Below are 284,452 nucleotides of genomic sequence, written 5' to 3'. Positions count from 1 at the left end.
CTCCATATCCATTTCCTTCGTTTTTCTTTCTTTTCACAATGAGTTTGGTCGCTTTGATTCCATTTGACAAAACCCTCATAAGTCTTACTCTCCATTTTGCTTTGTGCTAAGCTAGTAAAAGTTGTCACACTGTAAAAGAAACCACTCATAATAGTCAATTAAATGTATTTATAGTATTAAAGTCTGCGTTTCTCCTTTTCATTTTAATGTTTGGAGTAATAATGATACATGAACTCTTAAGTTTTGTGTAGCTGCAGTACGTTTGTGTTCTAAAGCCCCATATTGTAGACTGACTTAAAACAGTGTATTTCTTTTTTATTTTGTCACTATAAACATTTAAAACCTTTTTAAGTAGGAAAATAAAACAATACAGCATTCTCCTTTGGAATTTAGTGCAGTCAATGGAAATACACTTTAAGAAAAAGTACCTACAAATGTTAGCCTGTGTGCTTAGCTGCTTTCATCCCCGTTTTGACCATTTAGTTTAGCTTTCTGAAAAACAATAATTTAGTCTAAAACAGAATTCAAGTTAGACTTTTCATGACTAATGAGGTCATTACCTTCACACTTCTGGCATCACAGGTTTTTGTCTTGCAGATTATTTGACAGACTTTCTGGAATCCGGTCATGAGGGCAGATAAGGTCATGCTGAAGCCTTCAATTAATGTACTAAGAGGACGTCACATCATCTTAAGTTGATCAAGGAAGAGATTCTTCATCTGAACAGTCAACTATTGAAACTCAGCTCATGTTATGTGCCAAGGCAGATGCCCAGTGATTATTAATTTAGCATTTCATCAATGAATCAATGAACTTTAATAGTTCTTTTAAATATTTGAGTGCCTTACAATAACCTATAGACAAATCTCATGCTACTTTAAGCTCTAAACCAGACAATTGGATGTTGCTGTGCTTCAGTTTTGGGATTTTTTTTTTTTTGTTTCCGTTTTAGCCCACATATTGTGAAATCTTATCTCGGTATCTGAAAATGTGGAATTGGTGCACGTCTCAATCACAATAGATAGAGTTTTTATGAACGTCACAAGTTAAATTTCTCACCATTCAAACCCCTCACTCAAGACGAGTCAGCTGTTCATGAAAATTGTAAGTGTAGAGATGTTCAGATAAAAATGTAGCATCATATGAGTCCTGGTAGCACTCTGGTTAGACTTGGTTTTAAACTTCCTGTGGTACTGCAGCACATCACAGCGCTGCAGGCAGCAGAGCAAGCTGGTATTTCCACCATCAAAAAGTTCAGAGCATCACTAAATGAGCGTCCCTGCTTTATTTATTTTTTTTATTAACATACTTCCCCCCTTCAGTGTCACTTGGCCAGACTCTGACCTGTCTGTACTCCAGTTTGGCCGTGACACAGCATGATGATAGCCAGGCATGGAGGTGAAAGAAATGTTCAGGTATAATTTGCATTCTCCTGTCAGCTTAATGCGGTAAAGAGGTTTCTCTCCAGCGTGTGTTTAGACATGTTTTTAACATAGTTTACTAGTCAGAAACTTGAAAGTGTATGTTTAAACAGTTTCTGGGTTCCCCCAAAATGGCGGACAAAGCCCCGGTGACATCACATGCACATTCTCTGTTGGTTTTATTTTACACAGAAGCCCAATCTGTTTCATAAATGTTAGTGTTTCCTGAAATATTTCTATATATCAAGAAACCCAGAAGATGCAGACACACTAATAGATGACTCTTCATTGCTTTTCACTGAAAAAAAAAAAAACCAAAGAAAAAACGAACCGAATGTGTGAACGAATACTGTGTAGTGCTACTCACAGATCAAAGAAGAGTTAACCTCTCATGCCACTTTTAAACTTGTTTTAAAGCTTTATAACACAAAAGATGTGAAACTTGCTGTAACGTTCAGAAAGTCGCAATCAAGTGTAGCTCGAGAATAGCTGTAAAAGCAGAAAAACCTAAACTAAGGTTAATTATTCTTGATTTGACCTGCATTTATTGCTTTGTAACATATAGTATGAGGGAAAATTAAGACGTCTAACAGTTTATCTATAGACCTGCACACTCCTTCTCTTTCTTTTCCCCACATGTTTCCACTGGTTCCTCCCTACATAGAATTTCTTTGAGCTGAGTGAAAAAGAAGAAAAAATAAATAAAATGACACCCTTGAGAGTTTTGCTGTCACAAACAAAATGAAGCAATAATTTCAGATTGTTTATCCAGTTAAATCCCAGCAGACTGGAGCTCTGGTATCCGACAATGTTCATCATCAGAGTGCTTGTGTATTCTCACAGGCCTCTCCTACACTGTCATGACACTGTGTTCATTACTAAGTGGAAAAGAAGGTAATTTATCAGGACTCGGAGATTAGCAAGCTGCTCAGATTCACTAAAGATTTGGTGTGGAGTTCAGAAATAGAAATCAACATTGCAGCATGTTGTAGAAGTGCAACAATGAATTTGTGTCCTTTAATAAGTATTCACTCTTCACATTTTAGAATTTAGTCACACGTTTTGTGTCCATCCCTCTTTTTCTCAGTCTGATCTTCTCAAAGCAGGTTGGGGTGAGCAACAAGAAAAACAGGGTTTGCCAAGTTTTAGGCGCTCTGTGGTGCATTAAACGCCTACATCCATGTCCCTGCTGGCGGTGTTATGGTTCTCACAGATCTTCACTGACTGGGCGTCCCATAGACAAAGAGCCAAAGGCTTTGTGCTCTTCCTCTGTCTTCACAGCACACATGTTTCACAGAGAGTATCTAAGTGAGTCTGTATGTTTTTTTATGTTATCTGGAGTGACACCCTGTTTAAAAAAAATTCCAACTAATATTCTTAAAGTAAATGTCAATTAATCTTTTATTATTGTTCAACATACTACACCTGGTGAGTGAAGGCCCGGCGTGTAGGATGGTAACTATCATCTCCAACTGCTTAGGCTACCAGCTGAACGCTGCCCAAAACTAAGATGGCCTTGAAACCAAGAAAGGAAATTTCTGGTCTGTTATCGTTCTAAATCTCCCACACTGGAACTTTAGGGTGAAATGATTTTTTAGTTTAGCTTCAGTTACAGTTCGCTGCTTTTTTTTTTCTTTTTTTCTTTTATTTGCAACAGGAGGAAGTGCTGTTTTGCATGTAAATTGTGTGGTTTATGTTAACACCTCATCAGTGCCGTGGGCACGTGGACAAGTCACACTTTGCAGAGGTTTTCAAAAGTGCTCATTTAAAGGCACATGTTGAAGAGGAATAGGAGAAACAAGACATGCTTATACAAAGGAAAAAATTACATGAAGACAAAGATATTAAGAGGAAAGAAAGTAAACTATAGTGTTGGATATGATTTATGCTTTTCTATATATGAAAATCTGAGGATGTCCATGCATGATAGCAAATGAAATATCAGTATTAGTTTGGAGTAAAGTATTTTCAAGAGTACATTAAATTTTATTTAACCACTTTTTGTTCATTTTTTTTTACATTCCACATACACAGTATATACTGCCACCTTCTGGCCCTTTTAAGGCAGTTCAACCTGTGATTCCAATAAAAAGTGAAAGGCTTAAAGTAACATGGTATTTGACAATAACTCACATGCTGTTGAAAAAGACCTCTTGTCACCACTATACTATTACAATATTTTCATGTAGAGCTTTTCAGGTTTTTATTATCCTTATGTCCCAACAGTTAAATGTAGCAGTGCACTGGACAGCAAGTAATCACTTGTTGGATGGTTTCTGCGAGTTTTATTTTTCCACGTTCTAATATGTTTTTAACTCAAAACATGACATTGTTGAGTATTGAATGTCTTCAATGTTGCACAAACTATTTTCCAGCTTTTATCTCTCACCTACCTGCTGATCTAACACAAATGTCATTAGCCTGTGAACTCTTTGGAAGCAGACCAACAACAAAGGAAATTCACCTTTTGGCTTATAACTTTTGGTTGTCAAAGATTTGATGATGCTAATGGGAACACGGTTTGTTTGCAGAGTTTTGTACATTTAGGATTAATGGCTAAAATGGCTAAGATCAAGTTCATTCAAATTAGTTTGTTTAGGAGGCTTTACATATGAAAAACACAAAAAGATCAGAAGTCTAAACATTAATTTTAGACTTTTTGTTTAGACTTATTCCTGCAGAGAAGGCCATGAATATCACAAGACAGGAATTTGAGTCCTGAGCCCTTACTGAAATCCTTTCTCAGCTTTTCCATTCATGTACATGTTTTCTCTTTTAATAATATTGTATTGTTTTTTTTTTGTTTGTTTTTTTACTGAAATCTTACCAATTCAATGTTTAGCATTTGTTTTAGCTACTACATACTTCAGCTGCAGTCTGTTTGCTGTAAAAATGTAATTATTAAGCTAATTATTAAGCATATAGCTTGAGGGAGTTGTGAAAAAGGCTATTTGTAAAAAAAAATCTGACACCAGGATATGATTTTTTTTCGGACTTCCAAAGTTAAAAAAGAAATCCTTGGATCCTACATCTCTCAGAACTCTATAACTTTATTTATTTAGATAATCTCTGACCTGTAAAGTGTTGTGGTCCTTGAACGCCCCTCTAAAGTGATAGAGGACATTAAATAACTACAGGCCAATGGATTTTAAACTGAGCTGCACTTTAAAGGTGCAGTATGTAACAAAGTCAATGTTTATAACAGAAAAAAATCACATATCATTAAGAACAGTGTTTCTATTGGTATCTAACCACTATACTAAAATAAATATTAAGATTTTATTCACATCAAATGAGCCATTAATTTAGTTCCACGTGGCAGCTGCCATATTTGTGCCCCATTATTACAATGGTCTCTTTGAATGGCCTTAAAAGGCACATCAACAAAGACAGTACACACAGTTAAAGTAGTTACCTGTAGTAAAGTCATTGTAATACTAGATACCACTGAATCCACTTGCAGGTAAAAACATGTTTGTGTTTGAAAGAATTTTGGCCACTGACGGCCACCATCCATTCACAACTGCACTTGACATTTGAAGTAATTTCTCTGTGCATGTTTATCATTAGATGTCAGTAATTATTACACAATGTACCTTTGAAAGAAGACAATGTTTCCTGGACAAAAGACAGAGCTGTCAGCCTGAAACCCAGTGACTCAGTGGAATGATGGGACCACATATTTATTGACTTTTATCTGTACAGAAGAAAAACCCATTTTCAGTCACCAGGTCATGCAAAGCGCTATTGCGTTACAAATAAAACACATTACAAAACAAACAATATATACTCTACCATAAATATGGAGCTTCAAAAATAAATAAAATCAATATTTTACAAAAGATAAACTTCTGGGATGACACATATACAAATACAATATGCTAGAATTTACTTTCAACATGGAACTGGAGATGGATAAGCAGACAGACTGATATGATGGACTTGTGTACATATTTATTTATTTTACTTTTTTTCTTTTTAAACACCCACTATACAGGTATGTAACTGAACTGCAGCAGTTTATCTGATAATAACAAGTGGGGGTAGACGATGCATTCCTGGTTTAAGTAAAACCTGGAAAGTCACCACTGAAAGGAATCTTAAAGGGAATGTAAGAAGGTATTTGACAGATACACAGATCCTGTATGTATAATTGTATTTATAATCATGTGACAGCACTCAACAGTCATGTTGAGATGTTATTGCACTACTGTCTCAATGTCTTTTCATGAGAATAATCAACAAAGTACAATACTGTTGATAGATCTACACAGATGTGAAACAAGAAATCACCAGTCACAGCTACAGACATGAGTTACTGCTTGAAATGCATCCATTCACTGTCTGAGACTGATGTAGTCAGTGAGCAGCCTGCTCTCGAATAGTTACAATCAATCTTGCATTTACTGGTTAACTAATCTCAATACAAACTGCTTTGAAGTAAATGAATACATTCCGTTGTGATGGACCCAGGTCTGCACAGCTAAGTAAGTACCGTAGCTGTGAATTGAAAACATGTCCACAATAAGGCTACAACATCTAGAGTGGGGAGAAAGAGAGAGAGAGAGAGAGAGAAAGAGAGGCAACGGAGGGCAAAACTCAACACTGATAAAGCACCCATCTGTTCCAAAAGTCACACCGAGCCACTTGGAGGAGCCATGCACAACTAGTGAACACAGATGAACACACACATATTTGCAACTCTCTCACAAAACAAGTAACTTCGAGGCTTTCAGGACAAAACAGGGCAGCAAAGATGAGCCCGGTAGTCAGCAGCCAAGGACCAGAGAACAAACAGCTGGAGTTACACAAGAACAAACCCTTTAAAGATTTTTTTCTTTTACTCACTGACAACATTGAGTCACTGTTGAGGAAACCATCTAATGTCAAACATCTGATTAGTTAAAGTTAGTATAAATCCAGCCACTAAATGAAAGAGTTATGTCACTGACAAATACTAATTAAAAAGTGCTGTTGGATTTTATTCTTTAATTGGCTTATTTCCCTTTATAGTTATGTTTCTATTTATATACTTTGTATATATACTGTATGTACATGCCATCTGTAATCTTGAATAATTATACTTTTCACATACTTTTGAACATGTTCATTAAGTGTGCTCTGGGAAAAATAAAGCTCTTTTATTATTCCTACCTATTCTACAATGATATATTCTATTATAAATCAATGACGTAACTCCTTCAGATCCAATTTCTTTTTCATTAAACTTCTTACTTGGCAGACCTCACTGTTACCTACACAGGGAAGCTGAAAGTGGAGCTGAAAAGGGACCGGGACGCGGGGAATACAGTACAGTTAACACACATACTTTAATCTCAGACTGGTTTACATGTAATGTCAATCAAGACATCTGGCCACTGGTAAACTGAGGGCCAGCATCAATAAGGGGATGACTAAAATTCAGTTGTGCCTAGTCAGAAAAAAGGCTGGCGAAGGACTTTCGAAGGTTGCGAATAGTCTCGGCCTTTGCCTCTTCTTGGCCGTCACCCCCAGAGCCTGAGACCCCGCGGAAGAAAGAGGAGTCGCTGAAGGCGTTGAAGGCATTGGTCAGGGACTGGGACTTACTGGGAAGGGAATGGTATGGAAAAGAAAGGGAATATTCCAAGGGGAAGCATTTATGGGAAAGAAGAGGGGTAAGGAAAGGAAAAGGGGGAAGGTATGTGAATATGGAATAAATTAAGGTTGCAAATGAGGAACAAAGACAAACAGGGAAATTTATGAGGGCCAGAAAGTCACATATAAATATTTTAAACTATAAAAATTAATTTTTAACATGTTTTATTGATGCACAAAATATTAGGTCATCTAAATGTATAAATAAATTATGCTCCTTTTACTCCAGAAAAACAATTGAAACTCCTGTCTATGTAATCATATAATGCTTGGTAATATTTCTCTTACTTCAACAGAGGATGGGTCTTCTGTTGGGGCTGCTCTTCCACAGGGGCCTGGGCCTCAGTGGGATCTGCAGCTGCTTCAGCTGAAGCAGGCTCAGGATTTGGGGAAGGAGAGGGTGGCTTGGCCTGAGGTAGAGGCTGAGCCTTAGCTGGGGACTGGACATTAGGTGAAGACTGACTGATTTTGGCTGGAGACTGAACCTGTGTTGGGGCAGGCACTGAAGCAGTATCTGAAGCCTGAGTGGGTGCTGTGCCAGTGGGCTGGGGTTTGGGTGAAGCTTTTGGAGGAGGTGGGGTTTGTGGCTTTGGCTGAAGCTGGGGCTTAGAATTCCTGCGCACAGGAGGGATGGGCTTCGCAGGTGGTGTGGGTTTCGGGGGCAGATCTTTTGGTTTTCCAGGTGCTGCCATTGGGGAGCCCTGAGGTTGGGGTTTGGGCTGTTCTGTGGTAGCAGCAGGGGCTGGGGGAGAGGCTGTGGCTGGAGCAGAGGCTGGAGGGGAACTTTGAACTGCTGCTGGTGCTGCTGCTTTGGTAGGGGGAGAGCCTGGAGCTGCTGCTGCTGCTGCTTTGGTAGGAGGGGAGCCTGGAGCTGCGGCTGCTGCTGCTTTGGTAGGGGGTGTTCCTGGGGCTGTGGCTACTGCAGCTTTAGCTGGAGAAGATGGTGATGCTTTGGTTGGGGCTGAGCTGGAAGTATAATCTGGGGTTGACTTTGTGAGAGATGGGGCCCTTGTCATTGGTGGAGGCCTCTGTACTGGAGGCCTTGTGACTGAGGCGGCCTTCTGAACTGGGCTTGGTTTCTGAGCCTGGGCTGGCTTCTGAACTGAACCTGGGCCAGGTTTCTGGGACTGGCTGGACTTTGTTACTGATTCAGATGCTCGTTTAGTCGATTCTGATGATACATCCACACTCTGCGATTTTACTGGTGCACCTACAATTTTGAGATAAGAAACAGTACTGTTAATCTACAGTTGGGTAGTTAAATAAACACAAATGTAAAAAGCAAAATGCAAGAAGAGTGGAAAATAGAGCATCACTTCAAAACCTAGCACCTCATTTTAGCACAGCAGTCAGAAACAAGGCATCCTGGACACTCAACAAAGACCAAAGCAGAGCATGACACAGATAATTAGCCTCAGTCTATACATGCCCATTCACATAATGACCTCTCACATTCATAGAAATCCTGTGCAACTCATTCTTCATCAGTCAATAGAAAACTAAGCCAAAGAAAGCTCTGAATGTCTGGACTATAATGACCAGCAGAGAGTGGCAGATCAACATAAAAAAAAAGGAGTACTGAGGCACCTATCATGCCAAGTGTTAGTTGCTTTTATGTGCATGAACTTGTGTCATCATTAGCATTATGCTGATAGAAACAGCAATGACAGGAAAGGAAAGAGCTGGAGGTGAAGATGAAACACTGTGATAGATTATAGACTCCGTGACTCCAACACAGGCAGCGAAGCAACCTGACAAGCAGCACAAAGAATTAAGAGATAATACATGCGGAGCGAGGAGTGACTGGACAGGGATGAGTTTCCAGTGACTGATGATTCACTTTACCGGATGCAGGATTGTGATTTGGCATGTAAATTACATTTAAAGCCTCTTTGGAAATGGCTCATAAAATGTTTATTTATATACCATATGCTATCTTTTTTTTCAAATGATTTGACTGTTAGAAAAACTTCATGAAAATTCATCCCAGATGTTTTCAGATTTACTGCTGTCAGGCAGCTAAATGGCCGTTAATCTTACGTTTGGTCAGAGATTGTCATAAAGCATCCCAATGGTTGCTTGGGACTCACGATGCATAAAAACCAAAGAACACAACATTTGTACAAACATAATTTTAAAGGGTGACACAATAAGATTTGCTTGGATACAAACCCTGAATTAGATTACATTTTGCTTTCTCTGGGATTTGCTTCAGTTCTTCTGACTTAATTTTTACTTAGGAAATAGAAGTAAATAAACTGGTTAAGTCTATGATTAGGAGAATTTCTTTGTCATTACTGAGGAAAGTTAAAAATTCAAAATCATCATATCAGTAATTCAATGGTCTGGATCCAGGCAAATAAAGAATGATAATGCTCAGAAAAAGGATGCTTATCTTCACCGAGATTTCAATTAATAACTTGCTGAGGTTTCATAATTACCAGGAAAAACAAGAATAATGTATTACAAACAGCCATTTAATATAGTCTCAACATAATGATTAATATACACGTCATGACAGAACCAAGCATTTTTCACAAAACAATAAATGTTTTAAAAGGAGATTTATAATTTAACAGAAAAAATGAATGTGTCCACTAAAAAATGCCACAGCTATGTACAAGATCAAGGGATAATAAATTCTACAAAACCCTATCTAAGATGGCCAGAACTTCAGCTGCCCGTAAGTCATGACTTACCACAAAATGTTCTAACAGTTTCTATTGCATAATGTTACAAAATAAGCACAATATTCATCCATGACTAAGTCCACATTGGCCACTGTTTAAACATTTTTCACAGTGTTGAACAATTGTCACTGAAAGGCAGTGTATTAATACAAGACTCATATCAATCACATTGCAACCCCACTTTGCACATTAATACACACCAGGCAAAAATAGAAATCTCTACCATTTACCATAAAATGAAAAAAAGCTGTCTATAAGAAAGCAGTGCGCGCATTTGTCACATACATGCAAACAAGTAAGCCCTAATGAATAAACATGCAAACACACATTCACACATGAACACAACAACTCATAAACTAATGGCTTTATTAATTCATCCCATTATGTCACTGCTTTTAGCACACACACTTAGCTCTAAAACATCACACCAGAGCTCTAATATCACCAGAAATACACTGTAGCACCGGCATCACTGTCGTCATTCAGCTAAACAAGCTTGCTTAAAACACTATACAGAATATTGGCTTGTTCATTCTAGTAATTGGCACTGGTTAAAGAGAGACAAGGCTCCATCTAAAAGAGACAACAGAGGCCACTTTCTGCTCTTGGACGTAAATTACTGCGGTGACCTCTGCTGTCAACACACAACTGAAACTGAAGAAGCCACAACACCGGTTCAGTAGTTTGAGGCAGTTGTGACTGACACTGCTATCATCAGGGAGCAGAGACAATGCTAACAAATACAAATGGCCCTTACTGAAAAGGTCATTTTCTGGCAAAGTCGCTGAAGGAGAGAAAATGAATAGGATTGTCATACCTGTAAAGTAAACATGAAACCACAGGCAGCAGGTAATTAGCTCAGTTTAGCACAAAGTCTGGAGACAGAGGAAAACAGCTGGCTTGCCACTGCCCAAATGTAACAACATCTGACCACAGGCACTACTAATTATCTCTGACTTACAGGCTCTGTCTTGTTGGCTTGATTCATACACGAAAAGAAATTCTGCACAGACACCAGAGCTGTTTTGAGTTCTCGTTAAAAATGGACTAATGACTCAGTGTGAAATTAACACAAACCCTATACTCTAGCCAAGAAAAATGTGGTTTGAAGCTGGCAATGAGATTTCTGCACCACTTTGTTAGATTTCAGCATACAGTTCAATGGCAACTGAAAGGAAACTTCAGCCCTTTAAATATGTAAAGAGCTAGAAAATATCCATCCATCCATTTTCTATACTGCTTAGTCCAATTCTGGGTTGTGGCGAAGTTGGAGCCTATCCCAGCAATTAGCAGGCGAGAAGCAGGGTACTCCCTGGACAGGTTGCCAGTCCAGGGTTTAGGGCTAGTAAATATCAAATCATATTTTCTAATGCAACTACAGCAACATAGCAAAGAGGGAGTTTGATGATGGAGGTGTGTACAATTATTAAAACTGACTGAGTCTGTATACAGAGTGGCAGAGCTATGACAAAAAACAAACATAAAAAAACCCCCAAAAAAACAAGCAGACTGCCTTGGATTTATGAACAAGCTTCATAAAATTACAACCTACCATATTATTGTTTAGCTGAAATATTTTCTTTGCATCTTTATTGTGGCAATACAGCCTCTGAACACACATTTAAACAGAACTAAATAGTTTTAGTCTGAGTTATGTGTAGTTACACCTCTGTGGAGGTGCTTGTTAGGATATGGAATTGCTATGGTATTTAATTTGTGTGATCTAATGCAGGGGAGGGCAGTGAATGAATGATGAGTGAATATTTCCCAGAATCTCAATTTATCCCTTTGGCTATTTGCTAAGTTTACAGTCCCATGAGATTGACTAAGCGTCATGGTTGTAATAACTCCATGGGGAACTGTGGACCAAAGCGATAGAGTATATCTTTATGCTTCTGATCATATTATGTGCCACAGTCCCAGTTGTACATAGCTCAGCAAACTAAAATCTGCCTTACATTATTTTGAGTAGCTAACACTGAAAGTTTTCCTCCTCTGGCAGTATGCAGGTTTTTACCAAAAGTTTCTTCATTTTAGAATATTTTCTCAGTATATGAGAGAGACCTGCCATGATTTGTGAGAACAGTGTTTTCTAGACCTGCTTTGGCCCTATGCCTACAGCACTTTTACAGTGAACAGTGTTCGCACAACCTTGAGGTTGCGGGCGCTGGCCTGAAGTCCTGTTTGGATCTGCCAATCCTTCCTTAAGGGCAGCACTCTGGTAGGAGGAGGCAAGGGAAAGAAAAATAGAAAAAAATTAGTTAAGCAATGCCAAGCCACAATTAATCGTAAGGAAGGTTTAAAGCACAGCATTTAATAACAGCATATTTGAGATGTCCTATTGTAAAGACACAATGCTACTAGAGCACCTGCTGGGGCTGAACGGTTGTTGGCTTCTGGCCTTGAGGGGAGCGAGCAGGGGAACGGGAAGCACTAGATGACCTGGTGGCTAAAGCTTGGTTCATCTTAGCCAACACCACCTCTGAAATAAGCTGGCGGTCCTCTGCCTGGTGATCACCAATCAGCTGCATAGATGAGCCAATAACCTGGATACAGGGACACGCGGAATGTATTAGAAAACATACACTTTAAGTCAGGACAAACAAATAAAAATGGTTAAGCAGTCAATGATTAATAACTAAGTCATGTACATGTACACCAGTAGGTTTTAACTGACGTGCTTATTTTGAAGCCAAGACTGCAATGAATATTTAGTTTTGTATGTTATTTTCAATGACATATGAATCACAAAATATACAAAGATGATTTAATTTCACTTCATTTATTAAATAAATTTTTAATTTTATCTACAATTAACGATGATTACACTTAAAGGTTGCGGTAGGCTTTTTGTGCAAGTCATTGGGCAAAAATGTATATGTATTTTATGATTTAAGTGGCATGAAAAGAAGCGGTTTCCGCTTTTTGAAAACATGAAGAGCAATGTTTTCATGTTTTCATCCAAGCCTGCATGTTTAATGTGTTTTATGCCCCTGTCTATCTAATTACATGCTGTTCAGCACCACTGGATTTATTTCCCAGTATTAACTACCAGTCCATAATAAATTACCAGCTTGTTTACTGACTTTTAAACAGCATGCTCTCTTAACCCACATTTTCAGTACTGCCAGCTACCAGAATTTTAATGAAAAATGAACTTGCTATTTTCCATGGCTGAGAATTGGTTGTTGACCTTCACCATTAAGCGGCTCTGTACTCGCTGTCAAACGCACCATGAGAAAAGAAGCTTTCTGTGTATGACTTTGGAAAGTGTTATAAACTTTAGGATGTCAAGCTGCACCCAGAGATGGTGGAAGTCTTAACTACTCAACAACTACTGCGTTAAGATTAATCCCTGCTTTAAATACAAGTCTTCCAGTCCAACAATTTTTAATTTATGACCAACTGACTGCTAATTTTCTGTAGTCTTATGAGTATTTTGCCTCTTTTGAGTCAATCTCTGCTCTCAGGCTATCCTGCTATTGACCCTCATCAGTCCCAGCAAGCTTCATTTGTAGGCAGATCATGTTCTAAAATTCAGCTTCCCCTCCCTCTGAATGCAAAAATATCCTTTGACTCCCGGGTGTCTCTTTTTTCCTTTTATTTTTCGTCTTCCTATATGCCAATCTAGTTCTGTGGTCAGACCTCTACAGTCCATATCTGACCAAATTGTACATTTTACCAATATTGATTGAATATACCAATGTTAAGATGAATTACTGCACACATTTAACCCCCAAATTCCCTTTAAATGTTCCATTCGCTGTTCTTTTTTCAGTCTTGATGGCTGGTGTTTGGCATGATTAACATTTTCCATACAAGACTTTACCACAAGATTTTTCATTTTCAGGGAAGGTATTATTAAAGCAGTGTTCATTTCTACCACTGTAGTCAAGACTAAATACCATGAAACACAAGACGAAAATGTTGCGAGACACAAGACAGTGAAAGACATACACAAAAGAGATGGTGAGCATAAAGCAGACGGAGCTTTTTTTGTTGTAAGAATAGACACATAAAACAAGTTATGAAATATGTGGGTTATACAGAATACCCACACCTATCCTTAAAATAAATTGCCAGAGGTTATTAATCAAACTCATATTGTGAAATCAGGTCAGGTTCAATAAACCAGACACTGTTTGGCCCCAGGAGTTTAAATCAGGCCAGACATACTAAACATGATGAATAAAATCCTCTTATGCAACACAACTCCTACAGGCTGCGGTCAACGTGTTGCAAGTGTCCAAACAGTCAGCAATGAAGAAATCCAAAATATGTCAGTTTATTGCCTTTTCAGCAGTTTGATCAGTTCAAATGATCTGAGTTTCTTGTGCTCTCATGTGTTAATTCTCACCTCTGTAATGTAGTCATTACCATCCTTGCCACAGATGGCTTTAACAGCACAGATATCCAGACCTCCAAAGATGTCTGCGCAGGTATCAACCCACAGTTTGTACCTGTCTCAAAGAGACAAATATGTTTACGAGGAAAGGAAAAAAACTAGCAAACATTCATTTCCTACATTCTATGCAGTGCCATAATAAAGTATTGCAACTCCTTTACTCGCCTGCATCCAGCACAACTGAGAATAAGGGCAGAACATTTTCTCCCTTGCAGTTAAATAAGAAAAGATTTATTCTTTCATGCTGCTTCATTAATAATATTGACTTGTGAATCACTTCAGTAAGGTATCTGGATGCAGCTGTTGCATTTAAGGGCATTCATCCTGAAAGTTAACTTGGTGCAGATCTTCTCTGGCTCCAGGCTGGGTTTGGTGATGCAACCCAACAGGAGCGACATGCGTGACACCAGAGCAGCCGGAGCATCACTAATGCGGAAACATTTGCTCACTTGTCAGTCATGGCTACTTGTTCCAACATGGCAGATCCAGTGTTGCTTTTCCAATTACCAGAGATGGATGTTCGCCTGGAGAAGAAGGGAAAAATTGTCTGTTAAATTGTTACAGACACCACCCGTCACTTCAGAAATCTTCTGTCCAGTTAATGAACAGCAAAATGTGGGCAACAATCTTGTAGTGAGAAGGCTGGTGTTTCAGTACTGAGCACCACTGCAGGTCATCAGGCTGATACGATATTAATACATAGTCCAACTATGTATGACTAATTACTGAACCTTTTTTAAACTAATACACATGGACATTAGTCTGTATTTTCTGTACAATTCAACTTATTCAAAATTGAGGGAAAATAATTGACCAATCTGTCAAAAACCTAAAAAAAGAGCTAACCTACTCTAGTGCTCTTGGGACTTGTTAAACTACACTTTTTAAAATAAACAAGAAAAACACTTTTGACTTGTTTAAAAGTTAAAAGCCTATTGAGATAAAATAAACTTAGCAATCAGTAAAAAAAAGTAGCAATCTGTTTCTAGTTTATAGTGGCACTCACTGACTGCAGTAACAGCCAAGTGAACAGTAGGTGGTGATAGCAACCATTAAGTAGTAAAGACAACTTAGAAGCTAATTAAGCTGCTGTAAACAGTTTAGTAGGTTGTCAGCCTAGAACTGCTTATGGCCAGTCCTGTGACAACATGTCATGGCTTTGATACACATTTACCTCATCGGATGCCAGATATTTGGTCCAGGGAAGGTGAGGCCGCAGTTAATTTCTCATGACACCATTAATTTTTCTTGTTCACATCATGTTAGACATTTGGCCTTCATAATTTAAGCCTTCTGTAATTATATTGCTCCACAACACACCTGACACTTGGCCCATATTAAGCATATTTATAGATGTGTATATATTTGCATAGATGTAAATATGTGTATATGCATATTTATAATCTTATGGTTGGTTTTATATTTTACTGTGTGTTATTATTATTATTACTTATAGTCAAATTTCAGCCACATCTGGGGGCAACAATTAATTAGACACAACTGCCTTGAGCCAACACCATAAGTCAAGGCCAAAGAAAGCTCCAGATGTGGGGCCATATTTTAGCCAGATCTTTTTTTCTATACATCCAGCCAGTAGTTTCACTAGCTAGTTAATAGCTAATCCATGCTAATGCACAACTGAGACATTATATGTGCCATAATCCAACATCTGACTTTTGACTTTAGTATTAGCTAGATGCTCCCAGTATCTACCTGTAATACTACTAGATAGTATGTACTCTAGCATTTCTGTTTCATTGATTCAGTATTCTCTGCATTGAAAGAAGAAGGCTGGTCTTGGACACAAACTCCCTGCTTGAAAACTGGTCCCAATCCAGCCCTGACTGCACAGACATCACTGTATCCCCTGCAACTGTTAAATTCAGAATCCACATAACAATACAACAGTACATGCACACACTCACATGTAAGCTTTGTAGTCGGTGCCGATTTTCTGGACCCTGATATCATACTTGGCGTCTACAAATGGCTCTGTAGTACAGTAGGTCTGAGTGATGGCCACCACACTTGCAATATCCTGGAAGTCACTCACATTATCCACCTTGACCTGCAAAATAATATTGGAAAAGACACAGATTATTTTCAAAATTAGATGTTTTTGTTTTATTTTTCTTTTTATAAATGTATTTTATAAAAAATTAAGTTTGCATATTAATCAAGGTACTAACTGATATACGTTGATAATGATGTTAAATTGTATTTTGCTTTGAAAGTATATCATACATGATAAATTATAACTTAGGCTGCAGGTTAAGGAATGTCTGCATGGACATAAAGAAGCAGGTGTATTTATGCATGGGGACTACATAATGGTCCTGATATTAATTTTCATTACTGAGACATTATTAATCGTAATATCCAGTCCAATCCAACTTTATTTGTAGAGTACTTTAAAAACAACAATCAACCAAACAATCGACCAAAGTGCTATACACAGCATCACCTGTTAATTACATAACATAAATTAATTCCCTTAGTTAACATCACTGAGTATTCCTTACATACTAATCACTTGTTATTTAGTGTTTATTGTTGCATTAACTAAGACTTGTTAATTTACTATCATTCTTAAATGATATCCTTTAATTGGGTCCTGACTCTCCTCCTTCACCACCTTCCTCATTTCATGATAACTTAGCATTTTGCCTGAGATTAAAGTTTCTTCAAAGGTAAAATCCTAGGAAAAATGCAGGTAAAGGATCTAGTTAACCAAAAATAATGACCATAAATAATAGAAGGTTAACATGGTGTCAACATAACAAGAAGCTAAAATAACCTATTAGTCAATGGGGAGTTATTAAAACTCAGTATCAGTACGAGGAAAATAAGCCTTCATAGAGCAGAACAAGCCAGTGGTGCATATAGTCAAGCTAATCCAACATTGTTTTGATATCAAAATGACTGCATGATGGTTAAATTTCCAACCCAGCAATTAAAAAGACAACAAGTTAATTTCAGAGCAGTTCAGATGAATGGTGTGTTGAAGATTGAATTCAGTTATTTCACTCAGAAAATATTAAACAGTGTTTTTAATCAATAACAGCAGAGAGAGGCGATTGTGAGTGAATACAAAAGATGAGCTAAAGTCATGATGAGAATGAGAGCAGAATAAATAGCAGGATAAGAGGAAAATGAGGTGAACATTGCAAATGGTAGAGTGCGGTTTAGAGAACATCCTGCAAAGTAAAAATGGTGTGATATGTTTGGTGCTGCTCTCTTAGAATTTAAAATGCCTCCAAATGGTAATTGGCAAAATGATGATTAGGACAGTCAGTGACTTGAAACCAGTATGCAGCTATTTTCTTATCTTATGTGAGTTTGTCCTTTATGCAGAAAGTTTGGTCATCAAAGTTGTTTCCATCTTGGTTTATTTAATCAGTTTTAACTTCAGTTAGTACAATAATTGAGAAAATGAATAATTTAATTTCCTCTTAAACCTGGAACTTTGTAAAATAAATTATTAATCACTTTTTGTGAAGGCATCTACATCACAGTACCTTTCCCATTCCAGAGTGGGCATGTCCGATCTTCACCACCACTGGGAAACTTGGTGTTGTGATCTGCAAAGCAATAGGATAAAGTAAGGGGTGAGTAATGATGAGCAACAGCAGAAAAATTAGCTTCTTTTGTGCAGAAGCAGATGTCAGGAAATGACTGCAGTCTTGTGAAGACAACACCCTGCTGCAACAAACAAATCTCAAAGTTTAGGTCAGAAAAGAAACATTGAGTTCAAGCATGAAAAATATTTAAAAGGGAAGAAGAGATAATATTACTAAATGCTCTTTAAAAGAAAGTCTATAACATGCTAATGATGTTTATTACATACAATGTTTACCATCTTAGCATATTTCTCAGCATTAAACACAAACTGAGGTCAAGCTCAAGATTATGATTTAATATTAGTGAATATTAGTTTTGGGCTTTTTTTTAAATAAAAGTGAAAAAAATGAATCTTGGAAAAACAAAAAAAGAAATTTCAAGTGACTGTGGAGTACATGAGTGTCTTAATAAATAATACAATCTGTCAGCTGGTTCTGGAGGTGCAAGAAGAAAGTTTACTTAAACTACCTGATTTATTTTTTTAGGAAATTTAACCTTAAACTTGATCTTACACAAAACCCCAGAGCAGACTTAATTCTGTCAAAGTGAATCAAACCTCGGGCAATATGTTAGGAGAAGAGATTGAGGGCTTTAAAATAGGGCACAAGAAGAAGTAAAGGATAGCAGGCTTTTGTTTTTCTTGCATTTGAGGAGGCTGTCCCTAAATTGTTGAGCACATAAGAGGCTCCCTGTGTGTGACCCTCTCAGCATTCAAGACCAGAGTGTGAGGGGATCCAACTATTGTAAGTCTCTCTGTGTGGTGTCTACAGAGAGGGGCAGAGAGAAGGAAGAGAAAGAGAGCAGCAGCCTTCAACTCAAGTTATTTGCTGCAGCTTTAAACTTATGAAAACATTTCTATCCACAGCTGCCTCTCAGCTCAGCAGAGCTCATCCTACCACTTCGACCCTGCTTTCTTATCCGCCACACACCCCTGTCACTGACTGTCAGCCTGACTCGCTTCCCAGGAAACTTAACGGGATCACAAGAGGTTGCCGAGCGTTCATCAAGTGGCGGAACAGTAAGAGGTAGCCAGAGCCATCATGGCCGAGTCCCAGCAGCGTAGTGTGTGTCTGGGACTCTGGATGCTGCTTTTGCTTGGTGCAGGCATGGAGGAAATTGTCGACGGATGCAGCTGCCACCCAGCACACCCCCAACAGCTCTTCTGCAGTGCTGAGATCGGTGAGTTTCTGACCAGAGACTATTTAAACTTATTTTCATTTCTAGAAAAGTTATACTAATAGAAAAATATAAGCTGTTAACCTAAATAGCAGACAATAGATTTTAGGCCTTTCTGATTGTGCATGTTTTTGAAGTGGAGTAAAAATCATTTTGTCATCGCTGATTAACTGATGATTTGCTTATTGACCAAATTTGATTTGTAGTTACAAAGAAAAAGCCAAAATGAATGGAGTAAACTAGCGTTTGACAAAACATTTCTGCATCTTCTTCCTCCTTATGACACATAAACAAACCCTAACAAAGCAGTCATAAGTAAATCAACACGGCCTACTTTTTCTCTGTCTGTCTGTCTCCATGTCCAATGTCTCCCCCTCCCACCACCGAGTTCTTTTTTGTCTAAGCACAGGCCAAAACCAACACTCTGCTTTGACTTTTAGTACTTGGCTGCAGAGTGCGGAAAGCTGGAGTATGTGCTTCTGTCAAAGGTCACACTCCAGCAGGGGAGCATCAGGGAGAGAAAGAGGAAAGAAGAGGTTCCTTTTCTCTTGGTCTTGACTTCTAATTACTGTCTATCTCCCATTAGGTTTCAATGGTTGGCTCTTTCTTTGAAAAAGTGTCTGAAAAAAAAAAAAAGAAAAAGATAATGAGCATGAAATGGAAGCTGAGATCTGTTTTTACGATGTTAGCAAATTAGATCTGGGTTATTAGAACGAGATGAGAGTATTTAGGGCAATATTTTCAGGACACTGTTGTAAACATGAAATGTGCCATTTTTGACATATAAATCTGATGATATTGTTTTCCCAACATGGAAAATTATAAGGTTTTCAGAAAAACCTGAAAAGAAAGTGTGGTCAAAACAACACAGATGGTCTACGGTCAGGCTTTTAATATAAATATTTTATAGCCATTAGTCTGGGTGTGTAAGATTGGCAACACAACAACCTTTTTCTTGTTATTCTCACATAAAGCATCCAACTAACATTTAAGAAAGTGAGATTTAGGCCTCTCCCATCTTTTTCTTAAAATACAGCATCAATATGAGGTTAATTTTCCAAAATATCCGTCTGAATGTCTGAATGTGATTGCAAAAAGTCCTACAAATAATGACGTAATCATATCAACTCTGTTAGTGGCAATAATCCAACTTTGATGATATCAAAATACAAGAGAGGACCATTGTGAGCATACCCCGTCTACCGATTCTGTGGCAGTAGCTTTGGAACAAAAACTCAGGTTTTTCTCTTTTCATTCTTTCTTTTTTAATTTACCAGCAATCTAAAACATATTGAGTACATGGCCAAAGTGCAATGGTGAATTAAGGAGACAATTGTGATTTGGTTGTATGAGCGGATAATGACATGAAGTTCAATGTGAAGTTGCAGCACAAGGCAAAAAAAGCCAAAGAAAATATTCTATTTTTATGAAAAATATTTAGAAATATTGGTAGTGTTTGAGGGTAGCTGTGAGGTGGTGCAGATCTGCCAAATGTCGTTGAAAAATATATTAAGCTCAAATTTTGAGAAATCAGTCATTTGTCTTGATTTCCCAGTGCAAGTGGATTACTCATTTCTAATAATATTGTTTTAATATACAATCATAAAATAGTAAAAAGGGTTAGGGCTTGAAAAGTTGTCCTTTCTGCCTACTTTTCTTTTTGGACCACAAAAAGGTAAAGAAAGTGTCTATTTAAACTTTTGATTATGTGAATGTCTTTTTTGTTTTCTATGTTTTTTTATTTATTATTACAATTTTTTCTGTTATTCTTTCTTTTTCGTTTTCTTTTTTATCATGTCTGGGGAAACAACAACAAAACAATTGTGGGCGTGCTCAAAGTATTAGGTCATGATTTGGGAGGGGGAATAAGGGTTAGGATGTAGGTGGAGTTGAGATGGTTCAGCTCCATCCTTCTGTTGCTGGGAGACTGGGGGCTGTATATAGCATAATGTGTACATATGTCCACAGATGTGCATCGTGAAAACCCTATATGCTTTGTACAAATGTATACAAGGATAATGAAGTTTTTTAAAAAATCTTCTTGTTGGAAAACAGTTGTAAAAATGCTGTTTGCATGATGAGAGGTGCCAACACAAACACAAAAAAACGTTTGCTTTGCAAAAATACCCCTGATAAACAAAGTTATGAAGTAACAAACGTTTAATTTAAACGATCATCTTTTTGAACCTCTGGAAACAACTGAAACCTTTCATTTACATTTCATTTGTCAACATGACAAGTTCATCAGGCTTTAGATTTCTCCAGATTGAAGTAGTTCAAAAGTGAAAACATTTAATTATAATTTAGAATTATTCCATGTTAAGACAATAAAACTAACTTAATATTACTTGAAACTGGATGATTGGCTTCCTACAAACAAATGATCCTACACATCACACTTTACAGCTACACACATATTATCTTTTATTTAGTTGGTTTTAAATTGTCTCTGCAGAATGTGGATGTTAGCGGTTAATTGAAGTTTCAACTTTGGTGGTAATTTGACAAAATATGTTGCAACACCAAAGTCATACAAAACACAAACTTACTGATGTAGAAAAAGAGAAAATATTATGTTTTATGGGTGGAAATAGTTGTTTTTACCAGTTAATCTCATTTGATGAGATTAACTGTGGCTAGAAAGGGCTTTAGTTCCATGTTGAAAGGGACAGCAAGCCGCCAATAGAAAGTAAAAGTAAAGGTGACTACATTTTCTAGGTTACCCTTTTTCAGTTGGTTAAACAGTTGTGGTTCACAGCAATACACTGTTTAGTTTTTGTCCTCTTGCCTGCTGCTCAGAACCAATTTCTAAATAAGTTATGTATTTTGTCTGATGCAACCTACATAAAGAGGCAAAACTCTTGTAAAACTGTAATTTTCTCAATTTTTCACGCAATAGTTTTTGAAGGTTTTTATACTGAACTACTAAATTGTTATTATAGTGCTAAACAAACAATCAATCTTTAGTTATCAGTGCAGATAAACTGTATGTTTGTACTTCAGCAGATGGCAAAATAGCATGGTGTTGCAACTTTGCCACAATCGCAAACTATAATCCATGATGACTTCTTGGCGGTTTGCCTCATACATAAACTTTGGTCCAAATATGTTTTTCAGTAAGCTCAACATCACAACCAGAAGTCAGAGCATGTCCACAAATTACCAAGTTCCCCTCAGTTATATATCAAGATTCTATTGAAGGAAATTTAAAAAATGTGTTAAAGTAATCACTAAATTTGTGGACCTAATAATGATGAGCTACCAAATAAAGGTTACTTACAGAACTGAGGAGTTTGTTTTCAGTAAAATCAAGAATCCATTGCTTAAATGAATTAAAATCATTAGTAAACTACATTAGATATCAACCTATACAACCCACACAAGAACTGAAAGCTCAACAGGTTGAACAGTAACCAATGAGCATCATTTTATCTTGTCCGCTTTGAAGCTTTGGATCTGTTTTAGAGTTAAATGTATGAATTCACATCTGAAAAGACAGTCAGTGGTCCCTTTTCAGGTAGGACATACTTTCGGGGGTCATGAAAAACAAAGTCCTCATTTACCTCAAGTATTCAGATGGAAATCTTTCATTTGCTGGAGTCTGTGATTACTCTGTCCTGGTTGTTTTTGAAGTACAGGCTGGTGGTGGCCTTAAGTTGACCTGACAGAGCTGTCAGAGTTGATGAGCTCTGTGAATAAAGCTGTGCATCTGAGTAATATCCCATCTGCGCACAAACCCTGGACGATTCCCTGGCCATACTTGTGTATTTGATATAGTGTGTCTGAGTGTGAGTGTGTGTTTGCTGGACAAGGGCCAGTCCATGCCAGCACTGCCTACTCCATCTCTCTCTTTCTTCCCAACTTAATTTCCATGTCTATAGGCTTAGTCTGATGGTCTGCATACTAACAATATCGGTGTGAAAGCCCACTGACAGTCCAGCTTTGTGAGAATGACAAGGGTGCCAATTCATCTGGGAGGGAGGGAAGTTATTTACTACATCAGTTCTCATGGTACAAGTTTGCAATATTTCTCTTTACTTATGTAGCTTTGCAGCAAGCAAACAGACGTCCTCGCTCTGCAGGTGTGCCTGTCCTTATTTCTGTGCATAACACAGCTGCAGCAGCTGAAGTGGGTAACCTAGCCTGTACAATTCAAACAAGTCTAGATGGGAGGGTGTAACAATTTTAGAGAATCTAGGCCAAAAACAAAAGTTTTGCAAACAGAAACAGAAGTTTTTTTCAGCTGAGTTTTTAAAATGAATGTGTACCATTTCCATAAATGTAACTGTCCAAAAATGGTCATGTCTGGCAGATGATCTAACCCAGATTTTTTATTTTTTATTTTTTGGTTTTATCTAGTGAGGGCAGACAGATGCTTAATAAAAAATTAAACCCAACAGTTCAAACCAATTCTGGCTAATTAGCTATAGCAACTTCTGTCCTTTTATTGATAGACTGCAAAGCTCAAATTGCAAACAGTCTGATCCTTGCACAGAGCGCTGAAATGCCTCGGTTTATTTCTTAACAGCTTCAGATGGAAAGATTTAAGTGGGATGACTATTTCTGTGTAGTGAGCCATCTCAATTCAAAAATACATGATGAAACTTGATTTCTGTAAATTATGTTTAAACTTCCTAACAACATGCTGGGGACACATGACGTGTTGAAATAATGTGATGGCAGCAACAAGGCAACAAGCTTCTCTTCCTGGTTTTCAGGGTGATTTTTATCACAAGCAGTGGTGACGGCAGCAGCACTGCTACTGCGAAAAGGCTGCAGATTACCAGGGAATTCATTTAGACAACAGAGAAAATCACGCTCTGTCATAATTTTTCAGGTGACATTCAGCTGCCCAAACTTTAACCTCTACTAAACTTGACCAAGTTATTTTGACAATGTTATTAAAATAAAAGCTGAAACTGCACAAATTATGGTCCTAAAATAAATAAATAAATGCATGAAATTATGTTTCTAACAGCCAGACAGACAAACCTACGTCGCCGAATACATGAAAATCATGTAAATCATGTAAAAAACATACATAGGACTGGTTCCACTCAGGAGCCACCACTATCCTCCCTTCAGTTGTGGACTATAATAGTAGACCAACATATTAGCAAAACAAATCTTTGCACACTGTCACAACCATTTACCTGCAACATTTTAATACTGAACCATCATCTGGCAAAAATGCCTGATCAGGCTTCCATAAAAAGATATACAGAGTACCCTCTCTGTTTTTCTATATCGGCGTATTACTTCAAATGTGAAAGGAAAAATGTGTCTTTCCCTCAAGGCTGCCAACTGACTCTCAGTAAGCATTGCTTTCATTGTACCTGCATGCAGCTTAAACATGAGATGTGCCTTCAACAAGTCATGTATTGTTCAAGAGTTTGTGATTATTTCACATACTTCACTGAGGCCAGGTAGATGGATATCTTAATGCTCAATAACTGATGTAGAATCATGAAAACAATGCTTTATTTTGGAATACTAAGAGTTTAAATACTTGGTATCAAATAAAAAAATCAAATATCACAGAACAAAGATGCATTACAAAGTAACTTAAAATGATCTTTTACTTTTTTTTAATAAATAATGAGAGACACACTGTTCTAAGCAGCATTAAATGTGTTGTAAAATAGTATTTTATGTATTCACTTATAGATAAGTGTTAATGTTTTAAGTGTTAAACTGTTTCTATTGTAAATAACTTGATCTTGAAAGAAAATATAAACTATAACCTCGAAAACTAGAAACTAGAATCAAAACTAGTGCCTGCTTAAAAACAAATTGTCTAAATGACAGCAAAACATATCAAGTGAACTTACTCATGCAAGAAATCTAAATCTCATTTTTGGAGACAAAAACACTCCCTGGTGTGTCCACCATCAAATACAGGGCATGTGGGTAAGCATTTGATTTTTCTTCTCTTACTCTGAGATTCGCTTTGGCCAATTTTAGGAGCCTGGCCTGAGTTTTACAGTATAATAATAAACAGTCTAGATCCTCACATTTTCTGCAAAGTGAACACTCTTGCACCAGCTGTCCAGCTCTGGGCAATGCAATGCACACAGATTTAACTCTTAATGCCTCACACAAATGTTTGTCAGCCTTTCTATCTTCTGGGGTGTTCAACAAACAAAAAAAAAGGTCTCAGTTTATCCTGAGCCGATTTCACAGAACAGCCTTAGCTCCTCCTTCTCTAACAAACAGACAAAAACATGGTGCAGTTATGTGAAGGGCCAAAGGGAAAACCAGGGGGGTGGTTTGCTAAGCTGTGTGTGAGCTTCACTCTGTCTCTCTCACTTTCTAATACAGTTGCTTTCTTCTGTCTTTCATCCATTTTGGAGTCTCTGCTCCTTCGCTTCTCTTTTTCTAACACACAATGAAACATTCACTTTTACAGGAATAGACGTGGACATCAGGGACATTTATGAACCAGTGTTCACGGGAATTTAATCGCTATGATAATACAGTGATAAGCGCACATTTGACACTCTAAATTAAGAAATTGTTTGTCAGTACAGTTGAGGACAAAGAAGTCTTGTTTAGCTGGTGTCTGTTTATTCTGTTGGCTAAAGTGACAACAGTTGCAATCAGATTTTCCTACAAATTATATGGCAGCATCATGAGTTTATAGAACCCCTTTCAAGCTAATGTTAGCAGCTTGTGTTAATAAGCAGAATAATTTGTCCCAGACCCTGTATCTACAGTAACATATGAAATGTGCCTGGTCTGTAGACATTCTGTAGCACTGCATCACAAGCCTGGTCTCCTGAAAAATAGCATTGATGGCACATCAAATCATACTGTGTGTCATTACCACACATTTTGTGTCACTGAACATCACCCACTGGACTTGAACTTCTGCCCTAATCCTTATTCATCTGGCACATTATTTTAATGACATAAAAAGACATATTTAGTGATCGTTTTCATACCCATTGTCATGAGAACATGGAAATATCATTGCCATTGATAGTAAGCTTCATGCTTATATTTACAGTTAGCATGCATGATATGAAGCTCTAAGTGCAGAGTAGCACAGCTGTTTGGTATATACTTCTGGTTGCTAAGCTATTACCAGTGGCCAAAAGATATACCAATTTATCCTGTGTGGGCTTGTTTGGACAATTTTAAATCATTATCTGGTGAGTACCCGTTGTGTTGTCTAACCTACGGTGTTATTGCTTTTTAGTTAATGCGGCTTTCTGGTGTGGATTTTCTGTGGAGCTATAATAGTAAACTCATTTAGGTTTGATTGATTTAGCTACAGCGTTGTTATTACCATGCAGGAAATGTCTGAGAGTGAAATTAATTTGTCAGTTAGCAACATGTCTAAAATTGCAGATTGTATGTGTTACATGGATGGCAAAAAAGAGATCTGAAGCAATAAAACCAATAATGTTGAGATTTCATTTGGCACCGAGCAGATTGAGCATTGTAATTTGTGTGAGTAGAGTAAAAATGTGCTTGGTGTGTGTGTGTAGTGTAAACATTATATGCATATGTGTGTGTGCGTGTGTGTGTGTGTGGGTGGAGTTGGTTGAAAGTGAGCAAGCAGAGAGCTACTTGTTATTCCATGTGGGTTTGAATTTCCTCCCAGAGGAGAAGAGGGACACATCCTGTATCACTACTGAGAGGCTACAACATTGTCCGTGTGCCAGACAAATGGTGGAAAAAAAGGGAGGGGAGGGACACAAATCTATCTATACATCAATCCATCCATCCGTTCATTGAGCCAAAAAACTAAATTTATTGTTTCTTGACATGAAAATCACCTCTTCCAATCCTTACATTGATTTATCAATTTATCTCAACTCTTCTTTCCATGCATGTTTTCTCTGACAGTGATAAGGGCAAAGATCTCTGGAGAGAAGATTGTGTCGCCTAGCAACAGCTCCTCACCTTACATGAAGATGATCCAATATGAAATCAAAATGATCAAGGTGAGTTGTGTTAGGGCACACACATACCATCTTTACTTTGTTTTGTGAAGGCTGCAGGCTTCACATCTGTCTTTAATGTGTTGGGGAAATAAAAAAAAAAACATAAAAGTGACATCACAAACTAATAGCTGATACCTCATTAATTGCCTGAAGGTCACATACACCACACATACATACATTGTTTTTTTAATATCATATCTTGTGTGCCCTTATTTCTTGTATCCAACTTTTAGAATATTAGCCGTCAAATAACAGCAAAGCTTTTTTTAAAAGTTGCAGAAAGGTCCTTCCGTAATTGACTCTGTAGTTTTATCAGTTAAAACTGAACAGGATCAAAGAGTCTTTTGTGTAAAGTGAGTAACAAAAATAATATAAATTCAACATTTTTTTAGTTGCACATTTTAAAGCTGTTTTTGTTCAAAATAAAACCCTAAAAGTAACATTTCAGGGAACATATACATTTTCTTTTCTTGTGATAGGTTCATAGTTTTCTGCTCTCCTCTGCATGTCTCTGTGTTCAGATGTTTAAAGGTTTTGAGAGGGCCAAGGATATCCAGTATGTGTACACTCCAGTCTTCTCTTCACTGTGTGGAGTCAAGCTGGACTCTAACAATAAAGCAGGGTATCTGCTCTCAGGTACAGAATGCAACATCTCTTGTTTTAATTTCCAATTTTACCAGGATTAAGCTGCATGGAAAACGTCAGAGTTTTTATCAGTAAGAAATTGAATGCAACAGGATTTGCTAACATTTCTCGTTTTTGGAAATCTTCATGTTGTTGATAAGAAGGTTGCTACTGCTTTTATGCTTGTCTGTACATATCTTTTCATTTAACTCTCCATAGCTATATTTCTTGAACTAACTTTTGAGATGCTCAATGTCTTCTACTCAAGTTCTTCTAGTTGTAAGACTTAAGACATTTTATTTTGATGGATGTTCGATTAAATGCTGGTGCTATAACGTCTCTATTCAGGAAGTATGTGGAGTGATGGCCGGATTTCTATTGGCCAGTGCGACCTAGTGGAGTCGTGGGACAACTTATCACTATCACAAAAGAAGAATCTCAACTACAGATACCAGATGGGCTGTGAATGCAGAGTGAGTAAGCCTTTTGACTCCGTCTTTTTGCTTCTGAGTTGACACTAAAAATTCCTCTGCTCTGCCTTAAGCTTTCTTTCCATTTCCCAAACATGTTTTTATCTTTTCTTTATAATTCAAAGCAACGCTTCTTCATACTAAGTTTTTTTTTTCCCCTGACAGTTTGTTTTAACAACCAGAACTAAAACACAGGGGACACCAACTTAAGAATCAAACTACAAGATGAATAAAAGATTAATCGATGATTCTTCTTTTGTCAGATCAACACCTGTTACACGGTGCCGTGTGCCTCTACAGGGGATAATGAGTGCTTGTGGACAGACTGGCTGCTGGATAACAGTCTAAATGGGGAGCAGGCTCGTCAGTACGCCTGTATCCGCCGCTCAGACATGAGCTGTAGCTGGTACCGAGGAGGGCCTCCACCTGAGAAAGACTTCTTAGACATAACTGACCCGTGACCTGTAATTCTGTCTCTGGTTTTGACTCCTGAAATGCCTAAAAAGAGAAAAAAAAACCCCTGCTTTGCCATATGTAGTTCAGATTTGGCATGCACAGTAGCACCTGAATTCAGTGAAAAATTGGCAGATTTATAGAGATGAAGGAGGGTAACCTGACACTGATCTTCTGTTAGCAGAGTTGAGGTTGTGGCTTCAGCAAGGATGGGAAAATTTGTTTAAACTGCAGGGGCTTTCAGCATTCCTCTGACTCATTTTCACACTCTCACACATTCCGCTTCACCTGCTATTACAGAGTGAGAACAGGAGCAGAACATCCACTGCAGACCTTTCATTCCAGAGTGAGTGTTTGCCTCATGGCAAATGCATTCCTTTATAAATATGGAAGACCTAAATATGTTAATGTGTAAGGTATAATAGGATATGTAGGAATTTAAGTTGTGAATTTACTGAAAGATGTAGAAGGAAATTACACAGTTGCTGTACAATAATAAGATATTAATAAAAAACAACTGCCAATTTTTGCCCCAGTTTTGAATTGCAAAGTTCGCATTGACTGCAAGTTTACATATTAACAAAACCTTTCAATAAAAATTAAAACACACTGCTTATACAGCAATCTGTAAGATTTCTAGCTGATAAAACTAAAGTTAGGACACATTCACAACTAAGCCCAGAATATTATTTTAATTCCTCGATCCAATTAAGAAAAAATGCAGAAAAGCTAATTTACTTTATCTAAGTATCTGCTTTTTCACATAATCTCTGATGCTGAGGGAAAAACATCTCTTTCAGGACTCCTTCTTTTCTTCACATTGCTAAAAATAGCTTTTTGTGACTCTCACTATGTTTGTGTTTGTGCTGCATAATGAATTTGCAACAGATAATGATGTTTATGTGTCATGGACTATAATATAAATGTCTTTAATTCCTAAAACCTTCCAGCTTTGCTGTGTACACACAAATCAACACCAGATATTCTCCAGTTATTCCTGTTCTGGTGTGATGTGATACACGAATCATATACAATCACAACTGTTGTTAAATCATCACAGTTTTATCTGAAATCTGTGAGACTGTAAATACTATATTTCGGCTGGAATTAACAATTTAGAAGCTAACCAGATCTTTTCTTGTAGCGTAGAAATGCTTATTTTGTGGTTTTTGTATGTTTAGTCTTTGTGGTTGAGCTCTTTCATGTGCCAAAAACTCTAATCCAGCACTATATAACAGCACTGCCACCTGTAGAAGCTAAGTTTCTCTTATGAGAGAATTATGTAATAGGACATGGTTCAATTCTCTCTTTTTTAACTCTCTAAAACAGGAAGTGGGTAATTCTCTTCACATATAATGAATGATTTAAGTGTTTTTTAAATAAGACAACCCAAGTCTGAAATGACCCCTGTCTTGTTACTTCACTGAAGTCATACAGATTATAATGCATTATCCTTTCCTATCCTTTATATAAGTCTATTAGTTGACACTGAATGCATTAAAATATTTATATCTAATGCAATGATTTGTACGATACATTGGAAATGTGTTGTCTATTTTAAATATATTAAAATTTACATATAATTTAATGAATGGCAGGATTAAAATTCATCATAATTGTATGGCTATAGTGAAGTTTTAAATAGCTTGTTTGTTTTATACTGTAAGAATTGTTTGAGTTGTATTTATGTCTTGGTCTCTGTCTAAATAGAATTTTCTATCTCCATGTACCAAAAAAGATTGTATATAAAATGTCTCAGTGGAAGAGCATGTCATTGTCTCTTTATTGATTCCCTCCAGCTAACAAAATCTAACACAACAAGACTCCTGAGTGGAAGCTCAGAAGTGACATTGACTAAAAACACTTTACAAGATTTAATGAGGCTTGAGTTTTTCAAGAATTCCTGCAAAGTAATTTATGCACATTTCTAAATAATTACTGATTATGATGAAGGGCAAAGCATATGTTTCATACCTTCAATACTATATTTGCCTTATAAATGCTTTTGTGAAACTAAAAACAACCTTAAAAAGACCTGATTTTTCTTTTTAATTGTCCTGAATTTAGTTCTGTCCTGCAACGTCTGGTAAGTGTGTCTTTAAAGTGACCAAACAATGTAACTATATTTTGGGAACTTTTATCTGGGAACATCAGCTCCGTGTCTCATGTATATGTTTCTCAAGAAGATATCATGCTTTCTTGGCTTTACTGAAAACATATTTCTTTAACTAAAGATGGGAGGTTTTTATGTTAAAAATGTGGAGTTTTAAACCTTTATGAGAAGTTAAACAATTTCTCAGTTGCTAATATTTAACAAGTGAGAGTTGGCTGCAGGCAGACTGACAAGACGCAAGGTCTAGTAAGTATCAAAGAACTTCACCATGTCTTTGTAGTTGGGGTAGAAGGTCTGATCGATGAGAGGGAACTTGTCTGAGCCCAGCAGCTTCTGATTATTGATCAGCTGGGAAAACTGGAGGAAGGATGAAAAATAAGAGGTGAAAGACAGCAAAGGCGACGCTTCAGCAAACTAAACATGGCTTGTAATGTGTCACATGAGAAAAATACAGAGAATAAAACACTTTGTACAGTTGTGTATTTATTGTGCAGAGACCACTCACAGCCCAGGGTTTGTCACAGAGGTTGTAAATGGAATCCAGAGAGTTGACAGAGGGGATGCCTGCATATTGAAGACCGATGATCAAGTTCCTAAAATCCTCATTTTGGGCCATGCTGAAGGCGTGCTGGCGCACCAAGACAAAGTCAGGCCTGAATGACCTGGAATAAGAAAATACACAAAGTTGAATCAACAATAAATATATATTTCCAAACTGTTTAACTGCACTTTCATAACCTTTTAATACCTGAGATCCCCCAGTTGGAGGAGAGATGGCTTTAAACTGTACCAAAACAGCCATTTAGGAGACCTCATCTGAAATCTGCACTAAAATCTCTTTAATTTTGTTTTATTAGTTAGCTTTTGCTGAAATAATGTTCACACGTTGTAATATGATTGATGGAGGCTTAGAGCTACAGATGCATTGCTCCAAAGGGATGTAGTTGTTACAGAGATATACTAATTTTCATTACGGGAATGCAATACTCAAGTGGAGGCCTAAAATTAGGCAGAGGGTTCAAAAAGATAAGCAGTTTCTTACTGAATAAAGTTTGTGCCTTCACTGCATAAAGAAGTTGTGTAAGAAAGTGACCATAGTCTAGTTTCAATTTTATTTGATTTAAGAAATAACATTAAATAAAGTGTCATACAGAATTAAACTCACAGAGGGTTAAATTAGACTTGAGGATGCAGTAGCAGTGAAGGTTTTACTGGGCCACAAAAAAAAAAAAAAAACACACTAAACTTACACTGTGACAAAAACACAATTAGGTTGTCATATCTCAGAGGCGTGTAGATTGTCATCTGTGAAGGATTCTTAATAAGCTCCTGTTTTGAATTGCAAGAAGATGTGACACAATCTGTCTGGATGCTGGAAGACATTTGATGGTAAATGAACCTTGCAGTGGATAATTGAGATCATTTATTTTCAAATTACGTGTAATTAAAATAACATAACAATTTCAACAAAATGCCTTCATTGCAAATGATTATATTAGTGTCCTTGAAACTAAAAAACAAAACAAACACAAAGCCACACAATCTTGTCAGGATGGGACTCTTGTTTCTACACTACAAATGACAAATTAACATAATACCTAATAACTCCAGGCAAAAAGATAAATAAATAAAAATAAAAAATGGCTCATATAGATAATAATGAATAATATATATGCATCACTCCTAGAGATGTTAAAGTCAGTCATCAATGAGAAGTCAGCGTGATCGATGCATATATTAATGTATCAATAACAGCATAGATTGATTAGCATTTACTCAATAAAAATAAATAATGTTAGATCACAGTGTTTTACTCCTAAAAAGATGATTTTGTGCTCTTGCATCCAGCTGGAGGCAGATGTGGGATGGCAGGGAGCAGTGTAAGCCTCCCGCATGATTTGTCTTGTTGTATAACCTCATCACTGGAAGGTGAAACCAGGCTGCTGGCGACATGTGTCACTGAGGTGGCAGACCACAGCCAAACAGCAGAGTTAGCAATGACAAGGACTGCACTGCAGTCTAACCACTGCATGATTAAAGAGAGAATGCTAAATGGCAGTTGGTAAGAGATTGTTTCATTTACAGCCATTGTTGTTTTATTTCATTCTGTAACCTAAAATAACTGTGGTTTCCACAGAAAACCACACACACACGCACACACGCACACACGCACAAACACACACACAAACAAAACCCCCACAGCATTGGAGTCAGAGAAGCAATTTCTGACCAGTGGGTTAAGGTCAAAACCAATATTCAGTGAAGCTCAACTCAGTGGAAGGTTGATAGTGATAGGGCATGACTTCTGTTGTTAATCCTTTTGTTTCCTCATGCAGAATGTGAGGAAAAGTGGAGAGGAAGAGGGGGAGAGGGGTGAGAGAAAAGGAGATGTGGAGTGGTGTAATAGGAAACTGAACAAAAAAAATTCTGGTGCAGTGCAACCACCACCAGTTCCTCATGCACGAAGAATACTAATCAGACACTCCAAGTAACTAAAGAAGAATCTGTTGGACAGACAAATATCTATTAATGTGACTGTTATCCCTTCATTATTAGCTGTGGAGGTTAACTTAAGTCTTAGTAAGACTCTGAGAGTTAATGATGCATCAGTTGACCTGTCTCTGACAGGATTTCAGAAAGCTATTAATTTAAGCTTGGAAAGCTATGCATGCAAGAATCCAAATATATATTTTGTGTAATTTTTTTTTCGACTTTTTTATTATTATTATTTCTAGACTTCTGCTAATCCAATATTATTTGGCTAAATGCGTGCATCTGGAGAAATCTCATTGTAAAATGTTTAGCTGTACACAGCTCTCATTAAATCTAAAACATCATAAGACCTGAAACCAGATTTTTCTTCATTAAGGGAAGTAGTTTTAGTCTTTCTCAAGAGAACATATAAGTTTGCGCCATCAGGAGGCAAATAAACTTCTATTCATTCCTATCTGATTCGTTAACTCCAAATAACAATGAGTAACTCAAATGACCAAAAATTAACATTTTTGGCATTTAGTGTAGCAGCAAACAGCCTCCAGATGCTGTGCAATATGTCATGTTTGAAAACACCACACAAGCTCTCCACGTGATTCACTTCAGGAGAGGAAGGAGAAATGATTGTTACTAATCATCTTTCAGGCTGTTGCTTGTTAGAAAAGCAGAGGAGTATGAGGTTAAATGTAATAAAGATGATCACTTTCTTGGCTGCTGCACACTTTTTGTTATATGACTGCTTGAAGAAAGCATATTTTAGAAACAGCCAGTGGGTTTAGGGTTTTTTATTGTCAGTTGTCAAAACTGAAAAGATCCAATTGGTTCATGCAAGTAGCTCCCTGTCTCCACCCTGCTGGGGTCTGGCTTGAAGCAGAGTCCAGAGTCCATTACTGTTTCAGCATGAGGCCCATCCATCTGTTTTAACAAAGTGACTCTCTTTCCAAGTGTCCATAAAATCATCTATCAATTTTTCTAGGCCAGCTTTATATTCAGGGTCATGGGGGAACTGGAGGGTATCTCAGCTACCACTGAGTGAGAAGTGGGGTACACCCACGGTGCACATGTGCAGCCTGTGCAGCCTGTGCCCATACAACCTTTGAAGAAAAACTGTCCTCAGATTTTCATTGTTAGAATCTTGAAATGCCACCTTGAGAAGCTGCAGTGGTGCTTGTCTTACATTTTATGGCCCAGTGGTCATACCTCATTTGTTATCTGAACTATTATTGCATCTTCTGCACAATTTCCAAGCAGCTGACTTAAAAAAAAAATTGTTTAATTCCTTTATGGGCTCATTTTAACAAAAGTATTAAAGCTACCAAGTTTTTTCTTCCTTCATATAAGGTATTTAGTTACACGTGCTCAAAACAAAAATAAAAGATCACAAGAAAATTATAAAATCCAAAATGCATATACGGCTATTTGGTATAGAGTTAGAAAAAGTGTGGAGAAAGAGGTCAGTATACACACTTCATCATAATTTTGCACACATTGTACTTAATTTGTCTTAATTATTGGGTAAATTTAAAAGGAAAGGATAATTTATTCCATCCAGTTAGGATCTTTGATAAGGATGAACCACATGTTAGAAAGCTCCAGCTTCTACTTTTCTTGGTTACCATGGAGATAAGTCCTGCCCCAAATATAAGTCCCAAAAATGTAGATATTTAAAAAAATGTCTTTATTATAAAAGGAATGTTCAGCCACTGACAAAGTAGCTTTGAAACACTATTATGTGAGACACTTTAGTGAAGTGTAATTTTCCTCTCATCATTTGACCTGGATGCTCATAAGTGGCTGAGCCTACAGAAGCACTCTACATAAAGAGATTAGCAAAGATTGCAGGGCCAGAATAGACGTCCAATTCAAAATAAATCACTGAAGCACACTGCACCATGCTCTACAACATGACATAATTGTAATCAACATTACGTTTTTCAAAATCTCTACTAATATCAAATCCTGGTGATGTAAAATACTTAAACGCGTTAATATGAATTAATCTGGATTTGAGCACTAAAACAGGTGCAGCGTTTACATTTGTTACAGTGGCGGATCTACAAAATTTTTCATGGTGGCAAAGCAGGGGCAAGAGGTCTAGACAGGAGGGCATTAGTTGGATTTACATGGAGCACTTTTGATCCAATCGAATGTTCAGTCAGCACAAAATGACTCATGTTAACACCTCAGTTCATCTAAACGGCCTCGATCGGAATGAAGTGACCTGGTTTAACTGAACTGTCACTGAAGCTTCAGCTCTTGAAACAACAACTCTCAATTTTTTTTTCATGTATAAATTCTTCCTGAACTTCTCTCCTGTTTACTAGAATCAAAACTACCAAACTGCAGAAACCCAAGTCAGCCACTATCAGCATCTGATTATTGAATATATTAAACTGAGACATCCATCGCCTTTAGCATAAATTCTGTTCATTACACATTTAATTAAACTTTAACTGTGAGTGGTTAAACATCACCTGTGGAAACTGACTTCGCCTGGTAGTTGGGCGGCTCAGTCTCTCCATTCTGCCGTCTCCTACAAGTCTGTGATGCACCACTGTGTCATGATGCAGGGCCGTAACTAAAATTTTTAAGGCTCTAAATATTAAATTTACAATTATTATCTTTTTGTGAATTAATCTTCTAAAGTTCTAGGTTCTAAAGTAGAGGGGCAGTTGCCCCCTTCCCCCCTTGTAGATCCACCCCTGATCTGTTAAACCTGGGAAATTATGAGAAGCGAGCAGCAAGAAATAAAAGCAATGCTCTGAATTCATAAAGTTTCCGATTTAACGACACTGACAGTGGAAGGATTATTGTGTAACTCTGGTGTTGTGTCTTCATATAATGACAAAAAACAACTAGATCAAAAACGCAATTATGGGACTTCCTTCTAACTTTTGTGATTGTCCCTTGACTAAGAGTGTACCTCCCCCATTCGACTAATTGAGCATATGAAAGGTATCCACACATGCATGCAATGCTGACACGAAATCAGCAGGCGTCCAACAGAAGTCATACAGGTTGAACTGTTCATACTGTGTTCAGTTCTCTCTTTGCTAAATGACCAAGTACGCTCAAAGCTGTGTTTTTAACACAGTAAATATTTTTAATAATAATTAATTGTCATTTACTTATGTTTTTTTTTTATAGTATTAATATAAATAGAAAATGAAACTAAAAGAGATGAAGATAATACTGCACAGAGGCAGATTGTGTAGTGACATGCTCAGAGATGGGATGAAGGTTACTAAGCAACATGCAGTCTCTAAACAGTTAGCAAATCACTGCTGTGGCTTGAAATTGATGTAAATAGTGTAATTACTAAGACAAATGTAGATAGTTTAGAACGTCCTGGTCTGAAAAGCTGAGTTGAAGTCAAACAGGACAAACTGATGTTTATGCCTAAACGTGTCTCCAAAAAAAGCCCATGTTTGGGGAAGGATAATGAGGCCACCATGGAAAATTTAGAGTCAGATGAAACTCATAAGGAATAAAGCCCCTGTAAACATGAGTGTGAATTAAATGACTCAAAGCTTACTACACATGATTTCCAACAAATGGTCCTGTATCGTGAATACAAGCATGTGCAGACCAACTTTTCAAAAAGTATAATTATGTAACAAAGGTTGTTAGCTTCATCTCTGAAGCTGTTGAATTAATTTCCTACCAGTCTTGCTTGTTGCAGTGGGAGTTACAGTCTTGCTTAATTGCTGCCAGTCTAAAGCCAGAACACTGGTGTCTCTGTCAGTGTGGTTTGTGGTGTGTGAGCGTATCTATGATCATCCGGTTTACAGTAGGTTCATAGGTTTGTTTGCTGATTTACTGTGCCTACCTGTGGGCCATGGTTGTGGTTATACGCCTCTGCCCTTTTTCCACTGATCAGAACTTTCGGTAAACAAGTCTGTTCATTATTTCCAAATGATGTGACAGAACAGAAATATTCTTGTTAAATGATGCAGAAATCAGCACTTTCTTGCACTCATAGCAAACAAAATCTCTCCAAAGTGGAAACATAGAACTCATTTTGCAGGTGTATGATCAAAGCAGTAGTTACAGTTTGGTTCGCATTTCCTGGTTGTTTGTTCCACACTTTGTTTTTAGGGACTATCTACCCTTTATAAGGACAAACCATCTCAGCAACAAAGCTAAATTTATCTTATAGCAATTTGGGATTTTCTGTGGGTTACTTTTTGTGGGAGGTTTGGGGTCAGGGGCTGGACTCTTAGTTATCTATCTCCACTGAGTTCCCACTCTTTTCTTTGAAACAATATTTAAATTAAGTGAGGCTAACCCAGTGATTAGCAAAGATGCACAGCTTTCCCCTCGGTCTCTCTTTGTATTTCCTGTTAATTTGAGTAAAGACTAGCCATAGCAAAAAAAGGAAAAAAAATAGCTTAAGAAGTGGGAATATTTTTAAGGAAATGCATATTTTTCCACCTATTTTTGTCTATCAGTCATCATCATATTAATAATCAATCATCTCGTTGCTTTGTTTTTGTCTTGGAAAACATTTAGCTAAATTCAAGCCCAACTGTTATGGCTGAAAAGAAAAAGTATGCAGTATGTTTAAGTTTTGAACATTGTTAAACTAATCACCACAGTTATCACTATGTGCATGTGTATCTGTAAGACTGACCTGACCACTTTGGTGCCGCCCCGTATGACCTGCATGTCCACATTGCAGGTTCCATTTGAATGTGCAATGAGGTTGATATCTGAGAACTCAGCCTAAACAGAGGGGAGAAAAACAAAAACACAAAACTCTTCATATATGACATATATGACATAATTTTACATGGCTATTTTGTAAATTCTACATATTGCTGTGGGAAATTGTGTGAAAGAAGCAAAACATCTGATAAGTTTGTTGTCATTTTTGAAGCATTATAACTAACTAAATTAAATAAACTAACTAAATAAATAAAGTAAATAAGTTTAACTTTATCTATACAGTATATTCTACTCAATAACGATGATTACTTTCATGCCTGGCAAATCATATTTTTTTTTTTAGCATTCATTGACCACTTATCATTTCCTCTGACGAACATCTTTTGCAACAAAATATAGAGGCATAAAAACCTTTTTGCAGCTTTTATTTATTTGCGTGCTCTTATTATACTTCATTACAAACATAAAACCAAGCAGTTACAACAGTAAATAATGCAGACTGCTGCTCTTTTGCGTGCTTTAAGACAGAGTGCAGATTTCTTTCTGACTCATCGCGGCTGTCTTCTGCCTCGTCTGGTGGATATTTCATCTTTGTGGTGAGGCTGAGGGTGTAATTTAGCATCTATTAGGTGTGAAACTGTTTAGAGTGAAACCCCTGAGAATAGTCATCTCAAATGCAGTAATCAAGCTTTGCAAATTGGCTTGTGGGTGAGCTGGTTTAACCAATATGAAACCAATACGTTATATGCTGTTAGCATAATGCTGTGTTTAAAACAGTATAAATACTTAAAAGCTTGCAGGATGTCATGAAGTGTATGTGGCTTTTAAAAGTGAGGCTATGCATTTATGCCTGCTTACTCATTCACTGCACTAAAGCTAAGTTTGTTGTGGGTTACAAATATAGAAGTTTAAGGATTGACTGCTTTTGCTTCAACACAGACGAAGAAGAAGCTATCAGGAAGCTAATGCACTGCATGAAAATACTCAAATTATTGCAAATCTTTTTTGTTGTTGTTGTTGGTTTGTTTGCATACTGGTATTTTCCTCCTAATGAAAATGTAGTTGGTTTCAAGTTTGCATGGTAATAAAATCAGTGTTCAAGTAACATATAACATACAACCTGTCTGTTTATCAATGACAAAAAGAGCGATTCTTTGAATATTTCCTATTTTAATCTAAGTCTCAATCACTAATTTTGTCCAGTGAGATAATTAATTCTTATTTCTTGAATTTTCAAGAGTTGGTGAGACTGAGGAATAAAAAATCATTGGTTTAGTTAAGGAAAGAATTGTGTTTTGGTTTGGTATAACTACAAAAAACTGTTAAAGCACTTATTTTTAACATGAAGGGGTCCCATTTCAAACAAAATTTTTGATTTTCTACAGTTTGGTACCATATTTACTGTTTTGGTTGAAATGTTGGCTGTGGTTTGTAAATATAAAAAAGAATTTAGTCAGAATATATCTAGGTGTTCTACTAATTTTGAAATAAAAGGCAGAGCATAAAGCATTTTTATTTAGCTGGTAAAAGGGAAAAATTAGGCAGGAGAAAGCGAAGAAAAGTCTTATTTAAAAATACAGGTGAGAGTGGTTCCTCATTCGGACATATTTGTAAATATCTTCTGTGCAACAGATGCATCCAAAATTTCTAGTAAATGTTAAGCCTTTTTTAGCAAAGCTGTTCTTTTTCTTTTAAAGACATATTAACATTTATTTTCCTTTTTCTTTTAAATAGAAAAGGATGCCACGCATTATGTTAAATAACGTGAAATATGTCAGTTTAACAGTTGAGACTGTCCAGTACCATCCAGCCGTATAAGCTTGCAGTATTATCTGTAAGCAGCATAAATCTGTATTTGGTAGGTTACAGTTTTAAACATAAAATTAATCTGCATATGATGTAAATGTTTCTACTTTCTCAGGTATTTGATCTCTTAGCCAGATTGTTGGACAAACTGACAATCCTGTCAGGAGATCACTGAATCTGTTCAAACATGTCTGCCATCTCTTTCATGATCCCTTTTTAACCTTTCATAAATAATTCTGATGCATCACATCTTTAAAATCATTGATACCTGCTCCACTCTGATGTCGTAATCTCCAAGGACCTTCTTTCCCCGAAACACTTTTGCCCTGAAACAGAAAAGAAGAGGTTCAGTTTGCAGTTTGTACCTTTCAAACTTCTCAGTTGTGTATGCTGCCCTCTACTGGATTGCAGACTAACTGTGGTACATAGAATACAGAAAATGGATGCCTCCTTGTGCGCTTGGTTGCACATGAATGTTTATTCTAATATGCTTTTTGGAACAGCTTTATAGATGTAGAAGATCAGTGGAGCCAAACTGTTATCCTAATTAGTGTCATTCCAGTGACTAGCAGCATTAAATTCTCAATACTGCAAAATCTGAGTCTAAACGACGAATGTGCTTTTATAAGTGTGGTTGTGGTGATTTTCAAAAACCTCGACTGTCCTGTGCAACAGGGATGAAGAAATAGAAATATAAGTAAACACACAGGAAGACAGATGGAGAGATGGCAGCTGGAACTGGACTGACAGAGACAAAAATATGAGCAGAGAGAGCTACATAAGATTTCAGTCAGAAAACAAACAGGCAAATTGCTCATGACGTCTCATTAAACATTGGACTGCAATTGGATCACAGATGGTTTAATCTGCATCCGTCATCAAATCCTACACTGAAGCTAAGTAAAGCAATAACCAAGAAACATGAACCACAATGAGACAAACAGAACTACCTCATTTTCAAGAAGTTCTGCCTTTCCCTTCATCATGGTTTGTTTTCTGAATCAACTGTATAGAGCTGCAATGTTTTCTCAGGATTCTTAAGACAAAACTGGGTATCTACAATAAAAAGGTTTTTCTCTGTCCATCTATACTATTTCCCCCCCTATGGTAAAATAAAACTGCTTGATTCATCAGTTCAAGTCTTATCACGCAAGATATTATGTTGTGTTTAACAATTTCCCATTGAATCAGATTTAATCTAAGCTCATTTTTGTCTGTGCTGTCAATTAAAAATGTATCCAGAACTGCTTCTATAGACCCTCATAGGACCTCGTGTCATGCAGCAGAGACATCTGGCTCATTAGTCTGGTTCATTAAGAGTAGGCCATCTGTGGCACTAACACTTAGACGAATTTTACTTTCAACTATTAACAATTGATAACCACACCAGCGGAGTGAGTGAGCTTGCAATAACAGCAATATATCATTATCAACCATTTTCTAAGGTTATTTAGAGTGTCAGCGTTCTCAGGAAAGGCAATCACTTGAACTAGCAACACCAATTTATTAACCACCTGGGTATCACTGAACTGAATCATCTTGATAATAGAAAAATGACTTTGATCCTGCTGCAGCAATAATTCAGCAGGTTCTCCAAATTACTTCTTTTTATATTTTTAAATACAGCATCTCCAGCCCAAGATATTTTAATTAACCACAGAGCTAACAAGGCTCTGCATTTAGTATGTGTTTCTTATCTGGAGTTCACATAAAATAGAGACACACCATGTCAGCCCCACACAGCAATGGACAGCTAATGTAATTTCATCAAACAGCATAATGTAGCTGTCACATAGCAAAGCACATTATGTGCAAATATAAATCTTGATAGATCTGCAAAGTGAATGCCTGAGAGCAGGATTTTTACAGGTCAAAGATGCATATTATTAAGAGCTGCATCTGGCTGTGATAGAATGAGGTGTCATTTCTAATTTCTTTTGTACAAGTTGCATCTGAAACTCCTAGCTGCTGTAGAACACACTCTCTTACAATAGCTGCATTCTTATACAGCTCTGACAAACCATTATTTATTAGTTGATGCACCCCATCTCTGCAAGTAGACCAGGGTATGATACGATACAATCCAATACGATATGATGCGATACCATACCATACCATACCATACCATACCATACGATCCGATCCGATCCGATACAATATGATACGATATGATGCAATGTGATGCAATGCTTTGGATTCAAGTACTATCACATCAGCTTCACAAACTCAATAAATAACAGAAAGCAACAAAAATCCAGCTGTAACCAGACCAACTGACAACAGTGTACATTGCACAGTACCCACATTTAGAAAAAGTGAGAGAGAGAGAAAAGAGAGAGAAAACTCAAATAAGCATTGATATGCTTAAAACACAATTTGTGAAACAATTTGGCAAAAGCTTGAATGTAACAGATGCAAATTTTAGTCCCTCAGTGAATGTTTAATTTGCAGACATCTGCAGAGCTATTTGATTTTTGCTAACCTGTGCTGAGTGGAAAAAGCTGGAAATGTTCCACCTACATATTTTTTTCCAAGTTAAGCTGTAATGGTAAATGGTTTAAGTGTTTCAGCAACCTGGCAAATCCTTTAGCTTGACCACTAACTCACTAACACACTGGCTCTGTCTTTCTGCTGTGAGGTAAGGCGTAAGAGGCTGTAGTGTATTGACCTTTTCAAGCCTTTCCACTATAACCTGGTGCCTGCTGAGTGTTTAAGACTTTAATAACTTTTACTTTTGAAGTTTGGACAAATATTTTCAAGTACATTGCAGAAATGATTGAAATTAATGAGTACAGTGTTGTACATCTGTCAGCCTAGATGTGTCCATCTCATATACATCATGCCACCCAAAGCTTTGTCACATCAGCACTTCTGTCAAGCTGCTGAGCACTAGATTAACTCCAAACTGAACAGCCACTCACATACCAAGAACTAAACACCAAAAGGAAGTAACAAGGCCCTGTTTAGTGCCAACATGTTATCAAGTGTCTTTAGGACAAACTATAATCTCATAATACTTGTAAAATGTCCGTCTTTCTTTCTCTCATCTAAGATTCGGTTTTTCTTAATACAGAGTATGAGTATTACAGGCTCACAGGAACCTCACATAATTTTACTTTATTATTCTGATGAAAGTTGCAAGAGATACATCATGAGGCTGTAAACAACAGATCACCTCTAACAGGTAATCCCTGCAGATTGTGTTTTCAATTTGTGGCACACAGAAGTGTGTTAAGAACAAACATTTATCAGTACAGTTAAGTAGAGATCAATGGGCAAAAAGCACCACACAGACGGACCCCAACAAGGTGTTTTGTTAGTGTACAGATTACAGAATTAAAGTATGCTCTCATACTATCACAAGTAAAAGATTTTGCACTCCTAAGCAGCAGATGTATCTTCTGTCTAGCCATCCATTTTCTTTACCCACTAATTCCAATGCAAGGTCAAAGGGAGGCTGAAGCTTTGCACTTTGGACAGTTCGCTGTCCATCACAGAAAGACAAACAATCATTCACATTCACTCCAAGCAAGAATTAAAAAAAGCAGTGGTGCAGCCCATCTTTTATCTAATTCCCAAACTTTATATTTTAACCACTGATGTAAAAACATGACATTTATTCAGATGTTATTTCATTGGAACCCCCATCACCACCACATCTAGAAATTATGTAAAGAAATTATTCATTTGAAAACTATTTAACCTTCTATAATATCTGTATGGGATGTTTGATCTATCCATCCATTCATTTATCCATCGATTTATCCATCCATGCATTCATCAGCTATAACCACCTATTCCACCTGGGTTGTGGGAAGATTCAGTCAGCTATCATAAAAATTAAACTGACAATACTCTAGAATAATAATTTCTTTTAGTTTTGCTCAATACAAAACACACTGGTTTTACGTCTGTTTTAGAACTGTACAAATCACAGCTGAACTGAAAAATTTAGTGTGCAAGATGCCCTGAACGAAGGAAATATGGGTGGATTGAATGTACAGGCTCTTTTATTCTTGAGGCTGACAGCTTGAACAGACACATCTTGAAAAAACATCTGAGAAAAGGAGCAGAATGATAACTGCACCTTAATAAAGCAAATATAAGCAGCGCAATGACAGGTGCAGTGGCATCTTGAATGTGAATGTGAAACACAAAGATTAATAAGTCCAGCTTGGATTCATGCTCATTCAAGTTATGAGACAAAATATGGTCCTTTTCTATTATGGGTGATAGGCATGTACCTTGTTCAAAACATAAGAAGTATTTCAGTGTGTATAACTAACAACACCTTCTTGAACTAAGTTGGAGGAAGCAGTTGATTTCTAGATAAGGGAGAGAAGGTATTTTGTAACCAGCAAAAAACTTTTTTGTGTTCTTTTTTATTGACTGGGATGCAAATATGAGCTCAGAGCTCCATTTTCCATGTGATTTTGTACAACTTAAGTATCAACATCCTACAGTACCATCTCAGTACTGTGGATCATTTTGATAATAAGAACTGTGATGAGAAATTGCAAAATATCAGGACAGCAGCGAATGCAGCACAATCAAACTATCTTTGACTCTGTGCTGGGCTAAATTACATTGTTCAGTTCAGCAGGCTCAATTTTCTCCAGGGTCGTTTGATGGGAGACCACTTTCAGTATTGATCTGAAGAGTCCACGAGTCTGAGACAGCCTGTAGAAATTAAGCCTTTCAAATCAATGCATGACAATGACAGCGAGGGATGGAGAGAAAAATACTAAGAGAGACCTGGAAAGGAAAGGAAACGCTCCTAAAATACTGGTTTGACAGTTAAAACCTTGTAGGGAACTACATTTATCTAAAAAAATATTCACCTCAAGCATGTTTAACAGGGCTTGGAATCCTGCATCATATAAGGAGTCTTAGCTGGCAAGAAGAAACACCATAACAAGCATGTAATGATTGTTTCTGCCAGTCCATAAAAACATGATAGACATCACAGGGCAGAGGATTTTTCTCAGCACTCTCTCTCACACTTTCTAACTATTTATTTCCCCTCTTTCCTCTCTCCTATCAAATTACTACAGTTCTTCCTCTATGAGTATAATTATTTTCACCCATCTGTTTTTGTCTCCCCTATCCGGTTAGCACGATCACGTGAAGAGACATTATGAAGGAGGAACGTATGCATTCAAATGAACCATACATGATCAGTGACTGAATTTTAATGAGCTTGCAGAGTCTACAGAATTAATTTTTAAAGGCATGTTATGTTGCCGTATAGATTGTTGTGCATTGCGTTTATTTGGAGCTCATGTAGACATTTTCATCTACTAACAGAAAGAACTGATGTTAAGGCTAAAATGAAGAATTAAGATAGTTTTTTTTTTTTAAACACTGTTGCCTTTTTACCATTACTGAAACACCTTTTTTTATCCACCCTGTCTTCTTTTTATTTTATCCTGATGGCATGCCAAGACTAAGCAACCAAATGCTTCACCATTTTGAAGTTTATTTATTTGCCATTTAAGTAACTTCTTACACAACACTTTTAACAATGTCAAGGCAGATCAGAGCACAGTAAAAGAACATAGGATTAAGTAAAGTCCAAATATTCATTTCCAGTCTCCGAGAACTCTCTGACTGCATGCTTGAACTTATTGATTTTTAAAATGTATCCTTCTCACTGATAGGGTGAAAAGCAAATCCTATGCTGCTTTTATCGACTATAGGAGTCATTTGGCTGGACCTTAGGTCCAGTAATGTAAAGACAGGTTGTTTAATGCTAATAATAGAATTTCAGGTCAGACTACAAGAAAAAAAGGCCAAGGAATAATGTTGTGTTTGAAATACAAGTAACAATCAACATATTGAAAATATCAAGTAGAAAGAATACTACAAAATAGTTTCCTCTCTTCCAGGCTTTATTGTCTAATTAACTAATTAACATTCTCACACAGATTTTTCATTTCCAAGGAAATGTATCATTACAAGTCAGCTGAGTTCACAATGTACTCTAGAGGATCACATAAATTTGCTCAGACTCATTAGATGCACAAAGACTGAATGCTCAGATAAAAACACGAATACCCATGTAATGATAAGACTTCTACCTTTCTCTTCAAAGCAAGGATCCGAGCTCAAACATCTGTCTGACATCAGCCCTTTGGTGTCAGTGAATATTTTAGGGCATTTAAATTTGTCTGGTAAACCGGAGTTCTGGCTAACCACAGTGGCTGAGCATGTATGACATAAAAAGTTTCAAGTCAGAGGTATTGGCTCATATTATTCTTGCCTGAGGTGAAGATGTCACCTGAATTATTCATCTGCAGTGCAGGAGGCTTTAACACCCCCTACTGCTATTATCCGCCCTGTCCATGGCACGCAGGGATGCAGTTACCACAGAGGCTGCACCCACCTTACATGCACCATAAATGATATGTTAGAGTATCTGGAAAAAAACTGTGCATTAAAGATTAATACAGCAAGCAACAAGTCAACTGGTAGCCTAACTGCAACTATGAATAAATAGGTATTTTGTTGTAATTTATAGCATAGCACTGTGAGGGATATCATTTGACTACATTATTACAGGACAAACAGCTCAACCTCAAACTGGGTTGATTGTGAAATTACACTGCAGATAAGTAAATGAGTTGCTAAGGTATAGCATAGTTACATATTGTTACTATTAAGTTAATGAAAAGCTGCGTCGCTTTGATGCTTTGTTTGCTAAGCCTGCTATCTTTTGAGAACCTGGATGGAGAATGGATGGGAGGTGATGGTGTTTGCTTCTGAAACCAAGAAAGATGTGCACATTGCAAAAACATAAAAGTTTTGTTCAGTCGACAAGTCATGACTAGGGGCTGCAGATTTTTGTGCAGACATTGAGAGACATTAAGAGTGAAGAGTTTTACTTTTAGTACAGATGAGACAGAAAGAGGGATTATACTACCTAGTAAAGCTGCTGTACTTTCCTTCTGACAATCACTGCTGCAATGTCCAATTTCTGAAAGCGTTAGCTATTAAAGAAAAAAGAATGGGCAAAGTGATCTTGTACATCAGTTGAGTAAAATAAATTTATTTAAATGTACTAACTGATGATGTAATAATGTGTACTCTTTATAATATGTAGCCTACTGTAGAAAGTAACTGAATGTGTTTATTAAGTAACTTTGGCTATGGATAAATATTGTTTCCTAATAATCCATCAATATTTAAGTTATAAAAATCAATATGTTTTTCAGATTTTAAACCTGATGCCCAGAGGCCGTTTCCAACAGCGTAAATGGCAAATCACCGTGGGAGTGGGTCTTCCTGAATAATTAAAAAAAATCTAATTAAAGACAGAGGCAGTGTCATGTCAGAAGTGGACAAGCACAATGAAAAAAGGACTTTCTGGCTGCACAAAACTGCTATTTACTGCACGTTTAATGACTAATCATTAACCTTTAAGCGGCGGGGGGGGGGGTTATGAGAAACAAATAAAACAGAAGTACAAGACATTTTTTCTTCAGGCTTCATCCTTCAGCATTTTTAATACCAAACAGACAAATACCTTTTTTTTATTTTTCCTCCCTTTTTCAATTTGAGGTGATTTATGTCTGCTATTAAGTAACCATGAGTGAGAAATGATAATTCAACATAAAGTGCCCAGATTTCAAAGGATTTTTATAAATGCTTACACTGTAGATGTAAGAAATGTGATAAATGCAAAGAGGGGCATTTTTCTTACTCAGTTCCAACCAAAAGAACAAGAGCTTATTTCATTACCCAGTTGTATCCAAAATGTTCAAGAAAAAGGATAGAGCTTTTACAGCAAATTGGTGGAGTACCTGACAAGTCGCGTAGAAGACTGTGCTGTAGCCTACTTGCTGCAGAACCGATTGAAGGCAGAAACCCCAAAACAAACTAAATTTGTAGGTGGCTACTATTGATCCACTGTCTGTAGGTCAAAAGCTCAATAAGACTTTGAATAAACATAATTAAATTAAATTTTCATTCAGTTTATTTCTAAAGCACAGATTCAGAACAAAAGTTATCCCAATGCAGAATACACTCCAATTCAAATCCAATTCATTGTAATCCAGCCCAAATTTGTCTAATCCATTATAAGCATGTTTCTATTATACCAATTCATAGAAAAAATGTTCCAGCTAATGAAACAATCAGATTATTGAATCTTCTATTTGATTCAATCCTGCATTCTGGGGATGCATGAGGCAACAGTGAAGAGGAAAACTCACCCTGCAGAAAAAACAGACTCAGAAAAGGGTGGCCATCTGCCTTGCTTGGGGTTGAGAGGAGAAAAACAGGATTTAACAAGCATCTTTACCTCATGTCTATCTGCCTGATGTAAAAAAAACTGTATATAAATACTGTCTGACAGTCTGTGTCTAAGAGGATTTTTTACGTGCACTATTTCTTTCCAGGTTTATGTAAACAATGCACCATAAAACTAAAACAGAAATACATGCGACATTTGTTTTCTAGCTTCACTGCAATGTTCCTGCATCACATTACAAATGAGTGTTGAAGATGTGTTTGTGCCTTTGTTCGCAGAAACCGCAGAAGACTCAATGTCTCTGTGTCATCTGTGTGCCTTTATTACATTACTGTGATGAATGATGAACTACAGGTCACCCTGTTCTCTCAAGCAGGCACACATACGCACTTTGTGTGTGTGTGTGTGGTATACATCAGCTTGTGTATTTATTTTAAAGCACCCATTTGACAGCAAATCTGAAGAAGTCTAATCTACAGAACATCTTGAGACCAACAGCAGAGCTAATTGATTTCTTAAAGTTTCGCTGATTCCCACCTGCAGATACTGAGTAGAGTGTGTGTGGGTGTAATGAGTGTGGGTTGGTTTTTGTGTGATGTTAATGTGCATCTTGTCCTTGAGAAGTAGGCAGGAGTGACAATAATCTTTTTAATCTTGTCCCAGTAATTTGACAGCTTGTTTTCGGTTCATGTTGCTGCTTTTTCTTGTACCTTCTCTTGTTCCCCACCCACCCTCCATTCGCTCACAGCTTATCCTTCAGGACTTTAGTTTCTTTAGTTTTTTATCTTTTTAATTTTTCAGTCTTTTTAAACATTGAGGAGCTATTTTTGGCAAATAAAACATTAGTCAAGTTTTCATTATCAAAGCATAAAGTTGGCATCATTGTTACTACCAACATAACGTAAATCTTGGGAACTATTTCAGCTGTGGAAGAAGACATATTTGGATGGTATTTCTGGGTGTGGCTGATCTCAACTACTTGATCTTTTAAAGTCAGTCTCTCCAAAAAGGTTTTTAAACAATTTTTTTAGTTTTAATTTTCCAATAATTGATCTCTTTTAGATCTGCAACATGTGTTCATTTACAGTGTGTCTTGAAAACAGCAGTGAGTGGACTAACAATAGTTCAAGTTTTCTATTTTTATGCTCCCATTCAACATTTTTAAAGACAGCTAAAAATAGCAATCAGTCATCAGGATATGAGAGTGTCAGACATACAAAACATCCCTGTGTGTGAGAAAACAGGTATGGTTATTGTTAGGTAGACCAGTGGTTCCTAACCTATTTTCCTGGAGGGCCCCCTTCATGGAAATACTAGAAAACTATGGACACCTGCCCCACCCTGTGCTGAAATTGCGCTTGGTTTTATGCTTCAAATGTAAGATTCACATTATAAATAATGTATTCTGGCTAAGTCCTGTCATTCGACAAAGCCAAAGTTAAGTTAAAAACATATAACCTTACATTTTTGCTGAAAATAGGGACAATGTGTGGACAATAATCACAATGGCTCTGAATATTCAAAGTCTCAAGGACCCCCTGTGTTCTTTGGGGGACCCCGTTGGGGGGGTCCCAGACCCCAGGTTGGTAACCACTGAGCCAGACTGTCAGTCCATCTCTGCTTTTTGTTTTTAATATAAGTAGTCAACATGGAACAATATGTTCACAGTCTAAGCAAGAATGGTAAGCACTGTAGAGAGACTTTAAAGCAGGGCTATTAAATTCCGTCTAATGAGGGGTGCAGTCCTGTAGGTTTTCAATATTTCCCTGACTCCAATTAATAAGTCATTGTGTAGGACTTCATTGGCAGTTGGATCCATTTAATTTGAGTCAGGTGTGTTGGAGCAGGAAAACAACGAAAACCCACAGGACTCTCGTGGGACCGAATTGAATAGCCCTGCTTTGAAGCAACATTATATAAGTTTCTGACCTGAAAACACCTGTGCTTCTGATTTGTTCTGATGTCACACTGGCAATCGTTATCCACATTCCTAGAGCCGTCATTGCCCTGCAGCGTTATGAGACTGAAAAACTGCACATAATAATAATGGATTAGATTGATACAGCGCTTTTCAAGATACCCAAAGGGCTTTACATTGTATTAATTATTCATTTACTCCTTTTACATACTTGGTGATGGTAAGCTATATGTGTAGCCACAGCTGCCCTGGGGCAGGCTGACTGAAACGTGGCAGCTAATCTGCGCCTATGGCTTCTCTCACTATAACTGAACATTTATCCACATTTATAAACCAGCAATGCCTGGAGGCAAGGAGGGTGAAGTGTCTTGCCAAAGAACACAACGATCCGCCTTATCACCTGAGCCACTGCGACCATAATTTGGATTGCCGTCACAGAGCTTAACCACCTATTGCTTGAAACAAAAAATGGAGCAATACCACCAGAAATCGCAGGGGCAGAGCTGAGCAGAATAGCTGGCATGCAACCAGTGAAAGAAATGAACCAAAGAAGAAATGGTCCGTATTTATATAGCACTTTACTGTACCTGGAATGATACCCAAAGTGCTTACATCATACATCACATTCACCCATTCACACACTGGACGCGTCGACACGAACTCGACTTGGCCGAGGATCGAACCGGCAACCCTCAGGCTACAAGACGCCCACACTACCTTGCTGAGCCCTAACAGGGTGAACAACAACAGGGTAGAAAAAGCCAAAGAACAATGACAACGAGGACAGCTGTACTAATTAATCAAGCTTTAAAACAGGCTATGGAAGTGTTTAGGGAGGGTTGGGCGTTTAAAAACAACTTTGTATCATTACTGTCGGCGACCGGTGTCTGAAACTGACGTCAGATCGTGCCCACTAGTGAATGAAATGACTTGACTACCATGGCAACGCAAAAGATGCATGGAAGTAAGAGGACGGAGACACATGGCAATGTTTGAAACAGAAATCCTGATTTATGTACGTAAGGGAGCATAAATAGGCCCTAAAGATTTTATGAGGTCAGTATGTACAATTATTAAATTTCAAGGATTTACCAAATATGTTTATTACAGTAGTGGTGAAAAGCTGTTATCAAAAGTATTTACATCAATATAAATCATTAACTCCACTTCTATATTCTATGATTTAGATTTTTGCTGGACCATAATAAGCTACTATATCAATATTTCTTCAACCTCTGTTAAAACATGACCTGTGCAGCCAATTAGCCAGTATTGGTTTCTTTCCAACTGAATGCAGTGGCATTTGATTTTTAGTTCACCAATTATCTGGGTGACAAAGCCAGACAATTATGGGCAAATATATGGCATGACTGGCTCTCCAGGAAGAAAAACAACCTTTTCATTATCGCAAATTGTTGGTTTTGTCAGAAACGCCTGTGCAACTGTGAGAAAATAGTCTTTGGTCTAGTTTGGATTGTAAGTCCTCTACTGTAAGCCTCTAAAGAAAAATGAAAAATTGTCAACCCTCGCAAGAATGTGTTCTTATGTTTACTTTAGTCAGTAATACCAGTCATTCAATTTGTAATGAATTTTGTGAGTAAAGCAATGAATACATTGACACTGTGACTAGCTTTCACCTCAATTATTAATCAGTTTTATTCCACAATATCTATGTAATCGTTTTGTTTGGAAAAATGTCCTAAAGTTGATAAATATTTGTTTTATCCAAGTAATAGACCAAAACACAAATGACAGGGTGGAAATGCTCAAATGTTCAAATGGGAAACGTGTCTAATATTTTTACTTTAACAAGTGATAGAGTGCATAGCCATGACAGCAGGTTTATGAAGGTCCACGGTGACATTTATGAAGTTATTGTGCTCATTTATAGGCAGAGAAGAACAAAAATAACTTTCAACTAGCATTTCAAAACTAATCTGCAGAGATAGGCGGTCTTGGCTTGAACATCTGTTATCTGTGATATTATCTGCTGAAAGTTCATAAACCTCAACAATTGCCCTGAGCTGCTGAATTGCTGGCTAATGAGTTCCTGTTTGGGCACAAAGAGGCTTTCTAATACATGCAAACGTATAATGCTAATATTTATAAGGTAAACCATTTTCCATGTTCAGCATCTTTGCCAAGTGTTTATATAGCAAGACAGCTGGATTCAAGGGAGAGATGTGAGTACACATTTTAGAGAGAATCCACAAGGCTCCCAGCTTTATATTTGTGGCCAAAGCATAAAAGTTTGGGCCAGTCGATATCCTGTAATGGCAGCCAAGACTGGATTTCAGGTGTGAGACCAGTTAAAAGTGGAACCCCCTGACTGGCTCCAAGGGAGGGCACTTGTAAATTTGAGTGATTAGGGCTGGACAATTTATTGAATATACTCTATGTATCCTGACAAGTTTTAAAATATGATATATAAAATGGCTATATGACTACAAATGGTCACAGCAGCATTTTAATCCGTCTACATGTGATTTTCTTCGTAATTTATCTTCTGTCAAGCACAGCACAGACGTCACACTCCCTCACCCATCCAGAAAACTGCCATGTACACATGCCTGTTGTTTCGGAAGAGACGGGAAAGATGCATGGAGACATGGAGTACGGAACTAGCTAGCAAGCTGGCCTAACTCAGGTTTGCTCATGAATTACAATAATGTCTCATCCAAACACCTGCTAAGTAAATCCTTTTAAAAATGCCTGCCTATTTTTACGGAGGACTTCCTGTTTCTGTGTATCAAGTCATCTGATGTATCAGCCTAGTTTTAACATGCTATCAAATGTTTTTAGTTATAAAAGGAAAAAATCAAACAGAAAATATTTTACAGATTCTCCTTGACTGATTCGTTCTGCTTGGGTCTTCTAGGAAAAGAGTGATGGTGGCTTGTAAATAGTGGAATTTTAACAAATATTTCACACATACAGTACCTGTCATTGTTTTATTCCTAGTAACTGCAGGAGGAAAATTTGATTTCACCATAGCAGGGAGATGTAGGAGATGTACAAGATAGAAAATGTGTGCACAATCTCCTTGTATGAAATTGCCGTTTTGCCTCAGATGTTTGCAGTAAGATGACCAGACCTGAGTCGACAGCCACACACTGATTCACCTCACAGCAGGGTCAGTTTAAGATGACTACTCCTCCTGGTTTGTTGAGACAGAGTCTGTCCACAGGAAGATGGAGAACACATAAATCATTAAAGGCAATCCTGCAATGGTTCGGCACAAATGAGACTTTATTCGCTTATTCAGATGTCAGTGTAGGGGTGTCTGTTGTTTTCTGTCCTGACACACATGTTAATATTCTGTTAAATGCACAAACACACAGGCAGACACAAGCACACCCTGGTCACAAATATAGCCGGGAGGACATTTTCATGCTTGAATGAGATGCTGAAGAAGTCAGCCAGGAAGTAGTGTCAGTGAAGAGCCACTTAAGTTGGTCTCTATGCTGCAAGTTTAAGTTCATGTCAGCCTTTGGCATTTGGTGGCGAGCTTCCTTGTAAGTTAAATAAAAAACAGAATCTGAGGGTAAGTCCTCGGGACATACTCATCTGTTTCAAGGAGAACACTAGGATGCTTCTCTCTGTGTGGAAAGACAGTAAGCTGGCTGGGGCAACTGAAGTAGAACATATTTCTTAAAGAAAACCGGTATCTGTGGATTTCAAGGTATTGTTTCAGAAAAAATATAGTTGTGTTTTATGCACCAAAACCACTTGCCATCCTTCCATACCAATTTATTTTCTGTACCAACTTTATCTAATTTAGGCTGCAGTGGGAGCTTTTCCCAGCTGCTAGACAAGTCCATCACAATGCCAACATAATCAAATCAAATCAAATAAATAACACATTCACTCCAAGTGTTAAATATGAATTTTAAGCTAATCAAAATTAGTGACAATGACCTAAAATTATTACAAATAAATAATGTAATTAATCAAATATCTAGCATATGCTTGAGGTAAATAAACAACATTTGCAAAGTGGTCACAAATTTATTTTGGGGAAATCCAACATGACTGTTTTCATGCCAAGTTGGTAAGTTTTAAAACAGGGGCAGTCCCTACATATGTGGTTTAAGTTTCAGTTAACTGACATGTCATTGTTTTTTTTTTATCTTCACACATGCTCTGACATCATGATGTCCACTTTCCCCGTCCTGTTAGTGTTCATTAGGCCACAAATGATAATGAGAGAGGAGATAATGACAGAAGGCACTAATACATACAGCACTTTCCTGTATTGCTCCCACTCACTATTCCTTTCCTACTCAGCAGTGCTGTCATTAACAGTTAAAAAGTGCATGGTTACGGTTAGAATTACTATTAATGGTTAGGTCAAATGTTAAAAAAAATACATTTAAAAAATCAACATGGTTATCTCTTATACAAAATGCACAGTGGTAGATTGTGGCACCACTACATTTTGGACATATGGACATGCAGATCTATTACACAATATCCTGGGCTAAAATATAAAATATTTAGTCCAGGATATTCTCTCAACTATCACATCCAGCTGGAGCTTGCCCACAAACTGGACAAGATCTTTGATTATTAAGCCACAGTTTCTGATTGGGGCTGCATGGTGGTGTGATGGTTTGCACTGCAGCCTTACAGCAACAAGGTTACTGGTTTGAGCCTCAGCTTGGGGGAAAGGTTTAAACAGGAGCCTTTCTGTGTGGAGTTTGCATGCTCTTCCTGAGTATCCATGGGTTCCCTCCATGTTCTTTGGCATCTTCACACCATCCAAAGACATGCATGTTAGGTTAATTGGTCACTCTAAATTCTCCCTAGGAGTGAATGTAAGCGTGAATGGTTATTTTGTCTTTCTGTGTTGACCCTATAATGGACTAGCAACCTGTCCAGGGTGTACCCTGCCTCTCGCCTGTAACTGCTGGGATTGGTCCAGCGACTCTGAATTGGAATAAGCGATAGAAAAAATTGAAGGATTCCTGATTTGCCACCAGAGGTCACTGTTAATACGAACTGTCCCAGGTGTAATACGTTACCTAGAAAACCTCTTTTATAGGAGGACAGCGTCTTCTCTCTCTCAACATCATACACTTTTCCCTGCACATTTCCACCACCTCCTTTATCTCACATGTATATTAACACTTGCAAATTAATGCTGTGTGCACCAACAAACAAATCCCCACACATGAGTGTCCGTGCCACAATGTCCCCGTTTGCAGTGTCATCATCACTTTACTTTATTGTTCGGCTTTGCAGAGAAATTCTATGGTGTGTGGTTTTGTGCATGCGCATGCATGTGTTTGTCCACCGCCCACACTGCCCATTTGTCGTGACAACGCCTGGAGCATGAAGCTTAAATTTAGAAAAAAAAAAAGAGAGAGCAGATAGAAATTGCTGATGCACCTCTGGCACTTTGTCTAATAAGAGGAGTCACAAATAAAAAGTTACTGGTAACCTCAGCCAGATGGATGGCAAGCTAACACTGTGGAGATTTACTATACAACAAGTGATGCATGTACTAAGCCATCACTTACTTTAAAATATTACAGTAAGAGGCACATGAAACAGGAAGAGTGCGTATAAGAGAGAAAATATGTGACTTTACTGTCATTTGTGACAGCAGCAATACTGACTGAACAAGTGGTAGTTTTTAGAGAAAAATTATCTGCACTAGCGTTTCAGTTTAAAGATGCTACAGATGTACAATACAATTCAGCCAGTATGTATAGATATTTTCTGTGTGCATTATGTGTTTCTTTTTTAGTTTTTTCAAAAGATTTTATCATGTTTAAGCTATATTTTTTGTTTTATTAATTATAATCTTGCTTCTTAAGTTACAGCTGCTCTCAACAACTTTGTGTGGCATAATTACAATAACCTCATTTACTGCTACAACCCAACATTAATTAACACTTGTGAAAAAATTAGCCACCAGCTTCTGAATGTAGACAAGTATTAAGCAGATGAACCTTCCCTCAGGAGTTGTAGAGAAAAACAAGCATAAAAAGCTGATTAGTGCACACACATTCACCCAACACACGCTTTTAAATGTTTGTTCATTTTTATTCCAAACTGCTGAGTGTGTAACTATTAGCTAACAGCCAAATAAACAAAACAATTAATTCAGTTTAAAATGTTTTCGCTTCCTCAAAATGTTTGGCTGGCCTGCTTTTGCAGCAGAATTAGCAATGCCTCTGCGTTTGAGTTTGCGTGACAATTACATAAAGAAATCAAATGTGTATGCAAGTGTGCATGTGCACTTCCTGAAAACGGTTGCAAGAGTATTCATGGTGCAACGTGGTGCAATCTTAAAGTGGCTGGAGTGAGATGAATACTTTAGGAGAAGATGCATCATCTGCAGCTGAAACAGGCATCAATACCTGATGACATCTGCTCCATCTTTAGAGGTGGCTGGCATATAGCTGGCTGGGTGGGGAGTCTTTGCTAGAGAGAAGACTATTTTTTAGGAAATGTAAAGTGGTAAAGTCTATAATAAAAAAAGATGCCAAATTACTTATTAAGGAAAGAACATATATGATTCAAGGGACCTGAAATTCCAGTCAGTGAAAAAAGATAAAGTGCTTGCATAATTTGTATACTTGTATTTGTATACTGCATTTGTATTATCATATTTTACATGTCACATAAAAATATTACATACCTAAAACATAATTCAGTATGCACTTGAAACATTTGATATAAAATCAATTGAGTTTAAAAAGGAAAACTTCAAAGAGAAATTTTGGTATCATCCTCTGCCAGCTTTATCCACTATAACTGATCAGTGTGCTTTCATGTGTAACAAGAAGAGATTTTAATGAGTGGTAATAACAATCAAAATGGGTACCAAATGTTCTATGCACAGTCTGATGTACCTAAATTTCCAACTAAATCACTGAACCTGTAACTTGACACCAAAGCATTTGATATGAGGAACACAACAATGTAATCAACATCGCAGAATTATTTCTATGATAAGTGACACTGCTCATTCATTTACATCAGCAGCTTTGCACCTGCACACAAATTGTGTTCTCAGTGCTGCAATTTAAAGTCATTACTACTTCTTCCAAGTGGCACCCTCATAGTGAAAGAAAATACAGTATAATGGTGTGAACTTTGGTAATTAATTGAAACAGTGTAAAGAATGCTGACAATCCTACACTGTTAGTGGGCCCTTTAACATGGACGGATCATTTTCTGTGTAAAAACTGAGGAAACTATTCACGGTGTACATTTTCACAGAGATGGATTTTTCATAACAATGTCAAAGCACAAGTTTTCAGGTGCACAATTTTTCAAGCAAGACAGTTTATCTAAAAGCGGCACTTGTGCATGGTAAGAATTGTAAAACCTACAAGGTTTGTCATGTGATTTAACATAACTCTGTTTTTTAAAGCCTCTGTAAAAAGGGACAGTGTGTTATGGTTTTGGCTTTTTTTTCCCTAGATCAAGTAAAATAAAGAATATTTGAGTCACCATGTAATTTGCATTCATAAAACAAAATGTTTAGGATTTATATTGTGTGAATAAGTTACTAATCTTAATGAGCTGTGGCTATTGAATATAATTAGTAGTGTGCCATCATGAAAATTACTGCCATTTATTTGATAATGCAGAAATTTGCTCATCATAAGCTTGGTTCCACATCACCAGGTGGCTGTGATTTAGAAAGAGGATGTCCGCTTATCATAAAGGGTTTCAACACCCAGCCTTTCGTCTACACGTCAAATTTTTCTTTAGCAAGATATTGAACCCACAATTGCCCCCAATGTGGTAATCACTGTTTGAAAGAGAAATTTGGTCAATGTACAATATGAAAAGTCTAATTTGCAAATGTGTGTAAATGATGTATGTGCTATTATTGAGTTCAGGAACCATCAAAATTAGAATAATGCGAATAATGCAGGGCCTTTTTTTATGGTACTGAAGATTTATAATATTTGTTTTCATCTATTATAAATTAAGACACCAAAACTGCTTTGTTAGGTTTAGGAAATGATAATGGTTTAGATTAGAAAATATCTGTTAAAAATGTTAATCACATGTGCTATGCAGCAAGCTTCTCTATTTCCTGGTTATCAGGGGAATGAGCATGGGAATCATACCATGCAAATCTAACACTAGCAAAGGTTTATGATCTTCATCATGTTCTCATCACATCTGTAAATCTCTGTTTTGGCCTTTATCCTCTGCATCCTTCCCCTCACATTCTCGGTATTCCCTCTGCACATCCTAAAACCTACTTAGAAACTTATCTTGCTTTAGTACCTGAAGCAACCATCCTATCATTTTCTTTTCACAAACTCCGGTGCTTTGAATACTTGATTTCAATTTTGAAAATATGTTAAACTCATCAACATTCACCATCTCTAAGGAAATAGCATTAGCTAGTTTCTTACAAGAAGTAAAAAAAAAAGTGTATCCTGCTCTGTTAATTTCTTCTTGAGATTTAAATTACAAACCATGTAGGGGGTCCCGTTCTTCATGTTGTGGACCACTGCTCAAAACTCAGGTAGTGTCTGTGTTTAGTTAATGTGGCAGATGTCTCCCCAAAGCAATTTGCATAGTTAAGCAGTCTGTCATCTAAGCCCCAGGAAAGCAATCTACTGATGGATCACTTCTTGAGGCTATCTCACAATAGAAATATAATCTTGTCCAAAAATGAAAGTATTAAAAAAAACTGCAGTAAAGACTTGATTTGTCTCCCTGAATTACTTATTTATTCATTTTCAATATGGCGGTGCAGCTGGAGCTTTCAGGTTCCTTCTAACAAATAACACAGTGTCTGTCTGACTGTATGGCTGTGAATGTTGTGGGTGAAAGTAAGGAAAAAAAGTATGGAAGTGACAGTTAAGTACAAGCACAATCGTGAGTGAATGTTGAAAATCTGCAGCAAAAATACCCGCTATAAGGCAGCAAAGCCTGTTGTACTGCAAGAGCTGCAAAAACTTGGCCTGCTACAACAACGGAGCCAGGGGACACAGCTGCCCACATTGCTGGTGAGAAGTAGCTGAAGGCAGTGAGAGAACAATGAAGAGGGGAAAGCGTGGAGGAGTACGTGCGAGACTAAAGGTTAACCCGACCAAGCCAACAGTTTTGTCAGTCCTCTTCGCCAATGTTTGCTCGCTTGACAGAAAACTAGATTTCATCAGAATGTCCAGAGCATCCCAACGCACCCTGACCGACTGCTGCATATTTATTTTTACCAAGACCTGGCTGGGCCGGAACATCGCAGACAGTTCAGTGGGACTGGAGAGGCTGACTCGGCAGAGTCGACAGGGCGGCTAAGCTAACAGGTAAACAGAGCGGTGGTGATCTTGCTTTTTATACCTACAAACTGTGGAGCCTGGGCGCTTGAGTGGTCTCCACCATCTGCTCCTTGGATATAGAACCGCTGACTGTAAGGTGTCATTCCTTTTACCCGTCACTGGAATTTACAGCCGTCATTATTATTCCTGTTTATGTACCACCTAGTGCCAACATGAAGGAAGCTATGGAGGAGGTGTACAGTAACATCAGTGTGCAGTAGATGGCTCATCCAGATACCTTCTGTGTTGTGGAAGGGGACTTTAACCAAATCTTCATCATTTCTCATAGACAGGCAGTGGTGCCGAAGTGTCTCAAGAGTACTACCATAGTCCCTGTGCCAAAGAAGTCCAACACGACTACACTGAATGACTTCCCCCCATGGCCCTTACATCAGTGTTGATGAAATGCTATAAGCAGGCTCGTGGCATGCAGCACTTTCTCTCTGCCAACTTGGACCCTCTCCAGTTTGCGTACAGGGCTAACTGCTCCACCCATCATGCCATCTCCACCATGGTCATCCTGTCCTACCTGGAAAAGAAGTACTCTTTGTAGACTTTATCTCAGCATTTAACACTATTATCCCATCACAGCTGGTGAAGAAGCTATGGTTGCTGGATGTAGGGTCTGGCACCTGCAACTGGGTCATCAGTGGCAGTGGCCTGTGTGGTCTGTCCCCTGCTGTTAATATCTGACAGCACTGCTTCTCAGCATTAAACCACATCATTAAATATGCGAATGACACAACCGTGATAGATTTCATTACAGGTACTGAGGAGTCCGCATACAGGATGGAGGTGGACCAGCTAACATCGTGGTGCAAGTCCCATAATCTCCTGCTCAGTGTGGGCAAAACAAAGCAGTTGGTGGTGGACTTGAACAACAACAAGCTGCTGTAGAGATAGTCAGCAGCGTTAAATTCCTCAGTGTTCATCTGGCAGACAACCTGTTCTCCACCATCAACACCACAGACACCATTAATAAGGCCCATCAGTAACTCCACCCTCTGCGCAGACCCAGGAAAGCCCCTAAAGAACATCTGACCACCTTTTATAAGGGCACAACTGAAAGCATTCTAACCTACAGTCTAACCTCCTGGTTTGGTAACGGCAAAGGGCAAGAGAAAAATCAGCTGCACAGAATTGTGAAGCTGGCCTGGAAAATCACTGGTGCCCCTCTTCATACGCTGCTGGATATCTATAAGGATCGCTGTATCAGCAGGCTCCCCACAACTTATCCCACACTTTGTTTTCCTTTGTACCATCAGGAAAATGACTCAGTAGCAGCAGCTGCAGGACCAACAGGATGCTGAACAGTTTCTTTCCCCAAGCAGTGAGATTTGTCAAGTCACTGCATCCCTTACCACCACTATTACCCACAGAGACTAAATAACTGTACCCTGGCAGATTTCCATCTTAGGAGGACACATACATGTAACTGTCAGCGTCCCCACTAATTTTTTTTTTTTTTACTATTTATTACTATTTCATGTTTTTATTGTGTTCTAGAGCTTTTACTGACTATTTTATTCTGTTTTACTATCTGCACTGCATCTTTGTTTCAGGAAACCCAATTTTGTTTCTCATGTACAGGTACTTGCGAAATGACAATAAATTCTATTCTACTATGCATTTCTTATACTGACTTCAGAAGTGTACTGTAATCACAATGCAGGTGAAGTGATTGGACTAGAGCTTTTTCATTTGCATTATTGACTGTTGCTAAACCCTTATGGAATAACAGTGGAGACCGTTCATTGCCTAAGGTTAGAGTTGATCAGTGACTTGATTAAAGGTTCACTTCCTATTTCTTCAATAGCCCGTTGCTGATGTACTAACATGCACCTGCAACAGGTCATTGTATAAAGTCAGTGAAAGTAGCATTCCTTAGCCTGTGTAAAATTTAAGTCACAAATCTTATAGCTGAAAGGATGATTTTGTTTTCCATCTGTGTGTGTGTTTTGTTTCTGTTTTTTGCTCTCAATTTCTCCATCAGAAATTGCGAAGACAAAAATGACAGGAGGTATATGAGAGGGAAAGAGCAGAGAGGCGGAGGTAGATTTAAGAAGCTGTGAAAGAGCTTTTGTCCAAAGAGCAAATCGATTTAGTCTGTTGAACTGGTGAGAGGTGACAGCAGCTTTTATTGTGTTTAATAGAGATTAAACCTATGCTACAAAATAATATTTTTACTTCAAGGTAGTTGAAAAATTACACTTCTTAGACACACACACACACTACATTGAAAGGATGAAGGACATGCTTCACCCATAAAACTCAAACTGATTTTTAACCATTAAGACCAGAGATGTTCTCCAGACAAGGAAACTCCAATACCCAAATGTTGCATCATGTCCTAATGGGTGAAAGCTACTGGAATTATGTGTTTGTGGACATGTGTTTCTTCTAGGAATGTTCACGGCTAATCGATTTACCACCAGCTTACTCTAACATCACCAGCCCTTCTAGTTACAGCTGAGTCCCGTGTCTGCTTCACAACTGCTGGGTGAATTGAAGGGAGTTAACCTCAAGCTAGTTGCAAATTCACCTAGGAGTAATCACCTCGCCGAGCAGGGCCGGTCAACAGCTGTTTCTGTTGGAGACATCAGCCCAGAGCAGCAGTTACTAAACCATCACAGAAATGCTGCGCTTTCAGAGTAAAAAGATTAGACTGAAAAACTATGGAAAACTGGTTTAGGTGTTGCTGAACGCTCCTGTGGGCGTGGTGTTTAGCTCACCTAACATAGCAGTCACCGTATAAACACAGCCAGCCCATGTTCAGTCTTGATGCTGCCCTAACCTACTTTCTCATCTACTTACTGTACAATAAATGACAAATAAATAAATAAATAAATAAAATTGATGTGACCATTTCCCTTTGGAGATAAAGTATTTTTGATTTCACTATTGATGACATCATGAAGATGTCACGACTAATCAACTAATCGTTAGTGATTGCTCTGACTAGTCAACTTGAAAAATCACCTAAAATGGCCACCCCTAGTTTCTTCACACTGACATCCACTGGCAACAAAGGCTGACAAGCTTCTTAAGCTTATCTCCATCAAGAACAGCTCACAGAGCATGCTTTATAAAACTGTAACCATTTTTTGCATTTACAACACTCTGCCCAAGGAAAGATGAATGATTTATCAGTTAATCCTGTTATGCTGAATTAAACCTATCTGGCAGAGTTTGTGGGTGAGAAGTCTGTGGTTATAAATCTTAGCTGATCAGGTGCCGGTTGAGGTTTAGTGAGTGAGCGGAGGTCAACCAATAAAGGAACATGTCATTCCATTACAAGTGACTCCATTTCTTATTGATCTCCACTGGCTACCCACGGCTGCCTGAATAAATTCAAGTCACTAATGCTGCCAATACTGTGACTTCTGGGTCTACACTGGCCGAGTTAAACTCAATGACAGATGCTTAGGCAAAGCAAGGCAAGTTTATTTGCATAGCACGTCACATGTACGAGACAATTTAAATTGCTTTATAACATTAAAAGCATTATAGCGGGATGCAGAAGAATCATTAAAATGAACTTTAAAATTAAATATAAGAGCTTAAAGACAAAAAGCTAGAGTAAGATAAAATAAAACACAAGAAATTAACAGTGTAAGGAATTTACAGTTGCTTTGATGAAAGACGGCAAATAGAACAGGTTTTAATCCTGATTTATAACTGCTGAGAGTTTCAACAGCTCTACAGTTTTCTGTGAGTTTGTTCCATGTGTAAGAAGTGCTAAAGTGCAGGGTGCGAACCACAGGGGAGCTGGGGGAGCTATAGCTCCCCTTAATGAAACATGAGCTCCCCTAGAAACAGGATTTATGAAATGTTGGGGGAGCTATATAATACTGACAATAAAATGTATGCTGATTCTCACAAATTCACTGTAGCCTAAAGTATGACTATGGATGCTGTAATTATTGTGACCACTGAAGCGTGGCGGCGCTCCAAGTTAAACTTCCTGTAGATCTACGTTAAATGCAAAATAAAAGAAGTAAATGCGTAAAAGGTAAGACCTGCTGTAACTATTTACAATATGGGAAACTATCATTGCTCATTATATTGTGTATGGCAAGCATCGCTGTGTACGTGTGTGATATGTGGGGAATATTAACTATGTAAGTTGATCTTTCCAAAAAAAGTGGTAAAAATTTTTTTTTGCAAGGGACATTTGCACCTGTTATGTATTATTGTTGCATAAGAGTTGTTAAACATTATGTATTGGTACGCCTATGTTCTGTGGGGCAAGCTGTAATATCAGCTGGCATCATGTTCTTACTTGCCGAAAAAAGATAGGAAATGCAAAAAAGCGGCTCCCCCTAAGCCCACGGTATGGTTCGCACTCTGCTAAAGTGGAATACTACCGCTCCACGTTTGGTTCTGAGTCTAGGAACAGAAAGAAGATTTGACCCCGATGACCTGAATATCACGTTGGTTCATAACAAACCAGAAGATCCTGAATGTATTTTGGCCCTAAACCATTTAGTGCTTTATTAACTAACAGCAGGATTTTGAAGTCAGGTCTTTGACAGATCTGAGGACTTTTTGAGCAACTTTCTTGGTCTTAGTGAGGACTCGAGCAGCAGGTTTCTGGACTAACTGCAGCTGGCATTCTTGTTGACATTACCATCACTCTTAAAGAAAACACAAGAAAGATCAGACAGAGCAACATCCATCACCACAACTTTGGAAATATTCAGACCTTCAGAGATGACTACATCCAGACAGTGTCCTCTGTTGTGCATTTTTAGACCAAAAGTTATTAAGAACACAACACAATTATTTTGCTCATGCTCCTACTTGATCATCTTGCTCATCCCTTTTAACATGTTGTACTGCCATCATTTCCATTAATGAGTCTCAATCTGGACTGTTCTTATTTGTGGTTCTTCAAAGAACACAATAGAAAGAAACAAAGAAACAAAGAACAAAAGACTAAATGTTATGAAAGCAGAGGTGTCCCTTCTGCCTTTAAGGAACTCTTAAAGATTAATCTTGTCTGAGACCACCTCCTCTCCTAACACCTCTCACACCTAATTTACACCTAGTTTGAACTTTTGAACTGGTTCTGCGTTCACACTGGCCTTTTAACAGATCGCTTGATGCTGATGCCAGGTCTTCTTTCTACACTGAAGCTTAAATGTTCCTTATATTAGGGAATCTGCTAAATGTAAAATGTGAGTGATGCATACCTGCTGAAAACCTGAAGATCCTGATTTTGCCTGAGCTTATAAAAACCTTGAGGTGGCAAAGGAGAAAACATAAAAGTATCTTGATAGGCAACAAGTAATTTGCCATAGCCCCCCCCCCCCACACACACACAGAAACAACATTATAAGCTAGGTTAACTTGGAAACCTTTAGGTTGTTGTATATTCTAGTTATTTTCTGAGCCACAAAGATACTTTTGATGCTTAAACCAAACAAACATTTTTGGTGTCCTTCAGAGGAACCATCATGGAGGAATGCTTGCCCTGTAGAAACATTATGATCGATCTACTGTGTCCAGATGAAATGAGGAGAAAAACTGAGGGAAATAAAGTAAGATAAAGTGAGTCAGGTTGTGTGTGCATGTTGTTGATCATTTGAGCAAAGATACAAAGCTGCTGCAAGAAGTGTGTTCAGGGATTAACAATTGCCAGGACTCAACATGGGCACCGGGCTCTAAACTAAATTACCCAGAAAATATTTACCTTCCTATCCTGTTAGAGGGTGATGCACTTTTGGGAAGATTAGTCTAAAAGCACAATTTCATTTCAGCTTGCTCTTCTCAGTCACCTCACAGTTAATCTCTGCAATAACTCTTAATTCTGTCTGCTTAATTTCAGCAAAAATGTGATTAAAATCTCTACAACTGTTCATCATGCAATGATTCAGCACTGAGTCCATTTGCAAACCAGTAAATTGTGATCAAAAACAGTATGACTTGAATCCTCTTAATGCTCTTGTTGTCACAATGTTGCCTTTCCACATTACTTCCCCCAACTGGACTGGAATGGAAAAATCAAGTTGGTGGCACCTACTGTATTTTGATGAATCCAGGTCAAATACATGTAAAAAAAATGTTATTTTATCTACATATCAGAAGAATATGAAACCAAAATTTCATATGTTTTTAATATATGTTTAAAACTAGTTTGTTAAAAAGAGTAACCTCTGTATGCACAAGTGCAAGTGTAAACTCACCAAGTCATTTAATAAGTTTTTCCTTTCTTTAAACATGCTGCATAACAGCTTATCACCAATGGCAATGCTGCAGACCTCTGCTTCTTTTTGGTTCAGTGTAACTCATTAATTGCATCTTGTGAGGCTCCCTGCATTGTTTTGTGTGGGTGTAAATGTGTGGCTAGAGATATAATGGTTTAAAAGTATCAGACTGAGGGTACTGAATGTCAATGAGCTGTTTGTGGTTTTCCTCTCTGCTCACCTCTAAAATACAAAATTACAAGACATGATTAAAGATGTTTTTGGGATGCTGGGATTTGACACATAGGTTCAAAAAGAGTCTGCATGGATCCTACTTAATAACAGTGTGTAAAGATACTGAGGAGGCCACTTTGAGAGCCAAAGTAGGTAAATACACCAAACAGCAGATGTCCTACACAACTGAGGCCATTCTCAGAGCTCAGAGCATGCTTGGTTTTTAAAAACCCAATATTATGCTGATTTATAGTGTCATAATTCTTTTATAAGATCCTTGAGGTTTAAATGATTAATTTGCTCTGTCAAGTCACTTTAGTCCTATGCACCTTGCTTTTCTCCCACCTCTCAAATAATCCAGTTTGTTCTGACAGGTCCGAGTTAACTAGTCATTCTTTGTTTTTCTGGTGGAAAAACAGCCCTTTGGCAGACAATGTTTTGAGCGCTTATGTAGAAATACATTTGCTTTTCACACAGCTTGAATTGTTGACTTTTACATGTTTTATTTTATTTTATTTTATTTTATTTTATTGTTTTATGGTGTGTTACTGTTATTAGTCATTTTATTGCTTTTAAATATTTTTACTTTTTATTGTTCAGTATGATATCTGTAACAGTTGTTAAGCCTAAGGTTGTGTACAGCACTTTGGTCAAATAAAAGTGCTCTATAAATAGTTAATAAATAAAGTTGGATTGGATTGGACATAAAGATAAATGCACTATGTGATAGTTAACTCCATTTGTACCTTTGTAACATAAAAAAAATTGGATAGACACTAAAAGACAGGAAGTACCCTCTAAATCAAAGGTTCTCTCTTTGAATTGAGAATATTTCAAGCATATCAGTTCATTACTATTTTTCAGCGTTGACTTTGGAATAATTAAAACATCAAGAGGGACTCAAGAAGCCTGTAAGTCAACAGTCTTGGTTAAATTATAATCTCATGTACAAGCCCACATAAGGTGCTGTGTAGGATTAATATTTCTTCTAAATGAATTTTAAAAACGATTTGCAGCCAGCACCATTAAGACACAGCTGATGAATGAAAACAACGAATCAAATCCAGCTGTTACAATTGTCCAGAAGGCTAGAAGACTCTGTGATACTGAGGCATCTGTATGGCAATACTTTGTAGATGTTTTCTTTTAAAAAAGAAGAGAAATTATTTGCTTTTCTAAATCTGTTTGAAGAGGAGACACTTCATTCAAGAATAAACTACATATTTCCTATTTTTTCTTAAATTTTTGCTCACACAAATAAATAAAAAGTACTTTAATGATTTCATAAAACTGAAGGAACATATTTGCAATCACTGGTGACGTGAAGGAAAAATCCAGAAGAAAAGCTAAACTTCTACACTTAGAGGCAAAAAAAAGGAAAAAGGTGTTTGACATTTTTTTATTATTCTGCAGATCTATTTCTTCTCATCCTTTTATCCTCCACACATAAGCCTTTGTCCCCTTCAGTACACAAAAGGTATCATACAGAATAACAAAAGCATTATGTGTCCCACTGAGCCTTATAGGTGTTTCTGTTTCACATTACAGCTCTGCAGTATTCCCACAAATAAACACTACGTCTACATGAATGAATTTGAGTATTCATGTTCTTGAATTTTCAGGCCCACCTGTGCACAAATACTAAACAGCTCAAGGGAAAAGCTTAAACACAGCTGCAGCATTTCACGTGATTTGTGAAAATATTTTCCTCCGCTACATCTGCATCTGTATATCCAGTATAATCTCTCTCTTCCCTTGCTCTTTCACCCTCTCATCCCCTGTCAGTCTCTCACACTGTGTTGGTGTCTGTGTGTTTAGATCGCTCAGCCATGACATGGCTGAATGCAGCAGCCCAGAAGCAGTCATGTGTCATGGTGTTCCCTTGAATGATGGAGGCACGTGTCGCACATATTTCCAGTCACCATTCAAAGTTAATGCTGCTTCTCTTTTTATCTCCATCATCTGGCACATACGTGAACTTCATCGGATGTGCTTTTTAGCCTTTTTGTCTATGTTGCCATAGTTTTTCTTCAGTCTCCCTGTAGCCGATTGTTTTCTGTCTGAGCTGCTACACCTCACAGCGACCTTTTTTTTCTTTTTACTCTTAAAATGCCCTAATCCTCTACCCCAATCCTTTGTCTCACTTGGGGAAATAAAACTTTGCCACTGTTGTTATTTTGTCCTCTATTCACTTCCAATCATCCTCTACTCTCCTTGTGCTGACACCTCATCACAGGCAGAGTAAAGCGCTTTACTACTCTCTGCCATTTATGTTTTTTTTCCCCCTCTCAAATCCTGACCTCACACAGTTTTCATCCCTTTGGCATTTTCTCCTCATTCATGTCTTTTCTATCCTTTTGAAGCTGAAATGCAATTATTATCCTTGCCTACTTATTGGTCATGAGAGAACACATTTATGCTAAATATGTCGTGTACACTCCTGCTAATAAGCCAAGGACTCCTAGAAATAAATTATGTTTCTCTTGCTCTGGCATTTTTTTCCTTTGGGTTGCTTGTGATTCATGAAAAATCATGGGGTAATAATGAGGCAGGGAATCATCTTTGAGCCAAAGCAAAATGCAAAAGTGGTTAAGCTTTCATTTCAACATTGCAAATGCCAGACTAACAATGGAGCTTTGGCAAAAATCACATCTTGATGTGTTAATAATGGAATTACTACAAGTTGGAAAAGAGAGGTGTTTCACTCACTTTCTGTCTGTATTTTGTTCACAAAAACAGTGAAGATCACTTGTAATTTGCTCATGATATTTCTTTATTTTTATTTTGCCTGCATGCATGATTGCATGATTCCATCTGCAACTGCTGGAAATCATGTCAAGCTGTATTTCCAGACAGGCCCCTTGATTATATCATATCACCTACTTGAATATGTTAGACTCCATAGTCCCTGTTAAAAGCAAGAACACCAAACATAAAACCCAGCTGTGGCTTAATGATGTCGCCTGTGCCCTCAGACAGGCCTGTAGAAAAGAAATAGCACAAATGGTAGAAAGATAAATTCCAGGTGTCTTTTAATATGCTATCAGAAAGCTATTAAGGTTCCACCTCCTTCCAGAGCTCTGAGATCTGCTTCTGGTTCTCCTGAGGTCCAGGTTAAAAGAAATTAGATTGCAGATTTTTTGGTTGCTGGCCCTAATTTGCAGAACTACCTTCACCTACACAGCAGGACCTTAATTATTATTACATATTTTACTTTTCTTTTATATCTTGTTGTTTAAAAGTTGCACACCACTTTGGTTTGCTGCTTTAAATGTGCTCATGAACTGACAATTTTGGAAAACTTTCAAAGCAAAACAGAAATAAAAAATACTTTAACTGAGAACTCTAAGTCTAACCATTTTCAGTGCTTTAAAATAAATAAGAATTTAACACTAATATATAATAAAACATGAAACTGACCCATTTCTTGTATTGTAACTGATAAGATTGTAGGTTACTAGTGCCAATTTCAATAATTAGGAAATTTATTTTACATTACAATTATTAGTATTTATAAAGTCTTATCTGATCTATCTGTCTTATCTGAGTCAGTTATCACTGATGACTGTAGATAAAATTTGAATATTTTCCCCCACTTTAAGTGAATTCTCATCATGTCAGCTTAAAATCGAAGCTTGGCAACAACATTTTTAATCTGTCACACAGAATTTAGCCTTTCCATCATAATAAATAGAGCATTGTTTACTTTGTAGGGCTACTGCATTTGTGAGGAAGATTAATATTATCCGGTTGCAACTTTAATTTGAAGTAAGTGTGGGAAGATCAGTCATTATTTGCCAATTATATTAAAAATAGATACAGAAATAAAATTATTATTCCAGTGCAAAAAACATCCAAATGGTCACTAAAATGATCTGTCCTAGGAATAACTTCCCAATAAAAACATTTCAGAACATAAAACAGCACACACCTCTGCAGTTAATCAGAAACAATCATTTAAAGTTTATGTTATGAGTTGTAGGGTACAGCAACGGGGGATGTATAATGGTTAAATCAAGAGTAAAACAGTACAGAAACCCATGAGACTGATGGTATAAGGCACAAGATCCATGTCTTGTCTTTTGAAAGATACTGAAGTAAAATTCAAATTAATATTCTGGCTGGACCATGGCATGGCCACGAGGCCCAATTTGTCCTACCCTTGTGCATGGACTGAACTGCTTGCTGTTACACTCCAGAGGGGGTTAAAGCCAACCTCCACAGCAGCTGCACCACCTGTGAGGAAGAAGCTGAAAGCAGATGAAGGGTGCAATAACGTCTCTTCTCTAGTGCCTTAAGAGCTAGGGATTCTGCCAGATGGAGGATGATGTTTGAAGTTTTCCTGTGGTGTTGGGGAGAGCTAGCCACTTTTTCATGGAGCCTTTCCTCTGCCCTTTAGTCCTGTCACATTTTACACTAAGTCAGATGAATGCATGCGCAGCTCAGCATCCACTGCAGCTCCCTGTTGGCAGTAGCAAAACCTCAATGTGGGTGTGTGAGATGAGCTCAGGGGGGGAGGATTTTTTCGGTCACGACTCAAACAGGAGCAGACTCTGCGCATGCAAACACACAGTAACACACACAGTCAGGCACATATTGAGGTAAAAATGTTGGTCTCCCTACCATAATTCCTTAAGCTGCCTAAGAAAAGTGCTTGCTTAGGTACACCACGTGACTTGTCCCTGAGGTGAGTGGAATACAAGTGTGTGAATGGTGAATATACAGAAAGCAGTTCTCAGCATGACAGCACACACAGTCAGCTGCTGCAGTCCCACCCACACGAGCTCACACCTACAGTGCATGCACATATGGAAACACACACACTTAACTGAAGGGAACAGAAAGTAGTATTTATTATTAAACTGCCAATTTATAAAAAAAAAATATCTTTGACTTGTCTCTTTTTATTTCCTAACCTCGTCAGTGTTGATGTAATTATTTCCTTAGAGGATAGTTTAGATTAATGTGGTATCAGCTCCTGGCTGACCCATTCCATAGTTCAAAAATTAACAACTGATTTATGAAGGCCTCAAGTCTACATACAGAATAAGTAACTGTATCTTCTTATAATTCATACCATTAATCCACGACCTTTTATATGAAATTATTAAACGAAATTTACAAACAAAACAAGAAACAGTTGACACTGCTTTAATAACCAAATAAAGAATAATGAGTAAACATGGCTAGAATGTCATTTCTCTGAGTAATAATATGTATCCTTGTCTTGTTACACACGTGCTTCTGTGTGTTTTAGTGTGAGTATAGTAAATGTGACTGTATGTGCTGTTTATTTATACAGACCATGAACAGTGATCTCCTGCTTGGCCTTTGCAGTTTGTAGTGTTTCCATATTGACAGTTTGACACTTAACACCCACTACAGAGCAGTATGTAATGGGTGAGCCATGTGATATGAGTACTGTGTGTAGCATGTGAGGGATGGAGTTCCAGCAGGAGACAAGAAAATGATGGAGCATTATTCTGTGCTGGTATCGTATGCTATTGCCTAGATCTAGAAAGGCAGGGCATTGTTATTATTATTGTAATGGTTACTGGAGGGCTTGGACAGTCCAGCATATATTTCAACAACATTTTAAAAAGAAAAAATGGTAGATGTATAGCAAGATGTAAACTTATGATGTGGTTTTCTGCAGCTTTGAATGTACAAAAATTGCCAGAAAACAATTTATTTTTCTGTTCAAGGACTGCCATATTTTTAAATTAGAGTTTCATTAGTATAAAAGTATGTGTGTGTGTTAATCGAACTATGTTTCCCGCCAAATGCACCAATGCACTTTACACCATATGGTTACCTTTTGAAAACTTCAGCTGGCTCTGCAGTTGGCCAAGACAGTGAATCAATTCTCACCGCATTCTGCTGATCCCACTCTCTTTATTCATCTTCACATTAAAAAGTCTCCAGCTTTGACGAGATTTTAAAGGGAAACAGGTTTCAACCACAGACACTATAAACTGGTGGATGGATGCAGGGAGCAGATTCTGTTTACAAGTTAACAGCATGTGAAGGATCTGCAGTTTCCCTTTTGTTGTTGTGAGGATTTTAACCTCATCTCTGTCAACAGGATGTAGAGCCAGCTGCAGAAAATGATGACAGAACACTGCAGAACCAAGGTCAGAGCTGTCTTATTATCTAAACCACTTCATCTTTCACAAAACACTTTATCTGATTAATATTACAGTGTACTGGCTTCTGTAGAACCTCACCTTTCACACACAAGAGCAGCTTATAATTTCATTCTGTCAGCAGGAATTTGATGTCATAACAACACAAGTAAATCTGCAGTGATTTTATGATCATTTTGGATTTACCGACCTTTGTATAAATATGATGAAGAACCTTTTGGCTAAGCCAAAACAAAGCTTTCTGATAGTGTTAGTTCTTTACTGTAATTCAGTCAGTACAAATCTCCCCCACACCCTGTACATGCAGACAAGGGAATATCTCCCATGTCTACCTTCTATCATTCTAAATACGTTGTAGATATAATGTCTCAATGCAAAATGATGTTTTATAGTAACGTTTCTTCAAGGCACTGGTGTTATGAATGGGATTCGATCTTGACCCTTCTTCTTGTCAGTCACATGTAGAACACCATCCTACAGCCCCTTAGACCTCCAAATGTGGACTTTCTTCCCATTAAATGTGATGCAACACTCAAAGTGCGACTACTTCACAAAGTGCTGTGAAAATCACATCTTTGGGACGAAATCAATAGACTGAATTCAAGTTACTATTTCATTTCAAACCATGAGACTGAGAGGTTATATCAGAAATTTGAAACCCTCATTGGGGATCCTTTGCCCAGCATTGTGAATGTGCTATAGGTCCCCTCTTGCCATTACAGGGCCTTTTTATTTTTGGGATAGAGGATGCATGCAGTAAAGTAATTGTGTCTTTGCTGTTTGTGACAAATATTGATTGCTGCTGGCTTTATATTGTAACCAAAGAAATAACATCAATGCATGCTAGGTAGTTTAAATATCTTGTAGGTTATAACACTTCTTCTTGGCCAACTAATGTGTGGGCAACACCAAGAGTGGGTGGGGAGCTGAACTTTCAGAGGTTCAGACTGGCTTTCAGCCTATCAGTGATCCTCTAATAGATTTCAGCCTCTCATTATATGGATTGAACTTAGACGATGAAGGTCACCAGAGGAGAAAAGGCCAGAGCCATGTTTGATAGAACATCCTATAATTCACCATAAGTATCTAATGGTTACAGTTAGAATACAGAGGTTGTCAAACTTTACTTTAACTGAACTCAAACTCCCCCTACTTCTTCGCATTTAATTTGTCTCTGTTGTTCAAGTCAGCTTTCTCCGTCATTACCTCCACTCTCATAACTTTTCTCTCCATTTTTCCCCATAGGTCCTCTACTCTCTACTCAGATATCCCAGTATCCCTGCTGACTCCAAATACTAACAGTAAGTCGTTTAACAAGGCGTCACATCAATCTGAGTGTAATAAAAGACTAACAAAGGCCGCTGAGGCTGCTCTTCTCCCAGCTCTCAAAAACAATAAGGGTAGACCGAGTCAACGTGAGTCAGATGTAAATTCTACAAGTGTGGATTTGCAGAACTTCAAAATTAATGTGCACAGCTCTCAGACGTGTGTTTAATAACACGAGAGGTTTGAAAGATGCCTCTTGATGGAATACAGGGATGGCCCAAGGGAAACAGCTTACTGCACCGTACCAGTCCTAAAATGATCAAATTATCTGTACTCTCATTACAATTAGAGTACAAATTGGGGGACACAACCTGCTGCTAGACTCAAGCAACTCTGGGATTTATATAAGATTCAGAACATGAACAGATGCTTACCAAAGGCACATAAATATTTAATACCTGTTGTATATGTGGAATTTCATGTTAACAAACATTAATATTCTGATCATCATCACTGCTTAGAAAATGAGTGAATGGCATTCTCACGGTATTCACCATCTCATCTGACAATGAAAACAATGGGAAGTAGGTTGTGAGCAAGTCTCATGCATTTCAATCCACAAACGAAACAGAGCAGGGATAAGAAATGTGTACTAAATAATAAACACACATTTGAGGGTTGTGAGACTACATATTGTGCCTATTATATTTTCCATAATTAACATAGCGCTGCAGTGGGAATAATGTAACCTACAGAACTCTTGTTTCATTTTGATGAGTGTTACATTTCCCTTGTCATCCCTATATAGGGAGGTTTAAATTGAAATAGTTTTTTAGACCGCAAAGACCTTAACTAAGGTAGATATATTTGAAAATGAAATAACTAAATGGTTCTCTCTGTTATTTCTCAGTGAAATTCTGATTTCTATGGTGCTGAGTGGAGAATGAGGTGCGGTCAGAGTATTTTTAGTAGGTGGCAACTGCATAAAAAATGGCCGCGAACAACTCAGCACGACTCATTTCGTCTCTACAATACAAACAAAACATTTTAATTAGTGTGTTTCCATAGCAACAAGTACAGTGACGGTACACCATTCATGTGTTTTTCTGTTTGATTTGAGATAAACATACTATTTATATTCCAAATCTAACATTATTATTGGCAAGCTAAGTCACAGTAACTCTCTCTCTCTCTCTCTGTTTTTTAAATGTTTGTAAATGTCAGGGAACAACTGGAGTGATTGTTATTAGTCATCTGTTTAAAAGACGATGCAGTCCCTTTTGATCTGTGCTCAGTTTCATCTCATCAGGAGGCCAAGAATAATGAGGTCAAATACTGTGTCACTTGCATCAAAACAGTGATGGTCTGAAAATGTTTCTTTCAGATTATTAATAGTCGCAATAACAGTATTGGTCCTTTTCTGTGACACCAGTGATATTTAAATGGTGTTTAGTCAGATTAAATAGTCAGACCAACAAACCTGGGAACAAATCATCAATGCTATTTAAAATCTAACATATGTGGTGTGGCTACATTGTGTGACAGTGAGTATGTTCTGTATGTGTCTCCGTTTCCTGCTATATGAAGTGGCTTGTTTTAAAGATAACAGTCAGTGTCTCATTACAAGCTTGTTCAACAATGATATTAAACAAATGGTACTTCAATTAGACAAAAGTAGGAACTGCCTTTTTTTTATTGGACCAGCATTGGTAAAAGTTGTACTAAATGTCATTGTTTTGTTATAACTTGAAGGCATAATAGAGCTCTTTACTTTGTTTGGGATTTTATCACAGTCATAAATGGAGTTAACTATTTGATCTTCAGTAGCAGAAGAAAGATGAAAGCAGCCAACAACTCATACACAGGATCCATTTTATGCACAATATTCAATAAACGCATGAAGATGTATTTATACAACCTGACAGCTGTCGACCTAGCTTGTGGCGAACCCACAGCATGCTGAGTGCGTGGATCCGAGTTTGTAAATTAGCTGCTTTTGTAACAATACGCACACAAGAGAAACATGTAATATCTCATAATGGGAATGTAATACAAACAGCCCAGCAAAACACAATAACAAAAACAATTCAAACACAGGCTAAGCACGGCTTGTAGGGGGTGTTGGGTGTTATTTTGGGATTGTGGTGGCATTGTGGAGGTGGGGCTGTCTGGAGTGCCTGCATCCACCCCAACTAATTGAGCCTGCCTCATGGTCTTGGCTGGCTGAGATGATGATGATGATGAAGAAGACTGTTATTATTGTTTTCTACTACTATTATTGTTGTTATTACTATCATTACTACTCTGTTGGCATCACCATATCTTAATAATTAACAATATTTAAATCTATATAATTATTTAGTTATCCACTTTTTGTACTTGATTTTTCTTTAGTTTTCTTTCTTCTTATTTTTGCCATCCTAAGGACTGGATGTGTGTATGTTGCTTGAATGCATCATTTTCTTACACTTCCTTTCAATCATTTACTTACCAGCTCGTCTTTCTGTTCTGTTTTGGTTTCCCTTCTCTCTCCTGTATGTTATTGTAACATATTACATCTCCTCACCCTGTGTTCAGTCTTATTGCTTTGTAAATGCACACCTTGTCACAATGAAAAAAACAATAAATAAAAATAGAATCAGCTGTTATCAAGAATGACTTATTGACATGTTACGACCCACATCATCATTAAGTGAACTTGTACTAGAAATCCCAGGTGAAATAAAATAATTCGTATGCAGATTTCAATTTAGTAAGGTAAGTAATATTAGGAGTTAATTTCAGTGAACCTTGCTTTATCTCTAGCAAGATAAAGCTGCTTTCAGACACTGAGTGGATGCTACTGCACTAAATCCAGTGCTCTATATTTTGAAAACACTGCAGGGTGCAATGTCAGCGTTGCTACTCCCAGCTACCTCTCAGCCTACCTATTGTAGTCATATCATAGAGTTTAATAGTTTAGTTGTATTTTAGAATGCAGCAAATTGCTACCAATATGTCTGCCTACTAAATTATATAGAATATTATTTGCTATAGCCCATTCTAGTTGACAATCTTGCAGATCACCTGTTAGTAACAGAGGAAAAACAACCTTTCATATTCCAATTCAATAAGTAAAATAGGAAGCCCCTATGAATCTAAATTGCGTGTCACTAAGACAAATAAATAAATAAATGGGATAGTGTTTGGCGCACCACAATGATGTATACAGCTGACCCTAATCTGGGACACAGCTATTGACACTTCCAATATCAATTAATAATATACGTTTATATACATATTTGTTTGTATGTGTTTTATATATGTGTGTATATATATATATTTATATATATATACATAACACAAATAAATAAATAAATGTCTGCATTTAAAAAGCTGATTGAAATGTTAAAAAACTGTAACTGTGTATTTTTACAAATGGAAAAACGATCACATAAAGCTTTAATAAAAACACTAAAAACACACTTTCACTGTATGGAAAACAGTTTGGGAGCCAGAGCAAAAGAGCCAAATCTTTTAGTCACACCTTCCATCTCTACTAACTTTCATTACCCACATTACTATAGAGGAGAGGTGGTCTCTTGCTGTTCTGCCCTTTGCATTCCTGGTACCAACATTAACAATTCTCAAACATAACATCCAAACAACACAGCCTAAATGCAAACACAACACATACAATAAAACACAAAACTCGAATTTTTGAGGTAGAAATCAAAAGAGTTTCCCATGATTCCTTGCAATCTTTGCACCACCGCGAATGCTATAGTATATTCATGACATTATTCTAACCCCAAGGAATTGAAAAATGGAAAGAAACCATTTTCCTTTGCTTTTTTTCTTAGTGCGGACATTAAAAGATGAAGGATATTCTTGAAAGAAAAAAATTTCATTTAGAGCTATGCCTTCTGGGCCCATGAATGAAGGGGAGGTCCATTAGTGTTCTTTTTGGTTAAACTGAATGGTATTCTTCAGACCCTTGAACACATAGCTCGTTCATATATTATGGATGTAGATATATGTGACCTTTTATTTCCTTTTTCTGTTTTTTTTTTTTTCTCAAATACATAAGAAAGGAAAATCCCTAATTATATACAATTATTTTGTTTATGTTTGTTTTTTCAATTCAAAGTTTCAAACAGCAAAATTTGTATATCATATTATTTTAATCCATGTGAACAGTGAGTCAGCCATCTGCTCAAACTAATCAGGAAGGGGGAAATCCATTTAATAATTAACAAGATTCATCTATATCACCAAGTGTTTCAGTCAACGGACCATTTTTTCTCTGCTCCTTCCTGATAAATATTTAATTAATTTTTTTTTTAATTTTTGGTGCATAATGTTTAAGCTCATATTATAAAAATGATTAAATGAGATACAGAGTCAGAGACAGATTTGATGTCACATGAGGAGTCTTCAGTTCTTGTGTTAAAATTCTTCTTTCATTCTGTAATTGATGCTGAAAAGCTAAGTGTAAAATGCTCCATTTTCATGAATCACATAAATCCCTCCTTTCAACCACAAATTTTCAAAATCATTGAAAAGGATTACCTGTTGCCATAGCAACAGTGGTCCATTCTGCTCAAGGTTGTGATTCTGACTGGTCTCGTTTACAGTAAGCCTCTAAGGTGTCTCTTTGCTTCAAGAATAGAAACCAGCTCATCTGAACACTGCAGAGAAGTTTAATGCAATAAAAATACAACCAGTAACACTGACAACGTGATCATTGTAACTCTATTTATCTTGCTGTACAAGTACAGCAGCAATTCTCAAATGCTGGCAATGTTTAAAAGCATTAAAGATGCTTGCAAATTACTTCATAGCATCGTGTACAATATACAGCTATAGGAAACTTAATGAAACATGACCAGACTACAACTGAATCAGCTCTAGTTTTTTCTGGGTTACTGAGCTGAAAAGTTGTCTAATAGCCCAGAGATGCTCAAGTCTACTTTATTTGGTGTTCTGCAATTAAAAAAAATCAATTCAGCACAAATGTCTCCCCTGTAGGGTAGGGCAGCATTGCTTTAATTTATTGCTGTTCAACACGTTATTCGGTCGGTTCCCTTTTATCTAACTCAAGAAGTCTGTTTTTATGTTGCCATGCTTCAGTCAGACTGAAGGCTAAAGTGTCAAAAGGTTTGATTAAAAGTACCTTGACATATCTAGAATGTCTAGTGGTTATTATTCTTTTATGTAATGTAGAATTCAAACTACAAAAGTGTTTTGGGGGAGTCTAATTTTAAGATGTATCACGACTTAACCCTCTGGTGCATGAATAATTACAAAACAGTACCACATGTTTTTACATAAAATATTTAACTTCTACAGACATGCACATTGATGTTTTTCTGTTGTTTAATCTCATTTTAACTTTTACTCAGTGTATTGATTTTTCTATTTGATCTGTGAAAATAGTTTTAAAATAATTTCTTGTCATATTAGTATAATATAAATCTTCTATAAGAGCACCTGGATCCTTTTCTTGTCCTGTTTATCACTGAGGCAAACTTGGTAATTACAATGCATCTATATATACTATATCAAATGTAGTTATTCTTTATACATGGCAGAGTATTGGTGACTCACTAATGTCCAATGAAGTTGCTAATGTATGATCCACACCCATGCATACATTTAAAAACAGCCTTTAAATTTATGTCCAATGTAGTGGACACTATGCATCAAAGGGTTAAAATGTCACATGCATATATATCAGTGCACGTCAGCACCTAAAAAAAACAGAGTTAATGCCAAAAAAAAAACAAAAAAAAAACTTCTAAATAGAGCTGGAACTATCAGACACGTCTTATCAAAAGACAATTTTAGCATAATAATAATTATGTAATAAGAAAAGCAAATAAAAAGCAACAGAGCAGATAAGACATGTAGCTTAAGTTTTTCAGCCTTATCATTTACAACATTTATGAAGAATTTATCACTTGTATAAAAGAGCTGAACAATAATTAATAAATAATTATTAAATAATTAATAAAATAAAACCATGTGGCTGAGTAAGCTGAGTAAACACATAACTGACAAATTAATCTAATGTAAGAAACGTCAGGAATGTTATGAAAAAATAAATAAATAAATAAAAGCTGAAAGTAGAGTATTTCCAAGAGCTCTCTCTCAGTGTCTCAGGTGGCTGCTTTCGGGGGAGCTCATCTGCTTTTCAGGGAAACCAAGCTGTAATTGATCGAATGCCATCATCAGATAATCTAATATTCTAGGATGATTGTCCCCTCATTATATATTATTAATATGCACAAAATGGATTTGAAAATGTATATTTCTATACCTTGTACTTTGTACATAAGCCCCACGTAAGCATATGCAGAGACAACTTACACCACGAAACGATGGGAATGAGTGTACACATGGCTATTTTTTTCCTGCTGATCTTTATTTTGAAAAAGTTTAAACCACCCCTCTCGATCGGATTGAAAAATCTTTTCAGTCGAGGCTGATCCGATCAACTGACATGTTTACATGACACATTTTTATTCTGATTGGACAATTGATCGTATTAAAAGTGCTTCATGTCAATATAGCTACAGTCTAGTTTGTTTGTTGTTTGGCCTTTTGCCGTTTTTCACTTATCCATTTATTCAGACTACTTTGCTGTTAGAACCTAGCCAGCATGTCTAAATGGGGCCCATACGGACATGCTAGCTAGGAAGGCTTTTGTGTAAATTAGACATAGTGAAAAAATAGCTCGTAAAGCAATTTTCCTCCATTAGTAAAGTAGCCTGTTGAAACGAAAATTTATGGTGATGGCATGGGCAGTGAACATTGTGCTAATTTAATTGTTTTTGATAAAATGTCCCCAACAGAAGAGATGGTAAAAAAAAAAAGCCAAAGGCAAAAATATAGAGGGAGAAAATAAAGAGAACAGTCCAAATTTACTAATTCATTAGCATACCTTCCTCCCTGACACATTCAAATTAGCGTAATGACTGACTGCTTTCTCTTCATTCTTGACATTTAGTTAATGGGTTATCTTTGATATTCAGTCCCTACAGACCTTTGGATAAAAGCTTCTCTCAAAGCCATTATTAGTCAGCGGGTATTGGCACAAATCTGCATTCACAAATAGCCTAGTCTCATGGGAGCAACAGACCCTCTGTTTATGGCAATCTCTCCCTGAGACAATATGGGATACATCTGCCAACATATAATGCTAAATGCTGCACATTAAAATCTACCCAAAATTCTGTAATTTATAAATTATTTAAGAAAAGTTTTTAAAGGATAGTGAGTCTTCATTTGCTGACTCCTATATTAACTGCTATAATCTGTCCATTGGCTGAGCATTTTGCATGGCATTGCCCTCATATTCCGTCTACATATCACCTTTGCTGCAGTTAATAAGAATCTCTATGAAGTTTTAACATTAGGATGATCCACCAAGACAGGCCTCGTTGGTTCTTTGTGATCAGCATAAAAGATATTTGCAATATTTACTGCCTAACAAAGATGCTTTCATATATTATTTGCATCAGTACATCCTCCTGGACCCTGCAATTCCCAACACAACTGGGACTGATTTTAAGGAAAGCAAAAACCAGAGTGTTTTTTAACACTTTTTCCAGAGCAAGGTGTATGTGCAGTTAGACTAATCTGTAGCTCTGAGACAACACAACAGACAAGAAAACAGTTCTTAAGAGGAAACTTGTTCCTAAAGTCCTGCTTATGCACTTTTTTACAAAGATAGTGGCATTCACCAATGTTTTCTTGTCCAGCATTTTCTTATGTAATAACAATCCTAGAAACACTCAGGAGTATGTTTGAACACAATAAGCTTTTGTGTTGCCTTCTGTTTTGCTGCTCATTAACAAACAATAATAAGCTTAGAGTACATGCACACATATGTGCACATTAAAGCACTGTCCCCAGATCTATTCCCACACTTCAACCATAAGCAATGTCACTCCATAAATGTCTAATTCATTTGACAGTAACACATGGCTCACTGTGATGTATTTTTTAATAATTAATATTTCTTCAACAGTGTTTTTTTTTTATTATTATGATTTTTTTTTTATTAGGAGATCAAGGATATGACCTGGCCTACTGGTTAGTAACACCACTTACATTTTTTTTAATAATTTCAAACTAAACTACTTCTTCCTATTCTGGGGGTTCCAAGGTTACTATTTTTTTTACCTTGGAAGTTCAGATTTCTCTCATCTGCAGGGCTCTAAATGCCACTAGTCTAGTATTACAACAGCTAAGTGGTAGAAGACATCAGGAGGTCGATTCCAAGAGCACCCTGTAAAGTCAGCATGACATTGCCTGTGGCTGTAATAAGGTCAGTTCTGAGCCTCTTCAAAAATGTGACCTGCAGCTGGGAATCAAATAATTCCTAATCACTGCCACAAAGCTACATCACAGCCAACAAAAAACACAAAAATACTTTCCTGCTCATCCTGTATGTGGGCGTCTTGTAAAAACACATATTTAGACTGCAAAGGAAATTATGTGTTTGACATGTAACCTTCACCTTTTTGCTCCGGGTTGAGTCAGAAGAAACATTCTATCTCACCAAAACATTCAGTAGGGAAACACTTTTTCTGTACAAGACAGAGAAAGAAGCAGATAATCCAGGTGCTTGTTAATGTGTGTGTATGTCATGTTGACAGAGATAGAGTAAGCACAGCTTCACCTCCCCGAATGTTTCTACTTTATATTTCTGTCTCCACATGCAAGCATCCAAACGTACATACAAACCTTTTTTGTGTTCAAGTTAAGTGCTATAAAGGTATTCATAAAATGGTACACTGTCTGTTGTACAACTAAACAACCAAACAGATTGTGACACCATTTTATTGAGTCAGTGTTGGTCTTTTGGTCAATCAGGTTGAAATCTCTCAACAGCAACTGGAGAATTTTTTACCTCTCCTCTAGTGTAAACAGCAAGTAAGTTCTGCAAACCACATATAATCACAACTATTACACTTGTAGCATGACACACTGCATATTCTCCTATTCCTTTTGTCAGATAGTTAAACACTGCAGAAATTGTGATGAAAAAGCAGTCTACAAAGATTGCATCAAATCAGCATGCTGAAAGCATTTCCAGACTGTTGATGTGCTCTCAGATATCCTGAGTTATAACAACAAACTGTCACAAAATCACCATTCAGTTAAGTTAAAGAAAAAATCTGTGCACTGATTTTTTCTATACTTACATGCATGATGATCTCCCACAGAGAAAGTAGGAAGCAGCAGATGTCTTTAATGTTTATCTCACAATCCACTGCCTCGCAGCAACAGATATGTTGTAGTCAATAACTCGGTTCTCCTCCCATGTATATAGGGACAAGAACGGTGGTCCGATTAACTGTTTTGATTGTTTTGAGTCCCTTTAAAGTGATCAAATCGCTTTTTATGTAGGTTTAAACATCAGAATAACTTTAATTGGTCTGTGTTTGTGAAAAGACTATGGTATGTTTGTATGAGCTAGGAACTTGACAAAGTGCTACTATCTGACAAACTGTCTCTTGAGGCCAGATTCTTATAGTTAGAAATTTCTAGATAATTCACATTTGTGTCTTGCAGAAACATACAATTCTCACATTTTTACTAAGGCAACTGGGATAACTTGCACATGAACTGGTGGAGACACTTCTCAAAAGAGAATTAATTGTAATAACTTTGATGATCCTCTGTTTTTATAACACAAACATCTTGAAAAATTTAAATTCTCTCTAAAGCCAACCAGCTACAATTCAGTTATTAGCTGCAAGCTGTGAGGGGGTTGTTCACCATCAACCTGCGGACAAATCAACAAAGACCTCCACCATGAGTCTTTCAAAAAGTCAACTGTCCAAAGTCGTCTGTTCAAGTGAGCACTTATAGAATATAGCTGCTGAATACAGTCACTTGCTCTCTGACATACACTGCAAAGCACATATTTAGAGGGTAAATTTAAAAAAGGTAAAGAAACGGCGAGCAAAATAAGGATACAACAGAGACAGAGGATACAGCGAGCAAAGGAAAGAAAGCAGATTTGCCCTTTGGGCTGAAACTGCTGAATCACCACGTCTTTTCTCATAACTTCATCGCATCATGAACCCGGAGCACTTTCTCTGGAGGCACACACAGTATGCCTGTCACGATAAAAGAGGATGGAGACAGAAGAAAAATCCACTAACAAGAAAGAGCTTCACACAGACATGCAGACAAAGTCATAAGAGAAATTCCCAGATCTTCTCCCTCTCTTTGTCAACTCTCTGTCCCAACACTACCTTGAAAGGCCCTAAAGTACACTATCCTGCCTTACTCGTCTCAGTGTGTGCAGGCCAGTTATATAAGGCCTCCATGGGGCTACTCTACACAGAACGGCCTGTTAACATACACTTTTTCATCTTACAGATTTATTGCTGGACTCCCGTTGTGGCCTTTTTATGTGACACAGTCAGAGAAACACATTGTAGAGCTTCAGTCGATACCAGAGGATGAGTCGTCAGATGCAGAGTGAGTCGTGATGCCTGTGGCTGCCTATGCAACAGCCTGCCAGAATTACAGAGAGGATGTTGTGGTGTTTCTATCTGTTTGTCTAATTTTCTTTAATTTGCGGTTCATGTCAAATGCATATTTAATGCTAATGGTCTTCTTCAAGATGTAAAATTAGTTTTTTTCTATTTCATTTAAGAGCTCTAACAAGGTATAATTCAGAAAAGTGAAGACAAATAACAAAAAATTAAAGGAATACAAGTGAAATAAAGGAAAAAATAAAAACCTCATTGCTTCTCATCACCATCACTTACTACAGAAGTAACAATGATTTTTTTTTACATGGGTTTTTCTCAGTTAATTGTACTAACAGCATGCCAGTTGTTATAAATTTTTTATCAGTTAGTTCATTAAACATTGTTTGTAAGGTATAAGCATGAAAATACGCTTTGTTAATGCTTGATTTTTAGGAGACATATCAACTGGTGTTCCATGACCCTAAAATCAATGTCCTGAGGGAGAAAGCTAAACCTTTACCCAAGCTGGTAAAGTTTTATTTGTATTTGATGTGATCATTTCACAAAATCTCCCAATTTTCAGCTTGACTGGAGGATTGTCGGAGTCATAAGTCATCATCTTACCAAAGACCCAGCTTCTGTACTTTGACCCACAAGCAATAGAAATATTTTAATTGATTTTTCCATACAACTTACGATCTGTTTAGACATGTTGCTACTTAATTATCACCCTTTCCAACATGGTTGACAAGGCTGTCCCCATAACTGCTCAGTGCAGCACATTAAGTCCTGTATCACTGTGGTTACAATGGATGCAGCATTGTTGTGTTTATTTCTGTTTATTTAGTGAAGCAGCAGCTGAGAATTTTTAGAACCTGCTAAATCAGTATTTACTAATTCATGATTACAAGGCTGTTTTTACTCAAATATTTAAAGTAAATTTAAAAAGTGAGAGCTGAGAGAATCTCCATTATCCTACAAGTATGAACTCAGATTAGACAATTTAATCAATAAAGTCCAAAACTTCTATTTGAAGGAAGGCATTTTTGTGATATTTAAATGTCACTCTGTGTATCTGTATGTACATGTAGCTTCTGTATGTATTACACAACATCCATTTTAAAGATAGACTGCCAAATGAACAGTGCTATGCTCATATGTCAGCCTGAAATCAACACACAAGGTGTGGCCTCTCATGTTTGATTCATTGACACTTTTAAAGAATTACTAATGTAGTATTTTCAGTGTGATTCTCTGTTTACCAAGTTACATTATTGAAAGCTTCAAGGCCGCTCCTTCCAGAGTGGAAAATCAATAATATTTAGTCAAATGCTTCTCTGGCTCAGAAGGCTAAAGGAAAGCTCTGTCTGCAATCAAACCCAAAAGAACATAACATTAATATTCATGTTGAGCTCTCGAGGTAAAAGATTGTTCACAAACAAACAAATCTTATAAAAATCTCATACAAGGGAAAAGATATGGAGTAATGACATGGAATTCCTTCTATTCATTACAGTTTACTTTACACAAGCTCAGTATCCACCTTCATCCTGCCCGTCTCTTACAAATGTATAGTAACCACATATTTAGTAGTTGCCAAATGACAGTGAAAATTTGTGTCCCAGTTGACCATGGTGGTTCTCTAAAACAGGTCTGTAAAAGAAAACAGCATAAATATGTTTGCAGATGATGTAGTCAGCAGTTTCTCAGGCATTAAAACATACATTAAATCCCAAACCCTGTCACATTTTTTATTTCCAGTGCAGCATTTTATAAGCAGATGAATACAATGATTCTGTTTACAGACATAATAGAAGTAGGATTATAGAGAGTAAAGTCACGTATTCAAATGCCTCTTTCATGAATTAAGTCTGCAGTGTAGGACATGCCACATCATGAGTGGCAACCATCCAATCACAGCCTAGAGTATGAGACACAGGATTATCATTACTTAAAGCTCCCAGTCACACTCAATCCGTACAGTGTAATGGAATCTCAATTCTCATGCATGTATCCATACAGCATCCTTATCAAGATAATTCACATCAACCACTGCTGAAGGTAAACAGACAAACCTATTCAAGCCGCGTGCCCTTAACTCAGCCTTTGCTTATCACATGGAACTAGTTTATCTCTAAAAAGGTGCCAGTACAGATTTGTACCAGTGTATTGTAAATCCTTCTTATTTTTATTAACATGCAGGATCGCCAAAAAAAAAGGTTGAAATTGTGTCATGGTTGTCACTACATTAAATATAAGACAGATTAACAACAATTCGCCTTTTCAAATCACCTTGTCAACTATAGCAAAGATATTATCAAAATGGAAAGAGATTATACCTTTTATTCCAAAACACTTTAACCTTAAAGTTCACAACAACTGCAGTTTCACTTTAATTTGCATTTTCCCTCTGGGATTAATAAAGTATTTTATATTCATTCATTTCATTCACTACAGCTGTTTCTGGGAGACTTTCACCATTTATTCCTCATCATCAAGCAGAGCTTGTTCAGTTGTCAGTGAGCTGTAGATGGTCAAACTCAATATTCTCTGACTTGAGTCAAGAGTTCACTTCTGACCTAAACATTATAAATCAAGATACATTTTTTTCCATGATCTGAGGCTTTTAACCTCATCACACACCTAACAGCTTCTTTTTTTAATATGGGTTCCCAAACAATAATTGCCCTATTTCAACACAGCCACTTTTTCACTGGACATCCAATCTCAGGCTAAGATGAAACTACATCCAGGTAATGACAACACAGATCTACTGTAAAGTCCATCATCAACATCCATACACAAATCATTTGAAGCTTGAAGATTTGATTTGCAGCAGCATAATGTAATAAGTGTGATATCAGCATTAAGAAGGAACCAAAGGCTCACTGCTGACTTGCAGAAGGTGATGTTTTATTTAGAGCTACACACCGGTTGTTTAAAAGTAATGTATGAGTTGATATGGTATAAGTCCTACATTGTTAACTCTAGATGCAAACACTGGCTCAAAGCTTTCTAACACTCTTACTCACACATCGTCTTAAAGACTGAAAAAAATCAGAAGAACTGAGACAGGTGAAAGTGCTGGGTGGTGGGATGTGTGCACTGCAAAGCCCAGAGAAAACCAGTCTTGTCTGTTTGGATTAGCAAAGCTTGTTCTATTTTGGGAACTGCTTTGGTAAGAAAACAGAAGACATTTTGATACAATGAAATAGAAGGCACACATAAACAACATAATTAGGTTAAATAACTAACTCTATGTTTGCGTTGCTACTTTTATTGGATCATGTGAACCATCTGTTTATTTTGATCTCACAGAACCATGAATCAATATTCACTTTCAGTGGAGTGCCAGGAGAATCAGGCCAATGCAGGAACGCGTAATTAAATTAGCTTTTTTTTTTTTTTAATATAGTAAATTATGTTCCTTCTGGCTGACTATAAACTAAACATTTTCCACGCCAAATCTAAGGATCCTTCCAAATATCTAACACTGTGTGCCATTTTCACTCTGCAGTAACACACAACGCAATCGCCAACTTCCCATCAGACATTTGGACAACCCACCATTAGAGCTGTCAGCATCCTAACACTTACCACTCATGCTGGGGTTCATCAATGACCAGCAGAATCTTGAACCTCTTGGAGAGGGAAGGCGAGGGAGCTGACTGCTCCACAAACCCAGCGGCGGACGCAGCTGTCTGTTTGACCACGTTGGTGATGGAGCTGAAGGAGCTGAAGAACCCAGAAGAACCACCGGAAGAGGAAGAGGACTGGGCCTGTTGAGGTTGCTGAGCTGACTGGGATGGGCGCCGCTCCTGAGCTGCAGGGGAGCTGGCTGGTGCCTGGGACGGTGCAGGAGCTTTGGTTGGGGACTGGGCAGGAGCAGTGGCAGGAGCTGCACCCTGCTGGGAAGGGGAAGAAACAGAAGGGGGTGGTGGAGCAGATGGGTCAGGCCTCTGGAGATCTGTCATGTAGCCATTGGGCAGGTTGGACATGAAGCTGCTGTCAGAGAGACGGCGCCGGAGGAAGTTCATGATTGCAGTTACAAGGTGGGTCTCTCAGTCGGTTGGCTATTTTTCCCTCTTGGTTGTGTCACTCTCGATTTCCAGGCTGAATGCAGTGAAAGCAGGCAGACTAGATCAGAGGTTGGATGAAAGACAGAGCAAGCAAATCAGTCCAAATGATCTAGGGATGTGTGACGGAGAGCTACTTCTGCGTTGGAGGGATGGAAAGCAGGAAAGGAGGAAAGGATGGATGAAGCGATGGAAACAGCTCTGGTCCAGTCTTCAAGAGACAGCTCCCAAAAGTGCAGCAAAGCCAGCAGAACAGCGCGCGTGTATGTGGTGTTCCTCCTCCTGAGCCTCACGCCTCCTCACAAATGCGTGTGTGACGTGTAAGAGTGTATCTGCGAGAGAGAGAGAGAGAGAGAGAGAGAGAGAGAGAGAGAGAGAGAGAGAGAGGTGTGATGTCGCCCCCTTGAGTGAGTGCTGGTGCTCCCCTTTTCCTCTACTCTTCCTTCTTTCCACCTAAGCTGCTACAAGCTCAATGCACTCAAGAGATGCTGCTGTCTCTGCTTATCTCACCCTTTCATTCGCTCACACTCCCTCTGCCCTTTCACTCTCACACACTTTCACTCAGAGTGCTCACTGGCTGCCTTCCCCTCCCCCTCTCCTCCTCTTCCTCCTCCTGTCATCATCCTCCTACATCACGGACCACGTTCTAGTGTCGTGCTGCAACATTGTAGTGCTGTGTGCCGTGTGCAACCAGTGGAGGGGGTTTCCTGCACGCCTGAATGAGGTGGAGTTCACAGATGGAAACACCATCCATCCTTCTCTGCAGCCCCACCTTCATCTCCTGCTTTTCTTTCTACCTACTGCTCACCATGCTGCATGTTAATCTAGCATCTCACCATGGAGTGAGCCACTGTATTTAGCAGATAAATTCCTGAAGAACTGAAAATTTGACCCACCTTTGGGTTAGGGTTACTGATTTAGTGTCTTGCTACTGAAAGGGTGTAGCATAGAGGAAATCAGGAATGATTTTTAATTCACATCATTACTGTGAAACCATACCCCAATGACTGTATGCCCTCTTTTCCACCTTGGGTTTTTACCTTTACCCATCATATCTGAATCAAGACTGTGAGGATATATGACATTGTATGTGGTACAAATTTTAAAGCCAATTAAGATGAATTTGGGATAAATAAATTTGATCTGATTTAAAGGGCAAGATGAAAATGAAGGGTTAGGGTTAGAAGACAAGAAAAATCTAAATTATAAATTATTCTCTCTCAGGTCTTCTATTCATGTTTTGAACTGGCCAAAATTATTCTCTCTTGTGTAAAATGCTGCATTTCAGTAATGCAACCTATTTTAAAGGCTAAAATTTTAACACACTACAAATTGATTATTTTTATTTTATTAAATCATGTGCATATCATTAAACCCTGCATCTATTTACAAATGATGTAGAAAGAACAATTCTTTCCTTTGTTTTGCAAAAAATAGAAGCTACTCAGGTTATTTATTACTGCAGAATGATAACTACCAGGTATATTACATGCTTTTCAGGGTGTGAGGAAATGAAAAAAGGGAAAGCGTTTGCCACAAAAATGTTTCTCAGCATAGACTTTGTGTGCAACCAGATTTCATGAGAGAATGACAGCAACATTTTTTTCGCAGTAGAAAATATTGCAGTTTCACAATAAAGACTCAAGCATTGCACAATTTAAAAATGTTCTTTCTCTGTTTCTGAAATAGCTTAAGTTTGAATTCCTCAGCACACTGAAGGTCTTCAGCTTCTACCCTTAACAGACATGATAGTACCCATGTTCACATTTTGGTGTTTACTTGGCCACAAGTGTTTATAAAGAAGGACGTAGAGAGGTAGATAGTACTAAAACCACAGGCTTTTTGGTACTACTTCTCCTGTGCAATGCTGTATGGAGTCATTAAACTTCTGACTGACCTCCCACTCACAATTCCTTACTTTTCTACTGGCCTCTCACCTGCAAATGTTTAGGGTTACGAAACAAAAGTACATTAGGTCCAAATGTGACATAACACATGATTAGACTGCTACCAAAATACAAATGTCTATAGCTTACACATTTTGGATTTCATATAATGTGATTTCCACCATGTCCCAACAGAAAACTACAGTCTGTAAAACATCAATATCTCACAAATGTCACGTTCCCTGTGTCTTCCCCCCCAGATTTCCTCCTATGCTCAAAGGATACCAAGGTACTTGGAACTTAACTGCTAGCCAGTTATCACATTTTTCTGGGCTTTTGTATCTTTTCGATAGTCCCTTGTTGTCTAGGCAACATTTATGTTTATGACAGCCAACCACAACACAACTTTTTGCCATATTTAAAGTAAAAAAAAAAAAAAAATCTGAGCATCAAAGCTGAAAAAGACATGAACATGACAAAGTTAATCATGTTTCCAAATGTTTATGCCTGTCCTGTGCCTGTAAAGAATCATTTGAAAAATTCCTGGATCCTGGTGGTGATCTGAATCGCCCCCAAAATCTAATCACCTGTTCCTTATTCCATTTCAGAGATTTCTTGACAATTTTTTATTTTCAACATTTAATATATTGTGTTTTTAATTCAGACTAGGATGTATGTGACCTACAGATCTGATTTTAGATGTCTCTTATATAATCCTTTGATCTGTGATGATCATCTTTACAGCAATATTTTCCAGAGATTTTAATTAAGAACACGGAAGCATCATCAAAGGATGATAAACGGAAAATTCCTGTGATGACTACACCATTATATCCCACAAATCCTTGACTTAGCATGCCTGAATTTTCTCTATGACCATACTGATAAAGACGGTAAGCAAATACGCATGTCATTCACAAATTCATACTCGGTATGATTAAGAATCAACACAGTTTATTGTCTACACATTGAGTGATTCAAGGCATTTGTTTCCTTCTCTCTTTCACTCCTTATTCCTGAACAAACATTTCCTGCTAGTACCCGGCTTCATTATGCATTCACTGTTTGAGGGTGTTAGAGGAGCACAGTTGCCAAATGCCATCAGCAGAAGCAATCTGTATCTGCGCTGTTTGCTGCTCTAAGCCTTACTTCAAAAAACTGCCTGAAGATGACAGGACAAAGAGGGAGAAAGTAGATTATTGAAGCGGAAAGAAAATCCCACACACATCTGAGCAACGTTAAGGAGAACAGCCTGGCATTAAAAGACTGCAGTGGAAGAAAAGATAGATCATTAATACAGCATTCTCATCTCATCTTCAGCAAGCACATTTTCAAGGGAATATAAAGCAATTTAAGTATTTCAGCAATTTAACAACAAACATTGGGATTTTTAAATACACATTAAGCTCTAACTGATAGAAACATATTCCCTGACCTTTGTTGCAGGGAGATTTTTTCCTCCTTTGATGCGCTCAAATATTAAAATTATAGCAATTTGCAAGTTGAATAGCGAGGACATTAGATTACTGTGCTGTATTACACACTGTTTCATCAGCCATCTCACCTTGTATTCACCCTTGATAACATGGAACTACAGAGGTATGGCATTTAGATTAACGATTCCATGATGCAGCTGGATTTATATGATGTACAATACAACCCAAAAAAGTGCTGATCTCACTTTACGTGTCAGATGCACTCAAGAATAGGGGCATGACATTCCTGCAACTTAAATAGTGAAGTCCAGTTCAAGCTTTTAAAATAATTAATAAACAGATGTGGTCACGTCTTTTACATAACATGCAGAATTCACATTTGTAGGAAGTCACGATGACTCAGGCCCATGAGGGGGGCTGTGTTTAGTCAACCAGAAGAGAGCTGTACTGAGTCAGAGAGATGCAGTGTGAACTGCAGCGACATCCTGAGCACAACAAGATTCACAAACTGCTTTTTCTGGACCTGAACTTGTTTAAAATGAAAAACTGTCCTGTGGTTTGACTAAACTTACTGTGGTGACATGTATTAGCTGAAAGCTTAAAGTTAAATTACTTTTTTTTCTACAAATACACACCTTTGCAGTCACTGCAAAAAAATATTTGATCAATATCTTGTTTTTATGTAAAGATTTGTCAGGCTCTGTTTCAACACTACTGAGAATGAGCAGAGAAAGAGACAGTAGGGGAATATGGGAGTTTTATTATAGTCGCATGCGCCTTTTCCACTACCATAAATGTCTTAACTGGATAAAAGGTACTTACACAATAAATGATTATGGCCATCCAACCCTCCCCAACCTCCACTCCTCAGTTGAGCTTCATGGCCTAAAGTAGTTATTGCTTGGAGAGAACAGTATGATTTTTTCTATGCTGCTACTCTGGAAGAAAAACAATGTAGCAAAACCAAAGAATGCCTAGAGCCACACTCATATGTCTCTACGTGTATTACAAACACAGGCTGAAGTACACATCTTCATATACATCTACACACATGTACAGACGCTACTATCTACATAAGACACAGAAACAGACATTGATATACATCCAACCCTCCAACACACAGACTTTTGTCTTGAATAGCTTCACTGTTGCGCATGTATGCACAAACACATACACAAAGAGATAGCGAGAGACAAAGCAAGTTAAAAAATTTACAGCTCAGTGAAGGTGTGGGTAAGTTAATTTTTTTTTTTTCTTTTTTTTCAGCAACACGTGAATCATCAGACCCTGTTTTTATCTGCAGACAGGACAACTACAATTAATACAACAAAGTAAATTTGATGTAGAGTTTGATATTTACATGCTTCATGATTTGTGGTAAAATGTTGCTGACTGTATGTGGGTGAAACATCCAGCAGCTTCACTGGCACAGTTTAGATAATAAAAAAAAAAGACAAAAACAAAGCAAAACAAAAAAAACATGAATTGTCAGAATTATTTTCAACTGTGGCCCATTTTTTTTTTGTTGTTGTTTTTTTTGTTGTTGTTGTTGTTTTTTTTTTCTTCATTTGCTTAATGACTAGATGGGGAAGGAAATGCTCCAAAACAAAACTGATTGAATGGAAGTTTGCTTTGTAGGGTGTATTCTGCATCAGTGGGTGAATTAAAATGCAGGGTAGCACCGAGGAAGTTAAGGCTGTCATAGGTCTATGTTTTTATAAAGCGACAGTCTGTGTCTACTTTAACAACTTACAATAAGACATCTTCCCAGCAGGCACTTCTTTATGCTTCTTCCATTAAAACTGAATGATGCTCTGACTGTATGACAGAACAAAACACACAAGTTAAACATTTATTACAGATGCTGAATCTCCTTTTGGGAATATTGCAGTTTCACCTGGGAGATTATAAAGGATAACTTTTTAAATTAACTTTAACAGCGCTGCATAAATAGGTAAAGCCACAAGATTAAAACACCCACGCACATCTCAGATATCTGCAGTAAATCCTATAACTTAACAGGGCTTTGTACGACACACACACACACACATGACTAAAGCCATTCTGCAGTTTTCTAAAAGTACTGATACTGTGTTTTTTTTTACAAAAGGTTTACATGTTGTGTATATTTTAGGCACAAAAGAAAAATACTTGCCATGGCAACAAGAATTCTGGTTTAGTAAGCGCAACAATCAATCTATGAAAAATAAAGATTCAATAATGATATACTTCCCCAAGAACTGTGTAAAAACAGTAAAGCAGTAAAACTGATGATAATGTATCAATATTTGACTTATAGTTGGTCACTTCATCCATGTGCAACACTTAGACTGGGAAGCAGTAACAAGAAGTGACCACATGGCCACTTCCTGGTAGCCTTCAAGTCAGCAGAGAAACAGTGGGAAGCAGGCTACAAAGAGTGTATTAAGTTGCATTTATGTGGTATTTACTGCATCCCAATTCAAAATCAATTTAATCTTGTGGCTTTATGTGTTTAAACAACTACATGTTTAACTGCCTTGAGAAAAGATGAAGATTTTGTATGTTTTTGTATGAGAAAACAAATAACTTCAGTCTGGAGGAACTGGAAAATTTGTAGATTACTTTGTCAAATTGATGTTCTACACATCATCTACATCACCACTGAATCCATTACGAATGAACTGAAACTATTTGGTTCAATGCTTTTTTATATTAGCGGTGTTACTTAATGTGCATATTAGTGCATATCTTTAAATGTTCATGTAAGACTGGCTTTCACTTACTTCTGACTCTTGGATTGTGAATTTTCCTGACTTTACCTGTGACACTGCAACACCTTTACGTTGCAGAATAAATGAAGCTTCTTTAGGAGGAGCCACAGGAGTGTGTTTGTGTGGTTAATGGTGCATCTCCTTTTGATGCTCCATCACTAGGCATGGGCAGCAATGACAGTCGCCATAGCAACAGGCATGCAGAAGCTGAAAAGATTCCCCTAGGTTATCATTTTGGGTGAGCATGTTTGTACCTGCCCTTGTATTTTATGTCATGCAAGCTTGTGTGTTAACTTGAGCTTTAAACCTTTTCACTGATGACAAAAGTACATTTGAAAGTATTGTTTTGGTCTGAATGTGCTCATTTTGCAAAGTAAGGCACTATTGTAGTTGTTGACACTCAGAATGGGCTGAGAGTGTTGAACATACAACAGTTGAGATAAAAGGCAAGAAAAAAAAATCTGAAAACAAATGTAAAATGTGTTTTACATTATGGCCATCCAAAATGGCACATGACATGATATATGAGGTGATCAGAGTTGGAAATGGAAAATTGGTTTTATTATATTTCGGTGTAAATAGATCAGACGCAAAGTAGAGAGGAGAAATGTATGTTTGGATTAGAAAAAAACTGCTTTTATAAATAGCCATGCCCCTTTTATTTTAATCAAAACAATGATAAATGTCAAAGAGACTGAAAAATGAGTTATCATCATAAATCTTATGACCTCTAGGGAACTTTGCTGCTTATTTGAATGTCATCACTGTCATTTTTTTTTCTTTCAACAGTTGGTGGAGTGACTAAAGCTGGTTTCTCTTACAATGTTTTTTTTAAACACACACAAATATTGCTCTAGGCTTAAACCCTGAGCTAAGATTAATTTGTGTAAACTTCTCTTAAATGTCACCTGAGTAAGGACAGCAGGGGAAGACCTATAAAGATGACATTATATAAAAACACTGTGCTTGCAAGAGAGTGTATAATTTAATCCGTGTGGTATGGGATAAAAAATAAAAAAAACTGGTGGAACAAACTTTTCCTTCACAGGCTAATAAGCCTGTGAAGGGGAACACAGAGACTTAATTTGTTAGTCGGGATTCAGTGACCTTATCTATATTCATCTGGCTAAAAAGATGGCTCCCAGCAATTACAAAAAAAGGTAATATTTGCTTCTGCTGACTGAGCTGTAGACATATTGCTAACAGTCACTAATCTACATTCAATATTAATTCATTTAATGAGGTTTGAGAAATGGATCTCTGAAACTAGCAGCTAAAGCAGTGGTGAAGACTGATGACTGCCTCATCAGAAATATTATAGAGGGGTGGTATCTTATGGGACTCTCATATGCATATTAATTTAATGGTTTTTAATTTTCAGGCTCTTGTTGTAAAATGAAATCTCGTCTTGTTAGATAAATTTTCATCTGATTATCTCTTATTTTCCAAAGCTATTATCAAATCAGCACTGGAAGCAGATAAATTAAGGCTTGCTTTAAGGTAACTAAAACTCAAAGATGTTAATTCACTTAAATATTGATTTTTTTTATTTAGTTTTCTACTAACAAAAACACAATTATGGTCATCATGTGCATTTGTACCTGTGGATCTACTAAATGTTACACACTGGAGATTTGCGAGGAGACCACAGTTAAATAAGATACCTCTTTGGCTGTGTTATTTATCCAAAAATAAATTATGAGTAGCAAAAGATAATGGATAATACCAGGTAAGTACTACTCTTTGTTTGCAGTCTACTATCAATGCTGAAATTTATTTCAAAATTGATAGTAGAATGTGTATGATATCAGTGCAAATCTTCAGGGGTATACATATGCTGTTAAATCTCATTGCATAATACTAGTTGTTTCTATTTATTTGTCTACTCCATGTGTTGCATATGGATGGAAAGTATTACAAGTAATTTTCAATTGGATTTAATTTTAGATTATGCACTGTAAACTGCACATTTCAAAAAAATAGTTAAATTCAAAGTCATGTGTTTGTCTCCAAATTTTTCTCCACCACTTTAAAAAACTGCTGTGCAATGGAACAGATTGCAGCAAGGCATACATGCTGCCTCTCACACTTAGCATGACATCATACTCTCCTAAATCAATTTGATAGAAAACCGCCCTCTGCTGACTAAAAGTAGAGACGTTCATACTTTCTTTAACTATTTTAAGTGGTAAACACCATTATGTAAAAATATAAAAAAAAGAATCGTTAAAAAATAACAAATTGTTTATCGTTGTTACTACAGTGAAATTGTTTAAAACGCTTATCTGGCATTTCCAACTACATTTCCCATCATTCCGCTGCAGCGGGAGGGGATCTGTGACGCATAATTTAGGCGACATGAAAGAACTGACCCGGCTAACATGACCTGATTGAGTTTGTGTGTAAAACAAATAATTTTAGTAATGTACAGTTGTCGTAGTTGTGCGCGGTGTTTATGAAACCATTTGTCTGCGATGTATCTTTTACTTTATCTGACCTCTACTTTGTTTTTCACTTTATTTAGTCGATTATCGTGCTGTCAAACTAGCTTGTGTTGTTGCTGAACAGGTGTAGTTGCTTGTTTGAAAAAAATGACTCTTCCAGCTTTACACAGTACCAGCGTGCTCTACAGAAGAATACTGTCACAGTTTCCGCAGGACATCAGTTTAGCTTTTGCCTACGGATCTGGTGTTTTTAAACAGCATGGGACCAACCAAGGTCAAATGGAGGTACGAATTTCTAAAGTGTATTTGTGATATTAAACTGACACTGTAGCCTAGTTAAAGTAAAATTAAATTATACTGGTTAGAAAATAAATAGTCCACACAAACGCATTGTATCAAACGTGTTAGCAACCTGACTGAATTATATAGGAATAGATATTGTTTTTTTTTCTCATTAATGAGCTTTGAACCATGTTTAACATTTTCCACACTAGTTCTAGTAGCACTGAGTGATTGTTTTTGTCTTTTATTGTTTTGTTTGTGTGTATTGTGGTAATTGCCAATACAGAAGAACATGTTGGACTTTGTGTTTGCCGTGGACGACCCTGTGACATGGCACACCATGAATCTACTGCAGAATCGCAAACACTACTCCATCCTGAAGCTGCTGGGTCCGAGGATGATCAGCTCAATACAAAATGACCACGGGGCCTCAATATACTATAACACACTGGTACCGGTGGATGAAAGGGTAAATCATTATTTTATTGTAAGCCTGACTCAGCTTAACTGACCTCAAGTGTTTGGTTGAACAGTGTAGCTACGAGTCATCATCGCTTTGTGTGTTTGAGCAGAATAAAGGATTTTGTAATCTTCACCTAAGCAGACTAAAATTTATGTTTGTATTCTGTGCTTTTCTCTTAACTATATACATCTTCTTCTCAGATAATCAAATACGGTGTGATTAGTACCGATTCCTTAATTGATGACCTGATGCACTGGAAGACCATGTATGTTGCTGGACGCCTTCACAAACCAGTTAGTGCCTGTGTGCTCATTTATTGGAAGAACTTGAGGAAAATATGGCAACGCATGTAGACTTAGTGACCCAGAGCTTTCCGTTATGTGTTTCTGTAAGCTGTAAAAGCATCACTCGAACTAAGTTTCGTTGTGATAAGGCTTCATCATATTTTAGGACATTTGCATAAGAACATGCATATTGTGAAGGATCTGATTCTGTAACCAGACAGGCGTTTGAACAAGACTGAAATGTGTGTTCATAAACATGTGCATGTTTAATTGTTCTGTGCTGTATGCATTCACTCACAGGTGAAACTGCTGGTGCAGGGGGAGAATGGAAAACTCCGTGCTGCTCTGGTGGCTAATCTCAAAAGTGCTGTAACAGCCTCTTTCCTCATGCTGCCAGAGAGCTTCACAGAGGAGGACCTTTTCCTGCAGATCGCTGGTCTTTCTTATGCTGGTGAGTGACGTAAATGGCTGCATGAACATGAAACTGACACAGAAGTTTACAAGCTGATCCTTAATTTTCTTTTCATAGCAGTTGTTTTGGTTATAGAGAATTAAATCTGAATGAAAGTCAGCAAAAGGATTCATATCTAAGCTAGTAGTTACTTTTATTAGAATTAACTTTACATTATGTCAGTATTTACATGTTTACATTGTGCAGGGCTTTTAAAGCTACCAAGAATTATAGGCAGAGAAGGTATCAAATTAGAAAGCAAATGTTTTGGCTAATTTAAACCTTCCTTTTATTATTTTTGAGGAAAAGCATTTTATCTGTGCTCCTAAAGGGGATTTTAGGATGGTGATTGGAGAAGACAAATCCAAGGTGGCCAATCTTGTTAAAGACAACATTCAGCACTTCAGGTTTCTGTACAGCAATATCCTACAGGACTGCCCACAAGTGGTCTACAAACCTCAACAAGGAAAACTTGAGGTATAACATGGTAACCTGAACATCACAAAGCACACATACCTATATGTTCTCACTTGATTTTTTGAGTAACTTTTCATTGTGCTTGAAGTTGTGACTATTAAATCTTTATCCCAAATTACAGTAACACTAAGATAAACTGGTGTGACATGTAAAAAATCCACAGGTTCAGTGTCCCAAACAATGCTTTTGGATGTACTGTATCCTTTCCTGTAGGTGGTTATTATGCCATAAAATCTTTAGAAACAGTAGTAGATAGACACACTCCTAATTATTTTTTCCCCTTATCTTCACTACAGTCAGTTATTATGATGAATAACAATAAATTGTAGTCCATCCAGCATGAATGCATTTTTCAACGGTAACTGGTTGGATATGGTGTCAGCATGTGAGAGGCTTTCAGTCCTGCCGTGATATTACTCAAAAACCATGAAGAGAAACTAGTATCCTAAAAATGGCCTTTTATGTTTGCCTTACAAAGGGACATCGGAGACATACTTTACTTCTTGAAAGTTCATCTGTTTTAATAAGTTATGGTCCAGAAGAAGGAATAAAAAGGAAGGATATTCATCATAAAATGATAAAACACTAGAAATTTGAGGACTTAAAATTGCATAATGTGCTTTAAGGGATTGTCATTGTAATCACCTCTGTGTGTTGAGAGATGTTAATATATTCTTGTTTACATGTATATCTGAATATGTTTCGTATATTCAGGTTGACAAAAGCCCTGAAGGCCAGTTTATCCAACTGATGGGGTTACCCCGAACTCTTCAGCAAAGGATCACAAAGCTTGTCGATCCTCCAGGGAAAAACCGGGATGTGGAGGAGATTCTGCTACAGGTGGCTCAGGACCCCGACTGTGGAGCTGTTGTGCAACACGGTATGTCAGAAAGAAGGAGCAGAGTGGATAATTCTGCTGCAGGGTCTGTTCATGTGAGATGATGCACTGAAACGGGCGAGGTAGAAAAGGATAGGTGGGTGAAAATAAAGTACGGCACTTGGACTTGTTTAGGTTAAGCTCAGAAGATGAAAAGCAACATAAATGCATTTAATAGCCACTTATTCAGGCTATGATCATAAATGTCTTTGCTTTTTTTTTTTTGCAGGTATTTCATCGATTGTGAAATCCTCCAGTATAACGCAGAGTATAAAAGGCATTGCTACAGCTGGTAAGAACTTTAACAGAAGATATATAATCCTATATTTATGTGTTTTTGGAGATTCAGAACACTCAGTGTAAAGAAAATGATGTCTGTCGTATGTATAAGCTAATACAAGAGCTGCAGCTGACTGCTTAGTTTAGTTTGCCTTTAACATGGCAAACAAAAGGATGGCAAACTTGACTTCACCAGGGATATTGAAATCCATCTTCCAGCACCTCTAAAGCTCACGGATTAGCATATTAAGTAGTATTTTTTCATGAACAAAATGGCAGTGTATATTAAGCTTTTTGTACTTTTTTTTTTTTTTTGGCTATAATTTAGAAATACTTTTGGATAAAGTAGATATTAAGTGTATGTGTGTTTCTTTCTTGCATTGTGCATTAGAACCCATCTTAATGTAGACATGTTGTTCTTGTATCCTTGTCCCCTCAGGCTTATGGAAGACGGTGTCCTATAGCTCCAAAAAACTGATGAAGATGTGGAAAGGCTGGAGGAGGAAGCCAGCTGTCTCACAGATGTCCTGATTCTGTCTGTTTACTTGGAAGCTGTCCATCCTTATTATTTTTAGTTTGACAATCTGTGATCCGTCTCTTTCTTTTTTTTCTTTTTTATGAATAACCCCACAAAACTGTGACCAGTGCAGCTGTGTCCTCACTACTGGTTTATCGTTTTCTGGACTCTATGAATATCTGACAGTATGTGAATAGTTTAAAATTCTCTTCATCTGCCATTTTCATGTAACTCATAATAGGTGCAGAATAAAAGATGACATTTCCAAAGTGAGACTGAATTGTGGCTGGCATTTAGTCTTCCTGCAGATTGGACCTTTCTGGTTGAGGACTGGAGTGACTTCTAAGTGAGCCAGTAAATGGCACAAAATCTATGTGGACATTTCTTGAAACATTTACCTCTGGTTTAATGGAAAATGAGTTGGCTTCATGTCTTAAATTTGTGTACCTTTTACCTAAATCAGTGGTTGCCATCAGTGTTTCATATGCAACATTGCTGTTGCTTCACATTTGACATTTCCCTTCTCTGCCCTCTATTTTGCACAGTAAGAGCATCTTTGTACTGTATGTTGTTTGATTTAAGACCTGCATCCACTTGTTTAGAGTGAATGTGTCCCCAAATAATGCTTCAATCAGCTGTTTGTGTTATTGTAAATGTACTTTGAATTCCATAAAACACAACCAATGTTACCTCCATGTGAAACAGCAGCACATCATCTTCTTACACACACTTGTTAATCTAGTGAAGATGATTGTGTACATGTGCAAATCAAATTTCTACAGCCTCTTTGAAGTTAGGGCCTTCCATATGCCCTGTAAACTTGGCTGCCTCACTTGTGGGGACCACTGACCTAGATGGTGATGATGATGATGGTTGACATATTTCTTTACATTAATAATCACAAATGAAGCTTAGTCCTCTTAAACTAGTTCTTACTGGAAAGCCATGTTTTGACGCAGTCTAAACACAAAGTATTATTGTTTTGGAGCCATAGGACAGTTAAAACAAGAGCACACTCACATTTCTTATTCACTTTAACAAAGATCATTTGTACTTATATTCCTATTTTATTTACGCTTTGGTGGGAGAAAGCATTTACGGTACTGGTTAATCACAGTTGTGTATTCTGACTTAGTTACAACAACAAAGGATTTAATAAACTTTATAACAACAATAATTCTCTGCGACTGGGTGTTTTTAACATTTAACGTAGTTCCTTAAAAATAGAAAATCCTACGTGAGTTAATACGTTTAGGAAGTCATTAAAGCAAAGTTTTGGACGTTAGATCTTAACATACATTGTAAAGATTTTCTAAAATCTCATTTTATTTATAAAGCACTTTCAGCACAGAGTGCTTTACATAATAAAAAAAACACTTCGCATATTAAAAAGAATAAAAAAAAATCAATATAAACACACAATGACCCCACTCTCTGATTAATGGCCACAGAGGAGAAGTGATTTAAGGTGGATGAATGGGATAAGAAAACACTAGATATTTAATCATACATAATATTTGATTATGTACTATTCTGGATAACTTTTTAACACTAATGGAACTTTTTTATTATGACAAATGGGAAAGTAATAGCATGTAAAATAATCCTGAGTCATGTGCAGTCCAGTGGAGGTGTGTGTGCTGCTGTAAAACCCTGTAGCCAACAGATCTACAACAATTTAGCAGAGGGTGTGTAGAAAGTCAGAAACAAGCAGGTATAAGGACCAAAAATGTGTAAACTTTCACATTAAATTTGTTGATGCTGCTCCTGCCCACGAGGTCGTGAGAAGGTGCGTGTGTGTTTATTTGCACTTCAGAATTCTAAAGCTGTTAAATTCTGATTCATTTCTGTGTTTTGATGCTTCTCTCTATGGCTGTCTTCAGTCCGTCTGCTTTCATGTAGTGGGTGAGGGACCAAATTTGAAATGCTGTGCTTTCACATATTGTTTAATATAATATAGTATATAGCTCTACTATATATCTACTCTGCCCAGCAACATTAGAAAGGATTAGTGTGTGGGCACTTTGAAAAGCAAAACAAAACTACTCTCAAGTTCATACAGTTATCTGATACTGTCACCCTGTCTTTAATCTTCACTATGACATGAGTCATACTTCATTGATGGACTCCTGAGTCATCTTAAAGCAAGCCGAGTCATGTTTTAATGCCATTTTAATTCTCCATTGTAGATAATGTTGCAGTCAGTGTGTCCGGAGCATACAGGACTTTTCTTGGACACTTTTCGTGTGATCTTATTTGCAGTTTTAAAACATTTTCCAGGTCTGCTGATAAGAAAAATAACTTTATATCAGTTTTTTTTCTTTTTTATATTTCCATTCCAATTTATTCAATTACAAACATAATACAAAAGTAAATGCAGTCTAACAGGCTACAGCCCAGCAGTGCATGACTGAAAGACAGCTCAGTTCTGCTCATGTCTTATGAAGCTGTATTTCCAAATGATTTTTTATGTAATAAAACAAGTAGGTTTGAGAAAAATACAATGTATTATGTAGAATAAATAATGAATACAACAATTCAAACTGTTCCTTTTTAACCAGCTACAAAAAAATAGCTGCTTCCAAAGTGATGCAATCTAATAAATTCGTATTTCATTGCGTGTCAGTTGTTTCCTTCCTTGTGTCAACAGGTGTCTTAACATTTACTCTGGTTGACCTGCTTTGCTGAGAGGCGCTTTCACTGCTGTTGAAGGAAGAAACTCTGTAGTCATCTGCTGAATGTTGGAGTCCCTGAGTAATGCGCAGACCGACCTTCAGAGCCTGTGATGCAATGCGCTATTATCATAATGTATGCTGATATCATTGCTTTTGCTCCTCAACCAATCAGCGCGCTCCACTTTCACCACCTGCTAGGAACTGAATTCCATCATTCCAGGCATTCCTGCTCCCTCCCTCCCTCCCTGCCTCCCTCTCTTCCTCCTCCGCCTCCTCCTCCTCGTTTACAACCAACTTTGTCCCGACAGCTCGGCTTCTATTGTCTTTCCTCGTTCAGGACGCATTCACTGCGGGAATTATTCAGTGTCTCTGTGGGATTATATGTTTACATTTGTTGGAAATTGATTTGCGCGCGGATATTATCATATTGGACGATTTCAAAGTGGCGCTTGAAGGAGGTATGTGCTGATCAACATGAAGTTGTGTCTGACATTGTTTCGTTTTTGTAGGATGAAAGTGCGCTCCTCTTGAGGCGGGTGGTACAGATTCAGACCACTTTCTGAACTATTTCAGCGTGTGAACGAGGACTGCGTGTGTTAAGTATAGAACAACTGGAATAGTCCGCTGTCTCGTAAGTTGAAGTGTCATTCAGGAAATGAGGCAGTCCTGGCAGATTCCCAAACTTTTTCAAGAAATCAAACTTGATCAAAAGTTTAGGACTACACATCTTCATAAATCATATAGGAAATAAGTGGAAAGTGTGAGACTAGCCAAGAGATTTTCCTCCTCGTTGCCCTTTGATTCCAGTGCAGGATCACTAATCCTTCCCAGACAGGCCACATCTTAAAGCACCGCTGTTAGGGACGCACAGAGTCAGCCTGATATAATAGTGTTGCCTAGAAGAGGAAAGGTTGACGCACTTGCCGACCATAGGCCTGTAATCTGCAATCCCTCCATGCAATTCCTGTTGGTTCCATCCTGTAAAATAATTGCTATAATTTTATTTTTACTGGCACTGCTGCTGTTCTACAACCAGCTCCCCACAATTGTTCTTAAACCTGAGTGTTTACAGTTTAGTGTAAAGTTAGTTTTCTTGGAAAAAAATGTCATAGTATCCCAGGCATGCAGAAAGGATAAAGAGAAACGCACTCTTTTTTTTTTTATGAACAAATACCTTTCATAGCTCAGCCAGTCTGAAGGCTCAACATTGTGGGAGAAAAATCCCCAAAATCCTAAAACAAATTTTAGAAGAATGGTGTCAGAATACACAGGGAGGTCACAGATAATATAAACTAACAAACTGCTGGCCAATAATGGCCATCCTGTCTTAGCAGGAATGTGCTTCAATAAAACTCTTAAAATCAAAGCTTTACTTTACTTAAAGAAATTAAGATCAGAAAAGTGAAGTTTGGGCTAGTTGTATTACATAATCTATAATATTAGCCATTAAAAAATAAGTAGATAAATGCCTGTATGACAGTTCTGGCCTTTCGTTGGATTCAAGCTTTACTGTTGATCATTTCATGTCAATGTTAATGTTAAACGCTCTTTTTTGTCTTCAAAGATGTTTTAATATACAACCAGACATGTCAGTAAAGCAATAAAACCTAAAGCCCAAATCTTCAGAAGTATCAGCTGGATCATGTCAAAGACATTTAGGGGTGAATTTAATTTGTGAGCTCAAGTCACCCACATATATTCTCTTACATTAATGTTCCTTTTAAAAAATGCATTGAGCCAGTGCATATGGTACCTACAGTAGGCAATGCAGGATATTCAATTTTATAGCCAGTTTCTAGTATGTTAACAGTCCCAACTCATTCCAGCTGACACTAATACATTTAAATCCATATATATATGCAGAGAACCTCAGCTGTCTTCTGCAGCTGGATTAACATTTTATTATACTGTTATTGTTATATCATATCAGCTGAATCAGACATACTTTATGTGCTTTTATCACTGAGCAAATTTGCAAAATTACAGCTTTAAAGTGCTAAAGAAATAGTTCAGATGTTTCTCTTCCATACCAGAATTGTGTCTATCAGTGAAAAGTTTCTTGCTTGTTTTCTGACATTTCTTTGTATAAGCAAGTTAACAGGTTGTATCTAATCTGTCAGTGATTAAAAGTGGAAAGAAGACAATATTTCTGAAGGTAACTGGGATATTTTTAAAGAATTACGTGCTGATATATACTCCTACACACATGATTTTACTGTAAGGAATTCAGCTACACTAATATTTGATTGATTGTTCAGCAAAGCTGACTTTGAGTATTTGGTCTTACAGAAAATATCATATATTTTGATCTCTGAGTCAGGGAGAAGTGTGTTTTAGTACAGAGAAACAACACAAAGTTCTGATTAACTGACAGGTCATGTTTCTCTTGATAAACAGATTTGTATTGAGTCTTTTGGATTTGTTAAAACTATCTAATTTCTGATTCCTGAGTCTTAGTCTTCAGAAAAGTCTTCATGACTGATTAGTAGAAAGACATGAGACCTTGAAGGAGTTTTGGGTCTGTAATTGAGTTGTCCTCCATCAAGTTAACTTAGGTTTTGTGTAAAATGTAACATAGAATCGGTCGGCGTTGACATTTTGTCTTCTGATCTGTCTTGAAGGCATCCAAGCATGGAGACCCCGCTGGATGTTCTGTCAAGAGCGGCATCATTTGTTCATGCGAACGAAGAAGAAAGTGAGTGTTATCAGGGTTCCTGCTGTGTTCTCATGTCTCCAGAAGTGAAGCTCTGACACACATGTTTTTTTCCCCCCCATGCTCTTCCTGTTGTGCCCCTAAAACTGATTGCACAATTTGAGTAGTGTTACACATACATGAAGTCCAACATTAAATTCAGCCTTTGCTCTTTGCTGTTAGACAATAGGCAGCTTTGTGCTGTACAAGCTCACAGATACACAGGCAAATGAGACCAACTGCCCCCAACTGCCATTAGCTCTGCTTGTTAATCAGCTGCTTGCGTTAACCTGCTTTCTTTGGAATCAGGGTGAGATATCTGTCACTGAGTTTGCTTGTTATTATGCTTCTCCTGCAGTGAATTCTTCTGTTTTTTCTCTTCTTGTCTCATATTCATGGCCAGTCCTTCCCAGTGCGCTTCTGGTGCAGCCAGCAGGCCTCAGAGCTGACTGAAACATACCAGGATACTTAACATTCAGTGGATGCCACTGATAACCAATGTTGTAGGAAGCTGTTTGTTATTTCTGGCAGCCTGTACAGCAGCTTTTTTTGTATTTATTGGTTTGTTTTCATGTTTAATCATTGCAGTCTGTTGGAGTGGGACTTTACTATAGTGCTTTAATATACTGCTCCAAAAGTGGAGAAGGAGTAAGTGGATCTAATCGTGAGAATAATTTGAAGCTCAGGGAGAATTTAGTTTAAATTCTGAAGTGAGTTGAATTAAGAAAAACTGCATTTTAACCTGGTAGATACACAGGTTTCCTCTTTGTCCATTTTACAGTTTAGAAACTGACTCAGAATTTGACTTCACAATCCTTTACTTTGCCTAGAGGTTGCATAATTCATGACTAGAAAACATGTAAGTGAAGAAAGATACTGTAAATTAATCACTGGTGCACTGTGAATGTTTGGAAGGACTTCAGCTGTAATGTATCCCCTGTCAGCAGCAAGTTCCCACAATGCTTTGGTTTAACTGAGCTGAATATCAGCTTCCTTGTAGTTTCTGAGTAAAATGTCCTGGGACTTCTCGTCCCCTCCTCCTCAGCTCCCCCACTCCCCTGTGGTGTTTTTGTTTTTTTTTTTTTCCTCTGCTCTGATGTCATTTTTTGTCTTGGGCCGTGCATGGCCTCTTTGTCCAAAGACAATGTGCTCGACCTGTTTCCACAATACTGAAAAAAGGGGGGAAAAAAGTATAAAAATAATGAGGAAATTAAGCTAGTCAACCAACCAGCTGCTCTGAAAAACTATGAGTGAGTCAGCAAACCAGACCAACAGTCAGTTAAGTCAAATAATTTGTTTGCATTTCTTACAAATTTTGTGACACCAGAGCACTTGTCACCGAATGGGAAGAGCTTGAACCAGCTAGGACTGTGTGGCCAAGGCCAGAGTAACATTCAGACTCCACCACTGTAGATAATCCAACTCTGCTGGATTATTTTCAGGTAAATACTCAAATGCTTCTTTGAGGTAAATGGAATTACCACACATGAATAATGCATTGGTATGAGATCAATTAAAATAGAAAGTATGCTACAGTAGTAGCCAGATATGGAAGTGTTGTCTCAGGCTCAGATACTTAAATCCCTTTTAAGTAGAAGTAATTACGGTCATACACTACCCTGACATTATTTTGTAGCATACCTTTATCTGTGATGGCGAGCTGCTTATAATTAGCATTACACCCTACTCGATCACGTGGAAAATGTTCTTGAAGCTGAACTCTTCTTTCTTCCCCAAAACAGTCATGTTTTTATTCTCCTCTGATCATAAAGATGTTGATTAAATGATTTTGCCTTTATCCCGTAGACCTTCCTACATAAAGGCAAATAAAGGCCCATTTTCCCTCTTAAAAATTGTATGAGTAATGTTGGACATGACATTTTTCATAAAGTTGTAAACAAAACAAAGCAATACAACTAAAAACCTACAACACAACAGACCCAAAAGTGGGTTGAATGTATAATTAACATCTCCAACACAGTGTCATACTGGCATTTGTCACAGTTTCTTGTCATTTCCAGCCAATGGAAGAAAAACGGTAAAATAAAATTGACTTCAAATTTAAATCTATTTAGTAGAAAATAGCCTTTAAAATAATTGTATGTGCACACTTTCTCTCTCAGCAAGCCACCTTCTGGTTAGAGGAAAAGCTGTCTGGACGCGGCACTAATCACAGGTCTTAAGTCAGACACTCCTGACCATGGATAAAGAGTAACTGCACATTTACTAAAAAAGCAGGGAAGTAAACTGTACCTTATATTTAATGGTGAATGTGGAGAAATTCTTAATACTTGTCATTGCCCTTCCATAGTAATTTTGGTGGCTGCTTGGAAGATCTTGCAGTGTGCTCCACCCTTCCTTAAAACAAACCTGTGTTTGAAATCTGTCTGGATTGCACATCGGCTCCAAGAACAAATCAAAGCATTGTTTATTGTGCACTCATATTCCTCCGCATTTCTCAGATCACTTCGGGCAGTTTAATTGTGGATTTGGTGACAGTGTCAATCAACAGCCCCAGAACATACTTTTTGAATTCTACATGTTAAAATAAATTCAGTTTTTCCACAGTGAGCCAGTAGTTTAGGGGCCTGTGGAAAAGATGGAATATGGACCTTTTGTTTTTTTTTACAGGAACCACAACAAAAGAGAAGCTGGTGCCAAGAAAAGGTGGTTGGCGGGGATCTGTGCAGTGGCCTCTGCTCTAGTTTGCCATGTAGAAACCCTGCTTGTTTGTTTATAGAATACAGAATCACACACACACACATGCAGACTTAGAGATCCCTTTGTATTGTTATAGTTTCCATGGTTTGTTCAAGCACTGACAGTCTTTTCCTAATGCTTTGTGTGGGTTTTGTCCAAAGGAAGCAGTCCATAAAAGCAGACCCATAAACTGTTCAGTGTCTTTCTTTCAGTTTGCTACATTATGATAACCATTGTATTGGATCTTTTTTCTTTGTCCAGTTGGCATTTGCGTGGCATTGACACTGTGTTGGCATACTAGAAAGGTCAAAGGGAAGTTTGAGTCCTGGTGTTGTATATCCACACTAGCATTAGGTTAACTGGAGTTGACTCGTTTCTGGATGCTTAGTGTTGTTGTCTGAGGAAATTAGATCCAAAAACTAGTTGGAACTTGTAGATACTCATCTGTGTAAACTTGCATCAATGCTGAAAGTGAAATTGGAGACTCTACATCACTGTGCTTTGCCTAAATCTATTCAGACGAACAAACTGTTATTGGTGGGAGGTAATGTGACTGAGAGGGCTTGGGTGGGATGAGTTTGTTTTTTTTCCTGGTGGGGTGTTTTAGTTTTTTCAGCAAAGTGAACGTTAGCTCCTGAGCCTGTCCAGATTTAATGCAACCTGTGTAACATGACACGAGTGTTTACAAACTGAAAGTTATAGTCATGTAGATAATGAGCAGCATCTCTCCTGTGTAATCCATCCTCCCTGCACAGCTTGTTTGCAGGGAGATTTTGAAGTTTTATGAGCTTAGATTTTAACACACAGTGTTCTTAGATGTTTGCGTAACCTCACTGGACACAAGCAGAGATGGGCTGGTAACCAGTGATGACAGCCCATGATGTAATTGCACAGCAGTGTGACCAGTCTTTTCATATTGATACATAATAACCAATGCATTCACTTGTGCCTGCATCATTACCTCTACATTCATCTTAAATAATGCCAAAGGCATAGTTTGATGCTAGTCATCACATGATGACAGAGATGGGGAATGGTCTGGTTGGGCCACCTTAATATTTTGAGAAAAGGGATTCAACGCATTAACTTGTTTACATTTCTTTGAACTGCTTAGTTATTAGGGGCAACAAAATAACTCTCTTGGTGTTAAGTGAAAATGTCTTGGTAGAAGAATGGACAAAAAAAGCTGTAAACGTATACACTTTGTTGATCTTTACAACCAAAAAAAAAATTAATGTATGTTAAAAAATTACCAATAGGTTTCCATGAACAAAGATTTTGAAACTGTAGCATGTAGAAAAGGGTAGAAGGAATAAAAGAAGGGCACTTTGGGAACCTGGGATACTAATTGTTAGCTTCATGTTTTCAGTGGAGAAATCCGGACAGCAGGCAGACAAGCATATCCACTCTTTGTCTTTGAATTTGAGTTTCTTTGAATTAAATTAAAATCCTATTGTATTGCTCTGCATAATGATCCATTATTTTCAATCAAGTTAGTAAAAACAGAAACAAATAAACCCAGCGGGACAGTGGCCATTAAGTACTGGAGTTGCCCATTCCTGGAATAGATGGTGCCTAGATGGTAGCACCCCCCCCCCCCCTCCAAAATTAAAATATACCTCAGCATCAATGGTCCCTTCTTTTCGGTCTACTAGGGTCCTCACAATATTTGCCGAAGTTGAAAGAGAAGTGTTTGTAAATATAATTATACATTGAGAAATTTAAAATTTACATAATTCTCTGACCAGGTTTGCCACAAAGTAGTGATGCAGCCTGTTGTGAAGTTTCTTTTATACTCAGTTTTGACACCCTCACTTATGACCAGTTTATCTACTGATTGAGTTTTTCAGAACAGTGGAACTTTTTCATCTTTCTGCATTTAAAAATGTAGTTAATTTTTTTTACTCAAAAACAGGTGACAAGGTGCACCTGTTTAATAAATGTACCTTTTTACCTTTAATTTGAGCTCAAAATATATGTCAGAGCTCTGCAGCAAAGGTACCAGTCATAAAGTTAACAGTTGAGGACAATATGGTGCGTACTGACACTGCAGCTTTTACTTTTAGGTTTGTGCTTTAATTTGAGTGCACATAATAAACATGTATGCATTAAAGACTGTGCTCTATTGTATCCAATACCAACAGTGTTTTATTGCCTCTTCTCTTATCATTCCCCCAGCCAGTGTCTCTTGACTTCTCATAGATAAATGTGGTTTTGCGATTACACTGTTTGAATTATTGCCGACTATCAGTTTCAGACTGTGGGTCAGAGAGTCTGAAGTAGAAAAATCTTGTTTATCAGCACTTTTTTCTGCTACTATCAGTGCTGTAAAGAAGTCTGTTATGAATAACTAGCACAAACTATTGCACAACCTTAACTGGAATCACTTCATCCCTGGGCTGCTTGATTATGGCAAAAACAGTTTACAACAGATTTTTGTTATTAGGTAGATAATTAACTTTTGAAATGTCATGCATTTAATTTTTAAAATAAATATCTTTATGATAAGTGGATAAAATGTGAAAGCATTTGCTGTTCTTCATTGCATGTGTTGATCAAAGGTTTTCTTTCATTGTCTTAGCTGTTGCTGAACTAAACAGCTGCAGCCTGCCAGAATGTGAGATTCAAGGCTGTGCTGAGTTTTGCTGCTATAAAGAGGAAGAGTGGAGGAATACTGAACATCAGCATCATTGCAAAACTGAATCCAGCTCAATACTTATTTCTGCTTAACTACCTTGTTTTCATAATCACAGGATTGTGTTGAAAATGGTTTAAGTGTTATACCTGTGATGTTGTCCTATAACAGTTATTATACTACTTGCCTTTCCCATTGTAATTTTTTTTTTACTGTGTTACCAGTAGGTGCCGTTGGCCAAGTCTTCAGAGCATCAGTAGTGGAGTTGATCATAATCCTTCTTTGTAATCGGTAGATTTGAAAAAAGCCTGTGACAGGCTTTAAACACACAACATGAACTGTCATGCACTAGTAAGCTTATACAGCGAATATATTATTCTTTTTGATCAAAAGCGCTCCTTTATTTATGCAAATAGCTAAAAATCTGTTATTTGACTAGACATTTTCCAAACAGTGTCATGTTTAAATGTCCTTATGGCTTTGTATGTATATAGAAGTTTTGATAGTCAAATGCTCTGTATTCAATATCTGTAGTCTAAAGGTCAGTGATGAAAAGAAGACAACGCAGTATACAAGTTAAGCAAGTTTCTTTGGCTTCATCAGATGTTTGTGAAACAGAGAGGCGTGGATGTTTTAGAAGCATGTATACCGCAGAGATTACAGCTACAAAGCCCAAAAAATGACTTGACTGTAAGTACCTGCAGAATACTTGTTGCTTTCTTTTGTGGGGGCTGAAACAATGAACTGTTTAACTTTGATAAAATGTCGGACGTTTTTATTACTCATGCAAATTCTGTAGTGGATGTTCATTTGAAAATGCAGGAAGCAAGGATGGGTCATCTTGTTTAACAACTTTTGAGGAAGCATCACAACTCATGATTTAAATCTAATTCTTTCTATGGATTTAGTTGAAGTAGAGTAGAGTATCAGTTCAGGTATTATGTTGCTGCAACAAAACTGAACATCATTTAATTACCATTTTTCCAGAGAATAATCCTCACAGCCAGCTATCTGTGACTGCACTTCAGATGAGAGAAATCTATCTATCCATCCATTTTTTTTTTTTTTTCTCGCTTATTCCATTGCAGGGTCGCAGGGGGCTGGAGGCTATTCCAGCAGCTACTAGATGAGATGCAGAATACACACTGGACACGTCGCCAGTCTATCACCGGCGTTTATTATCTGGGCTGTAAAAATATGTTTGAAAAGAAGCTGCTGTACTTAAGCTGTTGTCTTTCTGTGGTACTTTGACCAAAGCATGAAGTTACTACACCCATGTAGGTGGAGCACTAGCATACCTTTAGCTGAAGTCATTGCTCTTCTCTTTTTTAACAGAAATCTATTATGGGGAACTTACCCTGAACTCCAACTTGCAGTTTTTCCTTAAGAGTCCATCACCAATGAACATTCCTTACCAGCAGTCTATCTGTTTTTGCCATCCGTTTGACCTGCATTCATTTTTCCATGGCCCCTGTGAGTTTTGCTCACTCATCTGTTAACCGTTGCATACACACTTATGAACACATGCAGGCGCACCAGCATCATGTCACCATCAATGCTTTGTTCAAGTCATGGTTCGGCAGACAGCCATTAAGACGCAAGGTCCATGAGGCCAACTTGGCCATAAGGTCAAAGGTCAAGTGTCACGTCATGACAGTTACAATCCATCAGCTTAAAAACAATCAGTCCTTGTTCTCTTTAGATGCACCAGCTCTGCTTTGCATTCTTTTTCTATCAAAATTCTTCCAAAATTTAAACTTTATTTTGGTGAAATTATAATACTCACCTTTTTAAATAGTTATGTGAAGCTCAGCTGGTCAAAAATGTATGTGATTTGCATTCGTCAACTGACTTTTGTTTCATCATGTGTAGGTGTAAAGACTATATATTTCTTTTCTCTTAAATCAGTCTTGTCTTTGCACTCTCCTTCCCTTCCTTCAGTGGATCGGTTATAGATAGCCACAGCTACCCGCTGATGCTCCTGACCTGCCAGCAATATGTTTCAATGTTTGGCAATGAAGTGAATTACAAGAATTAAAAAAAATTATGTTGCACTACCTGTAACTTGCTAGAATGCTTTTACTAAATGTCAACACTAACCCTTGAAAGTGCAGGTTTTACCTCATTACATAATCAGCTTGATGGTTTATAACTTGAAACTCTGCAGGCTAATAGCAGAAATGACTATACCTTTCAAATATCCTCTTTACAGCACTTTTTTTAATTACTGCATTTGCAGTAAACATAACATCAAGCTTATGGAGCTCCTTGCACAAAGTTTAACAAGTTATTTGTTATTAATAACTGTTTGGAAGATTGGCGAGTGCATGTCGTTACTACATTACCAGCATCATGTTCCCTCATGTCTCTCAGAGCTGCAGCTTTAACTAAAGTGAAAACTAGGCATTGTTGTTATGGGGCTGTGTTCCGGCTGCAGGTGTTCATTCAGTCAGAAATAGGGTTCTTTGCTACTGGCATAACATGCATTTCATTGTGATTGCCCTTGGAATTTTCTACTTCTACAATGTAAACATTGTCATTCCTGCCATGTCACTAGCTAAAAGAGCTGTACATGTGCACTGACGTGTACATGCCTGTTTGATGGGGAGTGATAGAGACAGTGAGACTGAAAAAGTAGTTGTTTAGACCAGAAGACATTTTTCTGTACTTTTTTTTCTTCTTAAGTAATCATAAGTCCTAAGTAATCAGTTGAATTACGGACAATGTGTCTAATCTGACAATTCATTGTCATTTCCAGCTTGTCACGTAGGCCTGCTGCTTGTTTAAGATCCTGTGTCTTCACATATCACAGGGTGAGCAGTGCAATCCAAGTTGCAGAACAAAGCTGCTCATCAGAAAAGTGAGACCTTATTTTCGGTTTGATTGACAACAGTTGTCGTCTAAAACAGCAGACTGACAACGTCAGCAAAGTGAGAAGTGTATAGAAAGATAGGGACAAAACAATAAGGAATTATAACCAAATGCATGTTAGTAATATGTGTCCTAAACATTGTTTAACCTTTACAACATTTTACTGTAACTTAAATGAAGATCTGTGGCAGGTTTTCTCCATCACCTGGTAATGAAGCAAGCTGCTGAGCCCAAGTTAAAAATAAACTGTTTAGAAAGCAATAATAAAATGTTTCACGGTTGTTGACATTAAACACAATATCATTGTAAATTACAGCATGGCTTGAGAATGTAGCTTATTTGGACCAGTTCTTCTTTATTATGCTAACAAATGAAAATAAATTAGATATTGTCTTTTTTTTTCCTCTCCGGTCATGGGAACACTTTATTTAATATTTCTTGATGAAACTTATTTGTCTGCTTTCAGTTGAACTCTTAAAAAAAAAAAAAAAAAAAAAGCAAAGAGGTGATGGAAACCTGAGCTGTTTCCAGACTGCATTTTTACATTAAAAATGTAAAGTTCCAGTTAAATGCTGATCAACTGATTTATTAATATAATTAAATAGACTTCTACTTTTAATGACAGCACAACCGTTGTTATATTGTTACAGTTGATAGAGAAAAAGGAGTGTACCAACGAAAAGATTTTGTTATAACCTTAGCACACTGCTAACTGGCTCTAGGGTGACTGATTATTGTATCATTCCTATCATTCCTATTTTGCTATTACTACCATTATTTTCACACACTGAAAGTATTTGGTTGAGGTTAGGAAAGCTTATTGGTTAGGTGTTGATAAAAAAAGAGTAATAAGATACATTTATATCTTAATATTATAGCTCTGGAAACCCAGGATGCTTACAAGGGATGCTTTGGGGAGAGTAATTTGTATGTTCAAAAGCAAGCAGTGGGCCCCTAACCTGGTGTTGGTATATAATAATTTAGGAGTGAGAATAAATTGTATCTGAATACTTTACCAACCATTTGCCATCAAATAATATTAAACTATATTAAATTAACTATATAACATGTGGAATGCTTGACACTGCATTAAAAAATCACTTCCACAAACTCTCAACCCTTCAATCTCCATAATATACTAAAATTAAAGAGAGTCAACAACAATTTGCACCTTTCTTCAAGAATCAATGTCCCACATTTACTCTGTGTAAATGTCATCCTCTCAGCTCTGCTGTTTTAGTGAGGTAGCCCTTTCTCACTGCTGTGTTGACCACACATACCTTACATTCCTTTCCTTTTGATAGCACTCACCAGAGTAACCAAAAGTGTAATGAAGCAGGATTATAAGAATTCTCACAAATATATAGCTAACATTTCTTGTACAGATTTTTTTAAAATATAGCCAGCTGTAAACTAAATAATTTAATTAGCAAATCTAGTTAAAAAAATGTTTTTTTTCTTCTTTTTTTTTTATTTTTACAAATCTCAAATACAGAGCAAATTGCCATAATTTATGCATTTCATTAGGGGTCACTCAAAGTGATTTCACAATGACAAGAGTATTCACACCAGTTTAACCAGTACCAAAGTGGGCAGACTTTATTATGTGAAGGTAAACAAACAGCTTTGGTCCTGAAAGTGGATGGCAAAGTCATTAGGCTCCATTATAATTTACAGTTTTCCAAAAATAAACAACAGGCTATATTCAGATGACGGATTAATTTAGTAAATTGTTAGGATGTTTATACGTGCTTACATAAATTACCTACTAAAATTGAAATCTGTTGCCAGGCAACAAAACAACCCAGAGACGTCCAGGTATTACTCTACATGAATTATTCCAGTGTTTGCTCAATCTCAATTAGCCTATCTGAACTTTATTTTAAACGGGCTGTGTGTAGTCAACCTAAACATCTCCAGACAGGGGAGGCAGTTGGTTGGCTTCTTCAGTTGTAGCTCCTGTGGTGGCTGCCCAGGAAGATGGACATGTAACATGTAACACCACGTCCTGCCCATGACTTTTTTTTTTTTTTTACTGTTGCTATATTCCTACTTTACTTGCTGAAGCTTTTTTTTTTTTTTTCTTTTACTTCATTGTAACACACTGTGCAATACACTTGTATGAACATTGACAGCCAGCAATGCTCTCACGTTCAGTTTATTTATTTTTTTTATTTTTAGCTTTTTAACTTTAAACATAAGTAATACAGCTTTCTGGCATTCGGGTGAACCCAGGCTTTGCCCACTGATAAAGTCATTGTTTGTGATTGAGAAAAGCTTTTTTTTTTATACCTGTTGAGAAAAGACTTATCAGGGTCTGAGCCAACTATTATTTCAGTGTGAATGCTGATTCAAATGTATGAACTGGCCAGTGTGGTAGGGCTACTAGACACAATGACAGAAATGATTATAGTTATTGTTTTGGTTATTTCTTCCTCTAAATGTAAGGATTGACATTGGATCAGCAAGGATTTTAATTAATTCAAAATAGAAAGGATAGTATTGATGTCTGGTAATGTGTGTAACCTGTAAATATGTGAAAGTTTGAACGTTGGAAATTGTGTAAAGGTTGTGATAGAGACACAGATTCAGAATTTGAGTGGTAGTGTTACAGAGCTAACTGCCCTTTGTAGGAACTAACTTCTTCAATAAATGATAAGCTGACTGGGGTCAGTTTGCTTGCAGCTAATTGGTAGCACGGCAAGAATGTTGTCATAGGTCCGACAGTCTGATGGGAGGAGGGTTTATTTTCCATTTCCAGAAATAGGATCTGTTTGGCAAGATGTGTTTGAAATACCTGACCATTCTTTAATTAGCAACAAAACAGACCAACTTCACCATCTTAATAACAAAGTTGGAAAACATATGGATAAAAATACCATTTAAAACCAAGGTCAACCCAGTTCACAAGATTTGATTTACACCTTCTTTGTTACCATATGAGAGTCTGAGCATCAACCTGCTCCTCAATAAAGATGTGCAGATAAGATAAGACCTTTATAAATTGACCCGATAACTGGGAAGCCCTTTCCTCACCACTAGTTCTGGCTGTTGGTTTGGTTTATAAATCCCCTAAAGGTCAGCTAAATGTAGATATCCAACCTTGCATCGTCAGCAGCCAGTTCAGCCAGTGTATTTGCCAAGTTGGTTTAGATGTTTTAAGCAGAAATTTGAATGGCAACAAAGACAAAAATAAATAAATAGAAGAAAAGAGGTCAAACATGACTGAAAAAAGTGCCCAAGCCCTGAATTTTGTCAAATCACTTGGGACAGCTCTGAAAACAAAATGACAGAAGGTAATGTTAACAGAGATACAGCAGCTTAGTCTGAGAAAACAGTGAGCCAGATAGTTCAAATGGTAAAAGTGAAGGTGAACAGATGGCCAGTATGGAGGAGTAGGTTACAGATAACTTGGATGTCTCAGGTGTGAGAGAACACTTTGCACAGGACACAGTTGGCTTATCTTGATTTTGTATCTATCATATGACACTAGTGAGATAACATTGTGGTTGTTGATTCCAGATGATCTGGATTCTGACAAGCAGCACAACTATGTGATATTGGAAAACAATCTTTCCGGCATAAATCTTGGAAAAGCTGAAAGCTATGAATCCCCAATCTGAATTAGTGATCTTTAATGTCTGTATGTCTCCGTGTGGCTTACAAGAGACCAAATGGACTGATTGTGAACACTGATACGGGGACGTGTAAAAGTGATAATATGATATCATCCTAGAGGTCACAGCCAAGTCTATTTATTGATTTGTGATGTAAGAGCAGCATACAACTTTGAACTATTCCAGTACTGGTTAAACTGAGGTTAATAAATTGGAAGAAACCATCACAAGAAAAGTAAATAGCAAAACAGGCTTTTCTGTTCATTATTATTTACATTATGTTATTATAATTAGATAAGAGTTAAAAAAAAACTATATATATATATATATATATATATATATATATATATATATATATATATATATATATATATATATATATATATATATATATATATATATATATAAATATCATACTTTCCTATGTATAATTCTGTTTCGAACCACTAAACACATACAGTACCTCATAATTACTGCTGTAAAAGGTCAGTGCAGGCAGGATCACAGCAGAACCACAGACAGCTGAACAGTAACAATGAAAGGAAAATGTTTGTAATATATGGAATATTTAATCAATTATTACTGAAAAAAGGGATTTGTTTTGCACTGTATTTGATTATCAGTGGTGTTTCAAAACTCTGTTTATTCCTGACCCAACACCAGTTGATTGATATAAAATTAATTCTACTGTGGATTCATCATGACTGGTTTCAGACTCTTAGTAATGTCTTATTCGTGTAAACTGACAGGTATAAAATCTGTAACTTGTTCTAAAAAGTCCAGTGACTTCATTGTTAAAATCTCCCACCCAGCACAAACAAGTTTAAACAATGAACACCACCTTATTTGTTAATGAAAAACACACATGGAGAATACAAAGCTGGGAAATGACAGAGCAGCTTTGCTTGCACACAATCACCTGTTTCTGTGCAGCGACATGATACTTCCTCTTATGAGTGTGTGTTGATCATTTTGTCCAAACACTCCCAGAAAACTGAGCTGGTGTTTGTTCCCCAAAGACACAGCTATTTAAAGTGTGTTTAAAATATTTTTTTTTTATTAATTTAGATCAAATTTATGGTTAAAACACAGGAACAGCAGCATGTGGTACAACACTATAAGCTGGCGTTATAGCTCTGTCTGGTGTTTGTACAGTACACTTGTAATCAGACCTCTTACAGCCTCGGGGTTAGTAGAAAAGACAGCTAAGTAACCACCCAGATACCAAAAGCCTAAATGACAAATTTCAGTGAGGAATAAACATCTTCGATCTATTATGTCATAATGTAAACAAAGCTGATGCGGTGGTATTTCAACAGAGGTGTTGTAACGTAATCAAGGAAGTGATCTTTGATCTCTCCCATAATAAGTCGTTTTTCCAGTCTGACCCACTAAACCTATGTTTGCACTACATTTTCTCTCTAATGAAAAATATTTTATATCCATTTTTTATTTGCACCCAAATTAGGCTAAAATCAAGAAACAGAAAAGTTAAGAACCCAGTTTTAGTTTTCCTTTTACCCTTCACCCTCTGGTCCATCCTCTGCCAGTATTTGTGTCACAACATGGTTGTTTGTTAATGAAGCATTAGGATGAATCACCACCTGGCCTTTGCAGTGTTATGATCCAGACGCACCCATTCCCCGGAGAAGCCCAGACATGTTCAGAGGCAGCAGGTTAGGTAGCACTTTATCCTGATAGATTATTTAAATAAAAGGGTACGCAGTGAATATAAGACATGAAAGCAAGAACAGATGGCTGCGTACTGACAAAACTAAATGAAAAATTAGTTCAAGTGTGAATGCATTTACAAGTCTGAGACAAATCCTTAGTAAGCGGCATAATTAAGTTTGATAGCAGGAGGAAGAACAGAGGCCTTTTTAAACATGTTCTAAAAAGGTTTGAATAGTTAAAAATGTGTTAAGTAAATGGTGCAATAATGTATTTCATATACCGTAGCTGACATCATTACAGGTGTTTAATGTGAGTGTGAGCTCTTGACACTTGTGACTAAGGCTCAAGACTGCAAACCTGTGGAAACAGTGAGGAGAGAGATTTGATTTCCACAGTAAGCCAAACTGTGTGTAACACCCTGTCCCTTTGGAAGAAAAGGTGGAATTTCACCAACTGCTTGTGTAACCATTAATCTCCTTAGTAACTTCATCTTACAGCATGCCAGGCCAGAACAGAGATGCTGTGTTACAAAGCTTGTTTGCTTTATAAGCAAATTCTCTGTCAAGCTCATTAAATAACTGCAAGATAGATGTATGTTTGAGTAAAAACCAGCAGCAGCAGGGAAATTAAACCTGTGGTGACTGCATTTCAAGACATTGTCAGATTCATGTTCACATTCCCCAAATGCTGAACTATTGTCACCAATAAAGTATAAATCATTCATTTCATTTTGATAGTAAAAGGGTTATTCAGCTAAAGACCAATATCAGAATAACATATGGCACAAGTTCTGCATACTTTATGTGCATGTTTACCAGAGCAAAAGTCATAAACACCCTTGGTTCATTACTGTATCATATGATTAGAAATCGAGGCATGCTAAACTGGGAAAGACAGTGTAGGGCATAGTCATTGCTTATTTGGTACAAATGGATAAACAGAGCACTTGATGTTATATTTTGCCCATTAATGCATTTTCGAGGACTCATGATCTTGACCTAACTGCCAAGCTGCTGTAGTCTACCACAGCTGCACTGAATAGTAGAGTAGCAGCATAGTTAAATTGTGGAGGATATGGATGGACAGCAGAACATCCAGCAAATCGCGGATGGGGGACCACACAGCCGACCAATTGCAGATAAGGAACTGCACAGCCGACCAACAGCAGACGGGAAACCGCACCAGCCAATCACCTGTCTTCTTTCTTCTGAGTTTTAACCTGCTGTTTGGCTGAGGCCCTTTGCGTGTGCAGTCTAGACAAATGCATGTTGGGTTGTACATATATATTCTTTAAAAGTGACTTTCTTACTTCTCAACTTTTTGCCCTCTCTCACTATAAATCTGAAACTTTCATTTTTAGTACAATATCTTAAAAATTACAGAATAATGTGTGAAATATAAATGTTTTGTAATTGCTCTGTTTTAGGGCACTAAGTTGTCGTTGTTTGGGAGTTTAAATAGATAGAAACAATTTGCTCCCTATCACTCCCCCCACAGCCTTGTGGTTTAAACTGGCACAATATTTCCTAAGAGCTTGTGGCACTGAACAATCTGCATTACAAAACCTACATCAACTGATTTTTTTCATCCCTGCAACCTATTCTGATTGTAGTCACAAATGCACTATAAGTGGAGTAGCACACAACAAAGTTCAGCTTTAGACCTCCTGCTTTTTAGGTGCCCTGCTAACCTGCTGCACCAGCTGTAATAGCAGCAGTACAGCTGAATGGACTCTGACTGAACTCTTTTTTGTGTGTGTGAAACTGGAAACAATGGTCGTCCAATTAGACCTCAGCTTTGAGCCACCATTAGATTGAGAGGCCAGGAGGGAGGAGGGGAGAAGCCTTTGTTTGCATGTGCGTGTGCAAGAATGAAGGGGGGTAGTTACATAGTCTGATGCTTGTTTGTGAAATGACTGAATTTAACTGTATTAATATAGTTGCACAGGAGTGTATGAGACACGGGGCAACATTTTCATGTTTGTTTGTTAATTCATTATCTAAAGCACAGTCACACTGTATTCATGTTGTTTCCAGTTAGCCAGAGGAGGTTGCTTTTCTTTCTTTCTAGATAACTTATAAAATTTTGACAGTTATATTCACATTAGATCCATCTTTAATGATCAAGTCTTTATCCCAGTTGTCACTTTCTTTTGCAACCCCTTCATTGGTAACAGAACCTTGGTAAAGCCCACCTCAGACGCCAGGGGGCAGTAGAGGACCAATCTAAAAAACGAAGAAAAACAATTGGGTCAGTGCTCCATTTACAACCAGTGCAGTGAAGTTTTATTTTCCTCAATTTATGCAACAATCACAAGCAACCTCCAAAAATTTCACGAGGTGCACTTAGTCTATAAGCAACTCAATATAATCTATTAATAAAATCTCGTTGCTATTTATTTTTCGAGGGAGGAAAAGAAGTGTCTCAAATTAGGCATTTAGTCTAGCCTATGTGGTATGTTGACAGATTTCTTTTTTAAAGAGAAGAAAATTGAGGTTTCTGTTTTTGTAAACAGAAACCCAACAAAGTGAAACATATTTTTTTTATATTTATTCGCATGTGTATCCTCTTCTTCTCTGTCTTCTTTATGTTACCGCCTTACTCCCATACATTTTAAAGTTTATAATTACTTATCACCCCACTTTATAGCTTTATTGTTTTCACTCGAAAGTTGCCATAATAACCCAGCAAGCACTCAGACAAACTGATAACGTTTTTAGTGACCTTAACATACTTTTATGGCACTTTTGATTTTCTGTTATCACCCTGAGGGTGTTTTGAGCAACAATCTTATTGGGTTGCTTCAACTTTTAGGTTTCTGACCACCTCTCTTGCTGAATGTGTTTGGAGAGGCTGATCTTGCGCGTTAAACATCCCTGTTATTTGAGGCGCTCCAGGGATTTGGCGAGCATGCCCAGTGCGCTCCTCTCAGCAACAGTGGAAACCACTGGTGCAGCATAGGAGTCATACCAAGCATAGCCTGCGTGTCAGTGCAGTCGACTTACAGCTGGCTGTGAGGAGAACTGTCGCTACTCTTTTTTTTAATGCCTTTTTGCCCTTTATCGCCGCTATACATTTACTCACATTAAAAAAAAGTATCGTCAATTTATTAAAACAACTGCGAGACCACTTTCCGCGGTGGTTATTATATTAAGGGGTTTTTGGGAAAACAAAAGTTGGAGGCTGGGCCTTTTGCTTTTTGATCGTCGCTTGAGAAGAGAAGGAAAAAAGCTGGTCTTTTTGCTTTGATTTTTTTTTTAAACTAAAAGCTCGATAAATGCTACTAACGAAGATGGACCTGTTGAACTATCAGTACCTGGACAAAATGAACAACAACATCGGCATTCTTTGCTACGAAGGTAAAGGGGACTGCTGGGACTGTTTGTGGGCGTTATTTCGGTTGTTGTAGGAACTTTCAAGCGGCCGTTACGGTGTAAGTTAACGTTAACGACGTAGTTGGTCCAAGTTTTCTGTCAAGTTGACGTTGTTTAGCTATGTAGATGTTTCCACAAGAGTAGTCAAGGCAATTATTATTCATATTATTATTATTTATGTTACACATGTTCATTATTTGAATTTACGAACTACGTGTTCAATGAGTTTCACAGTGAACTGATTAAGTCAAAGTCAGCTTTATTGTCAGTACTGCAGCATGTACAGGACAGACAGGCAATTAAAATGACGGTTCTCTCAAACCTCGGTGAGATGAAATACAAGAATGTAGGCCAACAAACAAAACAAGTACTATTACTAAGTGAATAAAAGACGATAATAAATAGATTTTTGCTTTCCAACAGAGCGTACTTTACGTTGCGACCGAGCTAGCAGTAGTTATTTAGCAGTGGTTAACTTTCTACTCGTTTTCCGTTAGACGGAAAGCTCTTTACTTAACCTGTATATGATATGTTACTGGATTGTATTGTGTTTCTGGATGCTGCTCTTTAGTAAAGACCAAATATTAAATGCTAAAAAAAAGAAGAAACACGCTGTGTGCGCTGTTATTGTAATATGTCTGCTATAGTCCGCATTATGAGTTCACAGCTGCTCTATGTGCTCTAGCTCTGTAGTACATCTTAATTGTTGGTCTTTGTGGTTGCATTTTCTCCCTTTTAAATAGTTAATTTCTAGTAGGTTGTTTTGTTTTTGTTATCCAATTCAACATATTCCCGTGAAGTAACATTAGCAGTACATGACTTTATGTTTTGTTAAGAAGTTGCAGACCAGGAGCCTGCCATACGTTTGCAAAAGTAACTGAGTTTGTACTTGTAGCTTCCCTTTTCTCTGCTGTCCTGGTAATGTTCAAATGTCAGCAAGCTTTTTCCCCTTGCTTTGTCCCTGACCTCTCTTTCAGCATGCAAGCTCATATCCAACAATGAAATGAGCATTTCCTTAAAATAGTTAAAATAGTCAGATTTAGGTATGGGCATTAATTAATGATATCTTACAATTGAGATGATGTAATCAAATAAGGGCTCAACAGAATTAATGTAGGTTGTGCATAGTAAAACCATTTGTCTAAGGTGGTTTCACACACTTATTTTTGATTTTTGATTTGAAAAGACAAACAGAAAAGGTGCAGTTGTACAAAGGCCAAGCACTCTCAAAATAAACTGGTCAAGCTTTTCTTGTGGTGTATTATCCTGCTTTAACCAGCTGCTGTTGTGTTGCAGTCAAAACTCCCCTCTTCATATAACATATAGACATATAAACGTGTAATATTATTAAAAATGTGTGACTGAAAACATTTTCAGAGAAGCACAGGATAAATACCTAACCAAATTTATGAAGCTACAAAGAAATGAAAGATTTATTTTTTGTATATAATGTTATATTTTTATTTGTCCTTCATTTGTCAGCTGGAAAAAAGTGTTAAGATTGCTGTAATTCCTGCTTGGCAAATGTCAGGTGAGATTCTTGTCTTAAGATGTGATTTTGAGCTTTGCTCAATAGTTTTGGCACATGCACTATTCTTGTGCAATATTAAAAGTTCTTTTCCTTCAAGGTTGCAGCTCTGTTTGGTGCAGATAAACTTGCCACTTGTCCAGGATTAATGCCAGCCAGAATAGGGACTGTGTGTCACGAAGCTCCATCTTTCTCAGGTTTCTTTCTGTCTGTCTCTGAAGAAAACTGCATGAGTGAGGAGTGGTATTTTTATACTTCCATTGGCTGTAATTCTGACATGATGAACTTGAATAAAATAGTTCATATCTGTCTCAGGAAGCACACATCTGCAGTAGTAGTCCATCTATTTGTTTTTCAGTTTTATCTGGAGTGTTGTCTTTAGCTGAGTGAATTCAAATCTATCTCCATCATGTGCCTTATGATAAGAAAACTAAGATAAAGGAACAGGGAAAGGAGCTTAGTGGTAAAAAAGAATAAAAAAAAAAAAAGCCTCTCGAGTTCAAACATGTTGAGCCAAGAAAGGATTGGAAGAGCTTTGTGATACTGTGGGTGTCCTGACTTGTTATTATATGCATGAGCACACCTACTCAAATAAATTTCCTGGCAAACACACATGCATGCTCATACTAGTACACTGTCCTAAGAGTTTTAGGTCTATTCTGAAGCTATCACGTTGTTACTGTTGACACACTAAAGCAAGTGCAAGTGTGACACTGGGCTGTCTCACACATGTGTAGCCATACCCTCTAAGATGGATTAGGTGCCTTAATATGTGGCTTATTGAAATATAGTTACCTAATTAAAGCAGTAAAAGTAAAAAGTTAGTAAAACTGCATGGCCTAAAATTCTTATGTTCCATTATATATTGAAAGTTTGCCATTAGACCAGGTTTTAATTGGGTTACAGAGTCAGACTTTCAATTTGATGTCAGGTTTAACCCACCTGATCCCTGATGATACGTTTCAGGTAGCACTTCATTTAGTATACTGCACTGCCAGGTAGTAAAAACCCATAGCAGTATTAGATTAAAAGCCTCTAGTCAGTTGGAGTACAGAAGTGGACAGGGAATCTCTTATCCTTTCTTATGCGCTCTCTAGGGATTAGTATATCCTCACATGCCACATTAACACCTATTTATACTAAATTCTCTTTGATAAATGATTATCTTGAGGATCCAATCTTCTGCACACTGACTGTTCCCATTTCAGTTCATATCATCATCTTCCCCAGCATGTGGCAATGGTTGCATTTCTTTTGGGGATGATTTTCTGTCAGTTGTATGACATTTTTCTCTCAGATTTAATGACAGGGTATGAACTATTAGTCTCCTAATGTTTTATCATCTTGACCCTCTATCTTTTTCTTTCTTCATCAGTATCAGATCTTTTCTCTCTGTAATGCTGTAAGCCTAACAGTGAGGGGTGCATGAATGATGACCTTCTCTTTCTGTTGATAAGTTGTGGAAAACAAACAAGAACGAAAACCACCTCAAAGCAGTGTATTTTTTGTCAAATTTTTATTTTTTTTTGTCTGTGTAGATTCTCTCTCTCTCTCTCTCTCTCTCTCTCTCTCTCTCTCTCTCAAACAAGTCTAACCCTGGGTTTAAAAGTTGACTTCATACTTGAACTTCTATGGCAGAACTTTTTTCCTATGTCATTTTGAATGTTTTAAAGAATAAAACCTCTGTCAGCTGAGATGATAAAGGCAACCCAGAGAACAGTTCGGGTTACTGAGAAACTCAGCCAAAAATAACTACTTTGCTGTTTTACAGAGAAAGATGACATGTTACTACTCATCTTCTTTTTTTTTTAAGTATCTGAAGGGGGAGAGGAAAAAGCGAGAAATGGAAGGAGAGAGGGGGGTTCTCAGTTTGTAATCCAATCTCATCCTGTTGCTGTTTGAAGTTTTATCAAGAGAAATAAGCTTTGATCATGTAGAGCGAATGAACTGAGAGAGCAGAGTGGAGTTTACTTCTGTACTGACCTCTTTCCACTGATTGTCTGCTGGTTTAATGGAATAAAATCTTACATTGGAGGGCTTTTTTAAGTTTTGTAACAACTATATGAATGAATTATACTACTTAGACAACTAATAGAAGTTATTGTCCTATGTAGAATATAAGCTACTGCTATTTTTTAATGCATTCAAGCATGTTTTTTAATCAGTGTTTTTTCTCTTTGTTCTTGTCTATCCTGTAATTGAAAGATACATTGCAGAAAATTGCACAAATTATGTGTCTTCTATGTAGCATTGTTTGTATGTGACTGTATTCCTTTGTCTATTCTCTACCATCCTATTTTGTCTTCTGATGTACAAATTTTAATGACCACTATATCTTTACTTTCTAGAAAACATTTTTATTATTGAAGCTTTGTTAGGCGGAAAGAAGACTTGAAAAACATTAGTTTCAGAGGTAAAGCCATTCACCCATTTCCAAGTTTACTAGGAGCATTTCTAAAAATAAGTCCTACTCAGAGTCAAGTTTGTCTTCAAATTTGTACATTACAAGTAGATTCATTTTCAAGTGTCTTTTAAGCTTCATATTTTCATTGCTGTCAGAAACTGAACTTCGTAACCTCATGGATGTAAAATTTATCGCAGGACTACACTGCTTTTAGATCAGTGCACTTCATTGGCAAACTGAGCATACTGTTGCTTTAGACTCAAATCAGAAGTAGTTCAATGTGAAGTAGAGGTTAAATCAACAGTGTTTGACTTTGTACGGTCAAATGTCTGTGTTTGCAGAGGAAACACTCACAAATTTACTCTTTGTTTAGAGCCTCACTCATGGATAAGCTGTTGTATGTGCTGGATCCTGGTTGGACAGTGTGGTGTCACAGTCTTCCTCCTTTATTGCCATCCCTTTGCCCTGCCAAAAAAACAATGATGTCACCCTTGTTGCCATGGTCACATTAGGGCGAGCAGGAACATGCCAGAGAGAGGAGGAGCTGTGGCTGTATTTCTGAAGCCATGCACAAACTAAATATAAATCATGGCATTGCAGAGGAATAAGACATTTAATTACATTGGTCTTTTATGAGTATGTGCAATTATTTAGTTATTTCTTAAATTTTATCCCAAAGCTGTACAGAATAAGCATAAATATTTAGAACTGCTCAGTTAAATCATTATTATTCTGCTACTCTGTTCTAATGTGGGTCTAATAAAACTATAGCGATAGTAACTAACTTGTGCTGAAGCTCATGAGTAGCTATGAGGAAAGTTGCTGGGAGCTTTAGTTTAGGCGATATGTTTTGCTTGGGAAAAGTCAGACAGATACATGAGGCCTAGGCAGTGGAAAGTCCCCGTTCTGAGACAGAGCCAGTGGTAGTTTTCCTGATTCTCTTTTGCTTGTACTCCCACTCACTGACAACTCTGTAGGCCCTCTGTACCAGGACAAGACTGCAGAGAGAGAAATAGTTCACACCACACACATGTATGCGGAACCCATCCACAGCTATTTCTCCCAAAACATTCCTGACCAGATACTCCTCTGCTCATGCCAGAGGTTTATGCCTCACTCAGCAAACTGCACAAGTCAACAAAATCCAAAGTTTAAGCTGAAACACAACCTCAACAGAAAAAATAATCATTAAATAGTTTTTGTGGTCAACTTATTTAGTTAACCTACTACTTGAAAACACTATCATTTTCATCTGTTACAATGATTTATGTATTTATATTTGACTTCTCTTGCTTTGGAGCAGTTTTAGCATCTCTCTAACCCACAATTTCTGCTTCTTTTTTTCCTTCTTTGTATTCTCTTTACAGGTGAAGCAGCTTTGAGAGGGGACCCAAGACTCCAGTCCCTGTCTCTGTCCTCATCTTCTTCCTCCTCATCTTCGTCATCATCTTCCTCATCTTCTTCCATTTCCAGCCACAGGACAGGTCCTCCTCCCATCAGCCCCACCAAGAGGAAGCTGAGTGGGGACCAAGGAGACAGCGACATGGATGACAATGAGCATGTTGCAAAGATGAGTCGACTGTTTGCAGCACAGCTGTGAGTACATGAACATGTGCTGTGAGAATAAGCTGGTCTTTAAACATAGTAAAAAAAAAAGAAAAATAAGAGGAAAAATTTTGTTAATTTATAACTGTTTTTCTACAAGGTGCTATCTATTGAACAACCTTGCTTCTTTAATGCTAGTTAAACTTAGACTCTTCTTTTTTTGTGTCTGTGCATGCAAATGTTTCTTTTGGCTATGCCTAAAACTGCACAGGCAAACTTTTCTTAGAAGTCCCAGTTTGGACTTCATGGTGCTATGCCAGGTTTAGCTGGCTCTACAGTGCTGCACACCTCTTATAGCCGTACTTCCCTGAGAGCTTGGAAACAGGGAATGCACAACAGAAAAATTACTCTTGACTCTGTGGTGGCTAAAGAACTGCAGGGCATTGGAGTCAGAGTCTGTCATAACTGAGCCTGTCATAGGATGCCAGCTATTACTATTTATTTCAGAGGCTAAGAGGTGTTAGGCAGAGCTGTGCAGGTTTTCATGGGACCTAGTTTCTACCAGTACACGCAGATTGCCCCAAAAAATATATGAATTATGAGGTGAAACAATGGAACACGGTTAATGATACTGGACTAACCAAAAGCTGGATTACATATTTGTTAGCTACGTTTTTTAAGTAGTACACACATACTGGTGTGTATATGTAAAAGTACATGTAGTTTATTGAATCCTATACTTTTAGCTACTGAACTGTTACTGTCTTTCAAATATTAAGGCAGTAGAAAACTTGCAACTCATCAGAAATAGCAGTGGGTTGCAGTGGAGAATGACAGTTAATGTTAAATAAAAAAAGAAAAACAGTCTCATGGGAAATCATTTCACAGCTTCATTAAGAGTTTAACATACTGATGTTTTTTCTTGAATAGGGTAGGGGTTTATACTCACAGAGTTTTAAAACAATGAAATTAAAGTTCCTATGTTTACCTACCTGTGTGATGTGATGCAATGCTTTGGTCCCAGGGGAAAAAAAGCATGACTTTTGAATCAAGGTGTTCTGGTGGCACAACGGAAAGGGGCCGTTCCTTCATCTTGTGACCATCAGAGCTCACATAACAAAGGATTAGCTTGTGCATCTTGACATTTGCACAGTTATCTTGTTTTCTGCTTTGGATGTGTCACTGGTGGGAGAATTTACACGGCACCAGGCAGTAAATTCAACTTTCACTTGGTGTATTATTCTGTTGGTTTTCTTCCACTGAGTCATTATATATTCACTTTGTGGTTGACTTCTGCATGCATTCATAACCAAAAGCTCCCACTTGTGTATCACGAGTTGATATTTATTTTGTAAGTCTGTGTGCAGAAGTACAAAAGGACTTATTGTTGTATCAGCTTTCATTTAGTCCTGCAGCTCTATTTACATGCATCCATTTTGCTTGTTTAGACTAAGGTTTGTTAAAAATACAACTGATGCAAAAGTCTGGGATGTTTTAGGCTTTTAAGGCTCCTCATTGTACCATTATTATTGCCCATAAGCCATAATCCCCTTATTTAATCTCCAGTTTGACTTTAACCTTGAAGTCATTTCACTCTGTGCTGTAGGTTAATCTCTGTCCACCCAAAAGCAAAGCTAGCTCACTTGTGTGTTTTTAGTTCATAAAGACATATTTTTGTCAAAGAGATCTAGTTCTTTTAGGGTCATTTTAGATGAGTCTTTCTTTCTTTTTGCCACAGTCATTTAATTTGATTTTCCTCTGAGGGCATTCTTTCCCCGGTAAAAGTAAATGCTGAGCGACTTGTTGAAACCTGCAAACAGCCTCTGTCACGTTTTCTAGTTTTCCTTCGTGACTTGACAGCCGTAATTACGTTGAAGTGGAGAATGATAGGTAACTAAGTTAAGCTAAAAATAGCGTGAAAAACACTGTAGAGAGCTTCACAGTTAAGACAGTTTTTTTTTTTTTTTTTTTTTTTAAAAACACACACACTTTTATTTCATTAAACTTTTATCTTGATTGTAGGGAGTGATTAGGCTTGATTTGGAAATTATGTTCTTAGTTCTTGGAAAGAGGCAAGATAGAAAAACAAAGGCGGAACCAAAAAATAAAAAAATTAATAAGCATACACAGAGCTTGGATGCCCAGAGATGGTAATCCATCCACCCTAGCAGTTAGAATTTGCTGGCTGCTTCCATCTGTGCAGCCTATTTTATTTTATTTTTTTTGTTTTTTATTACGTTGACTGCTCAGCTTGATGTTAACTGTGGCTGCTTGTATAAAAGCTTTTGTGTTCATTCTTGTTGTTTCTAAAACCTTTCTCTGTTTTGCTAAAGTAATTGTTTTTCTTTTTTGCTGATTATATTGGTTTTTGAGTCATATTGGGGTTTTGTTACACTGACTTCAGCTGGCTTGTTTTTCCCCTTTCGTCCCTAAGCTAAATCATATTTTGGGTAAGCGATGACACAAATAAAGACACCTGACACCTGAGATTCAAGGTGGAGCTACAAAGGTAGACGTTCAGGTTTCCTTTGTTGTCTAATCTCAACAAGCCAGAGTTGTAGGGAGGAACTTTTCTGGGGGAAGGGGGAAGGAAAAGTATTCTGAACAGACTCAAGCTTTAAATGTAGCAGGATTGAATAAGACATGAACAATGAATGGATTTAGCTTTTGTCCACATTGTTTGTCATGTGGCTTGTCTTAGTGTTAAAACCCCAATTCTCATTTTATTTATTTATTTATTTGTTTTTGCTATAGTCAGTTAAAACCCATCTATAATACAATGTTGGAAAAATAAGTGAATAAAAATTCTTTCACAGTCATAGTGGCAGCTGGCAATGTGGATGTGAGCTGTCTGTGAGTCTGCATCTCTTTATGTAGGTATGCACATATAGTGCAATACTTTCAATACAAGCATGTGTGCTTTACCACCTGTGATCATCTGTATGTGTGCTTGTTTGTGTGTGTGTGTCTGTGTGGGGAGGTCAGGCAGCAGGGACTACTTTCTCATTTTCTCTGAGGAGTAGGAGGAGTCTTGAACAAAGAAGCCTTATCCTGTCCACTGGAGCCTGCGGGCTGGAAGCTTGCTCCAGCCTGTTTGCCTGCCCGCCACTCTGCAGTAAAAGACCCACCAGCATAAAAATCCTCAGCTGTTTCATTCCTCAATAAACATAAGAGTGATATTATGTGTTGTTTAGACTTTTGGTTGGGAAAATCAACTGATTGGAAGTGTTTTTTTTTTTTGTTTTTATTAATGTCTTTCTAGAGTTGTATAGTAGGTAAAACTCTTGATTTCTGGTAAAGGTTAATCTTTGTAGATCTAAATCAAATTACATTTCCTTCAAAACACAAAGAAATAGCTGTTTGATCTACCAGTTATATAGTACTGCACAGTCAGACTGTGATTAATCTATTAAGTTGAGGAAATGTAAGATTTTAAGAAGACAGTGCTTTCTTTAAGCAAGTTGTCTTTTTTATCCCCTTTTTTTCATCATCCTCAATAATCTCAATCAATAAAACTGAAAAAAATATGCTGTCAACAAAAAGTAAATATTCAGAATAGGCAAAAATCTGAGTTACATTTATGCTATACTACTCTTGAAGGTTTCTCCTTCCATTGAGTGACTTATAGCACTGTACTGTAGCTCGCAGAAACGGAAACTGCAGTTGCTTTTTACTGGGAACTCCACCAGTAAGTTGTTCTCATGGAAGTTTCTTAAGAGGCCAAATGGGGAGAAAATAAGAGCAGGAGAGTTAGTGTGTGTGCATGTGTGTCCTCAAGGCTGTGGGAGTTATTGTTTTACATGAGACTATTTATGTAATGAGAATGTGAGGAAAGATAGAATACTTTTTTCAGTATGTGTGACTTTGTGTGTTCACAGTGTTTTCTTTGCCTTCTTGTGGTTGTTCTTATATTTTATCTGCTTCAGCTTTGCATACTAAACCTTTTCTTCACTTGTCTTTCTTTGTCAGTCAGTTAACTGGGAACAGCAATAATTTCTGTCAGGGTTTCTGCGTGATTGTAAATCAGAGGATGTAACTCAGCCTTGTTGAGTTTTGCAGACGTTGTCTTACTTGGTTTAAATGTCTGTATTATAATTATAATCTGTGGGTTTTGATAATTTTTTTTTTCCAGTTTGTGCTCCTCAAACCAGCTACTACAGCAGCAGAATAAACTGTTGAGATGTTTGCGTACTTTATATACATAGAATATATAAATACATAGATAAATCCAGTAACACTCTCTCTGTGCGTGTCTATACTGTGTGATTGTACCAAGCTCTACAAGGTCTGCAAAAAACTACATACATACATATATATATATATATATATATATATATATACAGCTTTTTTGCCAACCTTGTAGAGCTTGGTTCTGGTTGTAACCTGTGGTTTAGCCTTCATCCTCTTCTACTGTTTTCCTTTTTTCTCCCTTTTTTTCTTTTTTTGGGTATTCTCCTTTCCAGACCTTGATTCTTTCCAGATGTTTCCTGTGTGTATCTCTCTTTCTTTCTTTTTTCTTTTTGAATTTATTTCTGAAAAGAGTAGGATGGGAACCTGTGCCCAACCAGAGATCTGAAGGGAGAAATTATCTGCAGACTTCAGTGTACAACTGTGAGAAATAAAATATTTATAGCTCCTGAGCATTTGCAAAGTGAAATATAGCTAACTCATCAAACCTGCAGTCTCCCATAGACTCAAACCTGATATACATACAAAAATAACTTATAATTTTAGTTTTTGGTTCATATGTTTGTTTTCCTTCTGTATTCCGTTGATGAAACTTGAGCAGCAACAGTGCTTTCCCCCTTTTAAATCATTCAGACGATAACAATGTTCAGCTTGAAGTTAACTTGAAGACATGCAGTAATTTAAATGGTAACTAAAAAGACCATACTTAATGACAGATCTGAGTAGCTTAATATTGTTCTAGATATGCCACTACATTATTTATGTATTGAGGGATTTCTTTTTTTTTTAACTCTGGGTTTTAAATGAAGGGATCTTACAGTAGGCCCCAACCACAGTAACTACCACTAATGCCAGGCTTCACATAACCCAGACTCTTGTAAAATAGAATCAAACAGATATCTGCTCTTTGTTTCACTCTGCCAAGGAGTTCATTCTCATACTCAGTAACACAGTTTATGGAAGACACATAACTTATGGGGCATTCAATCCAGCAAGTGTTTTCTCACCATAAATGAGACTGTCAAAATTTTTCAATTAAGAGTTCTCATGGTCTTTGTTTCACTCCTATATATGTTCCATGTTTGATCTAAGCTTCCCTTTCTGTCTCTTCTGCTCATTAGTACAATAGTTTATCTTTACTACTTGGAGTTGTCATCCTCTCCTCTAATTCTAGAACCACTAACTCTTCAGTTCAAGCCCTGCTTACTACCCCCCTGCCCATGTGTCATGTGTACCCCTTACCACCCACCCTTTACATCCTCTCCCTCTCTCCCCAGCTGTGACCTTAGTGATAATTGAGAGGTGAGTAAAGAGAGACAAAGACAAAGAGAGAGGGTGGGTTTTGAAAGCCTGATCTGTGACATGAAATGTGGTTTGGTGGGTAATCAAATGAGTGGGAGGCAGGTGTGGGTGGTGCATTTGTCAGCTACACCATTCATTGGATGGATTTGTTGATCCCATTCACTGGCTCCTGTGACCGTCCCTCTTGTATGATGCGAGCATGCCGGGATGACAATTTGGAACTTCCACAGCCTCACTACATACTCAACTGCTGAGAGAAGATGAGAGATCTTTATCTGCTGCTTGTATCTTTGCTTGGCTCTAAGAGTTATATTGCATAATTTGTTTGAATTATTTGATCGAAAATATGTTTATTTGTTTTACTGTGGCAATAAATAGTCTCTTCTTCGGGGTACTGATACCACTAAGGGGAAACATATCAGCTTGTTGGTGAACTGTGGGCCAGGGTTTATGTAAGTGCTGCCAAGTCTATTCCTCTCTTAACCCTCAGGAAGTTTGCTGCAGATTGTGAGGGAAAAATGGGAAAAAGAGACAAAAGAGAGGGGGTCTTTGCTCGTGTAAGCTCTCGGCACAAACGAAGGAAACTACTGACCTCGCTCTTTCACAAACTAAAGATCTGCATTCACATGCAGCTCCTTCTCCCCACCTCTTCCTCTCTGCTTTTCTGTTTTCAGTGTTATTTGTGGAGGATGGTGCTGTGGACTCCAGATGCTTAACGCATCAGCCAGGTTGCCTGGTCACATGGATCTACAACGCTTAGTCTGAACTTGTTGTTTTGCATCCAAACAAACCTTAAAGGGTTCCTGTTGCTTTTTCACCACTAAGTTTGTTGTGTGTTCTCAATTACACATCTGTTTGACAAGGAAACTCCACAATTGATTCTAAATTGTATCTAAATAGTATATACTGTATGTCATTGTGGGAATAAAGATGTCAGTTGTTTGTTTTAATCTATGAATAGATGAGTACATGCTGGTGTTTATGGAGGTGGAGAGTAAGAGGTGATTGAGGCGAGTTCACTAAGTGTTGACTCCCTGAAAGTGGGCCTCAGTTTGTCAGATGGGAATAAAGCAGCACAGACACACATGCACATACAAAGAAACAAAGAACCGAGACCACATATGATGCATTAACCAAAATAATCACGACCTGTTAAACTGCAAGCAAGTCTGCACAGCATCAGGCATAAACTCTGTGTCAAACACATCAAAGTCATTATTATCAAAGCTGGAAAAAAAGCCCAAATCTGTGTTGTGTTTAGCTGTTACTTTAATCCCTTAATATTATCTCTGCTTTTTCAGTGATTATAATATGATCTCACAGTTTGAAGAGAGTACTAGGTTTTCTTTGAGGTGGGGAATCCATGTATAGAAATGTGGACAGTCTGGCTTCTTTCACCTTTATTATTGGGCTTGTGGTTGCAAGTGTGGGTTTTGTGAAACAGAAGTCTGACAGAAGTTAAAAAAAAAAAGAAAGCTTTAATAAGAGGAATAAGAATAATAACTTAAGAGATTAATTAAATATTGACAGTGAACTTCTCAGCCAGTGTTTATGCTGCGTTAGCTTTGCAGGGTTTTCTGCGTTTTCATTTGACAGAAGTAAGTGCTGCTGGCAGGAGGCTGACTGTGGAGATAAAAGTTGATTTTTCTGTACTGAGGAAACCACTTTAAAGCTTTGAACTTGATGCCAATTTGTCCCCACATGCAGAGATAAGTTTGGAATCCACCCATGTTGTATAAATTTAAGAGTGTTCCCCTTGCTAGCACAGACTGTGTGTGTGTGTCAGAGCCTGTGTTTGTACTAAATGACCTTATCAAACCTTCGAGTAATCTGAGAACGACATACAAATTTTGTGTTTGTACCTCAGTCAGAAATTAATGCTTTTTTTCCCCTCTGGTCCTCCACTGTTTGACATAAAAGCCCAATTTAAAATGACTCTTTTATTTGTGTTTGTTAATTCTCTCTCAATGAGCCATGTGTTTGCTCTTATTTTTAATTCATCTCTCCACTGTTCATTAGCTCTCTCTCATCTTGTGTTCTTTTAAACCCACCATCAAACCCGAGTTTTCATTCATATTGGATCAGGTCACATAATTTTAGAACTGAAATATTTCAAAGCTCCAGACCTTATTAGAGTTGATCAGATAAAGGGATAAACTTGAGTAATCTTTCTTAAAGGTAATTAGAATCTTAGATTCAAGTCTAGAAACAGTCTGTTTACTAAATTCAGGGGTCTATTTACACATGTAATAAATAAACCACTCATTGTACAAGACAAATAATGTTCCCTTCTTTCTGTTTTTGTGGTTTTTCAGGAAACCTAATGGAGATTATCGCAATTCCCCCATCACCAAGGACCGTAGCCGAAGCCCCAGTGAGCGTGTGATGATGCCTGGAGCTTTGGGAGTCCACAGCAACCACCTGTTTAGTCACACCCACCATCACCTGGCTAGCTTAGCTAGCATGGACCAGCCACTGGCACTTACCAAAAACAGCATGGTGGAGACGGCACGCAGTAACACAGCAGCTTTGGCCACAGTACCACACGCAGTCAGTGCAATGGAACGCCAGCAGGTAATGTGCATCCCATGGCTTTGGGTCAAATTTTGAGGACATTTTTTTAAGCAAATTGTTAATTGAAACCCTTAACCCTGGTTGTTTCCCTCATATAACAAGACTTGCTGCTCTGAGGATTAAAAAAAATTCTTTTTGGCTTGACACTAAAAATGTTTTCAAATCCTGGTGATGTGTATCCTTCTCCATCAAACCTCTCTTTGTTTTCTAGCAGGTCCTTGATCATTTAACGCAGAATTTTTGTGACTGTGTTTCAGAATCGCCCTTCGGTGATCACATGTGCCCCAGCCAACAATCGCAACTGCAACCTGTCTCGCTGTCCAGTCTCTCACAACGGCTGCTCCAACCTCGCCAACTACAGAAAAATCAACAGTGAGTCACGCAAACACATCTGCCGCAGCAGAGATGTGCAATTCATATTGTGCATATTCAGACTCAGTTTCTGTTTGTACCACATCAGTTGTTAAAAAAAAACCTCAAGTTACTTGATTTACCGTCTTGTCTGTTATCTCTGTACTTTACAAGCCACTTCGGGCTAAGCCAAGCATGTGTTTTATCTGTCTGCTCTGTGTGTGTCATGTTTTCTGTGGGTTGATAAATGTATATTAGCTGTTTTTATGGTCGCAGTGAAATCTCAATGATCTCATTGAGGTTAACAGCAACATTTAGAACAGCAATGTAATATTAAGGACAAAAAAAAGGGGAAAAACTGTTGTGAAAAGTGAAGTAGGTTTTTCCAGTGATTTAAAATACACATTACCAGTGTGTAAACTAATTTTAGGCAATGAATGATCCACAGAGTGTTATGTTGGTAAATATCTAAGATGCTCTCTTGTTTTTAGCCAGCACAGCCTGTGATCCTGTGATCGAGGAACATTTCCGTCGCAGCCTTGGGAAGAACTACAAGGAACCCGAGCCCACTGCCACCAACTCTGTGTCCATCACAGGCTCAGTGGACGACCACTTTGCCAAGGCGCTAGGCGAAACCTGGCTGCAGATCAAAAACAAGGGGAGTCCCTCTTCGTCCGGCAGCAGCCCAAACTCCTCTCCCGACAGTCACATGGTCAATCACAACCACTCCCCTTCTGTCGTCTCCTGAAGGGGAAGGGAATATCTCCAGTTACCCCAGCTCACCCATCATCCCTGCTCCAACATCCATGCTCCTGCCACTTCAATCTGTCACCAGCATCCCAGAGGGAATTCCTGCCTGCTGGTCTGCTTAAAAACAGCCAAAACACTCAAGCCCGCTCGCTTACTGTGCACTCGCAGAGGCTCAACCAAGCAATAAAGACATGGTGACTTTTCCCTTCTGTCCTCTGGTTTGCTAATGCCACACCGTAATCAGAGCTGATGAGGATTCAACAAGGAACTCAGCCAGAGCATCAGCTTGCTTCTTCCAGTCATACATCCCTGCAAGAGCTTGGAGCAAAGCAAGTGTCTAGCTATATGTACATAAACAGAGAGGAAAGACAGTCTATTAATTATTAACTCTCTCCTTCTTCTTTTTTTTTTCTTCATTTAACAGTAGTTTTGTGTACTGATTCTGCATTATGTAATGTGTGGCGTTTGAACGAAAAGATAAGTGAAAAAAAAACAAAAAAAAAAAAAAAAACTTCTTCTTGGAAAACAATCACAAACCACCTGACTGTGCTACCAAAGAAACCTCAGACACTGACGTTTATCAATGCCCACCTTGAAAACACAAACCAACAATAAGTCATCTTATAATCCCCTCTGTTTATCTATTATGACTCTCACCCTCCTCTCCTGTGCGTGCGTTCTGGTTGATTTGTTAGTGTATATGTCTTTACAAGGTTGACTTAGTCTGATTTGCACTGCTGCCTGTGAAGGTAAAGGGTCAAACTCTGAAATCCGGCATAAAACACATTGGTTCTGATGAGAGTGATTTTGATGCAGTCAGATATTATCTCACTTGTGTTTGAACTAGTTTGATCTCCCATTAACTCTTCTTTAAAGTCTATCTGAGAATAATTCACCCCAGCTTATTTACTTACACCATTTCTGGAAAATGGACCATGCAGTAAACACATGCTCCACCTTATTTGTTTGGTCACTTCCTAAAAGATCAATCATACCTTTAGAGGCAGATGCAGATAAATAAATAGTGGGAGGAGGCAAGCTATTCTTCAACACTGAAACATCAACATAAAACTGATTTAGAGTAAAATATTTTCTGCTGCTTTACCAAAACAAGGTTGCTAGTGAGTTGAATTAACTGTAAACTGATGTTTCATCTGTACAGTAACATTAGAAAGAAGCAAGATTGAAGTTTAATTCACTTTTAAAATAAAAAAAAGGAAACATTTTAAGATCATACAACTTATGTTAACTCATTTAAAGGTATTGATACAATAAATCCCACTACTGCCCAGCCTTCCATTTGTAGCTCTACTTTAAATAAAGTCCAACATTTTTTTAAGGATCGGTGTCAAACAGGCAAAATTAAATACCATAAAGTAAGTACCTTTCAGATGACAAGCAGCTAATTGTGGCGGTAATGGACATCGCAGCCATGGTGAGAGAAGATTAGGATTCAGAGCAGATAATTAACCTGCCTGTGTTGAATGGTTGGGCTTTGCTGAACAATGTGCTTTGACGGGTTTCATGGGTGTAACTGCTGACAGTGATTAGAGGATGGATGATGCCGCATGTCAATTTGTGGTTTTAAAAAGCAAAAGAAGAAAAGACATAATCTGGTTTCTCAACCAGAAGAAAGAAGATTATTCAAATCTCTTCAAAAACACCTTTGTTTTTGTGGCTCGTTGTACACGGGTGTTGTAATTATATTTGGCTTACACCCCGATATCCTTCCCTCCCTCTCCTAGACACTGTGGTTTAAAAGATTTGTACAAGGTTTTAAGGGTAAATTAATGCTTTTACAGATGCATGTTTTTGTTTTGTTTTTTTAATAGCTGGTATCTATTAGTGTTTTTAGCATTTCAAACCTAACTACTATTAGCCTTTTCATCCAGACATTAGTTGTTACTTCTTTTGTTGTCAGTAACAGATGTAGACACTACACTCACTGCTGGGTCAGTTGTACTCCATATTATTATTGTTATTGTTATTATTACAGTTTTGTATTTTTGTTTTTCATTAATATCAGCATGGTAACAAACATCTATAGTGGGACAGCCTCTGGACAGGCTCTTTGGAATGAAGCGAGCTGCAAATCTCAAAATCATCTTGCACTGTGAGGCATTAGCTCATTCCAGCAGCAGAGCGATGATCGTCCTGGTGTGAAGCTGGCTTTGGGATGTGCAGCTCTTTAGTCTTTCTTAAGATGTTAATCCATCAGTGGTACAGGATGCTACAACTTTCAGTATGACTCAGCTGACACCAAGTTGACACAATTTAATCTTTTTTGTCTTGGGTATCCTTGTCTGAAGTAGCACGATTCATTGGCTCTCACCTTTACCCACAGAGCTTACCACAGCACTTGGTAAAAAGTCTTGCAGGCAAGGTGCTTTTGGGAAAACACATATAATTACGAGTTGGTGATAACGGCTATCAGACGTCTTGTTGACATGTTAGTGTCTTAAATTAACACAGTAAAAAAGGAAGAAAATATGTTAGTAAAAATAGACTTCACTGAGAAGTGGGAACAGGCGAAACCAAACACCTGTCTCACAATTAATTACCTGAATATGATTTATGATGTTGTAGCTCTTTCAACGTTCATCAGTTGACTTTTTGTGTTCTGACTTGGTGTCCAGACCTTTTTTTTTTGTATTTTATTGCTTTCTTTCTCAAGAGTATTGCTTTTATTTTCTGCAGTAACACCACACTGCTGCATCTTAAGGATATAAATTTAACTCTGAGAAAGAACTTGCACCAAGGTGACATACATTCCTCCAGTAGGGAACTTAACACAGGCCTCATCCACACTTAGTATCTCCACATCAACAGACAGTTAACAACTAGCCAGAACTGCTCGTCCCACAGTTCCCTCCTAGCTGCAGATCGGCCATACTGTACGATAAAGGAACAGCCGCAATGTATGCCATAACACCTTCAAGGACATCAACTATGCGAGAGAACTGGGCTTGTCACAGCAGATAGAGTGAAACGTGTAATTCTGTATCAAATAGAATCATTTTGTACCACTGAGCTAAAGATAACAGGTGATGAGGGTTATATTTCTTTGCTTTTCAGCAGTTTGTGATACCTCTCCATGCATGGAAGGTTTCTCTTCTCTAAAATGTCCACACATTCCATCATCAGCTATCAAAACCGACGTGACAGAACAAGGACTGATGAGAAAAGTTTCAGAAGGGTTAGAACCCCCAGTTTCATGAAAAAAATCATCTCCATGTCTTTTCTGTTACCTGTTTAGAGTGGGTGGGATGGCGAGGTTTAGCAGGCCGGTTGGGGTGGGGGAGGCTGAGCTTCAGGAGCTGTGCTTTTGTAAGTAAAAGCTGTGAGTCAGATGTTCACCTGCAACTCAGTTTTTAGTGAGGGTCTCACAGCAGGGCCTACCCCTTCTTCAGATCTACTTGGCGCTGATTAATATCTAGTGTAGTAAAGCATCATGTTAGAAAACGCGAGGGAAAGGGGCTCAGTGTCCTGAGGATTTTGTTTTTATCACTATTTACTTTCTTATCATTTCACTACCACCCTGTAGGTAGGAGGTGCTCTCTGTTTTGGCACACTCCCTTACACACTGTAGGAAAATCACTTAATAAAAATACTTTTTTATAATAGGTAATTATAAGACCATCATTACGCTGTGCGTAACGAATGTACAGAGAAAAAAATCGTAGGTATTTTTTGAGGAACAATTAATTTGTTAATGATATGTAGCTATTTAATTGTTTTTTTTTCCTGTCCTTATATTGTAATCATTGCATTTTCTTTTTTGTGAAAAAAGTTGATCTTTTTTGTCTGTAGTTTGTCTTGTTAGAGTAAAGGTTCAAGTGCAGGAACACAGTAAACGTATGAAATCACAACGAGCTACAGGCGTGTCGCTGACAATCGCTACTTCCATTGGTCCCCATCGTTCTCCAATCATTTAACCTGTATTCGATCATGTGACTCCTGAGACATTTGAACAAAAACTTTATTAGGGGCCTCTCGAGCAATATGCATATTCTGCATTGACGGAACCATTTCAGTAAAGAAAGCATTTATATGTATATATATATATATATATATATATATATATATATATACATATGTTTGAACACAATGTTAGTCATTGACAGGTACATGTAAGCTGTATGAATTGTGGGTCCTGTTGTACAGATAGGAACTGAGCTACAGGCAAACCCTATCAGTCCATTTGAGGGCATTTGTTGAAATGATATAAGTAGCAAATGAGCTTGGAAATGTTAACCGTGAATCTGCCGCCAGAGTTTCCACCTGAAATCAAGTTGAATAATTGAGCAGATGAATCAAAGAGAAGTTGGTCTGACTCTGCACCACATTTTCCAGATCTTTTGTTTTGAAGTGGAAGTAGCATGTACTTAGTGGTAGTAATAATCTAAACTGTAAGAACGTTTCTATCAAGAAACAGATGATTTGTGGCTGTGTCTCCTACTAAAAAGGTTTTGGCAGGCCACCTTTTTTGTACGTTAAGTAGCTTTGATGAACAATAAACTGCTTTTAAACCACTGTCTGTGTTGGCCTCGTTCCTGTTTTTATGTGTTTGTTTGAAGGTTTATAAAGATGCTAAATATAGCGGACATGTATATGTGCGAGACATGAATTCTGTATAAATCACAATTATCTAAGTCTTTGATACTTTTATTCCAGTTTTTGGTTAAATACTTACAGAAGAAAATCAAAAACAGAGATTTAAGAGAAATCAGTTATGAAAAACAACCCTACATTTAGTTGAAATTATGAGAAAAAAAGCATACGTTTTTTTTTTTTAAACGTCTCAGTCTGAAGTGAATCTCATTTTTGCACTCGATTCTTTTGCATAAATACCCCCACTGTTGGTAAAACTTGTAATTTGTGTAAATAATCAGATATAAAAGAAGACAAAAAGATTGACCAATAGCTAACATGCATCAACACAAACCGCCCATGAACAGCAGTCACACTGCTGGCTCTCCATAATTAGGTTCCATGTAGTTCAGTGACTATGTCATTAAACTGTATAGTAACATCTGTGTGCAGGTTTCCTCAGAGGAATCATTCCAAAGCTGGTCGTACCATCAGCTGCACTCGATATATCACAGTCTCTAGTAAACGGACAGGAAGATGGATGTTGAGTGGTCAACTGTGTTTTTTTTTAATAGATTTTCATTGTTTATCTGAAGCTCTTTCCCAAAATGAACAAGCGAGCAGATGTCGTCAGCTTCTTGCCATTTGACTCTTCAGTAAACCCATTAAATATGTTGATGGAGAGACTAAAACTGGGATGTATTTTTACACACTTCATACAAACACTGATGGTTTTGTTGAATTTTTGCTCATGGAATACGAGTGACTGATTAAACAGGTGAAAGGATCAGATACATTCTCCCTATTATACAACAGCTGCATAAACACAACATTAACAGTTAAGAAGGTGCTCCTGCTTCAGACATTTTGTTAGCACAGCTCTGATGGTCCATCTTGTATATAATATAAAGAGCTTGTCCTTTGTAGATGTCAGAGTCATACAGGAGGAAAAATTGTAGGTGTGTGAAGTCCTTTGGATCACATTTCGCTGCCTTCAGATGCTCTCATCATCACTCATATCCCAAATCTGATGAGGAAAGAGAAAACAGAAGTAGCCATTAAACAACAGTGTATATCCGCAGGTGTTCTCAAACATGTTGAGTGTATTTCTATCCTAAGATAAAATTAGATATTGCTTTGCTTCCATGCTTTCTAACTTGCCATTTTCTTCACTGCCTTTTAAGGCACATTGGAGGGTTTATTATTTATTACAATACTACCACCAAAATCAACAGAAATGGACACATTCAGCAACCATCCAGAAGTGGGTAAACAGATGACCTCACATCCTGGATGACACTAATTTACCATATATATATATATATATATATATATATATATATATATATATACATCTGCTGCTTGGAGGAATCCTGGTTTCAAATAGAGATCAATCAGCTCTGTCGCTGCTCATCTAACTGAGCTAAAACTACAAACTACAGATTTAATGTCTTTGTATGTTTGTGGGTTTAACATACATACAAATCATAATTCTAGCATTTTAAGCTTCAGGACTTTCTGTGCGCCTCTTCACATCATATGATGATCCTGAGAGAGCAACATACAAGTCAGATGTGGCTAAAGTTGGCTCTTTTACTTTAGTTACATTCAAATGCAGAAGCACCAAATTAAACAGGAAATACAGTCTTCTATGGGAATGATTTTGGATCCTACAGTGTTCCTGGAAAGAAGAAGGTGGATGTAAGTTTTTCCAGAAAAACCACACACATCCTGGTTTACATCAGCTAGTTTCACAAGTTAAAAAATCCACACGTTGCGTCACTTAACCAAACTTTGTGATTTATTGTTTGATGCATGAAGCTTGACGGTTTTATGAAACAGCAAATGGACAAAATACAAAGTGTTAACTTAAACTCAGGTTTGTGAGTAGTTTATACACATTAAAACTATTATGGGTATAAAAGGCGAAAATAAAAATGAACTGACTCTCTACATTTCTCCTTTACCCAGTCCTCTGGTTTCCCTTACTGAAAACGTCATACATGGACTACCGCCCCCTTCTACACTAGAACGTTTCGCCATATTTGTGTATTTGTGCAGGGTTGCAGGTGTGTGTCATCTTTCCAGTGCAGTCAAATGCTACTTTCTTTCCCAGACACAGCCATTGTACGGAAATACAGCTATAGCTGACGTCAGTTGTTAGGGATTCTGGTTTTATGACACAGACAGTTGAACAAACAGAAACCATACCAGTAGAGTCATCTTTAGTTTTTTTTTTTTTGCAATTACAGATAAACTATACCTCAACTTTTATTTTAGAAAAGCAAAGGCCTCAAATATATTAGTATTAAAATCAGCCAATACAACATCTCTGAAAACTCTTACCAATGTTTCCTTTGAACAGTGCAGTTGAAAACATTTTAAATGAGTATGCTTTTGTAATGTAATTGTAAGGATTCAAACTGGAACCCAGAGATTTGGAATTAAATCAAATAATGTGACATCTAAAAGGCTCACAGCCCTATAGCTACGGCAAGGTGATATAGCAAAATGCTATAAAAAAAATATTTTATATTTTGATTGATCTCAATCTTGATCATGATATAGTTTGTTAATGCTGCAAATTTCAATGGGCATCAAGTCTTTAGTATAAAATATGAAACTACTGCTGTAACATCTTTGGTTTGTTTTAAATGGTTTTTATATGTGGCGACAGTCAAATAACAAGATGTTGCTTTTTTTGTTTGATTGCACTTCAGGAACCAGCTTAACTAGGATGAAAACTTTTCAGGTGATTAAGCATATTTTCTGTTTTGTTCATCAACTGATGACAAACATGACGTCACTGCTTCATTCTTTCCATTTTAATGACACAGTGGGGCCTTTTTATGTCAACTGCTGTCATGGCTCTGCTCGGCCACCGTCGGTCCCTCTGCAGGTACCTCTGTAGATGGATCGGCTGAACATGCCTCACGCTTACACAGTGATTTAGGTAAATTTGATCGCAATAAAATTTTGTGATAGTTTTATCCCTATCTTTAGCACAGACAGGCTTCATAATTTGGTTTAGCAATGTTGCAAAAAGCTTCTAATGTTTGGAAAATGACATAAAATGTCCTTTAAAGTGTATGCTGGGATTTAAAAGAGCTGCTTCTAGTGAGGTAATGATACAGAAACAGAACCTCTTCTTCAGCTGGTTCTCAGTCAGAAAGTGTCCTGTCAAACATTTATAAAAATAATAAAAAAAAAAAAAAAAAAAAAAAGGCAAACTAGTGATCACATGTTTGAAACTAAATCTTAGGGAGAATAATGATGCACATTGTGAAGTTTGATTATTTGATCTTTTGGACAGACTGCTCTCCCCCTGAGGTAGCTTCCACATCAGGTTGATGCAGTGACAAAATGTCCTGATGGCCCCCTCAAGATAATGCTGTCAAATCACCAGTCAGTCTGTCCGTCCATGTCAAAGATAGGGGATTTTGACACAGTTTAGATCCACAGAAGAACTGTTCTAAGTAAACTGATTTGATAAATGTGATTTCAGAGTTCAAAGTGCATAGATGCCTACATACAGTTTTGCACGAGCTGCGTGAGTACATCACGATTAACACAGCGCAAACCCAGAGCATTCACATTCACAACGAAAGAGTAGCTGGATCCAAACTTCCAGCTGGTTCTATAGGTCAGTCCGAACCATAAGTTCATTTTCCCTCTGACACAAGTCACAAATGTTACACTCAGTTTGAAAAGGAGGCGGAGACGCAAACAGGATCTGAGGAAGTGATGAATTACAACATGCACTGAGAGAAAACAGAGCTGGATGTGCACCAGATGTTTAACAGCTTTGAAAACAATTACTTGCAATCACTTCTAAGAGGTTTGTTACCAGGAAGTGACACACACACACACACACCCACACACAGTGGAACCTCCTTTGCATTAACGTGTCAGTAAACAGCACTGGCCTTCTCAATGGCAGCAGATTCTTCACATTCTGCCTCTGTAAGACGTAATTCACATACCTCTGAGCATGGACACACAGATGCGTAACTCTGACACACACACGCTGCATTCCTCAGCCTCACAACTCAGCGAGCTCTAGCGTGACATTCAGTAAAGAAAATGACATCCTGGTACACTGTCAAGCTTTTTAAGAAAATCCACAAGTTCTTTGATGAGAAAGGGTCTGTCACAGTTCACTGGTCACTCACAAAGTAGCAACAACATAAGACAGGATTTATCTTCTAATAAATATATGGGTGTCTGTATTATTAGTTTACTTATTTGGCATGCTCATGTTGCTAAACTTTGCTTCACACTACAGCAGAATCTACTGGGTTGGGCTCTGTGGTATGAGAAGTAAAATGATGATTTTGTTTTTTCAAATGATGTTAGCGAGTGTAGTTTGTTATGGTATACAAGTACAATGCAAAAGCCTGACCTTCTACATCTTATTCATAAAACACATTCTGATGTGTTGCCATCAGTTAGGAGAAAGAGGAGGCCAACCTTCAGGTCAAACTGGTTTCCAAACTCATTCATCTGCCATTAAGATATGAAATATTGACAAGTTATTCTTGGGTGGGATGAGTTGAAATATAACTGCTGCCTCAAGGTAAAGTTTAGGATGTTTTCTTTCATTTTTATGATTGTAAATGCTGATGTAACAAATGGGCTGTATGGCGCAGGATAATAAAGTTTATGTCATCGTTTATACTCCAACAGAGCAGCTGACAACAGGCTGGTTGCTATTGCTTCTGAAAATGAACATGTTTAATAAACAAATATTTGTACATATAAATGTTCTGAATGTTTTCCATAATTATTGTAAGTGGAGAATTCAGAGCAACTGGGGCACATGCCCCAGTAAAAGGGGTCTGGCAACGCTTATGTTGAGAAGAGTACATTTGATTATTTACATTTTTGGCCATCTACACTTGATTCAAAAGGGATGATGCTTTGACTTCACTTGATGTGAATCAACAGGAAAGCTGCAGTAAACAGTGAGAAGTATGGGTGTTCATGTGGCCAGAAGTCATTAGTGCCAGCAGCTAATTGAAACAGTCCTGTTGCACATAAAACCTGTCCCACAGTCTGCTCTGTACATACTGCATCCCCAGTGTTTTTTCAGAGTGAAGTCACAGGGCAGTGTGGAGAATCAGAGACAAATTCATATCAAAGCTGGACGCTCTGAATTTCTGCTTCACTGCTGCTGTGGAGCAGCCATCAAAAGGACAGCAAGCAAAGAGCTCTTTGAAAGCCAGCGACACTGGAGCCCCTCTCTGGATGGCTGCCATGCCACACTGATGGCGTGTGTGTATGTGCGCGGGTCTGTGTGAAATCTTTTGTGCAAAATGGAAAAGGGGTGGAGGTGGGTGGGAGGGAAGGGGGATTTGGTGGTGGTGGTGGTGAGGACGGGGGGAGGGAACCTTCTCATTATGTAACATGAAAAGCTCGAGCAAAATGAAGCCAACAAATTTACTACACTCTTTCAAGCAGCACTGAATAGTTGAGATGTTTCTCAACTTCTTACCTCTGTTGCTGCAATTCATAAGCAGATTTCTGGAAAGCCAAAACAAGCTCTGTCTAATTAAAGAGCTTAATAATTTCACCAAACTCTTTCATTCCAAACTGAAAAATATTTTCAACCTGGACGGAAAGCACTGAAAAACAAGAGATCAAGACATATACGGCTCTATTCATTTTGAGTAGAGCTGAATAAGCCCTGAAACAAGCACAAACAGAATTCTCCGTTAATCTAATTTAACAATGAACTGCATGTATATACTTAAAAAGGACTGTTTATATTTACATTTCAGAGATAATGACCTCTAAACTCCAATCCTAAAAAGTGATTGTCAAATAACAGCCCAGCAGTTGTAGTTAGAGATGAAAACTGTCAAATGATGAAAAAGTCATTAAAGCTATGCAGCAACATTTTGTAGATCTGGGGACAGTATCTGAAATAAGTGGAAAAATCTGAGCTGTGTGTTCCTCTTATCTCTGTTGGTCCTTTAGCTTTGCTCTGCCTTGGAAAACAAAATACAAAGTGGACAAAGGTCTTCTTTGTGATGGAGTGAAACGAAGTGTCTGATGAAGATTGTCCAGTGCAGCACTGCTTTTACCCGTGTTTCCTTCCTAATCTTCCTGTGTGGGCATGCACATATGTGTTTGTGCTGCATCAGGGTGAAACACTGCTGTGTGCAGTACAGATATCATGTAAAAAGAAATGAGGTGCTGTGATGTAAATAAGCTAAATGGCATCAGAGTTGTAGTGTTAACTACAAGGACAAAGTATAAACCTGTTCTAGAGGAAATGTAAGCTTTAGGCTTCAGTGTTTTGGGCACAAGTTGCATCTTGCAGTTGGTGAGTGAAGCTGTTCATATCGAAACTTTACGTGCTATGGAGCAGTTCATATTTTCATACAGAAGCTGGAATCCATCCATCCATCCATCCATCCATCCACTTGTCGGGTTGCGAGGGCAGCTGCCTAAGCAGGGAAACCCAGACTTCCCTCTCCCCAGCCACATTCACCAGCTCGTCCGGGGGATCCCGAGGCGTTTCCAGGCCAGCTGAGAGATGTGGCCCGTCCAGAGTCTCCTGGGTCTTCCCCGGGGCCTCCTCCCAATGGGGACATGCCTGAACCACCTCACCAGGGAGGCGTCCTGACAAGATACCAGAGCCACCTCATTTGGCTCCTCTCGATGCGAAGGAGCAGCGACTCTCAGCCCCTCCCAGATCACCAAGCTTCTCACCCTATCTCTAAGGGAGAGCCCGGTGACCCTGCGGACAAAACTCATTTCAGCCGCTTGTATTTATGATCTCGTTCTTTTGGTCACTACCCACAGCTCGTGACCATAGGTGAGGGTAGGAATGTAGCTTGACCGGTAAATTGAGAGTTTTGCCTTTTGGCTCAGTTCCTTCTTCAAAATGAAGCTGGAATTTCAAGCTGAAATTTAAATATTAAATCGCAATATTGGTCAGAAAAATGGCAATCACACTGTTTTCCCCATATTGTTCAGGTCTACTCACTAGTTGACCTCAACTATATAATACTACACACAGAAAAATAATACACACACACCATGACAATGCCTAAAAGGGATTGGCAGAAAAACAATACCAACATCTCTTTAACTCTGAGGCAACCTTATCACGTCCAGACCTTAAGTTGTTGCTGGTTTTGGAAAATCAAAACAGAAACAAAACAACAATGCTCCGATCTTTTCTGATGTCCATCGCTAAGCTGCATGTAATCATTGTATGAATGTGTTCTTAATCTGTTGGGTTTCAGCCGATATGACAGGTATTATCCAAGCTAGTTGTCGAAACAAGGCTGGGATCTGATCAGATAGAGGCGGCTTTAGCTGGAAACCAAGGCTGTGGAATCTCAGCCAAACCTCTGCTGCTGCTGATTACTGCTCCCTGACAAACACAGCACAAGCCTCAGCATGAGGGGTTTTTAGCACCATTTACCACTGGGGAAAAGCACTGCTAGAACTAAACTTATTTGCTTTTTTGGAATGAAGAAGCTTCTTTTAAGATTGCTGTATTTTCACTGTGATTTCATTGCTGCTTCTTAGGCAAACTGAAAGCGTTCTTACAGGAATACATCCTAAGTGCGGGTGGCCCCAGTGGGAATCCAACCTCTAAAGCCATTCAAGTAGGCAGCAAAACACAACCGCTGATGGGCTTTGCTATTAAAAACATCTGCTTTACATATTAGAACTGACACCAAAGCACAAAGCGCAAAGTCAACCTTTCATCATGGAGACTGGCTCCATCTGATATGCAATTAGAGGACCACACAGAGTGATGCGGTTTAGGGCTGCTGGATTAAACAGTGAATGCTGGTTGAAGAAGAGTTGAGATTTTCAGTCAATCCAAATTTCTGTTTTGTTCTTGTGAGTGTGGATAGTCTGTTTTTTATTTTTTTTAAAGAAAGCTAAAGAAAGCAACTTATATCGCTCATTACTCATAGTGTGGACAAGTGATGCCCCCCCCCTCCTTTGCAAATATATGTGTTTTTTTTTTTTTTTTTGCTTGTTTGTTGGGGGCTGGAGTTTTGTCATCCAGTCAGGAGTGTGCAAATGAAAATGCTCAACACAAACCACAATGTTTGGGTAAAAACTGGCACAAAGTATTATGAAAATATCTGGACTTGGGGTACAGTTTTAAGTCTTGAATAACTACAGACCACTAGACTTTGCAAAAGGAATTACTCCTCCACATGTGCATATTGTTTTTATTAATTTTATATTTCTCTTATGTTTTGGGGATCTCTCTTTCTATTTTTGTTTTGTTCAAAAGACAAATATTCAATAAAGGACAGCACAGCTGAAACAATACAATGAGGAGTTTTTCCAGATTTACTCAGAAAACTGAGTAAATCTGGAAGCCCACTGGTCATCATTTAATGTTATACCCCTCGTATTTGGGCAAATGTGGGTGTGATAGTTTTTAGCTGCAGTGTGTTTTTTTACAGCCTTTGTTTCTTTATATTACATCAAACACTTTTCAGAAGCAATGTTTTGTTTGCCCAACAAGCCACATTCAGTTGGCCAAGATCATGTATTTCTGTGGTACTTAAAAACCTTGGTGACTGTATCTTTCTAAGAATATATACAAAACTCTGATTTCTTTTTTCTCTCTGCTGTTGAGCTTTAGCGTATATCCAGAGGTTTAATTTAACACATTCGCTATTACCATTCATATTTAAAATCCTCTGACCGGTCCCTTTTCTGGTGTGATAAAATCAACTGAATTTAAGCTGAGATGTGAAATCAGATCAGGACTCTGCACAGAGGCATAACTGACTGGATCGTCTCAGCCTTTCTGGGCAACCCTGACCAATTCGGTGTCCTAGGCAAGACTTTAGCTGGCACTCCCTTGTATCACAGATATTTTTACAATCAATCTTTTAACGCTTACACAGAAGCATGTATGTCTTCAAGATTTCCTTTTTTTCAAGCAGAAAATAACAGATCAAATGAAACTGAATAAACATGTGACACAACTTGATATAATTTAAATAAGGTATTGCATAAACAGAAATAATAGATTTTCTTAATGATGCAAAGTTGTTTTTAATGCCATCATAAACAGTTATTTGGTGACAATATGGTTGCTGTTTATGATGGAAAGCTCACTGTAAGCTCACATCTATCTATCTATCTATCTATCTATCTATCTATCTATATATCCATCCATCTGTCTACCCATCTTTCTATCCAACTATCTATCTACCTATCTCAAGGGGGTCATGTACAATTTGTTAATTTTTTGGTAAACAGATGCCTTGAGATGATAATGGGTGTAATCTATTATACCATGAGGGAACCTATAGGCTTAAAAACACCTTTAAAGGCCCTGATAATTTAAAAGTGGGAATAACATTAACTTAAGTCGACTTGAGTGATTTATTGATTATAAAAAATTCTACTAGTCCAAAGTAAGCTAGCAAGTTATCACTGCTGTAACTATCAGATCCAGAAACTATTTATTTATCATACTGACATTGCTGTGCCTCTGCCTTACTTCTTCTTCATCTGTCCTTATTTTTCTTTCATAGAGGGCTGGACTGTTTTAACCTTTTAGACATTTTCCCTGCTGAGTATCCATCAATCTCCAGGTGTTGGGGTCCTGTCCGGTCATTCCTCTCGACCCGTAGGTAAAGAGCAGTGAGGCAGCCATTATGTAGCCTATAGACTATTGTGATTAAGTTATGTAATATTTCAAAATTGGTTTGGAAAAAATCTTTAAAAAAAAAAAAACATTTTTTGTTGTGCAGGTGGTCAAAGTTGCCTGTGTTCATCTGCAACAGAGTATAAATGCAAATTCATTGTTTCTTTAAATGTAGGACTGCTGTGTAAAACTGCAATCTCACCTTTGGTTGAGAATTGGTTGTCAGCATTATTATTTTGTTTGAAACAATGTGGCTGTATACTCTGAAAGTAAGGATGATATCTTAAACTAATATAGCCTGGGTTCATCAAAAAGGCTCACTTCAAAGCTTTACTGTCTAATCCTAGAAAATTGCAAGTCACTGTCTTCAAAGAGGCCCAAACTATTTGAATTTCTTCTTTCTGAAATGCCACTTCACCCTAAAGAGCAGTCAGCAGAGAGCAGCGGCCGCCGTGGAACTTCTTGTTTCCTCTAGCAAATGATTCGTATCTGTTTGCCAGGGGGATGCATTCATGACTTATGCTAAAAAAAGGGGGTTGCTTCTTTTTTCATCCTTCTGATAAGCCCTCCCTGAGGGCAGCTTTCACATCTAAGAGGGGGAGGAGAGATCTGCAAAGCCAACTCTACAATCAGAGGTACCAACACTTTGAGCTGTAGGTAAAGTTAATAAACAAGTGTGGGAATTTCATTTTTTTTTTTTGCCATTATTGCCACAAACTCCTGGCAGCTGTTCTTTTCCTTTGTCATCACCTTTTATCGTCATCCTCTCCAGTGCCAAACCTCAATCCACATTTCATAGAACTGCTAACATGACCAAAGAAAAAAAAAGAAAAAAAGCCACTTAAAATGATTGAAACATTACAACATGAAAAGGTGTGCAAGTTTACATGTGTCTGCAAACATTATAAAGCTAAGATAGTGTTTGTGTCCTGGTCACACAATGACACTGCGCATATGAACCTCATACACTCACACAAACAAATGAGCTGTGGGTTTTGGCTGATGGGTGTAAATAAATAATGCCGCCTTGGGTGTAGCCTCTCTAAAGGATTTAGCTTCCGGTACAGAGGAGAGTTTGCGGTGGAACAGCAGCACTTTGAAGTACAAAAGACATGATAAGCTCTACAATCACCTGAGGGGCTGCTGACAGGCAAATATGATCTGGTTTATGTAGGACTGGAGCTTAAAACTGGAAAAAAGAAGAAATTTCTAGCTTTTTTTTTATATATGAATTCCTAATAAATTGCTGTAAAGTGCTCTTCCAGTTTATTTTATTTGTGCTAATCACTTTTCTAGCTTTTTGTTGCCCCGTTCTAACTTTTTTTTAGAGGTGTTGTTGCCATCAAATTCACATTTTCCATGAAATTGTCTACATCTGATATGCTGTTTATGTTCAGTTTGTTAATAAAATATGGGTTCATGAGATCTGCAGATCACTAAATTCTGTTTCACTTTACATTTTACACGAAAAGGATTTTTTTTCTTGTCTTACCAACAGGACTTTATGTGAGTTGCTCACTGGTTGGAATTTAAGCTTTTCCATGTATCATTACTTCAATCAAAGGTAGAAGTGATATTTTAAAACCAAAACATGTTGCTCTGTTTATGACTAAGAATAACTGGGACATGCAGCAGGGCCGAGCTGCCTGAGATGTTAGCCACCCTGCAACCTCCTGTCCAGCTGAGACAGCACCTATCACTGCGCAGGAAATGTTGCATGATATATATATATATATGGAGCACCTTGTAAGACAGCAAACTCCAGTTGCCTGTTTCTGTCCAGCTACATGGGCAAATCTAAGCTGTGCGTGTAAACTCAGCTCAGTTACACACTTACAGGAATGCCTAACATCATTTGCTTTATGGTATGATCTCTATTAATTTCTAAAAAAAATTACTGCTCATGTCAAATGACTTTTGTTATTATCAACATATAACTGTATACTGACAAAAAGGAAATAATTGAGCATAAATGTTAACGCACATCAGACAAGATTCCATGTTTAGTTTTTTAATAAGTTGAAAGAAGTGGACACACTGCTGCAGACATAAAAACAGCAGCGTTTGAGATTTACTGACATCTAGAGTTAAAGTTGCAGATTGCAATCAGCTGAATACCCATCACACAACCCTCTCTTCCAGACATGCAGGAGGGGAGCCTATGAGGAGATCAAACATTAATGAATGCACTGTTGGCATGAGGTACCCGTTTTCTTAAACAGTGAAACTTTAGATGATGTCCTTTTCTTTAAAGGTGGATTATAATGTAAGACTATTGAAAGCCTCTGAGTATCAAACTGCAAAAGCAGAATCAGTCTCAAACAAAACTTAATAGATGTGCAAACTTGATTCATTTTGCTTTCAAACATAAGACAGCTAAGACAACTGTCTAAAGTTAAACCATTTCTTTCACTGCATCATCTCAAGATTTTAATCCATGCATTTATTTCTTATGGCTTAGACTATTGCAATCAACTTTATGTTGGGCTCAGTCAGACCTTCCTCGATCGGCTGCAGCTGGTCCAATATGCTGCAGCTCGGCCTTTAACTTGCACTAAAAAACGACAGCACATTACTCCGGTCTTGACTTCCCTTCATTAGCTACCTGTTTGTTTTAAAGTCAGTTTTAAAATTCTTTTATTTGTTTTTAAGTGCCTCCACAGACTCAGTATCTGTCAGAGCTCCTTCAACCATACACACCTGAGGTCAGCAGTCCGGTCACTTTTAACTGTTACATCAACCAAGAGGAAACTTAGAAGTGACCGAGCATCTTCTGTAGCTGGACCGAGACTGGGAACCAGTTACCTCCACATGTTAAGGATGCTTCTTCACTTCTTTTTTTTTTCTCCTTTGGCTTTTAACACTAGCTGAGATGTTGTTTTCTTTATGATTTTCTTTTTATACTTATTTTAACTGTTTTATTGGCTGACCATATGTTTTAATACTTTTTAACTTTTTACTGTTTTATTGCTTTTATTTTGGTGTAAAGCACTGTGTTGTTTTAAAAGTGCTATATAAATAAAGTGGAGATGCCTTAAAACATTTGGAAAGTAAGCTTTTATTTCTCTAATTTACTGCTTATTTCAGTCTGTCTTGCTGTTCTGAACACTGCTGTACATTTTCAACTCTCACTCAGGGCAGAACGGACCAAGCTTGAATGGTGAATGTACGCAAACGGCTACTGAAAACAGTCTTTTAGTGTTACTGTGCTCTTACTTTTAAGTCATTGAAAGCTTGGATAACTATTGCATGGCTGTGTCTTACAATTCCAAGTAAAGGTGTATGCCAAATTTAAATAAATTTCCTTTGAGCTCAAAAGAGGGACTGACCAATGTTGAGGAGGAATTAAAAAGCACCAGCAAAGCATAAACTCCCACATGACTGCAAAGTACCTAAAGGAGGTTTAGCTGGGGCTGATGTGATTTATCAAACCGCTGAGCAGCAATGAAGCAAAAACTTCAAATTTCTTTTCATAATGACAAAATTCCCAGAAGTATATTTTGAGAAAAATGACTCACAATTTAATGAAACAAACCTTTGACTGTTATCAGTGGAAATATCCAGTTGTTGTGTTGTGTGTGGCAGTCTGTGGCGCAGCAGACATGAAAAAGTGGATTCCACTAAATATCTGCAAACTCTGGACGCAAACATCTCGCAGTTGGCCGAGAAAGTGAAAGAGAAAAGAGGCTGGCTTCTGTAACAGGAAAATGATCCAAAGCAGACCTCAAAATTTACCACAAACTCCAACATGAAGCACAAGCCCGAAGCTTTTGAAAAAGCCTTCACAGTCCATTGACTGAAACGTCACTGAAAACCTGCAGGCAGATCTGAAAGTTGCTGTGCATGAAAGGTGGCCTAAAATATCTCATAACTTGAAATGATCCATAAAGAGGTCTGTCAAATTTCATATATGACAGATAGAAACTGTGGCTGACAGAAAAAGAATCACAGTCTGGGTCCTGGAATGAGAGAGGAATCATTTTTTTTTTTTATCTTTTTGTTGCACAACAGGCTGGCAACAGGTTCATTTATTGGCAATAAAATGACTCAGTCTTGGAATTTGTTATTAATTTGACTCTGGTATAATCTGTAGGAAACCATTGCTGGGAATACAACTACCTAAATAAATAAATATTCAAAGTTAATCTGGGTTTGCGTAGGTAATATGTCATGTTCCAGTAAAAGATCAATGGAGATTAAAAGTGTCAAACTCTGTATTGGTTGATTACCCTCTTCCAGTAACACACGTTTAATGATCACACAAACACATGTGCAAATATATACTGCATACCCACCTTCAGCAAATAAAGTGACCTCATATGTAGCTCTAGTAAAAGTGTTGCTGTAGCATGCTGCATTCCTCACATCATTCCTGAATTCATCAGACATTCTTGCACAATGTGGCAGGGATCTGCAGTGTGGCTTTCCCACCAGTTGAGGGACATTTTAAAGTGGGGAGAAAATAAAATAAAATAAAATAAATAAATAAAATGTAAAAAAATGGGAAAAATAATTTTTTTGTTTTTTAAAACTGAAAGTTCTTTTTCAGGGTAAAAGACATGAAAGCGAGTTCGAACAGCTTCAATACATTTACAAATCTTTAATATCAGTTGGGGGTGTTAAAAATTCTTATACAGGTTTTCTACCAATGTTAAACCTCTTCACATTATGGTCAATATTTTTAACTCTCCACAACATACTAAGATATTTCTTTGTTGCCTCTCTTCTTTGCTTCCAGACAGCTACAGTGGCAGCTACAAATTTGACAACAGCATAAGAAATGAATGTTTTCCACAGCTTTTACTGGAGGCATGTCCAGGCGCTCTTCATACATCTCAAAGGTCTGATATTTCTTCCCCAGACTCGTCACTGTTATGACAGTTGAGTTCAGCATGTCCTGAAGTGGAGATTTAAACTTGGTGTTTGTAGTGGCACATTTTAGAAGATTTTTCCGATCTTAAAATGCAGTGCATCTGATTCATTTTGATGAGCTTTAACTCAAAAACTTTCCAGAATGCAGTTTACAGTCTAGCACAGTTATTTTGCTTCATGCAGGTTTTTCATGTTGGACATTGGAAGTTCTTTATATGAACGGTATATCCTTATTGTATATTCAGAACTCATTTATTGCTGCCTCAGTGTGTTCTTCTGCTTGCTGGCTATTACAGCCTCAACATTAATGCTACTTTAGGTTCAAGTGATGTGTCAATCACAAGGTTACCTTCTCAAATACTGTTTATATCATATTTATAGTTTCTTTAGAGGTTGATAAAAAGACATCTCAGTAGACAGTGATAATTTTTTATCCACACAATTTCATACCATGCTTTTGTTTTGAAAATATCTTTAAAGAATGCCATTGGCTTAAATGAATTAACGACATTTTGCAACACTCAAACTTTTCCTTTGCTCGAATTGAACTAGTTTTCTTACTTATTGTTTCTAGAGGTCGAGTCTTCATCCAGTCCACCTCACAGAAAAGACAGGTGGCGGTTCGTAAAGATTAAGCTATAAATCTGCTTTTGAAAAGCTAAAAACTAGCAACATTGCAGCATGGAAAGTGCACAAAAAGTATAACCAAGAGAAACAGAAAAAGAAGAGAGAAAAAAGAACGAGATTCTCACATGGTAAAATCTGGTTAATTTCAGTTAGTAAAGTATTTATTTGTTTTTCTAAACAAATAAGTCAAATAAACCTCCAAATGACACTTGTGAGAGTGGCTGTCAATATTCTGTTCAAGCTGCTTTTTCAGTCTCTCTTTTCCCCTCATTACCACTTCAGGCTATTCAAAGCCAATGAAAACATCAAACTGAAGGACTCTAAAGCTCACAATGCCTTCTGTTTAATAAAATAATGTCTCCAGGCACCATATACAAGTCCACACAATAAGCATGGCTTTGGCTAATATTGCTTGGCAGTAAAAATACTAATTTGATAAAATAGTTCCAGATGCTTCACTTTATAAGATGTTGAGACTGTGTGATCCAGATTCCAATTTGTAGGTGAATCCAGTTTGGATATACAAGTGGTTTGTTAAAACTGGGAACTGACTTGGAGATTTGAAACCTACAAAGCGCAGAGACCCCAAACATAACAGCTATTGCCTGCCAACATGCACCGATCTTTAAAGTTATGATGCACAAACTGTAACATAGACTACACTCACAGCGTGTTCATATAATGTAACAACTCGATTTGTCCACATAACAGTTCACCATTTTCAGAAATTTGTGCTGCTAAGATAGATTCAGACACTGCCACCATAAAGCATAAACACAATAGTTTAAAAGCCCTGAAGCGCACCCTCGCCTGATGAGTATTGCCTGTTGACTTTAGTGAGAAAAACGCTAAACAACCAGTCCTGCACCCAAACAATCTGAGCAAACAGCTAAACGATTTGCAATTTACTGCTCTACATAATTTAGCAGCCATATGAATTCTGGTTGCCAACAAAACTAAGAAAGTGAAAGAAAACTTTTTTTTTCCGTATTTGATACCCTCTTGTAATAAAGTATATTTGAACTGAGCTCGCTCTGATTTGGGCGGCCACCTCTTTTAATAATAAATTTGTTCTATTCCATTTCCTGCAGTGATCCTCTGTGGTCCCTCTGGTGTCCTCATTGTTCCAGGCCCTCAACTCTCAGAGGGGAACACAGTGGGTCATTGCATGTGCGCCGGTACACGTCCTAATCACTGAGGCTTGAGACAGGAAAAGGAAAAGGGAATGGGTGGAGACAGGAAAAGGAGGGGAACCTAAAGCTTAACCTGCACATGTCCTGTTCACTGGGTTAAATAAATACAAACAAACTAGCATTTAACAGTACAGTCAACAACAGGGACTTTGTATGAGTCTTGAATGGATCTGCTAGTAGATTATGTCTCCAGATAGGACATTTGTAAAGGCAGTGTAAGAGGTTCAAGCTCAAATTCAGCACCAGAGCAGTTAAGACATAAACTTTAATAAAATAACAATGTCCAACTGAAAACAAGTAAAAACTACCACTGTAATAATTAATGTCTCTCAAACAGGAGTATATGGTATGCTTTTGTGAGCATTTCCAGGACCTGATTAACACTTTTAGTGCTGTGACTATTTCCAGCTGGAGAATGGACTGAAAATAAACAACATTGTGTGGCCATTATAATGAAAGAAGATGTCATCCAGTGGCAGCTTGCCTCACTGACGTATTCTTATTGTTGAGCCAATAGTGGAGGTCTATGAGGCACATGTTAAGTTTTATCAGGATTTGGCAAGACAAAAAACTTCTTCATATAATGGTCACTGTAAAAATTTTACCCAACGGAGCATTTATTACTAGATTTTGGCATCATTCTTTGCTGACAGCAAGAAACAAAATACTCTGATAATGACACTTAAAGTAATAAAAAAAAAAAAAGATTCAACCAAGTTAGTCAGAATTTAACTCATATTGGAGAAATAATTTTTAAATCAATGCACTTGTCTTTCTTGTCAAACCATGGCACCTATGTGAAGAGAAGTGGGTTGCAGAGTACCTATAACTCCCTTTTATCTGCACCGCTCTTAAGTATAATCACTTCTGGTAGTTTTCCAAACTTCAAACACTTTCTTCGACATCTCCAAAGGCTTCGTACAGGTGGGTTTTTTTCATGTTAACAGCAGAGCTCACAAAACTCCATGATATCAAATTTACATGTTTTATTTTGTATGTTTTGGAGCAAAACAAACAATGTTATTAGCTCATACTATTGGTGTAAAAAAAAGGTACACCCTCATGAACCCTCATGTAACAGATTGCTATAAAAAAGAATAACCATCCAGTTTTTACTGGGTCTTAAAATGAGGCCAATTCAATATCTGATGAACTACAATACATCACACATTAAATTAGGTCATTATTTGTTCAAAACTAAGCCAAATTTGGTGTGTGAAAAATTAAATACACTTAATGTTTCAACATCGGTCTGTCGTAGTGACGGAGCTGAGCCAAAAGGCAAAGCTCTCGATTTACCGGTCGATCTACATTCCTAACCTCACCTATGGCCACGAGCTGTGGGTAGTGACCCAAAGAACAAGATCGCGAATACAAGCGGCCAAAATGAGTTTTCTCCGCAGGGTGGCCGGGCTCTCCCTTAGAGATAGGGTGAGAAGCTCGGTGATCCGGGAGGGGCTCAGAATAGAACCGCTGCTCCTTCACATCAAGAGGAGCCAGATGAGGTGGCTCGGGCATCTGATTAGGATGTCTCCTGGATGCCTCCCTGGTGAGGCGTTCTGGGCACGTCCCACTGGAAAGAGGCCCCGGGGAAGACCCAGGACACGCTGGATGGACTACATCTCTCAGCTGGCCTGGGAACGCCTCAGCTGCCCCTGAGACCCGACTCCGGATAAGCGGAAGAAAAAGGATGGATGGATGGATAGATGGTTTCAACAGCTTGTAGAACCATCTTTAGCTGCAAAAACTTTTTTTGTGCATGACATTATTAATCGCTCACATTGTTGTGGAAGAATTCTGTCTCATTCTTTCCAAGGTTGCTTTGGTTCATAGAAGTTTGCAGGCATTTGCTTATGCACCACCACATCATTTCAGTGAGGATGAGATTTTATTTTTTTTTTCAGTTATTTTGTTGCAGATGTGCTGCTTTGTTTGGGATCCTTGTCCAGTAACATAAGCAGTTTGAAAGATATTGATACAACTGTGGCAAAAGTCCTGTTTTTTCCTTAATGAATCCTTTGTAAGTAACACCAAGTAACTCATTAGGATACACAGACAATAACCAGATCAAAACAAAACTGTTAAGGAACCCTGAAATCGTGTGATGCTCATTTCACAGCTTGGCCCTCCCCTAGACCAGTAATATTTTAACTAAAATTCTCATCAAATCGAATGAGATTAAGTAGAGGAGATAGAGAAGAGAGAGACATAATCGAGTGTGGAGGAAAGAGCCACCAAAATGACGAATCAACAAATTACAGTAATGCATATAGTTTTTATACCAAGTCACCAAACACTGATACATGAGCAGTTTAGGAGCATTGAGATGACACAAGAGAGAGCTATCTGAGACATGAAGCTTGAGAAGGGCATGAGGCTGTATGAAGTAACATCAGCGGGAGAATAAAGGATAACATGGATGGGAGTGAAAGTGGCCTGACACTGTTAAAAAGAAAAAAGATAGGGGTTAGAGGAGCTCTGGTGGGAACAGCATCAGTGTTCAGGTCCCAGCTGAGGTCATGTCCCCTGGCTATGTTTTCATAAACTCCTGAGTCTTAGGGTAATCAAACAAAGCACAGGCGTTCTCTACATTTGGCTCAGCTATCAAACTTTGGAACTAAACCTCATAACATAAAAATGGCAAACCAGTTAGAGATGAAGCATCTCCTTTCCTTTCCCACTCTCCTTTCTCATTTCCTATGCAGGCAGACACTTGCTCTTCTTGATTGTTTTACTTTGAGTATTTTAGACTTAATTGGCACCATTACCTGCCCTTTCTCCCCGTTTTCTCTCAAAGTCGTAAAGGCCAGCTACAACAACAAATTGAGTTTCTCTGCTGGGTGTGAGGGACTGTGGAGAGGCAGCTGGGTCCTGCTGTTTCTCCTAAACACCAACAGCTCGCCCTCCTTTCAGGATAAATTTCCCTACATTTTCTCATCTTTTTGTCTTAAAATATTTTGATTAATTTGATTTTAAACTTCAAGAATTTTTAGGATTTCTAGGGACAGCACTTATCTGCTTTTGCTCTGAACTGTTCCCCATCCTAATTGGAATAACGCAATCTTGTTAAAGGTGTCTTTTATTTATTTATTTTTTCATATAACTGACTTATCTTCTGTCGGGTATCCTTCATTTGGTCTTTATCCTTGTCTTTACTTTTCTGTTGTGTCTGTCGTGTAAGCTAATGGCCCCCACCTCCCACTTCCCTTCTCTTTTCCTCTCTACCCCCCTGAATCTCCCTCTGGGCCCGTCTTTCCTCTGGCACATTTCCTGAGCAACTGAGGTTATCAGCGCTTTTGTGAGTCATTCGAGTGTTTCATGAGGCCACAAGTGCCTCATCCTTATTTAAAAAACATTTAAATTGAGCAAAATTGTGAGAAAAAAAGAAAATAGGGATTACAACTTATTTTTCTGTCACTACTGCAGCAAAACACACAAAAAAAGTTTTCACATAAATTTGACAGATCTATTTAGTTTTGTTGCCTCTTGTGAAGGGTTAGTGTGTGCGTGCAGCCACTATAAACTCTACTTAATGAACTGTTTGGAGCACACAGCTAACCAAATGGCAATAACAGAGAGACTTCAGAGGCTGTGTGTGTGTTGCCAGTTCAGACCTGCCCATCGTTTAATTAGAACTATGAGTCAAAGCCAAGTGGCGTGCGGTCAGAGCAGCAATCACACAGTAGGGCCCCACGGGCACATGCAGAAAAGCACACAGGCATTCACGCACAAACACACACACATTCTCAGACAGCTTCACACATTCGATCATGTATGACAAACAGTCTTCAAGTGAATGAAAATGATTACATTTCTTTTTATTTTATGTTCTCTTGTTTTAAAAGATGTCAGTTCTGAATGGAAGAGCAAACTCTATTAAAAATAACAAGTGTTGAAGAAGCAGGGAAGCATGCACAAACACACACACACATGGACATGGAGATCACAGGAGAAACAAGGCAAAGAGCCTAGTAAAACCACAGAGGAGGCAATCTTTTGATGTGATTCTAAGCACACCAGACACTCAAAGTCTCTCATTACAAAGATCTCTTCACTCAGTGGATCACTTGCTGAATGAGACTGCCCTTTTCAGGATTACACTAAATATGTTAAAACTGCACAAGTGAATACTAGGTTACTTTAAAAGCTGAAATAAATCCCTGTTTACCAATTGATCGGAGGACCCCAAATAATTTTTTAAGGCTTGACAAAGAAAGGCATACAGCCATGAACATTTGGAAAGCATACAGACCATACTGGGAGCAATGATGCTTAATAGGTTTAAAACAGATGTTCATTTCGTGGTTTCAGTAGAAACACATTCATAAGATGACCTGTAGGCATTTGTTCTTTTAACTGAAAGTTACTCTAAAAAAATAATTCAAAGTTTAAAATGTTTTTTTTTTTTTTTATGTAAAGAAGCCTGGTATGGCTGCACATGAGTCCTTTAAAGTCAGCTAATATTTAGTTTTTATCTCACAGAATAACTGATTTTCTTAAATGTAAAGAGATAGTCGAATTGGATTGGTTTTATCAAGATAAATGTTTTATTTTAAGCTATCAGTTTGATTCAGATCATTTGGTAGTTCCTTTGTAGTTTGACATCCAGTGGTTGGCTGATGTCACGTAATACACCTTTAAGAACTATAGGTATATTCCTAAAGTTGTGATGAGGTATGGCTACTTACATTTGTGCTTTGTAATTTTACCATTTTGAGGGAAAAAAAACAGAACGAGGGTTTATTTGTCTGATTTATACTTCTTGGTTCTCACAATTGCAGCTCTTCTCATTCATCTTCCAAACTATAGCTGATGCTACGCTCTTACTCTCCCCAACTGGTCTAATTTACCATAAATGGCCCTGTTTCAAAGCTGCGTGTACAATGGTAAGAAGATATTCTTCAGTACATTTGAATGCTACAAAATACCACTTCTTGATCAAGGCAGTTTTTGGGGCTGAGCTGTTTCCTCACAGCAGCATTTCTACCACAGGCTACCAAAGGGACCAGGGCTATGACCTTCTGAAGGTTACTGGTCCCAAACAAAAGTTGATAAACCTTACATTTAGTCAAAAATAACTAAAAATAAAAATAAATAAATAAATACAAACACACACATATATATATATATATATATATATATATATATATATACATACACCCCCCCCCCCATGGGGGTCGGACTAAAAAAAACAGCACATGGTTAATTAGCACAACAACCGAGACATCCAGGTGCTTTTTCTCAATCATCATTTCTAGCTATATTCAATAACACCTTCAACATAAACTCAGAATATGTTCTTAATAAATACATAAAAGACCAAACAGACAGTAATTTATTCTGTGGGCCTGTTTTGGTTCACATGCAGAGCCATATTACAGTTCAAATTTTCTACCTCTGGCTGCTATGAATCACTGATATTTACAAGAGGTCTCACATTTTGGAGACTGCTCATCCAGTCTCACAACCTCTCTGTTGCCCAGCAACCACCATCATTTTCTCTCTTTATTTAACTAGTTTCTTGCACAGTTTGCTTCACATCCATTAAATTTAAATATGAATTTGAGTTTGATTTGTTGGGTTAGCTTTTGGGTTTTTCCTGTTTCAAACGCTTACATATCCATCACTGAAAACTCACTGTCAGCTTCTAATCTGAACCAAAGGCTAGATGATATCACAAACTCCCATGTGCTGGACAGAGCAGTATCAGGGGGAGAAAGATAAGGACCGACACTGTGGCCAACTATACAATGTTTATGTGTATGTGGGTAAAAAAAGGAGAGTGTGTATTCCTTTCAAGCCACAGCCCATGGGCAGATTACTTGCTGTGACCAGAAAGGCAAGAATCAGGCCACACTGGAATCAGACATGAAGATGCAGGTCTACACACACACGCACACACACACGCACACACACAAAGGGACAGCTCTTATCTCTCTGTCTTTAGTGCAGCTGGTGTTTTTCTGTGTTGGCCAAACAAGGAACAAACAGTCCAGTACTCAGATAGAATTAATGAAAATCCTTCAGAGTTTTAACTTGTATTTACAGAAAGCTTTATACAAATATTTAAAAAAGCAAAAGAACAACAAACAAAAAAAAAACTATTCTTAATCTTATTTTAGATTTTACCTTTTTTATGTGTAAATAATTATAACCTGTAACAGTTGTTTTAATTTGCCTAAGAAAGATAAAATTCATTAAGAGGAAAACTGGTATGTTCATATTTGGGCTGCACAGTGGAGTTCTTGTTCACCTTTTACTGCACACATCTGCTGAGCTGGCAGTTTTAAATACATCAAGTCAGTGTTGGTGTGCAGCAGATCTAACAATAAAGCAAATCCACACACAATGTGTGTTTCATTTACTGATAACATTCACTTCCTGAGATTTCACTAGAATGAATTATCACTGCCCCAACAGTATACAGCAGGATACAGGTGGAAAACTTGACCTTGTGAGAAAGTTTAGCAGTTAAACACTCCTCATGTTCAGCAGTAGTGTCTTTCTATTAAAGAAGTAATTATTTAATTTATTTTAAGAGATTAAGCTGTACCACATGTACAAAGATATTAAATTATACTAGTTTTAGCAGCAAGAAAGTTTAAGCTATTGTTTATAAAAACTATGGAACATGTAGCTTCATATAGTACATACTGATATACAGTAAGCTTAGAATTCAAACATGAAAGGAAATTAATCTGAGATGCCAAAAAAAAAAACAAAGAAACAAACAAAAAAAAAAACCCCATCAACATTAACAAACCATTGGCAAACAACTGTTTTCAGGTGGGTCCATTGTTGTAGCTAGCCAGTAAGCTAGCTGCATTACAGCTTCCCCCCAACATATCTACTGTTTAGACTGAGCAACTTAAGTTTCACATGTAATATAAATAATGTCTTATATCTCAGGCAAGATTCTAAACAACTCAAGTCAGAACATTATTTGTGCACCAGGAATTCTCAACGATTCAGAAAATCACAATGCGCTATGAACTTTAGCGATGACTAATGATAGCATGCTCCGTTACCTCCTGGCTTCAGGAAGCAATGCATGATGGTTTATTTCAACTGATCTAGTCTATGGTACTTGTTTGTAATAACGAATAAAAAGATTCAACTGAAATTTTGAATCACTACAGAAAGCTGACTCGTAGTCTCGCGATAGAATAGCTGACAGAGTATATAATAAAAAGTAGGCAATTCCAACAAAGAATATGAGCATGTTTTCAAGCCGATAAATAGTGAACCGCTAATGGAGGTTCTGTAGGAAGCAGCAGTCTTCCTTCACATATTGGTTGCACCTCACTGGCAAAAAAAACCTAAACAAACAAAAACAAACCTTGTTAATTTGAGCTGTTGTTAGTTAATTCAGCCATGCAAAACAGAGAAAACTCAGCCCTGTTTTGGTGTATTTTGTTACACATCAAGCTGATTTTGTCACCATCAGCAGATTCAGCTGAGTGATGAAAGCATTGTTACTTACAGCTGGTAATCAGACATCGCGAATTCTGAGAATCCAGCTAACCCTCACACACACATAGCCCATTTCCTAGACACATCAGCAGAGGATCATCTTCAAACCCTCATGCTGCCTCTGCAGTCTTGGCATGACACAAATACACAACAAAGGCATATAAGTCCTGGCTTGAAAACGCATTTTTGAAAAGACCCTAAAGAATACCATCAGTGTTTTTGTAAAGAAGTGTGGCTAATATTTACCAGGACACTTGTTTATCTTCTGAGCCTGCTGCTTCCCCCAAAGAACATGATGATAGTGATGTTAATGCCACTGCATCACATTATTCAGAGCTGCTGCACCCAGAAACGGAATGGCAGTTCCATTAGTATTCCAAGTGGTTACGAAATATTGTTATAATCCCGTTACAATCAGAACAATCATGAGGTTTTTTTTTTCTGTTTAAGCAAGTTTAAAAAGCTGTCAATATAAATATAATATAAATTCAAATACGTGATAAAAATTGAGGATTTTAAAATAATCAAAATATTTAATGCATTTTAAACAACATAGATCAATATATCATAGTTCAATTAGTCTTTTTTTCCCTAATATTGTCAGTGGAAGCAATAATATACAATGACAGAAACATAAATCTAATCTTTGATGTAAAAAGAAAGTCCCTCTAAAAAAAGAATTTTGATATTGAGCTCTGTATTTTGTGCATATGCTTCTGTAGCTCTGCAGTAAACTGATCCCCATGCATTGTAAGTGGATTTGGGTTGGGTGGCTTTCGGAAGTGAAAGTCAATTCTAAAAGAGCCACGCTGTCACAGATCCAGAAATAGCTGTTTAAAGGCTGCCGCACAAGAAGAGTCGTCAGAGCTAAACATGGACGACATGACTACTACTCAGCCTGTTGCAACTGAGTCATTCGTCTGTCTGTCCCTGCATGCAGCCAGCTGCCAGCCTGGAAGAAGGCATCCTCCTGGACTGACTGGCGCCGGAGAGGAGGAGCCATGTATAGGAGCAGGACTGCTGTAAGTTTTCCCATGTAGTGAGGAAAAGTTGGCTTTACGGGTCCTGTTTATGACTTGTGAAAATAACTCCGCCATGATTGATGATTGGTAACTCTGTATGAGCTCCTTTGGGCTCAAGACAGCTGTCCTGGGTGCCATGCATCCCCTTTCCACCCCCACCTACAGTAGACCTCCTAACCGGCTCCAGCCCTGTGTACAAGGGTATTATTAAAACAACCCACCACACTAGTATAGCAAGAAAGTGGAGTTATGCCCTTGCCAAGGAGGTTTAGATCTTGTCACCTGCTATTTTTCACACTACTCTCATCTTTTTTATCTCTACATGATTTGGAAAAGCACTTAAAAAATTAACAGTTGCAAGCATATCAGGGCAGAGTAAAATTTTAAATATTTTATTGCATTTACAATATGAGACAAATGAATCACTAAGTGGATATTTGAGCTTATTTTAACATGTAATGTATATGTCCTGGTTATATATATGCATATATATGACTGGTATTTTGCTGAAGTTAGCATTCTGTAATATGGGAAACAGTGAAAACTTATGCTCACTCTGAGAGTCATATTACCTCAACTACAGAGAGACAGAATGGGGGATGACCTGCCTGACCCAATGCCCGACTGTCTACCCTGATACAATGTGTGCTATATTTCATATGGGGCATGAAAACAGAGACGTTTGCTAATTTTTAGCCTTTTTAAAACACATTTCAATAGGAAAAAACAAAATAAACCTTATATGGTATCTAATTACAAATTTTCCAAGCCTAAGATGTGTTTGCCAGCCCTCATTCTGGCTTCTGATTTAAGGATATTTTAAATACAGCTTGAGCCAATGGTGAAGTGCTAGTAATTAAAATAAACAGATCATAAAGTTAGAGAAGTGGAAAAGAACAAAATGCCTGTCAACCTTCATGACAGATAAGTTAAAATACAGACACTCTAGAAACAAAAACTACAGAATCATGTTCAAGCATACACAGGGGAGATGTGTATATATATATATATATATATATATATATATATATATATATATATATATATATATATACACAAACACACACATGGGGGAAATTAACCTTCAAGGTAGTGTTAGAGAGTTTAGATAGTGAGGTTATAAGTCAAGTCCCTGGCTGACACAAAGCCTCTGAATTTAGCTTGTGAAGACCTGGGAAGATTTAGACTATGTATAGTGTTGGCAGATGTGTGTGCATGTGTGTTTGTGTGAATATATGAGCGGAACTATGTAAAGAAGGAAAGGATAGGAGGTGGAATGTGTCTGTACATAGCTGACATGTATCTGAGCATGTTTTTTTTATATAATTAGCAGTGCAATAGATGTCAAGCAGACATAGCTGGCATAAGTGTGGGACACAAATACACATGCGCTATATGATGACATTGACATCCAGGACATGCGTTTCACATGTATAGACATGTGAAAAGGAAATTCTAGCATCTTTCAATTTAAATGGTACATCAGTAATGATACAGTATAATCTGGTATTTACCAGGTCCTAGAAGGAGGACAATATAACCTCAGATGAACAACAACAATGTGACAAAGACAAGCATGAAGTTTTTTATTTAATGAAAGCTAAGTTAAAAAATGCACAAGCAAAGTGTAAACAAAAAAAGGTACACCCTAGTTTTGTCAGAATAATCAATTCTCATACTAGTTGATTCTAAAATTTAGTATCTACTTAGATATTAATTAGCATGGGTATCGATACTTAAATGCCCCTTTGCTGGTTCACCTGCCTTTACTCATTTTCAACAGGCACTGCAGTAGTGATGTTCAACTATACAGCACATCACCAGTTACTACACATACCAGTATTTTTATGGTCTAGAATACATTTTCTTGTTAGAATATCAATATTTAAGTATTTTGTGGTAAATATTGTTTACAATGTTGCCAACTAAGCAACTTGTCGCTATGACTAGCAAGTTTTGTTTTTTTAAGCGACTAGCAAGAAATTTAGTGATTTCTTTCTGGTTTTATAGGGGATTTGAAACTGACATGAAAACACTTATTGTTTACTCATCTAAATGAGTCACGGGTGCTACCGGAGTCCCCTCCCCCGTCCAGAAGCACTTACAAGAGACTCGTCCTTGAGCTGCAGGAAGAGCAGGAGACGTTCTCTTCTGCTCCATAACCAGCGACAAGCTGCTACTGGATGATCACACCCTGGCTTATGGTTAGATATTAATGCCTTTTAATGTAGACAAAAACATTTAAAAAGCTAACCTTTTAATAGGGCTGACAGAAATAACACATTAACGGCGGTAAATAATTTATGTAATTTGTCGCGTTATTATTTTTTATGCAATTTAACACAGACACTAACCTTTTACAGGAGTAGAAGTCCAAGCTAGTTTATCTCAAGGTTAGACTGTGCAAAGCTCATAGAAACAGCATAAATCCAAAGAGCTACATCTCAGACACTACAAGGCACAGCATTGTAAATGTTAGAAACCAGTCAGAACACCATCTGACTAGTTGTATTTTTTTAACGAAAGTTAAATATTTGGTTACATTAATTTGAGAAATCCATTTGTTAAGATGTTTCTAGACACATTTATTAGCTGTTGAGCATTTGAATCACTAAAATTTTAATTGTATTTAAGGCCAATAAGGATTTCTGACTCTATTGAGCAGGATATCAAAAGGTTCATTGCATGTTTTTTTGTAATCTGTGTAAAAATTTATTTTGTTTAAAATGGATTGAGCACTTTGCTTTGACTGAGTTTGCTAAAAAAAAAAAAAGTTCTGATTGAGCTATTATCCTCATCATTACTTTCACTGAGTTGAAAATACTAACTGTAAAATAAATGAGAACTTTATTATAAAAGGGACTTTTTAAGAGTAATATATATATATATATATATATATATATATGCAGCAACACACTCAATTTTTGGCCATGCAAGTTATCTTAAACAGAAAATGAACACGGAAATATAACACTATCCAGGGACAGTCAATTGCATTCAATTTTAAATAGAAATGTCTTTTAATTCTCACTTTCTACTTTTTTTTCCATCTCCATCTCTCCGTCTCACAGGAGGGTGTTCACTACACTAATGAAAAAGCAGCCTTAATATAATTTCCCCTCGAGTCCATCTGGTAATAATTGTGGCATGTAGCAACCGTAGCTGTGTTTGGATAAAGCTCTGACATACATGGGGCCCTCTGACGCTCATAGAGAAAATGTGTGTGTGTGTGTTTATGTGGGGGCGAGAGAAAGAACGGAAGAAAAAAAAAAAAAAGTCATCTGACTGGTGAGAAGGGAGCGTGTATTACTGGGAGTATGTGTGTGTGTCTACGTCCCTGGTCGCGCTTGTTTGTCTTCCAAGCTGCTGAGTGATGGGCCAACATAACTAAATCATTTTTATCGTCAGCACAGAGTTTTACGTAGAGCAGAACAGAGCAGTTCAGGACTAAGAGTGGGCGACTGGGTGACCTGTACTTCTTCAGGGAGTTAGTGTGACTCTAGGTTATGATTAGTGGCATTGGATGGCGTACAGAATATCCACACTTAGGAGAAACGCAGTTCTCTATCTTTTACTCACATTCACTGCTCCTGTGTACAAACATCCAGTCATTTTTTATCAAGACTCTGCAGGTTCTAACTTAATGATAAAGTATAGTTCAACTTTATTTTATTGTAGAGGAAAATCAAAATATTATAGCAACTCAATGGCAGGGTGGTTTTCTTTAAACTTAATTATCATGCATTCATTCTTTAAAACTGTAAATATCCCTCGCTGAAGTTGTACTGAGGAAACATTTGCTCATGTTAGTTAACTCTGGACATATAGGTTATCAGCCTCTTAGATCAGGGGCCCGGTCCTCCAAGGAGCACTAGAAACTCCAGGTTGGTCCCTTATTATTAACAAAGGAATGAGGTAATTTCGCAATGATTTCATTTCAAAATAAAATAATAAGATGACAATGTTGTACAAACCCAGGTTACACCCTCTATAGTGTTTTTGAATAACTCAAGCTACACCAAAAGTCTTCTGCATGTTTTCTGTTTTTGTGCCAAATCATATATGAGAGAAAATCATATCAAGTAAAGTTTCATTGCTGAATATTTATCTATCACAAATGGGATTCTTGTCATTTAATTTAGGTATTTATGAAAAGCTTTTAACCAAAATCAACTGCCATTGTGTTTTAGGTTGACCCACATAAGATTTGACCATGTCTATGCTAGATTACAAGGGGACTGAATTTAAGAGAAAATCTGATGCAATCTGTTTATTTGCTTTGAAAGATACTGGTTTTATATAAACCAGGTAAACCAGTACAGTAAATTGGATTGAATCAGACTTTAAATGGTTCGGACGATATCTTAAAATGCGAGATAACTTTTGTTGTGAACTGGTGGTATTAAAACCAAACTGAATTGGACTGAATTAGAGAACAGATGAACACAGCGTTGAAAATCACAATTACAATTTTATCCATCCATCCTCATTTATACAGCTTCATCCAATGAAAGGTCCTAAAGGTGGATTTATACTTGCGTGGCATCTGCGTCACTGTCATTGGCGCTGCGTAGCTCTGAAGAAGCCCGAATCACACCCCTTCCAAACTTCACGTGTACCCCTGCTATGCAGACGGTTATGCGGATATACTCCCTTATGATTGGTCAATTTGGGATTACGAGTTTCTGGATTTCTGGATCTTCCCGCTGAATTTGTGTGGTAACTGCCATTTTTAAAAACAACACCTAATGGATCAAGTTGATGAGAGGCTGATCGAATTATTTCTTCGTTAATAAATAATAAAGACACTGAACCGTACTGGACGCCATTGTTGTTTTAAAACAGAAAATACATACAGGAACCATCAAAGTGAAGTGAACTGAACCATCTAAAGAACTCCGATCTAGTGAGTTTAACGGCCGATACCACCCCTGCTGCCACCTTCAGATTGGGAGGAGAAACTGCAACATGGCACCAAAATGACGCGTACCCCCAACGCTCGAGTGCAGGAACACAGTGACCAGCGTTAGTGACACAAGTCCAGTCCTCAAGATCTACTATCCTGCAACCCTTCCCCAACACACCTGAATCAAATGAATGGCTCATTACCAGGCATCTGCAGAGCTGAATGACATGTGGACAAGGAAATTGAGAGATTTGGTTTATGTGTAATGGAGAAGGGTTGCATCTAAAAGTTCCAGGACAGCAGATCTCGAGGACTGGACTTGGGCATCCCTGGTGTGACCATAATCAAAGCTTATAAAATTCAGGCAATTTTCATTGAAGCTTCAAAGTCCCAACAATCATATTTGATATAGCCCTATTAAATTCAATGACAAAAATCTGTCAAACAACTCAAAAAGGAGCTAAGTTTAACAAGTGACACACTTCCTTTTAATTAAAACAGAGCCGTTTCCGGCCCGTGACTCACTGGCAATGCCACTTGTAGTAGATGGATAGGAGTGCAGCATGAATGACCCTTTGTGCTGATAAGGCCACACATCCTCTTTTTTCGGGATTTACAGGCAGAGATCACAGTGTGGGAACAAATACATACTCTTTACTGAAAATGATGGGAAGAATATATAATGCAAAGAATGACCAATTATCATGTGTGTCTTTTGACGTCAAGTAAGACTGGAAGAAACACAATAAAATTCACTCATATGACTGTAGGACGTCATTATTATAATATTCTCTGAACAAAACTTGCAAAACAGTTTTTATGGGCTGACTATGTATAATTAGATTTTTATTTGAATATTTATTCCTTAAAAGCAGAAAATAACAAAAACAATACCTGAACAAACTTACTTTAATGTAAATTTGTATAAGAAAGCCACAAAATGGTATTCTGACCAAAACAGAAAATATGTGAGATAAAAAATATAGCCCTATCTTTACCACATTCCTATGACTATAACTGCATTCATTTATAGCATTAACTATACTAGACAGTCCTTTCAGGACAGAGAAGCGATATAAAGGCATATAATTAACAATATGACTTTAAACCTACCTACCTTACCTACGGATTGATTTTTAGTCATTATTAGGGCAAATATTAATGTATAGGTTGCACATAATAAAATACTGATCACATAAAAAGACATCAAGCTTAATTTCATGCCTACTTTACATTTATCTCTGCTCATTCTTGGAAATGGATATTTTGATGCTTGCACGTGTCTGCATGCATAAATATGTATTGTGATTTATCACTTTAACTTGGCATAAAGTCAATTCTGAAATTTGTTTCAACACATTAGAAAAATAATTGCTCAAAAACTATGAAATAACAGTACTATAGCATGTTGTGCTTTTCATAGTATGCGATATTTATCTTTTAAAAATAGTGGATTTGTGTGATCTCTATAATGAATCATGCTAATTGCTTGTTTTAGCACAGAGTTACACAGAGTTTGACACAAAGCAATCTGATGACTGACTCAAAAAATGATCACTTCCTGTGTGAGTCGGCACTAAGAAAAAAGTAGCAACAGTAGCATGTTTAAATATTCTGTTGATGTTTTTGTTGTTTAAAACCAATAAGTTAGAACACAAACAATTGAATGCTCGACATTCGCATAGTTTGTTTCGATGTAGCGTTGTTCGTCATTATAATTCAAGAAAGGTGTCGTGCTGCCATGACATCAAGCTATTACGTAGCTGACGCATCTATCGCTATCTGGCTGATATACCGCAAGATAAAAATTTAATAATCGAAATCCATTACATTCCGAGGAGGACCCTTTGGTGAAAACGGGGCTTTAGTATCACTGAACAAAGCTTATGTATCCAACACACTTTACTGTACAAGCAGAGCTCAGGTCATGACTACTAAAAATTGATCATGTTATGTTCCTTTCATAAAACATATGGTCACATGAGACTTAAGATGCAATGTGCTGCCTGCAAATGTTTGAAATACATGTAACTAATTTGCCAGATGCCAAATTCATAGTACATTTTCCAGCCTGCCATGCTCATACCACAATTTGAAATCTCAACAGGCTTGCTCTCACAAAGAAGCCATTCACATGGATTTGTGTGTGATTTATGAACACACACTCGTGCAAGCTCTCAGACACACACAAATGCATGCACAGCTTTCTGTCTGTCTAAACTTTTACCGAACTTGAACTCCCCCAAAACCTAGCAGTGACCGCATAAAAAGTAGTTCTCAGGTTACAAACTCACCCAAAATAGGCTCTAAGTACATAGTAGTGATATCTGATGACGTATATTATAGTTTGGACTGGTTACACTCATTTGAATGTACAAAAACACACACTGACTGTAATAAATTCATCTCCATGCTTGAGGGAAAAACAAAACAAAATAAAAATAACTTATTATGCAAATGTGTTTTTTCAAGAACAGAGTAATTCTCTGTATGCACACATTATGCATGCACTTCTATCTGCAAAAGAAGGGATCCAGGCGGAAAAGTTAAACTTTTTTTAAAAACATTTGTTGAATAAGATACAATGAAAGGAAAAAAAAATATTTACATAACTCTTTTTCTGTAAATAAAACTCCAACGCAGTTCATAAAAATAAGAATGGATGCTTAAAAGTAATTTTAAATCCCTAATTTTAACATTACCAATGATCATTATTTCAGACCACTTTGAAAATACAGGTCAAGACCCAAAATGATCCAAAAGTCTTTTAGTAGCAGGTTCCCACATGAGCATATTCTAAATAATATCTTTGTGTTTGACAGAAAAAGACTTCTGTCCCTTCCAGGAATTGGGGAAAAGAAAATTGAGCGAACAACTTCCAAGTGCAGTAGATTTTTAGAATAAGTAATCTGTGTACAGGAAACAGGCACTGAGACTTCTGGCGCTAGTGGGCTGAGCAATCAAAACAATCTCTCTATGTTCTGATTGAAGAGAAAGGGACTGACGCCAGACTCGTCAACACACTTTGTCAGAGAGACGGGGTGGATAGGAAAGGAAGGAAAGAACCAAAGAAATGATAGGGAAGAAGGTGGAGATTGATAGTAAAAAAAAAAAAAAAGGGAACAAAAAAATTCTTCATCCCATCTCTTCTTTTCTTTTAAAAATCCCTTGCTCTTCACTCATGTACAGTTCACTGATTAAAGTTTTCCTGAAATCATTCTCACTTTAATGATTTTATCCTCTTTTCTTTTTAGTAGTGGGAGATGAAGAGACAGCATATGGGATTTTCCCACAGTGCAGAAGGACCAGACCCAACCCCCACCACCCACACACTCCTTTTCTGTTCTCCCTCCACTCCCTCTGTCTCATGTCAGAGAGGAGTCTTGAGGAAAACCACCTATTTTCCACCACAAAATATTCTGAATCTTTGCTGGAACTTAATCCGTCTTGTTCCACAGAAAACAGGACAGTTAAAGTCAGGTGACAACACCATTCCTTTATAATTCAAATAGTATCACAGTTTTCATGTTTGTCTTTCAACATCAGATTATGTGCCGTTGTCTCCTTTTTCCAATGTGGACAAGAAAGCACAAGAGCTAAAATCTTTGAAATGGCAGGTAAGGTTACACCTACAAGTACAGAAATAAGAATTGCTGTATGGAGGTCGCTTCTACATAATCCGGAACATGGCCCACTGCTAACATTGCAGCATTTGGAAGAGAGTGAGGCCTGAACTTGGTGGGACAACAAGTGGCTGTTGCAAAACAATAGTGAGACACAAACAGAAACACTTAATATGTTTTATGTAAGAAAATGAAGGGTTTTTTTGGTGCGATCTACTACAACCACACAGAACACAGTAACAAAACGTTTTGGTAAATTATTTAGTTGACAGTTTAAGTTATCACTGTCCTCTTGGGTCCTGTGTATATAATCCACAGCTGAGAAACAGATTCTTAATGCTTTAACTGACATTTACTGTTTTTATGTGGACAAGATCAGTACTATATGGGTGAATCTTTTTTGAGAATGGAGGAAAAAAAACCCACTGGTGAAGAAATCTTACAAGAACTATTTGACCTGAGCGGGCAAGTAACCATTGATTGGGTGGATTAAACCCGCTTACATACAGAGATCCTGCTATATTGCTGTGAAGAAGAACCCTTACAATGTTGGTTTTGTTAATTTACTCTAAACTAAACATAGCTAGCAAAACACCACCCCAGTAAATAGTAAGTAACAAGTTGCTGTTCTAGACTCAACAATGTCACATGCAACAACAATGTTACTGTCAAGGGTGACAATTTAAAATAATACAGGTTGGTCAGTTAAGCTTGTAAGTATTTTTTGTAGCAGCAAACATTTACACTACACCACAAACAAAGGTAGGTTAGCTGCTAACGGTTTAGTTAGAGCTTCTGCTCTGGTACTGTTGGAGAATCTTGGTGCTTGTTTATGCTCTAGTCTTTTTCTTTTCTACCTTTGCCAGTGTGTTTTTAAATGTGCTATATTTCTGCCCTTTCGCATACACGCAGTTTTAATCATGTTTTACACATGTTTCTCAGTTTTACACATCTGGCTTCCAAGTTACGTCATTCGTCATCACAGCTCCTTCTGAAATTCACCGAACCCACTAAAAAGTACCTTCTGAGGTTTTGAGAACATGTCTCTACCAGTTTGTGTCGTCGTACAAGTGGGTGTGATTTACCTCTGCAGCCTGTGTCTCCTGGTGCAACAGAGTCAGCCCGGTTAGGTCTTCCAGGAAGGAGTGGGAGGAATTAAAAACCTTGGAGAGAAAGTTGAAACCCTCCCTCTCATAGTGGTCCAAGACCTAAAAAAAGAAGCCACAATAATATTAAAAAAAAACAAAAAAAAACATTTACAGACAATTTAAAATGAACTGTAATGAAGTGATAAAACAGGTGCTCGTATCACTTGATTAGTTCAAGGTACTTTTTGAGTGTTTTGTTGGTAATACCAATGTTTTATAGTTTTAGTTCTTAAATAAGACCAGTCTGTTATTATTTTTGGTTTACATTGGTAAGAGAAACAAGTGATCTCTGGAAAGAGGAATGCAATGCAACTTGACAGTGTCCAGTCAGCACTGCTCAGACACATCTACTGTATATTTTATCATTTTTCTTCATGGAAAAATGCATTGAAAACTGCAGGAAAAAGAGCAAAAGAGCTGGTGAACAACTTTGTGGACTGGGGCACAAGTAACCATCTCCTTCTAAATGTGAACAAGACAAATGAGTTTGTGATAGACTTTAACTCAGCCCATCAGGATCCTGGGTGAGGAGGTAGAGGTTGTGGAGAGCTGCAAGTACTTGCGTATGCACTTGGACAACAGACTGGACTGGGGGATCACACAGGTGCTGTGTACAAGAGAAGGATGAGCAAACTCTACATCCTTAGGAAGCTCCGATCCATCATTGTATGCTGCAGGTTGTTGAAGGTGTTGTTCCAGTCTGTGGTGGCGAGGGCCAACATGTATGCCGAGGTCTGCTGGGGAGCAGCATCAGCTCCACGGAATCCAGCACAATCAGCAAATTGATTCACTAGTAATATCATTGGACACAACCTGGAGACAGTCAGAGACAGAAAGTCTTTGAACAAACTTGTCTCCATTATGGACAGTCCTTCAAACCAACTGCAAAGCATACTGAAAGGATAGTGGAGCTCTTTCTCTAACAGCTTCAGCTTTGATGTCATAAAGAAAGGTTCAGAAAATCATCCTTCCCATTCACAATGACTACAATAACTCTTCTAAGTGTAAGAGGTGATCATACCTGTACACTGCTCAACGTCAGCATTTCCTCATGCACTATCATTGCACCATAATTCGTACATAGTATTATGTTGCAGTTTATATTTGTTCTTTTTATTTATCTTTCTTTCTCGCAATAAATTCCCTCCATCCATCCATCCATCCATCCATCTATCTATCTATCTATCTATCTATCTATCTATCTATCTATCTATCTATCTATCTATCTATCTATCTATCTATCTATCACAAGTAGGTCATTTACAATCTGTTAACTTTTTAGTAAACAGATGCTTTGAGATGATAATGGGTGTAATCTATTATAAAACACAATCACACCACAAGTCCTAATTCAAATTTACAAACAATAGCACAGAAAAATGTGTTTTTATACTAATTTTTCTAAAAATATGTCCAATCACTCTCCAAAATTCTTTATTTTTTATTAAAACCTGTGGATATCACACAAGGGCTCCTACTAACTTATGTGATTGCAAGCTTTTGTATTTCATTTTAACACTAACAAAGCCAAATTCACTCTGAAATCAATGATCAAGAGTATTAAAATGATCACCAGATTTCTAAGATCGCTTTAGGAAAAGATGAGGCAAAGTTTTTAATGAAAACTGCTTTGCATTAATTGAATCACAGCAATCTCACCTCTTCATTGGTGTAGCACATGAACCTACTCATACTCTAATTAATTTATTAAACAGAAAACTGGCACTGACACAAAGATCATCAAGAGAAGACTTTTAAATGCCATTTAATCACAGGACACACACAGAGGCTGTGTTGTTAGTAAAGGGAAATAGAGTGGAATAGTTTACCACTTGATTTTTGGGGGTGGATCTTTTAAATACTGCAATCTAATGTCTTTTTGAACTGATGTTCATCAACTTGTGTTGTCCCAGTTGAATGCATAAATAAAGTTTAAAGGAAAGATATTCACATCCCAGAAAAACACTTCAAAAGAATGGAACAATAGCAACTTCTGGACAGAATAAAACATAAAATTAATAATAAATATTTTCCCTCTGGCCATTCAGTATAACCTTTCAGTAACACCACAACTCAGTACCTCCACAGTCACACTGAAGTGTTTACCTTGATCTCCCACCAGTACAGACTTCAAATGCCCACACACAATCTCCAAAACACACACACACCCTCTGCCCTCTTGACTATCTTCCTAACATTGGCCGAGCCTTTCATGGACACCCACAGACTCTCCTCTGCAGGTGTAGTTACCACTGCAACAGACACCAGCAGCACTACCTTTGTGTGTGTGTGGGGGGGAGTGTGTGTGTACACAGTCTGACCTGGCGTCTAGTCTTGGAGCCAGACATACCACATACAATACTCACTGATGTAACCCCTCATTCATCTTTTCACCTCTCTTTTCTTTCCTTCCTTTTCTTTTATTTCTTTGATTCTCCACTTCCATCCACAGGTTCTGTTACGTGAGATGCCAACGGCTAAAACCCGCTTTGTTGAAATAGAGCTGATCATTGCACAGAAAGCAACCTGATAACTGTGATGATCTTATGAAAAAAGTCATTCCAAGGACACAGAAAACACACTTAGCACACCATGCAGTTGTTCGTAATGATGATACACAACAATAATAAAGTCAAAATGTTAAGAATAAACTCGTCCCGTTATTCAAATCTAATGGAAATTCGACTGCAACCATGTGCAAATTCATGGGATGTGGACGTGAGAACAGGAATTCCTTTAACCTGAAGCCTCGTAGCACGGTTCTGTTTATTTTCTTTAACCATTATTTTACCAGGAAGTTCCTTAAAAATCTCTTTTTCAAGGGAGCCCTGGCCAAGACAGCAGCAGCCTAAATTCCATTACAGACGCAATCATTAAAACCATAAAAAAAACAACAGTATAAAACATATAAAATATAAATCTAAAAGAGCAACTATCATCAGCTGTTATATTGACGGTTTTATATTGTACAGATGGTAGCCTGAGGTTGCACCACTTCATAAACTCACATATTTAATGCAGGCATTACCACAAGAATATGTTAAATGAACTATATTTATATGGAGCTTTTTCTTCTCTTGTCATATGTTGACCACTTAGAGTGCTTTTACACTACATGTTACAATCACTCATTCACACACACACACACACACACACACCTTCTATTGTTACATACTAAGTGGGCACCCTATCACACACATTCACACCCCTATAGACACATCAGGAGGCAACGTGGAGTTCATGTCTTGCCCAAGGATACTTTGAAATGTATCATTGACTTCCTGGTTGGCAGAGGACTGCTCTTCTTTCTGAGCTACAGCCACCTAGGCTAATGGATTGGGGCACTAGTTAACACTGCTTAGTTTTGTTTGCTTTATTTTTCATTTATTTATTTTCTAACAAACAGTTATAAACAGTGCAACAGTGTGACATGATCTACACTATGAGTAAACGGTACCTTGTGACTAAGTGGCTTTGACATCTGACGTGTTCTTCAGACCAGGTTAGACACTTCCTTTTACACAGACTAACTTCATATTGACTCATCAGTGAAGCCTCCAAGGCTTTGTAATGTGCTGTTTGTCTGGAATGCCATAGAGAAAGCTCAGCTCACAAAAATGAAAACACTTGTTATTCTTCTCTTAGACTGTGTTGAATGTGAGAAGACATGCTGCTGTATAAGTTAAATCCTTTATAATACTGGTTAAGTTTGTTTGACACAGCACAGAAGATTTGTGATGCTGGATAAATGTAAATGAAAACAAAGCAGCAATCTGCAAATCTGATAAACCAATATTTACAATATAACAAAGAAAACATTAAATGTTAAAAGTGAGATATTTCGTTGTGTCATCAAAATGATTAACTTGTTTTGAAAGTGATGGCAACAACACATCTCTAAGGTTTGGACAGGGGCAACAAAGGGCAGGTTTAGTAAGTGACAGTAAAAGATGGAGTAACATGTTGTAACTAGTTAGGTTAATTAGCATCAGGTCAGCTCAGCTCAGATGAGATATGCAAGTCATTGTATCCTATTATTAACATCTTAAACAACACCTAACGTTTTAAAATCTTGTTATACTAACCTAGTGTACAAAATAATAGAGGTGAATGAGAAATTATAAATTGTTATTACATTCTCCTATAACAGATTCAACTCTATAATGTGTTATTAAAATTTCTAGAGCAGAATTACTGCTTCTGGCTGCACACTGTTAAAAACCGACACAGTTTGCAACACATACAAAAATCACAAACAAGAGGCGTGGTGTCAAACAACGCCACGTCAGCTGTGATTTACTCTTTGGCATGTACAGTAGTTTTATTGGCTTGTATTCCCAAAGAGAGTTAGGAAATACACACTCACAGACGCACACCACACACAAAGTGAAAAGCCTCAACTCTACAGGAACTGCTCCAACCCAGACAGGGGCTGAATTGTTTTGTTACCATAGTGACCTGGCAGCACACAGCTGACTGTGGCAGAAATACACACAGACTGACATGCACTTGCTCAAACACGCACATCTAAAGAGAAGACAAAGACAGACATGTACACACACAAGCTATTAAAGTGAACACACTGATATATGGACACAGAGACACACAAAAGAGGGGAGAGATCTGGGGGAGGAAGAGCAGGAAGGGAGAGCAGGAGAAGTAGGAGAAGTGAAATAGGAGTAGGCTGAAAGGAAGAGAGTGAAAGGCAGATAAGCAAATGAAAAAGAGAGAGGGAAAAGATGTGTGGGTGGGATTATAACATATGCACAACACAACTTTTATTCCTGCCTCTGCAAAGAATTGTCTTCCCTAACTCACGTCCATTATCCATGACTTTGTCTTTGTCCAATCCCTGTAAAACCATACGGACACCTCTGTGCAGACCGAATAATCTCATCAGTCACACAGGCAGAAACATGACACCTTAATATGGGCTGGAACGCCATGCTTTTTTTTTTTTTTTTTTTTTTTTCCCAGAGCGTAGGTGGAGCGAACTATTAGTGTAAAAGTTAGCCAACTCCCTCCCCCTCTCCCTCTTAGCTTCTCTGTCTTCACATGAAAGTGATAGATCTGGGGCTTTATGACCTCTTTATCGACACAAAGACTGCATTGAGATCAGGGGAGAATGAGGCAAAACAGCCCTCCACTCATCACAACACCCTTTTGTCAGCAATGTACTTCCTCGACTTGTTACACTCCAGGTACTATATATATATATATATATATATATATATATATATATATTCTTTTAATAAATGAAATAACTGTGAAGCACAGTGGTTAAACCAAGCAGAACCAAGAGCGGACCACAGCTCCCTCCCTGAATGGCAGATACACAACAAAGACTCTCAGTGAAAAACTGAACATGAAGAACTGGACAACACCTAGCCCGGACATGATCCAACTCCTACTGGTGAAGATGCTAACTTCATTTCATGCGCACCTAGCAGCATAAATGAACCAAGGGACGGACAGTCCTTATACTGAAAGATCCGCAGAAGGGAACAGTCTTATCCAACTATCAGCCAATAATATTTCTCTCCACAACATGGAAGCTCCTGACGGGCATCATAGGCTAAGATAAGCGGGCACATGAATCAATACATGACAGAGACATAGAAGGGCATTGGTGAAGGTACTAGAGGAGCAAAATACCAGCTGCTGGTTGACAGAACTGTCACCTGAGACTGCCAAGCCAGGCAGACAAACCTGTTACCAGAAAGCCTATGACTTAATGCCACATACATGAATCCTGGAATGCCTGAAGATGTACAAGAACAACAACACTCTAAGCCTCTAAGCCCTCTAAGCCTTCATAGCAAACTCGGTGAGGCTGTGGCAGACCATCCTAGAGGCCAACGTTCAGCCAATGGCACAAGTCTCCATCAAATGTGGTATATACGAAGGAGACGCTCTGTCCCCGCTGCTGTTCTGCTTAACCCCGTCAGCCAATTAATCAACAAGACTGGCTATGGCTACCGATTCTGGAATGGGCCACCATCAGTTGCCTCCTCTACATGGATGACATCAAGCTGTATGCTAAAAGCGAATGAGACATGACTCACTGATCCACACCACCAGCATCTACAGCAGGGACATCGGAATGTCATTCGGACCGGAAAAATGTGGCCAAATGGTAACAAAGAGAAGGAAAGTCGTCCATACAGAGGACACTGCACTCCCAGAGGGCACAATAACAGATGTTTGCGGAGAGCTTGAAGTACCTTGGCATACCACAAGCAAATGGCAACCACGAAGAAGCCACAAGGAAAACCTCTGCCAAATATTTGCAATGAGTAAGGCAAGTCCTGAGAAGTTAACAGCTATGCTGCCAGTGATCAGATACCCTGCTCGGATAATAATCTGGCCAAAGGAGGAAGTTCAGACCACAGATGTTAAAACACAGAAGCTGTTCACCATGCATGGAGGGTTACACCCCAATCCAGTATCCAGAGGTTAAACACTAAGCGCAAAGAGGGAGGCCAAGAGATGTACCACCGACAACTAAAGTGGCGGATATGAACAAGTCCTACCAATGGCTAGAGAGTGTTGGAGAGAATATGGACTTAAAAGAAACTGCAGAAATAGCAAGGACTCAAGAAAGAGGTGGAGAAAGCCTTGAAGGTGAAGGCAACAGTAGTACCAGTGGTCATTGGAGCACTGGGAGCCTTGTCCCCCACGCTGGAGAAGTGGCTTCAACAAATACCTGGAGAAACAGACATTTCCATCCAGAAGAGTGAAGTACTATTAACAGCTAGGATACGGCAGAGGACCTTCAAGCTCCCAGGACTTTGGTAGAGGACCTGAGCTTGAGATGAACAGATATCCAGTCTACCCAGGGGAGATGGGAGGTTGGCTGAGGGAAGTTATATATACACTACTGTGCAACTGTTTTAGGCAGATATGAATGCTTTAAACTAAGAATGCTTTCAAAAATATAACTAATGGTTGTTTATTGTTATTAATTTACAAAATGCAAAGTGAGTAAATAAAAGAAAAATCTAAATCACAGTAATATTTAGTGTTGCTTCCCATTGCATTCAAACCAGCATCAATTCTTATACATAAACTTGCAAAAAGTCAGGGATTTTGTAGGATTGTAGTCCGGTGTATGTTTAACTAATTATACCAAACAGATTTTAATGCTCATCAATGTCACATGTAGGTTGAAACACAGACGTTCACTGAAACAGCTTAACAGCATAACACTGGTTAAAGAACAGATACAAAGCCCTCTGATGGTAAAGTTTATATCATCAGAGGGCTGTGTATCACTTTTTATTGGTACACCTTTTGCAGTTATTTATCGTATTAATTAATTAACACTGTTAATTATTTTATTGCACGTTCATGCAATTTCTTTTACTTCAAAGTTCTTGCTCACTGGCTCTAAACACACAGAGAAACCACAAGCAAAGGCCAGAGGAGGTTGATAAACCCGCTCTCTCCTGATGTAAACAATCAGAACAGAGCGGGTTTATCAAAATGAAGGCATGTTTTCTGTCTGGCACTTAAGAAAAGAACTGATTCTTCTCTTTGCCCAATCAAACCCATGCAGCGGGAAAGAAAATTGTGATTTTTGCAGGGAAACTGCTTCCAAAGCACAATGAGAAATCTAGTTTTTTGTTTGCTTTTTTGTGTACTTTTTTGTGTCCATTTTTTGTGTGGACTTTGTGTACCTGGTCTTTTAATTGTCTGTTGTCTTAACTGTGTTTGGTGGTCATTGAAAAGGTTTTACTGAGCTGTTAGAAGAGATTCTGGACTTTCTGTGGATACCCCACATGTTACATTACAGTCCTGACATTACAACAGTAAAACCAGATGTTAACCCCTTAACTCCCAGTACCGGAAAGTGCAGGTGCAAGAGGTTAAGCTGAACAGTCAAGTAAAGAATGCAAAGTTAGAGAATTTATAGGCAAGAAAACTGGATAATGAACCACTAAAGGCAAGGCAGGTTTATTTGTATAGCACACTGCAACGACTGATACTTTACAGAAACATCAGAAAATAAGAAGCATAATTTAACATTAAAAAAAGAGAAAGGAAAAATACAGAACATTTGACAAATACAGTGTTAAAACATGATATAACATAAGTTTATGGGTGTGTGTGTGTTTATATATATATATATATATATATATATATATATATATATATATATATATATATATATATATATATAGATAGATAGATAGATTTATTTAGTGAACAAATGCAGTTATACAGTAGGTAACATTAACATAACTCCATTTTTTCAAAAATGATAAATTAATTTGATATTAACTGTTTCTCATCAGGGATAGCGCTAGCAGACTTCACACTTTCCAAGCCAGTTCAGCACTTTTGTGGTCAGGTCAGATGGCAATATTTTAAAAAAATGTGCACTTGTTGGTGCTCAAGACCTGTTAAATTTTCCAAAATCCTGTTTTACACACCTCCAAAACTGTCAACTGATGGCGATATTGCTACCTAATTTAGCTTACCACAACACTTAAAGCTACCTCCAGTCTGACGTCAGAGGGGCAGAATTTAAAGCAGAATTAAGCCTTGGAGGTTTATAAATATTTTGTGGCAGGATACATATCAGATATTGAGCTGTGAAATGTGCCCCAAACAAAATATTTCCTCTACATGTCAAAGGTGAGCAACAGATGCAGAAAACATTATCACAATGTATAAATTGGGGATGTGTCTGTGTTATATTTAGGAGTTAATGTGGCCATTACTGTGAGAAAACTATTTTATTACTGTTTTTAACAAAATTTGCTCGCTACAAAGCTGAGAGTTCTCTGACAGCATCCACTTATCCCATTTGATAGCAGGAACCCATTTGGGCTGCCGTTCAGGGTCAGCAAGTAGTCTGTTAAATGGAATCCTTTGGGATGTTGATTGGAGCAACCAAAGGCACAGCCAAAAGCTAGCTGTAGCAGCCGAGCCGGTAGCAGTACGCACGCTTTGTTTATCTTCTGAATGCTGATAACCACACAGACCAATGACAAAGAAGCAGCAAAAAGCACTGAGGGTAATTTCTCCCATCCCGTTTGGCTGATTTAGACTGTGTGGACCTTTCTGCAACCCATCTATACATACACACACACACACACACATATACACTAGCGGTGGGAGCTAATTCCACTCATACGACAGTTACTGACATCAGTGAGCAACTGCTGCTTGATTGTTACCATATGGTTTTACCAGCTTTCCTGTGTGTGTGTCTGTGTGCGTATGCATATTTGTGTCTTCAGTATTCCTCAAGGAACAACATTTCAACACAGCTACACTGACTTAACAACGTGGATATGGGAGAGCTGGGAATCCCCTTCCTTCTGCTAGGGCTGTGATTTGTGTTTCAAAACATTGCTGTCACATAGTAACAGAATCCGATCTGATAAGAAAATCAGAATTTCACAAAATATATGTGTTTCAGTCTTGCTGGCAAACTGGAAATCATCTTTAGAACTCTGTGTTTGGACTAAACCGGGCTTAAAAAGGCTAAATTAGAACCATAGAGGAACAAATGATGACACTTACAATGGGTGAGCAGGCAGTGCATTTGTCAAAGGCAAGGCTGGCAGGCAGGACGTTGTCAAACCTGGACAGAAAGCCTCGGATCTGTGAAGGAAAAATCAACACCCCATCAATCAAATGGGGCTCACTATTGGGAAAGTTACAATATTTATAAATACTGTACATTTGAATGATGGGTGGAGAAATAAGCCTAACCATTCAGGCAACAGCTTACTAAAACACAAGACAACTGTAGAGAAAACTACAGTTATTGGTGTCTAAAAGTGTCAGTTTGTGGGAAATAGTTCCTATGACGTCTTTATACCTTGCAATTAAAAGTAAATACGGTAGTAAATAAAGGAAAATGTGCCATCAGTAAAACATTGTGTTTTTGTTTTTAGAAGTAGACAGATAGCTCCCTCTGGTGTCAGTGAAGCAGCAACATTTTTTAGTAAAACATTTTATTTATTTGATAAGTCTTCACCCTTTATTGAGGACAATTATTTTTCACGATGCTACCCTTCTATACAAACAAATACTACCAACACTTCAGGGCCACACAAAGGATTCAATAAAAGCTGTAGTCAATTATGTTCTCTGATGACGCACATGGACCAGAGCATGAAAAGACTACTTGATGATAAGGTCTAGTATTGACAACAAAAGGTATATCAAGTATTTGCTACCTGCTGCTGTCAATGCATAGTAAATAAAGAAGGAGGCAATTTTGGGTTATTAAGGTCTTCAACCCCAATTCTTCATATCTCCTCCTAATTGGGACAAATATGCATAGGTCCAAGCTGTATTGTAGCCTAAGTTTATCATGTTAAGATGTACATTTCAAAATCTGTGTGAGATAATACTCTAACTGGTACAGTGTTTGAAAAGAAACAATTAAAATTCATTATATTTGCACCATTTGCTTCATTTTTTTAAATGTGGTTTTCATTCACTTCTTGCTTTGTATGTCTGGTCATTTCAACTAGTGTGGTTTATTCAACGATGATAAAAAAAAGCGTAATAAAAACAGATGGCAATGTTGTCAATTTAACTGCAATAACAGGCAGTGCAGATGTAACATTGATGCAAAATGAGAGCTGGCAGAACACATATATCCAGTTAGTGATGTAACAAATGCAAGAGTGAGTGGACCAGTGAGTCAGACTAATGGGAGAGTGTGGGCAACAGAGGTGAAATGGTGTTCTACCAAAAAAACCAAAAAAAAAAAAAAAACCTGCAATCTTTAAAGTATGAAACAGCAGAAATATATAAGTCCAAATATGCAATTCCAGTGTGCTCACCTGCTGCACATATTTACACAAAAGTAGCAAATCAGGACTCCAGTCGATACTTCAAAGTGTTTTTTAGATTATTTAATGTATTTGTAGGAATATTATTTATAATTTGGTGCAGAAAGGAAATAACAGGTAACAGAATGAAATATTTAGCTATTAATTTACTTTAATTTACCTTGATTCAACATTACAGAGTTGTAAATTAACATAAAACTCATGAATCTGAGATGCAGACAGCAAGGTGCAAGCAGGGAGCCTTTATTGAACCAGCATAGAAAATACAGGCAACAAATGCATAAGTCAGGACCCAGAGGTCCCCACTGACTTTACCCTGGGGGGCTGTTTTAATACACATCTCAGAGCCTTGCCCCCCTACTTTTTAGTATGCCCATCTTGTTTTACATTACACCATTAATTTACACCATTAGACTTGCAATCTAATTGTGTCTTAGAACCATCATTCAACCTTTTTTTTTAATTTTATTATTATTCTTATACAATGGTTAACACCCTCTGTGTGACCACACCAGATGAGGCAGTCCATCCAAGCATCCAACCTGGATCCGTAAGCCTAGATTTAACTGTTGGTCACGAAGTCAAAAGCACCGCTTAGCAACACACACGCAGTACTGCTCCAATTTACGCACACACAGTAGGATAACAAGAGAGTGCCATGCTAAAATTAAAGTTTTTCTTTTAGGGTTTTACTAAATATTAGACTACAACAGGTTTGTGAACGAAAACTTATCTAAAAGAACTTTCACATTATCTGACTTCAGCTGGAGGACTGAGATCGACCAACCAGATGTTTTTACGATCCCATATTATGCAAAATTCCCTTTCTAAAGGTTTTCCAACAGTCATATGTGTCCTCATACCCTGTATATAAAACCCAAGAATGAGAAAATTTTGCTCCCATCTATCCTCAGAAGAATTCCATGTAATTATAGCTTGGTCCCGTGATCACATCCATGGTGTTTCGCTGTGTTTCAAAGAATGTCAGTTTACTGCTGGTGGTTTGTTTTAGCTATTATATATTTTAATTCGTTTACCTATTGTGTTTCTACAAAATGTTATTACATTAATCTTTTATTTCATTATATTTTCTTTGTTCAGTTTCTGTTATTTGAAACTGGTTCTGTAAATAAATATATTTTCTTTCAGTATTGTGTGTTATTCCTTAACAAAAAATAAAATAAAAATAAAACAAAACAGGGACAAAAAAGAAAAAAAAACCTGCAATAATTGAGCAATAGTGCCTGTTAGTTTGGTGTTTTACTTTGGTACATTTTCTACATGCCTTTCTCAAAGCTATAGCTTTATAATGTTCAATGTTTTAGAATCACCACAAGCTGTCACTGTGGCACCACGAAGAGACGGCCAGCAGCCTTAACCTTCCCCCCTGCAGTGTGTTTTATAAGCATAGATTACAGGAAGAAAAGGCATCATATACAAACATTCAAAGTGCACACAACACATTCCCTCCTCCAGGCATATTATTTGGCATTTCTTTCTCTTTAGTAATTATCTTCTCACCCTCTGCAAACACATATAGAAGACAACACGTATGAATGTTGTTTTTCTATGGCTTATTTGGCTGAAATGCCACGAGCAGCATGGTACCAGGCAAATGGCAGGAATTCATATTCTCGGGATGATGAATACTGATGATGATGCAAATGGAGGTGGTGAGATGAAGCACCTAGTTAGCTGAGATCACAGATTGGATGGCTGCAAATCATCTCATCTTCCTCTATTTAGTGACCCACCTCTGTACAGAATATATAATCATGATTTTCTGTGATATTCCTAACAGAGAAGGTTTTTTTTCTGGTTGGTCTTTTTCTTGTTTTTTTTAAATCAAGGTTATGCCATTTACAAATGAGCGTTATCTTTCGTAGCCTTTTTTTTTGCCAGTGTTTTCAGTTATTACAAGGATACTAAAGTCTTGTTTTTGACCGCACATGGTTATTTATTCTTATAGTTACAAATAAAATCAATTATTCAGCTTTTGGAAAGCTTTATTGGTCTTTAAATATGACATTAGGTTTATGAAAATAACAGCATTGCCATTTAATGTTTTGGAGAGCCCATGCTGTTTCTCCTGATAAGCACAATCCAACTCAATTCTATCCTCGCCAGAGTTTCTTTGGTCTTTTTCCCAATTGTAACCAACTCTGTAATCAGAACCATGTATTATAATATACTATACACTGAGCTCTAACCTTTCTATTACTTCCAGTCTTGTCTGAACTCTGCTGCTCTTTTTCTTGACCTATGGAAATTATTGTCTGTCACAGTAAGACAAAATTTTTTATCTTTGACCCATTTTTACTTGCCAGCAAACTAAAAGAAGGGATTCATTATTATAGATAATTTGCAAAGACGTGAATATTGGCAGCTAAAGGTTGTATATCAGAGGATCTCTTTCACTCTCAGTTAATGAGATTCTTACTCTTGGTCAGACTAAGCTCTCTTAATTACACTGGTATGAGTCATGAGGATTCTCCTTATTCACAGCCTTGAGTTAAGTTTAATTTTTCTATTGAAAACCCTTCAAGGGATGATTAAAAAGACCAAAATAGAAAACTGTTAATTTTTTTTCACTACACAATTGGCATAGAGAAGTTCATTAATATAGTACAAATTGTAAAGTTGGGTTTCCAAGCAAAGTGCATGGTCTGAGGTCCCACTAAGTTATTATTTCAGTAAGTAAACAGCAGGTTTTTCTTAATGCTGCATCTTTCCGTCTGCATGTAAGAACAGAGTAAAGACTGCTCTTTTCATCTTTAATATTTAATTACTCATAATCCTTTCTTGGGGTGTCTGTGAATGCTGTGACACTCCGTGAACTCATCTCTCCCATAGACAAGAAAATGCTTGCTGAAACGTAGCTTGCTTGAAATGTTTAAATAGTCTTTAAGGCTCTTTCACCAAGATCTAGTCGCATACTTCAAAGGATTGCAACATGCACTTAATGGCCACTTGTAACCATACCAGCAAGGGGTTGGCAGTCCTAGGATGAAGATCCTCGACAGTTCAACAAAGTGTTACTTGCACAGTGTTCACCACAGATAATATTTAATTCAAATTAGAACGACCTAATATTATTTCAATTCATGTAATACTGATTTTTTTTTTTTTGTGATCATCAATTAATCCTTATGTTTATATTTATGATCAAGCTTATTTTTAAGTGTGACAAGTCGGACTGTAATACATCCCATGCAAACCATATTTTCAACAGATACTGGATAAATAAACAGAACACAGGAATACATTTATTTTGATTTAAGTGTGCGCGTCCCTCACCTGATGTGGCACAAGACCCAGAGACGTGGGAGGCTCATTCATTCTGTCGTCGCTGCTGCTGGCAACCGCGTAGCCGCTGAGGATGGAGAAAAAGGAGAAATGCATGCGCTTTAAGAAATGTTTCCATTTCAATTATACTTACACAAAACTGAACAATAAATAGCTAAACAAGATACTACATTAGATTTTTTATGGCAGTTGACAGTGAAGCAGAACAATAAATAACTAATAAATCTTTTATTCATTTGCATAGAGAATGTGAAGGTGCATCAGACTGTCTTGCATGCTTTGTCTTTACCACCATTTACTATTGTAGCTTGCCAAGTTTTTCTTTGGTTTGATTAAAAATAGCTGCTGCTAATTAACAGGCTGGTATTGTACTGAAATCTGATTCTGCAAAATCCAACTCTCAGTGCTATTTTATGGATTCATATGTAGCTTATTATATTGATGATAAAACTGAGTTTTATAGTTTAAATTCTTTAAAAATGTCTATTCTTGACAAGAAGCTGAAAAATAGAATGAGAAAAAAATGACATGATTTGATAGGCTGATCCTACAGTTTAAGTTAGGAAAGACTATTCTGAAGTTAGAATTAAGGGTCTGTAAATCCCTGCAACAAAACCCTGAATTTGGTAGGTTGCAGTTTAGCCTAAAATTATTCATAGCTGTGCAAAATTTGGACTTGTATTAAATTTAATATGATCTGTATTTTCACTTTGACTGGAAATGAAAAAGAAGTGACAAAGGCTAAGCCTTTATTTCATTATTCAGTGGAACAGGATTTTCCATTTCTCCACTGGGACTCTGGACCACCTCTCTGTTAATACCACCCAGGTATTTGAGATTGGACACTTTAAAGTGTTATTAATGATTTCGTTTTGAAAACTTTGGCTTTATGTTTCGGCCATTGTCCTATTACATTAAACATGAATCTACATCCCCGAGCTTGACTGAAGGGACCGCTCTTGGAGTTGGATGCTTTTCTTTTGCCTACCAAGAAAGGGTCTAAACAACTCAATTTTTATCCCATTCAACCTGCCTCAGACCTCAAGATCGAGGTGAGCTTTTGAAAGTTTAATCGTCTATTGTGTGTCCATCTTCCCTGAATGGTGTCCATGGAAACCAGTATTGAGCATTGTCCAGTGGAACGCTATTTGACATGGGGACAGAATCATTCAGACTTAACTGGATGGCCATGGTGCTGATGCTTCAATGCCAATGCATGGGTCACTTTCGGCCTTCTACCTCCCTTTTTTAACAACCACAAGAAACGCTGTGCAACCAGAGGCCTTCAATATCCTTAGCAATGACATGAAACTGACTAGTAACAAACCCAAGAATTACTATAGCAGAAATATAACAGAAATGTCCATTTTCCTGTTGCATTTTCTTATCAATTTCAGACTGTTTGAGCAAAAATGAAAGAAAAAAAAAATAACACGTCAAACAATCTCTAACCATATTTTCCGTAACCTGTTTATGTCATTCCCAACCATATGTTGGCAATTACAATTTCATAACAGATCTAAATTTGGAATGATTTTTGGGCTCAATGATATCTAGAGAATTCAGAGACCCCCTTTTTTTTTTTTTTTTTTTTTGAAGTTTGACATTTTCCATGAGCCATTGAATATCAGCAAAGCCAGACAGGTTCAAAAGATTTAGCGCTCTAGGGATGACAATTATGAAAAATCACATCTCACACTGAGCTGACGGAGGTTTTACAAAGTCAGAAATATCTGTCAAACTGCTGCAACAGTAAACCACATGTAAAGCTAACAGTTGTTACGTAGTGCGATTCTACTTGACGGCTGATGTAAGGAACTTAAAAGGATAAAAGATGAGAATATGCGGTTCCACAATGAAAAAATAAATAAAAATAAAAAAGGCCAATGCAAGAGAGGCAGATGTAACATAAAGGAAAAAGCTGAGCAACCCCTGAAATACAGACCACAAATGAAAACTCTCCTTCTCTTCTTCGCTCTCTAAGCTTTTTATCCTAGCCAGAAAGAACAGCTGTGTAACAGCTTATTGCATCTCAAAACACTCTGGGAGAAAAATAGCCATCTTATCAACACAGCAAACTGTTGCCTTAGTATGAATTTTAAAAACACACACAGAACTCCATTTCCACAGAAACACACCTGTGCACATGACTACACACTTAACAGGCATGAAAACATCCTCATCAGTGTTTAGAAAAAGACTAGCAAATATCGAGCAAGCACAGACTGCAAAGAGAACATAAAGAGTTCATTGAACCCCAGTGTAAGAAGGAGAGTTGTGCAACAAACAAATTGCTGAAAATACCTGTGGCACAGTGAAATCACAGTTGTGGTGCCGCTCCAACTAAAAGTCAACATCTCCCTTGATGCTAAGCCTGGGGTGAAGTTGAGTAAAGCTCATTGATGCCACTTCAGAAAGCCACTGGGGACGAGGTCTCCTCACTTTTATACATCAGCACATCTTTACAAGGATGTTTGCTAGTTTTAGTCTTGAATGTGGGGTAAGCTAGAGAAGAAAGCGGTGGGACTGGAAACTGTTTTTTTGTATAATGCTATGCAGGGAGCCAGATGCAGCACCATGCTGAGACTTATATTTAAATCCTGAGAATGGGGCGTTTGAGGTAAAATGCCAAAGAAAAACACATTATCTGTCATGATAGAGTCAAAAGGCCATCAAAAAGCATCAAGGAGGACAGCTCAGTGACAGGAACATCTGCTGCTCCTGTCACTGAGCTGTCAGGACATGAAGCTGTTCCTCTCAGCAGCATTATGAGGTAAACTGAAACAAACTATAAACAATGAGCAATGGTTTTCTTTTCTTTCCATTTAAATATGACATAAAATTGAATAAATGCACTATATAACATTAAACTTGAGCTCACCATTGACATTATATAGCATATGAGTTTATGGAGAACTTTTTTAACGCTGTACATTTTCCATTGAAGGATCTTTATTATTAATGCTGATTGATCCCCTTCTATATTTAACAGTCAGTGTGAGAAACTGTAGCTTGTAGGCCTCTCCAGTTCTCCATCTAACCATAAAGTCACTAGGTGTTAGGCAAAGCTGAAAACTGGACTCAGAGAAGATGACCTTCCTCCAGTTTGTGGCGGTTTTCAAACCTCAGCCTGAGGTCTTTGCTTCTCACTGATTAAGGTGAGTTTTGCATGACTCCAGTCCTGCCTGAAAGGTCATCAGTTGGATCCCAGCCACTCCACATGTATAAGAGTGCATGGGCAAGACACATCAGGTATGCCAACTGTTCTTGATGTGCACTTCACCCCAGTCTCAGTTTGCCACAGTGTTTAATGGTCACTTGATGAGTCTCGAGTAATGAGTTTGCAGCCATCCCTTTCAGTTTAAAGCTTCTTTTTTGTGCTCTGCCAGACTGTAGCTTTGTTGTCCTGGTAAAGCAGAATGAGATGTGCTTGTGTAGAAATTAAATTTTTGGTAGTAATTCTCAAAGATGCTGATTTAAGAAGAAATAGCAGGGGTCTCTTAATTTTTCCAGGGTTGTGTTCGTTATATTAGCTGTGGATCAGTGAGTAGTCCTTCAAGCGAAAGGTCATCAGTTGGATCCCCAGCTACTCCACATGTAGGAGCTGGTTGGGCAAGACACACCAGGTATGTGAATTATATGCATGGAATATTTATGAAGATATGCTGCATGAATGTGTAAATGGATGAATAAGAAAAAACGTGAAATTGTAGAATCCAAAATAAAGTGAAATGCACAACAAGATTATTTATTACAACCTCAATGTAATGAAAAAATTATATACATCTTCTAATAATAATAATAATAATACATTTTATTTAAAGCGCCTTTCAGGGCACCCAAGGACGCTGTACAAACAAATAATAAAACATTAAAAGTACAGGAGAGGCAGACATATACAACACAATCTAAAAATCTAAACATAAAGGGCAGAGTGGCGAGGATGTGATTGAAAATAATGTTACAGAGAGTATGCTGTTCTGAAAAGATGAGTTTTGAGTTTGGAAATGAAGGTGAGGAGAGAATCGGTATTGCGGAGGTCAGGAGGAAGTGCGTTCCAGAGCTGGGGAGCAGAGCGACTGAAAGCTCTGCTCCCCATGGTGCTGAGACGGGCAGGAGGGACAGAGAGATGGATAGAAGAGGAGGAGCGAAGACATCTGGAAGGGGTGACTATGTGGAGAAGATCTGAGAGGTAAGGGGGTGAGAGTTTATGTATGGATTTGTATGTATGGAGGAGAATCTTGTATTCTATCCTGTACTTGATGGGAAGCCAGTGGAGTTCTTGCAGGATGGGAGTGATGTGATGAATGGAAGGAGTTCGGGTGATGATGCGGGCAGCAGAATTCTGAACCATTTGGAGTTTATGAATGGATTTTTGTGGGAGGCCAAAGAGGAGAGAGTTGCAGTAATCCAGGCGGGAGGTGACAAGGCTGTGCACCAGGATAGAGGTGGTGTGGGGGGTGAGGGAGGGGCGAAGACGGTTGATATTACGCAGATGGAAATAGGCTGAACGGGTGATGTTATTGATATGTGAGGTGAATGATAAGGTGCTGTCGAGGATGACACCCAGACTCTTGACCTGAGGGGAGGGGGAAACTGAGGCGCTGTTGATGGTGAGGGAGAAACTATTAACTTTGGAAAGGGTGGATTTGGTACCAATGCCATAAATGCCAAGTGACTGATAAACTCTCACACAAGTCATACAAACCAAAGTCAATAATCTATTATTAATGCTCCCTGGAATATTTATTCAGTTACATGTGGTCAAGAAACAAATTTAACCTTTTAAACTACAAAGATTTGACCACTACAAACTGTTAGATGTCACTGGTCTGATGTTTTACAAATTGGAAAAAGGCTAATATTTTAATAGACTTAAGTGTTTGCTGACTGACTTGTCAGGTTATCTGTTTGAATATGAAGTTGTTCATATTTTATTTTCTTCTGTTTACAATTTATTAGGAGTATCATTTGTAATAAACACACTTACCCTTCACTATGCTGTAGAATGGACACCATCATCTCAACAGCCAGTGCCCCAGCAATCATGGCAAGACCTGGTCTGCTGACTGTGCACTGCTGATCCAAGGTCCGATCCCTGGTAGACTATTTACAATAAATAATAGGTAAATCATTTTGATGTCACAATGTCATGTTGTGACACAAACTTACTCTCTATCCTGAGATGTTGGCTTCTGGGTTATTTCTAGTTAAGTCAGTTTTTTTAATGACGCCACAGTATTTTTATAAATGAGATCATTAATGTGGCTCCATAACTAACTGCTGGGCTCTCCCCTTCTATCAGCTGGAAGCATCTGCAGCAAACCCACAACCCTCTGAAAGGAAAAGAGATGCAGCCAGCAGTGTCTGTATGAAACTGTGTGGCACTTTATCCAACAGCTTTTAAGAAAATACTTTGAAGATCACAGAGCTTGATCAAAAAATCAGCAGGAAAAAAAGAAAACATGTGACATCCAGAGAGGATGCTTCACTTATTCAAGCGTTCTATTAAATCATTCACCAAACTACAAAGGAAACCTACATTTATGTATTTAATGAACAAGATTGTGCCTTTAACTCTGACACTGACATGACTGTAAGCGACTGTGGGAGGGAGCCAAACATCACTAAAAGAGGACGGAGCTGAATGAAAAACAGTTTCCGACAAAGAGCCCTGGCCTTTTAAAGGTGATCAACAGTCCTCACATACGGAATTACTCATGTGAAAAAGTAAAAAGCAGCAGGAAAAAAACTAAAAGGGAAAAGAAAAATTCCGAATATCAGAGAACACAAGGAGAATGTGGGTGTTGGGAAATGTGTGATTTTCACAAGTGGACAGATTTAGACCCACACTTATCTTAATGACATAAGATCAAAAAGAAATAAAGCTCTGTAGCATATGGCTTGTCAGAAAAAAAAGCAAATGCTTTCTCAAAAATAATTACAAAACTTGGGTTTAGACATTTTTGGTTGCATCTGTTGGTTTTTGATGGCTTATGGCTGCAGATGAAGCATATCGTTGATATTTTGTTTGAAACAGTGAACCAGAAAAAATGATTTGGAGTTCTGTTTTGTTTTTAACTCCCTTGAAAATAATCTGGTTCTGCAGCTGGAAACTTATCAGAGTTAAGAGAACTGCAGTCTGTTGCTGCACAAAACACTCACGGGAGATGTTATTGTCAAGTTTTTTAGAATGACATTAAGTTAAAAAAATACTACTTGTTTGTTTTCTAGTATCATATATGCTTATATGAGTGTATGTAATTTTTGTGTTTCCCTCACGTCTCCTGGTGCCACAACATCATTGCAGAAGTAGCAGCCCAACTTGTGACCCGGGATGTTGGAGAACAGAGAGGATCCTGGGACATTGGGTGCAGATCCAGCCGGTGTGGAGGATGAAGAGGAAGCAGAGGAGCAGGAAGGGGAGGAGTCTGTTCCTGAGGAAGCGCTCTGATTGACGAGAGGTTTTTTAAGGCCGTGGCGCATCACAACAAACGTGTCGAAGCCTAGAGCAGCATTCACCACCAGCTGTTGAGTGAAACATGAAAATAAACATTTTTACAAAGCAGCTGTCATCTCTTCCACAAAGCCAAATCAGTCGAGATATGTCGAATCCTTTCACAGTGGAATAAATGCAGTCATAAACAGTGAAGTCTGATAAATGTTCTGCCAGTTTAAATACTTTGTTAAAGCTGTACTTTAACAAATGTAAAGAAAACCTCCACCCCCAACTACACACTTAACTCAGACTGGAGGAACTGAGAGCTCCTGACATAAAGGTGAATAAAGCTTATGTTACCTAGCAACTTACATAGGAACGATTATTCTGATTTTGGTTTAATGTAAGTGAAAGAAAAGTAATATCTGCTGACACAGAGTTGCACTCTGGCTTGAGGTCCAATGTAGCCTTTAAACAAACAAACAAATCTACTGAAGTTAATAGTTTTTTTTCTTCTAATTATTGTTACAATCCATGTACTCTAGGGAATGAACATCCACAAAGATCTTCTATGTATGTATATTTGTGACCACACTCAAACCAAAAAGGGACATTACGGTTGTCTGTATGCTGCTTTCCACCTGCTTTAGGCTGTTTTCAAGCAATGTTCTACAAATAACCAACATACACAGAAGCAGAACCAGTATGCTACCCTCATTAACACACCTGAGCCTGCCTTACTGTTCCAAGTCAAAGAGACTGGTTTGAAAAAGGCCGCCTGTGTAAAAGGCCAGATACACGCAATACTCATATCAACACAATAAGGAGCTTCATCTGCTATTCTCATTGTGTTGTAAAGAAAACAACAGCCATTTCCATGGTGTTATATCTGCATTATGTGCTGCCTCCTCATTTCTCCGCACCTCCTCCCTCATTTTTCCAGCCGACCAAGTGCACCTCCAAATGGTGTTTTGGAGGACTTTTAAACAACACCACAGCTCTAAATTAGTTCAGTGAAATTTAGATTATTTCAAGCCTAGCTGCTTACTCATTCAGATTTAACGTGTCCAGCATGCTTAAACAGAAACACTGAAACGCCACTTTAAATCTTCTTAAAGTTAAACTTTCTGTTGATACATTGATGATGCAGCTTGTACCACAAAACAACAACACATTTAGTGAAAAAAAATCAACAATAATAAAATAACAATGGCCTTTATCTATATTTGCTGTTGTGTTCAGGCCCCCTTATAAGAACCAAGTGGCCTGAACACATCGGGTTTTTGTGAGTTTAATGTTTGACCAGCCAGAGGCTAAATTCATCTGTTTGCTGCTGGACACTGGACTTATCAAAGCTTTCTGATTCAAATAGCGGTTTTCTGAGAGAAAGGTTGCATTGGATGTACAATAACTAATGAGCTAGAAGGGGCTCAAAGCTTCACAAAGCCTTATGATAATTTGCTTGGCATACTTCATGGCAGGTGTCCACTTCCACATTGTACGTCATTGTCAGTCTTTGTTTAGATGTTAAACAAACGTAAGCAGACCTTTTATTGCAGCTCCAGCCCACTGATGCGTGACTGTTCTGTCTGTCAGGCTGTACTGCTCCTTCCTACCTACCTTCCTCTTGCTGGCAGCTATCACTGTGGGCAGCCAGCGACTCTCTCTCGTATCCATTAGTAAAAAGACCACATCATGCTCTGAAATGAGGGTCTCCAGCTGCTCCACGTCATTCTGGGCCTGGGAAAGAGTAGCCTGGGAGAAATTCACAGGGTGGCCTGGCATTGGGATGCTCATATTGTAACCCTGAGCGTTCTTCAAGAAGAAAGAGAGAAACATTATTAGAGGCAGAAAAAACAGAAGGCTGCAAACAAAATTTTAACATAAATTTGCTTGAGTGAGTACTCTGCAGACATTCAGAGACTATTCAGACAATCTTTTCATGAACTATGGTCTCATTAAGTCTAAATAAACCTGATTCTTGACTCACACTGAACAATGGGAGAAAATCTAAACTTTGTTGAGACTAAATTCATGTAACAGTAACATTATCAGTATGCAGAGGGAAGCATTCAAACTAGAGATGCCAGGCTTATGACAGCATGACAGGATGTAAACATGCTGGGCCCCCCCTTGGCTAAGTGGTTCTGTGCCCTTTTAATGCTAAACTATTGATCCTTTTCTCAATGCAGCTAAAATGAACTGTGGTTTTTCTGATATGAATAAAGCTTTTTAAAAGCAAGATAAACTTACAATAATAACAGTAACTAATACTAACTTTCTAAATACACTTTGTCCTGATGGTTGTGGACACATTTTAAGATGATTTACCTATGTGGAAAAAAGAAATCCTCCAGATTGTCTGAACTTATGAAGGTAAGGACCACTCTGTGAACGGTTATGTAAACTGGAGCATCTAATAAAGTCACTGTGTCATCTAGTATGTCAGCATCTTATACAGGTAGTATTATGAGCTCCCATTAAAGTTAAAAACAAAGATTTCTGGTCCTTAACAGGTCTTATAATTTACATCTGTCATTTTTTTTGTAAGAATAGCTAAGTAAAAAACCAAGTTCACTCTTCCTGCTTCCATAAAATTGTGATGTAAGTAGCAGCCAGGTTCTGCAAGTCAAATGCACTTAACTGATAATCACATTTTTATTTATAAAGCAATCACTGTGCCCATGGACCTCAGGCTCAGAGGAAGGGAGTTCCAGAGAGTAGGAGCGACTATTACAAAGGTTCTGCCACTTTTTCAACTGTATTGCCTGCATGACCAGCAGACCCTGATCACTTGATCTCAAGAACCTGCTGGGAACATATGGCTGCAGACGTTCCCTGATATAAACTGGTGCTTGACCATGTAATGATCTGTATGTTAAAAACAAAATTTCTTAAATTTCCTCTGTAGTGGACTGGGAGGAAATTGAACTGAGTTAACAACAAGGGGTATATGACAGTATCTGCTCAATCTGGAACATTCTGGTTTCCCATTAATCTGGCGAGGGTCACTTTTCAACCAGTATGAAGTCCATCATAGTCTGAGCAAGTATCCCCCCCCGGGGAATAATGCAAAAAGCCCAAGAGCTACATTTCAGAGTCTATGGGCCTCAGTTAGTATGTTCAATGGTAAAATTCATGAAAGGTATAATTAGAGAAATACTAAAGATAGTCTGGTTGGTTTGGAAGGACGGCCAAGAGAAAGTCTTTTGTTGCTGAAAAGAATAGCAGCACAGTTAAGGCCTGCAAAGCTAATTTGCAGCTTATTAAGTATTCTGGAGCTGCACATCAATACCTACAAACGTCAAACTGAAGCAGCAATGTAAAAAAATACAGGAACAAAGATAAACCAAAACAAAGTGAAACACAAAAGGTGTTTCTAGGACATATTGATTCAGGGGGTGTAATTAGGTTCTCATACACTGCATCTGCATTTTGCCTTAGTTACATATTATGCAATGTTGTTCGTTTAAAGTTGTATTTAATATTTGAAATAGCTGTTTAGCTCATTTTAATCACAGGAAAGGACTTAATTTTTCTATTATTACTACCATTAATTCCGATTAGGTAAAACATTAAAATTGAAAGAGTGTGTATTTTCTTTTTCCCATCACTGCTGCTGGGTTTTATCTATTGATGCAGCCTTAGATCTTCCTGATGTTTTTGCTCTCTAGTCTAGTATATAGAAGAACTCATCTTTACATGTACTCCCCACTCAAGGATGCCTCTGCTGTAGTTTACATCCAGCGACATTAAAAGGAGTACAACTGACCGTCTTTTTGATAAGAACAAGAAAAAAAAGTTTTTGTTTGGAACTAGTCACAAAAGCTTGTGGATTTTCTTGAGTAACCTGATTATTTCGATTATATAGTGCCCGGTAGCTTTACATCAGTAATAAAGATGTCAGAAAAGAGGCAAGAGAAAAATAAACCAATTTGATATACCTTTAAAGGCTCATGTAAAGATGTAGAGAAGTAAATAAATTATAGATATGACAGTGTTAATACTTTCACACTTCAAAATGAGTCCTCAATTGCTAGAAGATCACAGTCAGACCATTTCAAAACACAACCGGTCATGGTCAGCAAAGACAATAACCATTTTCTTTAGGTTTACTCTTTTCATCAAAAATAAAAATTTATATTTTGCATTGATTTTAGTTGTGTAAAATTTAAGCTGTGAAAGGTTGCCAGTCATTACCCAGGAGGTTGTAGTCATATTTCCTTTACATTTAATCCTGTTTTAACTTAATGTTTATCATCAAATCTTCTTTTAACTAATATAAAGCTGTTTTTTTTCTTTCTTTCTTTTAACTTAAAACATTTTCATATTTTTAATTTGGTATGGTAATTTCTGGACAAAACTACAATGACTAAACTAATATAATTATTTCAAGGTACTGAAATTATTTATTAAATTAAATGCTGTTTAAATTAGAAAAGCATGTGAAAATTATCATTCCCTTAGCAAAAAAAAAAAAAAAAAAAAAAAAAAAATGTAACAAATAATATTTTTCAGTGCTTGTTGTTGACTGATATGTCGAAAAAACAAAAACACTTGGGCCACGAAATGGTTAAAAGCAAAGCCTTAAAGCTGGGCTTCTGATGGCTTAATCATCTTCTTGCCTTGAATTACTGTGCTTATCTTCAGGAACTGGACATGCAACAGTGGGCAAAATAAAAATGTCAAGATTGATTTCAAGAGAATGACGGTGAAGGTCAAAGATGAAGTGTGAGATTTCAACATGAAGAAGAGTCTCTTATACTGAATCAATGAATCTTGTGGCTTCACTCCCCATATTTCATGAGTGGGAGCTGTTAACCAAGTCTGGAATTTACATTTCACTTTGACGTAAGTGTTGCTAAGCAGGCAGGGGATGAAATTCCCACTGCAGAGATAGCAAACACATTCCATTTACCACAAAAAACATCCAGAGGAAATGAAACTCTCTGCCTGTGAAAAAAACATGAATATAAATCTGATCATTTCATGTTAATCCAACAACGCCACTTTTCCCATCCTCAACCAGACCGTGTGTGCAAACAACAGAGGGAAAAAAGTTGGTGCAAACCATATTAGCTGCCTTGTAAATGTCAGATGACAAAGTAAGAAATCTTCTGACCTTTTTTGAACCCCATTCTCAGTTCAATTAATGCACTGTTCTTCCAGCACCTGATGCCCCTTTATTTTTAGAAAACATGCTGTGAAAAAGCAGCAGCAGACACACACCTACGCACAAAAATGGAAAGAAGGTATGGCTACAGCTGGAGGGTCTGGAGATGTAATAACAGCACAGGGCCATCCATCAATCATCAACCTGGGTTCTGTACCGTTCCCTTTATTCCCATGAGAACAGGTGAAAATGAGAAAGGACAGAGTGAGATACCGGGATATAAAGATGATGACGTGGCACCTACTTCTGTGTTCAAGTGTGTATTCTACAGAGCAAATTGAAGGTCTTCATGCCAGTGGCACCATTATTCTGACCAACTGTATATAATTACTACAAACAATTAAAAGTCCAGATTGCAATTCAGAATGAGCTTTAGGTTAGAATTCATTACAACTTCACAGTAAGTGAGTCAGACCATGACGAGTGCCGGATGAGAAGAAAAAGTGAGCTGCAGATAGGGGAGCTTTGTAATGTCTCCTCTTAGTCGGCTCCACTCACTGTCTAAGAAGCTGAGGGGATCCAAGCATTTTACTCCTCAGGCTGTGCTCTACTCTAATGTATGACTCACTGCACATTTAGAAACTGGAAAAGAAACGACAGCTGTCTGAATTTAATAATCTCCATTACCTTTGGTATATTTACTACTTTTTAGAAAATCATGATGGGTTTTATGTATATGAGCAAATATTTGTTCAAGTTCCTAAATTTGGCTTTGAGTGTTTATTTTAATTTTAGTCACGGATCATGCAGACAAATGTTAATCTGATAAGAAAGATGACGCTCATAGTAGATTTAGACACTGGCTATTTTCCATTTGCAGTCACAGCTCACGTAAACACAGATAAAGATTTAAAATAGATTGTTTTTTTCTTTTTTTTGCCAATAATTCTGGGCATTATCTAATGAGTTAGAAGCTGTAATGGCAAATTTATCATTATCTCCCCGTAGGAAATAATCCTTAAAAAAAAGTTCCTTAATTCAGACAGTGATCTGGATCACCCCCAAAATGTAGTCACTTGTTCCTTCATTCCAATTCTGACATTTCTTGAAAATTTAATCAAAATTCATTTATAACGTTTGAGTGACGTTGCAGACAGACAGACACCACCAAAAACCTAACCTCCGCCTTGGCAAGAGACACGAGAGACAAAAGGGAAAAGCAAGGAGATTGTTTTGAATGCCACAGCGGATTTATTTAGCATATAACTGTTTGTTCAATCTTAGTGCGATACTGGAGGTTTCTTGGCCTCACTGGCTCCGATGCTACAGCCTCAACAGATGGCTGCAAAGCAGAGTCTCCAACACGGACATTTAGAGGATATGAAACGTTTCACTGCACATATTGATGAACCCTAAGCTTATTTAAGACATAGAGTCTGCACTGTCCTTTCTTGAAGACTTATGCAGGCTACCCAGCTCCACCTCCACCTTTTCTCCCAGTACAGAAATAGTGTTTGTCTCATTTCAGGTCCAAATAAAATCCCTATAATCATTATAAACTATAATGAATTTTCAGGAGATTCTTATAACATTGCAGGCTGAATTATGTTTGAAACACCAGAAAAATCAAAGACCGTGATCCTTACAATGCTGCCTGCTTTGTTCAGATCAGAGAGGACTGCTTGAAGCAGAAAAATGCCATTTTCAACTTCAACCACACAGCAACTGCAGTAGGTCCTGAAAGAATCACATTTTCTTACTTAGTTTCAAGCTGTTATTGGCCTGCCTGAACACACTTTCTTACTTAGGCAAACCAGTATGAGCCTCTCCAGGTTGAAATGAAACGCAAATCAGGGTTACTTTGAAAAGACCTCTCAGCCAGCAGGTTTGTTTTTTTTCCAACACATATTTGCTCTCTTCATGTTCTACAGACCTTCGCCATGCTGACTAATATTAAGTAATTATATTCACACATATCTTTACTCATTAGCAATTTTTTATTTGTATTCTTTTAAATCTGGTTACCTATTTTTATTAATTGTCAATAATTTTCTTTATTCAGAGTGGACTTTAGTGTCCTATTTAATAACCGTTCACTGAGACCTCAAGTTTTACTTTGCTTCCTCTTACTTGAAGAGATATTAACATAGCAACAGAACTGGGATTTCATTCCCTGCAAAAGAGTTTTATTTAGACCCCCTTTTGGGAAAACACAAGCAACAGAAGACAGGACTGGTAATTTCAACTTCCATAAATGCAGTAGACTGTTGCCCACTCACACTTATGAAATGTATTCAGCACACAGGTGTACACACATAAATGACTTTATAAATATGCAGTAAGTCTATGCAATTCAAAGTGGCTCAATTATAGCTAAGCTCTATCACACAAATTCTGAGCCTTGCTTTAAATGATTGGCTGCTTTTTCATTTGCTACTGCAACAAAATATCTTCCCCAAAGAACTATCTCATTAATTAGTAAATCAATGAAAGCTGCAGCATTAATATGCAGCTGACGCAGCTTTTCAATTTCTCCATGGTTTGGCCGTCACAACTTAAACATGACCATTCAGAGAAAAATAAAGTTCATATTGCTGCAGAGTTAATGCAGTTGCCTTATGATTTGTAAAAGTTGTTTTTTCTTTAAAAAAAAGCATCATTTGAGGGCATTAAAAAACAGAAAAGCGTTGAAGCCGCATTATCAGACTCACCACACCAGGAAAGATTTTGGTAAGACGGTCAACTGCCGCTATAGCTTTGGACTTCCCTCCTCCAAGGCAGTCCTCAAACTCATAGAGTGGCTGCCGAACTGGATTTGAATATGAGATCTTTGCGTTGTCTACAAATGTGATGTGTCTTACTCCCCATCCCTGTAGAACACACAAGAAACATTAATCATCTTTCACCACCTTATTCTTGGGCACTTAACTGCTATTTATCAACATGCATGGAGCACTTATCAAGAGTCAGTGAGTGAGAGGCAGTCTGTGTAATTTAAAATGAATCAATGTAATTCCAATTTAATAATGGACGTGTCTGTAACACAACCTTGCTATTCTTGTTCTGGTCTACATGATGATCTCTTAAGGTCACTCTGTTGATATAAAATCCAGCCACAATACCAATAACATTATACCTGAGTATTATATCTTCCACAAAGACTACTTCAATTCAGAAAAGGCATTACTTACAGCAGTCGTATTTTGCTCCACAGTCAAGGAAAATAATCAGAATTATTTTAATGAATTTGTTCATTTTAGATCAGATGAAAAATAATTTTAAGGTGATACAATCTACACACCAAAATAAACAGATGTTCAATCATGTCTAAGAAAAAAGTATAAATTAGTACTGGTGTAATTAAAGTCCAAAAGACATGCATGTTAGGTTAACTGGTCACTCTAAATTCTCCCTTGGAGTGAGTGAGTGTGTTAAAAGGTTGTTTGTCCATATCTGTGTTGACCCTGCGATGGACGGGTGACCCGTCCAGGGTGAACCCTGCCTCTCACCTTCTAAAAATGCTGGGATAGGCTCCAGCTTACCCGAGACCCATAATGGACTAAGTTGTACAGAGAATGAATTAATAATTTAAAAAAAAAAACAACAAAAAAAAACAACAAAAAAAAAGCATTACCTTCTTATTTTATTTATTTTTCAGTATCAGTGGCTCCATAAATAGCATGTTGTGGTATATGAATGATTTTAAGAACTTTGTAGCTAATAAAGAAAATCAAATATCTAGTAAAATCATGTTACTGGAGCGTATTATGCTCCAGCTACATTAACACATTTAAGTTTTTCTGGTCTGCATATGGAAACATATTCAGTGCATATCTGATAAGCATGTGTAATTCTCAAATACTCATCAGGGGTCTGGCTGCAGTTTAATTTGAGTGAAGGCAAAGGCTTTCTGCACCATGTGTCTTAAAAAGATGCCACTTATATTCTTAGAAGAGATAACAGTTGATTATAAAGTTAATCCTTATGAGGCTATATGTTTTACAGAGCAGGATTTGGCAGTAATTTGTTAAAATCAGTGTATTCAGTGCTTCTACTTTTCTATTTCTGGGTCAAACTAAGTGACAAGACTTATACAGTACATACAGTGCAGAAGAAAACATCATCAAGATGCAACCCAGTAGCAACATAACTGATTAAAATTCAATATGACTCAAAGCAATTAGCCAAACCACACTTTTATCTCTTCATCTGACAAATTGAACCCTTTGATGTTTTTCCAATCTTACCATGAGTGTCCTGGCCACATTGCAGCCCAGTGTCCCAGCACCCAGAAGGAGACACTTAGTGCTGACCACTTTGTCCAGATCCAATGATGGAACAAGCCTCCATCTCATCAGCTTCAGGTTCAGGTCCACTGATGACTCTGCAAGCCTGCAGACAGCAAATTTAAAAAAACAAAAAGCCCACGGTTTGAATGTTGGCTGCAACAGATCTCAGCAGTTATACTGAAGTCATCTCCTCATACATCAACACATTTTTAATGTATTTTACCTTTTAGGGTCCATGCATTCACTCAGGTTGACCATCCTGGGTCCCATGGCCCCTTTTGGATTCTTCTCCCAACCTACACTTTTTGGACAAACTAACAAATATACATAAATAAATGTTTTTTTTTAAAAAAAAAACCACAAGTGGCATGAGTAATGGTCTAAAAATACAGAATATTACTGTAAGATCAGATTTCCTTAAATAATGACAGACCCCACTATATGCAAAAACTTGCACACATCAAAGTGTTTAACATTTTTACCTCCATTCCAATACATGTGACAGAACAACAAGCTTGACTTAACCTCAAAAAAGGTTCACAAGAGGTTATTCTTTTTAAGAAAGATGAGGTCTTTTAACGTTTGCACTAAAATGTTGTCTCTTTTTTACAAAAGTGTAATTGAATCGGTTTTATCCTTTTGTATTATTGCTTGGTTCGTGAGCCTAAGTTTGGCAGATAAAAACCGCTTAGGTCGCTTAGTCAAAGCTGCTGGCAAAGTTTCTGGATCCCAGCAGGAGGGTCTTTTGGCCATTTTTAATAAAAATGTGTTGAGGAAAGCTCGTTCTATATTAGACTGCCCGAACCACCCTCTCCAGAATGAGTTCATTCTATTACCTTCTGGCCGTTGCTTCAAGGCCACTTTGGGGAGGACAAAGAGACTTAAAGTGTCATTTGTCCCTACTGCTGTTCAATTACTTAACAGCAATGGCCTAAGGTGACAGAGTTGTTTTATTTTGTTTTTAGCTATGACTCTATTTAACTTATTTTAAGCTCACTTAATGTTTTTTAAGCTCATTTAATGTTTTGAATTGTGAGAATCTCTCTGTTCTGATTTTGTTTGCTTATGTTATGATGTGATGTCTGTCCTATGTGTGTGTTTTGGCTGCGAAATCAATTTCCCTTTGGGGACAATAAAGAAATTGAATTGAATTGAATTGAATTGAATTGAATTGAATTGAATTGAACTGAATTGAAAGCTTACATAAAAAACTAAATGGTTTAGACAAGCAAAGTGAAACACAATGAATTTAACTGACCTGATTCAACATGTTTCCTGTGATAAATAAAACATGTAGTAGTGCAAGATAACATATTACCTTTTGTACTGCCAGATATGCTAAATATATCTTATTTATTCAATGGAATGACTCATTTCAGCCTCATAATGAATGACAATTACAATTTAAAATATTTAAGTATTTACATTCATATTGGATCAATTATACCAAGTCATATTAAGTTAATGTACTACAGTGTGATAAGAAAAAAAAAAGGCAATTAGCTTGTAAATTCATAGAGGTACTGTTAATGAAGGATAGCTTTTCTTTTACTTTTTCCTGGGAAATATTATATAAATATCTTAATCTTTATTTTAGCCAAGATGAGTATGATAAATCATGCAATTGTGGTGCAAATTAATTTCATCTTTCTGCAGGATGCAGGTGCTGGCAGAGCCAATCTAGTAAAGGTTTGACCATAATCTTTCAAAACAGTACCAAATCTGTCTATGCAAACAGCTGAAGCCGTTTTAACTGCATGGATACATCCTCTGTGAGTTAATTAAAACCATGATGTGCTGATGAGGACGACTGCAGAAAACAAAGACGTCTCATCCGAACTCAACAAAAACCTTCACATATCACATAGCAACCTCTTTTGTCATCCCGCCATTACCATTTAAATTGGTTTCATCCCTTCTTTGTTAGACAAAAGGAATAACAAAGACACCTTGTGAGATTAGTGTGGCAGGAAAAGGAAGCAGATAATCTCAGTGGAAAGAGAGTAAAGACTGTGGGACAAGTTAACACATACATGCATTGCATGCAGGTAAACATGTACGAATCTGTGGACACGCAGAGACATACAAACACCAGCACATGACACATGATGTTTTACACACAACACACAATGGAACATAGATTACCTGAGTTGTTGGGAAGTTCAGGTAGTTTGACCTGGAACATGAGGCTGTGCTTAATGGAGCGACTTCCCTGCAGAGTTCTGTCTCTAAAACACAGCACCTCCACTGTATCCAGCTTAGAGCCCCTAAAATGAAAATGGCATATCATGCACAGATTAAAGATTGGGAAGTGTACTAATTAGAGACTTGATTAAAATCTGATGTAGAACGTACTGTGCATCTCTGCCATTCCAATTAAAAACACCACACAGATAAGTGCATGTTTCCAGCAGTATTATCTTATAATCCTGTAGCACACATTTCCCCTAATATGGTCCAAAAGAACTCAAAGAGTTTATAAAATGAAACTCAAGATGAATAAGCTGGACATCACAGTCAATTTCATCAGCAGGAATCCAGTCCACAAAGTATCAACAGCTTTTTTCTTTCGCAACAAAGGAAAAGGTAGTCAAGCACGAGACTAACTAGGATTGTATTAGCTATGTTGGGATACCCTACAATGGACTGGCAACCTGTCCAGGGTGTACCCTGCCTCTCATCTGTTAATTGCTGAGAAAGGCTGCAGCTGCCCCATGACTAAGCAGTATAGAAAATTAATGAATGAATGTTGGACACCACAGAACCAGGCTTTCATTTGTGACACGTTTACTGTGAAAGAGAAGAAAGATTACTACCTTTCCAGGTAGTCACTCGCACCAATTTCAGGATAACTGGTCACATGGAAACAGCAGCTGTCTTATGACTTAATGTCTCCATGACAACAGCAGCCATGTGACGACCTTGCTTTTTGCAGCTGATAAGCCGCAGTTTTTTTTACAGGAGCATGTTGCCAAACTAATACCAATTTCTAAAAATCTTTCTTTAGTAATCAATTTTAGAGTTTTATATCATGTCTGTCCTCATTCTTTGTTGTCTCTGTGCCAGCTGTGCCTTTTGTAAGCCTTATCATTGATCGAATTTATTCTGTATTACACAGATTAACCTACAAATAATAGAAATCAGTGATCTGGAAAGCAGGACTGGAATTGCAGCACAAAATGCACTGCTTATATTTCCTACTCTTTTTCACATTTATAAGTTGAGCTTCTTCCTAAAGCAAGTTTTTTTCCTTTGACCACTTCTCGAACTGTGTGGTCAAAGGTTATAAATGAGATGTCGGTCACGGGTCTGCAAAACGTCACGTTTGACTGAACCACAGAGGAACTGATCCGATTGAGCAAAGGCAGGTCAAGGAATGTCAGTAATTTTGCAGCAACGGTTTAGCGCTGCAGAGGCTGCTGCAGGTCAGTCATGTGTGACTGTATGTGTCTGAATTAGCTAATTCCAACTGAGAAAGCGACTTCAGTAACGTCACCAACTGCTGCCACGGCTGAGGACAGCAGACCTGCGACAAGAAGAGCTGCGACTTTGAAAATTCAGAGTATTAAAAATGTGCTAAATGTTGTTTGATGATGACACACTATGCACTCTTGGAAGAAATTACTTATTGAGTGCACAGTAACAAATATGAAAAACCGATGACACGGTTAACGTAAAAACTGTCTGGAAGTGAATTCTGGTGAGAAAGCTTCTGAACCTGCTAAAATTATGAACATCTTTACATGGTAATGGTCCGTGGGTGGCAGTATAGCTTACTGTAGCTCAGGTATTTGAATTCTTCTCAATGACACCATACGATATTTATCTAAAAGAACCATTCACATACACAAGGACACACAGGATGCCCTTCATACACTGATCACTCCTGAGCTACAAACAAGGCCTCACAAATGTGAGGAGAGGGCCTTCAAAATCTGAAACAAAAAAACATTTTTGGATACTATAGATGACCAAATTCATCATCAATAGTAAATCTTTCATTAACATACTATTCCCAACTTCTGCAGTGGCATGCCGTTTGTTTTCACAGAGCACAAATATGTTTTTCCATCTATTATATGATTTCAGTTATGTGAAACTGAGAAACATGTTTCCTCTCCATGTTAACTGTCACAAAAACAAAGTTCCTCTTTGAGACATCATAAACATGTTACATTATCTCCAATGAGAACTTTTTTGTCCGCCACATGTTCTTGATCCTTGTTCAAATATTTAAAGATTCTCATACCTGAAGAAAATTAAAAACTTGCATCAACTTTCCATAAGTCAGCTAAAATATTTCTTCTGTAAAGGTTTTATTGAAATATATTTAACTGCAAAACAACCAACTTCCACACAGTCATTTTTGCAATAACTTGAGTCATTTAGCTTGACAGCTCATGCCATCGGTTCGGAGATTTAGAGTCCCGAGGTCAAAGAGCAAATGCTACAGGATCAGCTTTGTACCTGTGTCTGAGTCCTTTTTAAACAAGACTGTAAGCACTTAAAATCGCTTACTGGTGTCAACCTTATCGCTTGCTCTGCTTTATGACAGTTTGACTTCCTCTTTGTTATCCTAGCTTATGTTCTGGCCTGTGGTGACCAGGTTTTATATAATGGCGTCTATTCTTTTATGCAATCTTCTTTTATGGTTTTTTTTAAAAGTTTTTGTGCATTTATGTATGTTCTGGCCTTAGATGACATGAATACTCACTTTTCTGTTTTGTCCTTTTGTGACTCTTATTGTGTTTGTTTGTTGCATAATTGGATGCCCTCTCCTTGTTACCCAAATATAGATTTAATTTGCAGTATCAATAAAGTTACCTTACCTTACAAATAGAGCGGTGACATATACTGAAGTAAACCTGCTATTTTTAATAATAAATCAAGAGGCTCAGCTATAAGTTTTATATGGTGCATCTTCATTAAGATAGGATAGATAATAATATACATAAAAGCATGCAAAATGTTCATTTATAGTAAGTTCAAAACACAGTTTCAAGTAGCTGAAAGAAAACTTGATCTACAAGATTCAGGAGTTTCAAGGTGCATTAAGTACACTACATGTCCTGTGTGTTAGATTACACAATAGGCCCTATGGTATCCACAGACAGCAGCTGCTGTGTGTCACACATGGTTCCAACATATCAGCTGTTGTGCTTTTCCCAAAGTCAGCAAAAACTACCATGTGACTGCTTGGAGAGAGCACAATAACTCAGAGGATAGAAACTAGAGAACTCACTTACATCCACAGTCAAAGATCTGAGGGGATAATATTGGAAATCTTTAGGTGAATTTAATTAGCCACCAGTGATTCCATTTCACCCAACCTCTTCAAAAAAATCAAATTACTGAGGAAAGTCTGACTTTTAGTTTGAGATCACGTAGGAAGCAATTTCTTTGATTTTTAAAAATGTATTATGTTGGACCATATTAAGGAAAATGTTAACGTTAAATGATAATAAAAAGTACAACTGTACAATCTGAATAAGTGTTTGCATTTAACAGCTGGCAGGAGCAAATTTCAACCTCACATTTATCTGAGTAAACAGCAGTCGCCACAATTGTACTTCTTCTAGTCAGAAACTGTAAGCTTAGATTTTTCTGTACTCGTAACTACATAAAAGGTTTGCGTCCCAAATTGTTTTGAAATTCACAATTTCACAAAGATAAATTACAAAAGTTATCTGAGAACTTCCTCATCTTGTCACTTTATGAACACAGACAGACACATGCACAAGCACACACACACACACACACACACGTTATTATAGTTTACCACTGGTTAGCCAAGAGGACCAGTAGATTTCTCAGTGGCCAACCCGGATGTTGGGAAAGTGTACACGGATCGTAGACGCCCACAGTAACCTTGAAAAATTAAACAAAATGTGTTTACACTACCAAATGGGTGCGTATTTATGCTTGTATGTTTAAAACAATAAACTCTAATTGATAAGATAATCCAGAGTAATACAATCCAATCTGAATCTAACAGTCTGTAAAAGTCTTTCACATTATAAAATATGCAACAACATATTTTCAAACATTTTGATATAATGTTGATATAATCATCATATGCAGAGTCAGAAAATTCAGTACATACTTTAAAATGTAACTATTATTCATGGTGGTGCAGATAAACAAATACTAAACAAACATAATGTAAATTTTGTATGATTTTAAGATTTTGCACTCAATAAATAAATAGTCTTAACATGAATACCTTCTTAGTATCAGTGAAAAATGTCCCCCAATCCCCAAGAGGAGCCATCTGAACAGTGGTATCTGTGTACTTTATTAGGAAGTAAGGAACTGCAGTGGTTTCTTTTTGGATACACAGGTTGTCATAGGCCTCCTGCAGGGCAGCAACCTGAGATGGAAGGAATTCATTAACAATTGTTAAAGAAAGCGATGTACTGTGTCAAACAATCTGTACTTTATTAGTGGTAATACACCTAAGGCTTACTTTTTAAACACCAAATTGAGAAAATATGCCTGATTCATAGCATATATCTAATACATTAGTTACATAAATACACCGTCTGGTTGGGAAATATGCATAATAAATCGGTAAAACATGAAGAAGTTTATTTTTTATTTTATTTATTTTATTATTATTTCTTTTATATGTATCTTTATTTATTGACTAAAATTTAACTAAGTCCATTTGGAATAATTAGATGTGTGTCCATTAATTTGGAAAATTGACACTGTTTTTGTTTTTCTATTTATTATTATTAATATCATCATTATCTATCTACAGATATGTATAGATACAGTATAATATTTCAAAGAATTGTTAAACAAAGATTTCAACATTAACTTAGATTTTTATGAGGTCTTAAATTTCAGTACTGTCAGAAAGTATTTATGCTAAGGATGAACTCTGTTCTGGTCTGCGAGGGCCATTGTCTGTAGGTGTTTCCCTGCTCCAACATGCCTGACTTAAAATGAGAAAGATCCAACAGCTTGTTGGCAATTCATTTGAATTAGATGTGTTGGAGCAGGGAAACATCTAAATCCTGAGGGACAGAGGCCCTCGAGGAGCAGAGTTTGACATCCACATAGAGGATAACTTTAAAGTATAGGTGAAAGTGTGTTCATGTATAAAAACATTTAAAAGGCCAACCTGTCTTGCTGAGAAAACTTGCTCTAGGACAGAAGGCTGCTGAACAATCTTTATCCCATCAGGGAAACATAGTGCAGGGAAGCAGAACCAGTAGTAGAAATGGTACTTCTTTAGATCCTGCAGACAGAGTGATTTAAAAATTGGCAAATTATAAAAGACAAAATTAGCCACACATGAAGCCTGTCAATGAAATTAATAAATAAATTATATTAATATTGTTAAATGAAACTGAGATGTTTCATTTTATTTGTACGCACTGCATAGGTCAACAGAATGAATCTGGAGAGGATAGACGGGTCCTTCAGTGCAGCTCCAGATTGTACAGCATCCCATATCTACACAGCAAAAACAGGAAAAATAAAGACTATTCAATTATCTGAGTTTCAACACAAACCACTTCTTAACAGGTCTTCTTAACAGATATTCTCCACCAGGTGAGTGTATGCGAATACAAACTCGTCCCGGTGAAGATTCCATTTGGGTGCCCATTACCTCTTTGGCCTCTTTCTCCAGCAGAGCCTTCTTATCAGTAGTCTTAAAGGCATCAAGTGTGTTGGTGTTATACAGCGTTCCAACAGCTGGACAGCAGCGAGCAGGAGTTGGACCATCACTGAAAGCAAAACATTTTATTTTTTTTGCATTAAATAAGTGAAGGATTTAAATGATTAGAAACCATAAACACGCTGGCACTTATACAACTTTAAACCTTTTAAAGGAAGGTTTTTTTTTGTAGTGCATTTCATACATAAAAGCAGTTCAATGTGCTTTAAATAATAGAGCATAAAGAAATGAAGACAGAAGTAAAAGAGTGTGCAAAAATCAGATAAGATTACTAAATTAAAACTAAATGTTTTAAACCTGGATTTAAGTGTCTACATTTAGTAAAAGTTTAATCTCAACTAGCAGTTCGTGTACCATGTTTGCAGAACAACAGCAAAATGCTGCTCCTTCATGTTTAGTCTGGACTCTAAGAGCTCTGCTAGGTTTATATTCTCTGAACACATCACAGCTGTATTATAGGCCTGATCTGTCCTGGGGTTTGTAGACTAACAGTAGAGTTTTAACATCTGTTCTGTGACTGACTGGAAACCCGTTTAGAAATGTTAAAACTGGAGTGATGTGTTCAGATTTCTTAGTCGTGGTTAAGATGCCAGCAGCAGAGGTCTGGATGAGCTGCAGCTGCTTGATCTTTCAGTCAGGCTTCCCGAGGTCCGAAGCCTGACTGAAATGTAGAGAGATTTACGTTTTCATTCTAAAAGTCATTTAGCTGGTTAAATACAACTTTCTCAAAATATTAGATATAAAAGAAAGGTTTGAGACAGGTATCCAAGATTATAGCATGAATTAAACCACATTATCAGCTCTAAATGGAAAGTATTACAGCTCTCTGACAGGCAGTAAACAATGTATACTGTTAATGTGAACAGAAGTTAACATAAATGTTCACTTTTTCCCTTTTGTATCATTAAATATACAATTTCTGTGTTGACTGAGCAGCATCTGATAAAGAACACACACGTACTCCTATTAAAGTCTTACATGTTATAGCACTTCTAAGACAAGGCTCTTCTCTAGTGTAACATTACCTACAACAAATAAAAAAAGAGACTTCATTCTTTCTTATACTGATAGATATGTATCCTAATGTGCCATTTTATCTCTGGCTTTCCTCTCTCCATCTGTGTGTGACAGGGACAGTTTAGGGGACTGTGGCAGTTGGTTTTTTTTTTTTCCTCTTCTTGTACTAACTTAAGAGTTATGTTAGCTTTTTCTCCTTTTTGATAATTATTTGTATAACTAACTCAACACATATTTGTTGCTTTTGGTTCTAGGAAATTTTAAAATACTAGAACCTGAATTTTCATGCTGTACAAGAGCTTCCTCAAGACAGAGATGTAACCTTGGGGCTTGCCTACTTCTCTCTTTTTGTTTTTTTGGTTTCATGGCATTAAGTTCACTAGGAAATATATGTGCTGTTTCTGGTTGTTTGGTAAGTCTTTGAAATCTATCCATCCACCTTCTATTCCCACTTATTCTAAGTAAGTGCTGTGGGGGTGCTAAAGCCTTTCCCAGCTGCTATCAGGGGAGAAACAGGGAACACCCTGGATGGGTTGCCAGTTCACGTTTAAAATGCATGAGCAAATTATAAAGCGTTAACAGGCAAATTTGATCATCAGCGTCAATGTTTTGTGATGAAGTGTATTTAAATGGAGAAAATTAATTACCAAAAGGGAAACTACTTAAAAAAAGATAAATTAATGAGAAGGTTAAGCAAAGACACCAAACCTTCCCTACTTAACCTCGATCTTTTCAAAAAGACTGACATGACTGCTGAGGGGCTCCAGCTGGAGCTGGTGATAAAAAAAATGGAGGTCAAGCACAGAGTTATTGTGGAAGAAATGCACCTGTGGGCTCAGACTTAATCAGTCATGTAGGGAAACAGAGGATGGCTCATATTGCTGTGCATCTGCACTGCTTTCCACCAGGCTATGGACTGTGAGTGTTGCAGAGACATTAGTACTTAAAGTGCACTGTAATGGAAGATGAAAGCCACATTTTCATGTATTGTGTATTTACCTTATATATTCTGTTATTTTTCTTTCTGTACCTCGAATGTACAACCCAGACATACAGTATTTATCTGGGCTGACATGGCACAAACCACACTGGCAGAAATCTCATTTGTAAAAAACAATAACTTCCATATTTTTATGAAACAGTTTGTCCATCCATCTTTTTTAAACCACCACTTAAGGCAATTTAAGTGGCAGGGGACTGAACCCTCTCATAGCTGCCATCAGGTGACAGGCAGATTGCATTCTGGACAAGCAACCAGTCCATCACAGGGAAACCACAGAGACAAACAACCACACACACTCACTCCTACAGTCTAATTAAGAATCAAAATGGAGTTTGTAGTAGGGCTGGGCGATTAATCGATAAAATCGATAAATCGAATTTTCCATTTCTGGAGATTAATTTTTTTGAAAATCGGGATTTTTTTCCCAAGTTATTTAGCAGCAGATTTAGGCCTCCCTCCAAACCAGAATGGTGTTTGTCTGACAGATTTTCAGTAAAGTGACCCTTCACTCACGCCTGGGATTTAGCTGTGCGTAAGTGCAGTGAGAAATGCTGCTCTCTATGAGATGCAGAAATCAACTTAACCCACAAACCCTAGTTAAGAGACAACCTTCATCAGGGGAATTATTTCTGCAGTGGATCCTGTATGATAAGGATCCAGATGGAAAGAGATCACGGATGCATTGTGTCGCATATTTCAATGTAAGATATGAAGTCGTTTATATGGTGGAAAAGCTATGACATTATGTGCTTTAGTTTTGCTAGCATTCATCTATATAAACAAATGAATGTTTTCAATAAGTTTATGTTTTGTAAAAGAAAAGGAAAAAAAATAGATTAAAATCGGAAATCGAATTTGGTTATAAAAAAATCGGAGATTTTATTTGTAGGTCATATCGCCCAGCCCTAGTTTGTAGGTATTATTAGAGCACTTGACTGATATGTGTGTATATATATATATATATATATATATATATATATATATATATATATATATATATATATATATATATATATATATATATATATATATATATATATATATATATATATATATATATATATATACACACACACACACACACACATATATATGTTCATTTATTTATTTACTATATAGATTATTAAACTAAAATGATCCTCCAATGTAAAAAGTGAAGAAAACGTGTAAAACAAAGCCAATGATCTATTTTATCAGCAGGTGTTTACTTTGGGTGATGCTGCTGTAGGAATTTTATCACTGCAGCACAAACACTTCAATAATAAAAGGAAAAACATGTTTTTATCCAGATCATCAGTTTTATCATCACTGTTGGCTTTTTAACTTCAGTCATAACATCTGGTGGTTTTATGACAGAAATGATCACCATGAAAGCGGTTGGTGAAATGATTCATGAATTCTGAATTATGATTTATAAAAGTACATTACATGCTGCATTTACTGACCATTGGACATCTGACGTTTACCCAAAAGAAGGTCAATTAACAATAAATATTTGTAGCATTGGCTCTTTTTGTTGATACAAAACAGTAAAAACAGGCAAATTTCAGACATATAAACACTCGTTAATGATGATTAATCATTTTGAAATTATGTGAAATTTATGATTAATTTGAAAGCTGTGATTTATCAGATTTATATCAGAAATGTTTAATCATTTGACAGCCCTAATATATATATATATATATATATATATATATATATATAAATGTAATATATATAATATAGCTCTCAGTCAAGCGCTATATATTATACATTATACTCTGTATAGTTTTACTATGTTGTTGCAATTATTCTATTTTATTATTCTGTTTTGCACTGACTGGAAGCCTTTATAATTTCATTGCACTTGCTGCAATTACAAGGTTCTATTCTATTCTATTCTATGTCACATTTGACACCAATATGAATTTTCTGTTTGAATGTTAACTTCGAGAACTGTTTGTACTGGCACCAAAGCTCGACATGTCACTATCTCATCATCTTACTTTACTGAAAATGTATTCCTCATCCCAACAAGTCTTTATTTCTCTTGCAATAATCCAGATCCATCTTATCCATATATTTCAATAATCAACAAGCAGAACATACACAGCACAAGTAGCGGTCAAATACTTGTTTGCTCTTTCCGTGCAACACCTGTCACCTGACAAACCACATCCGCTGGCTAAAAGGCACTCAATAAAGGGTGTGTTTTCCTTTGCAATACCAAAATAACCAAGCTGTCTGAGGCGCTCCTAGTTATTGTTCAATTTAGCTTTTGACTCTGCAATGAGATTCTGCTGCTTTAGTGTCATATTTAGTAGTTTTCCAAAGTTACATATTACAAATGTAAAATACAATGACTGTATATGTACTAGAAATCTGAGAGAAAGTATGATCAAATACAACATAAGAGGAAACAAAAATTCTTTTATCGGGACTATTGCTCAGCAGATCTGGCTTCTGACAACTCTTCATGTTTGTGATCCAGCATGTCTCCTGAAACTGTACCTGCTTTTCTTTTCTTTTTCTCAAAGCTTTATCTAGTTATAAGTATAAAAACCAGGAAAAGGGACATTTGTATATGTTTTTATTTGCCAAGTGAACTCATTATATTTATTTTTCAAATTAAAAGTTACCTTATGCTGCAGGTTAAAAAAATAAATAAATAAATAAATAATAATTATTTATGGGGTATCCCATGAAATTTGTATTTGCAATTGCTTTTATGTCATGCAAAATGTTTGATCATTTAGAGAAAATGTTTACAAAACCATGTAAGACATGCTAAAAATAAACTGAGCAACCCAATATTTTAGCATCGTTTTAAGTTCAGAACATAAAGCATTGCACTTACACGTCAAACGCACTGAACTCTAGAGTTAGACGAGTGGGCAAACCAACTGGGTCACCTGTAAAAACGGACAAAGTGTTTTAATCGGAATATGCACAATCAAATGCAGAAACTTGTACTTGGGAGTGATGGTTGTAATGACACCACTCACCGTTGTAGTAGTATCCTTTGATACATTTGGGGCTCTCATCCAATCTGTAGTCATTGAGTTTCTTCTGAGTGAGTTGATGCCAGAATCCTGCCTCCAGGGCGCTGCTGAAGGGCGCAAACTGCAGCTTGATGTCTGCAGCAGACGATGGCCCCTCACTGATATCAGATGCCATCACAACTTCACTGACCAGCTGCTTAGCCAAACTTCAAAAGATCTGAAATGAGGCAGAGGTTGTGGAAAGGGTTTAAAAATGCCTCATGTAGCTAACACACAATTTAATGACAGAGTACTTTGACTACAGTAGATGAAGCACTTTACAGCTGTGCCTCTCATTCACTAAGCACTCACTGTTGGCAGAGCTGCCCTTGAAGGCACTTGCATGCCTTTTGAGAGCAGCTTGGGATTTCTTATCTTGCAAAAAGGCTCCTTAACATGTGGACAAAGGCTCTGTAATAAGAGGATGATCCTGAGCAAAGTGCCACCCATGTAGTTTTTTTCAGCTGCAGAGTTTATGACCCCTAATAGACCCATTTGTCCCAGTGATGGAAACAATAGATACACTTGATAAGAGTCATCTAATTTACTCTGTCAGTTTCAAATGACTTAATCAGTATAACAGTAGAGAAATCACAGACGCAAAATGTCAATGTGTTGCACTGATATTTATTCTAAAATTGTATATTTCTCATTATTTGCAATAAGCTGTATCCCAACAAAACGTGGGTAAAGCTGCAAACTCAGTTTAGTTGTACAGATTGTAAAGGTACTTTTTGGACAATATGATTTCATCTAAATCTTTATTGACTAGCAAGTCCTGTAAGTCCATAGCAAGCACAGGAAGGCCGAGTTAGAAATTCAACCAACATGCTAAAAACAATTAAATCAAACCTATGGGAGAATTTTAGAGCCTGTGAAGTTGGACTAAAATATTTTGGAGAACTAAAAACATTAGACACCACACTGCACGTTCCAGCTGGGAAAGGATGGAAAAACATCCGGCTGTAGTTTCTGCCAACCATAGCACTACTGAGCAAGTGTCATAGACGTTTTATCCTAATTTGAAACAATGAAATAAAATTTAAACTGTCACCTCTTTTACTGTCTAGGGGCAGAGTGATCCCCACACTGTACAACAAGACCAAATCCAAATGTATTTATTTAACAGAGCAGCTTTAACATGCCCCGTTTCCTGCCCAGAGAGCTGTCATTATTCTGAGGTAAATATACATTTATGAATAGGGATGTTTGATTTCTGTGATGTGGAAACTGATAATAAAACTGGAATCAATTATAAAATGTGTAATATTGTGAAATTTGCTCCTATGTGGGTGTGATTTGTTATCCCCACTTATTTTAGATTTTAATAGTGCCCAAGTCACATGAATAAGAAAAGCTACTTGAGAACCAAATGCATTTTGACCACTGCAGCCTCCTGTCTGTCTGAAGTCACCGGCACTGGAACAAGTCTCACCAAAGTTCAGCAGTAGGTAAGAGGCCAGCAGAAGTTTTCCGAAAAATTAAAATATTCAATGCTATGCAGCACTAGAAAAAAAAAAGGAGGTGCATCTGTTTCTGGTAAAGCATTAGGCTGAGAATATACAGCCATCACCAGTCCTGAAGAAGAGACATGAAACAAAAACAAAAATTGATGTCAATGAAACTAGTGATGCGAGAGACTGCTGTGTATTGAAAAAAAACAAACAAAAAAACAGGATTTTAACGTCTAGTTGAGACACAGAGGCTACATCTCCTTCGTGCAGCCAGGACAGGTTCAGCTGTGTGTCACTACCGCTTTCTCTGAACCCCTTTTTTGTCAAGGAACTGTCAAATAAAAGGCAGCTAAAACAAACAAATAAACAAAAATAAATAAATAGGATATCTAGGTTATATTTTCTATTGAACTGATGATATTTAAACCCACAACATAATTAGACACATTTCTCTGGAAATAATCAAAAGGTAACCCCTGGCATGTATTAAAATGTGGTCTGAGGGCAGTGCTGTGAAAATCTGGGTGCACCTCAATGTTTTGCTGGTGCACCCAAATTAAAAAGTTAGGCACACCAGTGGACGCACTGCAAAGTGTTAGTCTAGAGCCCTGTAGTGTCTTGTGTGCTCTAAAGAAAAGCAATGAATAAGTGCTCAAGGCACAAAATAGCAGGATGTTGGTTAGATTCTTTCATTTTTGTCAGATATTCAGAATATGTTGATACTACTGTTAAGTGATTATAAGCATGCTGCTACAGGCACATTTTTCTTGTAGGTTCTGTCTGCAAATATAAAATTCAAGTTAACCGGCCACATCTCTTTTAATTGTTTTATTAATAAAAGATATTGGATGTAGCCACACTGTGAGAAAGAAACAACTCTTATAATTGCCATCTGAAATGTAATCAAATCTAATCGTGAGGTGCCTAGGGATTTCCATCCCTAACCACTATACAAGTCAGCCCTTAGTGCACTATAAATAAGTGCAGATATCTGCAGATATTCTATTCTACAGTCATTTAGCAGACACTTTTCTGCTAGATATAATATCAACAGGGGAATTCTGAGTTTATATAAACAGTTTCTACTGCACCTCAAATTTGCATTTTGTGTCCTATTCAAGCCTGAAAATAATTTAGCATTAATGGAAAAGTCTTTAAATGCTTCAGCCATTAGGGACACGTTTATCAACTCATAGCCACTTTCTGAAAAAATTGGATCTGAATTAAATTTTCTGCCTGCCTGCCTGCCTCCCCCCCCCAATTTGAGGGTTCAGACATAACTAAGAAATTAATCATATTTAGCAGGACTCCTGAGATGAAACATATATGCACTTGGTCTACAATGCTAGTCTGCAGTGATTAATTAGAGCCATGTACATGTAGTGAGGATTTTTACAAATGTTACAGAAATTATAACACATATAATGTTTTTTGAGTAAGACACTTTTATACAATGTATGTCACTTTAATTTGTTTTTTTGTTTATGGAACATATGTATCCTTACAATCTACTTTATGGCAGATTAAACTACTTGTGACCTAGAAACTGGACACTGGAAATTGAACCTTTTTACCAAGGGTAGAAAACAAAATTAGATAGTTTTAATACCTACTGATAGGGGACTGGGTATATCTGACACAAAGCTGTCCACAGAATTGCTAAGAAATATGTACCTCAAAACTTGCTTTAGAATTTGGGCCCAGTCTAAATTGTGACATCCTTTTAACCAAAGCAGTATTAATTTGATTAATATTGGCTATTTTGCAACAACTTTAATCATTGTGATGCTCCATCATTAAGTCTGGAAATAATATTAAAAAAAAAGACCTAACGTGGGGACAATTGGCTGATTTTACAAGGTCCAAACTTAGAAGCAATGCTTCCTGGATAAATAATTTTCCATTACAATCAAACAATACAACAGCTAGTTTTGATCAACAATGACCAGTTCAGATAGAAATAAATGATGACATGCATGAAGCCTAATTTCCCTCAATAATCACTAGCACTTGGGATTTTAAGCCCAATGTAATGTTTGTTTGAACAACATTACTTTTTAGGGCTATTTCATTGTTTTAATGAAGAAAGAGATAAAGCAGCAGCAGCATTTTTTTAACAATATACACATTCACAAATACGACACGAATTCCGCAGAGAAATAAATAACACGATTACACGGAATTACATAACAAACTAGACAATTTAAGTTAGCTTTATACCAGACAGTAACGCAATTGCATGTCAAACTTTAAGAGGCTTCGAGCACTTACCCTCAGTTGCTACTTCCTGGTGAAGTTGATCACGTGACCACGTGAGTTGTCAATAAAGAAATGCAGTATGGGTAAGTAGCTCGCTACTTTTAGCTTTGCTGCTATCCCAGCTCCTACGCTCTATGGTGCAAGCACCATTGAGTAAAACACAAAGAACCAAAACAATAACAAGAACATGCAAACGATCAAGCACGAGAAAACGGACAAAAACCTGTACGCGCCGTTTCTTTTCATTTCGGACTAGTCCAGTTATGTGAGGCTGCAGCAGAGAAGTACGTTAGTTGTGATGCACAGTCTACCGGTTTCAGCTGGTGACCACACACTAAACACAGTGGTGGTAAAACGATAAAACTCTTGTACTGCTGAAGCGCAAAACGAAAAAGAAGCTACAAGCTTAGTTTGCCTTGAATAAACACCGGAACTTCGGAAACTTACTCCATATAGATACCGGAGCACGAGACACAGGGTTAGGGACCGTCTTAAAATAGCACTGGTAGGATAAAACGCACAACTGACAGTAAAAGTGTTCAAGTACATGATGCTTCCTTTCCTCCCTACATCTGCTTATGCTCCTGTGGATCTCTGCAGGGCAAAAGCTCATCCCATCTGTTGTAGGTCCAGAGGAAGGGTACACCATGCACAAGAAAATTCTAAAACAAAACAAATCAAGATGTTGCTTTTATTAGTTAAATACTTAATTTTTAATGTATGTATTATTAATCTATTTTAAATACACACATGTAATTTATTACAGTTTTGTTAATTATTTAGGAAATGCCCTACTTGGTAAGATACCATACAAAGTGGTTTTGCAAAATATAGAAATATTTGGACTTTTCCCTCTACTTTTTAATAAGATTTTAATTTCATTCTTCCATCTTTTTTCTCCTCTCTCCTGCACTAATTTTGTTATTAATGGCAAACATCTTCCTATAATATTTGACAGACTTTATGTAGGTAAGTAATGTATCTGTTGACAAATGTTAATTGAGAAAAGAGCCTAGGAATTTGGAGTAGATTAATTGTTGGATTTGCAGCAAAAATGTGATTGTTAAAGACATTAATTCCACCATCCTTGAACTCATAGTTGCATGAAAGCAACAAGAATCAAAATGTGAGTTAGAATTCTATGTATATTAAATAAATAAACCATCACAATTTATTATGCTACCAAATAGTATATTAAATTCTTGAGTGCTCCACTGGTATAACAGTGAAGTGAATTGAAACTTATTATCACTCGGCTTACTGAACCTTCAAAGCTCCAGCAATAGGTCATTGCAAGTTCAGGGACAATCTTTGAGCATAGTAAAGAGGGCATGTTAATTTCGCTTCCATTTTCTACTGCAGCTACAGTTCCAAAGCCAATGTCAGATGTGGTTATTATACAGGTGCTTCTACAAAATTAATAGGTCTTTTTTCAACTAAAAGGCTTTCATTATTTGGGTACAATTTCCATTTCACTGTCATGTTGCTGTTGTCCTTTCACCTGTAAAGTTGAGGGGAAAAAAAGGAAATACTTTCACAGCATAAAGGCAGCCTCCTCTGCCAGCTCTCTGGTTGGGAGACTCAGTCAGACAAATTTCAGATTACAGGATGTGCAGAATTATTAGGCAAGTTGTATTTTTGAGGATTAATTTTATTATAGAGCAACAACTATCTTCGCAATGAACACAAAAGACTCATAAATATCAAAGCCGAATATTTTTGGAAGTTGTAGTGGGGCTTTTTTAGTTTTAGTATCTTAGGAGGATATCTGTGTGTGCAGGTGACTATTACTGTGCATAATTATTAGGCAACTTAACAAAAACCAAATATATACCCATTTCACTTATTTATTTTTACCAGGGAAACCAATATAACAACTCAAAATTTACAAATATACATTTCTGGCATTCAAAAACAAAACAAAAACAAATCAGTGACCAATATAACCACCTTTCTTTGCGAGGACACTCAAAAGCCTGCCATCCATAGATTCTGTCAGTGTCTTGATCTGTTCACGATCAACATTGCGTGCAGCAGCAACCACAGCCTCCCAGACACTGTTCAGAGAGGTGTACTGTTTTCCCTCCCTGTAGATCTAACATTTGATGAGGGACCACAGGTTCTCTATGGGGTTAAGATCAGGCGAACAAGGGGGCCATGTCATTATTTTTTCTTCTTTTAGACCTTTTCTGGCCAGCCATGCAGTGGAGTACTTGGATGCGTGTGATGGAGCATTGTCCTGCATGAAAATCGTGTTTTTCTTGAACGATGCTGACTTCTTCCTGTACCACTGCTTGAAGAAGGTGTCTTCCAGAAACTGGCAGTAGGACTGGGAGTTGAGCTTGACTCCATCCTCAACCCGAAAAGGTCCCACAAGCTCATCTTTGATGATACCAGCCCATACCAGTATCCCACCTCCACCATGCTGGCGTCTGAGTCGGAGTGGAGCTCTCTGCCCTGTACTGATCCAGCCACGGGCCCATCCATCTGGCCCATCAAGACTCACTCTCATTTCATCAGTCCATAAAACCTTAGAAAAATCAGTCTTATGATATTTCTTGGCCCAGTCTTGACGTTTTATCTTGTGTGTCTTGTTCAGTGGTGGTCGTTTTTCAGCCTTCCTTACCTTGGCCATGTCCCTGAGTATTGCACACCTTGTGCTTCTTGGCACTCCAGTGATGTTGCAGCTCTGAAATATGGCAAAACTGGTGGCTAATAACATCTTGGCAGCTTCACGCTTGATTTTCCTCAGTTCATGGGCAGTTATTTTGCGCCTTGTTTTTTCAACACGCTTCTTGCGACCCTGTTGACTATTTTGAATGAAACGCTTGATTGTTCGATGATCAGGCCTCAAAAGCTTGGTAATTTTAAGAGTGCTGCATCCCTCTGCAAGACATCGCACTATTTTTGACTTTTCCGAGTCCGTCAAATCTCTCTTCTGACCCATTTTGCCAAAGGAATGGCAGTTGCCTAATAATTATGCACACCTGATATAGGGTGTTGATGTCATTAGACCACACCCCTTCTCATTACAGAGCTGCACATCACCTGATATGCTTAATTGGTAGTAGGCTTTCAAGCCTGTACAGGTTGGAGTAGAACAACATGCATAAAGAGGATGATGTGATCAAAATACTCATTTGCCTAATAATTCTGCACACACTGTAGATGGCTTTAACTAATGTGCAGCTACGCTACTGAAAGTGATGTAGCTGCACATGTTTTGTTTTTTTTGTTTTTTTTAAATGAAAATACAGACAAAATTACTTATTTAAAGAAGCAATCATTGTGCTTGTTTGCCATTTTTCTACAGCAGCTTAACCCCAAATTTTCTCAGTTTTAAAGAGGGTTAACCAGAGTAATTTGGGCAGAAAGTTAAAAGAGTCACTGCAACAATGAATACATTATAATTACTACTTATTATTATTACTTATAATTTAGTTATAATACATTATGTCTCTCCCAACCTGGGATCCCAGACTCCCCATTAAGGTCCCCAAAAACCACAGGAAGTCCATGAAGCTTTGACTGTACAGAGCCTTCATGATTGTTAAATTAAAGGCCATGTCCACAGAGACGAGCTGAGGTGTATTTACTTAAGTTTTTTAATTGAGACGTTTTGTTTTCATGGAACTGCCGTTTTAAGAGCCTGAAAACACAAACTTTTGAAATAAGGTCCCAAAGTAAATAAATGGGGTTATCAAAAATTGCTGTACAGGAATATTTTGAAACAAATATTCATAGTAAAAAAATAATTCTCTATCTAGGTTATGATTTTTCCTGCACCATTTCATGAAACATGTTTGAGAAACACCACATTGCAGATGATTCGTTGATACAGACCTACCTTTACTTCAGTTTTACCAGAGGACAGGGCAGGACTCAATCAAAACGCATCATTTGTGGCAAGAATCTAAAGTTCATTAAAGCATAAAGCCAAGCATGGTCTCAGCTTGCGGTAGAAACCCCATTTCTAGTAGTTCCATTAAAGGGATCTTCAAAAAAAAAAAAAAAATAAATAAATAAAAGGTTGGGAAACAAAGCATTAAAGCAACAATACCTAAGTTTTCTGACTTTGAAACTCTGTGATTCCGACTCATTTTGATTGCACTTTGAGATTAAGTACATACCTAGAGCCGTCACTGCACTGCAGCATCCTGTGGCAGAGAAACTTCATTCTAAGTGAAGCCATGCAGTAATTTCCAATAGTTTGGTTTTTCTTGAGCATTTAAACATTTTCTATACAATCTAAGCTAAACATTAAATAAATAAATAATGTAGTGATTTGCTAACCATTTAAACTCAGTACTTAATATGGAATTGTATTCAAATAACATTTCTCATGTTGCAATTGAGAAACTATTTGAAATGTTTTTGGTTTTTTTTTTGTTTGTTTTTTTTTTTGTTTTGTTTTTGTTTTACATTTTGAAACTACAGAAGCTTATTAAAAATGGATGAATTAGTAAAACACAGGAAAGAGAAAAAAAAAGCATTTCAGCGAATTAATTAGTCAGTTGCAGCAACAAATGCATGTTATGACTGGTTATGAACAGCAACTTTATTTGCAGGTAAAGAAAGAAATTGTAATAAAGAGTTGTGTGGTGTAATCATGCTGTGTAAAGAGAGCATCGAAGCGAGGCTGAGTCTATCAGAAATAATTATAGAAGGGATTCACTTTTAGGCTGCTGGGCAAAGAGTGAAGTCACTGGAAAATTGCAATGACTTTTAGTGATTTCATCATCTGCATAGTATAAATATATAAATATCATTAAAATATTCTACATTTCTGTGCTTCAGCATGTGCTGTGTTTTACTATGATAATATAAACACGAAGGGGTTCACTTCTCTATGAAAGTAAAAATGTTCCCGAACATTGCAAAACAGTTAGGGGATTTTTATTATTGATATCATGCATTTCTATGAATTGTTTTCAGATATATTATATCCACATTTGTCTTCTTTAAATAATGATTTTTGCTCTTAAAAGCTATTTGGGCTGCATTTGAGTAAAAACGTTCCACATGAATAAAGTTGAATTACTTGAATAGTGTCGATCAGAGAATTTAGAAATCTCTCTGTATGCTCCTGGTTTTACGTCGCCCTGTTTTTCACACACTAAGTAGACACAGTTTAGTAGTGGAAATGAAAACACTGACTCAGCAGCGGTTTTAAAACAGTCATCTGTGGATATAGTTTGTCTCGTCCACACATGCAAGTTAAAAGTAAAAGAACATGTCAACCTGCCGTGAAAATCCAGGGTTAACATTGTTAAAAAGACCATGTAGAAAATCTTGGAGCTGCAGGATATAACACCTGCCAATTATTCAATTCTTACTGGACTATATATTCTGTAGAAAATTAAAAAAAAGAAAATGGCAGAAAAAGTTTTTCTAAACATTGGAGCATACTGGCTTTATTAAAAAAATGTTGTAATTAATATGATTAAATAAATTGATATACACAAATTCTTCTGCAGTTAAAAGTGACTCTTTTTAATAAACTGAAAGCATCAAAAGCAAGTTTGAAGAAACAGGACTCTGTCTGTGACTGATGTGTAAAAAACTGGCAGAAGAAAATGGGATTTAAAATCCTGAAATGCCAAGAATGAATCATCATTAACACCTAAATTAGAGAATACTGTAAGGTTACAGTGAGATACGAAGAAGCATCTCATGGACTGCAGATGGTGGAATTATAGTGAATCAAGAATCTGCATAAGGAAAGAAGATGATCTTAGAACATTGTTTTGCTGTAGGTCCAATGAAACATGTAAAGATGACTGCCTGAATAAAAGCAACACATGTCCACAACCACTGGCTGACCCGGGACAATGGCAGCCATTACCTCTATGGAAAGACTGAAATCTGTGCTCCTTAATTCAAATTAAAAGCTCATTGTGAGATTCTTCTTTTCATTTGCTTCTGTTTTACCTTTGTTTTAAATATTTTGTCTATAATTTTTTCCACTTTCATTCATTCAGTAATTAGTTTTCCTCAAAACTGAATGAACAGCTTTAGTAAACAAAGTCTAAAGTTATCTATTTCAATTAAAAAGGGACTATTTTCATTAAATCTAAACATGTAATTATGATTAAAAGGGATTATTCTATATGGGTCTGATTTAGTCAATGCCTGAAGAAAGACTTTGTCAGTCAGCTTGTGATGCTTTTACTGTTGCTAAGGTAACAAGCAGCATGAGCCTTTTCCCCTGTGCTTCCTGGGATGTGAGATCTCAGAATTCTTCTTTCTCCATGTATTATGGTCAAATTGTTTCTTGGGGTAAACAATGCAGTCTAAATCAGGGGTTGCAGAATACTGAGGACAATTTAAGATTATCATTATATTAATGTAGCCTGGCAGCATAGATGAACAAATATAAAGATACAAACAGTCAAACCTGGATTATCAGACCATGGGGAAACTGTTCTAGGCACCAGATGCCTAGGAACTATAGATACGCTGGATTTAACATCAAGACAGTAATATTCTGTTCACTGGTTATGTTTTCTCTGATAACTTGCACCACAGTACAATCATCACTATAACATTTAGACTGTCCTGTTTAGTAAATGGGATCTTCAGTATCTCATTCTTACAGTTCTTATAATGTGCTCATATTATGTATATTTGTAGAATAAAATAAGAAAAATATTTATAAAAACACAATCTGTAAAAACAAACTGTATTTGGTAAAAAGGAGCCTAAACTCCAGTTTGATAGAAGTTGGTTTCTGCATGCCTGAGCAGAAAAAGTAAATCACACTGTTTGATGCAAGTGATGGAAACTTTCCTGCAACAGGGCCTCCATACCAGTTCATTTAGTCATGAAAGCAGTACATCCTGGTACCCTTGGCCAGAATAAATTTAGCCTTAATTTCAATAACAAAGTTTCTAAATTACTTTTAGGAATAACTTTACATTAAAGTGCATCAAGAAACGTTTTATTGATAAGACTGGCATGTGACAGTCCTATAAATGTTAGCTATGAGCATTTGAACCAGATTAACTAGCAAATGTGTGTAACAGAATAAATTTAAATACAACAATATGCCCACTGTGCTCCTTTTATCAGAAATAATGTGTCCTCTGGTAGTCTAAATTAGGAGCACATACAGATCACTGATTAGGATCTGAAAACAACAGAGAAAGAAAAACTATTATTACAAATAGATATAAATATATTTTCTTATGAATACGGCAAAGGCAAACACATTCAATTCATTTGTAGTTGGTTTGAGTTTCTCTAGTCTGGGTGTGTTGCTTAACTTAAATAAGATGTAACAGGCCTTTCCCAGTCTGAGCCCAGAGGAATACTGGCTTGTAATCTGTATATGATCAGAAGCATTATTAAAAGACTGTTAATCTTAAAATACCTGAGTTCTGGATTAATCCCCTCAGGAAATAAAAGTTGAGCAGACAGCTTATAGTTTATTATTAGCATCTAGTAGTAGAATAAAAGGGGGAGGGTTCAGTGCACATACTTTCAGTGAGAGATATAACTGGTTCCTTTGCAGAACTTTATTTTAAGATAAAGACGAAAAGCACAGAACTTCTCTAGTGGAATAAATGACTGTGTTCTCACACGTTGCAGACACACGTCTCTTCTCATTATCATGACTCCCGGCTCAGTTTTAGCCTCCCTGATTTGTTTGATTTGGCTAAGCAGTGACTCACAGCCTGTTCATGCATTCACGGGAAATATTATGAGTGTCTTCATCAGTTTAGATTTAGCTGATGTCATGACAGTCAAGCTTATTAAAATCTTATGTCAATCATCTGGAAAAAAAACCTATAATACAATAATATACCCCTAAATAAAAACAAACCCGTTTATATTTTCGAATGGCAGTTCTTGATGTCATTTAACTTTCTCTTTTACCAGAAGGCCTCAGTCTGCAGTGTGATACCTTGTCACCAAGCTGATGGATGCAGATGTAGTTTGTATACAATACAGTATTTAATACATATGCAATAAACAAATCTCAGATTTTTATGTGTTTTATCAAATTGTTGAGGAATTATATATATTACTGTAATACTGGTGATATGAGAACAGATGCATCATAACATCAAGTAACAGCTGTGTGTAAAAAACGTACTTTGCAGTAAAGAGACAAACAAAAGCCTTTATCTCCAGCTCTGATAGCCTGAAATGATTTATTTCTGTCATAGTCACTTTTTAATTTAATGCATTCATTAAGTCCTATTAGTCCATTCTTAACTTGTTTTTTCTTGTCTTCCATATATTTGCAAGCACCTGTTCAGCATAAAGACAGTAAACACCAATATTTGGTTTAGGGGCTTTTTCTGCTGTGATCTCAAAATGAACCCAATACTAACCTCCTCTATCATCACCATGCTTATAATTATCTTTACACCCTACACATTTAGCAACTCTGTCCAGTTTGAGAGCTCAAATGTGTCCTCTATAGAATCTTCCAGTAACAAGTGTAGTACACCAGCAAGTAAGCTCATCTTGGAGCCAGTTGCCTATGTGAACGCGAGGTTAAAAAGGAGGCATATTTCCGGCTTCATGGTCTTTGAATAGGAGATAACAGATGAAGCTTGAAGTAACAGAGACAAGCCAAAGTAAGGATAGTGTGCATCTTTTTTGTAAACATATATGTGCAGACATGTAAACTGTTTTAATTTATTGTTCAGGTATGTACTGATTTTCCCGTCATATGTTTTGGTTGCAGTGTAATTTTTTTACCAGAAAATGTCCAATAGTCTGACCAGTATTGTTTAATTAATTAATTTCCCTCTGTTTGTATACTGGGACAAGCACAGCAGTCCAATTAAGTGACCCAGTTGGTTATAACTGTGACTCAGCCTAACTGTGCTGTAAAAGATATATATTTTGTGTTGTTTATAGTTGCTAAAAGATATTTGTTAATGTGTTTAACACTGAATGAAGTTGTTTAAACCCCCCCACAGGAGGTTGGAGCAGTTCCCAGATCAGCCCTGCCTGATAACTCATTAGGCACCTGCCAGTGTTTGTGTTTTTCAGGGACTGACATTAGAAATGACAATTAATGTCCCATATCCTATTTTAATAACAAGACATCCATGTGGCAAATAAAAGAATTACTCAAGAACATTTGGCAGTTTTTTTTTTTTTTACACTTCCATGTTGTTTAATGTCATGCTGTTTACATTTCACATTTGAAGTGGACAAAAAAAAAAAAAAAAAGTCCTGTAAAACACATTTTCACAAAGCGGTATTGAAAGGAAATATGGATGTTAAGCTTACTGTCAGCATGGAGTCTAAACAATCTGAGCCACTTTATAAAAATATAAATGCTTTATTAACTATTGAATCTTTAAAATTGATGCTAAGGAACAGTAAGGACTGCTGATAGTCATTTTTTTCAGTACTTGATCAAAGACCCTGTGCTTGAAGAGCACCTGATGCTGGATTTTATCACCTTTACCAGCACAGTTTTTGTAACCCAGCACAGAAGTTCTACTATTTTTTTACTTTAAATTTCCATTTTGCATAACTACTGCAGCTAGAACAAAACACTGATACTGTTGTTTGACTCTGGCTCAAAACACAATTTCAAAGTCTGCCAGACAGTGTGAATAACATTAGATTTAAACATCATCCTCAACTTGACTCCAAGTCAAACTCTGTGTACAACAGTAAATTTAGAATATATGGTCAATAACTGACAGCTTAAATAAATACCGGTTTCCTCTTCCTTCTATGACTTTTCATTGTTCCCCTGCTGTGGGATATCCCAACATTTAGACACCTTTGATTTTGTCTAATTATTTGCTCTGTCACAAATTAATCTTCATTATACTTTTGAAGACCCGTTTGAAATTTCCATTGCAGAGCGGGTATATAAAAGGGTTTAAAGTGGAGTTGATGTAACCTAACCATATAGTAAACATGTGAAGATCGTGGCGCACACACTCTCTGCAGAATGCCATGACCATGAAAACTATAAAGTACGGTATCCAGCACAGTAAAAAAGCAGCTATTATAAAACCTAACTGCTTTGCTGCTTTGTGCTCCTTATGGATCCTCAGACTTTGAATACGGTGTCGTGATTGGTCAATAAACCTGTGCCACGCCTGCCTAAGAGTAGCTGCGTTATCTGGATCTATTTTGGCATCCCCAGCTCCTTCCTCAGGCCAGGGCAGAGCTTGACTGGGGTCATAGCTGTTGTAGAGCACAGATGTGTATGTCTGCACATCTGATACCTGACTGGCATCACAAACTCCACTGACTGAGTTTGGTACAGTGACATGACATTCATTTAAAGAGGCTTGAGGTTTGTTGTCGTTGTTTCCACCTGAGCAAATCACCTCCTGAGGCGTTGATGATTGGCTTAGGGGAATCTCAGTGTCTGGCTGCCTCTCCTCTGGAGACAAAGAGCACATTTTAGCCTTGCGTGCCATTCTGAGGTGTTTTGTTGTCACAGCAAGCAGTGATGTCCGTCTACACTTTTCATTATTTTCCCTGTGAGTTGAATCAGTTTTGTTTTTTGCGCCATCTTCAAGGGAAACTGGCTGGTCAAGGGTGTTTTGGTCCAGCAGTCGTTCTGCTTTTGATCGTTTCCCCAAAACCTCACTTTCCTTCTTGGGTGATTTGGAGTCATTTTTGCCTGAATTTGGTGCAGTTTCTCCATTTTCATTTTCCCCAAATGAGTCTGTCGGGTGAATGATTCTCTCTCTGTCTCTTAGATGCTGCCTCACTGCCAAGTAGATATGTGTGTAAAACCACAGCATCAAAATGGAGGGTACGTAGAAGTTGAAAACAGCCGTGATGACCTTAAACCACGTGACAAACCGGAAGTCTGTGTCACACTTGTTTTCCTCCTCGGGTTTAAGGTCTACATGTGTGAATGACCTCCATCCTAAAATAGGGATAATCCACATCATTGACAGCAGCCAGGCTCCAGAGATCATCACGCTGGCCTTTCCCCGTGTTCGGTATTTCAGGTATTTCAGCGGCTGCCTGACAGAGCGATACCGATCCAAACACAGGATAAACAAGCTGAAAATTGAGGCAGTGCTGGCCACGTAGTCCATAATGAGCCAAAACTGGCACACAGCCCGTCCCAGTTTCCACTCATCCTCCAACAAATACACCAAGTTGAGAGGCATGACTGTCGTCCCAACAATCAGATCTGCCACCGACAGGCTAACGATATAAAGGTTTCCCACAGTATGGAGACTCTTCTCTCTCTTCACTGCATAGAGCACAAGCAGGTTCATTATAACTGTGATGAGAGATAGGAGCCCCAGCGAGACCCCCAGCAGGGCATTGTGTAACTGGTCGTGGAGGGTCAGGGTGCGATTGTACCTTATGGTGTCATCATTAGGGAGGCCACTCCAGCTTTTGTTGCTATAGTTGACATAGCTGTTGGTGTTGAGGTGTGAGGGGTCTGTGGAAGGTAACAGGCCAGATTCCATCATTTTAGATATAATGGTAAACGTCTTGATCCAGTCACATTGGACAGCTATGGGCAGTGTTTCTGTGGATTTCTCTAGAGGGTTTCTCAGTTTGGGTTTGATAGCTACACCATGATGACAGATGGACCTTAATGGTGAAAAAATGTGTTCTTTCTTTAGCCTTAATATTTCCTTTTCTTAGTCTGTAGTCCATTTTGTTGAAATCCAAACATCTGGAAAACAAACAAAAAAAGAAATGTCACAGATTTCTTCAAATGCTTGACTTTTTTAAATCTCTTTTTTCTTATAAATTACAAAAGCTGGAAGCTGTTCAAAGAAGAGTTTTAAATGTAACGATGCCATCTTTAAATAAACTGACTAGAGGCAGAAAAGCCACAGGTACCACCATTTCAAAATACAAACCAACATAACGACCAATTTTTCCATTCCTTTCTAAAAGTCTAAATAACCTACAATCTCCAATCTTCCCTCTTTCTCACTAACCAGCTGGCTTTCTTTAGCACATAAGGGGAGGGTGGCAAATCTTATCAGCAACACAGCAGCAGACAAACTGTGATATTGCTGGAAAGAACCAAAGGACATGTTGGGAGTTCAATATAATGGATCTCATGTAAAAGCCTTTAAACATCCCAAGACTTCTAATAACATCTAATCCTCGTATTCTCAAGGAAAAGCACTTAAATTAACAATTAAATTACGATTTTTTTTCCTTTTTAACGAGGGCAAACTAAAATACACCTGTTACCATGGGTGCAGATACTGTTTTCATACACACCCGGTCTGTTTAATATTTGAATCAATATGTGTAATTCTAACCTTTTTTATAATCTTCTATCTATCGATCTATCTATCGATCTATCTATCTATCTATCTATCTATCTATCTATCTATCTATCTATCTATCTATCTATCCATCCATCCATCCATCCATCCATCCATCTATCTATTGAATTTGTGCATCACTGATGACACTTATGACACACTCAGGATGAGGAAAAAAAACATCAATCATTTAGTCTTTGCTGAGAAAGAATGCAGCACTGGTGGAGGTGGAGAGATTTGGTGCATCCTCAGAAAGAGACAAATTCCATCATCATGGTTTCATATGAGAATAAAGCCCTCTTGTTCCAGTCAAACACCCCCCCACCCCCTATGTTGAATTCAAAGGATGCGAACACAGATGTAAGAATGGATGCTGCCGTTATGAATGGATGCTGGACAACCCCCATAATTAGGGTTTTTAATCAAAACCAATCATGCTTCGGGTTCAAGTGGAAACAGGGGTGTGGGCACATTCCAGCAACTCAAATAATATTTAATCTATTTTCTTTAAGGTATATTTCTAAACCAACTTTAGTTTTACACCAGTCAATCAAAGGAAGGAAAAGGCAAGCAGAAAGCCTGACTACCCCTGATACTTTGAGATTATTAAAATGAGCAAAGAAGTAAAAATTTTTTAAAAAAGGAAGAAACCCCCACTAAATTATTAGACTACTTTCCGTAAACATTTTTGACTTGGAGCTGATGTTTGTGATTATAAATTTTTTCCCACCCACTCTCTTCCCTTATGTTTATACTGTAACTGCCTCCATAGCACAAATATTTAGTTTCTGTATTACTCACCGTAACACAGAAGACACAAGGTGAGGAGGGAGCCTGCAGTGTACTACACAGAGGCGAGTACCGCGCCACTGAAACGCAGGATACTTATCCAACACTGCAATTACAGTATGATTATTTGTAATGACTACAGCCGGTTTCATAAAAGAGTGGGAACAAATATTAATCTTGCCTTTTGCCCTGCTGCTACATAACAGCGTCTGTATATTTCAGAATATATTGTTGAAATCGTGCGAAAAATATCTCCTTTCACCTGTTGAGCTTCTGCAGAATCACAGACGCAAAGTTTTCACTTTCGAAGCCTTCGTAATTAATAATATCATCTAACAATAGTCCACACTGGCAATCAAATGGCTTTGGCACTTGGATAATGAAAAAAAAAAAAAAAAAAGTTGAACTATCTGAAATTATTTGGCTTTAGTAGCCCGCGAGTTCTGGTAAGAAAAAGGGCGTTTCAGACTCACCATTGATGGATGTGGATATGCAAGGAAGTCCTCTTCGCGCTAGACTATATTACCAGGGGAAAATAATCAGAAAAACATGAGTGAGGGAGCACAGGTTGGTAAAGCAAAGGAAATGTCTTCATCCCTCCTCGCTCTCTCTCCTCACTCTTTCGGTTTCTTCCTTCCTCTTTGAACTGAACTTTGGAGTTTTATGATAAACCGGCGACTTGCAGCTGGAAAAAGCAGCTTGTTTATGGCTCTGGGTTTTCTGCTGGTGGCGCATAATGGTGTGTAGTGCCGTGATTCAGGGGATGATTCACTTCACACTTACGCGCAGACTGTGAGCAACTTCCTTCATTCAGCCTGGAATACTAAAAAATTAAATTCGGAAAATGACGCTGCTCAATGCGAAAATGAGGAGTTTTTCATCTTATGCAAACAAAATAATTTACAGTTCGCCTTCAAGACAAAAAAAGAAAAAAAAAAAAAAAAAAAAAGGTTGAACCTGTATGAATAAGAGAAGACTGCAAGCAAGAATAAGAAACAGGAGTAACATAAATTTGCATCACAACACAGTGACTAAATGTCATAATTATACAGGTGTGCTAAACAGGTCTTTTTTCCCTCCTGCTTTTATGGTTTTTTTTAAAGTAGAGTGAACAGGTGGCCCTCATGGTTTCAGCTCCTATCAGGAGCTTCAACCCTTCTACAGTCAGTTGATGCGCTGGCGCGACCAGGGACATTTTTTAAAGGTTATGTGTGAAGATGTAGAGGGGGGGAAGGCGTCGGGTGGAAGATTGATAAAATTCAGCTGCGATAATGTTACTGAAAATAGACGAGTAAATTATTATGCCCTTTATCTACTGGTTGACTCTGACTGGTGAAAGCGCTTCTCTAAACTAGACTGTACAGTCATTAAGGGAGTCAAGCACCTCACTCACAGTGTTACTCATATTTTCTACTTAAATATTTATAAGTTGGCGATGAATTTTGTCAAATCAAAAGAGAAATGCAGAGGTTCACTGAGTTTGTTGTATTTGTAGAGAATGGAAGCATTTCATGAGCACTTCATCACCTGCCTGTGGCACTTAATGTGAGCAAAGCTTTCCAGCTCAAAGCATTATTAAAAACAGAGAATAACAGGAGCTGGCAGTGGTCACAGTAGGGTCTTGAACACAGAGTCTGTTATATCAAAGTCAGTATATATGATTTACTTAAAGATTTTTTTTAGCACCAGTCCTAAAAAATTATGAAGCTGTCTGGTTTGAGATGAATTAAAGAGTTTTGCTCTTTAAAAGAATTCATTCTATCTGGATTTTGCTTCAAACAGACATTTTACACAGACATATATAATTTACTCAATGTGGCTCATTTAAAGATGTTGGTCAGACAAAATAAGATATGCACTCTAAACATGTTCACCGTGTTGGACTGAAATTCAGATAAACCATGCACAAAACAAACAAACAAACAAACAAACAAAAAAACAATATGACTTGCACACTACAGGTCTCCACTCGTTCCTCTATTACACAGTTGTGTGTTTTGTAACACTATTTGATGAAGAGCTGTGTTGCTGCTTAAATATCTCATAAAGAAACTTTAGTGGATAGCATGCAAAGCAATTTATGTGGAGTATTTTAGAATACTGGACATACGTGTGTTTATCTTCCTCTGTGCAATCTTTTGCACATTCGTTTGTTCACTCGCTTCTATGCCTGTGAAGTTATGTCCAATATTTTTACCAGCTAGGGCAGCATGTCCACCCATATAAATATTCCTTTGACCACTGCCCTTGTTTTGGTGCATCCTGACCAGTCTGGTGTCTTATCTCAGTCATATAGTTTTAAAAAACATTAAATCCAAGGTGTAAATGTGATCTGACCTGGAAAGAATCTATAATGACAGAAATACTTCTTTAACGTCTTTTGAAAGTAGTGACAGTTTAGGATGCATCATAAAAGATGTCGTTAGAGTTTTTATATAGTCCTCAAGTTTTATTACAAATGTTTCTGACCCAGAGAGTCTGCCACTTCACTTCACTTTATTGATTTGGCCCCTAGAAAGGGCAATTTGGTTTGCAGCAGCAGTCTGCCATTTACAGAATGTACCTTTATACCACAAACGCTTCAAATAGATTGTCTTCTCTCACAGTGAAAAATGGCCCAAAGTTTCTCAATAGGGTCAAAGTCAGAGAAAGAAGAGGATCAGGTCACTAAATGCATTTTACACACCCTGCATAAAGATAATTCTCTCTTGAATGCTTAGGACATCTTCCTGCACCACAGCTTGAATAAAATCTTCCAAAACATTGCAGCAGATCCATGGTAGTATTTTGAATTTCAGCTTGTAAACTTTCTATATTTTGGTAATTTTTTTCAGCCATGTTTCTAAAACATTGCACTTGTGCACACTCCAGGTAAGCTGCAGCCTTGGAAAAAGCTGCTGAAATAAAGCCTTTCATATAAAGTTTAAAGCTAAATTCAGCATTCAGCAACTCAGGTGACTTTTACAACACAGAGTAAAAAATGTAAATATTTGCATCCAATTGTATTTGGTTATAAGCATTAATATTATAATAAAGTCAGAAAATTATGCAATCTAAACAGTACTGATCTCATTTGAACTAACATATGCAAGAATGAATACTGCTAACAGCTAGCTGGACAGTAAATAAGCTAAAGTGTCCTCATGCAGCTTTAAAGTAACAATAATAATATTAATAAAAGCGTTTATTAGTATAAACACTCATTTAAAAATGGCATGCCCCTCTTACTTTCACACTCAACAAGGGACTGAACAGATAACAAAACAGTTGCTGTAGCATCAAAAGCCCATTAGTGAAAGTCTTTTTTCACAACTGAGATGGCATTTGCCAGTGGTGGAGTCTGTTTTTCTCTTGGAACAATTCAAATTCCCAGAGGTGCTGAGTTGCACACTAGAATAGCACTGACAAAAATGTCAAGCATGGTTAATAACATTCAGCTCATCTCGCAGCGGCAGGCTGATGAGGCTCCTAATGACCCAGCTGATTTATCTGATTCTGAGAATCAGTCAGGGATTCATCTCGGACTCCTCTAGGCTGCGAAACAGTAACTCAGACAAATGAAGGTCTAATGTGTGCGTGACTTGATGGCAGCATGGAAACGTTCAACAGGGCAGAAAACTCATCCAACAATAGATGTTTTTTTTTTCAGTTTCTATTTGTTGCTGGTCGTATACATATTTTGATGGTAAATAGTGGAATTTTGAGAAAACATGGAGAACAATAGCTACCAAAATTAGTGTACTTTTATGTTTTACAATCTAAGTGTGTAATATATGCTGATTTTAATGGCCAAAATTTGTGAACTAGGACCACAAGCACACATGACCTCAAAAGGAATAAACACAGAAACATTCAAGAACTCCACAAAGTCTGTGCAGAGTAACTACATCAATCACTTTAACCAACTCTTTTAATCATAGTGTGATTATTCTTAGAATAAGTGTAGCTTCACACACTTAAATTCCTTTATTATCTTTTACTTAGGAAGGTAATTTAAACTATTAATTCAGGATTTTGAAATGTACAAAAGATCAGTATTTGAAAAGCAAATGAGGCAGATAAGTGATTAAAAGCTGAAAGCTGTTGTTAATCATGATTCGGTCAAAGCCCATTAGTTTGAGGTCAGGCTTGATCAGTCTGTCAAACAGTATTAAAATGATTGGTTTTGCTTGATGGTTCCCAATGTGCAAAATTACTAATTCAAACGTGGCATAAAACTATGTGATTGACATCAAAGTGTAGTGTTAGCATTGCTTGTTTCTGCATTTCAGTGTGAAGTTAGCATGTTCCTCAGATGCCAGCATTGCACACATGCTAGCTTTACTGGAGATTCTAGGTTCGCTGCAGAAGAGCTTGATCCAGTCACACATGCCGAAACAAACTATAGGATTGGGCTGATACCAAGTAGCTACTGAACTAACAATTTAGCTCATATTTTGTTATTTAAGAAGCGCTACAGAACTTTGGCTGATATCCTCAGTGAGGTGAACCCTAATGACCGCTACTATGGCATCCATCTTGCATCCTGCCTGTACTGTGACCTCTCTCCAGTAAGTAAAAGTCAGTCCACTCTTGACTCTTGTTTTAGCTCTTGTTCTGTCCTTTACCTCCTTTCTTTTCCTCTCTTCCTCTAAAAATGTCTTCTTCCCTCACCAGTGCATTGATATCCAGTTGCTAGTGTGTGATGTGGTACGTAAAGCAAAACTCAGCTGAAACGTGATCCAGCGTCCCAGAAGGAAAAGTTGTGAGTTGCTGCTGCTGGGCAACAATGGCTTCAAGAATGTACATAATAAATGTCATGTGCCATGAAAACCAGCCAGAAATGCATATTTTTTAAGATTAGAAAGTTACATAGTGCTACTTTATTGACTCACGTTATACCTATTTGTTTTACTCCTCAATTCTCTCCTTATAATCTTACATTGCATCATAAAGTACCAGTTAAAGGTTTGGACACCATTTTTCCTCTAAGTCTAATGTGTCAAAACTTTTGACTGGTAGTATATACTCATTAGTGATCATTTTCCCTTTCTTTATTGTGCACATTGTATTATTCTGATTTCTAAGAATAACTTAATAAATGAAACTAAAGCTAAAGGGTGCTTGGGCATGAGACTGTGTTACCCTCACCCTATTAGCTAGACCTGTCAAGGGGAGACAAATGACTTTTTCTTGTATCTAGTTGGGTAACCTTTGAAAATACCTCATTTGTGTGCCCAACTTTATTTTAAAAAGAAGTAAAGTAAGGCAAATCATTATACATCGCCAATTAAAACTAAATGCAAAAGCTAGATTTTTATCAGAGCTATTAAAAGATGCTAAGGGTCAGTGTTTGTGCATAAGACATGAGGGGAAGTGTGAACAGTCACACATCAGGTGCAAACAGATTCAGCTATTAGGTAAAATGGAAATGCACAGTTGCTGTTAAGCAATGGAAAGCATCAGTCTTTTGCACAGGACCTCTTACTCATTGAGTTTAGTTTATAATGTGCTGCACCTGTCAACAGGGAATTGTTATCGTTATTATCAGTTATTAATGGACTGATCAATAAGATTCATACAGGAGGAAAGGGGAAAAAAAGGATGAGATGAAAAGGAAAATGATGAAAGAAACCAACGATGTGGTGTCATTGATGGCGAGGATAAAGTGACAACATAAACTGAAAAGTTTAAGTAGAAAGAAACAATACGTGGTGACAGAATTTTTCATATAACACAAGATATCAAACTCCTTGAACCCTTTGGGAAAATCACTTCTGTCAACAAATACATCAAGATAGTTAAGTAAAGCTGCTTAAACACCAAAAAGTGGACAGTTTGAATTCACCAATAAAATTATTATTATTATTATTAATAATAATAATAATAAATAAAACAGTATGCTGTCATTTAAAGGCTGAAAAATACACCTGTTTTGATTAACAAAAATGCACACACATGAAAAAAATCTAACTAAAAAACTGTAATTTGTCTAACAATGGCAGGGTTTTCTATTTATGCACCACAGTTATATTAAAGTACCCAGACTACTTTTGTGCTCATGTGCATTGTTTGTAGTGTTGCTGCAAGAACAGTGGGTGGACTATTGATTGTATTCCAGTATGTGTTTACGGCAGAATGAGAACATCAGAAATCTTCCTAATTCCATTTTGGCCAGTCTGTGCAATGGGAACATGTAATAGTCTGCAATAACAGATAGGAAAAGAAACAGGCCAGTTACAATGTATTGTTGTGTGGGGTAATTGCATTTAGAAAATTGAGCCAGATGCCCCAAATAGAATTCAATTACTTATTATTGACATGAGACTCATCATTTAGGCTACTGATTTCCAATACCTGTGTACTTTAACAATGTACTCCCTTTTAAGCTAAAATTACAGCAGGTGACCCTAAACATTTAATAAGAATGTAAAAACCCTGAAACATAGTCACTTTTGTATAATTTCTTCAATCAGTGCTGACAATCCGTGACCATGCCTGTGTTTTATGGATCAACAGTGACCTCTGCTGGTCAGATTTGTACCTGCTGAGGCCAGACTGTAATGATGGAACCACACCATTGAGGGGCATCCAAAAGCATCTAATGATCCTATTTTAGTAATTGAAATCAGCTTGACTTTTTTGTTAATGCCCTGATAATGAACTCACATCCACTCAGTTAATCTCCACTATCATTCATTCACACTCACCAGTGAAATGAACACGTATAAATTCTTAAACTCCCCTCACATGTAAGGTTTTCTCTCCACTAACTCTCTGAAACCTTTTGTTACGCCTGTGCACAAACCCATCAAACGCAAAATGTCAACTTTAAAATAATAGAGAAGGATATGACAAACAACAAAAATCCAGGCTGGGGAATTCTTTAATCTACAGAGAGAAGTGTGGTTGACCTTTATTTATAACATCCCCTTTTTTCATTCCTAGCCTCTCTGCCCCCATCAACCTTTAGTCTTCTCCAGCCTTTTCCTCTGTTTCTGTCTACTAGTTTAGTTAACTTTGGTGCCATTGCAGCTACTAACTCACCAAAATTATCTGTTTTTGTTACAGCCTGTTTTTCTGAAGAATTGTACATAAAATATCTGTTTGATTTTCATGAAAGTTGGTGGACAATTGCTACACATGTGGGTCACACATAGATCATTGCAGACAACCCCTAACCTTTATAGTAACCCGGTTTTTCAGGCAGTGCCTAACATCATGATTGACCATAGAGCCCATCCTGAAGAAGAATATGAGTGCATGTTGGGAGGGCTGTATTATTGGCAGCAGTTTGAACTGACCATGAATGTAACTGTATAACCCTAAGTTAGTTTTTTATTATTATTATTTTCAAATAAACTGCTATAAAATTCCTTGGGAAAGCCACTATTTATAATGGATAATTAATTTCTGCTACATTGGATTTTATGAAAAGTTAAAGATATTTGAACAAGCCATTTCTTTTCTCCCATTCTATACTAAATTAGCATGCATGATATGAAGCTAAAATAATTTTTAATGTGTTTATCACAGGTAACTGAAAGTGGCAGAAGGGACCAACTCTCTTCACAGGCTCCCTGAATGCAAGTTAACATCGCCTGCTCAAAAGATTATGCCCAAATGAGGTGTGTGTTCTTTTAGAAGTCAAGTGCCAGCATTTGACTTCTAAACAAAAATCTGCATGGACCCTTCATGAAATTATAAGTCCTGGTACACACATAACGATTTTTAGGCTGTTTTTGTGCCAATTTTGCCTCTTTCCGACCTCGGACTGCAAACGCCTGATCATCATGAGATTTCCCTGTCCAATCATCATTTGTCCAGATAATACGCTCCGAAACGGGTCGTAGCCGACAATTGGGAACATTGAACATGTTTAATATTTCAGTGCCGATTTCTGAGGAACGCCAACGACTCGTGCATTCTGACTGCGTGGATGGTGATGTGGTACAGAATGTAGCCAATCAGAGAGCGAGCTGGCTAGGAAACAAAGAAGTAAATGTTATTTTTTTAATTCTGGCTTTTTCTGTTAACAATAGTCCTAAGACGACCATCATTCCCTTGTCCTGTATGTCCTCTTCCATGCTGTGTGTTGTGTTTTCCGGTTGTTACTATGTTTCTTCTTCTACGTTTCGACATTTGTCTGGCTCAGGGGACTGGATTGTAGATCAGTTGCGGGACAGCATCTTTATATGTGTGTTGTTCTGTGATTACATTTTCGGAGCACACCACACACAATACGGCCAAAACTGATTTTTTTTAATCTTCACGTGTGAGGTCTCGACCAGATAAAAAATCTCATCAGATTAAAAAATTGTTATGTGTGTACCAGGCCTAACTGCAAACTGTTTAGAGGAAAAATTGCAGCATACTGCTAATACATGACACTGTTTTATTTCACCCAAACTCTTTCAGAAGTGGAAAACAATATTTTGCTGCTGCGGTGCTGCGTGGAGTCTCTAGCCTCACCCTCTCCAATCACAGCTGCAGCCCCACCGACCCAGCTGTTACACCCAGGAACTATAAAGAAATATTATTTAACACTAAATAAACTGCTACCAATCTTAGTTGTACCTGTACATATTTATTTTATACATTGAAACAAAAGACTACATTACCGGCATCATTAGTGTCATTTAGCAGATGCTTTGTTCCAAAACGATTTACTGTGAGCTGTAGTGTCTTGCCTAAGGCCCCAAATGAAAGGTGTTACTGTTCACCCCTGTGGGATTCAAACTTCGATCTCCCGCATGACTGAAGGATGCCTTACCGACTGCGATATCCAGCCGCATGTTCCGATGCCTCTGCCAATGTGGTCCATCAGGATCTCAGTCTCACACCCCGAAAAATTCCTCTTCTTCCCTCTTTTTCCCTCCAGAGCCTTCATGCAAATCATGTGATTAATATTTAGAATAGGCGTTCACCCGACCCTTTATAGCCACCATGTGGGCATGGGAAGGCATTCCCTCACATTTGCCTGCTTTAGAGTTGATTCTAGCTTATAAACGGAAACAGGCGTGGGGCGTGCATGCGCACGCTTTTATAAATCTGAAAGTTGAAGTATGCTGCATTTCCTTTTTGTGCTGCAGATGCCACCTGTAGTTTGCTGTGCTACGCACAGTTTTATGCATTAGGCACCAGGTGTCACAACAGTTAGCACACAGATTCTAAATCTTTTAAATCTTTAATTTTGTGTTGAGATCCGCATATTGCAAAAATTGGTCTACTGCTAGTATGAGTACACTTCCTTATAAATTATATTTTTGCACAATATTATAGACTGACTTCATACAAAGGAAGCCTCCAGAGCCTCTAAATAAAGTTACAAATCCAAAAAAAAAAAAAAAACTTTTTATTTTTATTTTAAGTTCCTTTTATTTTATTTTAATCCATCTAACAGCCTGTTTATTTAGGTTCTATTTGTCCATAGGCTTGTTTTTAACATTTGAATGAAATATAAAATCAGAAGCAGTTTTTGTTTTAAAGCTTTTTCTCACATAAATGCAGTTTTTGAAAAATATGCAGAGCATCAGCAGGAAGTGCCATGATGTTGCTGTTCACATATGCATGTCACAGTGGCAGATTCTCAGCTGGAGATGCTCTGTTACAGCTAAAGACATTATAGAATGGTGTGTGCATGGACTCCCCACATGATGCAAAGAATACTGTAGACATCAGTTCTTTTATTTATTTATTTTTGTTGTTACAGTATCTGAGAATGATGGATTAGACTCACTTCAGAGGGTTTGTCTGTTTATACTGATTCATACATTTTGATTAATTTGCACATTGCATTTGTAGACAGCATAGGACAAGGGAAAATAGAAGGCAGAAACACTTACTAGCAAAAGCTCTCACTTGCCTTAAATGTTCTTCTGCTGCATTTACACATGGCTCGATATTTTCCATACTCCTTATTACAGTAGGCAGCTGGCGGGTAATCTTCACAAGACGTTCTGAGGAAACGTTGAGTGTATTTGCATTTTCTCACATGCAGCCCCTCAGGAACATGTTTTGGAAACTTAAGCACTGAAACCAGTTTTGGATGTTTAACCTTCACTGAGCAAACTGATGTGTGTTTGGGTGAGTGAATCTGACACTAAAAGGTAGTTATTTATTTTCTAAAGAGCCTGCTGAAATTCAGACTTGTATAGAGACACAGGCAACCGTGCGAACCTAGACTCATTCCTACATTAGTCAATCTAGAAACCCAGAAGCATCTAATGCCTGTTTCTGGGCCGTAGGATGAAATCAGGTTTGTTGGAGAAATCAGCACATGGCAGAACATGTCAACTCCTCACAGAAAGATCCTAGTCGAGGTTGGAATGTGGAACCTCAATGCTGTAAAGTGTCAGAGCCAATTTCCATTGAAACTTAACATCTACAACGCAGATACAATAGAAAAAGTCTTCTTCCCAAATACCACCCCATGTACTGTTTAAACGCGTAGGCCAAACCTTTAGTGATGTTCAAAGAATACTTGGCTTTCAGTGGGCATTAGAGCAAGTACATGTGAAGAGTAAAAATGGTGTCCATGAAGGTGACAGATGTGCTGTAAAAAGATTGGACTTTATCTCTGACCATGATCATTTTAGTAACCATATGAAGTTACTGCCTTAACTTAACCAGGAGATGCCAAAGTTCCTATATAACATGTTATGTTCACAGTTAACCAAGGCAACCAGGAAAGTGGCATCAATGGCCCTGAACGTGATCTTTCTCCAACCCTAACCAAGTAGTTTTGATATTGTCCTCAAGTCAAGCAATGTAATTTAGAGGAAGAGACAAAGGTGTTTGAGTTGAGTTAAGTAAAAGCAAACATGATTCCGAAGTGAAAAACAGTTTTCATATACACATCATGAATGACTGAGACCCCCCCCCCCCCCATGTTAAGTTGTATTCCTTTCAATAATAATTACCAGTATGGATGTTTTTTGGTTTTTTTTTGGAAGACGTATTGGTAATAATGGACTTTCAGTGATGTAAATGCCATACAGTTTTTGTAGCACTTGAACTTTTGGAAGGAAAATTATTAACATGTTTCGATGAATACACAGACAGGGTAAGGGCAGGGTGGGAGGAGATATTGAGACATTTTTAAAATCTTAGTTATGGTCTGACTTGGTCAACTGAGTATTTTTATATCAAGTCGGACGCTCACCAGGCAGGAGGGGTTTAGCTGAAATGGCTAGTGTGGTGTCATATTAGTGCAATGACAACAAATGTAACACAACTAACAACAATAACACGATGGCATGCTTGTAGTTATAGAATCTTTGCTGTATTTATTAATCTAAAAGTACTTTATATTCATAAATGTAGCATATTTCACCAATGGAGTACTGGGAGTAGAAGCTAGGGGGTAAAAAGAAGAAATCTGTCTTCCTGAAGTGCCCTTGAATAAGTCACTTAATCCCCAGGCACTCCAGTGATTTGGATTTCTAACAGAAGCTGTGCAGCATGAACCAAATCTCTTTAAAAGGGGAAATATGCTGATGTGTAATTTTAGCATGTAAATGTATGTTTTTTTATGAAATGATACTAAACATCACTGGCACATTTTTTAAAATCTAAACTTGCAGGATAAATGCAGTATTCTTTTAAAATTAGTAAAACATTATTACAATAGAAATTCTGTGACAAACTGCATCTGCCAGACAACTTGAAAGGAGTCATCCAGCCTTCCAGGTAACTTGATTTCACCATTTTGTCAGAACGTCAGCATTTTAAAGCTGTGCTGCATCTGATAAGTGCTTTTGTCTGACGGCATATCTGTGCCCTGTTCAGCTACAGTCTTTTAGCTGCCGTTGAGGCGAGGTGACTGGCATTAACTAGAATGACAGAGGCCTACTTCATACGCCCTCTGCATCATCTTCACTTTCCTTTTTATAAACCTCTCATCAGCCTCCCTCACCATCCTGTCTCGCTCTCAAATCACCCCCCACCCCCCTCTCCCTTCTTCCACTTAATTTTCTCCAATTTACTCCGCTTCCCCCTCCTTTTCTTCTCTGGCTGCCTTCCTCCATCCCCCAGTCTCTTGGGCATTTTGCAGTCACATAGTCAGGCATGTGAGGTGAAGGACTTATGTAATCTGCTCTCTCTATACACACCCGCTTCTCTCTGTCTCTTTTGGTCTGTCTTTCTTTTGCTTTCTCTTCACAGTAGTACCAATTTGACCATGAAATGGGGGCTATGGAAGTCAAATCCATCTTTTGTCTTCGTTTTGAGGAATTTATTGTTAATGCATGTTCAGGCTTTTATGCTCACCACCGGATGGCCTTTAAATCAAATCCATTATTCACCTGTCCATCAAAGTATTCTCTTCATGTTTTTTTCTTTTAACTTATTTCAGTAATTTCAAGCATTTTTGATGTATTTTAAGAGAGCTACAGAAACAGTATTATATATACTTATCCACTGAATTTGGCTGAATGTTGAGAAGCTGGAAATAGCTTTGTACTGTTTAAAAAATCTCCCATATTCTAAACAAACCAAAAGCTTTAGCACCCCTGAGTAAGCATAAAAAGTGAGGTGTTGGCATGTTGGATAATTGCATGTAAGAAATAGCCAGCAATGTAGAGGCAGGCAGTATTAAGTTAAATCCATTTTAAAGATAACAGAGAGGCTCATCATGCAAGTCTACCCATCCTGGAATTCAATTTATATTCCTCTAGTTATACTTAAGAAAAACCCGGGCTGAATGTGAAATGCACAACTGTCTCTATGTGAGCTTTCCAATAGTTATGCTTTATTTAAGATAACCTGAATATGGAATTCTGAATTGTCTTTCATTGTAAATGTATATACAAATGTATCAAACTACGTTTTTGAGAGAGGCTAATTGCTTTTGAGATTTTTGTGTACAGGATATAACACTTTTGTGTAAGAACCTTTTCATCAAAAATTAAAATGACATTCAAACTCTATACTTGAAGGACTAAAAAAAAAAAGTTTTTCAAGGAACTTTAAAGAAACACATCTACTTTGTTTTTCAAATCAGCATTATGCCTTTCCTCTGAATATCAGGAAATTATGTTTCTTACTGTATAACGTTTGCATTCATGCAAAGGGATAACACTGTTGTTGGCCGAGATTCAACTCCATCATGTTAATTTCTACAATGACTCATTTTTCTGTGTCCTAAACCGACATGGTGCATAATGTTGAGCTGTACGTGTGTGTGTGTGTGTGTGTGTGTGTTTCTTTGTGGGTGCCTGGTTGGTGGACTGACTTGAACCCAGGGGCAGAAATTTCTGTCTGAAATAGACAGAGTCACTCATCTGTTTCTAATGAAGAATAATGCACTACAATGGACACAGGCAAAAACTGTGCCTTCTCTCCCTCAAATGCACAAACACACACACACACACACACACACATACACACACAGTGGCACGCATGGTCCTACAAGACATGACCATAGCTGAATAAACAGTCTTTGGTATTTATAAGCTCACGCAGAGCCTCCTTCAGTAATGCATACCACACACATGACATGAACACATCTATAGCCTCTGTGACATAAATATTCCTCTTCATAAACTGTGTATCAACATCTGGTGTTTTATTTATAAAAAAAAAAAAAAAAACTTTTAGAAACTGTCTGTTCAGGTGGAATCCAAACATAACTTCATGAGACGTTTATTATAAATAAATATAATACAAAATCTTAAAAGCTGAATAAAACATATGAGGACATCTAGGAAGAAAATATGTACAAGATGTACTAAATTGCTTGCAGTCACTAAATTGCTTGCAGTCACTAAATTGCTTGCAGGCTTGATTGTGCTTTCAAGTGAAGAGTCAGAGCTCAGTAGTACAACCCTGGATGTCAAATGCAAATAATGAAGCTATATGAGCATCTAAAGAAGAAGCATTAAAATAATGACATAGTGACAACTGTGGGAGAGAGTTAATAACTCACATGCTGGCATTATTATATTAATTTCTTTACGATTTTATGTTATTGCAAGATGTGATGACAATATATTTCACCAATAGAAAAGTCAGTGGCAGCAATTAAGAAAAAGCTGTCTATATGCAAACTAACCTACATACAGTACATTTGATTGTAAAATATATGTAAGAATATCCATTAATATGGAAATAGTTTATTTTCCAGCTAATTTTCATGAAAGAAAGGGAAAAGGAATAACAATAAGAATGATCTCAAAGACACACTGTGACACAAAATCAAAAGAAGTGACATAAACTGATGAAAAAAAGAAAAAAATGTCTACAAAACCATCACAAAGAGGTGCAAATCTAACCAGTGAGACCAGCCTGGTCCTAGATTCTTCACATCAAATCATGCATAGTAAGAGTTTTTGTAATTTTGCATGGCCTTTCACATTGCACCGCACTGTCTCTAACTATTTGTTGTTATTTTATCAGTGCAAAATGACACTGTAAATTTGTGTAAATGACATCCAGAAAGTACTCAAAGTAACATGCTTTCCATAAGCATTGCTATGACATCATGTTGATGAGACAAACAACCTAAATGAGACTCAGAATGTCAAATACAGTATCATAAGCAGAGATGTAAGTAACATGAAAGGTTTAGAAAGAAATGCAAAAAAAAACAAAACAAAACAAAAAAAAAAGCTATCAGGAAAACACAACAACCAAAATGCTACGTAAAAGAATGAGAACAGGCACAATGTTCATAAAGACTCATCAATATGACAAAGTGAAATCATAGTAGCATGACCTGATGGTTGAGGTGTCCTGGTATCTGGATGTCATGGTAGGACAAGTTGAGGGCTTTAATACATAATTTCATACTTTGATGATACTTTGAATATGAGCCTGTTTTTGGGGCATGAATCAATAGCAGACACAATATTGTTATTAGCTTACTCAATGCAACATTTATTCATATCCATAAGCAAACTATAATTTGCACAAATTTACCTGCAAAAAATAAAAAGATCCAAATGTTATGTATTCAATAGGCCACTATTGAAGAAAGAAGCCTTGAATCAAATGTTAAGATTGTTTACGGGTAATTATTTGGAACTAAAACCATCATTATAAGAGTAAACGAAAAAGGATGAAAGGTAAATGAAAAATAACACATGACAGCTGAATGTTTATGGCACAGACTTAATATAGTAGTATGGCATCACTGATCCCATTACAGATGAAAGTAATGAGGATGGTCAAGCATAGCAGGAATTAGCTGAGGATTTTTAGTCAAACATTAAAACCTCTAACTGAGGAAGAAAGCTTATGTCATTCCATCTAAGGCAAAGAATAAAACTCTCGAGGCAGTTGTACAGTAATGCAGTTCTAGAAGAATATGAAGCGGCTTTATCAGAACAGGATTTTTTTTGATTTTTACTTTTGTGTGCCTTAAATTTTTATTGTTCTTCCTCTGATAGAGCTTTTGATCCCTGCATAGTCTACCTTTCTTTTCCACTTATTTTCCTTCACCCATTTTGGTAGTATTATTTTTTCCCTCTCATTCACAGCACTTCACATGAAGAACAGCTTCAGCACCCAGTCATCAAAACGTTATCATGTAACATTTCCTTGCACGATGTCTGTCTTGTTCATCTTTTCGTGATCTTTTCCACATCTGAACACATGGAGACACACACTCACACACACAAAATCTAACATGTATTGTCTGTAGCCTAATTGAACACCGTCAAGACCCAATGACCTTTAGTGCCTATATTGCATGTGTCTCCAGCCACGCAAATTAGCAAAGCTGGAGCTTCCTGGGGCTAAGAGACATTATTGCACAGACGCTACAGAGCAATTGTGTGTATGTGTGTGTGAAAGTGAGGCAGACATTATCTGTGCAATTCCAAGCCCTGCCCGTCATGTGGCAGTGTGCAGCTTCTTAGGAGCTGCTGTCACAATGGAGCAGAGCCAGTCAAAGTCAGCCTAATCCCTACAACACACAGACACACACACACACACACTTGCACACACACTCCCAGATATGTCTGGTCTTTATCTCTGTGTGCAGCTTGAAGCTTACAGCCTGCCTCCCCTCCCCACGTTCTCCTGCTCTTCTCCCTTTGATGCCGCTGTGGAAACACAGGACCTGCTAATGGAGACAAGGAAAAGGCTTCTCACTACACTGCCTTCTTGTCATTCATGCCAATTCATTACAGTAACGGTTGAAAAGGAGGGGGAGGGGAAAATGGATTTGCTGTGTCTGGTTTTCTTTGCATTTACAAAATAAGTGCTGCCACAGAGTAGTGTGTCATGTCTTGTAAAATAATATAACCAATTTTACAGAAATAGTATGCAGAATGGTGCATTCTCTTTCCCTTCTTCTAGGAGAAAAGAAATTATTATGTAGCTTTTCTTCGAGGAAATGTCTATGCTCTCATTTTATTAAAAAAAAAATCCAATTCACACAATGAAATAAAGTTTCTAGACAAATCTAGCTATGTAAATGCAATAATAATAATTAAAAGCAGTTACCAGATATAGTAATTCAAGCCAAAGATGTCAGTTATATTTCCTCCTGCACAATTTGTTTACTACAAACAAGCAGATCCTCTGCTTCACAAGAAGGACTTACTAAGTTTTGATTACAATTTTGCAGCTCCTATACTTGAGATAAATACATAAATAAATATATAAATTTATTTGGTAAAATGTCAGCAGAAGCTTAGCTAGGTTGTGAAGAAAGCTTAAGTTTAGAGTGATATGATCAAATCCTCCAGAATAGCTGCTAAATACATGTATATAAAAATATTTTAAAAAACGCTTTGAATACTTAAGCATCAAAAGCAGTCTGGGCACCTTCTGGAAATGCCTATTGGATTTTGTGTAGTCACTTTAAAGTCCCCACCCTAATACAAAATGCACACATACTGAAACACACACACACACACAACTGCATAATAAACAGCTACATACCCACTACTCATGGGACAATTATACACATATCCATCTTCCCACACAATCTTTGCTTTATTCCTGTAACACCCTACGAGTCAGTGGTCGTTACTGTGCAATCAAAATTCTTTTTTGACAAAATGACAGGTTGATTTATTGCATTTTGCTCGATGCCTTTTTGGCTTTTAAATAGGAAGTAAACATTCCCTCTTTACCGTGTTTGGCTCTAATTCTACCTTAAGAATAGTGCTGACATCTTGAAAAGGCACCCCTGTGCTTCTCGGTACAACATCTATTTTATTTTCTCTTGGCTTTTTATCATTATAATGAGGATGATGCAGGATTTCAGTTTATATGTGATGACCTTTTGTTGGCAAGATAAATATGTCAAGATGGTTTATACGGCTGTTGAAAAATGATAAAAACTTGTAAGACTGACATGGTTATGAGCAAAAATAAATGTAATAAAATGTATTTTATCACTTACCCATCCATGTTGCTTTTGTACCCTAATTGTGTTCTAGGACAGCTCATCTACAAAAATAAAACCTTACACTCAAGGAGCAAAACACCTGCCCAGTTCTGCAAAACATTTAACACAATGATCTGCTTATGGCACAAAAAACACATTGTGATGTCATTAACTTGCATTTTAAAGCACTGGTTGTTTAAGTGTCCCTGTCTATGAACCATTTGGTTGAATACATCCACCAGGTGTGCAAACATGCACATGTTTAGTTGAAAACACACCAGCCAAATCTCAGCAGATGTATTGTGGCGTCTGTCATTTGGACAGTTCATCAAGAACACAAATTAAAAACTGTTTTCTATCTCCAATACACAACAAATTAGCACTTTTGTTACCCATTCCAAGGTGTGATTCTGGCTTGTATTGCGTCCCGGGTGAATCTCGCAAACACAACCCTTTAAACATACACTGCACACTCATGGGTCCTATTCCTATTCAATGCCACCTCCAGACACACAAGAAGCAGCTGTTTGTGGCACAACTGACTTTAGTTTTATTAGTGAGATCTCACGCCTCTCCCAACCCCTCTCTGCTCTTCCAGCACAACCTCAGTATACAGGACTTTATTTCCTACAGTCATTTAGCAAAGGGGGTTAGACAGTAGAGTTAAAGGTCTTGCCTAAAGCCCCAACTGGAAGGTGGGATTCAAACTTGGGTCTCCTGCATTAGAGATGTATACCCTGCCAAATGAGCCATCCAGCCACTGGATAGCAGTTTCTTGGGTGGGCTTCTTGGATGCACAGTCCACTAAAATGATGGGCCAACATCTTGTAGATGTTTCTGTGTTGCATTTTCAGTCCTGTCTGTTGTCTAGCTGAACTCCTGTGGTACTTGTATTCCTCCACCATCTCGACATCTTCACTCAGGATGTAAACAGTGTTTTGTTTACTCCTGTTCTGACTGAAGTCACCAATCATCTCTTTTGTTTTGTTTGTGTTCAGTATGAGGCAATTCCACACCATCTCACAAATTGACTGACTAAATCTCTGTACACAGCTTCTTGTCCATTACGGATACACCCCACAACCGCAGAGTAATCAGAGTATTTCTGCAGATAACAGAGTTATATTGGAAGTCTGAGATGTACAGTGTTTTTAGAATGCCGTGAGGTGGTAGCAAGCAATTGTGGAAGCGAAAAGTAAGCATTTAAAAAGAATTTTATTGTAGGAACAAAACTGAATTTGATAGCAAAATATAGTCTTTTTAAATCAGTGTATATATATATTTGAAAACCAAGTAGGTCAAAAACAGAGACCAGAAGTCAAAAGAAAGACATCAGATAAAAGTGGAAAACAGCAGTGTCATAGTAGAGTTTGGAACACTAGCCCTGTGCTTGGGAGTCCACCCCCTTTCTTCCATGTGAGCAACATAAAATCATGTATCTATAATCATTTACTATCGGCCCTGTTGGTGTATCACTTAATGGAGGAGTGGAGAACTCGAGCAATGCAGCTGTAGAGGATTTTTTTCTGTGTATTGCAAAGCAATGGTAAAGGCATGCCTTATGTCTTGAAAACTGATGCCAAATCTTAACTTTGGTAATCGGAATGTGAATGTGTTGGCTCATTTTAAATATATGCCTACAAATGTCCAGACCTTTAACTAGTGAAACCAGTGTTTCAAACCTTGTCTGGGGCATGTTCTCCCTGTGCATGTTTTTCCAGGTGCTTCGGTTTCCTCCCACAGTCCAAAAACATGTTTAGTTAACGTTTCTAAATCAGGGAACTCAAACTCTGGTCCTTGTGGGTCACCATCTTGTGGGTCTTACATGTTTACCTGCTTCAACACACCTGACTCAAATTAATGGGTCAATATGCAGAACTTGACAATAAGATGTTGGATCCATTAAAATTTTATCAAGTTTGTTGGAGCAGGGAAACATTTAAAACCTGCAGGACACTGGCCCTTAAGGACTGGAATGTGAGATACCTGCTCTAAACTTTTCCTCGGGGTGAGTGCGAGCATGAGTGGTTGTGTCTCTGATGGCCCTCTGGAGAACAATTTATGAGGTGGAAACAAGGGGGGGAGTCTGGTGGAGGCTACTGGAGAAGATGAAGCTGGTCAAGTCACAGGTGAGTACTAAGAAATACATCTAAAGTGAAATCTATCTAAAATGAAATGAGATCTTCTGACCATGAAAGTTTTCTGAGGTGCAAGAAACTGAACCTTCCAGACAGGTAATGGTGCAAAATGACCAGAGGATAGATGAACTCACAGGACTGACTGATAAGTTCCAACAGCTTGAAGAGCTACAAACACATCCAAATAACAAAATCCAGACTGATGATCTGGAACAGGCAAAGGTAGACAAGATCAACAACAAAATCCTCTGTCAGATGTTGAACCGTAATATATTTGTCAATACAATGCTACTGGAAAGCAGAAAAACTGGCACCAGCTGATGAGCAGGGCCAGGCTTTAAAGGAGGCAGTAATCAGTAGTCACAGGTGAGTTGCATGAGCCATCAATCAGTAACTGGAAGCCATACCCAAGGAAAGCAGGAGAAGACGAAACCTACACAGGAAAACCCACTCAAAACCCAACACTGCTGTAGCTGAAGTAATGAAAACATTATTCTTCTCCACACTAATGAAGACCATAAATAAAATCTTGCACCCCAGCCAGTAAATTGTCATAACACTGACATTTATAAAACATATGAATAATTTTAAGGACCCACAAAAATAACTAAAATATAAACTGAAATGTAAAAAGGAATGAAAGCAACTTCAAAAAATAAGAGTAAATGGGAGTTACATTAACATCTGAGCAATTGAGCAACAGAGAAACTTTTTTTCTATTTTCTTGTAATAGTTGAAAAAATAATCCCATCGACAGATGGTCATTTTAACTAATACATTTTTCTCCAAGTTGACCATAAAAATGACAAAAAAGAAACAAACAATGCTCCTCAAATGTGCTTATACTTGAATTTGTTACATTTGGAGGGAACCAGGAAAAACTTCAAGTTTTAACCTTAGCTAAGCTAGCAGGCTATTGTTAGCGTTGTATTCAATGTACATACATAAAAGAGAGCATCCATCCTCATAAAATCACAGCATGAATCTAAATAAAGAAAAAGGAAATCATTTTTAAGGTTTTTTAGGTAAGTTTTAAGGACCTTAGTAGTCAAATTCTGACTGTGTGAACAGTTGCCATAGTTAAAAGAAATCATCATTAAACCAAAAAGAAAGAACGGCTGTGAAAAGTCGTCTCTGGCATAGAAGCCTTCCGTTTGATGACCCATTCTGCCTCCTTTCCTTTACAGACCCAAATAACTGATTCTGTCAGTTTTTATTTTTTTTGTAGAAATATGACTACAGTCAGGATAGAAGGTTTGCTTGAGGGTGGATTTCTTGCTTGCTGTCCAGGTAATGACTAAGGCTGCTTTAGAACATTCAGAACTTGCCCTAATGATGCAACTGGCAACTAAGGACACAGGTTGAATGATGTTATTATTTTTAAAGAGAGGATGATGAGATATACTCTCTGCAGGCTAAAATGAGCATAGTCCAAAGTGACAGCTGTCTTGCACGTCAGGGAGAGCTGGGAAAAATGTATGTCTTGAGTGCTACATTCAAGGTGATTTGTTAGTCGATGTAGCTTTAGGTCAACAACCAAGTGAACATCCACTGCACAAGGGCGGAGAAGGTGATGTTCTCCAAATCACAACCTTGTTTTTAATGGAAATTCATTATATGACAACAACCTTCTGAAAAGCACACTTGATGCAGGCACACAATGTCTTGAAATTTCATGCTGGCACCACAGCAGTAATCCGAGTGGAAAATAACTCAGCAGCTTTGCCACGGTGGGCATTTTGTTCATTTAACTGAGCTAAAGACCAATGGAATGATATTTTCAGAAGAAGAAAGACATAGGCAGGGGCATGCACTAATCAGCCATAACTTTGTGACAACCCAATCCAATCTCATCCACTTTTATTTTTAGAGCTTGTTAAACTCTCTAAAGTCAACCAAAGTGCTGTCCAGTACCAGTCAAAAGATTGGACACACTTTCCCATTAAGTGTAGTAGGAAAGTGTGTCCAATTTTCACTGTTTTTCTGTGATAATTGTGATAGAAACAACTCATAACTGGTAAATAACTGTGTTCTTTTAACCTTATGAAACATGATGCTTTTGTGCTACTTATACCTACCTCCCAGTCATATATCTCTTTTTCCTACATCATAGCAGTCCATTCACATGATGTCCTAATAATGCTGTCATTGGTGGCCTACATTAATGGTGGTAAACCATTAATCATACAGCTTGAGAGGAGAGCAATAAGCGGCCATTCAGGCAGGCTACCAGGGGAGTCCCTGCCTCTGGGACAATAACACGCATTACTAAATGCCGGGCCATTAGAAGGTAATCTCACTGAAGCTGCACAGGGAAGTATGTGTGTGTGTTGTGGGTATGTTGTGGTCACCCACTGACCCTTTGATACACAAAGGATTTTGTTTGAAAAGTGACAGATTAATTGCTGGTTTCGTCTCAGACTTTGAATACAGCCAATGTGCCCATGGGTGGCGGAAATCACAAGTTTCCCATTAATCAAACAAGAACTGAGAAATTCAGTGTATCCAAAACCATCTGTGAGACCTGAATTCAGTAAAACCGGGGCTGTAACTTAGACAAAATCTACTCGGTGGTCCACAGCTATGAGCTCCTTCACAACATGAATACTGTGATAAGTCATTCCCATAGCATACAACCATGACATGCTAACTTGTCTAAATTAGTTCATAACAAATTAGATGAAGAGATCTAATAAATGTATATGTTTAAACAATTTAAATTGTAAATTATATTTGTTTTAACTGCAGTGGAAAAATGTGCAAATATTTCCTTGTCATACCTTGTTAGTTAGATACTGGCTCTGAGAAAAATAATAGGCAAAAGCTTGCTACACCTCCCCCCCCCAAAAAAGCATTAAAAACAAACAAGGAAAAAAACAGAAAAAAAAAAAATCATAAACAAACACTGTCAACATCATTAAGAATTAGCTTCATCAGTCCTCCTTGATGGGAGCATATTTTGTAGTACTTCTCAGAGAGAATATTGTCAAGTTAATGTAAAACTAACATCATTAAGCCTGCCAACCAGAACCACTTAACAGCAGGGAGCCATGTTCTCAATAACCACTGGCCCACTGTTTCTCGTTACCGTTTAATGATCTCGCTGTCAAGCAGCACTTCATTTAATTTTGCCCTCAGTAAATGGATATTCATATTAATAGACAGACTAAACAAATACCAGAACATGCTTTACTTCATTGCTTGCATTAGCCCGTAGTGTTTTATGTGGCAGTGTCAGTTGCTTTATCCTACAATGTGATGCAGTCTGAGCTTCTTTATTTTTTAGTTTTACCCAAGGAATGAAACTTCAACAGTAGAAGGTTTGATTATAAGTTATTATTATTGATTAAGTATAAAGACCTCACTTGTTTGATGTAATTCTAAAGAGCTAAAAATGAGCTTTTCACTTCCTATAGTTTATTCTGTGGCCTTAAATCTCTTTCAATTTTAGCTCCTCAATGACCTAAATTACGTGCTGTTTGAAAAACTTGGCAAATATTGCTAATATTGTGGATGAAAAATACATTTTACAATACATGTCATTCACAAACAGCTGAGTGAAGTGTGCTTTATGTTTGAACATCTTTACAGGATTTAAAATAAAATATAAAAGATGTAAAAAGCGCAATAGATAATATTTGTAGATGACCTGTAAATTTAATGAAAAACAGAGAAAATGATCATATTTTTAATATTCTGATTTTATAACTGAAATTCCCCCGAGTGGATAACAAAAATGCAAACTTTAAAGCATTAATTGGCTTGAATGCTTTATTTATTTATTTATGTAGGTGTTTACTTTTGTCAAGTGTTTTATTAACTCATGATTTCTTAATGTTTTCTTTTTCAGTGAAACTTTAGACCAGTTTAACTGCAGCTATGAGCAGGTTTTTTATGTGGAAATCAACCCTGACTGGCCCCACTTGGAGTTGACATAGGACTGGTTCTGGCAGATAATATTTGGCAAGTTATGTGGGAGCGAACCACATATTCAACTCTGCTGCTCATCTAACAAATGCAATTTCCTAACAAATGTGCTCCTATTTAAAAGAGAAATAACAAGGCTTTCCAAAATATAAAATTTATTGCCATGAAATATTGTAGCAACATAGAAATAATCAACCAAATGCAGTTTAGTTTGCATTTAATAGTACTGGTTCAGCCATTTAAATAGTTTTATATTTCCAGTTAGATCAGTCCCATCATCGATCACCTTTCTACATTGCCTTTAGGAGCTTTTGGTGCAGATGTACCAGACTTCCTACTCAATGTGACCATTTATGTCTATATGTAAATGTCAGGGAAACCACAGAAATGCAGCAGTTGATTTATTATTTACAATATCTGTTGTGAAAAAGGCATTTTGGTTACCTGTATGTTATTAAACCTGGCTATCATGAATTTGCAATATAAGATTTTACAAATCACAGAAAAAAGTCCATCCATCCACAGATTTTCTGTATCTGCCTCTCCATTGATGGAAAATGAAATATTTCTAAATATATCATTATCTTTATCATACAACTAATGTGCAGATATTTGACATGTGTTGTAGATCAACAAAGTACTTTTAAAACATACATATCATAAACAGGCTAAGCCAGACTTCCAGCTGAGGGGAGTTCTGATGTTAATGTGTGTTAAACAGCCAGGTTAGAGTATCCTATTAGGAATGGATGGATGAATGGTGAGGGATGGAGGGGAGACTTGAGGTCATGCTCTCCACTCGCTCTTTCTCTCCATGAGTCAGAGGTAGTCAGGCTACTCTTCATCCTTTGGTCCTCTGGAGGCAAAATCAGTTCCAAAACTCCACAGAGAAATGAATTTCACAGACTGACATACATAGAAGGTTTACAAATATCAAGACAGTATAAGTTAATATAGTTATATAACTGAGGAGTACATTATAATACACTGTAATAGCAAGAATGCATGCATGCAATAAATTATCTATATGCTGGGTCTTTAGGCCTGGGTGAGCATGGATGACTAAGTCAAGATCTGGTAGCTAGTTGTCTGCAGTGTAGTGCTGGCATTTCTAGAGGTGTCATTGACAAGATTTATGAGTAATTTGTCAGAGGAGCTGGTCCATAACTGAGAGCAACTTAACATTCGAGCAAGTCAACTCAAGGGCAGACACAAGCTACAATGATTTAAATGCACTGTACATAATAAGTGACGTGACCACAGTTTGGTGGATTTACTCTATAATTTGCTAATGTTCTGCTTGTTTTAGTTCTATGTAATGCACAAATAGGCACAATCATCATTAGCTTAGTTCTCTCATACAGCCTCTGCCAAGCGACATTCATGTGAAGAGGAAACCTAAGTCCTTCCCTCAACCCTTATTTTTTAATTATTTTTTAAAATTCTCTCAATTAGTTGCTCTTTTATTTTTAAATATGGCAATCCTTTTCTCTGGCACTTCCCACATCACTGTTGTTGAATGCCAGCTAAGCAACACAGTGATATGTTATCTGCTTTCAGGTTAATTTGAAAAAGCATTAATGACACTGCAGCATAATAAGTTTTTACACCCAAATCACTTAAATAGTAACCATAAATACAGTGTCAGTGAGCGTTTGATGTGCATTTATTCATTGCGTTTACTTATTGACGATCATCAAATATAAAGAAAAACAGAGAATAATTAAAGGTGCAGTAGTTCCATCCAGCCTAGAAATGACTATGTAGAATCTTAAAGCAACTATATGGGATTTTAGCTTTCAGACAAGATTTTCAGACAAAATAGGGGGAAACTCTTCTCCATAAAAACCTTTAAAGATCCACTGCACTCTTTTTTTTCATTCATTTGCCCAACACATCTCTCTGTGTTTTTGTGATGAGTTGTGTGACCAGAGTGGTTAAAGTGTGACAAAAGGCAGAGGTCTTCGCTAAGTGGCAAGTGTTAAATTTATAGGAGTGCATGTTCTAACCAACTATATACGGAATTAGAAAGGACATGTTTGACACTGAAGCTCTGAAACTTGTTTCACTCATTTGAAGCAGATTGGTACAGAGACCTTTCTTTTGCATTACCTTGTAATACTTTTGCATTCATCTCACAATGCTGTATTTTTTACACAATTAACAGTAGCTTCATTCTTAATAAAAGGTACTGAGCAGTTAAATAGTTCATAGAAATGAAAGGAAATTTGAGTTTATTTAATAATTCACCAATAAATGACCACACTTTATATTCTAAACACAAAAATAAAGCAAAACACATGCACTGAGCTCTGTGGTCTTTGGTAATAACTTGGTACTCACCTTCCTTCCTAATATAATGTAGGTCTTTCTTCAGCAACCAAAGCAATTCTGATTTGTTGTAGTCTGGACATGGTGCATCAGGGGAGTCATATGGTGTCTGGAACACCAAGAAGTCAGCAGGACATAGTTTGTGTTCTTGATTGGTGGGTAAATCTGAGTGTCTGACAGAGTCCTCTCCTCATACCAGACCCCTGCCGCTGCACAGTTTAATCACCTTGGACTCTGGGTTAGTGCACTTGATCCACATAATTGAGAACTGATTGGACATTAGTTGTCAAGCTTATTTTTGTGTACTATGTTACTCAAATTTAAATAAAGATATTGATATTAAGAAATTGTACTTAATCAACTAATAATAATCGAAAGTGTGGGAATAATATCTATCTTGGGGAGCAAAGGCCAACAGCGAAATATGTGCAATACTCTATATGAGAAATAATGTGTATGGCTCCCAATTACACCATTTATTGAAGTCTTTGTCAAAACAAAGGTTCTGTGAACCTGGAAGATGCAATAGATTGAATAAAAGAGTAATGAGAGAAATGCAGCATGACATCATTAAAATGCACATTGCTGCTTTGTGAGTTGCTGTGCTTCAGGCATTGGGAGGTTTCATTTAATTTGATTTCATCATACTGCCTTTGTGTCATATATTGGAAAAAATTAATTGTCAGTTTTGATATTACATTATGATAATAGAAAATAAAACAATTATCCACTACTATTTACCCCATGGGACCGAAGTGATTGAGTACAACCGATAGGAGGTTACTGATGTGTGCTGTTTGAATATAAAAAGGTTTTAATTGATTCCTCATCCAGCAATACCTAATTCATTTTAGACAAAACCACCTTTGATACACTGTACAGTATTCAACATTATATCCAAGATGTGTTGTAACCACAGTGTTCTTTTATTAATTTGCCATCTGATGATAAAACTTTCCAAGCAAGTCTAAGATTATTTTTGACAAGTTATGATTGGGGCTTTGCACGCCTTTAGAAAGCCTTTGAAATGGCTGTTGTCAGCAAACATTTCCTGCAGACTCAAATCCTGTTCCGTGGATTAGTAAAGAAGTGTCTCATTCCTGATTGAAGGACTATGGACTGTTGAAGACTTTAGTTACAAAGAGCTTAAACCCCACAATGAACTATTATCAAATCTGTGATCTTCATATTTAAGGTAAAAAGAAGCGCTTTGTCATTATGCATATTTGTGATGGAGACTAAAAGTGACAGTGTGCTGTTATGGAGGACGTCTCTCTGTGACTATAAGCCTCTCAGCTCAGAAAAAGGTTGCTTGCATTGATGTACTTTCTGAATCCAGAGGGTGAGTTGATTAAAAGATTGTGTCTCTGTTTGGGGGAGTGGACTAAGATACCAAAAGCATATTGATATTAAAACTGTTAGGAGACAGTCAGTTGTGTACTTAGATAAGCAATCAGGCGGTGGTAGGGTTCGTTATGTGAGGAGAGGAGAAAGAATGAAAAGGCAAAAATAAAATCAAGAAGAGAAGACTGAAGAAGTTTTGTGGGTAGAGAAGAATCAAATAGAACCAGAACTAAAAGCTTTGTTCAGTGTCACAGAATTACTGCAGAATTACTGTTATAAATTTCTTTAGTGACTGTTTTCTGTTGTGCAGCTTGTACATACGTAGACAATATATTTATAGAAGATATTTATTTTACACATTTACTAGTAAGTTTATAATATATCAAATACTGATACTTGTTTGTAGTGATAATAGAAAGCTTAAACACAAAGCACCATCATGTATTAGTGAACACTGAACATTTCACAAAATTGTGAAAAAAAACAAGAATTTTGGGGGGATCTATGAGGAGCTTTAATCAGATGTTTTCTGGTAATATTTAGGACCATTTCTCTGTAAGGTGCAGCCAGGTTTTTTCCCCCTCTGCAGATATACTTGCAGCAGATAAAGAAGAAAAGGAAAAAGGCATAGTGACTCAGACCAGTATATAAAAAGGCATCATGGATCATCAGTTCCCAACTGGTCTGGGCTGTGTGCTTTTCTCCCAGCGCTACTCAGGGCATTTACTAACTTCATGAACGGGGCCATGGATTAATTCCTCCACCCCCTGGTGTTCAGTGCACTATGAAATGCTGTAATGCTAAAGACTAAATACTACCAAAGCTCTCTTTTCAAATACCCACCGCCTCAGTTCTTATTGCGTTATGCCTCAGCTCACAGAGAGCCCTGAGAGCCATGTGCAATGTGACACAGTGACACAGAGAGTATACAAGAAGAGCTTCAGTGCTAAATATGATCACTGGGTAGAAGACTTAACATTATCCAAAAGTTGTTTATTTTTGAGAACTTAGAGTAAATATTTAATATATACTGTAGCGGTAGTGTTGTGGTTGTAGTAACAACAAAACAGTCAAATAATTTTCATACCAAGAAAAATAACTACAACAAACAGTGCATGGCTGCTGGCGATGTACAGAGACTACAAAATTCTGTATATACCAAGGAAGAGCAGTGTAAGTACTAGAAATATGAATAAGAGACTATATACTGTATATTACATTGCAGCCTCAGTATCTGCTCCAGCACTATTCAACCTCACCAAGAGGTCTGACTGATCTCAAACCTCCAACAATCTCTGGTAACATACTGGTACCCCAAAGCTGAACAAGATGTCTGCTTACTGGAGAGTTACTGAAAGACAAACTGTGTCTCTCACATTGTTGGTATTTGGATAACCTTCACAAACGAAAGACCACAGAGACAGAACCGTAACAGTCCTATCATGGTTATACTGTGAAATTGGTTGCTTCTGAAAATGAAGTCATGCCCTCCAGTTTGAAATTCAATTTGATCTCTTTGGACAAAAAGCATGACAAGTATCCTATTTTGGGACTTAGTTTTCAAAGATATAATATTGAAATATGTGTGTTATGTCAGGACACAATATAAATATAATGGTGGAGAAAGATGTTTTGGTTGTGATGCACTGAAGAAAAATAAGAATGATCATGTGAGCCTGTATATTTTTGCAGTGATTTGTTATTTTTTTCTATGAAAAACCTGTAACTTATCAGCCCAATGAGACAGTGCATGAAAAACTAATTATTACATACAATTCAACCAATAGTCTCACTTAAATCTAGAAACTGTTCATTTGATGTTTTTTTAAGGAGAGCTCAGAGGAATTTTCAGGATAGGGACAAAGTATTACCCTTACTGTAATATTCCTCACTGATAAGCTGACAAATACCAAAATATATGTCTATATTTGGTAGTTTTTGTTTAAGGTGACATTGTAGCACATTCATATAGCTTTCACAGTATGAAAGCATACTGCCAGCGAATACTGAGAAGCAGTGACAGCAGGTTAGATTTGATTGGCTCTCAAATCATGCAGGACAAGGGGAGAAGTGGTCCCAGACTGACCGTGGATAGCCCTGCTTCAAGATCACAGCAGTAAGGCTGTCCCTGCTGTGAAGCTGGGCTGAAATACATGCCATCACAACATGGCACTACACAGTGTGGGCAAAACAAGGTTAATTGAAAACTTTACCAGGAGCTTCACTCACAGCAATACACCCAATCAACAATAAAAAATAATCATTTGATGTTTGGTTTCATGTTGCCTTCACAAAAACTCAAGTGGAAAACCAAACCCTTGACTTAATCAGCCAAAAATGGCTGGATCATAAAGTTGGTAACTTTTATAACAAAGAGGTTTTGTTATATATCCTGAAGGTGTCAATATATTCTTGTAGCAGAGATGTTCATTTTTTTCAAGTCCAAGTCAAGTCTCAAGTCACTTTTAGTTGTATCAAGTAATTTGCTATGTGACGCCTGCTGTCTGGTCTGCTTAGAACACAGCATTGTGATTTCAAAGGAATTTAAACCCATATTCACCCTTTATCTAACAGCATTTTGTAACAGCATAGATCATTAGCACATGCTCTATCCCTTTCCACTGGTCAATGTATTTGCTTTACTGAAATTAGAAAACTTGTTGATGAACATGGAAACTTATTCCGATCAGTATATCTGTTCTTCACATTTTCTTCTGCACTTTTTTTCTAAATGAGAGGAGCCAAAATGTTATGCATTAGTGCAGAGATCACCAACTGTCCTGCAGATTTTAGATGTTTCTTTGCAGCAACACACCTGATTCAAATGAAATGTTTCTCCAACTGCTTAATGTCAAGTTCTACACAATGCTCTTAATGATCCATTCATTTGAGTCAAGTGTGTTGAAGCATGGAAACATCTAAAATCTGCAGGACACTGGCCCCAGAGGTTCGGAGTTGGTGGTTCTTGAGCTAGTGTAGTGTTTCTCAATATTGTACCTCAGAAGCCACTGCCCTGCATGTTTTAGGTGTTTCCCAATTCCAACACACCTGATTCAGATTTATCAAAATCCTTGTCAAGTCCTTTCTAAGCCTGTTAAAGAGCTATTCATTTTAGCCAAGTGTGTAAAAGCATGGAAACATCTCAAACATGCAGGAATATGGGGCCCAAAGACCTGGATAGAAAACACAGAATGCATCAAACAAACAAACAAACAAAAAAACTCTTAAATAAATTTAGTTACGTCACATACTTGCAAGTCCAACAAATATTGCTAACATTAGTAAAGCAGCAACAGCTGTAACCTGTTTTCTAATAAACAGACCCAGTAAAACCACATCATTTACAGTGGGTGTGATAGTTTATTGTTCTCAAGTTAACAGTATTCGGAACGGATCATGGTAAATCCAGCAAAATCTCACTGTGTTCAATAAACGAGTCAAGAATGCAAAGTTTTAAGGTCAGAAAGGTATGTTTCAATCCCAGACTCAGGTCCCTCATTCTGCCTTGCAGTAATATAATATAGACAATATACAATCTCATTCTCTCTGAACCTCCTGATTTCAACATGATTTGCAAGAATCCTCTGCACTTAACAAAATACCAAGTCAAAGTCAGAGAAACCATCATAAGTTAGGACTTGTGCATGTGCGTCACAGCTCCAGTTTTAGTTTAGGTTTCACTTTGTTTTTATTTCTATTTATTTAATTTTTACTGTACGTTTAGGCATCAGAACAATTGGTTTTAATTGGTCAAATTATTTACATGCCAGTGGAACGTGTTCCTCTCTGAACAAATTAAGACTGTCAAAATTTCTTTTCATCATGTTTTAAAAACTAATACCTTTTCCTGACCCTTCTATAAATCAAACGAAATAAGAATAGTGTTCTTGTTTATTATTCAAACCCTGGTGTCTAGGACAGAAGTGTAGCAGCTTTGCAGTCTTTGTCTCTCATTCTATGGCATACCGGCATGTTTCTGAAGTGTTGTCCCATGATAACAAACAGTTCTGTAATAAGCATTGACTAAATGGCAGCAACCTATCTGACACCCTGGGATTAAGAACTGATTGGTTTCTTACATCACAAAATCAATGTGACACATTAAGATAAAGAAGTGTTGCTAGACTTAAGGCTCTAATGGTACACAGCAACCCACATTTCTTTCTTTTTTTCCCAAGCAACTTCTGCTGAAATACCAAATGCCATTTTGATCTCACCTTAATATTCACTTTCAAACAAACAAACAAACAAACAAACAAACAAACAAACAAACAAACAAACAAACAAATAAATAAATAATAAAGGTCAAATGCTTGGACTTTATTTGCATTTGCAGAGAAAGAAGATCATCAGCTGGAAATGTGTTTGAACAAATGTATTTTTAAAAAATGATGTCAGAATGAACTTTTCAGTAAAAATCCACTGAATCATGTTTTATATTGTACATCATGTCTAACCGTGAACTTATTCTACCCTGTTTGTAATGACATGCAGGCTGGACACCTTTCTCACGCATAGTACCTGATAATTGTTTTTCTAGTTGATGCTTTGAATGGATTAACAGATCTTTGCCAAGACTAAGTAGTTTTTAATACACAAATCTGATTCAAATGCAACAACAGTAGTTAATTTAATAATCAGACTTTGAACAATTCATCATTCATTATGTTCTTAAAGTTGGAATTCTCCTCTACCTGATCTGTGTTTCCCTAAATGAATCCTTTATTCTGAGACAACTGCTGCTGATATCAGCTCAGACTGGGTTAAGGCTTATTTATGCCTCCTTTATCCATGTAAATAATAATAATAATAATAATACATTTTATTTAAAGCGCCTTTCAGGGCACCCAAGGACGCTGTACAAACAAATAATAAAACATTAAAAGTACAGGAAAGGCACACATATACAACACAATCTAAAAACCTAAACATAAAGGGCAGAGTGGCGAGGATGTGATTGAAAATAATGTTACAGAGAGTATGCTGTTCTGAAAAGATGAGTTTTGAGTTTGGAGATGAAGGTGAGGAGAGAGTCGGTATTGCGGAGGTCAGGAGGAAGTGCGTTCCAGAGCTGGGGAGCAGAGCGACTGAAAGCTCTGCTCCCCATGGTGCTGAGACGGGCAGGAGGGATGGATAGAAGAGGAGGAGCGAAGACATCTGGAAGGGGTGACTATGTGGAGAAGATCTGAGAGGTAAGGGGGTGAGAGTTTATGTATGGATTTGTATGTATGGAGGAGGATCTTGTATTCTATCCTGTACTTGATGGGAAGCCAGTGGAGTTCTTGCAGGATGGGAGTGATGTGAGGAAAGGAAGGAGTTTGGGTGATGATGAGGGCAGCAGAGTTCTGAACCATTTGGAGTTTCTGAAGGGATTTTTGTGGGAGGCCAAAGAGGAGGGATGTTGGTTCCATCAGTGTCTTCATGCATCCTTTACATTAGCATGGTTGTCAGGCAATATATCCAACAAAGGGCAGTGCAGAGTTCAGAGTTCACCTCTTAGGTCTGACATCAATATCAGACATCAACAAACTTGGTGACGGAGGAGGAGATCATGATACTGTACAATTTTCAGAGAGCTCTAAAACGAGGTAGTCCAGTAGATGGCAGTAGATGGCAGTAGATGGCGGTGGCGTGTGCTGCCATACGTTGCGCAGACCACCGCCATGCACTCCTTCTCCTTTTTTGTTTCTTTCAATTGTTGCACTGCTCAACACTGCCCCCATGTTTTCTGGTGGTACTACTCCATTTGCTATGGCAGGCTTTGCATTCATTAGCTCTCTCTTGAAAATGAACCAAATTAAGCACATAAAGGACACAGAAGACAGATAAAAGGCTCTGTATCTGTCCTTTACGCTGTAGAGCATAAATAGCCTTTAGTTGAGTCGTGCTGCTCACGTCACTTTTCAAAGAAATCATGAAGCAACTCACTTCATTTTCTCTCTTATTCCTTTCTTTTTTCTCTTTTATTTTTTATTTTTTGGGTTGCCTGATTTTTCTTTCTTGGGAAAAGAGGTGACTGCTCTCCTCAGCCTCCTGTGGCTGTCCAATCAAGCCATACATAGACCATTTAACACAGTTCAATTGGTGCATGTGTGGATTAAACCATTTTGTACCATTTTAAAGGGGTGAGATGGGCCTCAGATAACGTCCATCATTGTTTTTGATGGAAAACTCAAGGAAAACTGGAGCTTGTATATTCATTACACTGCGTTATTTGACTTTACAGAGTAGGGTATCTGTCTTCTGTCCCTGCTGTTATAAGACCTCATCTCTCATTGCTGAATGGTGTTCCTGTGCGAGATTATAGGCAGACCACTTATATCTGGGTACCTCTTGTACATGGTATGAGAGCTTTGGCAATGTCTATGTTAAGATAACTTCCTCAGGGACCTGACAAATGCTAGCAAATGTCAAGTCCTGTCTAATGTTTTTTTTTTTCTCTCTCTCTCTCTCGATGAGAAAATGAAAGGACCTGAATCCTTATTAACAGGGATTGAATTACACTAGGATTTTGTGGGAAGCCTTATTTTATGTCTGTCCATTGCAACTTTTCAAGCCACATGTATACCTTTTCTTCATTCAAGGAAAAAAAATATATGAACATGCTAATTTTAACATGCTCACATGTCCACCTGCCAGCAGCATGACAATGGCCCGACTAGTTTCTGCAATGCATATTCCAATGCTAGGATAAATTAGGATATTTTCATACCAGAGAATTATTAAAGAAGAAAATATATACAATGACACAACTGTATTCACTTTTACATACAGATGAATGCAGCTTCTCTGTCTTTCCTCCATTGTTCTGCATGTACTGTCAGAAACTCCAGATAAAAAGAGATCGATACTTCCACATTTCCCTGTACTATCGACCACCTGAAAAGTTGACCATAGTTTGTGACACGGAAGGATTGTGTATCTGACAGGTTGTTTAGTAACATACATAAGCAATACAGAAGACAGTACAACTCATTTCCAGAAACACTTAGAAGTCTCTGCACTTGTGAGATGTATCCGTGATTAACAGGAAGCTGAGTGCAGGGAACTTTTGTGGAAGCGATCCACTTATCTTAAAAGTAAACCAGACAAAGAAAATGATTTTAGAAGGACTAGGTTATAGCTTAATATTATTTCCATCCTGAAAGATGACATAGAAGTGGTGGAAAACTACAGATGGGTGTAGACTGGGCAATAGACTGAACTGAAAATGCAACAACGAGGCTGTCTACAAGAAGCAGACTACTTCTTTAGGAAGTTTAGGTTCTTTGATGTTTGCAGAAAGTCAGCAGCAGCATATCTTCAATAAGTCTGGGATTGAGAGTGCAAACTGCTTTGCAGTCATTTGCTGGGCAGCCGTATTCGAGTCAGTGACACAAAAAAGACTATATCTGTGTTGAGTACTATACCAGAGACCCTGGAGCTGAATGTAACTAAATAAATAAAAAAATTGACAGCACTACACAATCCCTAAACAGAAATTATATATTGTAGTGCCGTCAAGCTTTTAACCCATTTTTTTTAACCAAGTAGTTTTGATTTCTAACTAACCAAGTAGACCAAACCATGAAGAGAGAAAACAGATTTCATCATGATGAAATCTGTTTTCTCTCTTCGTGGTTTGGTAGTAAAGCAGAGGCAGATGTAGTAAAGCCATGTTCCCCTCAAACGTGCTGTAAATGGCTCAAAACACTTTGCAAAACACATAATTCCATGAAATTCCATTTTAAAAGACGATTTTGTCTCGTAAAACAGAAACAATTATAGAACAAACACAATTACAGTTATTGATTGCTCTTAATATTTTTACATATGAATGTTGTGTATTTCTTTGCAGAGATTTTTCCATTACCCCATGATGGATGTAGTTATATATATTATTAAAAGAAAAATCATTAAGCTGTTTTATATAGGTTTCCTGGACCTATCTACTATCTACTATGTGACTCATAACTGAAACTAGAAAAGAATTTCATAGTTACATCACTTTCAATTAAGTTGAGTTGAACAAAATAGTCCTTGTCACTCATCTCTGCATGAGAAATAAACTAGAGATCATTACGCAGCTGCACCTTCTCAGTGTGCAGTTCCTCACTTGTGACATGTGACATTCCTATTAGGAACACAGGACAAAATGGTTCACAATCCTCCTGCTTGGTTGTCATGGAACGTCTTGCAATGTCTCCATTGCCCATGGCTTACTTCCCCCCTCTCTCTGCCTGTCATGATCTCAAACACTTTCTCTCCCCCTGACTTCCCTTTTCTATTGCCCTTTTTTCTCTCTTGTCTTGGCTGAGATAAATAGGAGGTATTTAACTCTGATGTGAGAACATAGTTTCTCCTGCTCAGTAAAAACTACATTTGTCAGTGCCACCGTGCATTTTGCGTGGGGTAATTGTGTGACATTGTCTTGCAAGACTGCCTGGAGATATTTCTGCTATAGAAAAGGAAACAAGGTTGGTGGGAGAGGAAAATTTCATGCTATGAGGAAATGAAAAGAATGTGCTGTTGTAATATGTGACACATGCTGTGGCCTACATGATTAATTGACCCATTAGGAGATGCAAACAATCCCATGCAATTTGGATCCTTCATGTCTTAATTTCTGTTTTTGTGATTTATGATTTAAAATGTATTTAAATGGCTTAATCTTCAATTTCTTCTAAGGTACATTTGAATACACATTTTTGAATGCAGCATACAACAATATTAAAAGCACCTGCACATTAACACAAGTATTTTCAAAAACATTTCCATTCTTCCCAAAAATCACATTTTTACAGCACTGTTTACAAAAAAAGCCAACATGAAAACAAACAGCATTTGTATTCAACTATTTTGAAAGAATAAACCTACCTTTCCTACCTTTTTTCCTACCTTTCTTCAGATGAAGCATCTCAGTCAAATGCAACAACACTATAGACATTAAAATTCTTTTGCTGTTCTTCAGGCCTGGTTCAAAACCTATGACACTCGTGTTGGGTTGTTTCATATAGTGTCCTCTAACACACACGCATATCAAAAGTCCTGTTTGCAAGGTTAACACCAGTGTTGTCTTAAAAGGGTCTTAAAGGGATGGTAAACACAATTGTGGATTCAGATCTCAAAAATGTAATTCAATTGGTGGTTATAACACACGAGTTATTACATGACAGCTCAAGTCAAGACTTCTCTATAACAGTTGGTCCCATGTCTCTAGCCTCTTTTGTTGTTAAAATATAAGCCTTGAAATATGCACTGAGGTCAAGATTCGAAAGTCAGTTTTTCAGTTTTTTGCATGTGCTTAAGTAATTAAATATTGCATTGCTGCGGTGTTAATGCAATGCATTAAATTTAAACAAATTTAGTTTCCCTCTGGGATTATTTAATTATTTTTTAACTAAGTTCAGTTTGATTAAATAAATGATAGTAAAACAGGGTTTAAAGAGGGATGTGATCTATAAAGACCTTTGTAACCCCATGTTGATCATGTTTTTAAAGTAATAGTTCAAGACATCATCTGCACACACACTCATATGTTTTTTCAACTATCCCTGTAGGCAAATGTAATTTCAAGTAACCATTTAAACATAAAACAAGGCCAAAATTTTGAAGTGCTTTATTGTATGTCATGTCAAATTGTAAACACAAAAGAAAAAAAAAGAACAAAATACTTCCTGTATATTTCTTTAATATACGTGAAAATAGACATGGACTAAGCCTATAAAACTCCTAGCGTTGACCAATTGGAATTTGAAATTGAATGCACCCCACTGATGGCAGACAGCCCAAAACAGTATTGGAACATGCCATGCACGTAGCAGTGTCCATAGCAACGATGTTAGCAGTGATCGTGCAAGACCTTAGAGAATCTTTGTAAATAATAAAAAAAAGGCTGTTTAGAAGGATATTGGGATTGAGAAGCAGCCTTTTTATTGTTCTTTTGCCCATAGTCACAGTTTAAATATCCTAGTTTTATGTTGTTTTTCCTGAACATGTGCTGTAATGTGAATAAGAATTTGAGGTCTGCAGGCAGACTGGATTCCTGTCAGACGGGATCGAGAGTCCTGTATCAGTGCTGCTCATCAGCAATGTGAATGGATGATAACAGCTGACTGTCCCATATGAATGGGCTGATAACTACTGATAATGGTGATTCAGTTGAATGAGAACGTCTGAATCAGGAGCCCATTCAGTGCAAGTCCTACTGTACTTCTTGTTATTACCAGTATTAGTGATAAATTGATAATAGAAAAAAAAAAAAAAAAAAAAACGATCATAGTGTACTATAGTTAAATCAGTAAAATTATGATAAAGATACTAAGAACATTTTTTCTGCATTTTCTGTTTTTTCAGAACCAGAACAGTCCTACATACACACAACTTCTAAGTTGATTAAACTTGGTCCTGATGGTACGATATATACAAGTATATATGCGCATTATTTTTCATAAGAAATCATATAAACCATTTTTGAGATCAGCCTGAGCACAGTTAATTTAGGGAAATGATGATGAACATGTTAAAAATTCATTTTTCTGCATTAAAAAACTTAACTTGTGCCCTTTAGACATGGATTTATGGATTATTGAAGATCTTGTTTGTTTGTGATCCCACAAAAAAACGGTTCACAGATGCGACTCAGTTCTCATTGTTCATTTAAAAGAACCGTTTAAAAGAATAGACTCGTTCATGAACACCACATCTCTAGTGCCTTTATTTTGTTGTTGCGGAACCAGAAAAGTTGTGCAAACATAATTTGCCCACCATTGCCCTACTTTCTGTTGTGCCGGCATGTAAGTTTGAACAATTACGTATTTCTGTGAGATCAGGTTGGTTTTGTCATGGGACCTTCCTGATCCTCCATGTGCAGGAAGAGAATGCCTGAGGTAGGGCGAGGATAATCAAAGACCCCCTACAGTACAGAACCAAGCAGCATCAGTGACAACAAACATGAAATTGATTAAATCTGACAGAGTATTCCAAGGAGCTGGGGTGGATGTGGGTTACAAAATGGCTTGCAGAGAAGACAACAAAGGCAGGTCAAGCTTAGATAGAACGCTTTGGATGGTGTTTTTCTATTGGAAGGGAATCAGCTGATCAATCAGCTGATGTGGCTTGGCAGTGAGATCAGCTGATGTACTGAGATGGGCTTTCACAAACAATTTACTCTGACTATCTGGGTTTAAACTCAGTGTTCCCAGCATAATAACCACATTGACCATTATGGAAAGGTAAAACTTATTACCTTATTTTTTCATTATTTGTTAATGAAATATACAAAGGCTAACGTTCTCATATGTATTGTTTATTTATTATTGCACCAGTCCAGTTTGTACTACTATCTGTTGTGGATATTCCCAATATAGGAACAAAATGGAGCCATTTAGCAGAGAGGTCGATGTGGGTCTTATCACTACTTCACAGTATACTTAAAGAAAAAGGGAATGCAATAATACAATAATATAAAGTGTAATATTCTAATATTTCTGTGATAGATTGTGGAGATTTGTTCTTAAGCATGTCCCTATATTTATAGAAACAGTAAATTCATTTTCTAAACCTGTGGCCATTAAAGCAGGGCTGTGCAATATTGTCAATTTTGGTATCGATCCGACAAATAGTAAATCCAGGGAAAGTATCGCCAATACCAATATCAATACTTTTTACTTGAAATTTTACAATTATTTAATAATTTTGCCTTTAATTATTGATCATGGTTATGATCAGAAATACAGTACAAAGTTTTCTTTTTCAAATAAAATATTTTTATGAACAAACTTAATTGCAGAACTCAATGAAAATCATCAAGTAAAGCTTAATTACATATGCAAAAACAAAAACTATCTAATATAATATAATATTTTCTGTGTTGTTGTACAGTATAATAACTTTCCATTCATGCACAACAAGCTGTGTTCCTAGCAGCAAATATTTAGACATGTAGATGTGAAGCAAAGTGCATTTAGGCTGTGAAGCATCTCTTTGTATCAAGAGCTCACCACCTTCCAAAGCTTCCCAGTCATTCAAATGGTAAACCGGCAGAACCAACTCCTAATTCATTGAGCAGCATTAACAGTCCAGTCCAGCTCTCAGTACTCCAACCTGACTCACTGTTTCCCACTATTTCCTCCAAGAAGAGAAAAGCTAAGTATTTACCATGAGAAAAGAGACAGAAAGAAGAGTTAGAGAGCTGGATGCGGCACGCTTAATCTGTAATCTGTCTCTCACATTTTTCCTGAAACACAGCCTATTTATTTATTCTGTACAAGTTTGAACAGTTCACCATACAGTCTCCATCAACCAAAACGACTGTGCCTTAGCATTAATTTCTTTAATATTTAAATACACAAATCTCTGCTTACTGTTGTTTTATTGCCAAGCTCTCCCAAAGTCAACAAACAAAAAACCTAAAAGAAAAAAAAAGGACTAGACATTTCAAAGTACATTAAAGTGTATATTACATCCATGATAAATGTCTACACCAGCTACGCTCAGAGCTTGTGTCACAGTTCTTAATGAAGAAGCGACTTCTTAAAGAACATCTGTCTGCAAACATAAAGTCTCTGCAGGAGATATGAGCATGGCATTCAACACCACATTGAGTGGTGAAACCCAAATTAATATCCAATTGTCTCACAAACATCCACCTAATTACATCCAGTTTGTCTCAGCATGCCTCTCAGCAAAGCTCAAAAGCATGAAGCAAAGACAAGTGCATGTTCTGCTCGGGTGGCTCAGGTTATGAGCAACAGAAAGAACAACAAGATGACAGTGCTCTGAGTATAGATGACTGAGTGATCTTTGTGATCACACAGTCATCTACACAGGATCTGTATGGTGACTTCAGTTGTTAGAAAACTCATATAAACATTGCATGCCTGCTATTTTTTGCAAAATTTTGCACATTACTCCAAATCTGAATGGTAATAAATAGAATATATAATGTTTGATGGGTTATTCTGGCTTCAGGAAGTTTGTGTGATTGACGTTGAGCTAAGATTTTTGTAATGTCAAATAAGTGGATTTATGAAAGAAACAATGTAGGTAAAGAAAGGAAAAGGGAAAGAAATTTATCTTTTGGATAACATTGGGTGTGTCAATGGCTATGTAGCTCTGTAATAGAATAGAGGTTTCTCTCTATATTAAAGACAGCTACACGCCTCAGTAGTTTGATAATACTCAGTGATGGGTTTGCATCTGAACTGTCATGGAAGTAATTATACTGTAAATAATGTTTGTCTGTGTATGTATGTGTGTTTGTGTGTGTTTGAGGGCTTGACAACCGAGGGCAGGCAGGCATGACATCAGATTTCTTCCTCTCTGCATAAGCAGCATTAAGAGATGCTAAGAGAAGGAGAGAGGTTGGAGAGTGTTGGCATTTGATGCAGCCCTGGTTGGACGTTGTTCTGTTGAATCATTGCTTTACAGATGATATTTAGGGTATTATAACTATTCTGCTACAATGAGCAGATATATATATATATATAGAATAGAATAGAATAGAATAGAATAGAAATACTTTATTATTCCCTTCAGAGAGCCCTCAGGGAAATTTGGGTACCAGTAGCAATACAACACCAACAGTAAAGCAGGACAAGCACAAGACACAATATATACAATATATATATATAATATATATATATATATATATATATATATTATATATATATTATATAACATCCAAAATGAGGCATTTTGGATGCTATATAAAAGAAAGATAAAATAGAATGACTTTTCTTTTTCAATAACAAATATTTACTTGGGGATTGCTCCAAGTAAAATAGCCATGTGGCTATTTGTTTATACTCACCGACAACTGTGTAGCATTATGACAATCCATCACCCACAAAATGGGTTCATTACAGAAAAAAAACTAAACAAAACATTAATTTCTTAAATGCATTTAAAGGGGTAGGGGTAAGAAGATTTTAAAAACCCACAGCCCCCTCCCTTTAGATGCAAACAGATGGGTCCTCACCTTGCAGGCATAGAAAACCACGCCCACCAACGCATATGAAGGGATGTGAACTTATATGTTGTAGATTTTCTAGTTTCAGACTTCTATTCTTTCACCGAGTTTCTGATTAAATATTCCTGCAATGGGATGGACTTGTGCTTTTGAGACTATGCTTTACCTGCTGATTCTCATCTGGCGACAGACAGCAGGTCAAATTGAGGCAGCGGCAACGTACAGCAGCACTTCTTGCAGCTGCCACAACCTGCTACGAGTCTCCACAGCTTTCAAAAGCCTGCTGGACTTGCTGACAGACCAGCAGCACTAACGACTCAGACTGATACAGTTCAGGACCACCTTGTTCTTGTGTAGTTGGGGAGATTCAGGAGAGGAAACGTCTTCCACCTCAAAGACCGCTCTGTGGCTATGTGCTTTGTGAATCTCGCTTTGTATCTTGCTAGTGATGTCTGTCAATCATTTCTGCCTGTGTATTCCGACCAGCCTACTCTCTGCTCCTTGATCAACCCATGCCTCACTCCCCAACCCTTGCATTTTCAGGCATTATTCAAACTCAGCAGTAGGTGGAGTTACGCAAAAAGTAGGGGGTGTAGTTACATTTTAATCGCAGTTAGAATTCCAAACAACGCAGAACGTTTGTCACTGGACGAGTTCCTGGTACACTGTTTAGATGGCTACGCACACCAGAGCTTGGCTAACAACTTAGCAACTTTGATGCTATATTTAGTGAGTTTTCAGACCTCTCTAGCAACTGTATTTAAAAGTAATCGACTAGCAACAAATCTAGTGACTTATTACTGGGGACTTTTGGAGACTGACATGAACGCACGTATCGTTTACTTCTTCTTTTTGAGCTGCAGGCCTTCCCCGTCCAAAAACATCCACAGCTGCAGTCAGAGGAGCACATGTTTACTTCTGCTAGTATGAAGTGAAAACAGAAAATGAAACCTGCAAAAATGACACTGGCTGATCCTGCCCTGGCTTACCTTCAGATATTAACATCTATAAATGAAGAATTTGGACAAAGTACTGTAACATGTTGTAGATTATTAATTAGAAAACAATTAAAGTACTTGCAATGGGACTTTAACTTTAGGTCTATTCAGTTTTTGCCAGGGATATTTTCTATTTCTTTTCCTACTGTTTTGAATTGAAATGCAAATAAATGCATTTTTACAGACATTACTAGAGCTTGAGTTTACAATATTAATTTTCTGTGTCTCTTATTTGATTCAGTCTTTCACTGAAATCCATTTAAATAAAAAAAAATGCTTCTTGTTGGTGCAAATATTCCTTTGCGATTAAAATGCAATTAATCAAGATCAATTAATTAATGAATAATTACAATGCCTCTAATTAATTAGAATAATTTTAATTGAGTCCTACCCCTAATATATATATCTATATATATATATATTAGAAGGGATATATAAAGAAGCAAAAACAAAGTGCCTAGTTGCCTTTATTCAAGCTAATGATAGCTGAGAATCTATACCAGCATGGTGCGTTAACCTTTCACAAACTTGAGCACTAATGACAGTGGATTTCAATGTTCCCACAGTGACGAATGTGGCTGAATATGAAGCATGTTTACGTAACTCTTGCAGTGTTAAGAGTTACACTTTAGTTATAAGATGTGTTGGTAGCACTCAGAAAATTATGTCAAGTATGTAATGTTTTTTTGAACGACACAAGCACATTATCAACCTGTCCTAGCTAGAGAGGCTTGTGTTGATGAGATGATGGCTCTTTAGAGCAAATGGAATACTAATTATACTGTCCTCAATAATAAGGGGCAATTTTCTGACTCAGGCAAGACCAAGTGTTACTGCTCACCATGAGGCTTTAGCACAGGATATCAATTAAGCATGAAAGCTGTCAAAGAACTATTAAAAAAACAATGTTAAAAGTACTATCAGACTAACGATTGATTATGGGCACATAAACACTAAAAGATATGCTTGCAATATCTTGCAATGTTGCAATGACAATATAGTTTCATTCATTCATTCATTCATTGCTCCTTTACTAATTCAAGGTGGAATTTGACAAGATATGAGAAAGAAAATGAGCTTTCTCTGAGCTTATAGATGCACTGCATCACTAGCACTCCCAGTACATTTGGTGACAAATGTGGTGTTCCAAAAAGCCTCAGACTGGAAGAAATGGGATGGGTTTATTGTTTGAGACTCTGGAGTAGCAATCACTCTCTCTGCTGGGGTTCTCAACATGATTTTGCCAGGGGAGAGAAGCTGTTTCCAGCTAGTATTTCCCTTGTCTGTCTCTGTTCATTGTTAAAACAAAAAGGGTCTGAAGAGCACATTTTTATTAAAGACGTAATGCTGTCCACTTGCTGATTCAAAATCTATACAATTTTGAATTATTGTTGCAATATAAACACCACAGTCTGTATAACTCATCCTTCTATAGTTTACACTCCCAGTTTTGAAATGATGAATTGATGGAGAATTGATTTAAACATCCTGCTGTTAGTTTACAAAGCACTGAATGGTTTAAGACCAAAATACATTCAGGATCATCTGGTATGTTATGAACCAACCAGATCCCTCGTGTCATCAGGGTCAGGTCTACTTTCTGTTCCCAGAATCAGAACTACATATGGAGAGGCAGCATTCAGCTTTTATGCTCCTCACATGTGGAACAAACTCCCAGAAAACTGCAGGTCTGCTGAAACTCTCAGCAGTTTTAAATCAGGGTTAAAACTTTTCTGTTTGCTGCCTTTTATCAAAAATGTTAAATTCCCCAATCTGGAGCTTTATTTCTTGCGTTTTATCTATTTTTTTTTTTTTTTAGCTTGTTTCTTACTATTTTTATTTAATTTCTTTTATTTCTTTTAGTGTTTGTTTTTCTTACTTCCTGCACCCCGCTGTGATGCTTTTAATGTTTTATGTAAAGCACTTTGAATTGTTCATGTAATGCACTATACAAATAAATTTGCCTTGCCTTGCCTTGGAAGTCAGTTATTCTGACGCGACAGACGTGGCTGTAGAGGCCGGGTTCTGTGACACGTCGTAGTTGTGTTGCTGTTTCCCCTTTGCTTTCTTCTCTTGTTTCCTGAGTCTTCCGATATTGGGCCAGTGCGGTTGTAGTGATGCTGGGAGCTGTGGTACAGTTGTACGTAGCTGTTGTTCCATAAGAAGTTGTGATGGAGAATAACATTCCAGTGGTTTTGCTCTATAAGCCATCAGTGCTTGTAGTTTATCCTCTCCTTCTTTCCACAAGTTTTTAACAGTGGTCACAATCTGTTCTGCTTCCTGGTTAGCCTGTGGATATCCTGGGCTGCTTGTAATATGTGAAAATCTATAATCTTTGGAAAAATCTCTGAGTAAGTAATTGCTGTATTGAGGGTCGTTATCTGAGATAACAGTCTCTGAAATCCCATGATGACCAAATATGTCCTTTAGTGCAGGGTCCCACCTCGATGTACCTTGAGAAGTAGTTCAGTACCAGGAGACAAGACTCTTTGTGCTGTTATGTGGTGTGAACATGTGTTGCAACTCTCCACCACCTTGTTTATGTGTACCAAAATCCCTGGCCACCACATAGACTGGCATGCGCTTGCGCTGCATTTCACAATTCCTTGATGACCACTGTGAAGTTTTGTGAGGATTTCTTGTTTCATGCTGGAAGGGCTGCTGCACTCGCTCACTCAGGGCATGATTCCAGCAGAGCTGCAACAGCTGTGGAAAGCTGTGTATTATTCTTTGACCTCTCGGAATTAGTTCTCCTGCCACACTAAGGGATTTCTTTCCCTGGGCTGTATGGTTTTTCTGACCATCCTGTTTTACATAAATAAATCAGTTGAGCACACACAGAGTCAGCTTTCTGACTCCATCTCCATACTCCATGTGCAGAAATGTGGTGACCTGCAAACATGATGTTATCTTTTGCAAACTCACACTTTTCATTCAGGGTCAGTCCTACCTCTCTTAACCTTTTCAGGACCTGATTCAGTGTGGTTTTGTGCTGTTGCATGTCCTTGCCATGCACCACAATGTCGTCTGCATGATAAACTACTCCTTCACACCCCTCCGGCATCTGTGACATGCAATGCAAAAAGTGCTCTGGGGCTGGTGATATCCCAAAGGGGAGGTGATTGAATGGGTACCCCCCGAATGGGGTGATGAAGTTTGTGAGGAGCCTGCTCTCCTTTGACAATGGGATTTGTCAAAATCCAGAGGTTGCATCCAACTTTGTGAACACTTTGGCTCCAGTCAGCATGGCTAGCATGTGATAGACTGCTGGGAGTATGTATATCTGTATGTATGTATGTAGTGCACCCACTTGTTCAAATGTGTCAGGTCCACACAGAGTTGTTTTTTCCCAGGTTGCGCTTTTGGTACCACAACCATGACAGCACACCAGGGTGTAGGTTGAGTCACTTTAGAAATCACCCCATGTCCTCCCTTCGTTCCAAGTCTGTCTTTACTTTATCACTTGAAGGAAGGGGGACTGCGTGGGGTGGAGAGCATATGGAACTGCACTGGCCTCTAGCTCAATGGTGTATGGCTCTTTTACTTGCACAATGAGGCGAGAATTGCTGCCCTCCTCCAGCCAAGCTTCAGGCGAGATTTGTGCATGTGAAATGTTGCACTTGTTCACATAGACGAGCACTCAGGGGCTTGCGACGCAACAAGAAAATAGAAAAATGTTCAATTTTTGTGAGTAGCGACTAAATAATCCACCAGCTCCCAGAGATATAGAGAGACAAACCTTATAAACAAACAGAACTTTTTTCTCAGTTAACACAGTGAACAATCCAGGATTTAGGAAACTCATCAACACTTTGGACAAACGGTGTCACTGCCATCTCGTCTCCATGTTAGTGGAGTGACTCTCCCTGACCTATATGATGAGTATGGTGATGCGTTTGCGAAGGACTATTGCTACAGTCCAATGTTTCACCACCGTTATGGATCTGTGGTAAAACCGCACCATAGAGCCGTAGATAAATGTCGCGCTACATTTTATTGACGCAGATTTCAACATTAAAATGAAATTTCTCCAGACTCACTTTTTCCAGATCACACCGGGCAGAACATAGCTGCTGGTCTGAGACAAACAATAGCTATGGGGACCTGGTGGAAAGATGCTATCTGTATTTCCACAGACAACGCTTCAAATGTCACGCTGACAATTTGGATGACTGACAATGCCACCTGGATGACCCAGAGAAAATATAAGCACGCAGGCTTGTTCCTTGAAAGTTAATTATTTATTTTAGCACAAAAGTCTAAATATAAAAAAATAATTAATCAATTACACTCAAATGTAAAGTAACTACTATTCAAGTTAAAAGGATAAAAAGCCAAACAATTCTTTGCAAAATGACACTAGCTGTTCAACTAAAAGTGATGACAACTAACACACAAAATAAATTGATTGTTTTTACCCGACTGCAAGACAGCTGGCAGCTTTGTGGAGCTGTTGTCCATGAACGAGTCAAAACTGATAAATTAACAAAATTTTCTCGAGACAATTATGATAATCTAATGGTTGCCTGATGCAGGGCAAGGTTATGCCCTCATGCACATGTGTGCCTGTTGTGTCAAAATGGGTAAAGTCCTAGTTTGGGGTAGGCTATATATAATAAATGGAAGTTTGTGCAATCGCCCAGCAAAAGTAGCTGTACAAGTTTGTGTGTGTGTGTGTTTACGCGCGCATGGGGGTGGGGTGGGGGGGTGCAGTTCAGGAGCTTGGCAGGAAATGCTATGCAGGCAATTAAAACTGTTCATTAATGCTTTGTTGGACAACACTCCAGCTAATCCCATCATATGGCAGGCAGCGATAAGGGCATTTACCTCTCTCTGCCTGTTTGTCAGTGTGCTGGCAGTGGATATGCTATCAGTCCCTTGTTGCAAAGGTGAGTATAAAAATGACTAATATTCTGATTCAGGCATAATATTCTGATTCATCTTTTTTCAGGGATCTTACTGTTGGTATGACTGGCAGTGTGCCACAAATATCCTTTTAAGGTCCACTCAAAGTTTGTGTCTAGCACAGTGGTTACCAACTCAGGGTTCCTGACCCCTTCCCCTTTCCAACTGGACCCGCAAAGGTCTGAGGCTTTCTGTGTTCAGAAGCAGTGTGATTAAAATGAAGGCTTTGTGTATCCGCTTCAGTGTTTTTCTTTTTTTTAAAACATCTGGCTGATTTTTTTTATATCAAGTGTCTTTTTTTTCACATGGTTCTGGTTTTTTGGTAACAACTAGCTTTAGAAACCAGCTTTAGAAAACTTTTTAGCAAAGCTTTTGATTAATTATTCTTGGATTATAATAGTTTTTTAATCCAATGTTATTTTAAGTTTAGTTAATTGTATTTACTATATTTAATGTGTGATGTTTTTATTCTTTTTTTAATTTCACTTTAACATCTTTTATTTTTTCAGTCTCTTATTTTCCCCGATGTGGTTAGTGAGGGTTAAGATGGTGCTTCTAGAGATGTAATTTCATGTACATGTGTGTCGGTGTGTGATCATGTCTATGCGTGTGTTGTATATGTATATGTGTGATCTGTGGGTTCATGATCTGGGGGGATTTGATGGATAAAAATGTGTATCTTGCCTTTTTTTGTTTGTTCATTATGTTGTAAATATAAATCACTTTGCGTTACATTTTTTTGTATGAAAAGTGCTTTATAAATAAAGATTGATTGATACTTTAGTTTTGCATCAAGTGATTTTTACATACAAATACCTGTGAATTGGACTTTCACATGTTATGGCACAAAAATATCCCAGTTTTGTACTTAGGTTTACAGGAGCACACTCATGGTAACACCTGATATGCTCTATTTTTATACAATATTTGTTTTGAAATGCCTGTATTTTATACTGAAAACAATATCTGCAAATAATTTGTGTTTGTGTGGCAAAATGTGGTGTGTATTGTTTTAACAATATAGCAAGAAGGTTCCTGTTTCAAGTTTGCATTTTCTCACTCTGCATGTGTAAGGTAAGGTGCTCTGGTTTCCTCCCACAGTCCAAAAACATGCATGCTGGGTTAATTGGTGACTAAATTGATCGTAGGAGTGAGTTTGACCCTATAATCAACTGGCTACAGCCTTCTCATGACCCTCAATAGGATAAATAAGGCATAGAAGATGGATAGATATTTTCCAGCTACATCTGACACTTTTATTTGTACATAGCTTTTCTAGATTATTTCACTATAAATCCCAATATGCTTATTTTGGTTTGTACCCCATTTGGCCTTAGATGATTAACAGGAACCTGACATGTAGTAGTTGGTGTCAAGTCAGTGCATAAAACTGAGTCAGCAGTCAAATTAGTAGCTGTTCTAATCATGCACTATTTGTGTTGAATGCACTCATGAAAATGGCCGCAGCAGCTGAGCCACAAGCACACACAGAATATTTCACAGAATAATATCCGGTGTTATGCTTTGAGTCTAAATCAGTTATTGTTATCACTTGTTCACGCTTCCAAAGAATGATGATCGAGCTAAGATGATAATCATAAACCCTATACATAGTCTGTGTTCACATAATAATCTGATTAAGCTGACTGAAATGGAGTAAAGCATGTGAGCTAACTCAGAGAGGGTGGGGGAGGACTCACTCCTGCAACAAATATTATTTGTTGCATTTTACCCATTGTGTTGTTTCTTAGCCATCACTACTCTGCTCAGTCTTTTGGTTTGCCATGAAGGCTGCTGCGCTGTAAAATGTTAAATCCTTGATTTATTTCTGACATTTATTCATACATTTCCTTTACCGCTTAGTCCAGTTCAGAGTTGAAAGGAAGCTGGAACCCATCTCAGCAATTAACAAGCGAGAGGTCATTTACTAGCTTCAACCTTTATATTTAATTTTGCCATCCTTGTATATCCGACCAACTTCTTTAAAACTTGTCATTTGCAAGAAAAAAAAAAAAAAAAAAAAAAAAAAACGTATTGGAAAATAAACTGAAACCCTGCTAATCTCTGACACTGGTACTCAAAGTTAGTACAGCAACGACAATTGTTTACAACTCTACATAATTATAAGAAGAAATGGTGTGAAGCCTGCATTACAATAATACTTGATCGTTTAATTACTGAGAAAATGGTCCAAGTTCACATGAACGTGACAAGAGTTCAAATGTTTACTTTCAGTATTTCGTTTTCAGTATGAAGTCTCATTTTTCTGTGTGACCTACTTTATCCTGAGATTCACTTTGTTAAGTGATGGCCTGATAAGTTCTTTAGTGATAACTGGTATATTTCGGCATTCATTCACAAACTGCAAAAGTATATGCTATGTTGGATGGTATTCTGGCTTGCTAACTTGATCTATAGCAGGTAGATAATCTTTTTGTTGAATTTATTTAAGGCATCTTGAAACTCAGAGATTTTCTGTTATCATTTTTATTTCCCAGTCTGTTATATTGATCTTGGGGCTCATTTTTGGGGCATTGGAAGTTTAGAGGCTACAATTTAATTTCTGTATTTGCATAT

The 284,452-nt window shown here is 37.4% G+C and overlaps 6 protein-coding genes and 1 long non-coding RNA gene across 8 annotated transcripts; 4 read left to right on the top strand and 3 right to left on the bottom strand.

Annotated features, from left to right (window-relative positions):
* Positions 1-6,220: 6,220 nt before the first annotated feature.
* syn2b (synapsin IIb) lies at positions 6,221-87,971 on the bottom strand. Its single transcript, XM_041980572.1, has 13 exons — positions 86,904-87,971; positions 39,795-39,852; positions 37,686-37,777; positions 31,065-31,221; positions 30,827-30,916; positions 17,669-17,731; positions 16,076-16,218; positions 14,600-14,674; positions 14,103-14,205; positions 12,115-12,291; positions 11,897-11,963; positions 7,344-8,265; positions 6,221-7,006 (listed from the first exon to the last, which is right to left on the bottom strand). The coding sequence occupies exons 1-13, from the start codon at positions 87,341-87,343 to the stop codon at positions 6,853-6,855; spliced, it is 2,541 nt and encodes an 846-aa protein (XP_041836506.1). The 5' UTR covers positions 87,344-87,971; the 3' UTR covers positions 6,221-6,852.
* LOC121636776 (metalloproteinase inhibitor 4-like) lies at positions 18,477-30,210 on the top strand. The gene is made up of 5 exons (XM_041980573.1): positions 18,477-18,950; positions 26,802-26,899; positions 27,421-27,535; positions 27,872-27,996; positions 28,257-30,210. The coding sequence occupies exons 1-5, from the start codon at positions 18,812-18,814 to the stop codon at positions 28,452-28,454; spliced, it is 675 nt and encodes a 224-aa protein (XP_041836507.1). The 5' UTR covers positions 18,477-18,811; the 3' UTR covers positions 28,455-30,210.
* On the top strand, positions 71,493-83,494 carry LOC121636777. The gene is made up of 3 exons (XR_006009770.1): positions 71,493-71,550; positions 72,808-72,863; positions 83,209-83,494. It is a non-coding gene; the product is annotated as an uncharacterized LOC121636777 (long non-coding RNA).
* A 7,823-nt stretch (positions 87,972-95,794) lies between the features above and the next one.
* tamm41 (TAM41 mitochondrial translocator assembly and maintenance homolog) lies at positions 95,795-100,880 on the top strand. Its single transcript, XM_041981348.1, has 8 exons — positions 95,795-96,186; positions 96,470-96,652; positions 96,847-96,939; positions 97,231-97,381; positions 97,713-97,858; positions 98,573-98,738; positions 98,965-99,027; positions 99,454-100,880. Exons 1-8 carry the CDS (start codon positions 96,049-96,051, stop codon positions 99,543-99,545), a joined length of 1,032 nt encoding a protein of 343 aa, XP_041837282.1. The 5' UTR covers positions 95,795-96,048; the 3' UTR covers positions 99,546-100,880.
* A 1,616-nt stretch (positions 100,881-102,496) lies between these two features.
* Positions 102,497-140,944, top strand: vgll4b (vestigial-like family member 4b). 2 transcript variants are annotated; one of them, XM_041980541.1, is made up of 6 exons: positions 102,497-102,664; positions 104,828-104,901; positions 127,069-127,297; positions 135,052-135,310; positions 135,568-135,682; positions 136,153-140,944. In XM_041980541.1, the coding sequence occupies exons 2-6, from the start codon at positions 104,838-104,840 to the stop codon at positions 136,407-136,409; spliced, it is 924 nt and encodes a 307-aa protein (XP_041836475.1). In that variant the 5' UTR covers positions 102,497-102,664; positions 104,828-104,837; the 3' UTR covers positions 136,410-140,944. The 2 variants fall into 2 exon arrangements, with proteins under 2 accessions (XP_041836475.1, XP_041836474.1); XM_041980540.1 differs by lacking the exons at positions 102,497-102,664; positions 104,828-104,901 and adding an exon at positions 121,349-121,754.
* A 628-nt stretch (positions 140,945-141,572) lies between these two features.
* atg7 (ATG7 autophagy related 7 homolog (S. cerevisiae)) lies at positions 141,573-222,474 on the bottom strand. Its single transcript, XM_041980550.1, has 19 exons — positions 221,937-222,474; positions 218,176-218,389; positions 218,028-218,082; positions 213,100-213,217; positions 212,865-212,942; positions 212,608-212,724; positions 211,702-211,848; positions 211,258-211,346; positions 207,624-207,745; positions 205,702-205,792; positions 205,437-205,581; positions 203,901-204,059; positions 197,697-197,891; positions 195,920-196,165; positions 194,628-194,743; positions 189,629-189,704; positions 185,046-185,126; positions 175,449-175,571; positions 141,573-142,028 (listed from the first exon to the last, which is right to left on the bottom strand). Exons 2-19 carry the CDS (start codon positions 218,345-218,347, stop codon positions 141,996-141,998), a joined length of 2,163 nt encoding a protein of 720 aa, XP_041836484.1. The 5' UTR covers positions 218,348-218,389; positions 221,937-222,474; the 3' UTR covers positions 141,573-141,995.
* A 9,049-nt stretch (positions 222,475-231,523) lies between these two features.
* hrh1 (histamine receptor H1) lies at positions 231,524-235,701 on the bottom strand. Its single transcript, XM_041980551.1, has 2 exons — positions 235,435-235,701; positions 231,524-233,562 (listed from the first exon to the last, which is right to left on the bottom strand). The coding sequence occupies exon 2, from the start codon at positions 233,351-233,353 to the stop codon at positions 231,710-231,712; it is 1,644 nt and encodes a 547-aa protein (XP_041836485.1). The 5' UTR covers positions 233,354-233,562; positions 235,435-235,701; the 3' UTR covers positions 231,524-231,709.
* Between the last annotated feature and the right edge of the window lie 48,751 nt (positions 235,702-284,452).

The sequence above is a fragment of the Melanotaenia boesemani genome, chromosome 3 (genome assembly GCF_017639745.1).
Source record: "Melanotaenia boesemani isolate fMelBoe1 chromosome 3, fMelBoe1.pri, whole genome shotgun sequence".
Classification (NCBI taxonomy): domain Eukaryota; kingdom Metazoa; phylum Chordata; class Actinopteri; order Atheriniformes; family Melanotaeniidae; genus Melanotaenia; species Melanotaenia boesemani.
The sequence above is the reverse complement of the archived record's forward strand: the minus strand, read 5'-3'. Positions and strand labels throughout refer to the sequence as shown.

Bases quoted from the DNA above. Each gene is read 5' to 3' on its own strand.
- tamm41 (XM_041981348.1), top strand. From the start codon at position 96,049: ATGACTCTTCCAGCTTTACACAGTACCAGCGTGCTCTACAGAAGAATA. The intron at 96,187-96,469 runs GTACGAATTTCT...TTGCCAATACAG, and splicing joins CCAACCAAGGTCAAATGGAG to AAGAACATGTTGGACTTTGT. The intron at 96,940-97,230 runs GTTAGTGCCTGT...ATTCACTCACAG, and splicing joins CTGGACGCCTTCACAAACCA to GTGAAACTGCTGGTGCAGGG.
- LOC121636776 (XM_041980573.1), top strand. From the start codon at position 18,812: ATGGCCGAGTCCCAGCAGCGTAGTGTGTGTCTGGGACTCTGGATGCTG. The intron at 26,900-27,420 runs GTGAGTTGTGTT...CTCTGTGTTCAG, and splicing joins ATGAAATCAAAATGATCAAG to ATGTTTAAAGGTTTTGAGAG. The intron at 27,536-27,871 runs GTACAGAATGCA...GTCTCTATTCAG, and splicing joins AGCAGGGTATCTGCTCTCAG to GAAGTATGTGGAGTGATGGC.
- syn2b (XM_041980572.1), bottom strand. From the start codon at position 87,343: ATGAACTTCCTCCGGCGCCGTCTCTCTGACAGCAGCTTCATGTCCAAC. The intron at 37,778-39,794 runs GTATCAATGATT...CCCTCTGTTTAG, and splicing joins ACGACATCAGAGTGGAGCAG to GCTGAGTTCTCAGATATCAA. The intron at 14,675-16,075 runs GTGAGTGTGTGC...CTTCTTCTCCAG, and splicing joins ACCGACTACAAAGCTTACAT to GCGAACATCCATCTCTGGTA.
- atg7 (XM_041980550.1), bottom strand. From the start codon at position 218,347: ATGGCATCTGATATCAGTGAGGGGCCATCGTCTGCTGCAGACATCAAG. The intron at 218,083-218,175 runs GTGAGTGGTGTC...CCGTTTTTACAG, and splicing joins CAAAGGATACTACTACAACG to GTGACCCAGTTGGTTTGCCC. The intron at 207,746-211,257 runs GTAAACTATAAT...TTTTCATTTTAG, and splicing joins GTCCTCTTGGCTAACCAGTG to GGGCTCTAAGCTGGATACAG.
- hrh1 (XM_041980551.1), bottom strand. From the start codon at position 233,353: ATGATGGAATCTGGCCTGTTACCTTCCACAGACCCCTCACACCTCAAC.
- vgll4b (XM_041980540.1), top strand. From the start codon at position 121,673: ATGCTACTAACGAAGATGGACCTGTTGAACTATCAGTACCTGGACAAA. The intron at 121,755-127,068 runs GTAAAGGGGACT...TTCTCTTTACAG, and splicing joins CGGCATTCTTTGCTACGAAG to GTGAAGCAGCTTTGAGAGGG. The intron at 135,683-136,152 runs GTGAGTCACGCA...TCTTGTTTTTAG, and splicing joins CAACTACAGAAAAATCAACA to CCAGCACAGCCTGTGATCCT.